The sequence below is a fragment of the Cydia splendana genome, chromosome Z (assembly GCF_910591565.1).
Source record: "Cydia splendana chromosome Z, ilCydSple1.2, whole genome shotgun sequence".
NCBI lineage: Eukaryota > Metazoa > Arthropoda > Insecta > Lepidoptera > Tortricidae > Cydia > Cydia splendana.
In genome coordinates, this window is record NC_085987.1 from 30,202,695 (window position 1) to 30,491,052 (window position 288,358).

Consider the following 288,358-nt stretch of genomic DNA (forward strand, 5'->3'; position numbering starts at 1 on the left):
CATAGAAAGTAAGTTACTTAAACGTGAGTGAATATGTCAATGTTAAAACTGGTGGTAGTGCTTCAGATTTGACTAGTAATATTGATATCTCACGTCGTGAAAATTCGTGAGCCTTTCGATCAATAAACGTCGCAGAGGGAAGTCTGCAGGTGTCCGCTCCCACGCCTTGAGCTCTGAGGGCCTACCGCGAACCACGTTCGACGTGTTGCCTCTCTGTCGCACTTGTAAATTCGTACGTAAGTGTGACAGGGAGGCAACACGTCGAATGTGGTTCGCGGTAGGGGCCCTCTGTGCTCGCACACAGCCCAACACATTATATAAGTGAACGCCGAGCTCTGCCCGTGTTCTCATTGCGGGCGAATGGAGCTCGCGACTCAATGTTGGGTGTGACAGGGAACAATAGTACATTGTGCAACATGGGGCGTAAGTTAAATATTGCAAACGAGAGTAAGTTAAATCGCGACGGCTTGCCGGAGCGATTTATAGACTCGAGTTTGCAATATTATTACGCCCCGAGTTACACACAATGTTTTTCATCACACTTGTGATACAAAAATTAAGTATAAAGACAAAAACTGTTAATTATGGCAAACTCCCTAGGGAAAACGCTTTTTCTATAACTCCCGCTAAACCTGCGTGCAATTCCACATTTACTGAGCGAGTGTGATGAAAAAGAACTAGTTGGAGGAGTGCTAAAACTGCAGTCTACACTATTAATTTATGATTATGATGATGATGTTCTGACAGAGTTCAATGATATAAAAGGAGATCGCGCGAATTGTGAATATAAGTCTGACAAAATAGAGTAGAAATGAAAAAGTAGCAATACTGTAGTGTCGTCCCGTTTTCTTAGATTGATTTGAAAGGGACGACACTTGAGTATTGCAACTTTTTTAATTTCTACTGTTTTTTGTCATAATAACTTGTTTGATTTGACCTAGACATCTTCAAAGATTCGATTAAATATTGGGTTAGCTATGTTTAAAAATCACAATTTAAACAGATATGTCTATAGGTACATATAATTCATTGATCGTACAACCAGATAATAAACAATAAAATACAAATAGTTTGAGCCATGTAACATACGACCGTACAATACTATAAAAAATACCCATCCCACCACGTAACTAGCTAGTGAAATAAAAACAATAATAATTATTAATAATGACTATTATACTATGTTGAAATAAAGTTACAGTTACCTATGGGAGTGGACTACCCAGCCAAAACTAATCGTAGTCCATTAGGCTTGTGCCTGCTCGGTCACTACAGGAGCGCTCCGCTCTCGGTCAAACGAACTAGTTCGGTCTTATAGTTCCTTTAGTTCAGTTCGGTCATGAGAGCTGGAATAAGTATGAAATATAAATCGATTTTACAGTAGTTTATTTCTCATTACATATATCTTTAGCAACTGAATTACGATTCAAGTTGTACAATACTATATGACGATTAAACATTAAAAAGCTTCACACAGTAAATAAATATATTTGATTTTCATTCATACTTTTCAGGTTTAGCACTGTCTGTCACTCTTTTATCTCGTTCGCACTCATGCCAGCGTTATTGTGAACCATTTCGTTCAGTCTATTTTCTGTTTCACTCGTGTCAAGCGCTCACCAATCCCACTGAACTAAAGGACCTATTAAAGACCGATTAAGAGCGTGCAAAAAGATTTAAGTTCCTTTCGGATTTCATTCTTAAGAGTTCTTCGTTCTTGACCGACACAAGCCTATAGTCCATTGCAAAACACAGTCTACGGGGCATGGCACCCTACGTCCGATTCGCACGTCGCTCCGAAGTTTGAGTGAGACAACCCTATGCGCGTATTATAGCGACTAGAGATGCACCGGTTATTCGGTTACTATCCGGTATCCGGCCACTATTTTAATATCCGGCCGGATACCGGACGGTGACCTATTATCCGGCCGGATACCGGATAGTAACATTGCTTGATTTCGGAGTAAACAATTTGGATTTAAGAAACAGTCACGGTCATAATCGTACTCGTTTATTATTTTTAAACAATTTAAACATTCCACTGCTTGCACACGCACTCATTTCGAACCTAGAAATGAGTCCGCGCGAACGTTAACTAGGAAACAGGTCAAACCTGCACAATGTGCACCTGAAAAACCGAAATGACGGTATAGTTCCGCCGGCCGGATACCGAATATTCTGCCGATGGTCAGGCCGAATATCCCGTAAGTATCCGGCCAAACAACTATCGGACGCAGTGTGTCAAGTCCCTACTGTGTTGTGTTGCCTTCATAATTATATTTAAAAAGTCTGGTACCGAAACGATGAAAATCCATTCGTTATCTCGGTAGAGTCGGACCAAGAAAAGTCTGCAGCGGATTTGATAGCCCACGCAGTGCAAGTGTCATTTATACGTCATAATTTCATAGAAGTTTGACGTTTAAAATAACACGCGCACTGCGTGGGCTATCAAATCCGCTGCAGACTTTTCATGGACTGACTGTATGTATACATGGTCACATATTTATTTCTCTTATTAAAGTACCACAATTGATTTTCAGAAAAGAATGCCATATTAAGTAAACGTATTTATTCGTATTTTCAAAGATACAATTCAAATAATCGTCTAATTAACTTGACAATACTATTTAACATGGTTAAAAGTCAGACCAGGCATACGGCTCGCCTTTACCTTTGACAATAAATGATTACTTACTTACTTTACATACGGACAGATGTTTTCATGGGTGGAGAATCTGCTGTAGTTGTATGTAATCCGTACCCAAGAGCCTCAGACCCACCACTATTAACGCAATATTAGCACAACTCACAAAGTACCTAAGATTGGCTCTATAATATATGTATCATTAATTGACTATTAAATAGTAACAATGAATGGGTGTATTACTTATGTGTACAATGTATTTAATTACATCTATTTAAAATAGAGTGTTATCGTTCGATGCAAAGATTGATAGACAGTATTAGGTAGTAAAAAGATCTGATATCGTAGGTAACAGGCATTAGGCAGCGCTAGCTACATTCTAGATCACTTTTCAGTATGATTGTAGAATTAAATAATTGTGTATTTATTTAAACATTGTTTTATAGATTAATTTCTCAGGCTTAAGCTTTAAGAATTTACTAGAACATACATACTTAAAGCATTAACTACTGAGTCGGCTCGTGAGAAATGTAGGTACATGATTGCAGTGATTAAATGATAAATGATTAAATAAATAGGAGTTGACTATGTCGTGGTTGAAGCTCAACTTGTATTATTATGTTCAGTAAGTTAAAATTATTAAATACCGTCGACCGCGGTGAATAGGGGTAAAAACTGGAAATGAGATTTACCTGATAATTCCTACAGTAGGTAACTGTATCATGCGTTGGAAAATAATCGATTTTGCATGCATTTATGGGGGAGTTTATAATCAATTATCAATTTAGCAGGTAAGTTTCAATCCCTGTTTTTATCCCTATTCACCCCGTTTGACCTTAAACTAGACCTAGTAACAAGTAGTTTATTATGGTATATTACCTATTGCCGCGCAACTACTTGATGAACCAGCATCGATCAGGGGCCTTACCATGATCCCTTATTGCGTTTCTGTTTAGGACCTCTGCCGTCTTGTGGGCTACATCGGAAGCATAAACGACATATTTACGCCTCGCGCCAAAAATCGGACGGCTCCTATGCTGCCCCCTATAGTTCATGCACGGGGCATATGGCAGATCAAATATGGCCTGCCATATGAAATCGATATAAGCTGTAATTATAAGTATGTTATCTATCGGCAATTTAACGGGTCTACTACAAATTACAGGACGTCAATAATCTACACCTCTACTGTTATCTGTAAGTTGGTATTAATTAATGATTGAAATATGTAGTGAAGGCGAAAGTTAATGGAAAGCCAACAAGTACATTTTTATGCCGGTTGTTGTACAGAATGTTAGAGTTTGTGACATCTCTATCGTACCAATTAGGTACCTATTATAAATATGAAACAGTGGATATTTTCAACCTTGTGCTTTATGCTTTACATCACAGCCATACATAGGTATTAAGCTAGTAGTTTAGATCATTATTTATTTTAAAATCAAAAGTATCGATTGATTTTCATTTTCATTTACAGATACTACTTTGTTTATTTATAATAACTATGAAAACCGGTTTATTCGGAAACTAAGAATGAGTTAGAGGTGATAGAAACAGGGCAGGTACGTGGTAGCCATTATAGACAGTAAAGAAAGGGAACTAGATTAAACTAAGAGTTACACTTGTATAAGTATTTAATAATAAAATTTAACTACGTATCTACCTATCTACTTCGGAAACTCGCATAAGCACAAGACCTTTTTTATCACATTTCTATAACTAGATACTAAGTTGATTGAATTAACATTGTTGAAGTAATCTTGTTTCCTATAGTTTGTTCTTTTAGGCATTTTAATGACGTAATTTGGTTGATTTATTATATTTTTTATTTATTAATCATTATGCCAATAATATATATACCATAGAATATAATATACAGGTGTGTTTTGTATATTATGATATTATTTCATTGACCGAATGACGGAACCTCGTGTTTTGTTTGTTATATTATTTTAAACACTTGATACAGACAGGTTAGAAAAGTTAGAACAGATTTGTCAACGCATCATCTACTTACAAGATTAATGTCTGAATTATACATGTTAGGAGTCTACGAAAACACTCGCTCACTATTGGATCTACTCATAGCAACCAGCATTTATAGTTGTCACTTGTAGTTTCAATCTTATTTTGAATCACTTATTAGACCTACCTACCCTTATTTCATTGAGACTTCACTTTTAACTTGAAGTGCTTGATTCCAGCAACAATGAGTGGCTTATAAACGAATGCCCACGGTATGAACAGGAAAAATCCTGAAAAATACAGACTCGAGTAGATGTTCCACCACTTGGAGAATGATTTGAGATCAAAAGGAACCAAACTCCAACCCATGAACACTATGGTGTAGAGCTTCAGCACGGCGTACAAAATGTACTGCACGATATTGTTGGACCACATGGTATGATAAAACTCGTGTTTGCTCAAAATAGATTCTAAACCTTTCTCCATGAATATAATAATGAATTCGTTGAAGAAAGTCATATAATAGCCGGACCCGGTTCCGTGCCAGAGCGCTAAGAAAAGTAATGTGAAAAATTGGCTAGCGTTTCTGTTGCCGAGAAATTTGAGCCGCTTGTAGATGTACTCGGAGGCGAAGTGGTTGGTGTTGCAGTTGAAGCTGTCGATGTAGTGCTGGAACTTGGTGGCGAACTCGAACCGCAGCAGCTTGATGTTGCTGCAGCCGTCCCAGCGCGGCGCCGGCGCGCCGCCCGGCGACGGCGCCGACCCGTTGTACGACAACCCGAACCGGATGCATGACGCTGCACAACACACATCAATTCTATTATATACTTACTTAAGGACCGGTAAAACTGTTTCAAGAGTCATGTACAGTCAGCAGCAGAAGTTGTTAAGCAGGCAAGGTGTTCAAAATTACCTTGACACGCTCTTATTCTCATGACAATAAAGTCGCGTCAAGATCATTTTGAACACCTGGCCCGCTTAGCAACTTCTGCTGCTGACTGTACCTATGAAGTGTTCCTACTAGCGGCCAAAAGATGGCGCGAGGGGCAAACGAAATTTATATATGCATGTGTTGATTTATAAGTAAAGGGAAAAACAACATAACTTTGCCGGTCGGTAGGAATCGTACCTAACAATACTCTCAGACACCAGACACATGCACAATGTGCATTGCACATTGCAACACATAAACCCTGAATTAGCATGTAGTGTTACAAATTCCAAACACCTGTCATTGTTCAAACAAGAATATAACTAACAAATCATCTATTAGGTACTACAATTAATTTGTATGCAAGAGTAGATAGGCAACCAAAGTACCTATTGTTAAGACATTAGTAATGATAATGAGTTTGATCTTGAACCTTAGGTAAGTAGGTAATTGTTATAATCGACGGAAGTACAAATACTTTAGAAACAAAGAAATATTATTATGCTAAACAAGAATATCACTATGAACATGACCTTTGACACTAACTCCTAATTTATTCATTATCAAGTAATACAAATACATGAGTACCTAGGCAAGTTATACGTATTGACACAATGAATAACATTTTTTTTGTGTTAAACATGTGTTATCCTTGTAACTTATCAATGTGGAATTATTATGTACCCATATATGTGTCCTTTTCACACACATATATGGGAGCGCTGGTGGCCTAGCGGTAAGAGCGTGCGACTTTCAATCCAGAGGTCGCGGGTTCAAACCCCGGCTCGTACCAATGAGTTTTTCGGAACTTATGTACGAAATATTATTTGATATTTGCCAGTCGCTTTTCGGTGAAGGAAAACATCGTGAGGAAACCGGACTAATCCCAATAAGGCCTAGTTTCCCCTCTGGGTTGGAAGGTCAGATGGCAGTCGATTCCGTAAAAACTAGTGCCTACGTCAAATCATGGGATTAGTTGTCAAGCGGACCCCAGGCTCTCATGAGCCGTGGCAAAATGCCGGGACACGCGAGGAAGAAGAAGGAAGATATATGTGTCGTTTTCAAACAAAAGCACTTTGTCGCTTACCATAAGGACGAAATTAGCTTGTATCTCTACGAATAACTTGTCAAAGCGTCCTTATGGCAAGCGACAAAGTGGTACCTTTTGCTTGAAAATGACACATATATTATACGAGCTGGTTAGTCCATATTAACAGTATGTATGTTACCTTCAGTGAGCAGCCAGCAGGATATGTACTTGTAGAGGGCAAAGTGCGCCCACAGCCCGCAGTACAGGTGGCGGTAGAAGATAGACCGCTCCCAAAACTCGTCCGATTGCATGTACTTCATACTAAATACACTCACTGAAATATAACAAAAAATCCATTAGGTTTTTTTTTTCATAATTGCTAATACGAACGCATCTAACATCTAAGGAGCGTATACCTATTTGAAATACCTAAAGGAAGAAACAGAAAACTCAATTTCATGGCTGAGGCATGGGGCTGAGGTATCTAATCAACGTTCAACGTCATTTTTCAACGGTTTTATTTCAACCATAGATGCACTGAAGAAAATTTCTACACTACTAATTTGGTGAACAACATTTCTGAATGTTTTGGAGGTTGGCGGTGTACCTACATAATTATTGTAGCCTACAGTGTTATTTGAGTTATTTCAGTCTACATTGCATTACCATTTAGAAAATATAATAATTGGAGGTTTATTAATTAATCTGTACTTAATAGAATTAATATGTAATTTTATTAAACCCGGTCAAATTAATATTATTAGTCATACAGGTGATTTTGTTTTGTCTGACCATAAGTACCTACTGTGAGTATGTGGGTCATACTTAACAACTTCTACTATGGGTTCATCCACAAAATCGCGAAAAAAACCCAGCTGTCTCATACATTTCAATGAATCACATTTTTTAAGGAACAGCAGATTTATTTCGCGATTTTGAGGTTGGCCCCACAGTAAAAGTTGTTCTGAATGACCTACATATCCACCCCTCAGAGAATGGTCAGACGTAATAAAATCTCTCTGTATAAATACTATAATTAATTTGGGACAAATGTTGTTGTATACCTATTTATATAATAAATGCCTAGAAAGTGCTTACCTCCTAGTTGGAATGCTACCAAGTAAAGTATGCCTTGCAGAAGTCTCTTGAGTGATTCCTTTTCATATAGGCCAGCATGCTGCTCCAATGGGAACTTATCATAAACAAAGTCAATGTAGCGTCGGAATGAAAACTGAGGGCCCACTAGGAAACAGGAGGGAAAGTACACAAATCCAAGCAGCTCTACTAATGTGGGTGGATTCTCAATTGCTGTCTTTTGATTTGTAGCAGACAGTTCCTCTCCTGCTTTCATCCTTTGATAGTCCCACATGTCAAATGACAAAGCTATAAGCTTCAGAGTTAACACACAGTGAGGCATTGTCCATGTAATGTCATAATCTTCAGATTCAGTCAAAATATATCCAGCCATAAGATAAGTTACGTTGAACACAAATGTTATAATAACATTTATCTTTCCAGGTCCAAAAATCATTGTGGTTAAATATATAACAAGCGTGGGGATAAGGTTATGGTACATTGATATCCCAAAATTGTATAGAGCTATGTCAAAGCCTGTCACAATGAAGTAGATATTCCGTAACTTTTTATGTTGTTTGATATATTGATGGTATACTGTTGCCAGAGGATAGACCATAAAGATCGATAGAAGCAATTTGAGAGCCGCTTCTGATGTTCCAATCAAGTCAGCAACAAATGGGACAGGGCTGAGCCCCACCCAGCTCAGAAGAGAGAAGAATAGGCCCCACATTGTCTGAAAAGCAAGAAATAAATAAATATATAGTAACTGTAAACCATACGCGCTTTAGAATAGAAGAAGAGACAAGAATGTGAAATTGATAATAGAAATTTATGTTACTTACTTAATTAATTCTTGAACATATGTTACATAATATTCATAACTGTTAAAAATGAAGTGATATAGGGTAGTGGCACCAAAAGATGACCAACCCTCAGATGAATTGTTGCCTTTAAAATCGAAATAATTAAATCCTGACGCACTTTACATGCTTAGTAGTAATTTTTACTAAAACTGTAACTCTTCTTCGAAGCTAACATTTCAGTTCTAAGACAATAAATCTATGTATTCTGTTGTGAGCGGTCACCGCCTACAAAATAATCGTTTGTATGGAAATCTTATTAAGATGGCCGCTTCAAAACATAAGCCTATAGATGCGTTTAAAATACATATATAGATATAATTTTTCTTCATATACATTCTAAACATTTTTTTGTACAGATTTCGTTTTTTACTATTTTCTGTCATTTATTAAAACATGAGTAATTTGCTGTTCAAGTTATGGTTCAAACATAAGTTGAGTGGCAAGTATTTTATTTCAGTATCTAGTTGTTTATGTATAATCAAGAATATAACAAAATCCATCCATAAGCTCCCAAATAAATGGTCGAGAACTAGTTTGTATATCTTTGTGTCAATTGTGAAAATTGTTGAATGTTGCACTTCAACAGAAAATACATTTTCACAAGAAAACGAAAAATCCAGGCAACACCCAAAAGAAGATTGGTCTAAATACTTTTATGATATTTATTCATTTATTATGATAGTTGGGTGGTTTTACAAATATATTTTCTACACTGCCCTTGTCTATACACAATTTTAGATATCAGAGAAATATTACCAATGTTTAGTTTAGAGATTTTAGTTATACCACTATCAGTCCCAGTTACCGGGCTGAATGAACGCGACAATGCTTCTGGCCGGGCGTCCCTGCACTACATCTACATCAGTCCCTGATTAGTAATAATAATGTACAAATGTTAGTCTACATATCAAGGTCTAACTTAAACTACAACTTAAACCTATAGACCTAACAAGTCTGTCTTTGCATAGCTTAAAACTGAATGTATGGAACCTCCACTTTGATAAAAATCCTAAACCTTATTCAACAAAAATAACCCATGTCATTATAGAACCTACCCACAAAATTTTATGAGATGCGGTTAAGAAATGCGTCTCGTAGAGGAGAAAAGCCAGCCACTAAAAGTGTTTTGCGCAAGCTGAAAGTTCACTTGACTTCACACTATCAGTCACTGAATTTAGAAAACAATTGAATAAACTTGTCACATTGGGTCCTAGGATCCTGGTTTGGATATGTCTAGATAGGTGAGGAATCAAATATTTGTTTATTTCTTTCAGAATTTTAATGTGCAGGTACAAAATAATGGTTAAAGAGGATAAAGATTATTGTGAATCTTGGTGACACAATAGGTACACTGCTAACAAAAAAAATGGATTTGACGAATATATATTAAAAATACTCAAAGATACAAAATAAATAAAATAATAATGGTGCAAATGTCATTATTAGGAAATGATTAGCAAATTCATGGCACCTAGTTATTAACAGTGACCTAATAACAGGCTGAGCAAAATAATACAGCATTTAGTTTTTTAACTTTCACTTAACACAATTTATACTTTTGTGCCTTATTTTCGACGTAGTTTTAATTTTTTTTTTTAAAAGCTTACTATATAATAAATTGAGCCGCATTTTCATTATTAACGTGCTAAAAACATACCAAAGCGCACCTCACTGAAGACTGCAGCAAACTCGAAATCGAATAATCTTTACCTACACTATTTACCTATGCCACTATCACGTCCGTACGTCCATAAATTATTCAAGAAAGTATGGCTAACTTCACAGGGATTCAAATAAAGTATCCGGGTAGAGTGAATTTAGTCACAAAGATAAAATTACACATCGTACGATTGTTATAACTCTTCGCTGATTACCTATATTTTGCCTCAGTCACATAAGTGACAGCGAGCCGAGCGCAAACAAGACGTGCATTGCAACGGAACGGAACGGCTGGCATGTAAGACCATAGACAATTTAAGTCAATCTGCCGTCTTTCAAAGCCAGAGCTTTCAGTAGACAAAAGAAACGTCATACTGCCTAGCTCAAGGCTCAAGGTCAAGCTAATGGTCTGAAATTAAGATTAATAAGCTCCTTTTTAACGGAAAACTCTAGAAACAACCAAATATTGGAGCGATAAAAGGGCTCCTAGCACAGAATAAATAATAGTACTACCGTACAGAAAGGACACTTCCTACAAAACCGAGGATTGACGAATTCGCGGCGCTATTCACGCAAGAGTGTGGAGTGGGCTTTATAGTTGCGTCCTCATTAGCACGAGCGCTTTTACAACGCGCGTTAAAAAAGCGTTTGAGTGACACAAATGGATACATGTGTATTTATTCACACGACGGCGGTGGCGCTTTTTATCAAGCGTTGTTGGATTTTCGACTTTAAGCCTTGGTCGTTAAATTGAATTTAGCGTGCGTTGACAAAGCGCTCGTGTGATAGGGCCTTTAACGGACGTGCGGCAGACCACTTTCCATACGATCGTACAGGCAAGTACAGGCATCGGATCAAGGTTGCGATCTGGTACCACCGTCTGTTACAGATTATTTTCACGAAAATATGTGACAGCCACTGTTGCGCAGCTTACTCGCTGGCAAACCCACGTTGTTAGTAGAAACAGGCGCGAAAATCATATTTTGTATAGAAGACTGACCCTTCGCCCCTACCATTTTCAAATTTACCGCCTTTTTATACTGCCGGAAATGGCTTGCCAAACTAATATAGTCTGTCAAGCCATTTCCGTCAGTGGAAAAAAGCGGCAAATGTAAAAATGTACGCGCGATTGGTAACCCTCCCATGTAAGCCCCGTGCATGAACTATAGGGGGCAGTATAGGATCCGTCAGAGTTTTGGCGCTAGGCTTAAATGTGTCGTTTATGCTTCCGAAGTAGCTTACAAGATGGCAGAACCTGCTATGCACAAGGAAACGTACCGACGAGAACGGTAGATGGTAGCACTTGCTTTGGCAATGTTCAATGTACATGTGCACATATGTTTCCGATTCAGGCCACAAGATGGCAGTCCTTCCAACGCGCACGGTCCCTATCATATCATGAATCTGATATTATATACATCGATCATTTCCCCGCAGCCCTTATGCCTGATCCAGTTATAATATAACTGGATCATGCATGAGAGGTGGGGGAAATGACCGAACGGGATAGTCTTATGTATATTTATATTTAGTATTATACTCAATAAAACATACATTTTACAAATAATTCCTTTTATTTTTATACACGGCAACTTTTACATACAAACAGGAAGTAAGAACAGTTCCTCGAATGAATATGTGGCTTCAATTATTGTATAAAATATTTATTTACATCTTAATTACAATTTCATCTTATATCTAAATTAAAAATCTAATTATGATGTATGCAAGGAAACATTGTATGTATCAAATTAAATGAACAATAAATTAATGATTGTAGAGCGTAATGTGGCACGTTGACAATAGTAGTTAGATAGAATATATTATGTTATTTACACAAGGAAAACAGTCAAAACCGACGAGGAAAATAGCGCTTGTATGCCGAAACATCTTACAGAATTAGCAAAAGACCAAGAGCTCGGAATGGCATAGGTAGTGGAATTATCAGGAAGGTAGTTGTAATTCGGTAAAGCGCATTTCTTTAAATACAGTAGAACCTCGATTATCCGAGTTATTTGGTACAGAACTTGACAGGGACTAGTTCGGATAGGTACTTAATTAAAATTTAGGAATTAAGGATTATCGAAATGCTGCATTTTGGGATGAGATCAAACAAAAACAATACCTTTTTACATAAAAACAGTAGATATAGTATAAATAAATAAAAATTGATGTACAAATTAACGTTAAAGTATAAAAAAAAGAATAAAGTTCGAATAATCGAGGTTCTACTGTATGAGCGACGAGGTTCTGATGTATGAAAACGGCTTTCCGTGGCCGCAGGTTTCAGTGGGTTACTTCCTACGTATTAATACCGTTGAGTATACTATAGCAGGAATCGCTTTAAACAAATCGCGACACATTTTTAGATGATTTAATGTACCTAAAAAAATGCGTTGGATTGGAAGTACATACCTAGGTATATATACAAATTTTCAACGTCGTAATAATTATGACTTATACATTATTGAATGGCGATGAAGAGATGAATAGATAGATGATTGAGAGAGAAGAAATTATGTACAGAAAATCAGGAAAAATAGTTTTGAGCGATGAGTTGCCTCTAGGTCCTATGCCATCGATGACAACGTAGGCACGTTTGATTAAAACCTATACATATTTATATAGGTCGGTGGGGTCCGACCGAACAAACAACGAAGAGACCGTAAATTATTATTGTTGGAAAATGTATTCTTATTTTATATCACAGACCGATACATTACTTGATCCATTGACAATGAATGATAAATTCCAAATGATTTTGATGATTGCTTTACAAAGGCGGTATTGAGTGATCGAATGCGAATTACATCTCAAAGCCCGTACAAGAGCTTAATATCTACAGCACCAACAAATTGGCAATTTTAGTATCGTTTAAATCTTAGTATTAATAGGCAACACGAACATAAGACACTCGTTTGAATTTATTCAATCGTCAACTAAATATTACGATTCAGTTTCAGTTGCCGAAACTGTTACGATGAATAAAGGTGGCGATTGAAAGGAAGTGTTAAACAAAGGGCGTGGAGTAGCTTCATGTGTTGGGCTGCAGCGGCCGCGGCTTGATCATCATGGACGCGCGCTTCAGCGTGTAGTCCCAGCCTCGCCAGCGGAACCACACGATCCCTGGAAAACGGAAGAGTATGTATTAGAAATTTAATGCCCAGGGACAGGGACGTATTGCTATATTAAGGAACGTACTTATATCAACTATGCCGCCAGCGTTCTTTGCACCTTAATTAGCACAAGGCACCGAGCTGGAGCCAGTTTTTTATTTATAATTTTAGTTGTAGTTAGTTGTAGTTTTCAATTTTAGTTTATAATTTTTGCCTGTAAGGCCTTAATTTTTTGTTTATATTACTTGTGTGAAATAAATACTCCTTGACTATAAAACATTACAAATCAAATCCAAATGAACGATATTAAACTTGATTTCTATATCTAACATTGTAATCGTGCTATGCTAAAACCCAAAATTATTACCTACAACTCATGCTGGCAGTCAAGGACAACATAAAATAATTTCAGCTTCTAAGTAGGTACTTTAGTGTTTGGTAAAAGAAATTTCTTATCAATATCATCGTTGCCACAGCTAAGTAAATGACTACGAAGTCAGCTTAGTTTAGGACCGAGTCTAATTCAATTATTTACATATTGTACATTGAAAACAGCGTTGAAGGAAAACATCGTGAGGAAACCGGACTAATCCCAATGTCTGGTTTACCCTCTGGGTTGGAAGGTCAGACGGCAGTCGCTTTCGTAAAAACTAGTGCCTATGCCGATTCTCGGGATTAGTTGCCAAGCGGACCCCAGGCTCCCATGAGCCGTGGCAAAGGCCGGGATAACGCGAGGAAGATGATGAGTTATTGAGAATAGCAGAAATAAGTCGCATATAATCAATGGCCATACCGCTAATATAATAACTTTTCAAGAACGATCTCAGTGAAGCGGTTAATAGAGTAGGTATAGGTGCATTAATCAGCGTCAAACCTTGTCGGGCGGTGAGGTCCTGCGGGTCGTGCAGGTAGAGCCCGTTGAGGCCCCGGCCGCAGGACTTCCACCACCACCCACCCTTCAGCATCGACGCGCAGTTCAACGACGACCTGTCGTTGTCTCTGTAAAACGACATTCTCATATTTAAGGCTTTGTACAATAAGCGAACCGCGACACAAATGGATAATGTGCACTACGATATTTAATATACTTATGTTAATCTGTTAGTCTATTCTTGTGTGTGATGTAACTGATGTAGGTTTTTTGTCGGCTCCATACCTATTAAGGTTTGCTCAAAAAATGTCGTTTTCCTACAACGTTGTTATAATATATCGCCAGCTAGGTGACAACCAAAACACGAGTTCAGAGCCATAATAAACCTTATAGGTATTAGTAATAAAACAAGGTTGATTTTAGTTTCATTACTTTTCTTTGCAATTAGTGAGGTTTGGTTGTCACCTGACGATCATTATAGATAGGAGGTGTATGATATCCTCTATGTTTGGGCGGTTATCCTGTTCCGCGTTTATATGTAAACTTTAGATAGGCACAAGTAGAAGAAATATGTTAGAGATGTAATGTTATGCTGATGTCGTGGCCAGATCTCAGATTTGATAATTTCATGATGTAGCAATTATTTCTATTCACGAAATGATTGGTTAGCCATAATTATCAACTCATAAAATTGAAATTTCATGAAACTATCAAAATATACTGGCCACGACACAGATACCTACCTATACTAAAAATATTTGCTTTAAGTCAAAATACTCAGTAACTATTACTCGGTGCGTTCTCACCTGTTGTATGTCGAGAAGGGACTGTTGTTGGATCCGTACCAAGGGTCGTTCAGAGAATCTCCGGCATTCCCTTCGTAACCATCGATTTCAAGTTTGTAGTACTCAGCTTCGGAATATATCTTGAAGTGCGAGTATTGAGCATATCTGCAATCATAAAAAAAACATTCATCTTGGATCATAGATTGGATCTTGGATAGGTTTTAAAATATATTTTTATAATATGTAGGCTACTAGGCTAGTTTTAAGGTATTTATATAGTTATTTATTTATTTATTCATAAAACATCCGTTTACAAAAAAACCTTAATACTAGAAACTTTGATTCCTAAATGGATAGGTATACCTAAGCTATGCATTAGGGTGATTACTTGATTAGGGTATACCTACAGCTATCAGCAATTTAGTTATTCAGGAGTTACAAACATTTTTGCGTCGTTTCAAGCGGTTTAATGTTCAATAGGGCAGCCAAACCTTTTGTTTCCATCGAAGTCCTCGAGCTCGACGCGGAGCATGTAGTCGTCGTTGTTGGTGAGCATGTAGATGTTCTCGTTGCCGAGCCAGAACTCCTTGTTCGGCTCGCCGAACCCGTTCTTGTAGTCGCTCCAGTCCCTGTTGAAGTTCTCGGCCAGTGCTCCGTAGTCGTCACGCCGATGGATAACCTATATACATAGGTAATAATTATGTAAGTAATTCTCATTCTCTCCCTTAAATTGACGCGTAACGAGCAAGGTTCAAACCTCGCTCAAGAGTGCTATATTGGTTCTGTTTCTTTAGGAACAAATGCAAAAAGATGATGCACTCAATCAATCAATCAGTACTAATCGACTAAGTACTTTTTATTGTTAAAACTAACTAAAAAGAGAATCAAAAGCAATGATATCCGCGATCCCGGGCACACGGATGATCGCTCAGTGCTCACAGCGAGCTGCGTTCGGAGAAGGACTGAACTTACGGCGCCTTAAGATTTTACCATAAAACATTGAAGTTACTGGTCACGAACTCAATTAGTTGCCAATGATACATTACTTATTGGGTATAGAAAGCGTGTTGTGATGTGAATGAATATTATAGAATCATATCAGATGCCGAAGGTTCAGACAACAGAGTTTTTGAGTAATCGTACCTACTGCTTTTTTAAATCACACTATGGTTGCCAAAACCTTAATTAGCAATCATGAGGTCTTTTTCCAGTGACTTCATTGATTCTAATCCTGATTTTTGGAATTTCTCTCGATAGAATAAAAATCACGAACATAATAGCTGATAATAGGTATAAAACGCACATTAAAAATTTGTAACAATTTATGCACAAAACTAGCTTTTAATATGAAGATTGCTTATAAAAAAATAAACTAATAATCATTAATCTCAGACCTTGGTCCATACACTTGCACTGTTAGTTTTAACCTAAATTATGTTATTATTATTCTAAAATTAAAATTATATATAAATGCGCTATTTTATTTTTGCTCCCATATGGGTACCTAACTATGCTTCAATTCTGTAAATTTCGTCAATATTTCCAAGTTACCTATTATTAGGGCGAGCGAAGCGAGCCCTATCACTATTCGACAATCTATGCATTCTTGTGGTACACTTTACGGAAATACTACTGCACTGTTAGGTTTGAGATTTAACATAGTAATTTAAATTTATGTCTAGATGTGTTATCAAACATAAAAATATCCTTTTATAAACCTAAAAAAATAAAATAAAGGAATAACACTTTGTATTACTACTAACGCCATCTGTTGGAGAAGTGATGAATTAACATTCGTGCTAATGATAATTATTTGTTTTTCTGACAGATGGCGTTGGTAGTAAAAAATAAATAAATAAATATTGAACAAATTGACTAAGCCCCACGGTAAGCTCAAGAAGGCTTGTGTTGTGGGTATTCAGACAACGATACATATGTGGTGTTTTCAATTTCAATATTGTCGATGGTGCAACATAGACATACGCTGTTTTGGACATCCGACTCGCCATGATGATCACTTGGTAGAGCAGTACCCAAGATACCTGATGCAGAGCCTTGGCAGTACCTAGTGGAACTCGGGTTTAATACAACATAGGCACACGATGTTTTGGTCATCCGACTCGTCTTGATGAGCACTTAGGAGAGTAGTAGGTACCCAAGATAGATCTGATGCTGAACCCTGGCTGTACCTAGTGGAGCTCTGGTTTGGTGCAACATAAGCACACGCTGTTTTGGTCATCCGACACGTCTTAATGAACACTTGGAAGAGCAGTACCCACGATAGAGCTGATGCTGAACACTGGCAGTACCTAGTGGAACTCAGGTTTGGTGCAACATAGACATACCCTGTTTTAGACATCCGACTCGTCATGATGATCTCTTGGTAGAGCAATACCCAAGATAGAGCTGATGCTGAACACTGGCAGTACCTAGTGGAACTCAGGTTTGGTGCAACATAGTCATACCCTGTTTTAGACATCCGACTCGTCATGATGATCTCTTGGTAGAGCAATACCCAAGATAGAGCTGATGCTGAACACTGGCAGTACCTAGTGGAACTCAGGTTTGGTGCAACATAGACATACCCTGTTTTAGACATCCGACTCGTCATGATGATCTCTTGGTAGAGCAATACCCAAGATAGAGCTGATGCTGAACACTGGCAGTACCTAGTGGAACTCAGGTTTGGTGCAACATAGACATACCCTGTTTTAGACATCCGACTCGTCATGATGATCTCTTGGTAGAGCAATACCCAAGATAGAGCTGATGCTGAACACTGGCAGTACCTAGTGGAACTCAGGTTTGGTGCAACATAGACATACCCTGTTTTAGACATCCGACTCGTCATGATGATCTCTTGGTAGAGCAATACCCAAGATAGAGCTGATGCTGAACACTGGCAGTACCTAGTGGAACTCAGGTTTGGTGCAACATAGACATACCCTGTTTTAGACATCCGACTCGTCATGATGATCTCTTGGTAGAGCAATACCCAAGATAGAGCTGATGCTGAACACTGGCAGTACCTAGTGGAACTCAGGTTTGGTGCAACATAGACATACCCTGTTTTAGACATCCGACTCGTCATGATGATCTCTTGGTAGAGCAATACCCAAGATAGAGCTGATGCTGAACACTGGCAGTACCTAGTGGAACTCAGGTTTGGTGCAACATAGACATACCCTGTTTTAGACATCCGACTCGTCATGATGATCTCTTGGTAGAGCAATACCCAAGATAGAGCTGATGCTGAACACTGGCAGTACCTAGTGGAACTCAGGTTTGGTGCAACATAGACATACCCTGTTTTAGACATCCGACTCGTCATGATGATCTCTTGGTAGAGCAATACCCAAGATAGAGCTGATGCTGAACCCTGCAGTACTTATTGGAACTCAGGTTTGGTGCAACATAGGCAAACGCTTTATTGGCCATCTCACTCGTCTTGATGAGCACTTAGGAGAGCAAATTGTATGTGTGTTTATGTGCGGAGCAGCGTGATTACCACCAGTAGGTGTCCAGACAGGATAGTTTTTCGCTCAATTGTGTGGTGTTGACGCAAAACTAAATTCAAGGACATTGGCTCGCTGACCCAACATTATGTAGGAAAGCCAATATTGGCTTCCTTACAAAAAGTACTGGGCGACCGTGTAGGATGTAATAACTTAACGTGTGGATGATATTGGCAATTTGTCGTCGTGTCAAACAGTCGTCTGGACACGTTTTAATGGACAAAGTAAAAACTGTAACAGACAGGCGTACCGGACAGCGGCCGGGGTCAGTATATTTATTTCTTGTTCTCTCTTATTGCTGCGTCCTTAACAGATTTATAACGTACCCACTCGATCGAACATGGAACAAGCCTCGGACTGGATCAAAGTCGCGGTCCAGTAGGTACGTTTAGGTAGAAAAACTCCGCGAGCCCTTACAAAGCTCTGCTTTTTGCTAGTTTATATACACAGATAAATGAAAATGAATATATTTTGAATTATTTACTACCTTGGTAATTATTTCGTACATAACGGGGTAACTTTGAGTCCCTAACTAAAAGGTGCAAAGGTACCCCCATCCCCTATTAAGTAAACTATAGTAGGAGCAAAGATACCGCAAACATAGGTATCTTATTGTGCTCCTTATTGATTGCTTCAGAAATATAATACAAAATTTCATAATGTTCACTTACTACAAAAATAAATATGTTAGATAAGATGTTCTTCTTAATGTCAGTTTAAAACTGACGGGCGTGCTGGCTGCACGCTTTATGCTATATTTCAAACCGCGCCAGTTGATTCGCTAATGCTAAGATCGATATGTTTAACTACCTTACTATATCGGCTATCAATAATCAGATATTGCGACTTGACTGGTGTTACACTTCATCTCCATAACTTTTGAGCTTCACATTTAAGAATTATATTGCGTAAACAAATACGTATTTGAAGGACATCGGTCTTGTCAATCAATAGGTTGAGCTTCATTGCGAAATAACGATGCTAATCGTACCTAGTCGTAAAATCCACAGCTCAACATTCTCTAAATTACAGACCGATTTCACCCATTGATAGTTTCTAAATAATGGGGACAGGAGCCACGTTATTCTTGATGGAAGCTTACAAGGCTAATAAAAATAAGTAGGTCCTACATAAATTTGGTTCTTTAAAGATTTTTCTCATCATTTTCCTTGATAATATTATCAAACGAAATAAAATGCTTTGGAATAAAAAGTTTAACACTTGAATGTAGACTAATACCTACCGGCGCCAAAGAAGGCCCGTTTCTTATATAAGCTTGCCTTCTTTTAATTTAAAATATCATACTTTTATAACTGTGAATGGGTCCAAATTTTGCGTCCCTCTCCGCTGGTTCCATAAACAAAACTGTAGGTTAATTTATTTTTTAATTATTTCCACACATACAAATATCATTACAGGCAGAACCCAATGCGATATTGTTGCAAAAAACACAAACATTTATAAACAGACAAACAAAAACAAGTACATACCTATATCTAACAAACCATTTTTTTACATAACATACTAATCTATTCACTATAACAAAGAGTTAATAATGCATCCTTTGTGAATTCACTCATCGTACATGAGAATAGGTCTATATATTTGCGCGGCTATGAGGTTCAGGGTTCAGGGTACGCACGGCGCGCGTCATCGGCGCCTCGCGCAGCAGATTGGTTCATGTTAAATTTAGGAACAAAAAAAAATTTAAATATCTAACTATGAACGTTACCTGGTGCAGGTACCTACCTCAATTGATCCCGTATACTGTATGACCTATTCGGAAGATACTGACTAAGTTCTAGTTGCACATAAAGGACAAAAGTTAAAATCCATACGTTAATATTGTTAGTAATGAGTGTGCCGTGTGCCTAATCGTTATTCTTAATTAATAAAGTAGTTGTGTGTGAAGGTGTACTTACAGTCCAGCCACCATCAGCGACGTTCTGTTCACAGTATACTTTGAGGAACCAGTAAGTTGTGCCCCTGATTTGTAAGTAGTAGACTCCCGACTCCCGCATACCTGCATTCAAGAGGTCCACACAAGAATAGCCCTGCAACGAATGAGAAATCGCATTATAGATCACTAATCTTATATTGATGATATCATATATAATAAATAATAATAGGTAGGTATATCATTGACGTCCAGCCGTAAAGCAGGAAGTAAGTACATTTTCATAATTCGCTTTGAGCTTCGTATATTGACATAATATTGATAGGTGAATTGTCGTGGCACAAAATTTTTTATGCCATTTTCTTTAAATTCGCAAAAGGCTTATTTACGCAATGCTTTCGCACTTGGTATGCTTTAGCACTTTTAGCACCTACGAGTGAAGTGCAACTACTGCACAATACAACACTAAAAGATGAGACAGGCAGACAGCACATCGACTGACACACGACATTAATTTAAATGTAGTGCATAAATGTTTTCCATCGTATTGTCTCGGAAACGTTCGTATTTGTCATGCTACTTCAGTCAACCTCAGTACTTTTACCGAAACTGACTGAAATAGAAACACACGTTAAAATGCGATGAAATATATTTAATTATGCACTACATTGTAACAAGTGTACCGAGCTGGGTTGCTGTTTGACTCAATAAAGTAATAAAAGGTGACATAGCTTATGCCATCGCTACTTTCGTGATGAGTATTTTAAAGTTTTGCTTGACGCTGACCATAAAACCCAAACGCATATACGAGTACCTACATAAAATTGCGTTCCGTATAATTTAGCCTAGGTTGGCCCACCGAGGTTAAGACGAAATGTCAATTTGCAAATTTGGACAGTTTCTTCTGTGATATCACAAAGTTTCAAGGGACACGACTGTCATTTTCCGAGTCGAATAGGGGCCCAGAGCGTGCGCCGACCGCGGCTTTCTTCCACGGCATGCTGGCATGACGTGCCGGACCGCCAACTTCCCCTATTATGTCTGTTCATTACACATGCGGAATCTGTCTTTATGCATGATAAAAGCTGTGTGTAAACATTTTTATCTGCTAAGAAATATTCCAGTTCTTGACATAACCAACTAGAGATATACATAGATATATTATATATATGTCGCAGTCGGATCGTATAATCCGCCGTATTACATTACGGCTAGCCGTTTTCAAAAACAGGGGCGTTTTGAAATGCGGCGGTTTAACGATTAGCCGGATTGAATGCGGCTGAATGAGAATCCGCCGGAATATATTCGGCGCCATACGTTCTTCAACACGGCTAGCCGTAATGTAATACAGCGAGTCATTAGCCGCCGCTTTGACAGTTTTTAGTTCCCATTTTTAACACTCGTGGCGCTGCCTGACAAACGCTGGGGTGTCCATCAAATCTGAAGTTCGTGGGACTGTTTCTTTACAAAAAACATTTCCTTCGCAACTTAACTAGACGGAGCCCCGCTTCGCGGGGCTCCTATTTCTGAGCGGTTTGCCCTTCGGGCATCTGAAGCTACCTAACGAACCTACCCTCAATCTTCTCACTAAATCAATAGGTAGGTACCTATTGATTTAGTGAGACGTCCGTGAAAACACTTTGGGGAAAAAAGCGTAGGTAGGTAAGTAGGTTAGGTTCGTTAGGTAGCTTCAGATGCCCGAGGGGCAAACGGCCCAGAAATAGGAGCCCCGCTTGCCCCCGAAGTTGTGGAGGAAATGTTTTGGAAAAGAAACACATGTAGTGCGGTGGGACGTGGGACAATGGTAAAAATAAATTAAATTGCAAACATTGTCAAACTCCGGTTACGTAGGCGACCGAAAGAACTGGTCACCCTACAATCTAAAAAAATAGTAGTACGATGCGGCTAAACGTAGGCCGCCTTATTGAAGAACGTATCGCAATGACAATCCGGGTAATCGTCGAACCGCCCATTTCAAAACGCCCCTGTTTTTGAAAACGGCTAGCCGTAATGTAATACGGCGGATTATACGATCTGACTACGACATATACACCATAATAATGTAAATGAGCACACTTTTATCATTCATCATGTAACACATAAAGTAAAATCCCTTTACTTCTTTTGAAAACTTGTTGAGTTGGTAAAGTAAAATCCAGTTAATGGGTTTTCCTTTCAAAGTAGGTATAAGTGCTTGTGGCAATAATAGTAATGTCTAGCGACAGCCCATTAATATCCCAATGGTAAGTTAGTAAATGGTTTATTTGATGTCCAAATGTGTCAGTGGCATCTCAGTGTTGGTCTGAGAGCAGATAATTATTCTTTTGGCTTTAGTTGCGGATTGCGCAACGCTGTTTGCACAGATCGCGAGCTTTCCACATCACACTTACATCTTCACATGCTTAAGTTCACATAGAAAGTATTTTAAGCGTGAGTGTGATATTACCATTGTTTTAACGCCTCATAAGAAAGTGACTAGAGGCTGAGATTAGAAGAGCTCAACCATACGAAAAATAGCTATAGGTACAAATACAACTATACATTAGGTATGGGGTTCATCAAAAAAGGAGTGTAAGGTCACTGTGGGCAAGTCCGTCTACAAGGCAAGTCCGTCAACACGTTATAACTTTTGAATTTGAAGGCGTATGCGACTTTGGAGTCCAGTCGATTAACCAGTTTTTCGCGCTACTTCCGTCACTGTAAAACAGATGGCGCTGTGAAAACCAACTTCAGAGCAATCCGCCTCAACAAGTAATTTCGTGTTTTGAACTCGAAGTCATAGTGCGACAGCCGTTCGAAAAAAAATTGTTAAAAATAGTTTTTGAAAAGATTGTGCATCAGAAAGTAACTACGTAGGTAGCATAAGAACCAATTGTCTTTATTCTATTTTTAAAATATCAGAAATTAGCGTAGTTTTGTAATTATACGTTCCACAATTTATCATATTAAAATTTGACTAAGTTGGAAAGTCCGTCTATTATGTTCAAGGCAAGTCCGTCATATGCCGGACTTTCGTTAAATCAGAGATTACCAACTGTTTTTGCGACTTTAATATTATAACGATTTGATAAGGTATCAAAAAACCCTGCTGACTTTGCGCATGATGTTACTTTATTAAATTTTGATCTCAGTAAATTAAAAGAAACGATTAAAATTCATTTTATAATTACTATTGATCTTTTATTTCGGAAATCAAAAAAATAAATATGTTTAATTATTTGCCAAAAAAGGTTTACCACCCCATTTTGGTAGTATATGCCGGACTTGCCTTTGTTTTAGAAAAATGGTGTTTATTTCGAATCTAAACCCTATATTAACAAGTTTAAAATACGCTTTTCATTGTCTTGATCCGTTCTTTTTAGGAATTTGACTACGAACATATACGCACCCATAGATTGGCTGATATCATAACTAGACGGACTTCCCTTAAACTGCACGGGAAGTCCGTCTACTCGCCGAATTTTAAAAAATGCCATTGTTTTTGCTTAATTTGTGCTTGAAATGATCTGTCACTAAGGCTAAACTATTAATTATTAAATTCTTCATCGTATGCGATTACAAGCAGTAACATAGGTGAATAATTAACGGAACTAGATCACTCCAAAGTCAACAAAAAAATAAAGTATGCCGGACTTCGCCACAGTGACCAGGTTTTTAAAGAGTCGGCAACGCGCATTGTAACTTTTCTGGTATTGCAGGTGCCCATAGGCTACGGTGACTGCTTATCATCAGGTGGGCCGTATGCTTGTTTGCCACCGACGTGGTACAAAAATATATTTTCTTTATTTTTTTCAGTCTTTCTTATTCGACTCGTACTACTTACCTACTCATCATTTTGAAGAATATTTACCCAATGTAAATTTGTTAACCTGATAAGTGACGACAGTAATTTAGACTAATATTCGTGTATACCTAATGGTACGGACAAATTGTTTCTACTTACTGCTTACAAGGATATCGCAACGTACTTATTACTTTACTATGCCTATTCAGAAAATTATAGTAATTAAGTACGGAGGGCTGCTTTTTGTCGTTAAATAACCGAAAGAAAAGGAAAGTCGTGGCTTATTTCCATTATTGCTTGGAGCGCAGTCGTCACGATTCGACTGTTTCCTGATTATATACATCTTTGGAATTTATAGCGAGCTGAGTTTATCCGAGAAAACACAATATTTATCTTATAAATGCGAAAAAGATAATTAGAGTTTTGTTTAACTAAGGCTGATAACTTATATGGCAAAAGCTTGCCGCCTCGCGGTTTGTCGACTACACCGGTCAATTCCGATCAGTCGTAACTCTCAAAAGCGATGTCTGAGGTCAGACTTTTTGTATTTGGATTTGGGTGTGGTTGAGCCTTTATGTTTTTCAAGAATAGCCTGATACAGTGTAGGTACCTATGGGACTTAAATATCTATTATAGCATGCATAATTGCATTAGATTACAAACCCTACGCTTTGCGTTCCAATATTTAAGATTTTTTGGCCGCAATGTGACAGTGCTTAGCTATGCACACACATACACATATTTAACCCTAATCAACACCTCTCTTATCTATTAATTGCGTCGATCGCTAATTATGCGCGTGCGAATTTAACATCTTTCATCGTAAAATACGCAAGTGGAGTTTGCGTGTCATTCATGTATTGAAATTTAATAAAAAAAAATAGATTTGCAATATAAGCGACAATTGTACGTAAGTACAACAAGTGCGAGTCGGACTCGCCCACCGAGGGTTCCGTACTTTTTAGTATTTGTTGTTATAGTGGCAACAGAAATACATTATCTGTAAAAATTTCAACTGTCTAGCTATCACGGTTCATGAGATACAGCCATTACAGACTGGTGACAGACAGACAGACAGACAGACGGGCAGACGGACAGTGGAGTCTTAGTAATAGGCTACCGTTTTTACCCTTTGGGTACGGAACTCTAAAAACGTTGCTTGATGTTTTTTTTTAACCGGACTTGCCTCGGTTATTTATAATCGGATTTTTTAAATGTAGATTGATAGTTTTTTTTAATTTATGTTACTTATATTTAAGAAATAATATACCTAATATACTTACACAACACCAAACTTACAATAAAAAGTAACCTAAAATTAAAACTACCTACAAAACTAAAACTAAACCTAAAAAAGATAACAACCTAAAAATCTATATCTAAAGAAGGCCCCTGGGGCATAGTGCCAAGGATGCTGGCAGCATTTCCTCGCTGAATCGCAACGCTTATTCGTTGAGCGAGGAAGCTGCCAGCTCTTTTGTCCCCAGATTGATAGTTTAGTATCTGTAGAACGTGATATTGGTATTATTTAAGTATAACTACTTAACAACTATTATGTGTGATGTGACTTTTCATTTTGAATTGGGTTAACAATAATTTATTAAACACACATGCGAGAACTGAATAAACCTGTATTAAATAGTTGCATCACTTGCCACATAACAGCAGTTCACGTACGCTAAGAAACAATAAACCCGCTGTAATCATTGGTAACTGTCGATTGGTGGGAACGGCCGGTTTTTACGCCGCCGCGCCGCGCCGCGCCGCGCACAAAGCCGCGGAAAGCACTGTTTAATGCGCATGAACCAGATTTACGTAATAAGCCGAGCCCGATGCAACTTTTCTCGAGCGGAACTTATGTACCACATTTAAACATACCTTTAAAGCGAAACCTATGCAAATAGGGTCTGGCAATTATCTGAAAGTTCGTTTATGTAAGACGTAACAGGACTATGTAAACTTGTACAATACTATAATTCCGAATCACGATACAGCTTTAAGTATTAGCCGAGCCATATGCGACGTTACCTAACTAATGCACTGTATTTTTACCAGTCCACTGCGATTCAAGGATTTAAAAGTTGATTGCATGTAATAATACCCACCGTTGCGTATGTACCTATATGTACAGTTCAGAACAGAATGTAGAGGTCGCAGGGCGGTTGGCTGCTATGCTTGACGCTATAAATTGTTTTAATACTTGTGACCGTATAATAATAGCAAGTATTTAGTAATGCCCTATGCCTGACTAGATAAATATGGATACACAGCTAGCAACGGAAATGGTAAACCCTACTTTTAAGTATTCATAATAATTTCGTACAAGATTTTATTTAAGTAGTTTACCTAGCCATCGGGCGAGATTTCATCAAATTTTGCAAGCTAAATGTGACCCAGTTTTTGTTTTACAATTGAGCTGAAATAACTTTCAACTCACTTAGCAGCATAGCTTCCTTGATAATACAATATTATGATATCGTCAAACGGACCTGATGATGGAAGTCGAAAGCGGTAATTGTAACAATTTGTAACTCTGTAATAAGCAAATAATCTAACCTTACTGAGTTAGGGCTCGTTAGAATATTCTTGATTTGTAGTGAGTATAATTTGCAATAAAATCCTATTTGCAAAATGAATCCAGTTCTTTAATCAGTATGTATGTTTGTAGATAACGCACTGCAGCGCCAACAGGAACTCCTTGCTAGTGCTCTTATTGCTACACCACGGGACGTAAAAGGTAAGTGCGTAGAGGCAGTAAGGCTGAATAACATTCATTTACCGCGTTGTGCCGCGAATTGAAAGGTAACGGTTGATTAACATTCCGCCGTCGCAGATAAACTAGGGTACCGTTTGCAATTTACGATAATAGTACATTACTACAGAGGCCGGGACGAAAGGGGTTGCCGGCCGAAGACATATAGACGGCCGAGCGAAGCGAGGCCGGATAGGTCTGAGCGCGGGCAACCCCATTTCCCGCCGAGGTATGTATAGTGCTTTTCTCAAACATGCAATGAAATAAATAAAATAAAAAATCCACGAAACCCAAGTTTTATTTATAGAAAAAACTAAAAGTAAACTACACCCTAAATATAACCAACACGTACCTATATCATTATCACGCGTATGTTTTACACGAGTCGTGTATTTTTACTACCCGTATGTTTTCATGTATCTTTGATTTTTTCGCCTTGTATCCGTCTGACTGTCGTTTTCGTCACATAAGTTTACATAGCCTTTCATGTTGATATCATGTTTCACATACATCGTTGCTTTATGCATGGAGTAAATAAGTATAATTTCCACAGTGTTGACGAGTTTGTAGTTACATTCATTTAAAATATGCCACAAAACTGTTTCTAATAAACTGTAAGCCATTTTTCTTAGTTTCTCAAATAATAAAATTGCCATAAGCAACCATATACATATTTCGTCTTTGACTTGGCGGCAGAGGCAGCAAGTTATTAAAATCAATTCTGCTTACGCTGCCAATTCCAACACCTACGATTACAATTAATATTAATTTCATTATTTCGTCGGAACTCATATTAAAGTCAAAAAATCAACAACGCACCATAAATCCAATAAAACAGAATGAATATTTTTCAACTTTACCTCCATAACAATTTAAAAAATATAACTACGCGTGTTTGAGTAGACCTTTTTACCGCTAACGTTTAGATGAAATATTTTAAATGTTTTTATTTGTGTAGTTAAATTTATAATTTAAAATTATAAAATTATTGAATGTATAATTTATTAAGTTCATGTTGATTTTATACAAATAAAACTGCAAATTATAGCAAACATTGTTTTTTTTTTTTTTATAGGCGTAGTGGCAGAGTGTCATTACGAACCATAAAGCAAATACTGCCTCTAGCTTTTTTTAATGGATGAATGCCACGATGCTGTGTCACAAATATCTGTGAAATGAAAATTAAAAAAGAGGACTTTGCCGGCCTAGGCCTGCAAGATGTGTATGAAATTCCATTAACGACCTTTTGTCCTAGCCGCACCTGAAACGTCATACTTCGCAGCCTATTATAAGGACCATAACATCAATATTTCATTGCATGTTTGAGAAAAATAACTTTTACAAGTAGGTACAGAACAACCTTCACATTTAATTACGATTGTCAATAAGCGGAAGATTAATTATATGTAGGTCACGTTTACCTACATTTCCAGAAACACTTTACAACAAGGCCGTAGCTAGAGTTATATTTAAGATAAGATATGGTAAAACTAATTTATTTTTTTGTCTTATGTAACTTAAGAGCCCATCAACGTGCACACTAGCGCCACTGCTAAATAATCGTGATTATCTAAATTTAACGAAAGATAGTTAAAAAAGGGGGACCGCTACGTACTGTATTTTGTATTTAAGTACCCTTTGAATACATCAAACTAGTTTTTATGTTGCTGGATTCGTCGATCAACGAACTCAAAACAAAAACGGCCGTTTTAACTTTGGACGCATAGATTGACGAATCCAGCAACATAAAAACTAGTTTGATGTATTTAAAAGGTACTTATATACAAAATTCAGTACGTAGCGGCCCCCTTTTATAAACATCTTTCGTTAAATTTAAATAATGACGATTATTTAGCAGTGGCGCTAGTGTGCACGTTGATGGGCTCTTAAGTTCACGTTACTTTGCAAATTTTTATTAGTCTATGATGTTTCGCTTCACAATCTGTTTTCTTTTACAACTCAACAGAGAGACACCTCTGACAATCACTCTTTTTCTAACGTACACCCATCTGCAAAAGTGCATACCCTCTAACCTATAGGCCTCTATCACTTAGCTGTAGGTACCTACAAAAATTTATACACAAATAGAAAATATCATATTTCATACATCACCTCACCTGACTGCTGACTGCAAAGGAAAGGTTCTTGAAAATCAAAACATTATGACCAATTAATATTCGTGGTGCGTTATGATGAAGAAGGTAAGGTATACGTTACCTAGTTATGTAATTCGCTGGCTATCACATTTTAATGGTGGCACGATTATGATCGATCCAACGATACTTGGAAATGTAAAGGCGTAAGGTAGGTATAGGTATAGGAGTATCAGGTAGGTATAATATAACCCATGAGTAGTAATTATAATAGTTTATGTAACATCGACTCACTTTCACGTCTTTATAGTTGGCGACGATCTCCGAAGCGAAGGTGTTATTGCCGATGATGGGCTTGTTCTTGACACTCGGGAAGATAATGCCACCCTTGCGGCTGGCGGGGCGCGCGCCGGCCGCCGCGCCTGCGATAGCGGCCGCGGCCACGCCCGCGCCCGCCGGCCCCGGCGCGGTGCTCGAGCTGCTTGGAGTGCTCGGGCTGCGTGCGATACAACCATTAGTCACAGTAGACGCGCGCACAGCCGACCACTAAACTCGCTAATGCGTAACAATATCTATAAGGTCAATGGTAAACAATAAGTAAACAATCGCTTGTCGCTTTGCAGATTCGCTCGCAGATACTTAAGTTTAATATTCTAAGCCGCAAGAGATAAATGTGAGGAAAAATTTCACCTGTTGACAACAGTAGAGGCGGGCATAGTGGTGGCGGCGACGGTGCTGGTGCTGGGCTCGGTGGCGGGGTCGTCGGCGCGGAACCTGTTGGGCGCGTACTCCACAAGTCGGTCGATGGTCGGGTCCAGCAGCAGTTCTGCGGGCACCGGCCTCTGAGCCAACGTTGCTACATCATCTTCTTGCTTTTTTAACCTTTTCTCAACCATGTCCAAGTTTTCTATTATAAGATTGGTTTTTACTCGTAAATCGTTGTGAATTTGACCGATAGCCCGTTCTTGCCGTTGAGTTTGTGTCAGAAGTTCATCCGACTTAGGAACCAAATCATCGACTGAGCTTTTGGTTCCAACGACTACATCCCATACTTCGTCCATTTTTTCCGATACACTCATCATGGGAATAATTTTATTAACGAGGGTATCGATTTTACTGCCTTTTAGTGCCGGAGCTGGCGTGCTGGTAGTTGTCCGGTTTTTAAACAGACTGTTAACGTTGATAGAAGCAGTTTCGGGTTCCACTATGGCGGCATGCACGTCGGCCATCATGTACAAGACCTTACCTAAATTTTCAGATACGAGGTTAATATGAAATTGTAATTTACGATCGACAGTCGACATTGATGTTCTAAGCTGGTCTACTTCTTTTGTGATTTCATTAATAACCTCGGTATTGAGTCCTTTAGCAATTTCAATAACATTGAGGCTTATGGGCTTTTTTTCACTCGCTTCTGCATTGATATCGTCCACGGGCAGGAAATTGTTATCTATCTGGTTCTTAAGGCCAACCAATTTTGAATCAATGTCAGAAACTTTTTGATCCAGTGATTCGAGTTTCCGGTCTAGCAGTTGAGCATCACTAATTCTATTGACTACCTGTCTTTTAGTGCTAGTTTCAGCGAAGCTCGTTTCGTCACCTTCAGGAACATGTCTAAACAGTTTTAGGTCGAGATTACCAAGTTTCGAAATGATAGCGTCCGTTTTATGAATGTTGTCATTTACCCTCGAATCGAGAGCTTCAACTCTTCTCATAAGATGCTCTACAGCCTTGTCTAAGTTTTCAATTCTCTGTAATTTTGTTTCCAGTGTGCTAACAATGACTTCAAATACATTGAAAATATACTGCTCCCTGAAACAAAAGAAAATGATAGCGAATAAGTTAGGTCAAAACAAAATGTTTAAGTTACAGAAAATACATTTTGGTAATCTTATGGATAGCATTTTGGAGGCAAAATGAATTTATTAATCGGTACAGTTTAATTAATGAACCATACTAAGTGTAACTCTAATTAAAAATTCTAACTGGCATTGACTATGCTAATTCTCCACCGACACTACCACGAAGAAAGTGCGAAGTCAGGTCTCTACTGGCTTCCATAAAATAGTTCCAAATTTATTAACCCATTTATTATTAGTCATACAACAAAAATCATAATAATATAAAGATAAATAATTTCGGCGTCATAAATGTCATAATTTTTAGTCACCGTGACCTAATAATTACCTAGGCATCAGAATTTTCATCGCACGGTAAGATTATAGTGAGCTGGATGGAGTCGTTATTATGATGCTTATGATTCTTATGAAACACAGCTTCATACCTACATTCAGTTATATTATATCGAACAATATAGGTACATATGTATGTATTATGTTTAACTCGGTGATTGAGTTGAAATACAGCAAGAACTATGCAATTCTAATATTGTAATAATTAGGTACATTTTATTTAAAATTTAAATATTTAATTACTTAAAAGCAAATGCTTAGGATGTATTTAAAGAAATTTAAGGGCGAATTTACTGAATGAGTGTGAGGATGAGAATGACTTTAATTTTAGTGTTATCGACTCCATAGCTCACTATAATTTTACCGTGCAATGAAAACTCATGACACTTCATAATTGCAAAAGGAATAATTATAAACACAATTATAATAACAATCAGAAGGTCCAAAAATATATTGATTTATGTAGTTTTAAAAGCCATTCGTTAGTCATTATTTTCGTTGTGTTGTCTAATTGATATTTTTAAACAATTAAGACCAGTTGACGAAGTCCCACGAACGGGGTTTCTATTTTCCGCTCTTAGGGTCAAAAGGTAGATACCAAACGAATCTATCCAGATGATCTCATAGTTTGTTTTTTAATCGCCCTCAGAGCCTCTCTTATGGAGACCTCTGTTCCCCCATTTGTCGCGCTTCGTGTAGTTAGACTTAGACTTCTAACCTAACCTCTCCGACTCGGTTAGGTATGCCCTGACAAGCTCCTGTTTCAGTTTACGAAATAAGAACCGAAATAAACTTAGGCAATGTGACAATATGAATAATAATAATATATGTAGGTAATCGTTAGATTTATTAAGAGTTATGCTCTACAATTGTTACGATTACTGGTTATGGTCATGAATAATATGGGTAAAATGGATAGATAAATGGATAAAACTGTTGACATATGATTACCTACTTACTCAGACATTTTTAAATTGTATTTATGAATTTATTAAATAATGTAAATTAAGTATATTTATTGACAATTATAATTAATATAAATTCGTGTAGATTAGTTTAGGATAATTTATATTGTAATTTTATATTGTGAGAATAAATATCTAAATATAAATATTTTTTTAATTTCATAACAATATATTTATGGGAGTCAAAGCGATCCCTGAAGGTCATTCACTCATTTATTTGAACTGTAATTAGTTATAAAATGTTTAAGATTTATTGAAGCAACTATGGTGAGGACGCAGGAGTGTCGCAATAAGTAGAGGCCTAAATGTGTTCAGTGGGTACATACTATGTCTATATGTCGTATAGGCGGGAAGCAATCATCATAGGCTAATGACAAGCATAACAGGCATGACTGACCGCTTTAACCTATAAAACTAACTGTGGGTGTAATCCTTGCTTGAATTGAATTTAATAATTTTGTCTGTATAGTCTGTCCAGACAGAAATACGTACTACCTACCTACACTAAAAGTGTAAGTTTAGTAATTTCGATTGTACTCGAGACATTTCCTAACTAATTCAGTTATTGCTAGATGGCAAGTAAAAGCGAATTAGTGAAATTGGCACCATTGTCCGGTACCTACACCATTTCTTGTCGTTTCGCAACAGTAGAATAGAAACCTCAAGTACGTTACCTACGTATGTACGTGCTTGTTTCGTTTATTACTTGTACAATATCGAAGCTGCCAGTCATAGGAGTTACGGGGCCTCTTTATGATGCTTTATTTCGGATTTAGTCGTGTAATGGTGGACTTGGAACCACTTTGTATATGTAGAATTTGTATCTTTGAGGGTCGTCCATTAATTATATCATCAATATCACACAAAATTAAGATTTTTATGTCGATCGAATCTATAAGGGTTAGTTGACAATGGAATGCTAAAAATTATCTAACTTAGTAGGTACCTACAATATCTAGTTACTCGTATTTAAAAGCATGACGCTTATATTTTATAGTAACAAGTGTAAGCAGATAAGTAGGTATATATTCATAGGTACTTACGTAGCAAATTGCTAGGTAATACTTTTTTGTTCCGTACCGTTTATTACAAAATACCATCTTAGAATACCAGCGTGTAATGCGATAATCACACATTTCTCCCTATGTACTTTAATCCGCTTTCATGTTAAAAAATTATTGACGGCGGACATATTATTGCATATAACCTGTCATTGAATTGGCCGCTAAAAATCACACAAAATCTTCCTAAATTTGGAGGAATTATAATTTAATGCCAGTCTTTAACATGCAGATTACGGCAATTATGTTGTCGAGGGAAACCATCGTTTTTTTTACATAACCGTGCTGCGCTATGGGCTTTTTCAACGAGAATGTTGTTTGTTATTTTCTAACATTAAATATAATGACCATTATACTTATTACAGTAGAGTTGCGTAGGTATATCTAACAAAAGAAATTGCATGGAAGAATCAAAGTAAACCCATATCATGTCTTACGCAAAGTATTGCCCTAAACTTATGTACTTACTTAGGTATTTTTGTAATGTGTAAAGGAATATGGTAGGGGAGGATCCCAAGAGAGGATTTTTGTAGTTACTCGAGCGTTTCAGATTAACCCTTAAATGCATGGTGTAAGATGCATCATATATAACCAAAACATCTAATTATATGCCTAATTAGATAAATTCATTCTTGTATATTATTTAAATAATAAAACTTATCCATTTTCCGATTTATCACATAAATTTACGCAGTAATTTAATTTATAAAAATTACGTTTATTTTAAGACAAAATGTCGGAAAACTTGGCCAAACTCAGAAGTTGATAATTTTTAGTACCTATGGGTATTCGTATTCCGATTGATCGGACTAGTCAATCGGACCATGCGACGTAAGGGGTGATTTTGGGCAGATTTTTCGGGGTTTGTATTTATTTTATTTTTCATAACTTTATCAGAGGTATATTACTAATAGTGTATCTTTCTGATAATAGTAAGATTTGTCCTATATCTCTTACTAATAATTATATATTTACACAAATATAATTTAGCCAATTCAACTTCATTGATTTTGCAGTGAAAATCGATGTTATATTTTTTTTTTACTATTTTTCCTAGAATCAGCAAACAATTATGTAACACATATATTAATTCCGAGCAAAAAGAAAAAATCATGCATTTAAGGGTTAAGATAAGAGTTGTTACCCGTGGAGTCTACCTTAACCACTTTTAGCCGTCTATGTTGATCCGTTGGTGGCGAAAAATAGGAAATTCGATACGAGTGGCGATAAATGAAAACACGACCGAAGGGAATGTTTTAAATCGACACGAGTTGCGAATTACCTATTCGCACATGTATCGTACAACGTTTTACAGTACATAATATGGCTCTTTAAATTTTTGACATAGTTACGTAATGTGCTAATTATCACACTATTGCGGTAAAGTAGCAGCATAATGTACTGTAAAATTATTAATTAGATTGTGGAATTGGTCATTTTGGTCTACATTAATGCTATAATTGTGCTATTACTAAATCTGACAAATATTTATAAGCATTTTCTTAATCTGACGGTTACAATATCTTTCTTTATCGGTATTTCTAATAATTAAGTTTAATTATTGCAATAAAGCACCAAAATAAAAGAAATTTCTATGAAATTATATTAATCATAGATTTTGATAATCGAGATATAACGAATATCAAATTGACAATTATGTTGCTAGGACTTGTAGCTATAGAATTATCTCGCACAAATTTTGATGGCACCAGGGAACCAATGATAAGTTATTCCGTGGCACCAACAATTTTGATCAAGTGGAGAAGGCCCGCACGCGCACGCGCACGGTCTCGTTATTGTGCAAGTGCCTCGTAAATTCACACCTGTAGGTAAACTGGCCCGGTTGGCTGATGTTTTGTAAAAACAGCTAACTTCATCTACTTTAACTACCTTCTATTTAGTTTTATCTCAGTGAATATTTCTTATTGAATGTTGAAAATCGGTACCAATTTACTAATTAAATTTACCTTCTAAAATTTTAGGAGTCAGACCGAGCTACGTTGGCAGCGATTTGAATAGCACAGACTGTTCAAATGTTATTTATACGTTATTATCATTTCATAGAAGATTGCCGTTTAAAATAACACTTTCACAGTCTGTGCTATTAAAATCACTGCCAACTTAGCATGGTCAAATTACAAATATTTTTCAAGCAGTCGTGTTACATTTACTTGTTAGAGTCGGACCAAGCTGACTCTGCTTGGCATTAGCAATGACAACGTGTGGCAATGTCAAATTGACATTCCCTCACTTTGTACTGTTCAATTCAGCGCAAAGTTAACTAATACGGACTCTACCGTTCCCAATTGCTGATCATTTATTACCAAGAAGCCGTTCCAAACCTGGATATTTTTGCTCCATTTTTTTGGTTTCCAATATGAGAAATAATTGCTGACAGTGACAAAATGAGGAGTGCATTCTATCGAGATGCAGTGCTGAGTTTTTATACTAGAAAAAGTGAGCTAATGTAATGCTTAAATTGGCAGTGTCGTACCTAAGTAAATGACTGTCGCAATAGGCCTGCATAAAATACTTCGACAATACGTTATGGTCTCATACTAGGAACTTTTGCGTTTCTATAGCCGCATATTTATGTTCAAATAAATTTGATACCTAGGTAGGTACTATTTGATCAAATACTTTTATGCTAACCAAAATGCTAACTGTTATAAAATGTTGAAATTACTTATTGAGTCATACCTATTGATTGCACGATGAGTAGGTACATACAGACGTATTATTTATTTTTTCTTAACTAGTGTTGAAGTGGTTCCCGAAGTCATCAGCATCGGTTAGGTATTCGTTGGCTAAGTATTCGAATGTGGTTCAGGGTCTCATTGTATTGTATAGCAGACTACGATTGCGAGCAATCGGCCCGCGCAATGCTTTGTTATGTATTTACTAAAGCACCAAGTATTGTTAGAGGAATATTCGCCTCGGTTAAGCTTTAATTGAACACTACTTTCAGACAATTTGCATTAAACTATTAGGTAAGATAGTTTAGATAGAGCTTCCTTAACAGTCCAATTCTAACTACCTACCACTACCATACCAGAGTAATTGGCCCAACATCCTTCGCGCGTCTACCCTATGGACCACTACCCTAATAGTCTACCCGCTGAATTACGTACAGAAACATTGACGAAACATTTGAAAGTCAACTGCTAGTCCTTTTATTGGAAAAACCACTTTATTCCGTATTTAAATGAGTTTATGACCTCGATATTCGGCACTTTATATTATACATCGTACATTGTATATTATTTATTTTAATTGACATGTTTTTCATTAATTGTACCTTGTTTTTATTTAGAACATAACGATCATTAAGATATTGAGAAGCTGGAGGATATAAAAAATTCGGGAATAACTAATTAGTATATACTCGTAATTAGTTATTCCCGAATTTTTGTTTTAACATAAATGGATGTTTACATGTGATTACTTACTCAGACATTTTTAAATTGTATTATTGAATTTATTTGATAATGTTATGTAAATTATGATATTAAATTGTATTTTTAAATTTATTAAATTAGGGTAGTGGTTCATAGGGTAGATGCGCGTAGGATGTTGGGCCGATTAAGTTGTAACTTGTAAGTTGACGATTGAAGATTGACAATCATTACCTATATAATTAATTAATAAAATCGTGTAGATTAGTTATGATAATTTATATTGTAATGATATATTACGAATTATGAGAATAAACATCTAAATCATTTACATAAGAAACTTGTAAGGATAAAATTGTGCCCGAGAATTATGTCTCAATAAAGGCAAAGTAATGTTTCATTGCAAATTACACAAAGTACTAGTGATTTATAAGGGCAAGACAGTTAGGTTGATCAACATGGAATACGCATGTTATTCTGTTAATGTTCGGTCTCTAATGGCTGGAAGTAGGGTTGCCAGATCGAAAGGCGCTATTATCGGGAAAAAAAAACAAATTTTTTCGGGATTTTGGGACTTAAGTCGGGAAAAAAAACATTCAAATTAAAGTACCTAATTGTATTAAAAACAACGATATTTTACATTATTGGCACTACGCTTGACGACAGTTCGGAACTTAAAATTATTGTTTTATAACGTGAATCTGTTTTTCGGGACAATTTTCACTTTGTCGGGAATCGGGAACACATGCTAAAAATCGGGAGAATCCCGCCAAATCCCGACCATCTGGCAACCCTAGCTGGAAGTAGTATCTTAGTCGCGGCGCGTCGTTGGGGACCGAGAGGTCTTGCGGCGCGGCTGCGTTCGGAGCTAGCCATGGACATATAATATCTAAGGACGTGCCTTACGGGCACTAAAAATGGAACTAGTTCAGCGGTGTCACTCACGAATTCGAGCCAATCGTACAGTCTAACGCAACTAGTTGCGACCAATCGCGCGCGTGCTCATCAACCAATGGCGTTGTAGCCGTGTCACACCGCTGTACTGGCCCCATTGATGGCTCATTCTTATTGCCCGTAAGGCCAGAGGGCCTACCGCGAACCACGTTCGACGTGTTGCCTCCCTGTCACACTTACGTACGAATTTACACGTGCGACAGAGAGGCAACACGTCGAACGTGGTTCGCGGTAGGCCCTCAGTCCCTAGACATATAATACATGCAGCCAGCGCAGTTCGCAGCGCAACTCCACGCCACATGTCATTACGGCGATAATGTCTCTGAATTAGTTTAATGTCCCCCTCCAACGATAATGAATTAAAATTTTGCCCACGCGGTCATTAAAGTGACGTGAAGCGCCGATTATTAATTGATTACACAATAAATTATACCTGTAGTGAGTTTTGCAAGAAAAGGCAAACTATAATCAGGTTTCTGTATCAAAATTGGCTAAATGGGTTAAGCCCGCGGCGGGATAACAGGTTAATATTCGTCTTTATACTTAAGAGTCGAGTTTTATGGCTGGTCTATTCTAAATAACTATTAATTTCACCTCGTTAGTCAGTCCATTAGGACACACCCAATGGCACACCTCTTTTTAACCCACGACGGAGAGGAGATGGGATATACGTTTAGTGAAATAGGATGATTGTGTGTTTATCTGTCAGTTTTTTAAATTAAGAGTTAAGTTCTATGTACAAATATAAGTAGACAAATCAGATTATTTAACTAGTATATAAAATGCTACAATTTCATCTTAAATTACTTAGGTACGTATCTTTTGCGCAAGAGAAATCTCGCAGTTTGGCGACTTTAAACATTATTGGGTTAATGTTCAAATTAGTGGAACCGTCCCAACCAGTTACGACACAGTAAAATGTTCAATAACTTGTAACTTGCTTACAACGTAATATTATAGAAATGGCATAGGTACTATAGGTAGGTACTACCCTTGCATAGATTAATATAAGACCATTACCATCATAGAGTTATTAAGTTATTATCAATAATAAATAGTAATAATATTTCGATGCCTACAAAGCATACAAAAGAGAGAACGACTTACCACTGTGTATTTTTTTCTGTGTGTTTAGTGTTTACCATAGGTAATATGCCAGCAAGTGACAGCACTGGCTTATATTGTAGTAAGTATTTTTCAAACTCGATAGGTAGGATGATAGGTGTCATCTCCACATGGAGATGACACCTGTCATAGATTGTACTTACCTATAATCTATAACTTATAAACGTCAAATCTCGCAAAATAGGGAATATTAGGCAAAGCTCGGCGTAGGTGGCACAACTAGCACATACAGTAAACAAACATCAATGACACATCATGTTCGATTCGAAAGTTCGGTTTCTGCCTCTCTATCACTCTTGCATATTCGAGCGATAAAGAGGCAGATAACTAAATTTCGATTTTCGCGTTTACCGGTAGGCCCTTGTTAACAAACCGCCTTGATGCATCAATGTCATATTTTATTGTCTGTGAAAACTTGTCAAGAAACAGTTTAAGGCACAGTATGAATAATAAGTTAGTCTATGAATTTACTAGAGTCGGTAGTGCTGCACTCTGGCGGCAGAACATTTCAGTAATATCCCCTATTGTATTAAAATGACACCTACACACGCCTATAATGGACGTGGCACCAATAATGAAACGTAAACCACAAATCCTGTAAAATAAGTAATGTACGAATGTTTACGTAACCCCCTTGTGAGGTAGGACGTAAAGACAAACACTATCTCAGGAGTATAGGTTTATTCTGATATATGATACTTATGCTAGGGTATATATAGGGTACATGTGAGAGAGTGTGCGTGTCATATATGGTGCACACTACACCTCCCTTCCAAAAGTAAAATAAAATATTATAAGATTACAAAATAATATTTTTTTTTATATATATCTAGTAATAATATGAAAAGAGTGAATAGTTAGAGTTACACTGTTTTACAATTTATGACAAAAAATATGCAAAAAACAAGATATAAAATCTAAGAGAAATCAATATTTATTGTAGGTAAGTACCTACCTAACCTTTTTTATTTAAATTTTTAGATTGGTTGTACAAAGAAAAAAAAATAACAAAAAAAAAAGATACCTTAGTCATAAAACAAAGCAGAATAATAACATAATTATAAAATAATTGACAAACTAATAATCAAAGTTAATAAACACAATTGTAGCACGCTTTGATGACGAAACGAAAATATAAAGTAGGTACACTACACAGTTATATGCTAGTCATAGGAAAAAAAATAAAAAAACAAAGATTTATAAAAAAAACACAAAAAAACACATTCGAACATTATTAAAATCTAAAAATATGTACAAATATAATCGAAAAGCACAAGTTATATTTCCTAACTAACAAAATGATAACTACATGATTTTTTAAAACTAATTACACAAAAAAGATAAAAAAAAAAAAAATACAATAAACACAAAAAACTACACTAGATATATTGAAATAAATTCAAAAGTTAAAAGAATAGGTATTACAACTAATTTCTAATTTCGTAGTGTATTCGTCAATACAATACGTTTCTTCGTCATTCCAAGTGTTACTTACATACATAGGTAACAATTTCGTTACTCGTCATTGGTACCTTATAATATCATTCCTTATTATTATTTTTTACATTATCAGTTCCTTGCAAGTTATTTCATTATGACGTCATTCGTTTAACTATATTTTCTTTGTTTTTAATTTTATTTATTCATTTATAGTGGCATCTTTTATGCTTCACTGAAATCAAAGATCAAGGGTACGCAACGCTTTTACATACGTGGTCGGCCGACCTTACTATATAATATATTTATTTATTAGCTCAGGATACAAGGAAATTTATTTTTAAACGCGCACACATACTATTTATTTATTCATACAGGCAGTTCTTTTAACACATCCATACACAATATCATTCCGCGTGTCCAAGGAGTCTCCACGATTGATACTCGACCGAATCATGGTCAGACGCCAAGGATTCCGTGCCTGCCTTGTATCCTGGCGTACCCTTGCTATACCGTATCGCTCAAGGCCGCCTCTCGGGCCACCGAAGATGCGATAGGCATGTTCAATTTATATTTAAGTATTTTGTTTCATATTTCCCTCTCATACACAAACATTACACATTCAAAACCAACCACATAACACAACACCTTGAAAACTTCAACATATAAGAATTTCAACAACTCTTAGTTGATCAGGCTAATCGTTCTTCGAAATACTTATACATATCAGCCTTCCCAAGCACTACTTAAAACGCGATCCAATTATGCAATTCCATCTCAACTATTATCGTTCAAAAACCAAACTACATACCTATTATTATTATTTTAACTCAAAACTATTCCATTCTTTTCTTTACATACCTATTATACTTACAATTTTTAAACATTTATAAAACACAATCCATAAAATCCAACTTTAAAGCAATTCTAAACATTCCTATGCCAACAAATAAACTTTTCATCAACGATCACGATCCTACATTTGTTTTTTAAATCTTTTTTTTTATCATGTTTTTATTCTCATTTATCAATATTGTCATCATTTAATTTCACTTTATTCTTAAATCCATCATGCCCGTATTATATGTCAACTCCGGTACAAATTAAATTACACAAAAAAAAGTCTTAAAAGTCACCATAATCCTTAATTTAAAACATCATTAATCTAGTATAATTTGATATATAGTTAAAAGAAGGTATTGCGGTATATTTTTGCATTTGTTATTGAAAAAAAAAGTTAAGTTTTATTAAGTATAATTTATAATACAATTACATTGAATTTAAGATATCTAAAACAGTGCAGAAAGACTATGAAATTTGAGATGAAATGACAGACTTCGCGTGCCATTCCATATATGGAGTACACGCGCCGCCGTCATGTGGGCTATAGGTATTCAAGAAGGATGAAGTAATCGTGTCATTCATGTACTGATAATACTTAAGCAAATGTGAAAAAAAAAATATGAATGATCACCTGAAAGCAAATTGAGGCAAGGAAAAATAATAATTCTAGGAAAAAAAAATTGCACCAAAATTAACTTAAGACTGAAAATTTATTATTATTCTCGGTATATAATGACCGCCCTTTTATCCATATTGTGTTTCGTCATCTAGCGGCATTATCATAAATGAAATGTTATCAATAGTTCATACACTTAATTAGAAAATGAATGCCTTAAAAATGTACGATTAAAACCTTTAAAAATAGAAGTCACTTCAATTATTATTGTCTGTTTTTCACTTTTTTTTACAATTTTTTTTTTTGACTACCACTGTGATCCGCTGGACCTCGTGCCTTGGTTTAGGGCACCCGTAGCTGCAGACCACGCCCCGATCCACCGACACGAACAACGTCCAGCAGCAAACATATTGTCACAAAATTTAGAAGTCCCAGTTTTTTGTTTATTTTTGTTGCGTCCATTTTTATTTATGTCACATTTACGGTCACTTATTTTATTTTTGGTAATTATTTTCTTTATTTCACTATCCGATATTCATTGGAATATTATTACGCAGTATTACACACTATGTTGTATTGATAATTGTTCTATTTACTTAGTCGAATGTGAAGTCGAACTTATCACATTATTTCTACCACTTATAGAGTTCCGCTAAATCACTAAAAGTTCACCATAACTGTTCATAGTCCGACAGGTTTAATCTTTTATTTCTCTTCTCGGCCTTCACTGGCTGGCGCGGCGCACCGCCAGTGCAGCACAAGGCCGCACTGGCAGGATCGCCATGTGAGGTAGGACGTAAAGACAAACACTATCTCAGGAGTATAGGTTTATTCTGATATATGATACTTATGCTAGGGTATATATAGGGTACATGTGAGAGAGTGTGCGTGTCATATATGGTGCACACTACACCCTTATAATATTCATAAAACTTTGCGGGCCATGTTTTATCCCTGTCTTACAAATACATAAGTCAAATGACAGAAAACTTAAAAAGAAAAAGCGCCATATTATCCATCATAGTTTTAATGTGTTAAATTGTAGAAATTTTCATTAAAAATGTTATTTATAGGTAGAGTCTCTTTGGGAAGAGAAGAGTCGTGGAATGTATTGGGTTGGGCCCCATTCATTCCACGACTCTTCTCTTTCCGAACAGACTATCACTGCAAATATCGAAAATATTCGAAATGTTAACGTTTCTTGAACGTTTCGTTCTTGAACGTTTCACGAATGGGGCCGTTCCTATAATTAGAGTTAGACCAAGAAAAGTCTGCAGCGATTTTGATAGCATGCGCAGTGCAAGTGGTATTTTAAACGTCAAACTTCTATGAAATTATGATGTATAAATTATGGAGTGTAGAAGTACACTCTACCTTCCATAGTATAAATGAAACTTACACTGCGTGTGCTATCAAAATCCTGTATACTTACTTTACTCTTTGGACGGAGATATATTATATTCTTTGATATGGAGTAACAAACATAAAAAAAATACCCCCTCCTTTTGAGATTTGGAAGTGGGTTAACCTTTTCGACGCCGTGTCAAACACAAAAGCTGTCTGTCACTCGGACGCCACGTCACCGAAGTGTCAAAACTGAAATTGAACTTTATGCATAGGTATGCACGTAGGTCTATGTTGCTCTGTGGTCGGTGACCGTTTAATCGGTCTTTGGCGTTGAACCTGCGGTGCGGATATATCGGTCATTGGCGTCCAAAAGGTTAAAAAAGTGCTATCCTTGTCAAAAATTCCAGCAATTGTTTTAGACCAGTTTTAGACATATTTCAGATAACGTCGCTTTTCTGTATGTGTCCTTGCACTATTACTATTATTTATTGTTACATAATTTTATATTCCAGTAATTAATATTTAAAATACAGTATTTTATTGTATTTATTTGAGAAGAGGCCTCCAAATAACTGTATAATGGAAACTTACTCGTATATAAAGAAACGGCGAGACTTCGGAAGACAGCCCATGTTCTGTGAACAAGGGCCAGAATTGTGCGACTCCATTCTGCCTAACCCCGTTGAACAGAAAGCTTTCATACTGCGGAACCCAGTACACCAGGCCACCCAGAACACTCCGAACTTCTCGCAACGTGAAATCAACACAAAGCGGTAGATAAACTAAGCATTCTCAGTGACAGTAGGATCCGTAGCTATTTCAAACCAGAGCGGTTTCCGCAGCAGTGAGTCTGTTACCTGGTGTGTCATTTCAGCCCCGAAGAAGAAGAAGAACACTACTTTTCATCTCAATTTAATCCCCTAAATAAGCAAAATGGGGCTGAACGTATATATATTTAGATGCCTTCAATGACTTCTACGTCAATAAAGTCAAACATTTGTGGTATCAGAAACGAATGTCCCTTTAAATGGTATTGCTTCAAAAACTTCTTATATGTGGCATTCCATCATCCAAGGGTACTTATGCACATGGAGCATAAGGACCTATAAGGCCGGAACGCCACATACATTTTAAAAATAAACGTTTTCTATTACACCCTTATAGAGGTATTTGGCAAAGTATTTCTATTCAAAATACCTGGTTGCTGGCGTGTGCCTAATATATACCTACCTATTTTGTAGAGCTAAATACAATACGACGGGAACCAACCACGCTGAAGGTGGCTGGCCCAAGGATGTCAATATACTCGACCCTGAAGCCACGCAACGTTACCGCCGCAAGATCGAAAAGGAAGATGAATATATCAGTTGCGTCAATGCTTGCTGCCCCGTAAGCTTCTTATTATATTTTCGGTGTCTGTACCTAATCAATAATTTCGATATCGAAATTGATGATACGTATCATACGTAAACTAACTAAACACATAGAGTTAGACCAAGAAAAGTCTGCAGAAATTTTGATAGCCCGCGCAGTGCAAGTGTTATTTATACGTCATAATTTCATAGAAGTTTCACGTTTAAAATAACACTTGCAATGCGTGGGCTATCAAAATCTCGGCAGACTTTTCTTGGTCTAACTCTAGATCTTATTTTTAATGCTCTTATTTATGGTTACCTAATAAATTGTACAGGGCATGGAACACTACGCACTGCAAAATAATGCAATCGATATGTACCAAATATATTACTCGGACATGGCTAGTTTACCGCCCGTAGAGAGGAACAGCATGCGCACTGTCAACGTGTACCGCGACCCTATGCGAGGCCGCCCCATCTCCTCCATCTGCTGGCAGCCTGATGGTCACCTGCGATTTGCTGTTTCTTACGTGGACATGAATTTCTACCGTAACCCACAAGGCAGCATCTTCGGATTTTTATGGGACGTGGAGACCCCCGCGGAGCCATTTATGAATTTTATGCCTCCGTCCATATTAATGGATTTACAATTTAATCCAAAAGATAGCACTATGTTGGCGGGAGGACTAGTTACCGGTCAAGTAGTAGTGTTTGACATACGGAGCGGGAGCCAAGCGGTGTCGGAGTGCCCGCCGCACGTGGCGCACCGTGACATGGTGCGTAATGTGCTCTTCATAAACAGCAAGTCGGGACTAGAATTCTTTTCGGGCGGACCCGATGGTGTGTGTAAGTGGTGGGACGCGCGAAATATGTCCGAGCCTACTGATGAAATGATTATTGATATCGCCAAATACACGTTTGATGTTCCTAGCATGGCAAATGCTTACGGCATTAGCACGATGGAGTACGAATTCACTATCCCTACGCGATTCATGGTCGGAACAGACAACGGTTTCGTCGTTAACGGTAACCGGAAAGGAAAAACTCAATTGGATAAACTCCCAATCCAGGTGAGATATACTGTCACAATTAAACGAATGCTCAGTACCTAATCATACCTAAACTGATTGTAAGGAAAGTTTTATACAGCATTTTACACTTGTTTCATTCATCTCTTCTTCTCATCTCTTCTTGTTGTATTGTTTCATTCATCTCATATTGTGCTTACAGTACCCAGCACATAGTGGCACAGTGCGGTCAGTGGAGCGCAATCCGTATTTCCTGAAGAACTTCTTGACCGTGGGAGACTGGAGGCTGCAGGTGTGGAGTGAGGATAGCCATGACTCGCCCGTGCTGTCGATGCCACCGACGCGCCACAAAATTACTTGCGCCACGTGGAGTCCCACGAGGTTCGTCTAATTATTATTATTGTATAATAAATATACTGTACAGCAGGGCTTTAAATACCGTTCAAAAATTGGTATCGTTACTACGGGGTGACAGATTTAACGTTAAGATGTAACTAACGTTAAACCAGGTACCGTTAGTTGTACTACTCTTTACCGGTAATAAAATGGTAACGTTAGCAGCTGTCAATTTGAGCTAACGTTAAGTCAAAGGTATCGATACACCATTTTTAACGTTAGTAGGTAACGTTAACAGCTGCTTATTTACCGTTTGATTAACTGATAGATGTCATCAACATCATCGTTGACAATCGAGCGAATGTTCATTCACTCTTAAGCAGAGATGGGCATTTCGTAATTGATTCCTGATTCCACGATTACTCGAAATTACTTTGTAATCTGATCACTTGAGGAATCAGGAATCATCTTTTCTAATATTACAATTACTACTAATTGGAATCAATGTCGATTCCTCACTACAGGAATGCATTAATTGATTCCTTTCAGATTACATTTCGTACTACTACTATCAAAAGTACATTTCGATTGTAGATATGTATAGATGTTGTTGATGTTGGCTTACTAGATATAAATGCACCTTATTTGAATCAGGTGTGCAGACTTCGAAAATTACCATTTTGGAATCCAAGATGGCGACAATGCAGTATGTCATAAAATTCGTCTTGGATGTCGTTTTGTAGGTGTTAGGGGGTGCAGATTTCGAAAATGATGACCATTTTGGAGTCCAAGATGCCTGCCGTGCACTTTGACATAAAAGTTATCATGGGTGTCGTTGTATAGGTTTTAGGGAGTGATACGAAGCCGGTAAGACCTTTTCACGGCTAGGCATGTATAGTGCTTTTCTCAAACATGCAATGAAATAATAATAATGTCCTTAAAATATTACTATAATAATGTCCTAATGTGATAGCTTGTGTGGTTCTGAAGAGGAACGAAAATTTTATTATTTTTGCGCAACGGTTTAGGACATACAGACCTATATTTTTTTTTGCTTTTGTTTTTTTTCCTATTTTTGTGATTTTAAAATATTACTTAGGGGGTTCCTAAAGTAGAACGAAAATTTGATTATTTTTGCGCTACGACGTACGGTTTAGGAGATACAGCATTATAAAGTTTTTTGTATTTTTTTATTATCAATTAGAGGTTTCTTACAGAGGAATGAACATTTTATTATCTTTGCGCTACGACACACGGTTTAGGATCGTTCCCCTTTAGGAAACCCCTAAGTAATATTTTAAAATCACAAAAATAGGAAAAAAAAGCAAAAAAAACCGGGCAAGTGCGAGTTGGACTTGCGCACGAAGGGTTCCGTACCATAATGCAAAAAAACGGAAAATATGCAAAAAAAACGGTCACCCATCCAAGTACTGACCACGCCCGACGTTGCTTAACTTTGGTCAAAAATCACGTTTGTTGTATGGGAGCCCCACTTAAATCTTTATTTTATAACGTTTTTAGTATTTTTTGTTATAGCGGCAACAGAAATACATCATCTGTGAAAATTTCAACTGTCTAGCTATCACGGTTCGTGAGATACAGCCTGGTGACAGACGGGCGGACGGACGGACGGACAGCGAAGTCTTAGTAATAGGGTCCCGTTTTACCCTTTGGGTACGAAACCCTAAAAAATTATGCACCGTCGTGATTTGAACCCAGAATCATTGTCACTAGCTAAAATTTATTCAAAACAGTTGTAGTGGGTGCCACAAGCACATGACAATCAACGTCTGAAAATATCTGTTGGTTCTAAGTAGGGCTCGCGGTCAGGTCCGGGTTTCGGGGTTTTGGAGGCGAAAATCGATCTAGCTAGGTGTTATCCCTAGGAAAACGCGCATTTTTGTGTTTTTATATTATAACGAACGATAACACATTAACAAAACGAAAAAAAAACAGAACGGCAACAACTAGGTATGACTAAATGAAAACAGCTGAACTAAGATTACAAACGTTAACCAACTGAGTGGCAAACTAAAATCTTAATGACTGAGTACTTGTGAGTTCAACAGCTGCCCCCTCCAAAATAACTGAAAATATCCAATTCTTGTTTGTACAACAGCACGGCTACTTCTTTTTTCAAACAAAAGGTTTGCCGGGTAAAATACCGGTGTCAAAATTGCCACGGCTATTTTATTGCATGTGCGGGCGGCCCGCAAACCATTATTATCTTAGTCTACACGTGCATTTCTATGAACTTCGTACGAAATAAAAAGTATCTAAGTAATAAGTGGGAATGTGAGAAAAAACTATAGTTGGACCAAAAAAAGTCTGCAGCGGATTTGACAGCCCACGCAGTGCAAGTGTCATTTATACGTCATAATTTCATAGTTTGACGTTTGAAATAACACTTTCACTGCGTGGGCTATCAAATCCGCTGCCGACTGTTCTTGGTCTGACTTTAGTATCTTTATTCTTTATTCAAACACTACGTATAAGTTTACAGGTCCAGCCCAGGCACTTATACTGTTAATAGGTACATATGTTGTCAGTATCAGTCAGTATCATAAAATTAGTAGGTACACTTATTGTATTACACACTTATCTTTATAATTGAACATACATATTATGTATTACTAAGTTACATAGAGATAAAAAAAAAGAATCTGATATTAAATAACATAGGTAGAGTTTAAAAAAATCCTGATACTACGTTGTAGGGACGGCCACTTGTCTGCGAATATGTCTGCGTTTTGGACTGTAGCTATGAAGTTATTTAGTAATTCTATTGCTCGGTACGTGGGTGCGTTTGAACCGTGATAGGTGCGAACATTTGGATATGCAAAAAGGTTTCTGGCTCTACGTGCGCTACGCCCTACTGCAGCTATGTAGTTGTCTGGGGTAAAAATACGCATACGCCTCAGAACGGATGGGTTGTCAATACGATTTCTTAAAAGCAGACAATAGTGTAAGGCAAGCGTTTGCTTACGCCTTAGCTCGAGAGACTCTAACCCTACCATTCCCAATACAAAGGATGACGGAAATAAGTACGGGTAGTATCCGTAATACCTTTTGTAAAGATGTCTAGCAAATTTACGTTGGACGCGCTCGACCATTATGGTATATTTTGCTTCCCGAGGGTCCCATGCAATAGAATTGTACTCAAGCTTGCTGCGAACATAGGCATTATAAGTAATTATTGCGATTTTAGGGTCACGAAATTCAGAAGTCGTTCTAATAATGAACCCTAAAATTTTGTAGGCACTTTTGCAGATATTTATAATGTGTGAGTGCATGTTTAGCTTAGTGTCGAGTGTTAACCCTAGATCCTTTATTTCTGTTACTCGGTCAAGGGGAATGTTAGTAAGAGTATATGTCTGGAGGATATAATCTGCAGACCGGCTAAAACTTATTACTTTGCACTTAGATTCATTTAGGTACAAGCGGTTTGTTTTACTCCAGCTGTCAACCATGTTGATTGTTTGTTGCAGTACCGTACAATCGGATGGATTTACGACCGGTTGAATTATTTTAAGATCATCCGCATAGAATAGTGATTCCACGCCTGATATATTACTTGGCAGATTATTGACCATGATTAAGAAAAGAGTAGGCCCCAGAGTGCTACCTTGACTAACCCCGGAACGAGTGTAATACCTTTCAGATTGGTAAGAGTTTAATTGGACATATTGTGTGCGATTCCTGAGGTAGTCAGAGAAGAAAACAAGAAGTTGAGGGGTGAAACCTAAGGCTGACAGTTTGCATAGGAGAGTATCGTTGTCAACTAAGTCGAAAGCTTTCTTGAAGTCGAAATAAACAACATCAACTTGTCGTGCAGTATCCATTTGGCGCAAAACGCTATCAAAGAAGCAAATGTGGTTGGTAGTAGTGGATCGTGAAGCGCGGAATCCATGTTGACAATCTACTAATTTACGATTTATCTGATTAAGTAAGCAGTGGTTTAGAATGGTCTCAAACACTTTTCCAAACACGGACAATACAGCAATGGGCCTGAAGTTTGTGATATCAGAGGACTTACTTATCTTAGGAATTGGGGTCACTCTTGAGACCTTCCATTGGGATGGATATACGCGCAGCTTGAGTGATAGGTTGTATATGTGAAGTAACGAGTGTTCTAACAAGCATACACAGTCCTTGACTAGAAACGGGGGTGTACCATCAGGCCCAGCTGACGACTTAAGTTTGAGTTTCCGAATAGCGGCTCTGATTTCTGAAATACTGATAGTTGGGATAGCAATCATAGATTCATTGTTGTTACCAGCCTCCAGTTCCGCTTTTGTGGGATCTAGTTGCGGAGCTTCAGGCTGGAATACGGAGCTGAAGAAGGACGCAAAAGCATCGACTGCTTCTTGATCAACGACTGTTTTACCTTTATATATGTATTCAGATATTATGTTTCTATTCTGTTGTTTACTTTTTACATATTTCCAAAATTCTTGAGGGTTTTTACTTATATTACATTCAATATCATGAAGATATTTTTTATAAGATTTGTTAATTAACTCCTTTACGAGAGACCTGTAGTATTTAAACATTTCGAGGTTAAATTGTAGGCCTAATGATTAAAATTTCTTTAAGTGATAGTATTTTAGTTCGATATATTTTTTGATTTCCGGTGTGTACCACGATGGATATGTATATACTTTAGTTTTGGGTAAACGTTTGGGCACAGTAACATTGAAAACGCCGTAGAGTTTTTTGTAAAAAACGTCTACCGCAGAATCAATGTTATTTGATTAAGAACATCAGACCAGTCAATAGACTCTAGTTCTGTATACAAGGCAGGGTAATCAGCTTTAAAAAAATCCATCCGGTCGGAGCATCACTATGTTCAACACTACGTGACGGTGAAGATAATGTGGTCCGTCTTGCCTGTCCTCTTGGCAGGGTGACAGTCACTCCTAAAGGTGGGTGATATGGATCGATTGGTATCAACGGCTTGACATCGCTACCCACGCACACGTCACTGAGACTAGTTAAAACTAAATCCAAAATGCCTCCATATTCGTTACAAATTTTGTTTAATTGCCTAAGTTTGCAAAATTCGGTGAAACAGTTAAATTGGTCAACTACAGTTTTTGTGCATGAGGAGAGGTTGAAATCGCCAATAATAATGGATTTTATGGTAGAAAATGTACAAATTGCATTCTCAATACACGTTAGTACGCGAAGATACTGATCTCTATTATAATTTGGCGGTAGGTATGCTACACATATAAGAATTTTATTATTTTTAATATGAAGTATAACAAATAATATCTCCATGTCTGGTGTCAAGCCATCAATTTGCATTACTAACTGAGGTTTGTAAATATCTTTCACTGCTAGCAGAACTCCTCCCCATCCCGCGTCGCCTGCTCTATCCTTACGGAACACGGTGTAGTCCGATGGGAAGAGCTCAGCATCTTGTATCGAGCTTGTTAGAAATGTTTCAGTGAGCGCAAATATGTCACAGGCACTTGCGAGGGCATTTCTATAAAAGAGCGAGGTTCGGCTACGTAGTCCCCTAACATTTTGGTATATTATTTGTATTCTAGTAAAGCGGTTTTTGTTATGTATTGTTTTTGTCTGCGTAATTTTGTGGAAAGGGCTGATTCCAAGGTTTGACACATACGTCTTTTGGCCAGTTATCAGGGATCATAATTCTATCTAACAGACTCGATGGCACAGTAAGCTTAAATGAAGCATATTGACCGCGGGATTTAAGACATTCAACTTTAAATGTGTCACAATCATAACCTGTAATAACTTTTAAATGATTTTTAACTACATCATCGGGGGTTCCCAACTTCACATAATATAGGTGAATTTGTCTCATCCATTCAGACGCTTGGAGTTGAGAAATGCAAGTGGTAGTACAGCCCCGTGTGATTCCCTTTAGTGACTTTCTATGGTCGTTAATTTCTGATAGGCCATTTTGGGTTGGATTTGTTTCGCGAGATGTTGATGGTGGTACCTTAAGCGGTGCGGCAGGAGTAGTAGACACATGATTGTCTTTGTTTTTGTTAGGTTTGGAATCGTTGTTTGTTCTTGCCTTGGGACTGGAGCGAATAACGGGCTGGACTGGTAGTAGGATAGGAGAAGCTGGTGCTGTGGTGGTGGTTACAGCGGCGGCGGCAGCGGCGTAGGATGGATAAGTATTGGTAGTTGCGGTGGTGGTAGCAGAAGCGGCGACGGGAGCAGCAGGGGTGGAGGTGTAGGCAGGTGCAGATGTAGCGACGGGAGCAGCAGGGGTGGAGGTGTAGGTAGGGGCAGATGTAGCGACGGGACCGGCAGTTGCAATGGGAGCATTGTGCTCACTTAGTCCTGTAACATTGTTGTGTAGTACGGCAGTAATCTTATTAATAAGTGTCGGGATTAATTCATCTGACACCCTCTTGCAAATTTAATCTATTAGACGTTCATTAAATGATTCTTCAATTTCCTGGCGTACAATAGATCGAATACTTTCAAAGTAAAGAATGTCGTCGCGGAAAGTCTCATTGCAATACTGCACACTAGTATTTAGTACATTTGGAGACCGCTCTCGCCGTGTTGTGATGTTTCGAAACATGGAGCTATCTGCTTCGTAGATAGGAACAGAAGGTGCGTTGGAAGTACTGGGATTCGGTATAGGAGTAATTGAGTTCTTGGTTTAATTAACGATATTCGTCTTTCCATAATTTTGGTTACAGTGACGGCATTTCCAGTTACTTTTATTTTCTATGGTCATAAGGGTGAAACGTTTAAAACTTACGCCCATTTCTTCTAGACAGTCTAGGCAGTACCTGGAGTGGCAGGAACAACAATCCAGAAGATTTCTGTGGGTCACCGTGCTACATTTGCTACACAGAACCATTATCGAATAGTATTTTAGCAAATTTATAAATATATATCAAAGAAAATACGTATATAATTAAGTAAAATAATGAAAATAAATTTTATTGACGTTGACGTTTATGACACGTTCTTTCTTTCTTCTTTCTTTGAATTGAATTTCTTTAATATATTCATTATAAACCTACATGCTCATTATTGAATCTGGGGGCTCGGCAGTCATTATACGTATTAAAAATTAAAGATATCTTATTGATACGGTTTAACACCCCCTGGCACTGACTAAAATAACCGACTTGGTTTAACATTAAACATTACATCTCAAAACTTTTTTGTAGTAGAATTGCATTGCGAGACTCGAATCTTTTTACAATGTTTTTGATGGGATCATTTTTACAAGCAAGCAGTAACATCAATAAATAGGTGTCTCATTTAATATAATCCGACGAAATTACATTTCTGCAACACCTCCATATTTCACAAAATAAATCAAGACATTATCCAACCTATATAATCTTGACGTATATTATATCAAAGACGCCTGTACCTAATATAAAGCGACCAAGTAACGAATTAGCTATACCATCATATTTAACAAACAAAATTATGACGTTTTGCAACTTTTTTATTTTGGCAAATATATTAAGACAGCCGGGTGGTATTCTATCTGTCCAATCTTGGTCCAATGTGTATTTGCGTCTCACATTTTGCTTAATGAGAGAGGAAGATGCAATGCATATTGGACAAAGATCTTAAAGAAGTAGAATACCACCTCTTTCATTTGATAAACATAAAGAATAATGACAAAAGACTATGAACTCTAACTACTAGAATTAAAGTTGAGTTTTACTAACGTACATAATTATCTTTAACGTATTTTGACTGATTTAAATTTGACAGAAGCCCTACCGTATTTATGGTCAATAAGGTCTACTGGCCTTAAAATTGTATATGAAATTACAAGCAAATATCAGCTTAATGAATGATAGTGTTAACGTTAGTTTGGTAACGTTAGTTTATAATGTGAATTGGGTAACGTTAAGAAGCCCTGCAATAAAAAGTAGATTTACCGGTAAAATTAACGTTAACTAGCTTAACGTTATAATAATGTTAAGTTATCAAGTATCGTTACCATTTACTACCGGTAATAAGGTATTTTTATGATTTTAACGTTAAGTAACGTTACTTTATAATGTGAATTGGTAACGTTAACAAGCCCTGCTGTACAGAAATAGTTCAAAACCTTAACCTAACTGACGTTTCTCGACTCTTATGAAATGAAAATACGTCTAGATTTATCAAGTTAAATCATAAACACATAAACGTAGTAATTTATTATAATACCTCACGGCATTTTTTTCTCAAAAGCGTCTGATTTACTGATACATAATTACTTATTTCACCGATTTATCTTTCCCGGGGATGGTTTTTATAATAGTAGTATGTTCTCTATATAATGAAATGTTCATTATCAACATGGCATCAGCAGTAGGGGCTGGCTGCCTTTAAATTAGCATCACATTAAACATTTAGTTGTATATACGTAACCGCGCGGCAGATGTTCCCTGCTTCTGAGCACGGGCGCGGACGGCGTCATCTCGGCGTGGGACTTCCTGCGCAGCCAGTGCAAACCCATCCTTACGATGTATTTGGGCGACGACCCCCTTGTAAAAGTCAGGATTCACGAACAGGTACACCTACCTACGTATTACCTGCTTGAATATATTAAAAGGGATGAAATTTGGAAGGAGCCATGAAATTAAATTATTCGAGTACAAACCCTCTACACCGTGTTTTTATTGAATTCCGTTAACTTCGGGGTATGGTTAAGTACGTTTAAGGGCCACTTGCACCATCCCACTAGCCCGTGGTTAAGCGGTTAAACCATTAACCTAGTGTCAAATTGTTCTGGTAACCATTGCAACTCCAGGTTAACCGGTTAACCCCGGGCTGACGGAATGGTGCAAGTGGGCCTAAGAGAACTAAATAGCATAGATAATTTTGGAAAAAAAAAATTTTTGCTTTTTTTTTTAATAATTAAGTTTGAAAAGTAATTAAATGTAGCATATAGCGTTGTACACGGGCATTACATTTAACTCAACCAAACAATTGAAATCTGTCATTTCGAACATCGATCGACCGAGATTGTACTTAAGTTTACTCTAATCAATATGTAAACCGGCCCTAAGGCAAGTGTACACGCTTGTAGAGGCCTTATAGGAAAAAAAAAATTGATTCTCTCCGAAATGGAGTTGATTAGAATATCGGTGTCTTTGAGAAAGTTACTTGATTTAAGCTCAGGAATGTACCCTTGAAATTAACGGAAATAAAAAAAAACAGGGTGTATTATAGACAGCGACAGTACGTACTGAGGATTTACACTAGTTTGTAAATCCTAAGCAAAACGTTGGTAAACCAATTGGTTAGGTTACCTACGAAGCTTTCCTCAATGGTCGAATTTCCGCTTTGGTTTCATTGCATCTAAATTTCATAATGCCATTGTCTAATATTTGTCCTAAATTTCAAAACAACTTATTCCCAAAATGCCAAAATGACAAATTATTTCATTCTTAAAATTGCCGAATGTTGACATTCATTATTATCATCCAAGTCTCAAAACACCCTAATTTCAACAATAACAATAGGGTAGGGTGGGTTCCTACTAGGGTAGGGGGTACGGGGTAGGGTAGTTGACTGACTAATCAAATCAGATTATTTTTTCGAACTGTCAAAATGAGTAGGTAGCCACTATGGAATCTATATGAAATACAGACCAATGACGTCACGGTTAAGTCTTTTAATTTCTTTCGTACTTAATAAATGGAAATTATGACAAAATAACTACGATCAAGGATTTTCAAATATTTTCCGGTGCTTTATTTCGTGCATGGTGTGAATTAATTTATTTTAACCCTTTACCGGGCTGTGGGATATATATATTTCAAACATATACGGCACTTCAAACATGTGTTCTATTTTCGATCAGTAAGACTGACATTCGAGTGTCATTTTTGAACTGCCAGCCTGGTAAAGGGTTATATAAATACAGGCAACGTCCCTGTTCTTAAAATGTACGTACCTAAGTAATACGTCATATGATATGATGGGACAATTTGTAAACTTTGTGTTGTGCTGGAACTAAAGACGATATTAGTATACATAATATGTTATAATAAGTAATTTGAGTTTTAGATATAACTAGTGACATCAGGACGTTACGTCAATTTGAAGTTTAGGCATATCGAGAATGTATTTTCAATGAAAATTTAATGCAAATACCGCTTTTTAGCTTAGGAGGGCAGGCACTGAAACCCAAGCGACTTTCCACCAAATATTAGTGCCAATAATAACGAAAACATTTAAGTATTCTATTTTTTACAGGGTTCGCTAGTAGCTGTTGGTACTCAAAAAGGCTCTACTTTCATGTTGGAACTATCACCATTCATGACTGCATCTGACAAAAATGACAAGAATCTCATGTTGGCGGTAAGTTACATTTACATTCAACGTGTTTCTGTTTTTTTTTTACTGAAAACAGCGATTTTGATAGCCCACGCAGTGCAAGTGTTATTTATTCGTCATAATTTCATAGACTTTTGACGTTTAAAATGACACTTGCACTGCGTGGGCTATCAAAATCGCTGCAGACTTTTCTTGGTCTAATTCTACCTCAAGGTGTCTACAGTCAGCAGTGTTGTGTTTTAAGTAAATGAAATGTTCAAGAGCTTTTACTCCTTTAACAATAAACGTAGGTATGTGTAATAGTTAGGAAGATTACACTTCACCTTCCTAGCAAAAGTACAAATATGGTAATTTGAATTTAGGTATTTGAACGCGAGACAAAGCGAGAAAAAATTCTTGAAGCCCGGCTTCGTGAAATCCGTTTGAAGCAGCGGCAAGCGGAGGAAGGCAGCCCCCGGCACAGTTTAGGCCTCGACGATTCCTCGGCTGGGGACCGCGATTTGGCCGAGGCCACTCAAGACTATTTCAATGTTGTCAAGAAGGAACTCGCTGCCATGTAGACATTGAGGCCTACGTACGAGTAGCACAACCAGATCCACTGTAGTGATTTTGATGACCCACGTGCTTGACATAACTTATAGAATTCTGAATAATTTAGATTATGTTAACAAAACATACATGTTTAGGGGGTGTCCATTAATTACTCGAGGACTTCATGGGCTTGGGGGGTAGGGTATTAAAAAATCCTCAAACACTCCTCACGTAATCAATGGACGCTCCCACATCAATTGCCACAGGTTATTATGGTTATTATTATGTATGTCTTTCCCATCACGGAACAATGGTGTTCCGGACCTTTGGGAGGCGTGCGCGGAGCCGAAGCCAACACGTAGAGGCCCTTTTGACACTTTAATGAAATGTAAGGGCTACACCGAGCGGATGCTGCCCTTACCCGTGTCATGGGACGCACGCAGAGGCAGCACCCGCCAGGGTGTAAGGGCTACTGAGAGTTGATGGAATCTAAAATGAACTAGGGTTATTGGGTGAAAGCGATGGACTAAGTACTGAGCTATGGGGTAAAAAACCGGACGCCTGCCTAATAAAACGGTATGCAATTTTATTTCCGGCAGACGGTGACTCGCCCTCACAAGATGGGCCCCCACAAAAAGCGACATCTAGGATGGCTTAAGGGCAACACCGGTGTGAGCGGCTCAGGGGTGTCGAGAGGTGTGCGCCGCTTTCTACCCAGTGGCTGTTAATAGCCACTGTGCCAACTCGCGTCTTATGCATATTTCACTTCCACCCCTGGAGCTTATAGCTCTAACGACTCCACTCTGGCCGGCCGGCTAAGGCAAGCCAGAGGCAGATAATCCTGTCCCACCCACCCTCCTTGCGGGTAACAGAACTCCCCAGGAGCACTCGGGTATATACGTGAGGCCGCTAATCCCCAACAGCTCGCCACAAGCTGCCCTGCGTTGACTGATTGCACTGGTAAAACCAGCGGGCGATGGGGTTGTCACATCCCTACGCCTTATTATTATTATTATGTTCGTCCTTTATATAATCTCGGGACCATGGGGTCCCGGACATTTGGAAGGCGTGCGTGGAGCCAAAGCCAACACGCAGAGGCCCCTTGTAAAAAGACAATTTACGCTAAAAGGTGATGTGAAACCACCCGACGATTATCCCTGTATGCACTATAGTAATGCACCCAAGGATAAGCCCCGGTTAGTGTAGGACTATTGCAATGATAAGAAACAAAAGAAACTGGGCTATTGTGTTGAGATGTTAGTGTACTGGTAACCGGGTCTATGGAAATACTATGGCACCTGCCCCAATCTATGTTTAAAAACACGAAAAAATGGGCAGGTGGTGACTGGCCAACTCACTATATGGATCCCCGAAAACGGTCGCTCGCACGGAGCGACAAGAGGACAACATTGTATGAGCGGCTCAGGGTGTGGAGAGGTGTACACCGCTTTCTACCCAGTGGCTGTAAACATCAGCCACTGTGCCAACTCGCGTCTTACGCAAATTTCACTTCCACCCTGCGAACATATAGCTCTGACACCCCACTCTGGACGGCCGGTTAAGGCAAGCCAGAGGTGAGAGTCCTGCGGCCCCTGCTCAGTGTTCACTCCAGCCGGCCATTGAAGGCAAGCCGGAGAGAGGGGCCTGACCGACTCTCAGGGGTATGGGACCCATTATTACATCCAATATTGCTGCTATATTGAGTTCAAGAACCCAATTTATTGTACGGCCGACCACTTTGAAAGTTGCTAGGTTCACAGTCAGTTTCCGTTGTAATTACATTTATTACATTGTCACTATCGTTGTTCCGACAACGTTATTTAAGTTTCAGCACTTACTCTAGAAACTGGACTTAAACAGGCGGGCAAAGTAAAAATTTAAAAGTTTAAATTTTGCCCAATTTTGCATGTATTATCTTTGACATATTAATATAATATTCTCTCATATATATATATATATATATATATATATATATATATATATATAGAGTATATTATATTAATACGATTGTCCTTTAAGTATAATATTTCACCTCCAAAATTATGTGGGCAATGTTATAAATAAAAATTGTGAATCCTTCATACAAAATCCTAAATTTGATAGGGTTGTCAATTATTGCTTTTAATCGACTACGACTAAAAGGGTGGAGTATGAGGATAATATAAACGGTGAGAGGCCGCCAATGATTTTAGCGGCAAAATTGTATAATAATCTGTCGTGTACTTACAAGGACTTGTAAGGGTGTAGTAAAATGATGACAATGAAAATGATTATTTACTTACCTAATTTTCTTCTTAATTATCAAAACTTAAGTAGATCCTCGTACTCGTAATTTCTTTACTGAATTTGTTGTCATTTAAATTTAGTTATACAGTAAAAATATTATTAAGTACTTATTAGTTTTATTAGTTACTCAGATAATTAGTTAGTAATATATTAGGTCATTACCTATGAAATTGGCGTTTTGTTCGGAGAATTTCAACGAAACACGAATTTCCATACAATTAATTTTGCGGATATTTTTTTGATGGCTAATTCAAACCAAACAAAATTTTTCCAGTAATTTTTGACACCTTTAAGGTATGTTTTCAATATCTCCATTTCTTGAAAATTGGTACCATTAGAAAAATATAAGTAATTTTAATACTCGAACCGACAGCACATGAAAAGACCTATTTTCAAGGCTTAATTCTGAACACTTAACAATAAAAAATAACAATTAATTGTATGTAAAATCGTTGTTTATTGAGTGCACTGTAGTTTTATTGTAATTGTGTATGTACTTTTGTAAAAAAAAAAAACTAGGATCAGACTTATATCTATGAACAAAAACGCCAATTTCATAGGTTAGGACTAGGGCTCGCGGTCGTGTCCGGGTTTCGTGTACACGTGTTCGGTACCCGTTTCCGAACTACACGTACACGGTTTTCTGACCCGTTCTACACGTGTAGTCGTGCACACGTGTAATTAAGATCCGTGTATCCGGGTACCCATGTACCCGTGTACACGGCGAAACGGACCTTAAATACACGCGGGCCTAACCCGTCCTTGGCGTGTAGCGGAGATTGTAGTAATGTATATATGGATGTTCAATGTGATTGATATGTGTTGTACCAATTTAATTTATTTTTCACCTCAGCAGCTCGAACAAGGATACTTTGCTAACAGTGAGCAAAATGCGATTTTGTTAAAGGAAAATATAACATATTCCGTTCGTGGTAGTTTCAGTCAGAGATGGCAAAATTCATTTGAATGACGAATTACGAATGAGAATTACCAAATCATTCGCGAATGACGAATAATTTTTTCGAATGATCATTCGTGTTCAATTCATTCGCGAATAATTTATTCGGCGAATAAAATAGCCCACGAATAAATTATTTGCGAATAATATTGTCGAATAGTTAGCTTACAAAATAACTATTTAGCTGTTTTATATCCCAATAGTAAAAAGAAAATGTTTTCTATCGGTTTATCTGGTTGGTTGATTTGAGGTGTGGAAACTGGGAATACGCCTCATGTATTGGCGGTCACGTGGGGCGAGAACAACTGGAAATACACCAATAATGGGGGTATTCCCGTTTGTCCCCTTCGGGAACATGTGGGAAAAGACAAACAATCTTTCCCATTTGTCCCCACTTCATTGAAGCAGGGACAAATAGGAACACACCATTAACGGGTGTATTCTTATTGTTCCCCGCCGGGAACAGATGGGAATAGGCGCTGCATATAAAACGTTTCCATTTGTCCCTCATGTATGGCGTAGGTCACGTGGATAGGGGACAAATGGGATTACATCAATAATGCACCCATTATAACCAATAATGGGTGTATGCCCATTTGTCCCGCGGGGAACATATAGGAAAAGAAGCCGCATATAAATATTTCCCATTTGTTCCCACCTTATTTTTGTAAGGACAAAAGGGAACACACCATTTTCGGATGTATTCCCATTTGTCCCCGCCGGGTACAGAAGTGATAGGATTTGCATATAAATATTTCCCATCTGTACCCTCCTTATTGGTGTGGGGACAAATGGGAACACACCATTTTCGGAAGAATTCCTATTTGTCCACGCCGCAAGAGACATTTGGGAAAAGACGCTGCATAGAAATCTTTTGTATCGGCACCAAATGGGAACACCAATATCGGGGACAAATGGGAACACCAAAACTCATATAAAACATTCCCATTTGTCCCCGCCTCATGTATGGCGTAGGTCACGTGAATCGGGGACAAATGGGAATACACCAATAATGCACCCATCATTACCAATAATGGGTGAATTCCCATTTGTCTCCGCGGGGAACATATGTGAAGACCCTGCATAAAAATATTTTCCATTTTTCCCCACCTTGTTGGGGTGGGGATAATTGGGAACACAATTTTCGGATGTATTCCCATTTGTCTACGTCGGGAACTGATGGAATAGGTGCTGCATATAAATCGTACCCATTTGTCTCCGCCTCGGGGACAAATGGGAACACCAATATCGGGGACAAATGGGAACACCAAAACTCATATACAACATGCCCATTTGTCCCCGCCTCATATATGATGTAGGTCACGTGAATCGGGGACAAATGGGAATACACAAATAATGCACCCATCATTACCAATAATGGTCGAATTCCCATTTGTCTCCGCGGGGAACATATGTGAAGACCCTGCTTAAAAATATTTTCCATTTTTCCCCACCTTATTGGGGTGGGGATAATTGGGAACACAATTTTCGGATGTATTCCCATTTGTCTACGTCGGGAACTGATGGAATAGGTGCTGCATATAAATCGTACCCATTTGTCTCCGCCTCACGTATGGCGGCGGTCACGTAGGGCAGGAACAAATAGGAATACACCAATAAAGAGTGTATTCCCATTTGTTCCCGCGAGAAACTTATGGGGAAAGACGCTGCATAGAAATCTTTTGAGGTGGGGACAAATGGCAACGCCAATATCGGGGACAAATGGGAACACCAAAATTTATATAAACATTCCCATTTGCCCCCGCCTCGTGCATGGCGTAGGTCACGTGAATTGGAGACAAATGGGAATACATCAATAATGCACCCATTATTGGTGTATTCCCATATTACTAATAATTACCAATAATGGGTGAATTCCCATTTATCTCCGCGGGGAACATATGGGTAGACCCTACATAATAATATTTTACACAAATATCGGATGTATTCTCACTTGTCCCGGCCGGGAACAAATGGGAATAGGCGCTGCATATAAACAATTCCCATTTGTCCCCACCATGGATGGCGACGGTCAGTTGGGGCCTTTCCCAAAATTTTCCTTGGCTCTAAAATACGCTGCAGTTGCATATCTATTCAGATTTGCCATCTGAGTGTGTATTACAAAAATCCTTCGTGTAATTTATTCGAATAATTCATTTCTTATTCGAAATTCTAAACGAATGGTTTATTCGCGAATAATTTATTCGCGAATATTAATCGCACCATAATTATTTAAATTAAAAATGATTCGAATAATGCCCAACTCTGGTTTCAGTAAGCATAACTAAATATCTACTTTTGTATTAAATAATCATTTAGGTTTATATAACACTTTAAACTCTTGCGTTTTGTACACATATTAGGTCCTTACCTATGAAATTGGCGTTTTTGTTCATAGATATAAGTCTGATCCTAGTTTTTTTTTTTTTTACAAAAGTACATACACAATTACAATAAAACTACAATATGATTTCGCCAAACTGCTTGACAGCAATTAATTGTTATTTTTTATTGTTAAGTGTTCAGAATTAAGCCTTGAAAATAGGTCTTTTCATGTGCTGTCGGTTCGAGTATTAAAATTACTTATATTTTTCTAATGGTACCAATTTTCAAGAAATGGAGATATTGAAAACATACCTTAAAGGTGTCAAAAATTACTGGAAAAATTTTGTTTGGTTTGAATTAGCCATCAAAAAAATATCCGCAAAATTAATTGTATGGAAATTCGTGTTTCGTTGAAATTCTCCGGACAAAACGCCAATTTCATAGGTAATGACCTAATATTTAATTACACAAACGGGTCTACCGCGATATAATTTCATTGTTTTTACCTTTAATTCCGACGTTTCAGCTGAGTTGCACCAGCTGTGGTCACGGAAAGACTGACGTCCCAACAAATGGTAACATGGTGGTGGTGGTATTTAGGTTTACTTTAATTATCAAAAAACTACATCAATGATGAAACTGAAATACCAACAATGAAGTCAACGGTTACTGAGATATTGTTAATTTTAATCTTATGATTATTGAAACAAATTGTACTTACCTACCTATTATTGACATTACAAATCAATCCAGTAAAACTGCAAAGTAGATAATCGAATCTTCCTAACCTTCCACATATTCAATCGTATGTCTTCATAGCACGAATCTCCGCTACACGAGAGTGAAGGGTCGAACCGGCGGGTAAATAAGATCCGTTATTTCGTGTACCCGTGTACCCGTGTACACGGGTACCCGTGTAAACGTTTCCGAATCCGGGCGGGTTCGTGTAGTTCGGGTTCTTAAGCCCGGCGGGCTTAAGAACACGGGTACCCGTGTCAGCGTGTAACACGTGTATCGGGAGCTCTAGTTAGGACCCAATAGTAATAGGGTAATTCGCCACTAACTGGCCACCTGTTAGTAACTGACCATCCTAAACTATAAATAAAATATAGCATTCACCTATAAACAGAATTCATGTAAAGGTATTACATTGTGCAATGTATTAAATAACATCTAGGAGATAGAGCGAGACTGCACCTCAGTAATTTGTTGTGACTGTAAAGGGCTAGGAAATGAACGGTGCATGTGGGTAACGCTACTGTAGGTCTGCAATTATAAAATAGTGTAGTTTTAGATTTAACGCTGTTCTCTATTAATGGATGTAGCTGCTTATTATTATTATTACAAAGACCAATAAATACTGATGTAGTACTATTAAACATGTGTTTTTTTACATTTATTGACTAACAAAGTTATTTACTTGTATACTGTCCCTTATTTATTAGTATACGGAGTAATAAGATGTAGTGTATATTAATTAAATCCTTTGCCATCACATTTTCTCGGAAAAGTTCGTCCGTTAGAAAAAAGGAAGTCCGTTAACCCCGGTACTTTTTGTACGGAGATTGGCTGAAACAGCATAACACGTTCGCGCGTTTCGTGAAAATTGGATTATGCACTACATCTTGTACCTCGGTGTCGATGAGTAGGAACAGCACTAGGCTGAAAAGTTTTCCATCGCGAACCGCAAAGTTTGTGCGTGAGCAATATTGATAGTTCCTACATTGAGCCACTTACTTTTCCAGGCCTAGTACGATTTATCGACCACATACGCGCCATATAATTTGAACCTTAGCGATCCGATTTAAACTTCAAATTAGATTTCCTGTAGCGAGTTCTGCAAGAAAAGGCAAATTTATAATCAGGTTTCTGTATCAAAATTAGCTAAAATTGGTTAAGCCCGCGGCGGGATCCCAGGTTATAATATTCGTCTTTTTACGTAAGAGTGGAGTTTTATGGCTGGCCTATTCTAAATAACTATTTATTTCACCTAGTTAGTCGGTCCATTAAGACACACCTCCTTTTAACCCACGACGGAGAGGAGATGGGATATGCGTTTAGTGAAAGAGGATGATGTGTATATCTGTCAGTTTTATAAATTAGTTAAGTACCTTCCTTGTACCTTCACATGTGTAGAAAAGTGAGAAATATATAATGTTAAAATTCAAACAGAACTGGATATGAGTAAAATAAATCTACGTACAGAATATAAGTAGAGAAATCACATTATTGAACGAGGATATAAAATGCTACAATTTCATCTTAAAGTACTTAGGTACGTATCTTTTGCGCAAGAGCCGAGATTTCAGACGAGCATTCATTTGGCAAGCGATAACAAATAAATAAATAATAAATAAATAAAATGAATAAATAAATGATTATTATAGGGACATTCTTACACAAATTGACTAAGCCCCACGGTAAGCTCAAGAAGGCTTGTGTTGTGGGTACTCAGACAACGATATATATAATATATAAATACTTAAATACATAGAAAACAACCATGACTCAGGAACAAATATCTGTATCATCATACAAATAAATGCCCTTACCAGGATTCGAACCCGGGACCATCGGCTTCATAGGCAGGGTCACTACCCACTAGGCCAGACCGGTCGTCATAATACAATAATAAATACAAATACAATAGATGTAGGAGATACATATTAGGTACCTACTATTATATGAAGATACTGAGGATACGACAAAGCTTTAACATTGAATTCCAATATAGATAAAATATAGAGGTCTACTTGACTGTACCCTCCATAAGATAAAATATTGAAACCCGCAGAGCCTAAAACATATAAAATACTATAAAAGCACAGTATATACATATACAAAACTCCTATAATTAATGAGGAGGCACACTGAAAGGTTAGGACACATGTCGCCCCAATTGCGATTTTTTTACTAATACTTGCGATTTATCAAGAAAAATGTATTCATTTATGACTGTACGGGAATGCAAACCGAGCTTCGAAGGAGAAATGCTACAGTTGGTGGAAAAAAGGCTGATAATATATTTGAGGTTATCTTGTGTATTTTACCGTTTATTCAAATTTTCGAAGGCTCACGTGCAGTTTTTCTTCTTATATTATAAGTGTTCGATCGAAAACAAAGCTTTGGTGTATACCTGGATCACCTGGATCACCTGGATGTACAAGAAGGCGTTTCATATACGCCCGCCCTACGACACGTCAAATAGGTACACAAAGTCGTGGTGCGTATGGAGTACAGCATGTGTGGCCAAGCCAATATGCCCTAAATTATGTACTACTTCATTAAAACTTAGCTTACTCTTTCCAAAATATTTGTCTTCCTTAAAATAAAAAGCCTATAAAAACGGTATTTGTCATTTGCTTTACTTTTTGATACTCAAAGCTTTTTCTCACCGATTTATGCATATCGGGTCCTTGGGAAAAAAGGGAGATCCTATATTTCCACAATTAGTCGCACAATATTGGAGTATTTTGGAGAAAAAGGAGAATGTTTACAATTTATTCGTAATAATGGCTTCTCTGCTACCAGGGCACTTTGCCAATGTCAAGTACAGTCGCCATCAGATATATCGGAGCGGATAAGGCGCTCACAAATATCTGAACACGCCTCTATTGTCAAGGCGTTAGAGTGCGTGTTCAGATATTTGTGAGCACCTCGGACGCTCCGATATATTTGATGGCGACTGTACATATATTAGAGATTATATAACAGTCGTCGATATTCAGTCATCCGTCGAGGCCTTCACGATGCACTGGAGGATAGCTGGAGCAGCAGTACAAAGCATAATGGCGGCCGAGACCACAAACCGCCGAATGATGTCCACAGAATTAGTTATTCGCATTTCCAGAAGAATTCTTCATTAACTGCACCCATTGCGCTTGCCATTCACTGCATAATACCCTATCAAAATTATACATTAAACAGCAGAATGCAAATAATAAATAAAAATGTCTGGAACACGATCCGCCATGTTCCGTGGATCATTCGAAAGTCCATGTTTACAATTTATTTGATAAAATGTAAGCGAATTGACAGTGACAGCAACTCCATTACGGAGGCGCCACCTGGCGTGATAAAATGTCAGTTTGCCTCCTCATTGTCAGGCATCAGATTAAAGGCCAAAGCACACCGGCTGCGTGTGCGTAGACTTGCACGTGCGCTAAAATGTTTGAGCGGCGCACGCACACGTCACGCAAGCGGCGTGCCGTCTCTCATAAAGATCAGTATATTACAACGTGCATGTGCACCGGGTACTTGTGCGTAGATATCTACGCACACGCACCCGGTGTCCTCAAACTCTTCGAACCATAGACATGTAGCCGAAAAGGTCAAACCGCCACAGGCTAAGCGCTAGAACGAGACCGCAATTGCGGACTTTCGTAACACATAACTGCGTCCAGATCACGTCCAGATTGGCCAACGATGGCTGAATGTACAAGCGGGGTAATAGTCTAAACGAGGCAAGTAAAAAAAGTGCTATCCTTGTCAAAAACTCCAGCAATTGTTTTAGACATATTTCAGTCGATTTCTTGTTTGTTTCCTTACACTATTTTAGCTGTTTTAATTTTATTTTATATTCCAGTAATCAATATTTTAAATATAGTATTTTATTTTATTTATTTGAGAATAGGCCTCCAAATAATTGTATAATGGAAACTTACTCGTATATAAAGAAACGGCGAGACTTCGGAAGACAGCCCATGTTCTGTGAACAAGGGCCAGAATTGTGCGACTCCATTCTGCCTAATCCCGCTGAACAGAAAGCTTTCATACTGCGGAACCCAGTACACCAGGCCACCCAGAACACTCCGAACTTCTCGCAACGTGAAATCAACACAAAGCGGTAGATAAACTAGTTAAGCCTTCTCAGTGACAGTAGGATCCGTAGATATTTCAAACTAACGGCCCATTTCTCGAACGATATTAGACTAATAGTCCACGAACTGTCAAATAATATTAGACTAATATCGTTCGGTTCGTTCGTTCGTTAATATCGGGCACGTAGTCCGGGTGGGGGAAGATCGCGCAGTCTGGAGGGCGTACTCTGGAGTACCAAGTGGCCGAAGGCCGTCTGGACGCCCTAGGTGCTGCTGGAGAGACGAAGTGCAGAAAGACCTTAGCGAACTCGGCGCCGTCGACTGGACAGAAACGGCTTTGGACAGAGTAGCATGGCGGTCTTTGGTGTCGGAGGCCAAGATCCACTTCGGGTGGTCGCGCCACAGCAGTAAGTAAGTAATTAATATCGTTCGAGAAATGGGCCCCAGAGCGGTTTCCGCGTCAGTGTGTCCGTGTGTCATTCATTTGGGCCCCGAAGAAGTAGAACACTACTTTTCAACTCAATTTCATCCCGTAAATAAGCAAAATGGGGCTGAACGTATATATATTTAGATGCCTTCAATGACTTCTACGTGAATAAAGTCTAACATTTGTGGTATCAGAAACGAATGTCCCATTAAATTGTTTTGCTTCAAAAACTTCTTATATGTGGCATTCCATCATCCAAGGATGCACATATAGCATAAGGACCTTTTAGGCATGGAACGCCACATACATTTTTAAAATAAACCATTTCTACTACACCCTTATAGAGGTATTTGGCAAAGTATTCCTATTCAAAATACCTGGTTGCTGCCGTTTGCCTAATATATACCTATTTTGTAGAGCTAAATACAATACGACGGGAACCAACCACGCCGAAGGTGGCTGGCCCAAGGATGTCAATATATTCGACCCTGAAGCCACGCAACGTTACCGCCGCAAGATCGAAAAGGAAGATGAATATATCAGTTGCGTCAATGCTTGCTGCCCCGTAAGCTTCTTATTTTATTTTAAGTGTCTGTATCTAATCAATAATTTCGATATCAAAATTGATGATACCCCTCCGGCCATTTTGGTAACCAAGTTTCGCAACCAGTTGTCAAAAAGAAGTAATCATCCTGTTACGCAACTAGTAGCCCAAAAAAAAATCCATTCCTATTTTACATCCAGTTGCCAATGAAGAATAGGTCTCAGACACTTAGAACGTAATGTGACTAGTTTGTATTTAAAAATATATATTATATTAAATATTTTAAATCAATATTTCCGAGAACACTTCCTACTTACCCAGAGTTGACGGAGCCCCGCGTAGCGGGGCTCTTATTTCTGGGCGGTTTGCCCTTCGGGCATCTGAAGCTACCTAACGAACCTAACCTACCTATTGATTTAGTTTAGTGTGACGTCCGTGAAAATAGTACACTTTGGGGGGAAAAGCCTAGGTAGGTAGGTAGGTAGGTTAGATTCGTTAGGTAGCTTCAGATGCCCGAAGGGCAAACCGGCCAATAATAGGAGCCCCGCAAAGCGGGGCTCCGTCTAGTTAAGTTGTAAAGGAAATATTTTTTGAAAAGAAAGTTTCGTACGTTAGACTCTTTAAGCTAAGGTCAGCTAAACGTAGGACAATATAAATTTCGCAATTTAACCAGTCGGTAACCAGTTGTAAACACAGACAATTATTTCCTTTTCGTCAACTGGTTGCGAAACTCCACTGTCATCTACGCTAGTTTTGGTTCAGGAATAGAATTTCTTTTTGGGCAACTAGTTGCGTAACAGGATGATTTCTTCTTTTTTAACAACTGGTTGCCAAAACGGCCGGAGGGGATGATACGTACCAACTTAACACATAGAGTTAGACCAAGAAAAGTCTGCAGAAATTTTGATAGCCCGCGCAGTGCAAGTGTTATTTATACGTCATAATTTCATAGAAGTTTCACGTTTAAAATAACGCTTGCACTGCGTGGGCTATCAAAATCTCTGCAGACTTTTCTTGGTCTAACTCTAGTTCTTATTTTTAATGCTCTTATTTTACGGTTACCTAATAAATTGTACAGGGTATGGAACACTACGCACTGCAAAATAATGCAATCGATATGTACCAAATATATTACTCGGACATGGCTAGTTTGCCGCCCGTAGATAAGAACAGCATGCGCACTGTCAACGTGTACCGCGACCCTATGCGAGGCCGCCCCATCTCCTCCATCTGCTGGCAGCCTGAAGGCCACATGCGATTTGCTGTTTCTTACGTGGACATGAATTTTTACCGTAACCCACAAGACAGCATCTTCGGATTTTTATGGGACGTGGAGACCCCCGCGGAGCCATTTATGAATTTTATGCCTCCGTCCATATTACTGGATTTACAATTTAATCCAAAAGATAGCACTATGTTGGCGGGAGGACTAGTTACCGGTCAAGTAGTGGTGTTTGACATACGGAGCGGGAGCCAAGCGGTGTCGGAGTGCCCGCCGCACGTGGCACACCGTGATATGGTGCGTAATGTGCTCTTCATAAACAGCAAGTCGGGACTAGAATTCTTTTCGGGCGGACCCGATGGTGTGTGTAAATGGTGGGACGCGCGAAATATGTCCGAGCCTACTGATGAAATGATTATTGATATCGCCAAATACACGTTTGATGTTCCTAGCATGGCAAATGCTTACGGCATTAGCACGATGGAGTACGAATTCACTATCCCTACGCGATTCATGGTCGGAACAGACAACGGTTTCGTCGTTAACGGTAACCGGAAAGGAAAAACTCAATTGGATAAACTCCCAATCCAGGTGAGATATACTGTCACAATTAAACGAATGCTCAGTACCTAATCATACCTAAACTGATTGTAAGGAAAGTTTTATACAGCATTTTACACTTGTTTCATTCATCTCTTCTTCTCATCTCTTCTTGTTGTATTGTTTCATTCATCTTATATTATGCTTACAGTACCCAGCACATAGTGGCACAGTGCGGTCAGTGGAGCGCAATCCGTATTTCCTGAAGAACTTCTTGACCGTGGGAGACTGGAGGCTGCAGGTATGGAGCGAGGATAGCCGTGACTCACCCGTGCTGTCGATGCCACCGACGCGCCACAAAATTACTTGCGCCACGTGGAGTCCCACGAGGTTCGTTTAAGAATGTTCTCTATATTATAGACTAGACAAAAAAATTCTAAATCGCTCTCCTTCTTGATGCGCTTGACTTTTTGACAACCGGGTTTTTTAACCTAATTAAACCCCGCTGAATCCGAATTTGCCGGTTGTCCGATCAAAATCTTGACCGAAAGTGAGATATTTGATATTAAAGGTCCCTTTTTTTAGGTTTTCGTAAGTAACTCTAAAACGGTGGCGCATAGCAAAAAATGTTCTATTACATAAGTAAAAGATTCAGTACAATTTTTCGCTAGGATCAATATTCAAAGAGATATTAACGCGGGAAATTGAATTATAATCACTTCTAAGGTCCCTTTTTTTAGTTTTTCGTGAATAGCTCGTAAACGTTGGCCAATATCAAAAAATGTTGTTAAACGTTAATAATCTACACAAAATTTTGTACATTAAAGATTCAGTACACTTTTCGTAGAGATCAATATATAAAAAGATAATAAAGAGGGAAAGATAATTATAATAAATTCTAAGGTTCCTTGTTTTTATTTTTTCTGTAATAATTTGAAAAGTATGACTCATAGCAAAATACATCTTATACATAAATAATAAACATAAAATTTCCTACAAGAAATATGTAGAACACATTTAAAAAGACAAAGCAGCGGGTAAGTTAATTATAATCAATTTTAAAGTCCCTTTTTAGTTTTTTGTAAATAACTCGTAAACGGTGTCCCATAGCAAAATAGGTTTTAATGAATAAATAATCTACATAAAATATTATCCAAAAACATTTTGAACCTTTTTTCTCTAGGATCAATATTTAAGGTGGTTCTCCTTGTCCGAATTTCATACATTTTTTGTATTTACAGATTTTCTCTTAATAAGTTGACTTCCCGCACTTTAAACCTTGATATTTAGTTAATATGGATCGTTTGTTTTAGCAAAATGGAAAATAATGACCAGTTATTCAATAATATTATTTAAAACATCATTTAAAAATTGAGAAAATTTTGCTTAACGCTTGTTTGTGTGAGTTACCTTTACACTATCCATGTCAAACAAGATGGCGAAGTTAAGTTTAATAGTAACAAACAAAGATGTCACTTTAACATACCTATGTTAAAGTGACATCTTTGTTTGTCACCTGACCTAACTAAGTAGTGCCTAATAAGCTCGATAGATGGTAATAATGTAAGAATATTTAATTCACAAAATAGCTCAGTGTTTAGCTTATTATAAACCATTTCAAGGAATCTTTGTTAATATGTTACCACTATAGCATTTCGCTGTGTTACCAGTTCAAAAAGTAAGGAATGGTAGTCGGTAATAATAATCGCAAAATTAAAATTAAGTATTTATAAATTATTAAAACATTTTCATTGGTTCTTGTACATTATAACATTTATACTTTAAACATTATCACTAACCCCACCAGAGTAACCTGTAAAGGGTAGGTATACTTGAGCTCTTATTATTAATTTGAAGATAATATTTGAGAAGCCGTAGCGCTTTTTTAGATCACAATACGGTGTCCAAAATTTAATTAGCAATAATTTGCCGTTCTCTAGGAACTTCAGCGCTCCTGAGTTGAGCTTATGACTGTCGCTCGATAGAAAAAATCTTGAACATAAGTCTAAAACAATTTGCTAACAAGACATACAAGAAGTCAGATACAGACGCGAGCGATATTCCATTAAAGGAAAAAATTTAAATGGTTACGCTTCCGGCAGGACTTGAACTCGCATCCTCTACAATCCGTGTGTTAAAACTTGTCAAATTATTTTATTTTATCTTTTTGGTAATTTTATTAGCCTTTTTTTTTAAGTAAGTATGTAGTATTCGGCTTTTTCATGTATTATCATTTCAATAAAATTTAGGAAACCTTTATTTTATTTCATCGATAGTTGACTTCTTATGTATTGCGCTATCCTAATTAGCCTCATGACTAGAAGAATTCGCGACTCTCTCACTCAATTGATAATAATAATGCGCGAGCACCTGAGCCTGAGACACAGAATAACTAATAGTACTACCGTACCTGAGGAAGGACCCTCGACGGGCCCGAAACCTGGCGCCAATAGCGACTAACAATACAAGTGAGTGATTGTTATATAAATATTTTATAATATAACTCACGAAAGTTTAATTTCGAAGAATAACATACGCTTAACGTGGTTCCATTTTTATTGTCTGTCACTATGATAAGCGATAAAAATGCGACCGTGCTACCGCCGCAGGTTGGCAGGTGGACTGTAGTTTGAGCATAGCTCGTTTTAGGGACGAGAAAACTGATTTCTAATAAAGGTTTACAGAAGTACACTGAAGGTAGAGTCTGGCTACTGAAATATTACACAAATGTTTGGCGGGAAATTCAAAAAATCTTGGGCTGGTCACACTTTGTGTAGTAGGAATTATAGTTTTGATACTAGAAAATATTTTTTATTTCTGTGCACATGTACGGTACCTAAGGATATAAGTTAAATATACGTTGACGTGCACTCAAAGTCAGCTCACATAATTTCTACCACTATGTAAAGTACAGTCAACGATAAACACATATGTTAACACTTTCTCACCATATACCATTGTAACAAGGCGAAAAATGAAATGTAGTGTAAATAAGATCTAGCTCGATAATACCGTAATATTAATCCATCACCAAAAAAATACATAAGTACTATGCCAAATATGCTAAAAGCTAAGTATCAAAATATTTATAGAGCAGCAACCTCCGAATTTGTTTACATTTCTTTAGGAGTTGTAAACATTGCAGTTTTTCGTTATACAACGCTACACGTCGACTTCGCACATTGTCGTAATTATTTACGAGCTTAAATAATACTTTGCGAACCTCACTCAGTATAGACATTATTAATATTATTTAAAATAAACCCCTTATAAACCGCAAACAATTTGAATGAATGACATAAATTGACAACTGACTTTTAGCTTTTTTTTTTAAATCATAGACAATTGGTGATACAACAACGAAATATCTGTCAACAATTTTTGGCTAGCCAGACTCTACACTATAATTACCTTAGAGGATATAACCAACGGAGACGCCATGTCTAAAATTTTCGGTACAAAATAGTCTGCCGTTTTTTGCGGGGGAGGGGCACATCAAATGTATAGGTACGTCATGTCAGATAAACGTCAGTCCATACATATGGTTGACATGTGGTTGACCATTGGCCGCCTATTTTCGACAGAGGGGAACGCCTGTTAATGGCGGCTCCAGAGATAATTACATACTTGGAGTGCGGTATAATCCAAGATTTTACAGGTAATTCTGACGTCAGGATGGCGGGTGGACCTTTTTCGTTAAATATCTCGTTTCTGGAAGAAGTACACTGATTTTTATTCATAGTTTACGCAAGTACACTGAAAGTACACTATAACTACATACTTGGAGTGCAGTATAATCCAAGATTTCACAGGTCCACCCGCCATCCTGACGTCAGAATGACGGGTGGACTTTTTTGGTTAAATATCTCGTTTCCGAAAGAGTTATATATGTAGAGGTATAAAGGTAGGTCCACCCGCCATCCTGACCAAGGCCTATTGACTTCCTTGAAACGATGTGACCCTTCAAAATTGTATATGTGTTGTCCGTTCCCAGACGAGATTGCGAGTAATTAACATAACAATATTTTACTACAGCAACATTGCTAGAACTGGCTTTGTCTATAGATACGATTTCTAGGAACAAATGAAATTATTTTATCAAATATATTTTGATTTGTATTTTATGAAGTAGTCATATCAAATATACGTAAATTGTTATCTATTATATTTCAGTTTGTCTTTGTCTATGTTCATAAAATCTACGAAGGGTAGACGTGCCTCTACCCTACTTAATAAAATTAAAAAATAACTTTGTCAATAGGCCTCTTTGATAGGCCTTGATTTGGGTCTGGCCGGTAAGAACATAGGTCATTACAAAAGTCGGTAATGTCAATGCTGTCAGTAAAGTAATTTAACGCAAAAATATCATATCAGTTTTCATATAAAACGATTTATTCAATTGAAATATATTTATTTAGGTTCCTATTATTTTTAAAATAAAAACTATTCATATGTACGAGCAACATATCTAAATGCGTCTTCGCACAGGCTTAGTTAAATTTAAACCGTTGTCTCTCTTCCTTCCTTGCTGTATCCGGCAATGGCGACTTTATCAACAATTCTTATCCGGATTATGAAAAGCCCTAATGTGTGTATGGAAACCGTTGTAGTAAACCAGAAACAGCGATAATTTCAAGGTTAGAAATATATTAATCTTTAAATAAAAATGAGCGTACTAATTACCAAATTCAAATATAATAATTTAATCTTACTATCCCCATAAACCCGCGGACGTTATATCGCGTCCGAAATTATAATCAAAATTCATCATAGATGTAAAACTTCACATTGTTTGAGCTTGTAAATTTAGACCCTAGGAATTAGTGGCGTTAGTAATTAGGAAGTTAGATTATATTGTTTAATTTGTGACTATTTTGTTTTAGAAATTGAATCAATCAAATTGATGGCTTGAGCGTGAGATAATAATGTAATCCTGGGCCGTCATGTGATTTCTTGGAAAAAGCTCAAAGGCCACGTATCTGCAGCATATCCAGACTAGTTTCCTGGTGATCAAGAACGCTGCGCGGAGCTGTGAAGCAGAAAATCTCCGATAACCAGATAGATGTAATAACAACTTGTAACCATTTGCCATATTAATGTATGTATTCATATGTATTACTCCTAACATATATACAGTAATGCTAATAGGAATGAAAATATTTATATCTTAATACCTACGTAACTTTTTGTTACCTTTAATATTTGACGAATTTCTAAATATAGTACCTAATCGTTATCTTTTAACGTATTTTTTTTATTTATTTGTGATATGCTAATTTAAGAGCCCAACAACGTGCACACTAGCGCCACTGCTAAATAATCGTGATTATTTAAATTTAACGACAGGTATTTAAAAAAGGGGCCGCTACGGACTGTATTGTGTATTTAAGTACCTTTTGAATACATCAAATTTAAGTTGCTGGATTCGTCGATCTATGAGCTCAAAATAAAAACGGCCGTTTTAACTTTGGACGGGTAGATTGACGAATCCAGTAACATAAAAACTAGTTTAATGTATTCAGTAGTGGCGCTAGTGTGCATGTGGATGGGCTCTTAAAAACCTGACCCCAACAAAAAAGAAAAAAATACAAAAAGAAATTCCCTCTCCGGGATTCGAACCCAGGACCATTCGCTTCCTGAACTGGATTACTGCCAATACCCGCTAGGCTAAACGAGTTGTCAATTCTAATTACAATGGTATCCTACCAGAGCGCTAGTAGTATAAACGAACTTTTGAAAGGGACATTATTTTGTATGGAGTTATCGTTCTTCTCCTAGTGAGTATTATATTCTTTGATCCTGACGCTCACGAAAAGTGTTCTACATGTTTCTTGTAGGAAATTTTAAGTTTATTATTTATGTATAAGATTTTTTTTGCTGAGTCGGTTTAAAATTATTAACGAAAAAATAAAAACAAGGGACCTTAGAATTTATTATAATTAACTTTCCCTCTTTATTATCTTTTTAAATATTGATCCCTGCGCAAAAATGTACTGAATCTTTTTTGTACAAATTTTTGTGTAGTTTATTAACGTTTAACGACATTTTTTGATACTGGCCACGAGCTTTACGAGTTATTTACGAAAAACTAAAAAAGGGATCTTAGAAGTGATTATAATTCAATTTCCCGCGTTAATATCTCTTTGAATATTGATCCTAGCGAAAAATTGTACTGAATCTTTCTTGTAGGCAATTTTATGTATAGTCCCTGGTGTTCACTTAATTATACGGCAAATGATGATGATGGAATTTCCTTTTGCAGAGTTGCTCCTTTTGACTCACAGATTGATTTAGGAAGGGGAACCAATCGAATTTTTGATGCAAAGTTTTGACTTAAGGGGGGGTGCCCCCCGATATTTGTAAAAAATAAAGTTTTGGTATGTGGTCAAGTTTGGTATCATTTTCGTGTAACTCAAGCATGCTAAATTCGTTTCTGATATATAATTTATACGGTTTCATATAAATAATTTGAAATAAATGAAAAATAAAAATTTTCTATTTAATTTTTTTCCGAATAAAAGCCTATATTTTTCTTATTTTAATATTCACACAAAAAAGGGGGGCACCCCCCCTTAAGTCAAAATATTGCATCAAAAATTCGATTGGCTCCCCTTCCTAAATCAATCTGTGAGTCAAAAGGAGCAACTCTGCAAAAGGAAATTCCATCATCATCATTTCCCGTATATCACACTTTTTTGTCGTGTACGCCACGGACCAGTAGATTACTTATGTTTAAGAACATTTGTGATGTTCCATGGGAAAAGGTACCCTATGAGGGTTTCTAGTTTCGGAGATATTAAATGTTTTGTAAAAAGGTGAAGAAATGCTCAATATTTTTTTATTGTGGGATCTGAAACCTTAATGCGTAACGTTTGTTTACCTGTTTTTATTTTTGTTATAAGTTCGTTATAAGCCTAGTAATGTCGTCTCAGAGTTTAGTAGAAAAGGTACCTTACGGAAAAAACATTGAAAATTCCCAAAAAAACTAGTCAATACGGGAAAAGAAGTTTCGTAGAGAACTGTATTAGCATTCTGAAAAACTAATTTGAAAATCCAAGTAGCCTGCTATTATACCAAAGTTACTTTCGTCAAGTCTTTCTTAACTAGAATAATCTTCATTTGGTTTGGTCGCATGCAATAAATCTGCCTTTGGTTTGCTGAAAAATGCCAATACCCGACGCATTGCCATATGAAATATCTGAGGTCATTGAACCTCAAAGCCGCTTGTCTTCAATGGCAACCAAAATATATTATTGATAAGAAATAGACGATGTATACCATCTTAACCCCAAAATATTATTAGTTTATTCTAACTGTTCCATCATCATCATGCCTCATCATGTAACTTAACCACAAGGTACCTTTTCTTCACATACAAATTATTGGTCTTTTTAAAGACTATTATGACGAAGAACTAATTAAATTTGTGGCAGTTTAATGTAAATTAATATTTTCTATTCATAAAAGATAAACTTCAATGTAATTGATGTTTTGTAGTGATGTATTATTAAATAATTTATACCCATAAGGTACGTTTTCTTAATTGTATGGAACAAATACTTTTATTTTTATGTAAGTTTAAAGTGGCATAAGAAGTTAAATATAGTATTTAGTTCGGGCTTTAGGATTTATTTCATTTGAATAGCAGAACTTCTTTTATATGTGCTCAGAAAAATTGATTGTGGGTCACATTAAAAGTAAAAATATTCAATTTTGTGATTTTACATGAAAAAGTCAGAAAATACATTTTCACCTCTAAATCGGTATTTTTTTTTGCTTAAACTATCTCTCGGCGTCGTTTCTAATAGATAAATTTAAATCTTGAGAGCTCATTGGCTCATTGGAATCAATCGTGAAAATCAAATAAAACTTTATTTTCAAGAGATTGGTTAGTATACACATAAATCAGTCGATATCCAAGGTTTCTATTTGCATTACAGAACAAGTCGCAACATTTTTTTAATCTCAGATGTATAAGGTATTATTATTTTTAGTCAACTATGTAACTTACTTCAGGAACATAGTTTTTTATGCGGCTAAACTTAAAACTTCTCTATCGTAAAGTTGCTCATTTCACAACATTATTAAAAAAAAATCATATATCTGTAACTACACAACTTAGGAGGTTGATCTTTTGTGTTATCGATAGCTTATTTATTGTAGATTACTGGGGTATGCATAACTCCATACCCGCCATAAGGTACCTTTGACCATGGGACGTCACATTTTTTGCTATGCGCCACCGTTTAAGAGTTATTTACGAAAAACTAAAAAAGGGACCTTTAATATCAACTTCACTTCCGGTCATGATTTTGATCGGACAACCGGCAAATTCGGATTCAGTGGGGTTTAATTAGGTTAAAAACCCCCGTTACCAAAAAGTAATATGATTTGCCAGTCGAAATCGATTTTATGAAAAATATGACCAGTCTAAAAGCGCTGGTGGCCTAGCGGTAAGAGCGTGAGACTTTCAATCCGGAGGACGCGGGTTCAAACCCCGGCTCGTACCAATGACTTTTTCGGAACTTATGTACGAAATATCATTTGATATTTACCAGTCGCTTTTCGGTGAAGGAAAACATCGTGAGGAAACCGGACTAATCCCAATAAGGCCTAGTTTTACCCTCTGGGTTGGAAGGTCAGATGGCAGTCGCTTTCGTAAAATCTAGTGCCTACGCCAAATCTTGGGATTAGTTGCCAAGCGGACCCCAGGCTCCCATGAGCCGTGGCAAAATGCCAGGACAACGCGAGGAAGAAGATGACCAGTCTAATACTGTATTACGCGAAGGCGTTCGATTCAATTTCCCACGCGAGTATCTGGCAAGCGCTGATGCATCAAGGCGTCCCAACCAGATATATAAATATAATCAAAGATATATACAAGAAAAGTAAAAGTAGAGTAAAGCTAGACAGGCTAGACAATAATAAAAATACGTACTTAGAGGTGTGAAGCAAGGGGACCCAATGTCACCCAAAATATTTATATCTGTACTCCAAAATACATATTATGAAGAATTTAAACTGGAACAGGAAAGGAATACAGATTGGCACGGAGTTTCTGAGCAACCTACGCTTCGCTGATGATATCGTACTATTCGCAACATCATCAAAACAACTAGAAACGATCATAGTAGAACTGAAAAAGGCTAGCCAAGCTATAGGATTACAACTGAACACTCTGAAAACAAAAGTCGCTACAAATGGCTACCAACACCCAATATCCTTAAACAAAACGTCCATAGAGTACGTAGATAACTATATTTACCTTGGCAAGCAAATATCTTTCAGCAAAACAATACACGAAGACGAAATAGACCACAGAATCAACATTACTTGGAAGAAATATTGGAGTTTCAAAGAAATATTAAAATCAAAACTTCCACTCAAGTTAAAGAAAAAAGTCATAGAATCCTGCTTGCTGCCTTGCTTATCTTATGGTGCACAAACCTGGATATTTACATATAAAATAATAATAAAAAAACAAAATACGCTCCTGCCAGCGTGCTATGGAACGGAGCATCCTAGGAATAAAACTTAGAGACAAACAAAAAAGTGAAAACATACGTATGAAAACTAAAATAATAGACGCAGTACAATACACGCAAAGGCTAAAATGGAAATGGGCAGGACATCTTGCCAGGTCCACAGATAATAAGATGACAAAACGCGTCACTAAATGGATGGGTCCAAGTGGCAAAAGGAGATCCGGAAAATCAAAAGACCGTTAGGTTAACGATATCAAAAACATAGCGGGGACAGATTTGATGGAGAAGGCAAAGTACCGGAACGATGGGAGACAGGAGGCCTATGCCCAACAAGGGGCCATGTCTTCATTAAAAGTTGTTTATGTTTTTAACTTTATTTTTTATGTAAAACTATGTAAAGTCATGGAAATTAAGGCTATATTATTATTATATTACTAGACGGGCCCGCAGCTCCGCTCGCGTAAATGAAATAAAGAGTTCGTCTTATGTTTAGTTAAATATAAATACCGACATTATTATGTATTCAACCCTGCCATGGTTTAAAACTGTGATAGGGATTTCTTATTTGTAGCCGTTATTTGGATAACTCAATTCGCAAATTTGTCAAAAAATGATGTGATTTGATAAAAGGCAAGATTGTATTTTTTTCATCTACACGTATTTATTTAAAACTTGTTTCAAGATAAAATTATTATTTGTTCTTATAAGCCTAGTTGCAAAAACGTTCATTAGATTAATTTTCGCCTTAAGACGAATATGGACGACCACCGCCCTTAAATCGCCTTTTCATACAAACATAGGTAGTCTAGTCCTCTCGGTCTTGCGATAGCTCTCGCCAGTCGCCATGGCCGAGGTTGAGCAGGTCTTGAGCAACTACGTCGTTTCAGCGGTACCTAGGACGTCCACTCGTCGTCTCCCATTTTGTTGTCCCAAGTACCTGCGCTCTCTTCACGGCACGATCCTCTCCCATTCTCTCTAAGTGTCCGAGCCACCACTGAATTTGTCGCCGCTTTTGTCTCTCAATATTTCGCCACTATATCGGACCACATCCTTATTTCTATGGCAACAAAATTATATTACGATATTTGGCTGACTGTTGACTGTACATTTGCTTATTTTTATCAGGTCGCTCAATAATATCTGAACATGCACTTTAATCTACCTACATAACTTACTATCAACTTTGTATTTTTGGCCCATCTTAGCATTCTTAGCCCGTTCCCCGGACGAATGGCAATGTTTGCCGAAGCCGTGAAAGTCAATCTGAATAATATAACTCAAAAATAAATTTAAAACAACAAAATACAAATTGATAATAATAATATAGTAATTACTTTGATTGATAAGAATGGTAAGTCATATATGACATAAATCACTCGTATGGGCTCTATAGACTAAGGTTGAGGTTGACAGCACTTTTTATTTTACTTCGTGTAAAAAAACTCAGAAATACCTGTATACCAACATGACAAACATAATTTAGTTTACTTTAACTTACGGATTATTTGGTCTAATCTGTAGCACCGCCAAACGAAAGCAACCGAGAGTTGCCGAGAAATGGTCGATGTCGTAAAATGAAGATTGTTATGAAAATTTCTTTTCCTTATTGTAAATTAAATACGCATCGGAAGCGATAGTTTTTATGCTCTAGTTCTATTCCCATATGTAGATAATTGATTTGAACAGGTTTTTCTTATCACACGTGCGTCGTATTCGAGAAACGTGTCAAAAACTTTTTAGGAAATTTGTAAGGCGCCATCTCGCTTCTTCCCTCGTTTTTTATCCCGTTCTGGTTTTTCAATTTTATATACAGGGTGGAAAGGCACGACGATCCTTTCCGGAAATGGGAGATAGTTTAGCCTAAGCTCTATATTTTCTCCATAGAAACTATGTTAATATGGGCAACCGTTTCTAAATTATGACCTTTTAAACATCCACGCAAAAAACTACTTTGTTCTAACCCTAACAGGTGACAGGGTCAATGAACTTACTTGTAAACAATCAGTATTCGACAGGAAATTATGCTAATTTGTTGCCATCTAACCATTTTTAGGTCTGCTTACAGCACGGTAAGAATCATTGCAGGATTTTCGCTTTCTTAGTGGTTCCACTTGTTCAATACTTGAATGAAATAGTTATGTTATTCCTTAATATTAATAATACTAACCACAACATTGTTTACAACGACAGTTCAAATGGTGACATTGACAACCACTCAAAAGTACGCAATCGTCTTATAAATATCTCTGGTTTCCTTGACTGATAAAAAGGTTTTAGTTTCTTAACACGTTTCACAAAATTATTTTCGAATAATTGGAAACTATTTAAAATAATAAAAAATTACATGTAGGTTGTGTTAGTTGCACCAAATGAACTTGCAAAAATGAAATACTAAGAATAAATCAAGAATAAATACTTCTTCAATACCAAACTAACAAACCTTCTTGCGTGGTAGGAAATAGACAAGACGTCTGATGTTTGAAATTAAATTTTCATTGAACTATACTTATTGAATGTCATATTCTTCAAATAAAAATGTTAGATGCTCGTGGCTATTTAAATTTGTGGGGCTGTGTAAAAGATATGGTGTACCAAACCAAACGGAATGTGAAACTGCGGACGAAATGAGACAAAGGCTAATTGGTGCTTTCTGCAGAGGATAAATGACGAAGAGCATACACTATATCGCATGTGCATCGACATACTCGGGTACGGGCTGCGGCGGCGTTGTAATACACGGAGGTACATTTGAACACCGTATGTGAAAAGAAGATAGTATTAAATATTGGAAAAAAGTAATTATCTAAGAAAGTAATAAAATTGTTTGTAATATTTTTGCATGCATTTGATTTATTTGACATTTATGCGTCATTCATACATCATTGCGATACTGTCAACGATCGGAAAAAAGTGTAAAGTCCCGAGCTTTCCCGACGGAGATCCTTAATCTAGCCGTCATGTGCACATGCTATAGGGTTATCACCACAGTTAAAAAGTAGTATTTTTGCAATTTTTATTTTTTACTCAATTAACGATTCTTACCATTACCAATAGTCTCTGTATCACTTAAACGACCTAATACTTCCGGGAAGGATCGTCGTGCCTTTCCACCCTGTATATGATGATATTATAATACTGTATTTATTCATCATCAAATGCAATCAGCAATAGGGGCTGGCTGCCTTTAAATTAACATCACATTAAACATTTAGCTCTATGTATATACGTAACCGGCAGATGTTCCCTGCTGCTGTGCACGGGCGAGGACGGTGTGATCTCGGCTTGGGACTTACTGCGCAGCCAGTGCAAACCCATCCTTACGATGTATTTAGGCGATGACCCTCTTGTCAAGGTCAGGATTCACGAACAGGTATACCTACATATTACCTGCTTGAATATATTAAAAGGGATGAAATTTGGTAGGAGTCATGAAAGTAAATTATTCGAGTACAAACCCTCTAAAGACAGCGACAGTACGTACTGAGGATTTACACTAGTTTGTAAATCCTAAGCAAAACGTTGTTTAACCAATTAATTAGGTTACCTACGAACCTTTCCTAAATGGTAGAATTTCCGCTTTGGTTTCATTGCATCTAAATTTCATAATGCCATTGTCTAATATTTGTCCTAAATTTCAAAACAACTTAAGGTAAAGGGCTCCTGTTTCGGCAAGTTAAGGCTCTTGAGAGTTTGTATATATATTTTTTTTAATTACTAAGCATTTTAATACCTTGAAAGCTTTTGAGTGAGTTATATTAGTTCGTTTTTAATAATTTAATGTATAAACTATAGGGTTTTAGTTGAAACTTTTTGTTATATGATTTTTTTCGTGAACCTCTTATTTGGCTCCCATTTCGTGATACAAATTTAGCTCAGCTTCTAAGTTCGTAAATTCGTGTCCCCTGTTTCGGAATAAAGTTTCCTTAGAGTAATTGGTCAAATTAAAAATAATATTAAAAAAATAATGTTAAATTGAGAGCTAACTTAAAGTAGTACTCGTCGACTTTAATGATTGAATTAAGACTTCGTAAACCATATGGGTACTTTAATACTTGATTAAAAGCCAAAACTATATAAAAAAAAACAAATGTATTTACAAAAAAAAGATTTAACAATCTTATGCGTTAAATATAAACATACTTACACAAAAATAATTCAAATAAATTGCATTATAAATAAAATTGTGCTAGTAGTTAATATGAGAATATACGTGAATATACATTAAAAATGTAAACTCGGGTCACATTCAAACTCGTTTTATGAGAATTCTAGTGAAAAAAACATATACCGAATATCGCTCATACGAAACTTCATGAAATACATTATATTTTTTTCTAATTTATTTTTTTAATTATCTTCCTTGTTATATTTAAAAACAAGCACTCAAAATGTTTCTAGATTATCCTTGATTCGTTAGTGGCACGAAATAGGAGACACACGAAAAATATAATGACCGCTATTTCGTGAGTCGATTTATTGCAATTTTAAGGTATTTCTATGCATATATTCAATATTTTTTCTTATCAAATCAATTATTAAGGAACCCACAGAAACACTCCCAAAAACTTTTATTCGAATGGGTTTAGCTTTTCCTTCTTATAAGCTTAACAAGTGAGAGCGCGCACCTTACGCCTAAAAAAAGTGCACGCATACAACACAGCTGTCCTCGGCCGTCTGACAGTTTCGACCGTCGTATTATTCTCAGTTTAATCACTAAAATATTGGTTATCATTTTATTGAAGAGATTGAATAATACAGATTTTATTCATATGTATAATTTGAATAAAAAACATTTGAATACCTTATTATTTGCGCCAGAAACAAAACTAACGAAATAACGTACTAGGGTAAGACCTCCAGTGAATGAACACTTAAGCAAATATCCAAGTTTGAAAAATCATTTCTCAGCATTCATTAATAATTGGAATAATTAAGTGCAATTTTATCAATCCTCATTTAATAAACAAGAAAGTAATTTCTGCAATTTTTTATTATTTTCATAGTTTTTGAGTTATAGCAGAATTTATCAAAAAGTACCCAAAAACCTAATGAATGAACATAAAAACTAGTGAATGAACACCGCAAAACCCAGTGAATGAACATTATTTACATCTTTTTAATCTGAATTAAAAAACATTTTTAACATAAAAACCGTTTGTAGCTCTATTTTAGTAGGTATAGCTAAAGCGTTCATATCTTTTTATCCCTTCATATTGATTTAAATTCAATAAAATGATGGTTATTCACCAATAACACAGCAACCTGTTACATATTAATAAGAAAAAGAGAATCAATTTTTAAAACAAGAAATAACGTGCATATTTTGATGAAAATAGGTCAGGCTCAGCAAGTAATGCTTAAAATAATAAACTTGTCATTGCATTATTCGTGGTTATATTGTTCATACATAGAATTAGTAGAAATCTAGTAAATGAACAAGCCAAATTTTGTATTGTTCATACATAGGCATGAAAAATCTAGTAAATGGACTATAGAAATTTGGTTTGTTCCAATACTGGCTGAATGAATCAGAATCGTTTTCTATGCAGAATCACAAAAAACAAGCTTAATACCATTTCGTTTACATATAAATTTTGAAAAAAATGTAAATCTAGACTACACCAGTAAATGAACACACCGTTCATTTACTGGTTTCAGAACATTTGATAAGCCAGTAATGGAACTATAAAAAATAAAGACTTAATAGCATAATACGCCGACAAAGTGTACATTTATAGAAGGTTTAATTCTTAATCAAACCAAATAACTCAACTTTGTACAGGTAAACATTAAATAAGCACTTCATATGTTGCTCCAAACGTACACTGTACTTACCTGGGATCTAATTTTTCCTTACAAAACTTCAAAACCAGAAACCTGTAAACTTCAAATGCCAGTCACATTCAAACTGGTCGAAAATAAATTTATCACGGGTTGCCATTGCATAGAAAATAGAGTTGTTAATAAGAAAAAAAATACGAAAAGTGGTGGAAGTTGCTGTATTTCTTATTTTAGACAAAAAACGTGATTTTGTTCATTCACTGGGGGGTGTTCATTCACTGGAGGGTTTACCCTAACACGAACTTGGGGCCCTTTACCTTATTCCCAAAATGACAAATTGTTTCATTCTTAAAATTGCCTACTGTTGCCTAATGACATTCATTCTTATCGTCCAAGTCCCAAAACACCCCAATTTCAAAAGTAACACTCACTGACTTGACTGACTAGTCAAATCAGATTCTTTTTTCGAACTGTCAAAATGCTTAGCCACTATGGAATCTATATGAAATACTTACAGAACAATGACGTCACGGTCAAGTTACCTGCTCTTTTAATTTCTTTCGTAAGTACCTATTTATTAAATGGAAATTATAACTGAAAATAACTATTATACGGTCAAGGATTTTCAAATATTTTCCGGTGCTTTATTTCGTGCATCACACCATGCATTAATTTATTTTAACCCTTTACCGGGCTAAGGGACATATATTTCTCACATACGGGACTTCAAACTGTGTCCTTTTTTCGATCAGTAAGACTGACATTCGATTGTCATTTTTGAAACTGTCAGCCTGGTAAAGGGTTAAATACAGGCAACATCCCAGTTCTTCAAATGCCGTACGTTATATGATGGGACAATTTTTAAACTATGTCATATAAACCATTCTATTTTAACGGTCTGCTGGCAGGATCTAAAGACGATATTAGTAGAATTATATTATAAATAATATATAAAAATTCTATAAATAATATATAAGGTGCTACTTTATTAGTTGCAGTTATTTTAACAGATTATACTTTCAAACAATTAATTTTAAATAGAAATTAAAAACAATACTTATTAATTTTTTTTGGTTTAATTTACCGAACAAAAAATGGTATCGGTATCTGCTTTCGTCACTCATTCTACATTCGTCACAATCGTCGGTGGCTTTCAATGTAGAATGAGTGACGAAAGCAGAATAGGACTAATTTAAGAACTTGACGAAAAACGAATGGGACTACCCAAGACGATACCCAAAAAATTAAATTTCATTATGGTTCGGCGGGAAAACTGGAAAAGGTTATTAGGATGAAGTGGCCAGACAGTCAGGTGTTAGGTAAAAGAGGTACTAGAATCGGTACAATGAGTTCACATTTAATAATCACATTATTAACAGGGTGTTTTTATGTAAATTTGTTTTTCAGTTTTCTCCAAAAAACATCGTATAATAAGCTATAACGTTTCATACTTAAATATACTCCAGGAACCGAGTACTATCAGCTGTGTAAATATCTGTAACTAATAAAGTATGACAATTGACAATATAGCAGACGTAATGTAAGTATTGTAGGTACATTGAGTTTTAGACATCAGGACATCACGTCAATTTGATGTTTAGGCATTTCGAGAACTTAGTATTTTGAGAAAACAATTAGGCATTCTGGTAGTCAGACATTTTGACACTGTTCCGTTTTGAGATTCAGTAATTTCGGTAAACGGGCAAAAATAAATTAAGGTACAATGAAACCCAAGTGACGTTCCACCAAATTAGTTTAACGGGTGCCAATAATAACGAAAACATTAGTATTCTATTTTTTACAGGGTTCGCTAGCAGCTGTTGGTACTCAAAAAGGCTCTATTTTTATGTTGGAACTATCACCATCCATGACTGCATCTGACAAAAATGACAAGAATCTCACGATGGCGGTAAGTTACATTTACATTCAACGTGTTTCTGTTTATTTTTTACTTAAAATTCAATATTTCGGGATCTACTACCTCAAGGTGTCTAGAGTCCTCAGTGTTGTGTTTTAAGTAAGTAAATGAAATGCTCAAGAGGCCCATATAACCATTCCAGTCGCAGAATCACAAAGTGGTAACTAAATGTCAGATGTGTCGTAACAGAGTCCACACAATGTGTCTAGAATTGTTTCGAAACAAAGTGTCGTCGCCGTGTCTACACTTTTCCGTAACAAGGTGTCGACACATTTGTGTGCACTTTGCGTGCGGTTTGCGACTAAATCTGACAGCAAATTTGTGACAGCAAATGTCAATATAAAATACCTCTTGAAAACCAAGGTTTGTCAAACTACTATTAGTGTCTCGTGTGCTCGTAATTCTAGTAAGTCATCATGGGCAATGCAAATGATAATAATCGACCGAAACCATATAAACACCCAACACCCGTCAACCTTTTACAGAAAAGTTTTTAAAGAAATTCAATAAGCTACTTAGGTCAGGCAACGAATGCTCCAAAAGTTGTAGAGGGAAATGCTCGGAACACAATTTTTGACTCCGTAACTTGGTTTGACAAGTTAGGAGGTGAACATATCAAAAGTCCCCGGCCCTTGAGCGGGGGGGAGAGAGGGGGCTTTGAAGGTCCCATTTTCCCGTTTTTCGATTATATCTCGGAAACTATGCATCTCAGCGACATGGCCACTTATACAAAATGAAAGGTAATTTAATTTGTTACAAGTTTATTCCGTCAATTTTTTCGATATGTTGAATAGTTTTTGAGATATCCGCTCTTGAAAGTTTATTTAGGGCTCTCAATTTTATCTTGATATATCTATATCAGTGAAGGTGCTAGGCCGTGTTTGGTATCGTTTTCGTATAAATCTGGGGTGCTGAATCCATTTAAGATATCACATTGACACCATTCAACAAAATAAAAATAAATCTTTTTAGGGTTCCGTACCTCAAAAGGAAAAAACGGAACCCTTATAGGATCACTCGTGCGTCTGTATGTATGTCCGTCTGAATACACAAAATAGTTCTTTACCTATAGATGACAGGAAAACCTATTAGAAATGTGCAGTCAAGCGCGAGTCGGACTTAATGTACGGAACCCTTAATACGCGAGTCCGACTCGCACTTGGCCGGTTTTTTTGAAACTCTTCTTGACGCTTAACCGCTGAACCGATTTCGTTGAAATTTGGTATAGAAATAGTTTGCGTCCCGGAACAGGACATAGGATAGATCTTATAACCAAAATCATCTTTTGAAGGTGTGAAAAGTGGCGTGGAAATTTGTACGGGAAATCAATAACCGCTGAACCGATTTATATGAAATTTGGGATGGTCTACATCTTTGATTTAGTTAAAAATGATGAAAAAACATGACTTCAAACCTAAACTTAAACAGTATTAACTTCAAGAAGTCAATTCTGAATTCCCCCCTACACCTCATTTCACACCTTTAAAGGGTGATTTTTGAGATAACTTATTATATCCTGTCTCGGGACTCAAAATATATGTGTACCAAATTTAAATTAAAACTGTTCAGCAGTTTAAGCGTGAAGAGGAGTTTAAAAGAAAGTATTTTAATAAGTTTATATGTTTTTACTTCGGAATGGTGTCAATGTGATACCTTAACTAAATTTGGTACTGCGAATTTATACGAAAACGATACCAAAACATGGCCTCGTAGCTTTACTGTTGTAGAAGTGAAAATAAAATTGAGTGCCCTAAATTCTTATTACTTGGCCAAACTTGTGTAGAAGGAAAAGGTAAAATAAAAGTCTTCGGCAGGAATATAAGACACAAATATATTTTTTTTTTGCGTTACTATTTCATTCATCAAATATAAACATACCTTGATTATACTATTCTAGTGAGATCCTCATAGATAAACAAAAACATTTACTTAAAAAATTACAAGGTCGAAATGTCACGGAACTTTTTTTTTTCCTTTGTTAAGGGGCTTTTTCGATTGAACGAATATGTCACCCCATAAAAAACAGACTTAATTAACAAAGTTAAAAGAAAGTAAATAGCTACATCTAGTTTAATTACATCACACATTTCTGTCCCTCAGACCGCACTTAACAATATTTAGTACCTTTTCAACAACCTCAGACATGGGGTTCGAAAGGTAGGTATTACATAACCCAATGGAACTGTCATTGTCATGAAATATCTGTCTTCTAAGTCGCTCATTTCGGACACACTCCATTAAAATATGATACACATCCTCGACGCGATTACATAAGGTGCATAATTCCGAATTCACTTTACGCATGAGGTAGGCGAACTTATTCAATGGAATGTGTCCAGAGCGCAATCTCAATAATAAAACTAGATCCTGCCTACACAACACACTATTATCAATCCAAGGAGAATTAAAGGGTTGTGGCTGTATTGTCTTATACCAAATACCTTTGTCCCTAGATCTCTCGTCGAAATATTCCTTCCACAATTCGCGACACTTTAATTTGACTAAATGTAAACAGTCATTATTGCCCCCATATAATGTTTCAAGTGAAATTCAATGCCATCGCTGCATGCCTGTTTTGCTAATGCATCAGCTGTCTCATTGCCACCTATACCTACATGCGATGGAATCCATTGCAATATTATAACTTTTGCCATAGATTTAGTAATATGTGAAAAATATAAACTTTTATGACAAAAAAAATCTGGACACAATTTAAGAATCACCCAATTGCGTCGAGGAATCATCTGTATTTTTGCATGTTTCATTACCTCCTCGCTTCTTTTTTGTCCTTTGTATTCTGTAGCAATTTGTTAGATCTGAAAATAAAGATAACTTGCGTCGTCACGGATGTCGATTTATAGGTTTTAGGGAGTGCAGAATTCGAAAACGATGATCATTTTATAATCCAAGATGGCGGCTACGTATTTTGTCATAAAAGTGGAATCCAAAATAGTCATCATTTTCTAAATCTGCGCCCCCCAAAACCTATAAAACGACACCCATGACGACTTTTATGACAGTGCATGGCCGCCATTTTGGATTCCAAAATGGTCATCATTTTCGAAAGCGGGGCCCCCTAAAACCTATAAAACGACATACATGACGACTTTTATGACATAGTGCATGGCCGCCATCTTGGAATCCAAAATGGTCATCATTTTCGAAATCTGCGCCCCCTAAAACCTATAAAACGACACCCATGACGACTTTTATGACATAGTGCATGGCCGCCATTTTGGAATACAAAATGGTTATCATTTTCTAAATCTGCGCCCCCCAAAACCTATAAAACGACACCCATGACGACTTTTATGACATAGTGCATGGCCGCCATTTTGGATTTCAAAATGGTCATCATTTTCTAAATCGGGGCCCCCTAAAACCTATAAAACGACATCCATGACGACTTTTATGACATAGTGCATGGCCGCCATCTTGGAATCCAAAATGGTTATCATTTTCGAAATCTGCGCCCCCTAAAACCTATAAAACGACACCCATGACGACTTTTATGGCATAGTGCATGGCCGCCATTTTGGATTCCAAAATGGTCATCATTTTCAAAATTGAGGCCCCCTAAAACGTATAAAACGACATCCATGACGACTTTAATGACACAGTGCATGGCCGCCATTTCGGATTCCAAAATGGTCATTATTTTCGAAATCGGCACTCCCTAAAACCTATATATCGACACCCATCTCGACTTTTATGACAAAGTGTTTTGCTACCATCTGCATGCAAGACATTTCTATTATTTTTACGTACAAAAATGGCCCCCTGTCAACTTTCAATCGAGATTTAATCGATAATTTATTCGATTAATATTCAGATTAATTCAATTTCAATCTATGTTAGGTCGACTAAACTAATCGCGATTAAAATTTGAGAATTAACTTTTTTTATTCCATTAATTAGTCGAATAAACAGTTAATCGATTAATGCCCATCTCTGACCACGGCATTTTTACACTTTGAGAATATCTGAAAACAAATCAACACAAGGAGCCATTTTGCAAATCCAGTAACATACCAGTAACTTTGTTATTACTTTTGACAGCGCGTGTCATGTGTCAACACAGAGTCGACACAAAGTCGAAACATTTGTGACTGCAATATTTCTCAGCCTTGAACCATATTTATACATCATAATTAACAAGTTTCGTAGTATGTAAAGCGTTATTTCTGTTATTTAAGTATAGTATACGCATCGAAGTACTAAAAATGCTTCAAATAATATAGTTATGAACACAGGCACTGAGAAGTAAACAATTTCATTTCCGGCTAAACTAAAACAATGTGGTGGCGCGTTGATTATATTACACTTAGTTTATCAAATCACTCGAGCAGTTTAATTCCCCATAATAATTTAAGTCATATTGTAATATAAATGCAAACAATATATAATTACGTCTTGTAATCCGTTTAAGAGATGGCGTATTAATGTCACTTATTTTTATTTAAGTATTTTTCCATCTGACAGTTTCCATTTGACAGGAACAAAATGAACGAATGAACGAATGATTTTGGCATAAAGTAGTCGCAAACCCGAAACAATGTGTGCACACGGCGACCACACTTTATGTCACTTTGTGTCATGTGTCGACCCTTCCCCATTTCTGGTAACTGTGTCGACACGGCGACGACTCTGCGACTGGAATTGTGACCGAAACAGATGGTGTCGACACAAGATGTGTCAACACCGCGTCGTAACGGCGACTGGAAATGGTTGTATGGGGGGTTTACTCCTTTAACAATAAGCGTAGGTATGTGTAATAGTAGGGAAGGTTACACTTCACCTTCCTAGCAAAAGTACAAATGTTGTCATTTGAATGTAGGTTTTTGATCGCGAGACAAAGCGAGAGAAAATTCTTGAAGCCCGGCTTCGTGAAATCCGTTTGAAGCAGCGGCAAGCGGAGGAAGGCAGCCCCCGGCACAGTTTAGGCCTCGACGATCCCTCGGTCGGGGACCGCGATTTGGCCGAGGCCACTCAAGACTATTTAAATGTTTTAAAGAAGGAACTCGCTGCCATGTAGACATTGAGGCCTACGTACGAGTAGCACGTGATTGACGTAACTTATAGAATTCTGAATAATTTAGACTATGTTAACAAAACATACATATTTAGGGGTGTCCATTAATTACTCAAGAACTTCAGGGTGGGGGAGGGGGGGGGGGGGGGGTATGGGTATTAAAAATCCTCAAAAACTTTTCACGTAATCAATGGACGCTCCCTAATCAATTGCCACAGCGTATTATCCAATATGGCTGCTATTGCTAGGTTCACAGTCAGTTTCCGTGGTTATTACATTTATAACATTGTCACTATCATTGTTTCGACAACGTTATTAAGACATTCAAATCATCATCAAGTGCGTGTAATGTAAGCATATATGATATAACATGATGTTTGACAACACCAGCTAGCCCACTAGTCTATGAAGTGTATTTCAACTACCGTAAAACACTAAAACATTGCCCGTTTAATTGATCTTTTCTTTATTTTCGAGTTTACCGTTCTATATTGTATTACTTATCTGTGCCACTCACACATTAACATACTTTTCTTTGTGTGAGTAAGCAAACTAAAGTAAATTTAAGTTTCAGTACTCTAGAAACTGTACTTAAACAGGCGGGCAAAGCCAAAATTAAAAAGCTTAAACTTTGCCCCCTTTTGCATTTAATTTCTTAACTTTTGGATTGTCAAATTTTATGGTTACGAATCTTACAGACTATAATCTACACCGTGTTTTTTTTGTTTTCCGTTAATTTCTAGGGTACATTCCTGAGCTTAAATCAAGTAACTTTCTCAAAGACACCGGTATTCTAATTAACTCCATTTCGGAGACAATCAATAATTTATTTTTTTCCTATAAGGCCTCTACAAGCGTGTACACTTGCCTTAGGGCCGGTTTACATATTGATTAGTGTTTAGAATGAGTTCATACATTTGCTATTAAACTTAAATACAATCTCGGTCGATCGATGTTCGAAATGATATTGATATGTCACAGATTTCAATTGTTTGGTTGAGTTAAATGTAATGCCCGTGTTACAACAACGCTATATGCTACATTTAATTACTTTTTAAACTATTTTTTTTTTTATTACAAAAAAGCAAAAAAAAAAATTTTTTTTTTTAAATTAACTATGCCATTTACTTCTCTTAAACGTACTTAACCATACCCCGAAGTTAACGGAATTCAATAAAAACACGGTGTAGAATAGTTATGGCATACTTAGTCGTATAGTCCTTTAGGTATAATATTTCACCTCCAAAGTTAAATTAAATTCCTGCCATCACATTATCAGAAGTAAAAATTTTAACATTGAAAAATTAAATAAAAATTATTTTTACTTAGGTACCTACATAAAATACCAAATAAGATTGGAATGAATTGAAAATCACACGACAAATTTTATACACATACATACCTATAGTCCAAATTTGCGAAAAAAAGGTGTAAAAGTACTGAGGGCCGATTTTTGAATTTCGAACGTTAGATTTCGTTACTCGAAAATCGGTGGAAAACTGCGAAATGCTAATTTTTGAAATACGAGCGATAGAAATTGGGAATCGAGTGGTATTGACCACTCGTTTTCAATTCTATTAATGCCGGGTACTGGAGATATTATTGAACGAAATACACGAAATCGAGCGGTCGAAATTCAAAAATCGGCCCCCTGTATTCATAGAGCCTTGTATGTTGTCCAGGTGATTGAACACCTCATTAACGTAAAACGGCCTTATTTGCATATACTTAATATGTTATGTTTTGTTAGGTAAAACTCATTATGATGTTTAGTTACTTATTATACATAGTTACTTATATGGTAATCCGTCGTGTACTTTCAAAGACTTGTAGGGGTGTAGTCAGTGTTGGCAGAACGTTAATTGCAATTAACCATTAACCATTATAAATTGAACCGTAAACCGAACGGACGGTTACAGTTTACGGTTCAATTTATAATGGTTAGTGGCCAAAAATGGTTAATTGCATTAACGTTTCGGCCAACACTGGGTGTAGTAAAATGATGACAATGAAAATGATTATTTACTTACCTAATTTTGTTCTTAACTATCAAAACTTAAGTAGATCCTCGTACTCGATATTTCTTTACTGAATTTGGTGTCATTAGTTATACAGTTAAAACATTATTAAGTAGGTACTTATTAGTTTTATTAGTTACGGATATGATTAGTTAGTAATATAGTAATATAATATATGATGTTGTTATAATCAGTACGCATTGAAAACTCGGAGTAATTAATAATGGAGCCGCCATTAACAGGTGTTCCCCTCTGTCGAAAATAGGCGGCCAATGGTCAACCACATGTCAACCATATGTATGGACTGACGTTTATCTGACATGACGTACCTATACATTTGATGTGCCCCTCCCCCGCAAAAAACGGCAGACTGTTTTGTACCGAAAATTTTAGACATGGCGTCTCCGTTGGTTATATCCTCTAAGATTGAAAACGGCATTCGTAATATAAAAATCTGTTACTGACTTAATATTGATATTGTACAATTAATCTCTCAGAGGATCTTCAATCACTTGTAATTAATATTAAAAGTAGTACATTATGTTCAAAGAACTTAAGTACATCGCAGAGTATGACTAAACATCCTGTATTTGTACGATTTGTACCAACTGTCCATGTCAATTTAAGGCAAGCGCTATGTTATTCGAGAAAGACGGAAGACATATACGAAAGCTCGCTGTCGTTGTGTGTTTAGCTTTATACGATAACCAATCCGGATTACGCCAACCGATCCAGAGAGCCTACTGCGAATCCCATTCGACGTGTTGCCTCGCTGTCACACTTACGTTCGAATTTACAAGTGCGACAGAGAGGCAACACGTCCAACGTGGTTCGCCGTAGGCCCTCAGATTAGGTAAGAGTACTCAGCATCAACATTGGCAGATGAAACAACGCGCCTAAAGTATCTGCCACCCTGTCATCCTTTTCAAGGTGGCAGATATTCAAGGGATATAATTATTAGGGCGAGCGAAGCGAGCCCTATCACTATTCGACAATCTATGCATTCTTGTGGTACACTTTACGGAAAAATTACTGCACTGTTAGGTTTGAGATTTAACATAGTATGTAATTCAAATTCATGTCTAGATGTCTTATCAAACATAAAAATATCATTTTATAAACCTAAAAAAATAAAATAAAGGAATAACACTATGTATTACTACTAACGCCATCTGTTGGAGAAGTGATGAAATTAACATTCGTGCTAATGTTAAGTAGTGAATAGAATCAGGCGTTACTTTGCGGAAATCCATATTAATTAAAACGAAAATATTACTTTGCTAATCCGCGAAAAGATAACGTGCTAGTCAATCAGTGTTAACCCGTTATACTTACTTGCGTATTTTTACATGCAATTAATATTCCCACCCTCCCACCGCAAAAATAAATACGCAAATAAATATAACAAACCACCACCAAAAGAATAATCCTCGACACGTGTTCCGCCTCTCTACGAGGCATCCTCAGGAGTTGTTGACGGTCTGACGCCCGGCAACGGGCCGTCCGTGCCCGGGTCCGGGTTTCCGTTGCCGGGCGTCAGACCGTCAACAACTCCTGAGGATGCCTCGTAGAGAGGCGGAACACGTGTCGAGGATTATTCTTTTGGTGGTGGTTTGTTATATTTATTTGCGTATTTATTTTTGCGGTGGGAGGGTGGGAATATTAATTGCATGTAAAAATACGCAAGTAAGTATAACGGGTTAGCACTGATTGACTAGCACGTTATCTTTTCGCGGATTAGCAAAGTAATATTTTTTTTATTTATTTTTATTTATTTAAAACTTTATTGCACATAAAATTATAAGTACAAATGGCGGACTTAATGCCATAAGGCATTCTCTACCAGTCAACCACGGGGCCAAAAAGAGACGGTTGTTAGGTGCAGGTTTTATAATAGAAAAATTAAAACGATAATCACAAAACTACTACTACTATTTACAAAATAAACACTTATTAACATTACGATGAAATAATAAACTTACACATATACTTTATATGATACACTTACATAAATATCTACATATATACATACATTATAAATAATATTTTCGTTTTAATTAATGTTAAGTAATTATTTGTTTTTCTGACAGATGGCGTTAGTAGTAAAAAAAAATTGACATTCTTACACAAATTGTAAAGCCCCACAGTAAGCTCAAGAAGGCTTGTGTTGTGGGTACTCAATCAAACAACGATACCTAATGTGGTGTTTTCAATTTCAATATTGTCGATGGTGCTTACGCCATTAACAACGATGAATACAAAAGTGGGTTAAAATTTTGGATTCTGACCCACCGCGCTTCGCTCGGATTCATTCCCAATTTAGCAATTAAACGTTTCTGTGAATACTGGAACGGAACATTCAATCTTGCTGTATATTCACTGATGAGCATTTAGGAGAGTACGAGTGTGGTTTGAGAAGTAGGTTGGTTCGGTAGAATCTGGTTTTAGCTGGCAGAAGAATAAAATAATGAGAATTAGATGAAGCCATAAGCATCTCAACTGAGTGAGTTATTCACATTTTTCATAAGGCTTGGTTTCATAAAAAGTACACAACATTCCTCAACTCATTTGTTTTCAGGTCGAACCAAGTTACTTATCAAACCGCCCTAGTAGCACCCAAGATAGAGCTGATGCTGAAACCTGGCAGTACCTAGTGGAGCTCGGATTTAGTGGAACATAGACATACGCTGTTTTGGACATCCGAATCGTAATGATGATCACTTGGTAGAGCAGTACCCAAGATACCTGATGCTGAATCCTGGGAGTACCTTGTGGAGCTCAGGTTTTATACAACATAGGCATACGCTGTTTTGGTCATCCTACTCGTCTTGATGAGTACTTAGGAGAGTAGTATCTAAGATAGAGCTGATGCTGAACCCTGGCAGTACCTAGAGCTTTGTAAGGGCTCGCGTAGTTTTTCTACCTAAACGTACCGGACCGCGACTTTGATCCAGTCCGACGCTTGTTCCCTGTTCGATCGAGTGGGTACGTAATGCTATAAATGAGAACAAGAAAGAGATATACTAATCGGACCCCGGTCGCTGTCCGGTACGCCTGTCTGTTACAGCTTTTACTTTGTCCATTAAAAACGTGTCCAGACGACAAAATCAAATTGCCAATATCATCCACACGTAATATACAATTTCATAAGCGCTTATTACATCCTACACGGTCGCCCAGTACTTTTTGTAAGGAAGCCAACTGGCTTTCCTACATAATTTGGGTCAGAGGGCCAATGTCCTTGAATTTATTTTTGCGTCCACACCACACAATTGAGCGAAAAACTATCCCGTCTCCTACACCGGACACCTACTGGCGGTAATCAGGCTGCTCCGCATATAAACACACACATAATTTGCTCTCCTAAGTGCTCATTAAGACGAGTGAAATGACCAAAACAGCGTGTGCCTATGTTGCACCAAACCTGAGTTCCAAGAGATACTGCCAGGGTTCAGCAACAGCTCTATCTTGGATACTACTCTTCTAAGTGCTCTTCAAGACGAGTTGGATGACCAGAACAGCGTGTGCCTATATTGCGCCAAACCTGAGTTCCACTAGGTACTGCCAGGGTTCAGCATCAGCTCTATCTTGGATACTACTCTCCTAAGTGCTCATCAAGACGAGTTGGATGACAAGAACAGCGTGTGCCTATATTGCGACAAACCTGAGTTCCACTAGGTACTGCCAGGGTTCAGCATCAGCTCTATCTTAGGTACTACTCTTCTAAGTGCTTATCAAGACGAGTCGGATGACCAAAACAGCGTGTGCCTATGTTGCACCAAACCTGAGTTCCACTAGGTACAGCCAGGGTTCAGCATCAGCTCTATCTTGGGTACTACTTTCCTAAGTACTCATCAAGACGAGTCGGATGACCAAAACAGCGTGTGCCTATGTTGTATAAAACCTGAGCTCCACAAGGTACTCCCAGGATTCAGCATCAGGTATCTTGGGTACTGCTCTACCAAGTGATCATCATTACGAGTCGGTTGTCCAAAACAGCGTATGTCTATGTTGCACTAAATCCGAGCTCCACTAGGTACTGCCAGGGTTCAGCATCAGCTCTATCTTGGGTGCTACTAGGGCGGTTTGATAAGTAACTTGGTTCGACCTGAAAACAAATGAGTTGAGGAATGTTGTGTACTTTTTATGAAACCAAGCCTTATGAAAAATGTGAAGAACTCACTCAGTTGAGATGCTTATGGCTTCATCTAATTCTCATTATTTTATTCTTCTGCCAGCTAAAACCAGATTCTATCGAACTAAGCTACTTCTCAAACCACACTCGTACTCTCCTAAATGCTCATCAGTGAATAAACAGCAAGATTGAATGTTCCGTTCCAGTATTCACAGAAACGTTTAATTGCTAAATTGGGAATCAATCCGAGCGAAGCGCGGTGGGTCAGAATCCAAAATTTAACCCACTTTTGTATTCATCGTTGTTAATGGCGTAAGCACCATCGACAATATTGAAATTGAAAACTCCACATTAGGTATCGTTGTTTGAGTGAGTATAATACCCACAACACAAGCCTTCTTGAGCTTACTGTGGGGCTTTACAATTTGTGTAAGAATGTCAATTTTTTTTACTACTAACGCCATCTGTCAGAAAAACAAATAATTACTTAACATTAGCACGAATGTTAATTTCATCACTTCTCCAACAGATGGCGTTAGTAGTAATACAAAGTGTTATTCCTTTATTTTATTTTTTTAGGTTTATAAAATGATATTTTTATGTTTGATAACACATCTAGACAAACTTGAATTACTTACTATGTTAAATCTCAAACCTAACAGTGCAGTAGTTTTTCCGTAAAGTGTACCACAAGAATGCATAGATTGTCGAATAGTGATAGGGCTCGCTTCGCTCGCCCTAATTATAAGATTACATTGATTAGAAATATAAGATTCCACTTGAGCCAATTTAACGGCTATTGTGCAATTTGTGAAATAATGAAGGAGTAGAGCGAGACTGCACCTCAGTAATTTGTTGTGACTGTAAAGGGCTAGGAAATGAACGGTGCATGTGGGTAACGCTACTGTAGGTCTGCAATTATAAAATTGTGTAGTTTTAGATTTAGAACGTTAAATAAAAACAAAACTATTAATGGATGTAGCAGCTTATTATTACAAAGACCAATAAATACTGATTTAGTACTATTTATTATACATGTGTTTTTTTATTGACTAACAATAGTAGATTGTACAACAAGGGCATAAAGTGACCCATGTTTACCCGAGGCAATTTTTTTGTCTGAGCGAAGCGAAGACCAAAATAGTAGACGAGGGTAAAAATGGACATTTATGCCCTTGTTGTACACTCTGCTTTTCACTTCGATTGCGAGGAAAATATACAAAAAATCAAATATTTTAGGTTATTTTAACGTATTTATTCAAGACTAAAGAAAATTGTTCTTGGGCCGGTCGGAGGCGCGGGGCACGCCGATCGGGAGAGCGCCGGTCGGGGGCGTCGGCAGGGCTGGCAGTTTGTATGGCAGAATTTGGACTTTATTGCTAAGTCAATAAGGGTCGTAATAGATGATTTTACTTTATGCTCTAGAGCATAAAATGCGATTTTATGTCGTCTACGCACGACATAAAGTTGCACTTTTTGAGCATGAGAAGTGAAAAGTTATTTACTTGTATACTGCCCCTTATTTATTCGTATACGGAGCAATACGGAGTTACAAGACGTAGTGCATATTAATCCTTTGCCATCATATTTTCTCGGAAAAGTTCGTATGTGTCATGCTACTATTTCCGTTAACCTCAGTACTTTTTGTACGGAGATTGGCTGAAATAGCTTAACACGTTCGTGCGTTTCGTGAAAATTGGATTATGCACTACATCTTGTACCTCGGTGTCGATGTGCAGGAACAGCAATAGGTAGAAAAGTTTACCATCGCGAACCGCAAAGTTGTACGTGAGCAATACTGATAGTTCCTACATTGAGCCACTTAAAGACGAAGCAGTGAAGAGATTTAATGTTTGAAAATCTACTTTTTAACTATTTTTTGAGGAACTAAATATTTACGTGTGATATGTATCTAATTTTAGGATTGCTGGCAGTTAGAAAATTGTGGGTCAATTTTTTATAACTTTTTATAACTGAGATTTTTTTCGTACTAGAATTTTATACGATTTTCAATGTGCCTTCAGTCGTCAACAAGTTTATACCAGACTTCAAATATTATCTTAAATTGAAGCCCGGGTCTCGTCCGACTGTTTGTGGTAGGTTTTATACATACATTTAGTTGCTTTAATATTAATGTTAGGTACGGTTGATAATCGAGGATGTTTTAAAATAATTCTCAAATGTGATCTTCCCTACGTGTATCGAAGCATCGTTATGCGTAAGAGTTTTTGTACGTTCAATCGCGAGTAATTATTGCGATATGCAAACGATAATCCGGCGCTCGAGAATTCAGTGTAAGTAATAGTTGAGCAACGATCCACGAGACAGATCGTACGCGGCGATCGATAAGGAGCTGGTAATAAATGCGCAGTCCGGCCGCCGTGTCTCGTGTTCATGTTTTGGATCATGTTTTGTTGCGAGACACAAAAGAAACATTACGACAGTTCATTAGGGTACCCAGGCATCGACTTAAATGTTTCAATTATGACTCCGTCGACTAAACTACAGTTATTGCAGCTTGAAGCTCCCGACTCAACTAATATCACACACGAAACGCTCTAATGAATTTGATTTAGACAAAATCAAATCATAGAACAATAGGCATCAACGAACGACCAACCGTTACCCGTGAACTTCGTTTGGAGGGAACGTATGTACGTCATAATATATACATTCACTCTAGTCAAAAGGAATAATCCTCGGTATTCACTCATGCAGATTCTGTAGATACGGCTATGATCTCTATTGCAAACATGTCTGACACTCGCATTTCTGTATAGTTAAATAAGTACCTACCCAATTACTAGTAGTTTATACCTATATGGCTTGTATCACATTATGTTAAATTCGTGCTAACTCTGCGAGTAGCCATTAGCTACTTTAGGTGTCTAAAGCGACCTCAATACGCTGTTTAGATTTAACAACAACGAGCAACTAGGCTGTAGTGATATCCAGCTATTGATATAGATTTGCTTCAAAGATACTATGATAGATTTTAAATATTCGACACTTTATTAAAAATATAAGATATTTAACACCAAATAGAAAACGATAATTAATATCATACCATCGTACATCATATATCATTACACATCGGTAACTCGTGGCATTTAGGTAGCACTTAAAAGATTAGTTTTGTTAATTTCCTTGTTTTAGTGGTTTCTTTTTCTCGACTCGTATAGGAAGAACATTGTCACATCACTAGTCTGTGCCTGCTACCTAAATGCCACGAGTTACCGATGTGTGCTCATCACTAATCTTTTAAGTGCTACCTAAATGCCACGAGTTACCGATGTGTATATATCATAATTAATATGATATACGTGGTATATCATATCACGTACCTAATCAATAGCCTTAAAAAACTTTTTTGAAGTGCAACACTATACTTACCACTATTTTAAAAATAGTTCAGTATTGCCCGAAGAAAATCTAAAAGTCAGGTAAAAAAAAAACAGATTTCCATTTATTAACTGGCACCGTGTCAAGATAGATCTAACTTTAAGTTTACTTTGCCATAAGCTGGACTTTATGTTTGTAACATTCATTCTGTTCTTTAATGTATTCTTGGTACCCCACGATACAGGCGAAGCCTAGTGCCCCTGCCACACTCTGTAATTTGTATTTTTGGAAATAAAGATTTATTATTATAAAAAAAACTCAATAGCCCTGCAATGGGTCATGATAGTTCTGCGTGACGGTAGTTGTCGTCTGCATTCATTATAGTATCCGCAGTTCTTTCGTAAGATAAAGCACGTCCTGCTGTTACGGTCACTACGTGGTTGACGGTCCTGTCTATTATTTTTCCATTTTGTGGCGTTAGCGATTATGTAATAACACGCGACCTTGGCGGAGTACTCTTTGAAATCTGACTACTATCCGGTGAGTGGGTCCGGAGGCTGCGACAACTACAATAGCCTCTGGGCCTCTGTTATTTCAAACGCGTGCCAGCGGCATGCGAGTAAACGTCTACAACAGACCATTTGTAATTTCTAATAACGCTTAGTTCCAGGCCAGACTTATGGGCCGTGTTGCAATTGCTCGGCTGCAGTCGGTACGCGATAGGTATAGGCGCCTGTGCGCAAACTAAAAATAAATAATTATAATTCTGCAAAGAATTTCAGAGATGGAAGGGGATCCCTCAAATCCTTTGCAGAATTATTTAATTCACCATTTCTGGGCTAATCCCTATCACTGACACGAAACAAAACGATTATTTAAAAAAGTTTCTCTTCCACCTTGTCACTTAGTTAAGTGTTGCGACAGCAATAAATAGGTACCTAATACTATAGGTAATTTTTCAAGTTAATATGCTGTTATTAGTTGAGTGACAACTCTAGTGTTAGACAAAGAGAAGTTTGCAACGAATTTGATAGCACACGCAGTGCAAGTGTCATTTATAACAGGCCTATTCGGATTTCGAGATAATCACAAGATCTTGAGACGATTTAGAGATCAACTAGATCTACATTAGATATGGACTAGATGTGAATTGGATATCTAAGTCATAACTTGTCGAAATCGTTCAAGAGGACCTCCAGAATCGCGGAAACGTCAAATTTGATATATCTATCTTACAAATATCTTTAAATTATCCGTATCGCAACTTGTTGAAGTCTAGTAGAAATCTAATTCATTTTCCGAATCGAGAGTCATAATTTCATAGAAGTTTGACGTTTAAAATAACATTTGCACTGCGTGTGCTATCAAAATCGTTGCAGACTTCTCTTGGTTCAACTCTACCTTAGTTCGTTTGGCTAAAGTTGGTACTGTTGTCAGCAATACCGAAAAAATACATATGTATTGTCAAGAGATGTAGAGACAACCTTGAAAGCAACATTTAGTATCAATAATCCAGTTGCAATTTGCTTTAACAAAATGTCAAGTCTATCGTTATTTTTTGTGTAGGTATGTCGTACGTATTTTAGTACCTATTTAATATCCTGTCAATAGACATGTTCTATATGTTAAGTTGTTAAGTTTGTTCCTGTGAGAATGCGCTATACATAGAACGTAAGTATTAGGTATTTAGAGAATTAAAGGAGCGCGACGCACTGATAAGGAAATGAAATTCATATTACACGTGTCTATTTAACTATTTAGGTACCCATCCGCTATAGATCTAAGTAATATTTATGTATCGCTTAAAATGATTAAACTAACATTTGTGGGCGTTGGTTTATTGACCAAAATGCTGTATAAACTCAAAAAATTCCAAGTCTACTCTTTGAACCGCGAGTATACCTAGCGAGCTTTCCGAGCTTTCAATATTACCACAACTTTGCCTCTTTGCAAAACCCTAAATAACTATTTTCAAACTTCTATCACTTTCGTCCTATTTTTATATAACAGTGTAAAACACCAAGTACACAGGGTCTTGCTTGTTAAGGTCCTTTAAAACTAGAAGGCAAGTGTTTGCTCTGCTAGAGTGGGAAAGTAATATACAGCTAGGTATTTACTAACTAATTTTAGCACTGTAACTTGTTCATACAGGGGGCCGATTTTTGAATTTCGTGCATTCGATTTCGTCACTCGAAACTCGGTGGAAAACAGCGAAATGCTAATTTTTGAAATACGAGCGATAGAAAATGAAAATGAAAATGAAAAATTTATTGATAACAATTGTTACATGTCATTTTTTACCATATAAGTGCTAGTATTTGTTTTGAAATTGTTAGTGAAATTGGGAATCGAGTGGTATTGACCACTCGTTTTCAATTCTATTAGTAGAATTTAAATGCCGGGTACTGGAGATATTATTGAACGACATACACGAAATCGAGCGGTCGAAATTCAAAAATCGGCCCCCAGGACTGCAAACAAGACCATGGGGGCGATTTTTGAATTTCGATCGCTCGATTTAGTCACTCGAAAATCGGTGGAAATTGGCGAAATGCTAATTTGTGAAATACGAGCCATAAAAATTTGGAATCGAGTGGTATTGACCACTCGTTTTCAATTCTTTAAGTAGAATTTAAATGCCTAGTAGTGGAGATATTATTGAACGAAATACACGAAATCGAGCGGTCGAAGTTCAAAAATCGGTCCCCATAAGTACATATCGTCGTTTGTGTCACAATCTGTATATATAATATGTATCATTCAAGAGTTTCTAGACATTAAGAAATCCATGCCCATTATCACAAGTTTACCTCCACAGTATCCAATGAAGTCGTAAACAGTCGTAGCGAAGTATTTTATTAATGCTAGTTAGATTAAATTCAGGTTGATTATCTCATCTGCACTGATAATAGTCCAGAAAAACAAGAACAAACAAATGGATCGTTCAGCAGCGTGAGACAGCGGGATTACGAGGCGAGTCCGAGTCCGAGACCGGCGCGGCGGCCGCGGCCTGGGACGTAACGTGTTATCTAACATGTCGCGCAATGCATTGTGCGTCATGTCCCTCATGCCACTAATCTAATAAAGTAATTTTTAACTACGTGTGAGAATTCAGAACATTGCAATTTTATATAAAGGTTCAATTTTGCGCCATTGGACTGGAAACATTTCAGTAAGTACCTACCTAGTACCTACAGTTAGTTGCATAACTGAGTCAATATCAGTACCTCAGTAAAATGTAAATAATTTGATGACAAACAAATTTGCCTGAAAAAGCAATACGCAGAATATCTACTTCTTAAGTGCCGCTACAAAACTTTATTACAAATGATATTCTTCCGTCTTATACATTTTTCTTAATTTCATACTGAAAACTGTAAAATTTGACCTAACTTATTTTTCGCATTACTTAATTTTTTCTTAGGCATTCCCAATTCGGTATCTCATTTAAAGTAAGGAATTCTATGCCCACTTCAATAAGTTATTAATCATTTCAGCCCGGTGTATATATAGTCCGGTGCAAAACTGAGTCAAGGCAAATAGCCTAACAAATTTGCTGTTAGTTACATTTTGGAGTGAACTTAATTCTGGGATAGCTATAAAAATATGTTAGATATAATATTAATTATATACCACATTATAAATTGCATATAATGTACTATTTTAACTAATTACCGTACATGGACGTGTCAAAGAAAAATATAAATTTTAGGCTGATTTAAAAAAAGGAAGTTTAACAGTTTTTTCTTCAAAATATAGGATGAACGAAAAAATCAAGATTGTGAATGCAAATAATAGGAATCAGTTTCACATGTGGATAGATTGCTGACACCAAGACAAACACATATCACCTAAAAGTTTTATATTTTTCTGTTGATTTATCAGACTGATCTTCATTTAACGACATCGGTGCAAAACTGATTCAGTACTAAATAGTATCTAATGGATAAAATTATTATTTTTATCTGCAATAACATAATGGTTCAGTCAGTTTATCAGTGTTGTAACCCATTAATAATAAAATAGTAACTGAATAACAGGCCTTTTGTGAAATAATGAAAGAAGCATGTCAAAGTGATGCACATTGACTCAGTTACGCTAATAACTGTATGTAGGTGATAACGCTGACTTTTATATGAGTTTAAAATTAAAAGGGTAATGAAGATCGATTTACCTATCTCTAATTATCAAGGCTCATGTAAGTCAATAATTAATAATAAGGAACGGACAATTTGACTGATAATTTGTTGTTGTTGTTGTTGTTGTTGTTGACATGACGGGTAAGTATCTCAATACAGATAAATCAAGGCATCAATGTACAATTATTGATGAAATAGTTATGTAGTATTTTGGTCTAATTTATCCATTGTGAAGTTTTGAGGTTAGATGAAAATATCCGTTATATATGTCGACACCAAACGTCAAATCAAACATCAACCGCTTCGAGCAACACCGGCTTCCGACACATCGGAAGGGAGGGGCCCAAGCGATATCTCACCGTACAAATCTTTCTGCCATTTTTCGCGGGGGGAAAGGTGCACACAGTCGCACTTCTCACACACTTACATACAAAATCCAATCTGTAATGACGACACAAATACATAGAAAATGACACACGTCAAAGACAAATCTTGCAAACCTCGATCTCTTTTTGTGTACGGACGAGTGACAAGTGTCACAACACGCACACTAACACATTTTCGTTGAAGTATGTTATTGTATTCTGAGCTTAGAGAATATAACCAACGGAGACGCCATGTCTAAAATTTTCAGTACAAAATAGTCTGCCGTTTTTTGCGGGGGAGGGGCACATCAAATGTATAGGTACGTCATGTCAGATAAACGTCAGTCCATACATATGGTTGACAAGTTGTTGACCATTGGCCGCCTATTTTCGACAGAGGGGAACGCCTGTTAATGGCGGCTCCATTGTTAATTACTCCGAGATTCTGAGAGATGAGAAGTCGGATTTGTCGCTCGACCGATCCGCAATTTGTACTGAGCGAGCAAAATCGATAAATCCAACAATTACATGAGACTAAAATATAATAATTGTTTTTGAATGTAATTAAACGTATGATATGTAAAAAAAAAATATTACAAGTGAAATGTAACACTTTCTTTTTGTAAATTTGATGTCCCCGACCTCTTTTTATAACAAAAAACCGAGCAAACAGGCATTTTTGTGCAGCAGTGTTCACGCGCGCGTCTGGACTCGGTCTAGTGAAAAATCCAAGTGCAACTAGTTTTATTACCCGCGCTAGATTAGATTGACGCGCTAATCTTGTACCTCGGCAGAGGGGATATAGTGCGAATGCCGCCTCCCTTCCGTGTTGCTCGAAGATCAACCGTAAACACTTGTGCGACAGAATGAGATCGGCAGAGGCGTATTTTAATATTTGGCGCCCGGAGCCAGTGGACCTGGGCCGCCCCATTAAGTACTTGAGGAATTGGCAGAGTATCCAAATATGAAAGCAAGAGGCGGTCTGCGCCACCCTCCGCAGTCTGCCGCCCCGGGCCAAGGTCCCCTTGGCCCTAGGTTAAATCATGGTATAATAATATACTCCGCCTGGTACTCCATTCCCGTATTTTCTAGGTCACCTAACTGACACGGGCCTACGTCATTATGCGACAGCGCTATATGATAATATGCGATAGCGCTATATATAGCGGCCATGTTGTTGTGACGTAGGCCCGTGTCACTCTGGGAATGGAAGACCATGTTTTATTAGACTATGGGTTAAATGAAGATACTCAATACTCAGTGGCGCCCTCAATAAATTTCTGCAATATGTACCTCAAAATAGGACAGACGTATTAGTTAATTGAGTGAAGCGTTTTATAAACTCAATCATCTAACTATTATTTCTTATTCAATAAGCCCAAAATACAAAACAGACATAGCCCAGTACGACTAAATAAGGTAGGTATAGAATAGAATATGGTTCAAATAAATTAACATATTACCCTCCTTTGCGATGTTGGATAAAATAATAACGCCTTCGTAATCTTTAAATGATACCTTTGTTATCAAACAAAAAATAAATTGTAGTTATGTATGAATGTTTGTGCCTCAAATTATCATATAATATTTAGCGTATGAGTGTGAATTGGCTATTTCAACTTAGGCACAGATGGCAAGGCGAAGTCTTCTAAGGAAGGACAAACGACATAATTAATACTTAGTTACTTACATGGCAACTCATTTAAAAGCAGCATTTGATTATACTAAAGAACAAATGATTATGGCTTAAGTAGCAGTTGTGTCCGAACCCCATTGAAAATACTAAAACAATAATTGAAATCTTACTAAGCAGTGGGGTACCACCAGGAGATTCTCTAGAATGGTAATTTTAGAGAACCTCCTCCTCGTACAGTCCGGCTATTAGATTATCATCTTGACATTATATTTTATAGATATTTAAAATATGTACCTAGGTCACATAACTTCTATCATAGTTGAAATAACAATATTGGGAAAAATAGAGAGTTGGATGACTTGAATGATGAATGAAGATTTATAGTAGGTATAGATTTACTATTTACTGTTGTCAAATCTAATTAACCATTTGAACTGGAAAACCGTTTTAAGAACCACTGCGCTTTAAAAAAACTACCACATGTACCTGAAACTAAGTACGATGTCTATAAAACGATTATTATCAAATGAGAAAACATGACACACTATTGTCAACTCAGTAAGTATTAAATTGGAAGTAGGTACGGAAACAGATACATAGCTACAGCGCGATTCGGGAAATGAATTAAGAGATTCACAAGATATGAAATAGTAAAGATATCTTTACTGTTTACTACTATACTTCATTTATTTACTTTATTTCCCGAATCGCGCCGATAGCTTATTTTGGAAAGCGTGGATAGGTAGCAGGCATTGATATTTTCATAAATCGCAGTGGCATAAAAGAACTTCAGAATAGCAATATAAAGTATTTTTTACATAAAAGGAATAATTATCTTATATTGAAAAAAGTTGAATGCAAAGTATAGTTAGTTGTAGTTGTGTATCGGTGTCCGCGGCGCTGGGAGCTGGGCGGGGCGGAGCGGAGGCTGGCCGCGGTCGCTCGCGCCGAGCGGAACTCGCCGCGGAGGTCACAGCGAGCGGTGTTTATGGCCCGTTTATCAAATGCGTCCGCGCAAGGTCTCCGGCTCTTAAAACTCGGCTTGTTACACCGCGCCACCAAATACACTTATGCGTCTACAAACACCCTATGACTAACGCCTTAAGACTAGTTTAGCCTGTTCTATACGTACACGATTACAGCAGTTTCGACTGCATATTACGAAGTAATAGTACACACAAATGTTCTTACTACATAGGTACCTATATATATGTAATCGAACGATACGAGATCGAAAGCCGTTTTCGGTGAGTATTGTTTCGTTTGGATTATTGTCCCCGCTTGCATCGCGGTAGACCGTGAACAATTTTCTTTCATACTTTGCTTCCGCTAATTCCGGACCTTGATAAGTCTTAATTATCATTAATCAATGTACATAAATAGGTTTATAGCTGGCTAGATATGATGGCATATATTTGGCTTTCTGTATGAAGGTAATCGTAAAGTGCGTCCACTATAGGTGAAGCTAAGTGCTACGTGAAGTATGGCGCTATCTTAAGACAGTTAAGACGAAAGTGGAGGACCCGCGCGAAATATTTTTTTCATACAAACGTACCGTAAAAGTATAAAACATTGCCCTTTAACATAACTTTGCCCACCGCGTCACAGTTCAGTAAAAGCGAAATAACTTAAAAGTAGTTACATACATATACACTTTCTTCACTTCCCTCAAAAAAATCGTATGGTTGTTTTAGCTCGCAATACGGTTGCCAAAAATGTCATTAGCAATCTTAACGATATCCTCTAATGACTTCATGGATTCGAATCCAGTCAATAGACTTTCGTTCGATAGAAAAAAATCACGAACATAGGTCTATTTAAAACGCACGTTAAAAATTTGTAACAATTTATCACAAACGCTAAAAATATAAAAAACAGTACGCAAAAAACGGCAAAAAATCACGTTTGTTGATTGTATGGGAACCCCACTTAAATATTTATTTTATTTTGTTTTTAGTATTTAGTGTTATAGCGGCAACAGAAATACATCAACTGTGAAAATTTCAACTGTCTAGCTATCACGGTTCATGAGTTACAGCCTGGTGACAGACAGACGGACGGATAGACAGATGGACAGCCGAGTCTTAGTAATAGGGTCCCGTTTTTACCGTTTGCGTACGGAACCCTAAAAATTACTTATAAAAATGCACAAGTTTATGTTTGAGGGGGAACACATCGATTCCTTTTTTTGTTCACACTTACAAGCTAAGAATCGTTTATTTAATTTTTATTTAGGTACTTATTGAATTCACATTTTAATATAAGTTCACACTTACAATACATTACAATTCAAAAACACGATTAGTGACAGTGAGAGAAGAACAGAAACCTACGGGCCCTTAAGGAGGTATTGGAGAAAAAAAAAATGGTTAAAGCAGCGCTTTGCATCTGTCAGGTCGAGTGCCGCCGCGCCGCTGCCGGCGCAGGTTGATACGCAACACTTCAACGTTGCGCAATCACCGCAGTGGCAGTTGCACCCAGATGGATAAATCGATCACTATCTAATTGCCGCTCGTGCCAACCTATTCGCTACATATGTTATATTAGTCACTAGCGATCCACCCCGGTTTCGCGCGGGTGACACCTTAACAAATTATATACCTAAACCTTCCACAATAATCACTCTATCGATACGTGAAAACCGCATGAAAATCCGTTCAGTACTTTTAGAGTTTATCGCGAACATACATACGCAGAAACAGACAGACGCGGCGGAGGATTCCGAACTAGACGGATTATTCCCACTAGTTACCACCAAGTTGTTACCAGTGGTAACTACTGAGAATTTTTTTCCCACCTTTTACCACTGGTAACTACTGGGAATAAAAATTCCCAGTAGTTACCACCAACTCGGTTTAGTGGTAACTACTGGGAATTTTTATTCCCAGTAGTTACCACCAAAATTTTGTTAGAGTTAAATACTAATAAAAACACTATAAATAGTGTAGTATAAATATATAGAGTAATTTAATAAATAATTATAAGTCGATTAGTGTTTTAGTAAACTCCCTTAAAAGTGACCAAAAATATTGAAACAGTTTAACCGGTACTAGTACAAAAACTATGATATATGTACTTAAGGATAAATTTAATAATCCATTTAGATGATTTTTCAAGTGATTTTATTAGGTAATTCAATATTTAACACTAACAAAGTTTTGGTGGTAACTACTGGGAATTTTTATTCCCAGTAGTTACCAGTGGTAAAAGGTGGGAAAAAAATTCCCAGTAGTTACCACTGGTAAAAACTTGGTGGTAACTAGTGGGAATAACCCAACTAGACGCGGCGTAAGATTCCGAACTAGACACGGTGGTGTCTCGATTTACAATAATGCATAGGTACCTACATGCATGGGAAATAGCAGCAGAATGTGGAGGGAAAGTAATATTGCGACTAAAATACTATGTTGACTGTACCCTGTGTCCTGACGGCCGCTATCTTATTCGTATAGGTATAGTAAGCCTAACCCAAGTAAGGGCCTAACCCAAATTAAGTTTTGGCTCTCGGGCCAATTCGAGTTTTAATTGTGCGATCAGATTCCGATACGATCTGTAGATCTAGTCTTATGTCAGGCGGCGGTTGATAATTTAATAAAGAAGTTGCGCCATGATTTTCTAGAAGACGGTACCTAAGTATTTACTTACCTACTTAACATAATACATATCAACCAGTCCGTAGCTGACCATAGTAAAAAATATTTTGCAAAATGCAACCCCTAAGGTAGTTAAAAAAGGGTAGAAAGCTGTTATATTCAAGTATAGTACATTACTACATTAGTTATATTGTCCAGGCAAGTAATGTGCCAACGGCTAAATTAAGTAAAAACCGGCAGTCAAATATGTTGTAGAAAGAAATATTACATCGTACTGTGTAACAGTGTAGGTGTACACGCATTTAGTGATATAGGAAGGGGATTACTACGACGAGAGTCTATTGCAATTTATAATTTTAAGGAGAGGTTGTAATTTCGTGTGTAGGTTGTAAATAAAACAAAAAGTAATTGCAGATATTAAAAATTACAACCGGATCCTTTTGTGGGGATAATGTGTAGCAAAGATGTATTTTAACATTTTTAACGTACCTATTGGCAGTTGCTGGCATAATATTATTAATAATACATATCAGCTCCATGCAGCCAAGTCTTCAACCAGTCTGTAGCTGACCAAGTGTACCCCTTACATTTCATTAAAGTGTCAAAAGGGCCTCTACGTGTTGGCTTCGGCTCCGCGCACGCCTTCCAAAGGTCCGGAACACCAAATATTTCAAGATGGGAAAGACATATTAATAATACAAATTTATTAATATCGCACTATTAGTTCATTTAAGACAGTTTGCAATTCACTGATTAATGAGTTTCTTTCTTCTACCCTGATAATTGAAGTCCTCACTATTACGAGTTACAAAACAAAAGCGGTTAATAGGTTGACTCACATGCTTAGAGCATTTAATAACTGGAGTCGCCTTTAAGAGCTTACCCCTCTGCCGAAAAACTTGCAAACTTTTGTATGGACTGACATGGCTATTTGTACGTTACGTACAAATCATGTAGAAATAGCAATACATTTGACGTCCCATCCCCCGCAAAAATCGGCAGACTGTTTCGTACAGAAAATGACAGCCATGACGTCTCCAGTCTCACATGTGACTTAACTTAAACTTTTATAAATCTACCCAAATACAAAACACATGTTGTGTAAGTCAAGGAATTCATGTTTCATAAATTTAATGTATATTTTAATAAAATAGTCGCCACTTAGTGATTTAATGTTAAGCAATTACTGTTTGATAAAAAAAAATCCAATTAATATGATCGTAATTTCTACGCAATGTTTAAACGCTTTTTAGATAGAGCACAAGTTTATTCGAAGTATGATAGATATGTACCGTAATATTAAGGCATTACGGTCGACATCTATCCATTCACTTTTGAACGGCACTGTACATAGGTACACGACGAAGTCGCCAAAATAAGTTTTATTCATGATAGCCTGATACGGTTTTAAGTAGGACACCTGATGCAGTAAACGGTACAGCTATACCTAAGCAATAAAATCATACATACCAGACTTGTATGAAATGACAAGAAATGGTTACAGCTTCCTAAAATGTGCATGGTATGAAATACACGGATTTAGATGAGACTAATCGGTATTAAGTGTTTAATCTAAAATTATGATACTTTAACTATATTTAAAAGGCAATTTAAAAGCTATTAATATTTAAACCTATCCAAACTGTAGGTATATTTCGCCTGGCAGCCTTGATGAAACGGTTGGTAGGCGAAATGTTTTATAATAAATACCATGCAGTTATTTAAGGTACTTAACACATATAATTAGTTTATTTTGATGTATATTTGTATCGCTTTTTAAAATTAACACGTATTTACCCATGAACACAATTACTAGCGGGCTGGTTATTGCGTAATTATGCGTATACGTTGGACCAAAAGTTCAATGTCCTTTTAAATAAGAAAACCACTTTTTAAACCAGTTTTTTTCGACTTATTCTTTTGACAACGAGAAAGCACTTATTTACTTTATGTGACCAATTAGTACATCCATTATATACTTCAAAATATAATTAGGTAACACAGACCATTTTGCAATTTTTAACACTTAATAACTGTTTACACCATACAACTATACAACTCTCATAACATGAAGTATGAAGTCGACAAGCTTCGCAAAAACGAAACAACCTTGAACCTCTTATTATATTAAGATTTAGTAAAAGTAAAATGTAACGTTATCGTACGAGTCTTTATTTAAACGTTAAAGATTGGTTGGATGCAGATAATATATTACACCCGATCAGTCTAATCTAAACTCTGGGAACGGAAACTCGCTCCTGGATTCAGGCAGCATGAACCTGGATTTGTCATGCATGCAATTGAAACATTTCAATACTTTGTTAATTTATAGGTACATTCATTGTCAGCTTTAATGTGATTTGAGACATCGTATTCATTATAATATAAAAAAATATGTTAAAATTTTACGTTTTTAAACTAAAATATCTTTACAATACTGTAACAAAAATATGCGTAGGTATATCACATTATTGATTAATTTCGTGTTGTTGAATGTGTATTGAACAAACACTATAAAATATTTACATTCATGTAGCCCATTAGATGGAAATTTTAGCTTGCGTTCGAATTACTCGTATTTGTTTGGTGAGCACTCCCCAGCAGAAATAATATGCCAATTCAAAAAAGTTACAAACGTAGGTACTTAAAAACCAACTGTAATTTGCAGACGGATTTTTGATCTGCATTGGTTGTCGTTCAACGCAGACGATTCGTTAGTTTTGAAACTGATCTTGAAAGTAGGTAATAGGTAAGGCGTAAGTAAGTGCTAGAGAACCATTACTCTCATTATCGTAACCGTAAATTTTGTCTTAAAAATAAATTCGTGTGTCATGTTTGTCTTAAAAATTAACCCCTCTCTTAACCCCTTAACTTAGTATTTGTCTGCCCTTAAATATTGGTTGATAAAATTGGTTTAATACATTTTTTATTATTGGTTTTTACTTCAAATAAATTTAAGTACATGGAACACAGTGTACCTTTTGATTGTACTACTGCACTTGAACTAAGTTCGCACTAAGGAGTTGTCTTGACCATGATTACCAGAAGATCATTAATGTGATCACTGATCAGAAACAGTAATTATAATATTCAGCCTTTACACGTCCCATTTAGTGCACATTTGGGCTATATAATAGTCCCCACTAGTCCAATGCGGATTGGCCGCTTCACATAGACCTTTGAATTTCTTCGTAGATGTATGCAGGCTTCCTCACGATCCTTTAGATACATCAGAAACATTAATTAATGAAAATATATACTTATATCGCCAATAATTAAAGCGCCCAAATGACATGTGTATATTGTACATTACCTAATGATTAATAAGCCAAAAGTGGTAAGATAAAGGATGATTATGATGAAAGAGAATATTGACAGACGCCTGAAGGCGACGCGCGCCCGTTCACCGCCTTCGGATATACGTCATGCGCATGCGAACGAACTGTATCGAAGAAAGAGTTCCCGTACCTAGTGAAAGTTCCAAGTGGACATTTAGCGAAACACCGGGGTTTCACAATGTGCTCTCCAAGTGTGTCGTAATAAAATACCTGGGGAGGCATTTTATCAAGTGCACCTCCAAAGGCACAATTTCAGTAATTTTCTTTGATACGAATTCCTTAAACAATCTCAGTTATAAGTAGGTACTGCGTGTTTTAGCAATGGCGTTGGGTGTTAAACGTCTGCCTTGACCGAGTATCGCACCGCGACCCTGCAACGGTCTTGCGAAGATATAACAATAAAGATTTGCTCTATTGTCCCGAATTTTTTCTCATAAATTCATAATAACAAGATTACCAAGGCAAAAAGAGTTCGATCGTGTTTAGGAAACACCATAATCGGAATCATTTATTCGTTCTCTCACATACTCGATTATCTCACGCTGTAAATGAGAGCTACATTCGTGTTTTTACTCATTGTTACAGTAAGTACGTACATCTACAACATTTATATTGTGAGACATATATGTTTAAGACGATTATTGCAGTGGTGGAGTGTAAGAAATATTTACATATATCTACAAGTGTGTGTTTTTATTTGTGCCTAGAAAGACAAATTAGGTATCAACTTTAGAACGGCATATTAGGTATAAGCAAATCACTACTAGTATTGTTAGAATTTTTAAGGTATTAGAATTTTATTTTACTTAAGAGGTTAAAGTTTCATCATTTAGTACACATTCCGCTAGCGTAGAACCTTTTAATTAATTGCGTCCTTATGCTGCGCACAAGCACATGCGGTGGTCGATGTACTCAATAGTTGCTTTGGACTTTACTCGAATTTGTCACGATCTTTGTGCAAATCGTGTAATTTGGCCTTGCGGAGGCATTTAGGTAACTACGATGTTCAATACAGCCATTAAGGTAATTAAGGATAGGAATATAAGCAATGCTAAAACTAGAACGAAATACTTTATATTAAACTGCTTATTTGGATGAACGGTTTTTATAAATACAGGTAATTAAAATGAGTAAAAGGGATATGTAGGTATATAATTCAGTGAACGCGCGTCGATGCCTGCAGTAGGGTGATTGCGCAACGCGGCAGGCGGCGCGGCGCGGGCGCTGCGCATTGGCAAACAAACACCGTCGTCGGGTCTGTCCTGCCATAGGAATACTGGCCGGCAAAGAGATATATTAACATATGCCGGTGCAAAAAAAATTACCGTCGGTTCGCCTACTGACGATGTACCTAATATTATTACTAAGTATGATAATGTTAGCTACCTAATTGGTATAAGTAAACTAAAGCTATTTACCTAAGTAAAAATATAATAAATCAATGTGTATTCTGATTAAAGTATTACATAAGTACCTTCTAAACGTATGATCCCGTATTGATGAGATGAAGAGTTTTCCAGGTCTGTACCTGGAGAACTAATCATGTGATTGTTTAGTATCTTTTCAGATATCGCGTGGCCGGTTGATACCCTAATTAACATTGCACTGTCACCAAGTTACATGTGTAGGTATGTAACTAATTTATGCCAAAATTTTAGTCATTCGGGCAACGACTAGTAAAATATATTTAATCTGTAAAATGTAATGATTTTTTATAATTGGCCCAGGGACTGTGAAGTGTCTCCGTATCAAATTAGGCAAAAAAGCGGTTCGATATTTCTATTGATTTTTTTAATGTCAATTCTAGGTGATTTACGAGGCGGACTGGACAGTTACAGCTCACAGAGACACTGGTTGCTCAAATATGCAACTGATAACTACTTGGGTATTAAACTGTATCAAAATTATTTATAATTAAACTAACACTATCTTGATAACTGACTTACTCGTAGCTAACCGAATACTACTGGGATCTAACGCAACATAAACCAAAATAATTATCATACTGAATTTGACAAATCAATAGTGGGTTGCGCTATTAAATAATGTACCTTAAGATTACAATGTATTTACTAATTTAACATCCGAACTTTGAACGCTGGTCATTGAGTCACAGATTTTGTCACAAGTCGAGGCACTGTTACACTTACCACTTATTGCTAAATAGTAAGTTTATATAAACAATCCAGTTTCAAGACCTGCATAACCGCTTGGTGGTTGGTGGCATGTCGAATCATAACTATTATTATTCGGATCTCCATACGCAAGTGACGTGGTACTAACCTAATGGAATCTAGAAGTTGTTTTTTTTTGCAGAATTCTCGTACAGCTATTTTTTTAATTGATAAATGTCATGTTTTACAAAAGGGTATAATAGATTGAAATCAATGATAGGTACCTACCTATCATGCCTTACCTTTAAGGCAGGACTAAAATACTCCGAAATTCTAAGTCTAAATATTTGGCTTCCCTTCAAGTCACGAGTGAGGCTTCTAATTTTGGAGTAAGAATGGACGTTTTTTACCTTTGGAAGTTATAGCTCCGCCCTACCCTAGTTCAGGTTTGTAGTTTGAGACGAGTATATAAAAAATATCACAGCTTTTCTAATCCCGCCACTAATGATGTGAATACCATACTCGAGACTATACTTACTCTAGATTTCCTAATTTAGAGTTGATTTATACAATATGTATTAGCACTGCGGGCTTATAGGTTGAGACCCTGTTACGGAGGTATATCTCGTGACAATGACCACGAGCGAAAGTTCATTTTCATCTAACAATAGGCTGAGAATTCATTGCCACCACATGTACACAAGGAGAAATCTTTCCTACCTGCTGCGCACAAACATTCTTGTTTCTGAATGAATGATGTAACTTAATTCAAGTATACGTACATACCTAGCCTAGTTACCTCCCAGCATCTATAAAGAGCTTTCTTAAAATTATTTTTATATTTAATTTACTTTTTTCTAACGATGAAACGAGCTAATGTTATAACTATTAAATATTTAACATTTAACTTGTTTCATACTATAGTATGTATATGTTGCAGTCATGTATGTCAAAAGTGTGAACTGGTCAAAAGAACTTTTAACCGACAAAAACAGGCAAAACTGCTTTTGACTGAGCACGTTGGTCAAAAGTAGTTTTACCTGAAAATCATACATATTTCTGGCAGCATTTTCGTTTTTAGGGCGTAGCAAAAAAAAATAACCCTAACCTACCTATCTCTGGGAACAGTTTCGTTTTTAGGGCGTAGCAAAAAAAAATAACCCTAACCTACCTATTTCTGCGAGTACTTTTGACTGATAGTAACAGTCATAATTACTATTAACCAATGATTTTCAGGTAACACTACTTTTGACCAACATGCTCAGTCAAAAGCAGTTTTGCCTGTTTTTATCGGTTAAAAGTTCTTTTGACCAGTTCACACTTTTGACTGCGACATATATAATAACACTATGTTATCATTTAATGAGGAAATGAACACTAGCACTTACAGAACCAAAAAACATTCTGAATTATTCGAACTTGCTGTGTCAACCTCACTACCCAAGTAGCCATTGATCCTTGATCGACGATCATCATGGAAGTGTGATTTTGGCGACTTTTACCAAGTAAGTACCTACAGCATTTGCATAGTAAGTGCAATAAATTGGAAACCAAAGAGCGATAGGAGAGCATTTGATTTAGTGGGAGAAAATAGATAATGATATAATATTTTAGTAATCCAACGAATCAGCCGTTCCGCACCCCGTTCGGGAGAATTAATATACTTATGAGATTTATTATTAGCCGAAAAGATTGAATCTTTTATGCGGTACTTTAAAAGAAACATCATTGTGATTGATTTAACAAGCATTTATACATTGTCATTAGTCATTACATAGAAAAACCTTGTTAGGGCTCAATACTCGAATGCATTAAGTAACAAGTGGAACAAGTAATAACCAATAGGTATTTACATAAATATAAAAACGACTGTCGATTTATACTTACAGACCCTACAGTTAGCAAACTTAGCATTCTCAGTTCCCTCTAATTTGTGTGCCTGGTGGAGACAGGTTTATTTTCCATTTTCACGTTATTGATGGGATACGAGTATAAGCATTTCATGTCAATATAACTTCTTTAGTGATAATATTATGTAAATAAATACAACTGTTTAATTGAATTAACGACCTTAGGCCCACTTGCACCATCCCGGGGTTAACCGGTTAAACCTGGAGTTACTATGGTTACTAGTACAATTTGACACTGGGTTAACGGTTTAACCACTTATCCCCGGATTAGTGGTATGGTACAAGTGGCGCTTAGGCATGCTGATGACACTGTACTATTAATTATTGTCTTCTGTCTGACGACAAACTTTGTATAGGTAACTTATACTCAACCGAAGTAAAACTAAGCGAAGTCGAATAATCATAGAGCGCGCCCGCATACTGTCATATACATTCAAATTATTTAGGGCATAGACACACGAGACGAATTTAGATATGGACGGAAACGGTGCTTCGGAGATCAGATATCATTGAAATGGGTAAGGTTCCATGATATAACCACGACTGAGAAGAAGTTAAACACTTACCATTTTTTATGAAAACTTGTTACCGTATTGAATTAAAGAATTCAATCCAACTAGGGTAGGTAAGCTAAAATTAGCGAACTATTTTTTCCAACCTTGTCAACAAAATTGCTTATAAAATCTGTGTTATTACCATTCATTGAATAAATTACAATTACCGGCTATAGCGTAAAGCACGAATCAATACTCATGGTAGACCTGCAATAAAAACAATTATAAATAAATCTAATTATTGATTCTAGGTCCCTAGAAAATTCTTTAAGTATATAGTTTCTTAGTTATTTCTGCACATTACAGAGCAAAAAAGGCAATAGCTACTCAAAAGGCGCGCGCATGGCACAATTATTAATTGTAACGATTACTGCTTCCGCGAGTTGATTGAGTTACTAGGTATGTAGACAGGTACTTCAACTCGCCGCTGCCGTGGTGGCCGCTCGTTAAACGCCTTCGTACCTTAACTAATTTGTTTCTAATAGCATGTAATATCGGAAAGGAAGAAATAGCACAACACGACATCGAGTTTCTGACTAGGTAAGTAGTAATTAAAATCCGCATAAGCAATATAAGTATATTTCTATATTCAAATAATTCCTGTGTTATTAAAATGTAGTCAATGTCCTTGGAAATTAGTAGCATATTATTTAACTACATAAGTATTTAGTATTCACCAAGGATGTGACAGTAATTCAGATCGAAATGTAAATGTCTCAGTTTGGTCTCTAAGTTTTTCATAACCAGGGCGATGTATTCTGGCATGTTTCCATGAACACTAGAGATCTCGTAATAAAGTAGAATAATAATGTAAAATATTTATTAAATACATATTATATAGGTTACTTGCCACGAATATTCGGCATCTTTTATATTACAACATTCGGGATTGGCCCGAATACTTATGCGTACTGATAAGGGTATTGTATAGGTGTACATGCTTAAAAAGAAAATGTATAGACCATTATACCCACTTCAAATGTTTTATTAGGAAGTAGTTGATAAAAGTAGAAGATTCATAATAAATAACAAACTTTATTTTTATCATAGGCTAGATTTTCTTGACTCTATATCTTTATACTCTATACACTGCTACTGAGCGATAAAGTTACTAAGCTAAGTTTGAAGGCGAGCAGTTTTTTTCAGTGAGTTATAATATTCGGTATTCAGCCAAAACCACTAAGGTGTTTTTTGGGTTACATGGCTTTTAATGAGATGAGCACCGTAAAACATAATACAAAGGTTTGTATTGAAAAATTGTCATTGCAGGTACAAGTACATTAGGGTATGAAAGCAAATAAATAATAAGTACACTTCAGTAGCTCGAACACATCGGTATTACGACAACATGAGTTATTTACTCACATTTACTAATAGGTAAGTGATGAAGAAGGATTACATGTTTCAGGTTGTATTTTTCCCTGTGGTTGAATATATATTCTCACTGCTGAGGTGAAAAGTTAATTAAATACCACGACATCAAAGTTATTTACATCTCGTGCTTTTGATTCCCTTGCTACGCTCAAGATTCTAAATTAGAGATCATTTATGCAATATTTCGCTTACACGGAACCCAAAATAAGCACTCGGAAGAAATATCGAACTTAGCTCTCTTGTTGTACAAATAACTATTCCTAATAATTCATCGATAACGCTCCGGTAATTAGTCGAATCAAATTAGTTTTTTCGAATAATAAATTCCCAGCGAGCTGGAAATCATTGTAATAGGTATACCTGCATTTAGTCCTAAATGCGTGGACTTAATCCGAGTTTGCGCAATCCCAGGATTTCCAGCTTGCTTTTTGGATCTAATTTAATTGGCTTAAATACGATACCAATGAGTAATTTTTTTTTTCTATATCTAAAAATATTTTTAGAAGGTCAATACTTCCTAAAACATTTATACTTACAAAAAAAAAACAGGGGGAAGTTGGAATAGTGTCGACGACGGGATAGTAAGATATAGGTTAAAAACTGTGTATATACTTACCTACCTATGTATTAATTCTGTACGTTGGTGATGATCGGCAATGATAGGTTTTCGAACGTTAAAACTGAACATTGATTCTCGACATTCTCGTGTGAAGTTCGTAAAATCCGGTTATAACATATATGTACCTTTTTTCTGATAGATGTTGGGATAAAATTAAAAGTTAGTGATGGTAATTGAGCTAATATATCCTCTTAAAAGTAACTATTATAGTATAGAGCATAGGCTATCTATTTCGATCTGAATTTCAGAAGTACCTACTATTTATAGTGTTTATAAGTAGAAATACCTATGTAAAGTAGATACTTTGTTGAGTTTTCATAATTATTTACCTAAGCTTCTTTTAAAAGGACTTGAAAAAAAAGGAAATATCGTTTTTTATGGGCGGGAATTTCTTGTTTATAGGTATGTAAATTGATAATTGCGATTTTGTTTTATTTAAATGTTATGTATGAGGACGATTATTGCGTGCCACATACTACTCCCACACGTTGGCACGTGCGTATGCTCACAGTCAGCTACATCACTATAAAATAATAAAAGTTGCGACTTTTATCACGCTTGCGATTGGCCCCAACATTATAATGGCATAAAGTTGGACGGTTTAGAACCGGACGTGCGATACAAGTTAGGGCCACAGTAATTGATTGGTTTACCTCGACTCGGTCACCGACATCACTCAACGCGTGATAAGACTACATTATCAGATGTGATACTTTTTTGCATGCCAGCTTAGTTAGCTAGTGACTTCGAAAATAGTAAAACATGGCCGCCATTTAAGTACTCTATTTATACTTATTATGTTTACTTCCACGTTCAGTTTTTTCTTACAGTTGCCTCCAGAATCTCGTGAACTAAATTGACAGGTCAATGTGCACAAATGATACCACAGTTTGGCCAGTGATGTTCATATCGATATTTTCAAAAAAGTTTGAATTAGAGAATCTCGCGAGAATTCACCGCTAGGGGGGCTACTGTCGCGCGGTCAGTTAAAATGTATCTTCAAATAATTTAAGTTTATTTTACAAATGGTACTTGGTATTTCGAAAATTGTGCAATTTTATAGTAATAGAGACAAGGATATTGGAAATACATATTGTAATTAAATAAGCAAGCAGATCTTGTCACTCTTGTCAGTAGAAAAAGGCGTCAAATTTGAGAAATGTAGCCGCGAAAGGATATCGTCTCATAGAAAATTTGAATTTCGCGCCTTTTTCTCCGGACAAAATTTGCTTGACCATCTATATTTTATTATATTTATTTTGTTTTATTTGTTAGGAAAGCTTACATTTAGAGTAACAAATTGTAGGTGATACTGATAATATAGAAACAGTAATTTTGACTCAAAATACAAAAAAAAGGCCGGCCCAGATGGGGAAATATTTTGTACAATGTGATTAATTTCTCATTTAATTTGTGTGGTGTGGACGCAAAAATAAAATTGTCTCGGTATCCCTATTGCTTCGATTGTAAAGACCAGTCCCTAAACTGGACATTCAAGTTGACAATTAGGTCAGAATTTAAATATTTATGGATCAATCTCATCTACCGGCGACATGTATAAAATTAAATCACCAATTTTAGATTTATGGCAACAACAGAGCTCTTGAAATGAACAATATGCCCCCAAACCTGCATACTAACATTGAAATTTGTCAGTTTCGCATCTGCACCTTCTGTGGCCTATTTTATAAAGCTACAAGTTACAATTTACAAGCGGAAGTCTCTTTCTAACCCTATGTGTTAGAACGAGACTTCCGCTTGTAAATTGTAACTCAGTAAATTGTAACAAATCAGTGCCCTATTTTATAAAGCTACAAGTTACAATTTACAAGCGGAAGTCTCTTTCTAACCCTATGTGTTAGAACGAGACTTCCGCTTGTAAATAGTAATACTCATAATAAAAAAAAATCGATCCAACAATCTTCCAAAATCACCTTTGTATGAAAACCCAACTCACCCCAAATACGAGAGACTACGGGGTGAGGTGGGTTTTCCTGTTTATCGTCAAAGTTATGAAATGGAACTACCCAAAATAAAATAAAAACTAAAATACAAACGTCCGGAACACTTATTATATACACCATTTATTTTTCATATGTAAAAATAATATGTTATCGAGGTTTGAATGTAAGTTTTGCGCCTACTCACCCCATTTTACGGTAATAAATAAGTACCTACTACCTATCTACTTGTTTAAATTTACCTAAATCTCAAATATCAACAAGACTAAATATTTTTTTGCCTTTTTTGAGAATCAAACTAAATGCTAGCTGCTAATCATGTAAATCAATATTAATGTCACTGTTTTGTATTATGCAACAATGGACTTTTTAATGTTACTGTCTTATTTTGTTTGCAACCCACACCAAACAGCCAGTCACATATACCTACTTAGTTGTACCTAATACATATTAAGGTGCAGTTGGCTCAGAAAACAGTTTTTAGACGCTTTTTTAGACCACAATACTGTTGCCAAAAATTGAATTAGAAATCTTGAGGCCTATGTCTAGGGACTTCAGCGATTCGAATCCCGAGTTTTCGACTTTCTAAAATGCAGTTTGGAATTAAATTTGCACAAAAAAGAATAATATGAAAGTTATTTCTAAAAATTAGCAATATTATGCTTAAGGGAACTATGCGATTACTTTTTTTTATTATTAAAACACATAAAAATATAAAATTTAAAAACATGATATCCGCGGTCCCGAGCCGGTCCATGATGTCTAATTCCCCGAATGTCTAGTCGAGTTACGTCAATTCCCCGAATGTCTAGTCGTCATACGTCAATTACTTTTTAGTCGTTCGCTATTAGTTTACATCGCAAACGGGCTAGAACGCAAAATGAGCACATTATTTTTTCCGTTTTATCTTAACTTTATAGCGATGTCGACGGAGCCCCGCTTTGGTGATATAAAAAGAGGTCATTTGGCATTGGAACTAGACATTCGGGGAAATAGACACTCGTGAAACTAGACGATCAGGAAAATAGACATACGTGGAAATAGACAATCAGGGAAATAGACATTCGTGGAAACAGACATTTAGGGAACTAGACATCATGGACCGAACCGGTCCCGAGCACGCACATGCATCTCGCTCACGCTTACGCTCTGAACCTAAGTACTGAGCCTATAGTTCGTTTTTTTTAGCATTAGAAAGAAGGTAAGCGATCTTGACAGGTCTTTTAATTGAAAAACGCTTTTTAAAAATCAGTAACTATTACTTATGACAGCAGAAGAATATAAATGATCGTATTAGATATAATTGCCGTGACTTCTTTTTATTTAAAAACGTGTTTTTCAATTAAAAGACACATCAAGATTGTTTACCTTTTTTCTAATGCTAAAAAAAATCGAACTATAAATAGGGCCTTGAAATGTTCAGTTGTCTCTAATTTCCTCGTCGCTTATTTAAAAGTTCTACGGTCCATAATTATTATCAGCGTTTTATTGTCATACCTGTACCTACCTATTAGGTACAGTGCGCTCCAAAATTGCATGGACACCTCATGAAATGAATAATGAATAAATATGAATTCAGTTATTAAGTGACTATGCAATTTCGATATTGACACTTGTAAATACTTTCAATAAATACGTTTTTGTTACCAGTAATAAAAATTGCTGCTGGGTTTACAGTGCGACATAAAATAGTAGAAAATAAATGAGGACGCCATTTCCTACGTAACTGTCACATTTTTGACGTAAAATGCTTAAATATGACAACAATTGGCCGTTAACTTCGAGCAACACCTGCTTCCGACACGTCGGAAGGCCGTTAAGATAAAAAAAAATGTATTTCAAATACATTATTATGTACCCAGTATTTCAAATACCTGTTAACTAAGTGGTTTGTATTTTGTATTTCAAATCAGCATGGGCATTACAATGTACATATTTTGAAATTTTTGTGATTGAAATACGATGAAGCCTGTCTTTGGCGAACCCTGGACACTAGACATTCCAATCCGGGAGAGAAACTAGGTCATTTTGGGATAATTCAATTTTTCCCACAATGTTTTCCTTAACTGAAACCGCGACTATTATTAAGCGGCGTAAGTACCTACCTTAGTTAGGAGGCTGTACAAAACATGCTAACTGATGGCTCACCGTGAGGCGCAGACTGTGCCTAGTTTGAACGTGCCCATTAGCTTGCTTTGAAGTGGCATAAGTAATCGTAACCGTTAAAAGCGGCGGAGATGCGCGCGATTGCGATCGTGGCACGCCGAGCGTGCGCGTGCGGGCGGGGCGCCAGAGCGATACAAATTTGCTAACTACTAAATTAATACATTCTGAATCACGAAAACCCCAAAGTTCAAGGTCAAAGGTTAGTTATAACTTTTAATGATATTATTACCTTAATACATATGTATTTGAATACTGTTTATTGCAGAATGCAGAGGTCATTCATAAAGTTATAATTTATGTGTTATTTTCAAGTGACAACTCTATCCACCAGAATTAAAGCTTAGGTATCTAGTTTCCAGTACTTCTCTAGGATTAGATCGGCTACTCACTGATAATTTACGTGTTTGTACTCAACTTACTTATGTGCCTTTTGCCTACAGCTGAAATTGAATCACTTTCTTACATTACTATGTCTGCACCTACCCGACTGCACAATGGTTGGATTATTTTCAATATTGTACATCGGATAAATATATTATTAAAATATTCAAGAATTCGCAACATTGTATATCAAATAATGACATAAACGCGCCAAATTTTTGTAGAAATATTCGTTTTGTAACAAACATAATATGTAGTCGAGTGCGCAATAGGCCAAATTAATATTTTATTGCCCAGCGGACGAGAAAATAACGAAGGTTAGGGTGTTATCATTTGTTAACATACAAATATTTTAAATGCCAATATACTCATGGCTTTTGAATATCTTTTCCATAAGTCGTCACCATTTATACATACTTAACCGACTTCAAAAAAAAAGGAGGTTCTCAGTTTGACCCGTATGTATGTAGGTATGTATATTTGTTCGCGATTATCTCGCGTTTGGCTGAACCGATTTTTTTACATAATTAGTCAAGCTAAGCGTTATACAGATCAGTGTCAGGTCTTATTTAGTTATGGATTTCTTTTAAGCTCTACAAACTTACTCAGGCAGAACTGTTCCACTGGCTAAACCACATTTTTATAAAATAAAAACTAAACAATTAAGTATTATTAGTAGGTAGTAGGTCTGTTTTTCCGGATTGTCCTGTGTCAGTGCTAGATCATCCGTGTGTAGTATGTAGGTACATAGTAAACTAGCTTAGCGCAGTTACCTTCTTACCTCAAATCTAGTTTTGTGACGGTTTCTCCTATGTAGTTTACTATTTTGTTTTGATAATAATTACTTACTCTCTTAGTTTTTTTTTTACTAACCAATATCTGGGACCACCGAGCTTTGCTCGCAAAACATATAAAAACTCAAAAATGCGCGTTTCCCCAGCGATAAGACCCAGCTAGGTCGATTTCGCCCCCGAAAATCCCCCATATTATAACAAATTTCATCGAAATCATTAGAGCCGTTTCTGAGATCGTATACGAGAATTGCTCGTTTAAAGCTATAAGAATATGACTTATGAGCCTCTGTCGTCTCTTAAATAAATGAATTCAATTAAATTAATTTATCATACTTAGGTAAGTATATACATTATGTTTCTGAGTGCCTACGTTCTTATTCACGCATGCCTACGAGTAAAATGATTTCTCAATGTCGGGATCATGCTTAAAAGAACAATAACAAAACTCGAAACCTGTCAGAATCAACCTTATTTTCCGTGATAAAGCTCCTCACAAATGGGATGAGCTGTTAAATGTACATAGATAAATCACGTTAGATATAGAAACATCAATTGACAGTTAAACGGGTTGTAAAGTTAATTAAATCAAAAGGATTTAGTTTATAAAAATGTTTATGAGAATCGTAAACGTCGTGTCGGATCGCTTCATCTAAGCCCTAGTGACGGCAGAATATACGAGACAATAAATATCGTACTTAAATAATGTAGATTTATGCAGCCGAAGTGTGTCAGCCAACTAAGACTTCTTAATAGCGAGCTTTCATGCTTATAGACAATATACAGAATAAACATTACTTAACATATTATATTTGACGTCCACTGTGTTATTGGTACATAAATTATATAAAGTTTTATGTATGTAAGTATCGCTACCACTTGTTCTTAAAGTAGGACGAAAAATGAAGTCAGTTAAAAAACTTAAAACAGATGTTTTAATATCTACGAATATATTAAATAAATAGGTAGCATGAATGTTGTGATAAATTCACCAGGCTACGTCGACAAACAACCTCTTGTGTCAATGACTGAGAAATCAGTGTTTTCATAATTCATAATGCACATATTGCATCAAGCCGCTCGCGATGTTAATGCTTTACGAACGCTATAGTTCTTCAATTTCAGTTTCAAAATTTCTTAGGTTGACAAAGTAGTATTAGCAACATTACTCGTTGTTGTTTTTTAGTGTTCCGTACAAAACTTTGTTCACGGAACACTTATGGGATCACTTCGGTCTTGAAAATCAGTTAAATGCGTTTTTCTCAGAGACCGTTTGACGTAGATACCTAAAATTTGGAACAGTTATAGCAATTACCACCACTCATATTGTAAATAAGTCAAAACTGCTTATTTCTTATTTAAGCGGGAAATTTAGGGGGTTGAGAGGGGTAGGCTGAATTTTTGATTTGTAAGTATCGTGTGGGGTACCTACCATTAGAAAGCTTGCAAAAAATTGAGTCGATGGACTGATTTTGACTTCATTTTAGAGTGCAATAGTTTCGATAAAAAATGCATTTAAAGTTGCAAGTTTTCATACAAAAAATTTCACCATTGTCCTCGCGAATTTCGCGAAAACTATAGCTAACAGGCAGCTGACCAGTCTATACCCAACTTAAAGAAGCATGGAGACGGCGGGAAAATTATCAGCTTAATTTTATCTTTATTAGTTTTTCAACTGCAGCCTGATCTTTGGTTGCTTAGGGCTAGCTAACTGATGCTTACACTGGTCATTTCATATTAGGAAGTAGTTTTAGCGAGAAAGATCCTTAGTAAAAACTTTGGCATTGAAATTTATGACTTATGTCTTTGACACAACGTTTAATTCTGCTTGCTTATTTTTGTGGGATATTTAATTTTATCTGAATAGCCTACTATAAGTATGAGAGAGATCTACAAAATACAACCTTATTATATTGCAAATAAGTTTAAATTTCGAACGGGCTTTCCAACCAATGGACAGCTCAATGTGCTCAGTAAGAATCATATTTATTATTGCAGTTTATCAGAAAAATTCAAATTAAGAATTCTGTTCTTCACTGTCGTTGTGTTTTTTTTTTCACAATAGGACACAGAGTTAGTAAGGCGTATAGAGATAATAATAGTTATTTGTTTTACAAGGGGGCAAAGTTGTTGTTTAACCGCTCGTGCTAATATTGATACCCGAGCAAGCGAAAGATTCCAAAATTGAACCCGTGGTTCGAAAAATGGAATCTTGAGCGTCGCGAGGGTTTCAAAGCACGAGGGTTAAACAAAATTTGCCCCCGAGTGAAACACAAAATTTTTCACCGCACCAACCCGAAGCAAATATTAATTATAGAATATCAAACAAAATCAAACCAAATCAAATTCAAATGAATGTTATTAAATATTTATCATCCAAAATCATCCTAAAAGTCAATTCTACCAGCAAACATAAGAAAACAACTCAAAATTTGCATTTGATTACTTTACCTCACATGTGAATTACTGATAGCAAAGTGCAACTTTGCTATCCGTTTTTGAAGTCCAAAGTAAGCCTTTCCGAGCTGGTGTGGTGAAAAGTCATTTAATATTTATTAACAGCTATGGCCTCATCTATAGATTTTATTGAGAGTATCTGATTCGTCGAAACAATATACACAATATTCCTTTTCATTAAGTACCATTACATTTATGTATTAGTTGTATATAATTAATATGTATTAATTGTATTCAGTACCTACTTATGTATATTTTTGAACGGATCGGTGAGCAACCAGATCCCGTCCAGTTACGAGAAAATAATTTTGGAAGACGTTTATAGTATATGACAGTTAGAATTCACAGTTTTTGGAAACAAAGGTAAAGTTGACGAAATATAAAGTAAGCCGATCTTGTACAAACTTGTTTGAGAGATCGGCTAACTTTATATTTCGTCAACCTTACAGCCAGCGCAGATACAAAATGTCAGTTAAGATTTGGTACTCATGAATCCCAGTTCTACTAAAATATTGTTTCTTTTAAATATAGTAATCGAAAAGATACTTTTTGAAATTGTTTAAAAAACACGTTTCTTCGGCCAAAATTCAAGACGTGTAGAAAATATTAATAACTACTCATAACTTATATTTTTTTGTCAGCTTAAGTCGAGTAATAACACTAATAACCTATTAATGCGGTTTATATTGCATTAGAAGTACTTACATTATAAAAACTTAGAGTTAGACCAAGAAAAGTCTGCAGAGATTCGATTTTGATAGCCCACGCAGTGCAAGTGTTATTTATACGTCATAATTTCATAAAAGTCTGATGTTTAAAATAACGCTTGTTCTGCGAGTGCTATCAAAATCGCTGCAGAGTTTTCTTGGTCTAACTCTAATTATATAAACTCGGACTGAGTTTAGTATCAATTGAACGTAGTTTAGCGAAAAGGATTCATCCATAAACTATGTCATTTAAATTAATGGCTTTTGTTTTTGAATTTTATTTAACAGATTATCGTGGATTAAGTATATCCTTTTCCCTAAACTATGTCCAATTATTGATAGAATCGGACCAAGCTAACTCTGTATGGAATCTCCAATGACAAAGTGTGACTGTGTCATCATTAATGTCAATTTTCTATGAAAATATGACGTTTACACTCTCTCACTTTGTTAGCTTAGACGGAGTCTACATTTTTAGCAGTTCTAAATAATATTAAAGTCTATATATATATATATGGCATGGAATAGCTCGCAGGCCGTTGGCATTAAAATACGCTCTTATGTTAGCGCCTGCGGCGCCATTTACACTAACAGGTCGGGTGAAGTCCGATATTCAGCGCGCTCCGCGCGCTGTTACTTACAGGGCGCCTGCGGCGCCCTTCACAGGAACAGATCGGGCGAAGTCCGACATTCAGCGCGCTCCGCGCGCTGTTACTTACACGGCGCCTGCGGCGCCCTTCACACTAATAAGAGTAATAAGTCGGGCGAAGCCCGACATTCAGCGCGCTCCGCGCGCTGTTACTTGAACTCTGTGCAATCGGTACCCACCAAGTAGGGCTTATAAGGATGAGACTTTTCAGCCTTGCCATATGTGACATAAAAAACTTATTCCCATTTTACTTTTACTGATCATTTATTTTGTCTCTCAGTATTATTAAATTTGCATGTCGACCGTAAAATTCGGAAAGGTCAAAGTTGATCATTGCCTTCACGGACCGGCGGTTCGTCAAAACAAATGGCAGTTATCTAACATTATGTACAATCTGACGTGGCGGCGCACGTGCTTCTAAGCTTAGCCGTGGTTGTTGGTTACCGTGTCCATCGCCGTATTTGGATAAAAGTAAGTAGTAAATACCTACAATTCATTTCAGATAAGCTCACCCACATACCTACACTTAGGTATATTAGGGCTGTTTACACATGCGTCTTCGCGCATCACACCGCTTTTAAACTCTTTAATAAGCTAATTACTTATAATCCAGTGAAATTGTAGAATTTTGTAACGTGGCTCTTCTGCGTCAAATCCGGTAGTTCTGATTTTTTGCAGACTTATTTATGATGTTGGCCCAATGGGGTTGGCCGGTGGAAGTTTTTAGCAGATGGCGCCATCATAGCTTGCCCTGTCAATCCCTATAATTGTGTCAAATTTTTGTTTTTTTAATACACTGGATGCCAGCCTTTTAAGCCAAATCTCATAGAAAAAGGGGCAAGCTATGATGGCGCCATCTATGCAAACCTTTGACAGTTGCCAACCCCATTAATAATCCAAGCTTGTGATCTTGAGCGCCGAACGCAACTTTGTCAAAAATCGAAAAACCTGCGAAAATTTCGGTTTTTATTTAGTTTTGGGCGATTCTAACCCTAAAGGACTAGTTTTTGATAGTACCTTCCTTAGACGTTTTTAAAGAAGACTAAATTTGCTACAATACCAGATTAGAACTATCTCTGTAGATTCAATAGTTTCCGAGATAAACGCTTTCAAAATTTAGATTTTTTTGTAATTGAGCTCGTAAGCTAAGTGAGTGCAGTGAGTATGCACTTTTGACTCAGGCGATGCCGCTTGGCACGATTGTTCCTAACTCCTTTTACCTTTCACGTACTTATGTGTGTGGTGGTCGAAAATAGCTAAGGACTCCTTTTACCTTTCATGTACTTATGTGTGTGGTGGTCGAAAATTGCTAAGGACTCCTTTTACCTTTCATGTACTTATGTGTGTGGTGGTCGAAAATCGTGGGTTTAAAAACCTCGGTTGTGCTGTATACAGTTAAAAAAATCGTTGTGGAAAAAAATGCAAAAAGATGACTAATAATAAAAATTCGGTCAGGATCATTATCATACACAAACAAGAGGTTCAGGAGGATAATTTGATGCATTTCATAATGTGTTGTATGTTGTATATTTGAAACTTCACTGGTTTTTAGGGTTCCGTACCCAAAGCGTAAAGACGGGGGTCCCGTTATATTACTAAGACTCCGCTGTCCATCTGTCTATCTGCCGTGTTTTGCGTAATGGTATCCGTACTTCGCGCACGAAGGGTTCCAACCCTTCGTGCGCGAGTCTGACTCGCGCTTGGCCGGTTTTTGTATACTGAGCAATTCTCAAAAAGTTTGTACATTTCGATCACAAATTAGATTTCTATAAAAATTGGTATGTTGGTAAAGTACATGAAGCTTAACAACTTCCACCACATTTCCCAAAATGTCCCAGAAAGTTACTAAGAAACATTCCTTTTTTGTTAACAGTTTCCTTACACATTTGGTACACATTTTTTAGGGTTCCGTACCCAAAGGGTAAAACGGGACCCTATTACTAAGACTCCGCTGTCCGTCCGTCCGTCCGTCCGTCTGTCACCAGGCTGTATCTCACGAACCGTGATAGCTAGACAGTTGAAATTTTCACAGATGATGTATTTTTGTTGCCGCTATAACAACAAATACTAAAAACAGAATAAAATAAAGATTTAAGTGGGGCTCCCATACAACAAACGTGATTTTTGACCGAAGTTAAGCAACGTCGGGCGGGATCAGTACTTGGATGGGTGACCGTTTTTTTTGCAGTTTATTGCATTATGGTACGAAACCCTTCGTGCGCCAGTCCGACTCGCACTTGCCCGGTTTTTTTAATATAAATCTAAGATGTGATCGAAATGTACAAACTTTTTGAGAATTGCTCTACTACTCTAGATTTTAGAAAAAGTCTCTTGGACTACACTGTAGGAATACCGGAACTGGAGTATACTTGAAGGTACAAGTAAGGTAAACGTACTAGTGCTCGACATGCTAATGCCCAATAGATGACACCTTGCTGTCACCTATATTGCCAATAATTTAAGTTTCAAGATGACATGTACTGGGACCGCGTCGAGCACCAGTTTACCTTACTTACTGAAGTTAATATTCCATTTTACAAGAAATATGTAAACAGGTATAGGTAAATATGTAGGTAAGTTCTAACGATCTATTCGAATTATTAGATTAACAGTTTCTTACATCTACATACTTTTATAAGAATATCTCTTAGTAAGTACAACAAATACTTTTTCCTATATTATTTCGAGTAATTTCGACATTTCTAATTTAAAATACATACTTACATACAAAAAATAATCAAGGAAAATAAGAAATTGGGTCAGTGGGCTAGGTGGCCTAGTTGAACAAAGATTTAAAGCAAAAAACCCACAACATAAAGATTAAATCTGTCTACAATATTGCATAAAATTAAGACTCGTCGGCTAACCTTGATAGTCATTAAATATACCATAAATAATCTTAATAGTCGTTAAATTAGTTATATCGATTACTTTCCGTAAAATACAGGTTCCAGTGTGAGTGCGCAGTGTGGCCTTTACCTATATTACTAGTTAGTGATGCGCAGTATGTGGCTAGAGTTAGACGAAGCTAAGATGTCAGCGACTTTGATAGCCCAGACTCTGCAAGTGTTATTTAAACGTCATAATTTCATAGAAGTTTAAAATAACACTAACATAGTCTGGGCTATCAAAATCGCTGCCAACTTAGCTTGGTCTTACTCTACGCATTAAATCCCTAACTATTAGGTACTATAGGTACATAATTACGCTGTAGCACCCGAACTGCCTGCGCTGAGCCGTCGGGAGCACCACACGGCAGCTCGTTACCATGACTCTTCAAGCGTTTCTTCCTGGTTTAAAAGCACTGATTACATACGCGCGTATATATATAAATAAACCTAATGTTACGACACCTTAACTGTGGAGCGATTGTATCATAAAATCCATATCGGTTTGGAGGGTATACGTGGCACAAACCGGTATCCTTCGAGTTAAACCATCTTGGTAACACTGTCATAATTAGCTAATAGCACAGTTGCACAATTAGATATCTAGTCTCACTTGCTTGTTTTTGATCCAACTAATAGTTATTACTCGTACAACGGGAATGAAATAAAAACATCATAAAAGTTTATTACGCGCGGTTGTTTTTGAAATGAGCCATAGCTAAAATGTTATCCAGCTCGTGAAAAATGGTTTTGTAAATAGGTATTTTAGTGCGCAGTCGTGAGAGAGTAACGTGTGGAATTTAATCGAAGTATGGTATAGCAATGCCTCAACGCGAGCCACCAGCGTTCGATAATTGTAATAGGTAGGTATCGGAACTGTAAAATAGTTGACATTGCGCCGGCGGCCCGCAGCGCGGCGCAGATTGCGTGGCTCGGACGCACAAAAAGTCTTGGCTCATAACGAGGCACGTTCGCCGCGCTGTGGCATCAGCACAGCACCTAGCTCTAATGATTGTCGGAATTATCGGTAATGCTGCTGCGATTATCTATATTTTAAGCGCGAGGTTGTTTTATGCGATAAACGCAGCGTTAAACTAAAGGAAACAAGGAAATCGTTAAGAGACGTTAATCGTGTGTAAATTGTTGAATACAATCTATTTATTTTTTAATGCGGTGTGACAATGTACAAGATCGATCGAATTAATATTAATATAATTGTTGCAGCTATTCATGCAGCTCCATCATTCACGAAACAGTATTCACTAATCGCACTTTCAATTCATTTTAAATACTTACCCCCTTATTCATAAACGTTTACTAAAGTTGACAAATCGATAATAATCGTTTGTCCCTTTTTTTTAACGATGTGGCGCGCGTACAGCTCTTGTGAGCAAGGACCCCGCTAAGGATACGGGCGAGCCTTGCACATATGCATATCTGTCGCCAGTTTTCCCTTAGTCGCCTTATACGACACCCACGGGACGAGATGGGGTTGTGCTAATCGTTTGTCCCTTTCCAACGTATTGGTATGATGTAAAGGGACAAACGATTATTATCGGCTTGTCAACTTTAGTAAACGTTAATGAATAAGGGGGTTACTCATTTTTATTATGGTTATTGTGTTACGTTAATTTTGTGAAGAACAACACGTATTACAAGTTTTCTTTTCAATTTACATATGATGATGTGTGCTTAGATCACAGTAACGATAATTCGTGAATGTGATCCTAAAGACTAAATTGGTATTTACTGGCCTTATACATAACTTACAAGCAGACAACCGTTTATGAATTTTATGATCCTCCACATTAGAATACCACACTACCGCAGGTCTTCCGCGCAACGATTACTTTAGGCATAATACCTTTAGTGTCATAATATTATGAAGAAACTAGCTACGCTCGTTACTTCGTCCGTGTAAAAGTCGTTAACATTTCACAACCCCAAGTTCTAATTCCTAAAAACTTCTAATTCAAAAAATAAAATTAAATTAATTAAAGTTCTAATTAAAAAAAATGTTAGTAAAGCTCTACAATATTTAAAGAATGATGAATTTCAAGGTCTTATCATCAACGTTTTAGGCTGAGCATTGTTTATATAAAAGGAAATATATACATTAAACAAATAGGTTCAATACAATCGAAAATAAATCAGGTACGGTTTATAAAACCAATTCTCTCATTGTAATTTATTTCATTAATCTTATTGTAATTTAATTTTAAGTTGTAATTGATTTTTGTTATGAAATTTAATTTTTAATTTAGTTTATTTTATTTTGACAAAATAAATTCTGTATTTACGTTGTGTTTGTTCTTTTAATTTGCGTGCATGACTTTTAATTTATTTAGAGATATGTGCCTATTTTAGATAAGTTTCAAATGTTTACTTATTTTGATGAATAAATTCTTTTCTATTCTCTCATTTTTTTATTATTACCTTTTGGCATCACTCGCTACATCATGCTACTTATAAAAATACTTACAAGGGATAAGTAGGTACTGTGAGTTCAATATGTTCGAATAGGGCAGTGTTTTTCAAACCGTGGGTCGCCTCTGTCAGCCTTAAAACAATGCATAAGCGAAACATTTTGTTCGTACTAAGGGGGTCGCGTCATGAAAAAGTTTGAAAATCACTGGAATAGGACATAATAGGCCTGCTGGCTGGACAGCTGCAAGTGCCATGATCGCGGGAAAGTACATAACGCGCGTATCTGTGTAATATGAATTGTTCGCTAATAGGTACATTAGACGATTACGTCGAGACATGTTGAACCGTTTAAGTAGATACCTTATTCTTAAGCATAATCGACAACCAAGGCGAAAGTTCACTGATATAAATAGTTAGCACTTATTTAGGACTTTTCTAAAGGGAATTAAACCTTTAGAAAAGTCCTAGTAACAATGACACTAGTTGGTATGAAATTACGTTTTGATATTAAATAAGTTTTCGGCAAAAATTTCATTTTTGGTACAAGCTTTTATCGCCGACTGTACTTTTTTTCCACAAGCAACTAATACTCATCGAGACCATTCTAAAAACCCCAAACACAATTAGGTTTCGTTGTTTTATCACAGAGTTCCTATGGCCACCTCCGGTCTCCATCATCAGATCAGCTCGATGACACCATAATATTGAATTGTCACCCGACTTACCTATGTATGCAAAATTTCAGATCAATCGGAAACCGGGAAGTGGATCAAATTTAACTTGCAAGATTTGATTACACACACACAGACAGACAGACAACGGTCAGGTGAAACTAAATAAAAGCTTGTAAAAGTATTATGTCACGACCAACGTAGTAGTCGATACAAATAATAATATACAAAAAAATACGTACCTAACATTAAAATACATAGGAATTACAAATGTAGGTATGGACGTATGTTGTATTATTGTTATTATAGATATAGACCCTAGTATAGTCAAAAGCAGATTTAGACTGTAACTTGTCGAATATATACATTGTGTAACAAAATTTATTCATTACTAGCGACAGTAGCGACCCGCCCCGGCTTCGCACTGGTTAGCAAATTGTACACCTAAACCGTCCTCAAGAATCACTCTATTAATAGGTGAAAACCGCATGAAAATCCGTTCAGTAGTTTTTGAGTTTACGCCAAGCTAAAATAAATAAATAAAAAAAGCCTTTTAATTCTCGCAGGTACTTAATTAACAAACATAGTTAGCGAAAATAACAAAATAATCTCGAACATACAAACACACAAACAGACAGACGCGGCGGGGGAGGTGTAGTGATTATTATTACTCTCAGATATTACAACACGTGAAACGCAGGCGTAATAACTCAAGAATAAAAAGACAGACATAAGAGTGCAGAAACACTGGTTAATTTAACAATAAAGTATTGCCGAGCAACGGCAGTGAACGGCGAGACAGTGATTTACTCAATCGTCGATTGTAACGTAAACGTGATAACCGGGACTAGGCTGTAATCAGCGATTAGATCATACTTCTCCGACTCGCCAAATTTATAATTCAAAGGAAAATCTATGGTTTTCCTTTGAATGATTGAATGATCATTCAATACGAGTTCAATGCATAAGGTTTATTTCTTTACTAGTTAGTATTCTAGTACTTAAGTAGGTACTAGGTAGGTAAACTAGGTAGTTTATTATGTCAACAATAACGCGCCTACACTATCTAGGTGTTCTAGGTACTTAAATGAATGGTTACTTCAACAAAGGTTAAACAAATACAAACAGTATATAACGCTTGATAACTATAACAAAGCTACTGTGTTATTATACCTACCCAATCTTCTTCTTCAATTTAAGAGGTATCCTCTTGTCGGTGGAGTATTTTCCATTTCTCCCTCTCATAAGCCATAGCCTTGACCAGTGCCTTGACCTCTTGATACGACACGACACCAGCTTTACCTACCCAATACATTTTTATAAACATATTGATTTTTTCCTTTTTATTGTGGGAGGTACCTCATTATGTCATTACAATTTATAAATTGTATATACTTAGTGTCATCATTGAAGAATTAGGCACAATTCATTGGATATACATCTGTACCCAATTTATATAATAAAGTTACAAACTATTGGAATTAATGTAACTAATTACCTAAACTATATTTCCTTGGCGTTACGGTACTGTATAATTTTACCTGTCAGGATAGGTTAGAAAAATAACCTTCTTTCAATGGGTAGGCGTTAGCGCTAACGCGAATTCAACAATCCTCGTTATCGAATCTATCTTGCGCGCCCGAGGCCGCGCGCCGGTTGTAATATCTGAACCGATCAACGAAAAACAATGGAACTATAGTAATAACAGAATTATCTGTAATAAACAATTACTGCCTACACGAACCGGTCATTGGTAGGTCTTAGAAAATGACCATTGAAGGTCGATGTGTGATTTTGATTTGGTAATAATATCACCAGAATGCAATAAATAAATTCTTCATGAACCTACCTTTCTGGAAGATATTGTATTTCAATAGAAGGTTGCTTATTTATGTAATAACAATAGCAAATGGTTTAGCTCTTTTCTTACACTACGAATAAACTATTTGTAAATACCTGTGGGCAGCTTTGCTAAAAACTTTGCGTAGACCTAATAAAGAACTTAAATGGTTTAGTGTCATACGCATGCTCATACACTGTGTACTGTACACAACTACCATCTTACTAGTTTACATACGAGAAATAAAGCTAGCGTGAGCAGAACAGGGTACTAATGAAACTTACTAGCAATACTAGCCTAAAATATAAACAATAGGAACGAGAGACCGTAGGTAAGGTACTACGCTCCAATACATATATATACACAACCGAAAAGACCAACATCTGAGAGAAACTCGTGTTGGAATTTCTTACCTTCTTTCTCTTCTTCTTCTTTTTAGCCCTTTTCAATCTTTGAGATGTAGGCCTCCTTCAATTTTTGCCATTCTGATCTATTTTGTGCCCTTTGTACCCATTTTGATCCAACTGTTCTTTTGATGTCGTCATACCAACGCATCTTTGGTTTTCCTACTGGGCGTGACTCTCCCCAAGGTCTCCACTCTACCAGCCTCTTACACCACGAGCCGTCTTTCCGGGCGACATGTCCAGCCCACTCCCACTTCAGTTTCGCCATTCGTCTGGTTACATCGGTGACTTTGCTATGTTCCCGAAGCCACTTGTTTGTTTTCCTGTCCCTAAGTGAAATTCCTACCATTCTTCTTTCCATCGCTCTTTGGGTTACTTGTAATCTGTGCAAGATTTCTTTTGTAAAGACCCAAGTTTCCGCTCCGTACGTAAGAACTGGTAGGACACACTGGTCAAATATGCGAGCCTTTTGTAGTGCTGTGAGGTTCATTTCAAAGGCGAATTTTAAGTTGGAGTACGCTGTACCATTCTTACCTTCAAAATAGCTAATATAATGATCATGAGCATTGGCTCATGTCCATCGGGACATACATAGCAACCGATATAAATACAGCCCGCGGATTTCGGGGCCGAAAGTATCAGCACATCGTCAGATGCTCAAAAATTTCAAAAGAGCTAAGTCGCTATACTTTTTTATCAGTCACATGCACTCGCACGTCAAACTTTCGTCGTATCTAGGCACCAACAGGCGTTTTGTCGCCTAGTATCTTAGAGGACATAACCAAACGGAGACGCCTTGTCTGTAATTTTCGGTACAAAACAGTCTGCCGATTTTTACGGGGGAGGGGCACGTCAAATGTATGCGTTACTTAAAATAGCCATGTCAGATAAACGTCAGTCCATACAATTTGTATGACCATTGGCCGCCTATTTTAGACAGAGGGTAACGCCTGTTAATGGCTACTCCGTTTGGTTATATCCTCTAAGCCTAGTATCGTTTAGTTTTATTCTATAAATTTCATATTTAGTCTAAGGTATTTGCAATATGGGTCTTATTGCACGAATTCAAATTGAATAAATAAATAAATCACACTGATGTGGTTTCCGGTCGCAGCGCCAGTTAAGTGCGATAACCGCCTAATTGCGTCAACCAATTTTACGTTAATTGTTTACGAGTGAACGTATTTTATATCTTCAAATAGAGTTAAAATTGCGACTAAAAAGTAATTTGAAAGGTTTTATTGTGGAATTTAAGTTATGGACTTACATATTATGCTACAGGCATACATGCAATTAGTTCTTAGGAAAAATGGGTGTTAATGGTGTTGTTGAAAATTAAGGTACATTTGTGGCAACTGCGAAAGCGGGGTTATTTCCCAAATCGCTAACATCAGTAACATCCACTAAACCTAAAGTAAGTACTTCATACTTCAACAAAACTTACGCTACTGCAACGCTTACCCAGGCATCTTGCAAACCTACTATTGCTGCAATATTTAGAAAGTGTTTTTATTTAGTAAATTTATATTATCAATTTTCCAATTATCCCGCATTCGAAGTTACCCTATTTCTTAGTTCCACAGGGCTCAAGCCACCTCAAAGCACTCGTCGCTTTATCACAAATACCTTTTACCAATATAGGTATTAAAATGGATACAATAAATTCTGATATACGTTGAAACTAAGAAATAACTAAATAGGAAATAGTAGTGACTGTTGCACCTAATGCACTTCATCAAAGTTGCAAACATATGGCCAGAGAGGTCATTGTCAAAGGCTCTATTAGGAAAATTATACGCTGCCGCAAGACAACAAGTAGACTTTACAATATATGAATAATCCACCTGACGCAGCCCTTCATCGGAAAATCATAATGATGAGCACAAAATATTAGTTCTGGTTCTTTACACTTAAATTAAATATTAGTTAATAGGTAATCAATCAGGCCATATTTATTTATGTTCTGTATCTGGTAATAACTACCTATTTATACATTATTCTCTGTATCGATAGTAAAAGTTTAGATACTAAAATGTGATGTTTGAAGGTCGGGAGTTTTGAAATGGAATCTCCTTGAGATTTATCACGCCTGTCTGTCATCGTGTAAGTTGAAGTGCTCTCTCTGGGACCTAATTATACTTGTCAGAGTACCTACCTATCTGTTCACCAAATTGCTCATTGTTATTACACATTTAATAGGTATGTATAATTCACACAACGAATATTTTTCAAGCAATATATGTATAGTATTTTTGTTATTTTATTTATACGACACTTACTTGAACTTTTAGAGAATATTCCTCATGAGAGATGTGAAAAGCCTTGTAATTCGTGGTTGCAATAGTAGTTTGTTAACCAAGGGTAGAAAGTGAACTATATCACCCGAGATATTTTGGGTAAGTAACCATCTCACATTCTACTTTTTATTTCGTCTATGAGGTAAGGCCAACACAAGAAAATATTTTGACGGTTAACATAATTAGGGACTGGAATTGGCGCCATTTACATTCTGATCGAAAAAAAAACTAAAACCGTCTTAGACAATCCGATTGGGATGTATCTGATACGGCCTTAATGTATATATACGCGCCTTAAAAAAAGTGAAACTGAATGAATGAATGTACGAGTAATGTACTCGTAATGATAATATTTTAAAAATTCATCGTCATTTATATTGTTTATTAACAAATATTTGTGTGTTATTTCATAAATTGAAATAAAATACCTACAATTAGTATATTTTTTTAAGTAATGCAATGCAATTGATATTTAATTTCGATCATACGTACTTGGTCTGAAAATGCGTAAGCTAATATGAGAACATTAAACTTAATAATATGGCATAGATGGATGTTAGCCGTTGCTCAAAGTACAAATAAAAAAAAATCTTTCCACCATAGATAGGGCGGGAAATGCGATTTTCCACCCGGCTATCAGCCTATGAAAGGTAAACCGTGTGTCCGAATAAGTAGGAGAGATGAAAAATTATTTGCAAGTATTTCGGAAAAACACATGATTCCTTCGAACAATTATATGTCTTGAATACAATGTTCAATCCGGAAATATTGTTATTCCTTGACTTTGACTTATTAAACCCGGGCTCCGATAATTTAGTGTGATTTAATAGCGCCTAACTTGCGTATTTATTTGTGAGAAAACAACACATCACCAGGCATGATGGTTTTGCCAGGATTTTCTGAGCCTATTAGTTATGTTAATTCATATACAGAAACAATTTTCGTTCAGAGCATGTGTGAGCACTTATGTGCTCTATCTCTATCTAATATCTACATATAAATAAGAACAAAATCGATTATTAAAATATAATATTTGAAATAGATTAATGTCCTATTATTGTAACTGACAGGTTCGCTAGATTAATGTCAATAATTGCAACGTTAAGTTATCTTATAGTTAATGAATTAATGAATGGTCTTGTACGAGTATTTTAGCTACCTCATCTTGACTAACATGTTGGCCGGCATAAGAAAACACAACACACTTTCATAACCTAGGCCCTTGGCCTTATTCCACATCGTTAATTAGTATACGCATACTAGAAATCACATTCAGAATTAGACGTGTGTTGTGTGCTCTGCGACGTAGAGTAATTTTTAAATCGAGTTTTGGCATAAGATAAAATTTATTGGAACGGATGTTGATATTTAGTAGGGTAGACTGGGGACAATTGAAACAAGTTTGGTATGCGCCTATATTTCTAAACCATATTTATTCAGTTCTTAAATATAGTTTGCTTCAAAGCCCTTCCGCCCATGGTTATGTAAAGATAGGGAATCAAAGAGAATATTCAATTGAACACACCTATGTGAGTTAATTGAAACAATATGTGAGGACGTTCGAAACACCATAATATTATCGTAAAATGAATGATTATTTATCATTTCTAATCTATTTTTAATAACTCTCACGGTAATACATAACAATGGTAATACATAAAAAAAACTGTGAGACTTCTAAACTTCTTTGTTGCTACTACCTTACACAATGCTTAATCAAACGAGTTTTGATGCAACGATATGATATTACGATAAAGAATTTTAAGAGAAATGCATACTTGTGTTTCATACTAAAGCTTGTTTCAATTGTAATAATGTTTCAAACATAACCATAACAAATACTATACAAACACTACCATACTTTTAGCCGGTTATATGCGGGGACGATTGAAACGTTCCCCATGTTTCACGGTCCATCGCTGTTTAATAGCAGATAAATATCCATGATTCCCATCGAAAACCCCAAATTAATTCAAGTAAGTACACACGTAAACAAAATAAACGGAAAAGTATGCAAGAACAGGTACTTTTCTTTATACTGCAATTATTATGAACGGTTTCTCAACACTGCCGCTTCGCTTGCGCGCTTGAGCATTATTGGCACAGGATTCAAAAATGGCTGACCGCGTGGCCTGAGTATTGCGTCATATGCGTAGTTATTGTAGTTTTCGAGAAATTTGACTTGTTTCAATTGTCCCCAGTCTACCCTACCTATAACTGTGGTACACTTGCCCTGCCATGGTGACTACTTATAATAACTAGTCTGATTGAGAAACTACGAGATTAGTACGTTTGTTCGAAAGCAACGTCAACGTTGTTAACGTCTATAAAATAAATAAGTATGTAGGTACCTATATTAAATATTATATGAGCGGCCGATAGGTACATCATGACATAATATGTGATCTTGCTAAATGTAATCTTTTGTGTAAAGAACTAAATCGTAAAAGCATTGTTTAAGGCTTAATTTATCTAAAACTACACCACGCTTTTTAATAACCAATATAATAATTAACAATTATGTAGGTATGTATGTGCTAGTAAGTAGTTGGTAGATGTTAATGCTATTGTTAAAGTGTGAACGTTTGAATGCAGTGAGAGTACTGAGTGGGAAAGAATTCGCTGCGAAAGTCAAGAGATGCACGGGATGCACGCAACTCAATTCATACGAGACCAAACATATGTCTTCTGTTATAATATTTAACAAAAAGAACCGACTTCACCAAACCAATAAAACTATAATATTATGATTTTCGTCGATTACTTCCCCAAAATTCCATAAGAAAAGTTCTCTCGATTTCATTAACATCCTAACATCACATCCTATGAGTTTCAAACAAAATAATAATATGTATATGTATGTCACCGTAAAATTGTAAACACTCGTCAGTTTTAATATCGCTAGTTAAATTATAAACTGACGGTAGGGAGATTACAATCTAACCTAACCTAACCTACGTTACATTATAAACTAACGGGTTCACAATCTTACGGTGTCATATATAAGGTATATCTATGTATCTAATACCTTTAAACGAGCAATTCTTGTTTATTTATATATTTGGGGGATCTAAGAAACGGTTCTAACAAATTCGATGAAATTTGCTATAAGGGAGCTTTTGGGGGCAAAAAATCGATCTAGCTAGGTCTTATCTCTGGGAAAACGCGCATTTTTGATATTTTATGTTTTCCGAGCAAAGCTCGGTCTCCCAGATAATAATATTAAATTGGAACATCCGCTTTCAAGAAATCAGGTAACAAACATATAGGTAGGTACATGAACTAATGATCCTTAGACCCTAGTTACGTATTGAAAACCTCTTTTTTCGAAATTTATATATAATTAATAAATAGCAAGAAATGAATGCTACTTTTTTTGGACCTGACTTGGGCTCTATAACTCTATGGGCAGTAGAGAGGGCCGTGTGGAGAGATGGGGAAAATCCACGACCCTTCGCATCCTACAGAGTTTGCGTTCCAGCGAGATAGTTGAGCAGTCTCAACCTGATCTGGGTGCGTTGAGGGAATCGAACTAGTGGGAGTTTTGACGCTGGTTCGCTACACCTAGCCGAGCCGAGAAGACTCCAGCAAGAAACTCAGATAGGCCCGACAGGCGACGACTGTCGGAGTGACTCCATCCGGTACTCTAGGTATCTAGTCGATGTCAAAGATAATATATTATGTTTACACTTTGCTATTTGATAGGTTAGTAGGCATTGAGGTGTGATGAGACTGATAATCTTGGAACTAGTTGGTGAACCAAAAACACTACAAGTCATAAATAAGCTCGCAATTTAACAATCATCAAAGTTATATTATTAAATAGAGTAGGTACTAGGTCCATACTTAAGTAAGTAGGTATACTTTCATGAAATTTATAATAACATGACTTTCACCCGAAGTTTGTCGTAGTAGCTTAATAGTGGATTTAAACAATGGTCTTTCACATCACAAACACATCCAATTCAATTCTCCGGGCAAGTGCCCACTGGTCTATTCTGTACAATCGCAAACTGGGAGAAATACCTACCTACCATGTACTTAAAGCAAAAGCTTTCGTATGTCTGGAAGTTTTCCTCTACAGGTCGCAATTCTGTAACGATATTCGTGAAATTTTGTGAGCAGGTTCAGAAGGAGCAGGTTGTTAGATAGATTATTCTGGCGTTTAGTTTAGCGAAAAAGGTTAAAATGGCGGAATTGGCATAAAGGGCTTAGGCCCCAGCAGAGTCTATGGCACTTAAGACCATTGTAAGTTCGCTTCCATTATGACTCAACGAAGTACTTTCAAATTTTTTATGCTTATCGCGAGGTCTAGGTACTTACAGCTCTCAGAGCCACTAGTTTTATAGACTAAATTTAGGTAATCTTTTGAATTTTGTTTGGTGAGAGCCTATTATTTTGTAAACTAACACAATTTATTGATGATTGATATTATTTGTCTATATAGGATGTATGATAGATCTATTGATTTAGTGACCAATCCTATTAATTAGTTAATAGTAAGTACATTTGTTTGGCGATCGATTATACCCTATTGCAAATCAGGTCGTATGGAATCTTTCACTGTTGTTTGTGAATATGACATTCTACGGCTCATATTGGGCCTATGCAGATGGGCAACGATGCAGATGGCCGAAGAGCGATGGTACTCCCTTATGCTTGTAATGTACATGATACTTACTAATACATAGCCCTCGTTTAGCCCCTATTCAAAATGGTAACTACGGAACCCTACACTGAGTATGGCCCGACATGCTCTTGGCCGAAGTTATTTAATAAATATTTGCGTGAATGACGTGGATGTTTATCAGTAGGTATTTCGTAATGAATGAAACACTGTCCTGGCTGTTTTGGGCTTATTGCAGGGGTTTGGGAGGCACTGTGGCAGAGGTAAGGTTGACTTACATGCCATTTAAAATTGTTTTGTAGCCTACATTTTTTGTTGAAGATCAACATTTGCATTTGAAATGAATTCATATTTATTACTACTATTTTGCCTTTAGGCTTTAAGTCTGCCATGTGTACCTACTTAATTTTAATGCCCGATAAAGTTTAAATAAATAAATGAATAAATACCTAATCATTTTGATTATAAAATAGGGAGTTAATTTTTGAAATTTTAAATATTGTACTGATTGTGTAACGGTACCTATTAAAATGGGCTATCCCCCAAAAACAGTACCTAATTTAGTTCGCGATCTTATTTCAGAAAGTATTATTCGTAAGGCACTTTGCTACTAGCAGTCCACGTCCAAAATGTCGTTAATGTCATTATTAACAACATTTCACCATAATATTAAAATTCTCCCAATGGTCCCAATTAAAATGTTGAACTACCACCTTTAAATAAGGGTTATCAACCCCTGACCGAATGAAGTTTAATTTTACTAGATAGCAATCAAGCTACGCAAAACGGATATTAATTAGGTATCGCTTCTGCAACTTCCCTCTTAGATAAGAAAATCATTTGAATAAATAAATACAAACGTATGCCACATGCTACTCCAGATTGGGTTTGCAATCCGGATCCAAGTTTTTTGAAATTATATTATGTCCGACGGACCTTTCGCTCATTACAATTTAGATTTCAAACCTCTTTACTCTCTAGATTCGCTCTGCAATTTGCCAGCGTGACATACAGCACCGCCCAGAAATTTCTTCTTGTACTAACATAAGTTGACATTGACATTTAGAGATAAAACTGCGCGAGTTGAAACAGCACGCACAGGTCCGCCAACGTGTGCATGACTGAGATGCAACTACTTGCTTATTCGATACGAAAAGGCCGCCTGCACTGAAATCAGTCTTTTTAATCCAACTTCAAAGTTCACGCGTGTGCTATAGGTCCGTTCGCTTAGCGTCCTTGGTCGGCCGACTATCCCTTCCAAAGTGTTGGACGTCGCTTACTGAGTTAGTTTTCAAGCATGAGGTGTCGTTCCTATCGTTCGATTCTCTTCAGTTTTGGGAGACAGAATAGTCTCAATAAGTAGCAAGTTATGTAATATCGCCTTAGGTTATCATGTACTATTTCGGTCTCCAGTCTGCAATATTCCCGTGTGTAAAGAGAGAATAAGTAGGTATACAGCGCATTTCATGACCTGCTGCGGCTGCGGTAACCAATGATATTAGCAATCATAATTATTAGCACTAAGAGCAGTAACAATACCGGTGTGTAACCTTGATCTCATTTCTAGTTTCTGTCGTCCACCTGTCGGTAGCCGTTTAGACCAAGATTATTCAGAAACCGTAAGTCCAGTCGAGTGCATATATATGTATACATTTCTTCACCTTAACCCATTGCAATAAGGTGAAAAAATGTATAAACATTTATGCACTCGACTGTACCTACTCCCAATGCATTCGGTCAAGGAACGAAATTATTCGCCTTGTTTTTACTTTTAAGCTCAAGCAAACTATAATTATCTATAGGTAATTATATCTTACTATATCTACAGGATAGTCAACACTTAATTCCAAATGTGTTCGAAGCAATGAATGTCATTACTTACATTAGCTACTCAACGCGTGTGTCGAGCTAAACTATGTCATAAGACCTTGTCTGCATATCGCTGTCAATATGCAGATGATGAAATTTAACATTGTCTATCTGGCTTAATCAACGAATTCTGCGTCTTGTTACTCACTAATGAATTCTATTTAAAAATAGATCTGTACGATTGAGCAATTCAAACTAAATAAAATATGTGTCTACTAATCGCGGTAACCAAAGATAATAAATATTATTACCTTGTTATCTGATAAAAAGTACAAAGCTACACTATTTTATTTACACTTTATTGTACTTATAGCCTGTCCGGTTTTCTAAGATTAAGTTCGCCATATCTTACTATGGCGCCCTTGATCTTAGAAAAGCGGACAGGCTCATGGACCTAGAATACTGCGGACGTAGTTTTGCTAAGACAAAAACTGTGATTCCATCATCCACCAATTTCCTAGTATTTACGCGTGACACACACACATTGACAGTTATCTCAATGCCCTCATCCACCAATTTGCCGTCAGACGGATCGAAACGTCAGTGAAGTAAATTTGTCAAAGAAAAATGTAAAATATCGCGGCATGCGTAGTTAAATCCTGCAAGAAGTGTACCGATCGAAAGAAAAAAAGTGACGGAATAACTTTTCATAGCTAATTTTATCAATTATCACGGTATAGTACATCAAATCTCCATATTTCATTGTTTATAAATGCGAAACAGGAGTGTGACCAGTAAGTTGAATAGGGTAATTTCCCGAAAGTAGGGTAATTGATGCCCTTCTTATTAAATCATTGTGTATATAAGAGATCATTTAAGATATTTAGGTAAATAGCTAAATTATTGATTTTGCATATCAAAGTAGGTCGGTATGGTAATTTCCCGATAATAAGGAGATTAAAGACGTTTGCATGAATAATGTTTAATAGTTAACGTTTATTTGTTATGTAAGGTAAACATACACATGGTGCTCGACGCGGTCACAGTCCAGTACATGTCATCTTGAAACTTAAGTCATTGTCAATAGAGGTGACAGCAAGGTGTCATCTATTGGGCATTAACATGTCGAGTACTAGTACATTAACCTTATATTTATTTTTTGTTTAAAACCAGATATGTTACAAGTTAAATATCATTAGGTATTGAAAATAATATTTGCACAAAGTAATTGTGCAACAATGCGCATTTTCAAGACCTATAAAGATAAAGATAAAAAATAGTTTATTCAAGTAGGCATATCACAAAAAAAATAAAAATAATCAGTAAAATCAGTTAGATACACACTTTTTTTATTTTTAACGTAAATCTGTCCTATTTTAATATTTGAAAACAAGGATGATATTGAAAATAATTGTTTCACCATCAGGGGAGAATTTGTGTTACATGGTATCACTCGTCTACACGCACACTTTCAAACCGTCCGCCATTGCAGTGTCACAGTTTGTCTTAAGTGACATTCCCTCTGTCAAATATATAACTCTATGGACAGGCTTATATTTTAGAAGTAATTTAAGAAACGATGCGCGTTCCGACTGCGAACAACTATGCAAAGTATTATAAATTCATAAATATTATTAATTAATGAAATTATGTTTACAAAACAATGTATCTGATCTCGAACGAAGACGATTATGATTGCGAATATAAATAAATCATTAAATATTATAGGACATTATTAGGTAAGTACACAAATTGATTAAGTCCCACATTGGGATGCGTTGTTGGTACTTTGACAACGATATAATATAATATAATTAATATACATATAATAAATACACAGAAAACAATCTTGACTCAGGAACAAATATCAGTGCTCATCACACAAATCTAATCGAATGTTTTTTTGCCCTTAGCAATATTTGGACCCGGGATCATCGACTTCATAGGTCACTACCCATTAGGCCAGACAGGTCGTCAAATAAGGCTCCGGAAACAAAAACACATTTTACAAATATTGCACATGTCGGCGGTCGATCGTTAAATCTGCCAGATTATGATATTACTAGGCATATCATGAAACGTCGCCATTTCACGATCTGACTAATGACTACCAGCCAAATCGTTCAATCTTCTACGTTTGACGATTTGCCTAGCGACGTTTAGGCATATCGAATAAGTAGGACGTCTAAAGCTTCAGCAAATAAAAAAAATATGCATTAGGTAGAAATATTTAATTGATCTAGAGTCTGTTCGAAAAGAGAAGAGTCGTGGAATGTATGGGGCCCAATGCATTTCACGACTCTTCTCTTTCCCAACAGACTCTAATTAAATAATAGTAGAGTTTGTCACAAGGGAGCAAAATGACATATTTACGGCGAGGGCGTATTTTGAATCCTGAACGAAGAGAAAGATTATATAATTGATTCTAAAATAGAATCCTGAGTGTAGTGAGGGATTCAAGTATTAACGCCCAATCGAACTGATCTGATGATGGAAACAGGAGGTGGCCATACGAACTCTGTGATGAAACAACGCAATCTTATGTTTGGGGTTTTTAGAATGGTCTCTTGGTTTCGATAAATATTAGTAGTAGAGAACAGTCCGCGATAAAAGCTTGTACCAAAAATGATTTTTTTGCTAAAAGCTTATTTGTTTTTACAAAACAATTTTCCGACGTCTATGATGCTCCAACATTTGACAATAGTGGTGATTTATGACATAGTTAAGTACACTGGCGTTCAAAAGTGCATGGAGATGTTTCAACCGTAATATTAAGGCATTACGGTCGACATCTATCCATGCACTTTTGAACGCCACTGTACTTCCATCTAGAGTTGTAGACAGACAAGCGAACGCCTTTTCACACTCATGCCAGGTTTTTATCTTAGCTGGACCTCAAAAGATGCAGCACTGCCCCGACTCCCTGCGCGCATGTGCTGGTTGTTATTGATGTCGATATGTACACTCACCACACGGGATTGTATTGCCATTTAGGGTTCTTGCTAAATTGGAAATTCTATAGCGTAAGTATTGAACAAGCAATTTAGCTAGGACCCTAAATGGAGTAAATGGCTCAACAATCGCGGAGCGTGATGGTACCTACATACATATTACCTGCATGTTTCGTTACAGACAATATAGCAAAAATTTATAAACCTAGAATATCATTTAGGTTTAGCATTGGTATATAATAACATTACTAACATATTGGGTACGAAGGCTCCCTGTTTCGAAAAGTGGTCAATGTAATATTTTAAATTTACTTGAGACATTTTCATACGCTTAAATGGTGGTCAAGTTTAACCTGCAGAATTTGACTTCAGACAAACAAGCAGACACGGTGACGGTTAAATAAAAACTTGTAAAAGAGGCAATGTTACCTACTTGTAGGCAGCGCGTTTGGCGCTGTGGGCACGTAAACTGGCGACACAATAACCTCTCGTTGCAGGAAACCATTGATATATTATAGTAACTTTTTGCCTAATTTCAGTTTGCCTAATCTTTGGGCAATTCCCTGAAAGTCATACATTCTGTCCGAAGATGAATCTATGTATTAAAAGAATGAACTTAAATCTTTGCACGGATCTATTCCAATAAGTGTCGGTAAAGGCTCGAGTCTTTGGTGTTTAGTATACCTACTATTGAGTATTGATTAGTCATTAAGACGGTAACCGCCGTTGCAGAAGCAACGGCAGAAGCCTGCCCCCGATTTTCATGATTAAAACTATCACCTTCCCTGGGATTCTAACTACATATTACTATACGTAAATTTCGTCTAAATCAGTTTAGCGGTTTAAGCGTGAAGCTGAAGAGGTAACAGGCATACTGAGTTACTTTCTCAATTTGAAATATACGAGTATGCATGTACCTATTAGTCTAGGAGTAATTAATTAACAATGGAGCCGCCATTAACAGGCGTTCCCCTCTGTCGAAAATTGGTTATATCCTCTAAGCCAGCGGTCGGCAACCTTTTTTTGCGTAGTTTTAGTAGCGTAGTTAACGATGAGTAAGTTGACGCGGCCCGCACTTTGTTAATATTTATGACTTTATCAGACATTGTCGTTTCTCAATATTCCATAGCCAGAGAGGCTGGCAGGCCGCAAGTGACAGTTTCACGAGCCGCATGCGGCCCGCGGGCCGCAGGTTGCCGACCGCCGCTCTAAGCTATTAGTAGAGATAGTAGGGAAATTATACTATACGTAAAAAGGTTTACGCTTATAAAAATAGAACAAAGGTTCTTATGGTTAGGTTAAATATATGTAAAGACAATATTTTTATGATATTCATGAGTTATTTCGAGTTATTTCAAGAAGAGTCCAACTTGACTCACGACTTGACTTTAAAGTCTTAGCTGCAGTTCTTACCAACTCATATAATGGAACACATGGGAATTGATTGTGTGAAAGTAGGAATATCCGTTACTCGATTTGTCTAAGGTCTTATTATTACCAACTTAGATAGGTAATAATATTTTTTAAATTAATATTAACATTTAATTTTGAACGCGAAGAATTAGAGTGCAACTAGGTACCTACATATAAGGATCTGATATTTTAGGATATTTAGGTACAGAGATAACAAGAAGATATATTTAACATTCAACTCAATATTAGATCTAGAGAACTGACGTACCTTATTACCACATCAGATGAATAGATTCTATTTTATTTAAACATTGGAGATTGTTAGAAGTACCCATATATATACGCAAGATAATGATTTCTCAATTTATGTATTCAAGCGAATTAAACAGTTAAAACATATGTAGTCTGGTTCATATTCACCTCTTGCAATCATTTGAATTAGGTTTGTAGGTACTATACGGTGTAGGTACTTACATAAACATAAATGACAGTAACATACATAATATTTCCGAATCCGAAAGTGAAATATTATAATTCCACTTTGTCACGTAGTTTTTGTTCCCAGATATCGCTGAAATAGTAAATAAAGTAGCATGGACTCACCTATTTCGGACAGAATTCCGGGAAGAGAGTGTAATGTTTCTGGAGGGCAACTTCGGCGCGGCTGAGGTGCCGGGCGCGGCAGTCGACGCGGGCAGCGAGGTGCGCGGCAGCCGCCCGCCGGCCGCCGCCGCCCCCGCCGCCAGGAGCACCACCATCCACCACCTGGACATCACGAGAACACGATTCACGGCACGAGACGCGCAACACACGCTCGACCTACTGTCACGATAGCGACTGACAGACTCGTTGCGTCTACACCCGCGACGACGTTCACTTTTGTTGTGGCACTGGTGACGGCTGACGACCCCCACTCTCAATGAAAGTGGGGGCTTTCACTAGCACTCGGCATACGCGGGCCACCCACCGGACTGGTCGAGCGCATTTTCAGTCAGAAATCATTATTGATTATGACGGCAGTTATTGATCAGTGTAATCTTTATACGGATCTACACCTGCTACTTTTTACAATAGCTACCTATCATAATGATCTCTCCTGCTATTCTAGATGACTATCTTGAAATTTTGACGCGAAAGTATTCAAGTATTCGCTTACAATAATTACGTAAGAAGTAATTTGGCATGCTAGTAGGTATATTACATATTATTTGCATCACACTTGCTTAGTAAGCGAGCTATTTCACGCATTTAGGTACAGTGGGAGGTAAATTCCGTTTTACTCCCACGGGAGTTATAGCTTTTTTTAAATTATGTCACTAAATCATACGAAACAATTACCTACATAGGATCTAAGTAAAATACTTGTTAAAAGTCAAGGTATAAAATGAGTTTTACTTTCATAATGCTAACGTTTATAATATAATTTAATTGTTTTGTTTATGTATAAAAATATTTAATTTGATTAATTTAATAGCCTAGTCAATTAATGATGACATGGCTGACGAATGTCTAAAATGTCACTTAACCTTTTCCACGCCAATGACGTATACACGGTGTAACATGAGGAAACCGAATAATTTTAACCACGCATTTCTGAGGTCAAAAGAAAGAAAAAATGTAATATGAGTTTAGGTCAATTTCGCCAAAAAAAAATTTTTTGTTTGTTTTGTTTTTTTCAATTTTTTGAATGTATTTGTACATAAAAAATAAATGTTATTGGTGAACTGGTTACTTAAAATTGATTTTTACATTTTTTTTTCGCAATACCTTCTTTTTGCAAACTGGTACTTGTCACTTTTTGACATCTATCAATAAGGATATTTAGACTACGTCCCATAGCAGCAACATTACCATCAAAAATGCCTTTTACATTATGTAACAACAAAAACTTGTTTATTTTTAAATTAATATTATCTCTGAAACTAGGCGTTTTTAAAAAAAAGTTTATAGGACTATTTTGTCTCTAAATATGATCAGGAATACGCTGTTAAAATTATTCGGTTTACTCATGTTACACCGTGTATATGAGTCGTAAGAAAAATAGCGTTTAAAAAGGTCCAGATAATATAAAAAAGAATCTTCTTTTGGGTATAACATATTTATTTAAATATTCTTCCTATTCCCAAGTAAAATTAACAATTCAGTTGTGTATTTAAATAGAAATTCGTGGTTTTCTCAGACCTTTGATGTTAGTCTAATTATGGCACATTTCGTACGCCATTGACCGATTAATCCGTCTTTAATGATGTGGCAATACATTCAAATCTAATATTGTATTTATGTTTCGCAAAATTCGTTACAATATTTTTCACTTTAAATTGTACTTAATAATTTAAATTTTCGATAGTTATAATGTTCCTTATTACAGTAACCTTTGTGCTAACATCCTGTAAAAAAAAATATATGTATTGAAAATGGAACTACCGATATATAATTCTCGCTTGTTAATTAAATGTGTCGCATCCCTTCTCTTGTCAATAAATAATATATGGAAAATTCTATATTGCTACATTTCCTACGCCATTGACCGATAAATGAGTCCGCATGAGACGTTTCAATTATTGGTAGTGCTGGCGTTATCTTATTCATCTTATTACATATCGGTTTACTAAGACATGGATACTGAAGAGTTATCGCGAATTTTAGAAAGTCCTGTACCTGATGAATATGTTTTCGAAGAAAGATCGGACTTAAACTTAGAAAACGTCTGATTTCGTTCTGTTTTTAAAAACATTTCATGAGTAATAGTTATATCCTCTGCTACTTACCTCATATAATGTGAAAAATAATCATAATTATTTATGAGTGAAAGGCAAAGCACAATTCGGAATTCGTTTTTCAGACTTCGGATTGCACTTCACCGTTCTGATGTGTCAAACTTATTTATACCTATAGAAAATGTATTCCTCTTTACGTTAATGCCATAAAGACTTTGCCATGTAAAAACATTTTGCACTTTATCATTATTTAAAAAAAAGCATGTGTCCCTTTTGTACAAACTCAATTTTGTTTTGGCGTCGAAAAGGTTAAGCTAGTTTTTTCTTTGCAAGTGTGATGAAACACTGTGTGTATCTCCGGGGGTAGGTAAGAATATTGTTACTAGAGTTTTTAATTCACTCCAGCCTGCAGCTGTCGTCTCGTACAATAGTTCACTTACCCCCATTATCCCCCTCGTTGCACAATATACTAATATATTATGACTATTAATTATGAAGCAGGAAAGTAGTTAATAACAGAAAAAAACGTTTTATGAGGCAAAAAGAAAAACATTACATCAAAAAAATTTACAGTGGTCCGCAAGCTAGGCAGAGCCTGTATGGCCTGGGGCCCGTTTGTCAAAAGCTTGTAACTTGCAATACAAGTGGAAGTCCCTTACTAACAAAAGCTGTCAAAAAGTGACATCCGTTTGTATTACAAGTTACAAGCTTTTGAGAAACGGGCCCCTAGAACCATACGCGAGTATGCAAGAAATACAAGTACAGTCAGCATCAAATATATAGTGACAGCCAAAGTGGCTAAATATATCGTATTAAGTATCGTAACACAACGTCGTTACCATATAAGTAATAAGTATATGTATGTTCCGCTATATTTGGCCACTGGCCGTCACTATATATTTGATGCTGACTGTACAATCAGTCAAAGTAGTGCAGTTTGTGGTGAACTGTTGGGGAGTAGTGAATCCACGTACCTGAGCGCACCTGGGGGATTTCTGTCACCCGAAAGATGGGTGAGGTGGGTGCTACCAAGTCCTGTCTCTGGCTTGCCTTAGCCGGCCGTCCATAATCGAGTTGCTAACGCTGCGTTCTCGAGGGTAGAAGTGCAATAAGTTGCATGTCAGCGACATGTCGAACACCGCTCTACCGACAGCCCTCTACATTGATAATGCCCTTGAGCCTATTATATAAGTCGCTTTTTATGAGGATCCACAGAGTGTATATCATAGTTTCGGACACGTACTCTCGGAGTATCCTGCTGTCGAATGTTCGTTGATTCGAATGTTGCTGGATCGAATGTTCGCTGGGTCGAAACACTTGTGGCCGAATTATGCATAATCGAAAAATCGTAATCTAGAATTGTATGGGTTCGATTTGTTGTGTATCGAATGTTCGTTGATTCGAATGTTGCTGGATCGAATGTTCGCTGGGTCGAAATAAAAAACAAAGCTATATTTATACTAATATTAAAGAGAAAACATTTGTATTTTAGGATTTTTCTTTTTGTAACGAATGAACTCCAAAATGGACTGGACCGATTTAAAAAAAAGATTTTTTTTACCTTAGGGTTTAACCGAAAAAAAATTACCCCCTCTTCACAAGTTCGGGAGGTACCCTGAAAAAATTTTTTGTCTACGCTTTTCGACCCAGCGAACATTCGATCCAGCGACAGTCGAATCAACGAACATTCGTACCCGAGATCTTCTACGGGATGACAATCGAAACCTCAGATTCGATTCTACAATTTATTATTTCTACGCTTTTCGACTCAGCGAACATTCGATCCAGCGACAGTCGAATCAACGAACATTAGACAGCAGGATACTCCGAGAGTACGTGTCCGAAACTATGATATACACTCGGATCCACATGGGGTCCTCCTTTGAAGGCTATAGTTGTCATCTGCCGGAAATAAAATTTGATAGGTACCTATTTACCTACCTTTTTAACACGGGCGTCCGGTTTTTTACAAATAGTCCAGTAGGTATTTAAATAGTAACTAAAATTGATAGAACTGATGGACTAAATATTAGTCCATAATTTTCATCCATTAGTCTAGTACTTTTTAGATTCCATCACGAGGCAAGACCAGTTGTTATTTCTCCATGCAAACGAACCAACTCGACTGTTTCCTCCGTGATTTTTGACCCTAGATCATTCATTTTTAACGCAGATTAATATTATCAATATCTGTCCGACTGTTTTGCTCTCTTTATATTTTCGTTTTTTTTAAGCGCTAGAGCACTTCAAAACACTGCAAAAAACGGCCTAATTAGACTAGGCCGCAAAAAGCATGGTATTCTAAAACGGATACCAACTAGACGAAAGACGACCGGTCTGGCCTAGTGGGTAGTGACCCTGCCTATGAAGCCGATTGTCCCGGGTTCGAATCCTGGTAAGGGCATTTATTTGTTTGATGATACAGATATTTGTTCCTGAGTCATGGTTGTTTTCTATATATTTAAGTATTTATATATTATATATATCGTTGTCTGAGTACCCACAACACAAGCCTTCTTGAGCTTACCGTGGGGCTTAGTCAATTTGTGTAAGAAATGTCCAATGACATTTATTTTATTTTTTAACTAGCCTAAAAAGCAATATAGCCCGACACAGATAATTACCATTTAGATTTTAAAATTTCGTGACGATTGGCTAAGTTTTGGAGGAGGTAACAGTAGAGTACGAAACTACGATTTTTGAAATTTTTACGCAGGTTTTTCGCTTAAGCTGGAGTTGTCCTTATCGCACTAATTTTAGGAACCGCCCCCGTCAGCGCGACGGTCGGACGGACGGAGATATTCGCCTAAAATTCTCAAATCTGAGGAGGGGCTCAAGTGGCGTCTCCTCTTAACTCTTATCTAAGTCCAGCCAAGTTCAAGGACAAAGGAACTGGCGACGCAGCAACCATGTGTGGCAGCCAGCATACCATGTGTGGTATTCTAATATCACACGAACCATTTAGAGCTACTTTTGACCCCTTCGCAACTTGAAACCTATTTAACCTACACATGAAAATTGGCACATTTATACAAGCTCCTTAGCTTGTCTAGAAAACAAAATTTAATAAACGTAGCTCAAACAGTTATTGATAAATCTGTGACTGACTTATAGATCAAAAAACTTAACCCACTTCCAGCCCTAGTAGCATTTTCGTTGGGGCCCACGGTGCCAACGGTAGGGAAAACGTTGGGATGAGGTTCGTTCCGTAGCCAACATTAATTTTGTATTGGCCCACCATCGGATTTACCAACATTCGCTGTGGCACAGATGCCCAACAATGGGCCTTTGTGTATTTTGGTACCGTTGGCTAAACAACGATAATATTCGTTGGCCCAATAATGACATATATCGCATTTACCAACATTGGCAGTGGCAGTGATGCCCAACAATGGGCCTTTGTGTATTTTGCTACCGTTCGCTAAACAACGATAACATTCGTTGGCCCAATGGTGACGAATACCGCATTTACCAACATTGGCTGTGGCACGGATGCCCAACAATGGGCCTTTGTGTATTTTGGTAACGTTGGCTAGTCAAGGATATCATCCGATGGCCCAATGATGACAAATATCGCATTTACCAACATTGGCTGTGGCACTGATACCCAACAATGGGCCTTTGTTTATTTTGGTAACGTTGGCTAATCGACGATATCATCCGATGGCCCAATGATGACAAATAACGCATTTACCAACATTGGCTGTGGCACTGATACCCAACAATGGGCCTTTGTTTATTTTGGTACCGTTGGCTAAACAACGATAATATTCGTTGGCCCAATGATGACATATATCGCATTTACCAACATTGGCAGTGGCAGTGATGCCCAACAATGGGCCTTTGTGTATTTTGCTACCGTTCGCTAAACAACGATAACATTCGTTGGCCCAATGGTGACGAATACCGCATTTACCAACATTGGCTGTGGCACGGATGCCCAACAATGGGCATTTGTGTATTTTGGTAACGTTGGCTAGTCAATGATATCATCCGATGTCCCAATGACGACAAATATCACATTTACCAACATTGGCTGTAGCATTGATGCCCAACAACGGGCCTTTGTTTATTTTGGTAACGTTGGCTAATCAACGATATCATCCGATGGCCCAATGACGACAAATATCGCATTTACCAACATTGACTGTAGCATTGATGCCCAACAATGGGCCTTTGTGTATTTTGGTAACGTTGGCTAATCAACGATATCATCCAATGGCCCAATGATGACAAATATCGCATTTACCAACATTGACTGTGGCACTGATGCCCAACAATGGGCCTTTGTTTATTTTGGTAACGTTGGCTAATCAACGATATCATACGATGGCCCAATGACGACAAATATCGCATTTACCAACATTGGCTGTAGCATTGAGGCCCAACAATGGGCCTTTGTATATTTTGCTACCGTTCGCTAAACAACGATAACATTCGTTGGCCCAATGGTGACGAATACCGCATTTACCAACATTGGCTGTGGCACGGATGCCCAACAATGGGCCTTTATGTATTTTGGTAACGTTGGCTAGTCAAAGATATCATCCGATGGCCCAATGATGACAAATATCGTATTTACCAACATTGGCTGTGGCACTGACGCCTAACAATGGGCCTTTGTGTATTTTGGTACCGGTGGCTAAACAACGATAACATTCGTTGGCCCAGTGAGCACAAATATCGCATTTACCAACATTGGCTGTGGTACTGATGCCCAACAATACCAGTTGAGTTTGCTTGTGGCGTCACTAGATGGCGTTACTGTCTCCAAACATCGAAGTTATAGTTATTTTCTCGATTATTCCGGATATAATCATAATATTTTTTAAAAGTAACTTATAAATCTAATAGCTATAACTATAAAATTTATACATAAATTTAAAAAATTGTATTTTACCAACATTTTCTCAATTTAAATCTCAAAAAACATAAATCTCGCTTACGAAGTTTCGAAGTGCGGTTAGTATATATACAAATTAGAGTGTATAGTAAGTGTACTTGCTTCGGCAGTACATATACTAAAATTGGAACGATACAGAGAAGATTAACAACAACTGCTGCCTAGCCTAGGGCCTTCATGTGGATACAACCAATGCCTACCGTAGTGTAATTGTAATATTTATCAGCAAAGGCCCAACGTCGTATTACACAACCACTTACTTAACGTAGGGTAACTGTAGGACTCGTAAACAAAAGCCCATTACATAATTAGACTGTAGGCACACTATAAATTACACAACTATTTACCTACGGTAGTATTGTAAGAATCCTACACAAGGCCCAACGTTAAAGTTACAATGTTGGCCCTTTGTGGGACAAGCTGTGTTGGGCCTTCAACCTGGTGCACGACTACCTACCGACCTACCTGACTTGCCGTTGGGTAATTGTTGAATTTGCAAACAGAAGCACAACGAAAAAATTGCCCTTTTTTATTTTTTTGCAGTTGGCCCTACAGCAAGCCATACGGCCAAATCTAACAATTAACCAACCATCAAACAAATGTGTATAGGCCCAACCACGGCCCAACCAAAACCACCACCGTTGAATAATTGTATGATTTATTTAAATAGGCCCAACGAAAAAATTACTCTAATGGCCCTCTGTTGGGAATCTTCGGGAGGGCCTTTGTCGAGGGCCCTCCAGCAAATCGTACGGCCAAATGTAACAATTAACCAACCATCAAACAAATGTGTATAGGCCCAACCACGGCCCAACCAAAACCACCACCGTTGAATAATTGTATGATTTATTTAAATAGGCCCAACGAAAAAATTACTCTAATGGCCCTCTGTTGGGAATCTTCGGGAGGGCCTTTGTCGAGGGCCCTCCAGCAAATCGTACGGCCAAATGTAACAATTAACCAACCATCAAACAAATGTGTATAGGCCCAACCACGGCCCAACCAAAACCACCACCGTTGAATAATTGTATGATTTATTTAAATAGGCCCAACGAAAAAATTACTCTTATGGCCCTCTGTTGGGAATCTTCGGGAGGGCCTTTGTCGAGGGCCCTCCAGCAAATCGTACGGCCAAATATAACGGTTGCCCAACTAATACGTAAACAAAGGCCCAACAAAATCCCTACAAGAAAATGCTATTAGGGAGATGACCTAGAAACTTGAAATTTGGCATCAAGGTAGACTATTAGGTGTATATAGAGGGAAAAAATCTGAAAATTGAAAAAATATTTATAATTCAATGGAAAAAATTATATAAGTATGTACTAACAAATTATGTTTCTTATTCTAACCATGGACAGTATGGCGTCTTTTGTTTTAAAACAGACCGAAATTAATGAAACGGATTCAGGCACCAACTCGACACACCAAAATTGTGAGAGTCAGGATGGCGGGTGTACCCAAATAAAAATAAACAAAAAGCATACCATATTTTAGTACCTAATTTGTACTATTTGGTACCTCCTTTAAAAAAATTAGTACCTCACGGTATTTAAAGTTATTACCAAAAAACATTACACCCGCCATTCTGACAGTCAGAATGGCGGGTGTATTTTATTACGCAATGATCCCGCGATTATTGATAAATTCTATAAAAGCCAAATTTTAGTACCTTTTTAGTACTTTCATATTCAATTATAAATTGAGCCATTTTATTTGTGGTTTCCGAGTTTTACTCATTTTACACTTTACATTGCTATTACAATTTTGCAGGCGCTTTAATTTTTTACCGTATCGATTTAGTTTTTAAGAAAAAACGCTACGCTACAACTATTGTTATTACGTTAGGATTTAGTACTTTTACGTTTAATTTGTTACCTTTTCACGATTAATCTGTTCAGTTCAATTAACTATGAAAATTAAGTCTTACAAATGGTCAGGCGCCATGTCAAAGAATTCTTCCTATGAAAAAATTCCGCGTACCGTGTACCTATACCTACTCTTAAGTATATGGTGAATTGGTGATTAATCAAATAAAACCCGCAAATTATGTCTGTTTGTCGGTATATTAGTGTGATGAATATACTTCTTTGTAGGATCCCGTTGATTTTGCTAAGAATACATACGATTGAAATACATACCTTTTACAAGCAATATAATTTCATTTAACTATTACATGATGTTTTTCTATCGACTTGGTACAGTTTTTCTTCTGAAAGGGTCGCTGTGTCTGAGTATGAATATGGCACGGAAAGCGACCCCACAGGGAATATTACGCAAAACTCTGCGTAGGGTGCGTCACTAGCACCATCACAGGGCCTACCGCGAAACACGAACATCAAAAGTTCGGTTTCTGCTTCTCTATCACTCTTGCATATTCGATCGATAGAGAGGCAGATAACGAAGTTTCGATTTTCGCGTTTCGCGGTTAAGCCACTTGTACACAAACTGCCTTGATGTATCAATGTCTAGCCTAGTTCGGACTACATTAGTCGAGTGGCGAGTGGTGAGTATTACGTGTCTGAACACCAACAATTTAGTCGAGTAGATTAGTCAGTAAATTAATCGAGTGGATCCATTTTGTTCTATTTTTTCTGCCGAGTGAGCCTCCCCGTGGCCTCACCCCACCACTCTTACTAGGCATTTCCGTCATAGTTTTTAGGGTTCCGTAAAACGGGACCCTATTACTAAGACTCCGCTGTCCGGCCGTCCGTCCGTCCGTCCGTCTGTCACCAGGCTGTATCTCATGAACCGTGATAGCTAGGCAGTTGAAATTTTCACAGATGATGTATTTCTGTTGCCGCTATAGCAACAAATACTAAAAAGTACGGAACCCTCGGTGGGCGAGTCCGACTCGCACTTGTCCGGTTTTTTTATAAGTTCACTTTGGCCGGTCATAACTATGATGATATTTACTTTTTAATAAACCTTATCACTGTATTAGATTAAGCATTTATTTAACTATATACAGGTACGTCAGGTACTCATATTAAACTCCTAGTACTGCTGGTTATTTAAATATGATTTTTTAGGGTTCCGTACCCAAAGGGTAAAACGGGACCCTATTACTAAGACTCCGCTGTCCGCCCGTCCGTCTGTCACCAGGCTGTATCTCACGAACCGTGATAGCTAGATAGTTGAAATTTTCACAGATGATGTATTTCTGTTGCCGCTATAACAACAAATACTAAAAACAGAATAAAATAAAGATTTAAATGGGGCTCCCATATATACAACAAACGTGATTTTTGTCCAAAGTTAAGTAACGTCGGGAGTGGTCAGTACTTGGATGGGTGACCGTTTTTTTTTCGTTTTTTTTTGCATTATGGTACGGAACTCTTCGTGCGCGAGTCCGACTCGCACTTGCCCGGTTTTTTTTCTTGTATAGCGACGTATTACAAACATGTAGGTACGTCAAGTGAACATAAATACCACTATACCCTTAATCGAAACTAAACCTTAGTGAACTCAATTTAAGGTTAAATTTAGATTTTATTCTCAAATATATTTTTGGGGCAAATCCGTCCTATTTTTAAATTGAACATTTAAAAAAAGTTTAAAAATAATATCTATTTTATAATTTTAAATAATACAGCACAGGTTGGTCTACGAAATCTACCACGAATTTATATGAGAAATTTGACAATTCAGTAAAAATCTCGCATCACCGCAATCAAATAAAAAAAGTTTGGCAATATATGAAATAGGGAAATTCCGGTACATGACGATTTTTCTCGTTTCTTAATTGACGGATTTGTCCACTCGATAATTTTGTAAACACAAATTTTAACCATCCATAGTTTCCCATGCACCAAGAGATTATCATGTAAAATGGATAAAAAGACCGATAAACATGCATATCGAACAATAATAAACATACTAAGGGCTGATTTAGACTGCGCGCGAACTCGCATGCGATTTTAGTTACATTGCGGACTGTTGGTTACGTCCAATACAACCGACCGATCAAAAACCGCAGTGTAATGAAACTCGCATGCGAGTTCTCGCATCGTCTAAATAAGCCATTATTAAGGCCTAACTTACATCGTCTCATCCCAGTTTCACATAACCGAGCAGCACACTTAGCTCGATATCAAGTACGGAGCGCACCTGAACTTTAATAGCGTTTTTTTTTCATTTACTGGCGACTGAGCGCTGTTTCTGACTACTGTTGTGATCTGTTTTTGACTACTGTTATTAAATATGCTCTCTGCTTTATCGATCAAGTCAGCAAGTGCATACTGTTGTTAGAATAGCCGCAAATGTTGTTGGACGAATTTACTCCTCTGACGGATTTGGCCACACTGACCTTAATAGTTTTTGTTTTACACATTTTTCCTTCAAAAGTATTTTTTTTTTCACTGTGAAAAAGAAATGTTTTGTAATGTTCAATTCGAGCGCTTTCAAATGATATCCCACTCGACCTAGTAACTAGACTTGTAATTTTTGCCCCCTCTTTATATTGGGCGTTTTCCATAATTATTAAAAATTCATAAATAAATAATCATTGCAAATTTCAAATCGATAGCTTCAGTAGTTCTCGAGATAGCGATATTTAGCGATGTGACTGACGGACGGACAGACGGACAGAGTCGCACCATGAGGGTTCCTTTTGTACCTTTTTGGTACGGAACCCTAAAAAGGACATCAACGGGATCCCACAAAGAAGTCATATACCGACAAACAGACATAATTTGCGGGTTTTATTTCATTAATCACCATAATATACTTAAGAGTAGGTATTAGGTACAGTCGCCATCAAACATATCGGAGCAGCCAAGGCGCTCACAAATATCTAAACACGCCTCTATTGTCAAGGCGTTAGAGTGCGTGTTCAGATATTGTGAACACGTCGGCCGCTCCGATATATCTGATGGCGACTGTACACAATTACAAGCACAATGAAGAGCAGAATTTTTTCATAGGAAGAATTCTTTGACATGGCGCCTGGCCATTTGTAAGACTTAATTTTCATAGTTAATTGAACTGAACAGATTAATCGTGAAAAGGTAACAAATTAAACGTAAAAGTACTAAATCCTAACGTAATAACAATAGTTGTAGCGTAGCGTTTTTTCTTAAAAACTAAATCGATACGGTGAAAAATTAAAGCGCCTGCAAAATCGTAACAGCAATGTAAAGTGTAAAATGAGTAAAACTCGGAAACCACAAATAAAATGGCTCAATTTATAATTGAATATGAAAGTACTAAAAAGGTACTAAAATTTGTCTTTTATAGAATTTATCAATAATCGCGGGATCATTGCGTAATAAAATACACCCGCCATTCTGACTGTCAGAATGGCGGGTGTAATGTTTTTTGGTAATAATTTTAAATACCGTGAGGTACTAATTTTTTTAAAGGAGGTACCAAATAGTACAAATTAGGTACTAAAATATGGTATGCTTTTTCTTTATTTTTATTTGGGTACACCCGCCATCCTGACTCTCACCCAAAATTTTGTTCTAACCGGTCACACCGCAAAAACCAAATTATTTGTTTCAATTCGTCACAAGTAAATTTAGTTACAATATTTGGGAGACCGAGCTTTGCTCGGAAAACGTACAGAAACTCAAAAATGCGCGTTTTCCCAAAGATCAGACCTAGCTAGATAGATTTTTCGCCCCCGAAAACCCCCATATAGCAAATTTCATCGAAATCGTTAGAGCCGTTTCCGAGTTCCCCGAAATATATACAGGTGATCAATCCAAATGGGTCAGCATGGAGTAGACATGTGCGCCGCGCCGCCGCGCCGCCGCCGCCGACGATTTTTCCACGCCGCCGCCGCCGATAAATTTGACCGGCGTATAATCGGCGTGGGAAATTTTGATACCTAACATATCTTATTGCCTTTTGCGTAGTGAGTAGATAGTATCAGACATATAATTTGAAGATCCTTATGCTTTTTCGCTTATTATTTGCCAGTGAACCAAATTAGCATCATTTTTGTCGTTGCGGTGTTAGCTGTGATAACGATTTAGCGTTAATTTAAACAAGTTCTAGTTTCTGGATCACAGGTTATTATTTGATATTTTATCGCACAGCTTTTTTTGTAGAACGCATTTTATTTTAGTCTCTTGATTGTCAATTTAATCAGTGAACAGTGAATATCCTAGGACATAAAAATGCTATTTTCTTCTTAGAATCTCCAGCCAGCATTCACTACGATTATAATTGCGTATTTTATGATAACTCGTGTGATGCTGGTGACACGCATAAGGGTCATCATATGATAAATATGGTTTGATTTATTTATTATATAATATACAATTTCATTTAATTTTAAAACAATCAACACGCAATCAATTCTTAGTCATTTTATCGTGATTATCGGCTTCTTTACTTAACAATATATATTTCAATCAAAATTATAAAAGTCAGGTTAAGCAATTTCACTTATAGGAAGTTAAATTACCAAGGGTCATCACTAAGCTACCAGTAAAGAAAACAAAGTAGACCTTAATATTCCATAAAACTCTTTTATGAAATACAATGTATTATCTCATAAAAAGTTTTTCAAGCGATTTTACGTTAGATGGCTCGTCTATCAAATCTTTGGGTAGTCGCTCGCAGTATGTAGGTCTGAAGACACGCGGGTTTTCACCTGCAAGTGCCATGCGACACGGGACACTTCAAAGACATTCTGTTGAGCGAATCAACCTGGCGTTTACTTTCGAAAATGATGACATCTTTATTCTAAGGTTAGTAAGAAATGGTTGCGAAATGCCAAGTGACGTGATGGGATATAATTTTCGACAATAATTTAGAAAACACTCATATTATGTTTTGGATAGCCTAGTAAATACTCAGAAAGCTTTAATGTAGAGTTTCTACAGCCACATTCTCATGCAATATCAAATATTATGCCACGCCGATTTCACGCCGATCACGCCGCCGCCGCCGATCAAAAAATCATCGGACGCCGCCGCCGATGATTTTGCCATCGGCGCACATCTCTAGCATGGAGTAGTCAGAAACTATGAGAGATAGCGAAATTTGGTCTTAGGAACCATGGCGTCGATTTTAGATTTAATAATAATAGCATTCAATTTTTTTTAATCTCTCATACATAACCGGGAATCGAACCAGGGGGGCGATTTTTGAGTTTCGACCGCTCGATTTTGTGCATTTCGTTCAATAATATCTCCACTAGGTACTAGGCATTTAAATTCTACTAATAGAATTGAAAACGAGTGGTCAATACCACTCGATTCCAAATTTCTATCGCTCGTATTGCAAAAATTAGCATTTCGCCGTTTTCCACCGATTTTCGAGTGACAAAATCGAGTTATCGAATTTCAAAAATCGCCCCCCTGGTCGAAGTATCTGTAAATACCTAACATGGTATAAATTCTGCAAGTTTTTTCGTTGTTATATAGTTGAAAGTTATTAAGTGTTCCATTTTCAAATTTATAATTGGCACGCCCGCTAAACGAATGCGTTCTAAGTTTAAATAAACGCAATTTGTAATGCAATATCGATGCATAAGATATGCATAAGTGCTCTATCCAGATAAATGATTCATAATGATGACCGATTCATATTAATGACATTTTGCAAATTATTTAAATTGTAGGCATTTCAGCGGGTTATTCCCACTAGTTACCACCAAGTTCTTACCAGTAAAAGGTGGGAAAAAAATTCCCACTAGTTACCACCAACTCGGCTTGGTGGTCGGCGGGGTGCTTGGATTTTTTATTCCCAGTAGTTACCACTGGTAAAAGGTGGGTTTTTTTTTCCCAGTAGTTACCACCAAAATATTGTTAGAACTCAATACTAATAAAAACAGTATAAATAATATAGTATAAATGTAGCGTGCTGTAATAAATAATTATGTGTCAGTTAGTGATTCAGTAAACTGCTTTAAAAGTGATAAAAAATATTAAAACAGTTTTACCGACATAAGTGTAAAAACTAAAAACTCATTCTAGTTAAGTAGAAAATAGAAATTAACTTTTTTTCGAATTATATTTATCTTATTAACTGTAAATTGAATTACATATTTACAAACGAACAAACAAATTAGTCAAAAACAGACAGAACTGATTTCGTATTATTATTTACAGCTACTTCATTTCGTTCTATTATAACAAGACGCAGAGCTGGAATATGTACCTACCTAGGTATTCATAATTTGTATCCCACGTTTTACCAGTGGTAACTACTGGGAATAAAAATGGCAAGTAATGTAGAAAACTTATAAAAAAGATCTAATATAATATAATTGATCTAAAGTTAAACTAGAGTTTTCACCTAATTTTCATTTTCTTATAGACTGCTAATACACGGTGGCCAAAAAATAACTGCATTCCCGTTGCCAGGGAGGTTTTGGGATTATCCTGAGCAACTTTTACTATAGGACCAACCCCGAAATCGAGAAAAAAAATATTTTCTCTCCCATAGATAATGGACCAGCCAAAATGTATGAAACACCCAATTTTTTTTCGCGATTTCATTTCGGGGTTGGTCCGTGTTCCGTCCGTCCGTGGAATTCAGTTATTTTAAAAGTCAACCTGTATATTGCACACAACCGTCATATTCTGGAATGGGAATGTTATTACCCGCACTGTATAATAAATAATAAAAAAGTCAATATATTCCGTTTTATTATAAAAATTCATTTAAAATTTAACAGTAGTTTTAAACAATTTATGTCCACAAAGTACAACATACGAAAAAATAGTCAGCCATAAGGCGAGGTGCACTAGCAAAGGGCTACATCTTCGGGCAGGGCGTCTTGCGTATATAGTTCTTGCCGGAAGGCATGTCAACCACGGTTACTCCGTTAGGAAACACCTCACTCACCTTCTCCTCTGGAACAGTTGGAAGCACCATGCAGTCATCACCCATCTGAAGAAAGTCATTCATTTTAGTTGAATTTTTATGTATTCCTGGGTTCATAAGTCCAGGCAAAATGACACAAAATATAATTATGGATTCATAACCATACATAACATTCTCGTTGACATCATAATGACACATCATGCGTCACTAGGTCAATCACATGGCCTACTTTATGGTTCGGTTTCTGCCTCTCTATCACTCTTGCTTATTCGATCGATAGAGAGGCAGATAAAGAAATTTCGATTTTCGCATTTTGCGGTAGGCCACCTGTAAACAAACCGCCTTGGTGCATCAATGTCATAGTGAAAACTTGTCAAGAAGCTGTTTAAGGCCTAGTATGTATAAGTTACTCTATGGCTTACTAAACAAATTAGTGCTGCACTATTGGTAAATTATTTCGATTACTACTAGAGAAGGTACTACAGATTTCATAGGTCCACCCGCCAACCTGACGTTAGCGGGCGCAGCGTGGTTCTTTATCGTCTGTCACTATGATAAGCGATAAAAATGAGACCGTGCTACCACCGCAGGTTGGCAGGTGGACTTTAGTTTGAGCATAGCTCGTTTAGGGACGAGACATCTGATTTCTATTAAAGGTTTATAGAAGTACACTGAAGGTACACTATAACTACATACTTGGAGTGCGGTATAATCCAAGATTTAACAGGTCCACCCGCCATCCTGGCGTCAGAATGGCGGGTGGACCTTTTTCGTTAAATATCTCGTTTCCAGAAGAAGTACACTGATTTCTATTCATAGTTTACGCAAGTACACTGAAAGTACACTATAACTACATACTTGGAGTGCGGTATAATCCAAGATTTAACAGGTCCACGCGCCATCCTGGCGTCAGAATGGCGGGTGGACCTTTTTCGTTAAATATCTCGTTTCCAGAAGAAGTACACTGATTTCTATTCATAGTTTACGCAAGTACACTGAAAGTACACTATAACTACATACTTGGAGTGCGGTATAATCCAAGATTTAACAGGTCCACCCGCCATCCTGGCGTCAGAATGGCGGTTGGACCTTTTTCGTTAAATATCTCGTTTCCAGAAGAAGTACACTGATTTCTATTCATAGTTTACGCAAGTACACTGAAAGTACACTATAACTACATACTTGGAGTGCGGTATAATCCAAGATTTAACAGGTCCACCCGCCATCCTGACGTCAGAATGGCGGGTGGACCTTTTTCGTTAAATATCTCGTTTCCGGAAGAAGTACACTGATTTCTATTCATAGTTTACGCAAGTACACTGAAAGTACACTATAACTACATACTTGGAGTGCGGTATAATCCAAGATTTAACAGGTCACCCGCCATCCTGACGTCAGAATGGCGGGTGGAGCTTTTTCGTTAAATATCTCGTTTCCGGAAGAAGTACACTGATTTCTATTCATAGTTTACGCAAGTACACTGAAAGTACACTATAACTACATACTTGGAGTGCGGTATAATCCAAGATTTAACAGGTCCACCCGCCATCCTGACGTCAGAATGGCGGGTGGACCTTTTTCGTTAAATATCTCGTTTCCGGGAGAAGTACACTGAATTCTATTAAAAGTACACTAAAGTACACCGATGGTACAATATGTTTATAAGTATTTCGTTCAAATTCGCTGAGGTCCACCCGCCATCCTGACGCTCACCATCATTGGCAGACTAAGTACTCACCTTCCAATCCACAGGAGTAGCTACTTTGGCATTGTCAGTCAATTGTAAGGAGTCCAGGACACGCAGAATCTCACTGCAATAAATAAAACCTCACTTAATAACCCTTTTTATTATTATTACAATGCTTTAGACTCAGAGGAACAATGAATCACATTCGTTATACAAATTGAACAATTGCTTCGTCTATGGACATATAAAACAAGACTGACAGTGTCTATAATAATATGAAATCGCGCTCCTATAATATTAAATTCAGCGCCATATATTGACAGGAAGCTGAATTATTTTAACTAAGTGTTAAACAAATGGGTGTAAAAACCATCTACAAAATACTTCTGTTGAATAGAAGGTACTGTGGAACCCGAACCTGATAGCAGAGCCCTAACAAGATCAGTAGGGTTAGTGACATCATCAGGCAATAAGCTCAATATTGGAGGACCATGATGTTTTCTTTTTTGTATAATTTGTGTGAGTCAATTGGTCTTCGCTCGCCGGAGAGCACAGCTTCTTTTATACCATTTTTTTGTGAACCAATTTATTAATTTTGATATAAATGAGTTTAGTAGTTTGTATGTACTCATTTATTTGAAATATTATTAAGTAAACACTTACTCAAAGTTCCTGCCTGTGGTAGCAGGATACAGGATAGAGAGCCGGAACTTCTTGTTAGGGTCCACAATGAAGACAGCACGTGCAGTCAAGGGTATGCCTGCTGCATCCAGCTCATCCTTATCTACCATACCTAACTGCATAGCTATCTTTCGGTCTAGGTCCTCAATTATAGGATAAGGGAACTTCTCATCCTCACTGCAACCTGAAATATTCATTTCCCATATTATTGGCAAATAATTTCATGAAGGACGGGCGAATACTTAATCCCACCTTAAAATATTTTGAAATATTGATCCTAGCAAAAAAGAGTACTGAATCTATTTTGTAGAATATTTTATGTAGATTACATAATGTAATAGAACATTTTTGCTACGGGCCACCATTTAAGAGTTATTTACGAAAAACTATAATAAGAAACCTTAAAACCCCCCGAGGTAGATAACGTAATTTCGATTTTTCGTGTTGCAGTAGGCCTCTGTAAACCATTGCATTTATGCTTCTGCATTGATGCATAAATGTCAATAATGTAATAACAATATTCTACATGTACCTGCATAGAATTTAATATCCTTGCACCATTCATAGTGTGATGCAATGGAGTCGCAAGACAATCCAATAACTTTGACATTCCGACGCGTGAACTCAGGATATAATTTAATTACTCGAGCAAGTTCAGTAGTACACACTGGTGTGAAATCAGATGGATGTGAGAACAATATCCCCCATCTGTAAACAAATTAACAGTCACTAAAGTTACCTAAAATCCAGAGGTACAAGCTGTTCCCCCGGGATGTCCCTCCATTCCCTCCGTCCCCCGAGGGGGGCACTCCGGCGTCAAACCGAGGAGATGATAGAGGATTTTCTCTAAACAAATTGACAGTCACTAAAATTACCTAAAATCCAGAGGTACAAGCTGTTCCCCCGGGATGTCCCTCCATTCCCTGTCCCCCGGGGGGGGGCATCCCGGCGTCAAACCGAGGAGATGATAGAGGATTTTCTCTAAACTCCTAAATTATAATAAAAAAAGTACAAGCTGTCAAGCAGGCAAGGTGCCCAAAATAACCTGAGCACTATTCTAAAACTAAGGTATAAGAGTCTACTTAGCTACCTGCTGATGGCTGTAAATACTATGTTTAAATAAAATACTTACGAATCTCCTAGCCAACCGTGAAAACTAATTTCTCCTTCTGTAGTTTTGGCTGTAAAATTAGGAAAAATATCCCCTAAAAACATTTTGATGAACCGGCTTAGGCTTTAACACGAAAAGAGTTGGTATGGCTATAATGTTTTCGTTTATATCTTCACGAGCACCTATTATTTATTTAAGGGACAAACAAAAAAAGTGTGACATGTAAGACCTTGAAGTGTATTTAACAATGCCGTTCACATGCACGTTATTCATTTGTTTAAATTGAATGGAATGCAGAGCATATTCAAAGTTATTATTCTTCTGTAGTTTCCTTCAATGTCATGTCAGTATGACGCAGGCCAACTTATTGCCAGCATTTTTATCTTCAATGAAAGCACTAACAGACGGGCGTACAGGATCGCGACTTTAGTCCGGTCCAAAAGCCCCCTCCAGACTATGCGCGTGAATCGCGGGCGAAGCCGCGAACGCAAGTGTTTAGTCGATTTTCGCAGACAGCGAAATCGACTCCACACTCGCGTTCGCGGCTTCGCCCGCGATTCACGCGCATAGTCAGTAGGGCTACCGCCAATACCGAAAATCGTCAATTGCGGGCATTTTTCTCTGTCACTCTGATTACGCCTTCATTGGAGTAAAAGAGTAAGATCCCCGCAATTTGCGAATTTCGGTTTTCGCGGTAGCCCCTCTGGAGCTGGAGGGGGCTATAGAGTTACAATAATATAGAGATGAAATGGGGGAGTGGCCAAATGACTGAACGATATGCACTTTCAGTAGTAGCAGAGAAAGCGGTATTATTGCTTGTCCTTGTCACAGTCTCACTTTTTGTTTGTTCCCCACCATAAATTTAGTATGGTTTATGGTGGGCAACAAATAACCCGACCGAATTATGTAGATTGTTTTTGGTATATTGTCAAGAATGTTAAAACGTGTTTTTAATATTGTCGCATTGCGTATGTTTTGTCCCTCACGGAGGCACGCGTATACCACTTCTATAGGATGCTACATTCTATGGTCCGGTCACAATCAAGTCCCCAACGTTGTCTGTTCACTTTGACGGCGCAGCAACTAGTATCACTTCTCTCTCCTCGCTCTTTTAAAAATGCCATTTGTCAAAAAAGGACAACCATACTGTTGACAAGATCAACTTCAAATCAAAGTGTTGCCTTTTTTGGTGCATCCAGGCTGTGTATGTTGCGTAAAAACGTGTATATGTGCTCTTTTAGGGATGTGAAAAGACGATTTTAATCATGTTATATATCGATAAACGCTACACAGCGGAACGAAATAGCTATTAATTGAAGCTTCAATATATTCGTTAACCATAAACATAATTGAAATGCTAATGGATAATGAATATATTAGAATATAATAAAACAATTCAATTATTGCGGAACACATATTTTAGTAGGTATTTATAGATAGTCAAGCAGATCTTGTCAGTAGAAAAAGGCGCGAAATTTAAATTTTCTATGAGTCGACATCCCTTCGCGCCTACATTTTTCAAATTTTCCGCCTTTTTCTACTGACAAGATCTGCTTGACCAACTATATGTATTTTAATTAAACGGCGTGACGATAAATTTTGATCTAAAGCCCCCTCCAGACTATCCGCGTGAATCGCGGGCGAAGCCACGAACGCGAGTGTGGAGTCGATTTCGCTGTCTGCGAAAATCGACTCCACACTCACGTTCGCGGCTTCGCCTGCGATTCACGCGCATAGTCTGGTGGGGGCTTGATAACCACAATAAAGAATAAAAGCGTTTTTGTTCATTTTAGATATCGTTAAACCTTTGAAGTAAAATTAAAATTGCAAGAAATGTCGATAGTTTATCGATATGACTTTATCGACATGGCTACAGCAAGGTGGAGTGACATTGTTAATCGTACACTAAACAAAAGTGGTTACAGTGACAGCTCGCGTAGACGTAATCTTTAAGTATATTATATCTGTGGTCACAATATATCTTTCTCGCTCTCACTCATAGTTGCGTCCTCTACTCTTTGTTACACACGATCAGTAAGAGCGAGAAAGCGATATCTCTTTCTCGCTCTTACTTATCGGTGCGTCGCACAATGACATTGGTGCGGTGCGATAGTGTGTTACCACTTTTACACCCTCGCGGGCACACGAACGTCTTCAGCAGCGGAGTTGAAACAGTCGCCGTGGTCGAAAAATCGGCCGGGAGAGGAGAGTATATACACCCAGAGGAGCTACCGCGAACACCGAAATTCGCAAATTGCGGGGATCTTTCTCTTTTACTCCAATGTGGCGTAATAAGACTGACAGAGAAAAATGCCCGCAATTTGCGAACTTCGATTTTCGCGGTTATAGCCCTGTAGGGCTACCGCCAATACCGAAAATCGTCAATTGCGGGCATTTTTCTCTGTCACTCTAATTACGCCTTCATTGGAGTAAAAGAGTAAGATCCCCGCAATTTGCGAATTTCGGTTTTCGCGGTAGCCCCTCTGGCCGCAGACCAACCGCAGACGATCGGAATTTTCATTTTGTACGGTGGGGACGGGACGTCGCTCTACAAACGCATATAGCTGTCTCGCTTGCATCTATCATTCCGTAAAATTTTACAACGCGCCTTTTATAAAGCGTAGTTGGATTTTCGACTTTAAGCGTTGGTCGTTAAATCTAATTTAGCGTGCGGACGGATTCAAGCGCTTTTTTACGCGCGTTGAAAAAGCGCTCGTTAGTGGCAGATATAGTCTGTCAAGCCATTTCCGTCAGTATAAAAAGCGGCAAATTTAATAAACGTAGGCGCGAAGGGTTATCATTCATGCCTTTTTCTACTGACGAAGTTGTTTGACAGACTATATTAATGTCTTTTACCGACCACAGACACGATAATAGACATAGCATAAAGTGTACATACGGTACAGGGTACAGCACTATTTCCGATTGATTAAATTAAATCAATGGCGTCACCGTGAACGTTATAACCCATAACGCGCTTTTTTGCAGTTAACTTCTATATTTACTGCGATTTAAAGTTAATATTTGGTGTATATATTGTTTCTACACTGCAAGGTAAGTGAATATATCTTCTATTTCAACAGCTTATCAACTGCTGCAACTGATGCTTGATGTTCGCTCTGACTCGACTTCTCATTTCACACAAAATGGACGTCAAATAGCATTTTATCGTGATTATGTAAAAATGATCCTTAAGCTACGTTATTTACAATTTACTTGCGATATATTTGACTGTATTACTAGATATGTAAGAGGTTTCTTATTCATATAATGTTTTCCATCACCAAAAATACCAACGACAGTAGGAAATGTGATGAGACATGACACGGTTGAATATATTAATTATTTCAGCTTTTAGGCTTGGTTTTAAATGTTTATATTTTGCTATTATTTAGGATGAACTTTATTATTTTTCTTCTGGAACAAGCTAACCTGGCACTAGCTGTTTATTTTCATGCATGACATAAATAGGTGTCATTGTCCTCTTTCACCCTGCCAGAGAAATGTTTTCTATACGTAGTTAGTTGTATGAGTAACATTAAAAAAATATTCTCCTTAAACCTATTCTGAAGACATATTATGCAGCTTTGCTTGAACAAAGTGATTGAAACAAATGTGTATTGTGCACCAAGTGAATGGGTCATTGTTATCAGTGGGGTGTTATTAATGGTAGGGTAGGCTGTTTACATATCATTAATTTCTGTACTATTTATCTCCACTATTGGCTCAAGCGAATGTGTTGCTTTGCTTTGTAAATAAAAATAACCCTCTCCTAAAACTCCCTGTTATAAGTTAAAAATTTAATTTATTTTACTATTTGCTCTAAAACTCCCTGTTATAAGTTAAAAATTTAATTTATTTTACTATTTGCTCTATGCTAGTTGTAATGTAAAGGTACATAGGTACTTGTTTTCATCTGTATGTTTGTATTTACATTGTGTTTGAAGTACAAGAAGAAAAGTTGGTAATTTAATAGACCAATAGTTGAGAATGGATCCTTTTCACTAAACTTCACTGAAGTATGTTCAATTATCAGCAAGTATGTACAAAACTAATCTCTGAAATGTTTCAATTCCAGATAATATTGCTGCCGAGGTTGATATGATCAAGAAATTATTGTATAGACTAATACATTAGCGAGTGTTTCACCAAGATGCAGACTATCAAGTGTGTGGTTGTAGGAGATGGTGCTGTGGGCAAGACATGCCTACTCATCAGCTACACTACCAACAAGTTTCCCTCGGAGTATGTGCCCACTGTTTTTGATAACTATGCCGTAACTGTCATGATTGGTGGGGAGCCTTACACTCTAGGGCTCTTTGATACTGCAGGTTAGTATATTGTAGGCATACATTAATAACAGTACTTACAGTATATCAAGTGTATGTATGTAGACCAAGTCACTAAAGTTGACTTAAATTAACCTTTCATAGGCTAATTTAAATACACTTACTTGGTATTGATATGGTACAAGGCTTATGAAAAGCTAAACTGAATAGATATGGTATCTTTAATATGTTAACGCTTATTAACACCATGTAGCATATGCACTTTAATAGTCCTTGTTATACCAGCTTTGGTAAATCAGTGACTCAGTTTTTGAACGGTTTTTATCTTTGTAGTGAAGCTGACAGTAGACAGATTTGTTTGGATACTGTATAATTTTCTGTTCTGTGTAGTGAAACTAGCTTCCCTACTTTTCTTACAATAGAATCTTATTATTGGCATGTAAATGTAAAAATACATTTATTGCAAATATGTGTTGTTTAGGCTTATCATTATCAATCATAGATAGGAAAAACTACTTAGTTGTTGGACAGCCATTTTGCAATTTCCCGTTTTATACCAACACAATAAATATCAAAACAGGCATATAGTTATACTATTAACAGCAAAAGAAATATTTACATCATACTAAGAGAAAATTAAACACTGCTAATTACGGCCCTGTCTGACTATCATTTCTGATGCCAAAAAAAACTGTTGGCTCTAAACAAATTTGTTAGACATCAATAGATCAATATATGTTAAATTACAGGACAGGAAGATTATGACAGGCTACGACCACTGAGTTATCCTCAGACAGATGTTTTCCTGGTATGCTTCAGTGTGGTGAGCCCGAGTTCATTTGAAAATGTTAAGGAAAAGGTTTGTGTCTATTTTATATACCGTCGGGTGACAAGTAAAAGTCACTAACTAACACCATTGAAATTATTGGACAATAAACCGTGTTACAAGTGTAATAAAGTGCATTGTTACTTTAATTTTTTGATAGTACTTAGTGACTTTTGCTTGTCACCCGACGATACTATAGTTTTATAGTCCTATATCTACATATATTAATAACGGCTTCTATCTAATTTCAGTGGGTACCAGAAATAACACACCATCAGCAAAAAACACCTTTCCTATTGGTGGGGACACAGATTGATCTTAGGGATGACCCTGTTACTATGGAAAAACTTGCTAAGATAAAACAAAAGCCAGTCTCATTAGAACAAGGAGAAAAATTGGCCAAGGAACTGAAAGCTGTTAAATATGTAGAATGCTCTGCACTTACACAGGTTAGCAACTAGCCATTATTGATTATTTATGATTTTCCTTTAACATATTTTAGTAGAAAATAGTTAATACATAATTTTTAATTAGGTACCAATTTTATAGGATTTAGCTAAAACATATTAATGATGTTACAGAAAGGGCTGAAGAATGTGTTTGATGAGGCTATACTGGCAGCACTGGAGCCTCCAGAACCAGTGAAGAGAAAGAAGTGTGTGCTACTGTAATAAGCGGCGACTGCGGGGCTGCGGTGCTGCGGCGCCGCGGCGCGACCGGCGCCGTCGCCACCTCATGCACGTATAAAACTAACACTGTAATATTCAACTTATTTTTATAAACTTATAATTATTGAATATATGCCATAAACTAAAAATAATGAATATTACAATACAACTTGGGTTTTATGCTAAGACGTATGTTATTCAGGCCTTTACAGTTTTCCATTTATTATTATTTTTTATTTTTAACATTTGTAAAGACTTTGTACCCAGTATGTCTTGTATACAAATTAAAATTATTTATAAATATTACAAAGTCTGAAATAGGTATTACTTGTTACTAATGCTAATTAATATTTGGAAGAAAGGGACTTTGTAATGAAATATCATAATATAAAATGTAATTGCCTTTGCAGTGTTTGCTAAAATTAAAAGCAATTTCATGCACAATTTGCTATGCACAGTATAATACTATGCATTTCTTATGTTTTAATAATGACTTTACTAAAAGTAAACTAATAAGTTATAAAAAATAATCATTTACGCCTGTCTTTTGTGACAGCCGTCTATATTTGTGTGTTATTTATCTTATTAAAATGTGTTCTTAGTTTGTCTTTTAAAATAAAGCTTTCTTTCCATTATTAATAAAGCTATTCCAGTCAAATGTATTATGTGCCAGACTAAATAACTAATCCTGTTATAAACTCCTGGAGATTACTTATACCCTAATGGTATTTATCCTGAACTACAAACAATAAAATATGCTTTATAAAATAATAGTTTATATTATCATAATAGGTCATGTAATGTTTTCACTGAAGCTTGGGCCCGTATAACTTGAATAAGTGTAAAAACGCATTCTCTTTGGTTGTTTGTTCCAATGGACAATGAAAATGATTACATACCATAAATTCCTGTGGATTATATATAAATAATAATACCAGAATGGTATGGTATAAAATGTATCGATTATAAATTTAGTAGTATTGGTTATTAATAACAATGCAATGCGAATTTGACTGAATTAAATGTATTCATTCCAAGTATTTTTTTTACATATAAAAATCATTTTCTGTCTAAATATAATGGGGAAGAACTGGACGTAGACACGGTAATATTCAGTACGAGGTATTCAGTTTATGTTAAATTACCAGTTTATTTCTAAGTATGTTTTTATATTATAACAATTCAAGTGTACGGACTGGATAGAGATAGAAAGCCGTAATAGGTTTGAGCTGTGACTACACAAACAGTAAGAACTAAAGTAAGGCAATATAAAAATGGCCTCATAACTATCACATGGATCCTCATGGAATGGAGTTCATAAAAGTTTCAATTCCATTCCATGCAACTTCTGGGGGGTATCCTTCTTTAGCGTTGATTTTAGCGTTACATTGTTACTTTAACCAGATAAAATTACCTACGTCGTCTATTTATATTTTATTACTAATCTATAAATTAGACTCGAAGTATCGTTCGATCGATGAAGTTAGTTTAATCGTTTTCATTCGATTGAGCTAATTTTTCTACACACATTGCATTTTACATGAAAGTGTTGAGCAGGCCTGGTAATGATGCATTAATGCGCCTGCAGGAAGTACTCACAATTGCTTTACGCATAGATTGTGAGTCAAGTGCAATTTGCTCGTGATCTTCCTGCAGGCGCACAAGTTATTGTGTATTTTCATCGCCTGGCACTACTTTTCCCCCAAATAAAACGCCTGGCATAGTTATATTTGAATTAAATACATAATTAGCTATTATGTCACACCAAACACAGAGCTCTATAAATTGCACACCTTTAATTGATTTTACAACCACTTTGTGGCCCATCCACTCCCACACCCACCGCTAGACAGGTGCCAGGCGCCCGGATTAATTAATAATGATAGTATGGTATACTAACTAGAGGGATTTCGTTACTCTATAAATTGCATACCTATTTCCGTGGCTAGCTCTCCCTCTATAAGGTCTTTGGAAGTCTGCCTAAAACAAGCAATCTAGTTGAGGCGCGATATGCCTATATTCCCTTTATGAACCTAAAAAATTGCACTTGTCAAAATAATGGAATCATTGTTAGAAACTTATTTATACTCCAATCTTAGTGCCTGTTGGAAATCAGCGATGATGACTGACTCTGTCGAAAATAAACATCAATCATTGAAAATAACTTCAAATTAAAGTAGTAAAGCAATAATAACATGAAGATTTTACACCGTTCCAAACAGTAGCTTTGCTAGCATCGCGATAGTACGTAAGTGATCGAATGTTTTGTACCTAATCTCGTCTGTAGATAGACGGCGATGACCGAAGCCATGTTAACCTAAGCCTAAGTCTGGTTGTGAGGTGGCTGGCGACGGTTGCGCAATCGACGTCCTGATACCCAGGGCTCTCGTTCGCTCCAACTGCACTTAGGTGCCCACGTCAAACTGCATGCGTCTTCACCAACAATTAGCTATCAAACTGTTTTGTAAGTTATGTTAAGTGTCTTCATCAACAATTAGCAATCAAACTATTGTAGTTATATCAAGTATGTATAAGATTGCTCAAACTCTGCTAACTCTGCACCGACTTTGAAGTGAGGAAGTGCTACTAAAAATGCTATACATTCTAACAATTCGATGTGTATGGTGGTACTTCCACACTCTGTCACTTGCCAAGGCGGTGCAAAGTTAGATTAGACTGACACTAGACAACTTTGACAATAAGTTTGATGTAGTGTGTACACAGTGGAAAGTTGTTTGTTTTAGTCATCGAGCCTATAATTAACATTGCCTACTTGGCAAACCTATTTTACAACAAACAGCTGTCTAATATTTATTTTCAATCCTGATAATGGTGGCAATTATTACAAATAAGATAAAAGAGAATCACTGTTTTGTATTGTAAGTTAGGAAAAATGGCGCTTGGTAGGCAATGTTGAACAATTATACAATACTGCGCGGCAATATACAAACAATATACGATTTGATGTGTCAGTCTTGGGATACGATTACATTCGGAAGTAGTTATTTTATGAACAAGACAATAATTACTATCTGTTAATCCCCAGTTGAAAGTATAGGGGTCATTCTTTGATTTGGTGTAAATCGGCGGGTCCACGGTAAAAAAATAAAAAATCCATATTTTGGGTATTTGTTTGACCATAATCAAGTTTAGGATGCAAGGAAGTCGAAAAACGTTTTGGTCCCTTTCTGTGAAACTTATCTGCGAAGATATGGACCTCGCAATTTTAAAGTGTCATGGTGATGACTTTGTATGGCGATAATACATGGTAATGACAAATTATCATTTTCACCATATAAATAATTATCTATTTTTCTCACTTTAAGTGAAATATTATAGTATATGAATAAAATACAACAAAGAAAAAATAACTCTCCTTCGGCAAATTTTGTTAAAAGAGACCATAAACAATAAAAAAAGCGTTTCTTGTTCTTACCGTGGAAGAATAGTCATTACCGTGGTCGAAAAATACCGTGGTTCCGTGGTAAAGACTACCATGGTAATGATAAAAACTATCATTTTGTCTCATAACCCTAAACATAGTTAATGTTCCAGAACATTCTTCAAATTACATCATAACTATTCCAATAAGTTATCATATCAAATAGGATTCGTATTAAAATGATTTCCACTTACCAAGAAATAAGACACATTTTTTGGACGAAACCACGGTAATCGAGTTATTATTTAAAAATAAAATATATACGGGCACAAATGTTGAAGTTTGTTCCCACTGTCGATTAATAGGCGACGAAAGGCGCGCGGTGGCAGTGGCAGGATCTCAGCACAGCCTGCTATTAAACAGCTATATGATGTGCAAGTAGCATCCACGGAAATGACGGTACCGCGAGGCCGGAAAAGGTCGATGCTGCCATGTAGTTCTGTACGACACAATTTAATTTGTGCAATCAATAATTAATGTACTAACTAATATAGTTGGTAGTGACATTTTGACCCTTTGGAGCCTTAAGTAACATAGATCTTCTTAAGATATCGTGAAATGGAAAACGGCCTGAACTACTATTTTTTTATTTACTACTTATAAGTATAAGACACGGTAAAGATCCAACTTCGTTTAGTACCGAAAAACGCGGGCGATAAAATGCATTTACACCAAATCAAAGAATGACCCATAGCTCTTTATGATTTCCATATTTGTATTGGATTCGTACAACAGACAACAGTTAGCGTATTCAATTGTGTATACTTGTTAATAACAAGTACCAATCTTGTGCAGTAAGGGATGACTAAAGTTGTTAATAAGAGTCAATATAAGCGTTTTAATTTAATGACTCGAGTTCACAATTTCAATACCGCTCGTGACACACAATGTTTTGCATCACACTTGTGAAGAAAAAAACAAAATTAAGTGTTACGGTAAAACTCGCTTATTTTAAATAAATATTTGACCTTCTTGGTTCGTAAGACATAATATATACTTATTACAGTTATCAAATGTAAAAGAGGATAACAATAATAAAAAAATCCTAGGGTAAATGGCCTATAAGTAATGGTCTAAACCTGCGTGTTATACCGATATACCCACCACGCTGTATAAGCAAGTGTGATTAAAATACGTTACCTATCTGTAACACAATGCCTAGTTTAAATTAAACTAGTGAATAGTGGCGAATCGGTGTATTATGGCGTCGACTGTGCATTAGCAATAAATCGCGTTTTTATAACTTTTGTATAACTTAAGTTTAGATCTAAACGCAAACCGTTAAACACATGACTGAGATGGTGCAATATAAAAGTAGTTTTTGTAATAATTTCCGACCAACGGGGCTGTAATCTTACAGGGTAGATCTAGATACCCTAGGCATCAAAACATCGTACTACTCGCCGAGGTCTCGTGTCGAGTTCGGTATTGGATTGGTTCTGTATCATTTCCTTGATTATCATTATTACATACAATACCAAGACAGGTTTACTGAAGTATTATTTTTGCATTCATCTTACGTGGGTTTTTTGACATATATCACTTTATTATATTGGATATATTATATTTTCTTGTGTCCGCAAGGTAGTGTTAGGTGTATATTGAATTAAATATATAAGTTAAAAACATCACGTGTTTTATTTTGCTTTGCATTACCTAATCCCCAAGCAGAGATGGGCATTTCGTAATTGATTCCTGATTCCACGATTACTCGAAATTACTTTGTAATCTGATTACCGATTCCCTGATTACTTTGTAATCTACAATACCGAATTACTAAGTACAATTCCATTTGAGGAATCAGGAATCAGTTTTTCTAATATTACAATTACTAGTAATTGGAATCAATTTCGATTCCTCCATACAGGAATGCATTACTTGATTCCTTTCAGATTACATTTCGTACTTCTACTATCAAAAGTACATTTCGATAGTAGATATGTATAGATGTTGTTGATGTTGGCTTACTAGATATAGATGCACCTTATTTGAATCAGGTGAGCAGATTTCGAAAATGATGACAGTTTTGGAATCCAACATGTCTGCCGTGCACTTTGACATAAAAGTCGTCATGGGTGTCGTTTTATAGGTTTTAGGGAGTGCAGAATTCGAAAATGATGACCATTTTGGAATCCAAAATGTCTGCCGTGCACTTTGACATAAAAGTCGTCATGGGTGTCGTTTTATAGGTTTCAGGGAGTGCAGAATTCGAAAATGATGACAGTTTTGGAATCCAAAATGTCTGCCGTGCACTTTGACATAAAAGTCGTCATGGGTGTCGTTTTATAGGTTTCAGGGAGTGCAGAATTCGAAAATGATGACAGTTTTGGAATCCAACATGTCTGCCGTGCACTTTGACTTAAAAGTCGTCATGGGTGTCGTTTTATAGGTTTCAGGGAGTGCAGGATTCGAAAATGATGACAGTTTTCAAATCCAACATGTCTGCCGTGCACTTTGACATAAAAGTGATCATGGGTGTCGTTTTATAGGTTTCAGGGAGCGCCGGTTTCGAAAATGATGACAGTTTTGGAATCCAACATGTCTGCCGTGCACTTTGACATAAAATTCGTCATGGGTATCGTTTTATAGGTTTCAGGGAGCGCAGAATTCGAAAATGATGACAGTTTTGGCATCCAACATGTCTGCCGTGCAATTTGACTTAAAAGTCGTCATGGGTGTCGTTTTATAGGTTTCAGGGAGTGCAGAATTCGAAAATGATGACAGTTTTGGAATCCAACATGTCTGCCGTGCACTTTGACATAAAAGTCGTCATGGGTGTCGTTTTATAGGTTTCAGGGAGTGCAGAATTCGAAAATGATGACAGTTTTGGAATCCAACATGTCTGTCGTGCACTTTGACATAAAAGTCGTCATGGGTGTCGTTTTATAGGTTTCAGGGAGTGCAGAATTCGAAACTGATGACCATTTTGGAATCCAAAATGTCTGCCGTGCACTTTGACATAAAAGTCGTCATGGGTGTCGTTTTATAGGTTTCAGGGAGTGCAGAATTCGAAAATGATGACATTTTTGGAATCCAAAATGTCTGCCGTGCACTTTGACATAAAAGTCGTCATGGGTGTCGTTTTATAGGTTTCAGGGAGTGCAGAATTCGAAAATGATGACAGTTTTGGAATCCAACATGTATGCCGTGCACTTTGACTTAAAAGTCGTCATGGGTGTCGTTTTATAGGTTTCAGGGAGTGCAGAATTCGAAAATGATGACAGTTTTCAAATCCAACATGTCTGCCGTGCACTTTGACATAAAAGTCATCATGGGTGTCGTTTTATAGGTTTCAGGGAGCGCCGGTTTCGAAAATGATGACAGTTTTGGAATCCAACATGTCTGCCGTGCACTTTGACATAAAAGTCGTCATGGGTATCGTTTTATAGGTTTCAGGGAGCGCAGAATTCGAAAATGATGACAGTTTTGGAATCCAACATGTCTGCCGTGCAATTTAACTTAAAAGTCGTCATGGGTGTCGTTTTATAGGTTTCAGGGAGTGCAGAATTAAAAAATGATGACAGTTTTGGAATCCAACATATCTGCCGTGCACTTTGACATAAAAGTCGTCATGGGTGTCGTTTTATAGGTTTTCGGGAGCGCAGAATTCGAAAATGATGACAGTTTTGGAATCCGACATGTCTGCCGTGCAATTTGACTTAAAAGTCGTCATGGGTGTCGTTTTATAGGTTTCAGGGAGTGCAGAATTCGAAAATGATGACAGTTTTCGAATCCAACATGTCTGCCGTGCACTTTGACATAAAAGTCATCATGGGTGTCGTTTTATAGGTTTCAGGGAGCGCAGAACACCCATGACGACTTTTATGTCAAAGTGCACGGCAGACATGTTGGATTCCAAAACTGTCATCATTTCCGAAATCTGCGCCCCCGTAAACTTAAATTATACAATTTAACACAAAAAGTGTATTGGCTGGGATAAGAATGATCAAAAGTATTTTGACATCGAGTAATGTAATTTAGTCTGAAAAATATTACGTAATCAGATTACTGTAGTAATTGATAACGAAGGAATCACGATTACACTTGTACTTAGATATATTCAATTCCAAAGAAATCAATTACCTGCGCAAGTAATCAGCGGGATTGATTCCAGTAATTTCGATTACCAAAGGAATCGATTACTAAGGAATCATGATTACTCTAATGTAATGTGTAATTCAATTCCAAAAGGAATTGATTACGCCCAACTCTGTTCCCAAGGACAGCTTGAAAATAGCTGCATATGGTAAAAAACCGTCGCGGAAAATGTGGATACTATAAATAGACAAAGATTAAAGATTTGAGTACATTTTACTTAGGGTTTGAACGTGCCTATGTACAAGCAAGAAAATAAGCCTAAGTCCGGCTCACTTTTCCATCAGGAAGAAAGCATGAAACTGGAAGCTTAGGTAACATCACGCTCCGCGATTGTTGCGCCATTTAGTTGTCCTAGTTATAGACCGGGAGATAGTGACACATTTTACTGGGTCATTTGTACCAGTATGGCGGTTCGTCAGGGGTCTAAGCATGTAATGAAGGAAAGAAAATGCTATGACCATAGCGCTGGTACCGGCGGCCCAATCGCGTGGGCGTTAGTCGAACGTGTCGGATAAAATACGAGTGTCGAACGATTTGTACCACAAAAATCCTCGTATTATTCGATAGTCCATAAAAAAGAAGTAGGCGGTAGCGTAATGCCATACTTCTCCGGTGTGACTTACAGCCCGCCATACTGAGGCGAACACGTTAATTAAAAAAAAAAACAATTCAACCATTTGTACCAAGCTAATTTTTGCACAGGTGATCATCGTCGAGCAGCCATTCATGGACATCACCATGCCATACTTTTCGGATGGTTCCAAATGCCCGCCATACCGCCGCAAGGGAGTTAATTTTTTTTTATTGCTAAACGATTTGTACCATCTTGAATTTTTTTTTCAACACTTTCTGTGTGATCATAAATGGAAATCTCATAATGCCATACCTGTAGGAGGTGGCAAATGTGTACAATATTTTTTTTTTATTTCAAGTATGGTGCCCCTTTTTCCCCCTATTAGAAGTATGGCAAATATAATAATGGTCACATTGCATCATATAATTTCCCAAAATCCAAATGCCATACTGGTACAAATCGTCAAAAAATTGTTTTTTGTTTTAAGTCTTGGCTTAAGTCTCACAGTCGTCCGCCCCGTAGTTATAATCTGAAATATATTTTTTTAGGTACAATTGTATCCAAACAAACAGAATATGATGATGCCATGCTGTAAAAAATTATTTTACGTATACATAGTCGTATTTTTGAAACGTGTCGATTAAATAAGTTTTTCAAGTATGGCAGCACTTTATCCCCCTACTATAAGTATGGCAATTATAATAACGGTCACATTTTATCAAATACTCTCCAAAAATTTAAATGCAATACTGGTACAAATCGTTTAGCAAAAAAAAAAATTAACTTCCTTGCGGCGGTATGGCGGACATTTGGAACCATCCGAAAAGTATGGTATGGTGATGTCCATGAATGGCTGCTCGACGATGATCACCTGTGCAAAAATTAGCTTGGTACAAATGGTTGAATTGTTTTTTTTTAATAACGTGTTCGCCTCAGTATGGCGGGCTGTAAGTCACACCGGAGAAGTATGGCATTACGCTACCGCCTACTTCTTTTTTATGGACTATCGAATAATACGAGGATTTTTGTGGTACAAATCGTTCGACACTCGTATTTTATCCGACACGTTCGACTAACGCCCACGCGATTGGGCCGCCGGTACCAGCGCTATGGTCATAGCATTTTCTTTCCTTCATTACATGCTTAGACCCCTGACGAACCGCCATACTGGTACAAATGACCCAGTAAAATGTGTCACTATCTCCCGGTCTATTATGTGAGTTGTCCAATTAGGATTGTTCATTTTTTTTTAAATGTTCTATTTCGAAAACCATTTCGAGATATGAGGTTTTCAAACAGTTTCCGACATTTGCTGCGATATAATAATTGAGGATTGAAGATATTTCAACAAATATCCTTATGACCTTAGTTTGACCTTTCTCGTTGGCTGAATGTAAAGTCATCGCATAATAAAAGTTATCGGGCCATAGTAAATCAATCCGTCACTCACGTAATTGTCAAAGTTATCATTGTCATAATGAAATTTTTCAGTTAAACCGCTGCGCTGGTTTGTTATGATTTGATTTATAGTTGATACATAAACAGTAGTTTTCGTTGCTTAATATATCAAAGACCTTGTTCCTACGTGTGGGAATGATTCACAAAAATGATTGTTCGAATCCGCGAAGACCTACGACGTGAAACATGGTGCCGTGAATTGAACTTGGAATACCTACCTACTTACACACAGTATTGCTGTGAGGATCACGTCGATGTAAGTATAAAATTAATATTATTTTACTATAATTATTTAAAAGCTCACTTTGTAGGTAGGGTCGCGGGGACCTATGTGTTTTCTGTGGTAATGTAGCCAGAGTATATAAAGGCAAACCGTTAAACAGAGATGGTGCCTACTAGAAAGAAACACTATACAAGAATACATAGTCATACTCAAAATTCAGCCTAAAACTGCTTTAAAAAGATATAATTTCTAATTTCCAGGTACATGTTGCAGTTCAAGCTGCTGATATCATGGTGGACAAGACTTAAGTTAATAGTTGTGAATAATAAAACATGTTTTTGTTTACCTACTTTTTTATTAATTTAGGAAATATATGTATATATGTTTCCCAAAAAAAAGTAACTATACATATATGTATGTTCATCATGTTCTGCACGAGCAGCTGACAATGATGGCTTCTTGTTGAGGAACCAGAAGAGAAGTGTATGGTTTGTTATGTAAAAATCTATTTTAGGTATACCAAAAATTAAATCATTTTGGAAAACAGCTGATACTCTTCAAACTGCTGGATTTCTATCAAACATGTCTGTGCGGAAAGAGAAGAGTCGTGGCAGAAACGGGAACTAACATTTTAAATTTTATATGGCAATCAAACCTTTGACACCTGTCTTGTAAAAAGTAAACAAACTTCTGTCATTGTATATTTTTAATAACAAAAACCGCAAGTCTTACGTATAAAATAACACGAAAACACGATAAAACCACAAGGAAAATTATATTTAATATTGTTCGGTTTTGTCAGCGGGAAGAAAACGGCTAAAACCCGACTATCGACTTACAAAAAGTCGCGGAACGTGTTTCCGCTATTCACGGGTATTGATGTTGTATTTAATATTAAATAATTACCTATTTAATAAGCCCCCTTAGTAACTTGTCTCCAGTACATAATCGGTAAGTATTATTCATTCAAAATATATTAATTTTCATAAATATGCAGGTCATTCATGATTTTTAAAATAACTGACAAATAGTCTTGATACTTGCCATTTTATGTATATTTATATGTAATTTTTTTTCAGGATTGTGTAATCCTACCTACCTACGTATATACCTACCTACGATAAAAGACCGCTAAGTAGGTGATATGCAAGAATTCGTAATCTACGTGCCGGATTCAAGCACATCCAGTTCAGATAAAGATAGTTCTATGATTGTCCCTGGTTGTTCTGAAGCTAGCTCAAACATAAGTGACATTGAATATTTTAATTCAGACTTCGATTACAAAGAATAAAACTTTTTCTTATAAAATATTTCTTTATTTGTAAGTTCGTTTACTAGGTTCTGTTAGTTACGAAATTATATTTCATATTTAGCAGTGACTTTTCGGCGAAGTAAAATATCGTGAGATAAGAGAACCGGACATATCCCAATAAGGCCTACCTACTTATGTACTATTTTTATTCATATTCATATTTATTATTAATAATATACACATACATTACAAGTCAAGTTTACAATGGGTGAAATATATCCTAGATAGTAAAATTACAGTTCTATTGCCCAATTTCTACCCGATCTACCCGGTTTTGTATTTAAATAACTATTGGACTGCACAGATTAGGCACATAAATGAGACTCTATCTTGTTTGGTACTAAAATTACAGTTGTATTGGGCAGATTCTTAACTAGTTTTAGCAGTTTTGTCAATCGCACTGTCACTTTTTAGTATCTGAGACATAAAAACAAGAGTGCGTTTTAAAAAGAAAACTAGTGCCTGCGCTAAATCAGAGGATTGAGTTGACGAGCCGAACAAAACCGGAACAAAAGGGATTCAAGTATCATGACCTGTAGTGTCGTACTATAATCACGTGACCAGTGTTGTCAGCATAGCAAAAACCATAAAATAGCACTGGCGCGCCCTCAAATCCCACGACTCTTCTCTTTCCGCACAGACTCATCTACATCTACATCTAGCCATCTAGCTAGGAAACTCGCTTTCACGTAAAATCGGTTTGAGAGCTATGATGCCATAGCCAATGTGTGTCTACATGTGCACTGGCACAGACACACATTGGTGACTCACATACACACAGGTAGAAATACCAACATATAACACATAACACCCCTCTTTTTGCATCGGGTATGGAAACGGGGGTTAATAACCACTCACTTGCTTTTGGTAACTGTAGCTACCAGCTGTCACCCTTATTTTATTATAATAATAGAGGTCACTGAAAAATATCAAGCAAGTGAGTGGCTATAGTAGAAGGCGAAGCAAGTTGTCAAGTGGATGCCATGCCGTAAGTCACCTGCAATAATTTACTCTTCGTAAGCCGCAAAAATATGCGACACGCTCTTATGGCTCTACAAATAAGCTCGTGTCAGATATTTTTGCGGCCTTTTTTGTGTAACATAATTATTATTGCCGGTGACTGTACCGTTTTCCAGTTTTTCATTCAATGTTATTTGAGGCATAGATTTTGCGTTATTAGTCTGAGATTAGAGGACTAATAAAATAATTAGACTTATTAGTTAAGTAAGTAGGTATTTTATTAGTCAAAGGTTGAATTTACAACAAAACTTTTTTATGTTAGATACTCACCTTTTTCAGGAATAAATATACTGGCAGTAATAATTGATTATTTATTATATCTGTGCCCTTCTACTGGAGGTTCGTTAACATCACCGTAGTGCACATAGATTTCTTATAATAATGATTTTGATTTATCATTTGTTTTTTGACAGATGTGATTTGACAAAGACGTAATGATTTTATAATACACATACTGTTGTATCTCCCCTTTTATATTTATTAGATACTATTTATTGTTTACATCATTATATTTGAAAGTTATACGACTTCCGCTGTCGTCTGATATGTAAATTTCAAGTTTATAATGGGCGACGGTTTAAAGCTGTCCAAAGGTTGGTATTGTGCTAATATATACCTACTTTATTTAAATAAGTATTTTTCCGAGGTAAAATAGTACATAATTATTGGTAGGTATTATGTGCCTGTATTAGGGGTTATGACTTCTGCCTTTTCGCCAGAGACTTTCTGCTGAGAGGGATAGTGAAAGGTTGGTATTTCCCTGTCCCTCTAGCAGCAAGATAGCTAAAAATGACAGCCTATAAGATATTTAGATGTTATAACACTTTAAAATACATGTGAAATTGTACAGAAACATGATACGTATTGATAACTTGTCTGTTGCAGACGTTGCAGAAATAGAAACATTTTACCCAGTTTTAGGTTAGGTTTTAGGTGTATTCAGGTAATTCGAAAAAAAAAACTAAAATAGTGGCGGATTATTCTGAAAGGCAACTCTTATCAAAACGGAATATGATAATGAGCGATTATAATCGCTCATTATCATATTCCGTTAATTGGGTAATCCCGAAAATCATTTAATATATTAAATGATTTTCGGGATTACCCAATTTCCGAAATTACCCGAATACATCTTGTCTTAACTTAACTCTACTACCTAATGACTCATCAGAAATATAGGTAGCAATGGCGCAGTTATTGCCAAAGGACATTGTCTATAATGTCTAGAATGTCCTTTTTCGTTAAGCTAGCTAGGTAAAAATAAAATGTGTACTTAATGTAATGTAACATTTTAGATAAGCGCCATAGGAGCTCGAGTAGCATCGGTGGGAACGCCGTAGAAGGAACACGCTCAGAGCGGAAGCTGGATTTAGCAGGTGAATTTTAATTAGGACCAGAAATGTGTGGTCTGTTTAACTAATTCGACGGTTTCGGAGTCGAGCTTGTGCGGCGCAACAGTGTACAGTCAGCTGCAGAGAAAAGGTACCCCCCCCCCTGCATGCAAAGGTGCTAAGCCAATAGTACTATTGTTGCTTTACACGGTATGCGGGCTTTGCTCAGATTACTCAGTAGGTACCTACTCAGAACTTGCGCGCGACGCGTGGAAACGTGGTGAAAATTGTTTATTTATTTATTAAGCTTTCTTAATACTAGCGGGCTCAGCACGGTTCCATTTTTATCGACTATCACTATGCGCGTCCCTTTCGCACTTACATACTTGTTAGAACGTGACAGGCATGGTGACAAGGGATAAAAACGCGACCGTGCTAAGCCGCCTGGTCTGTCTAATCTAACTAATGTCTTATACCAGGCGTGGCTCACTCCGCGATTTCGTTGCTTTGCTACAGGTAGATAAAAGCCCTCCGGCCGTTTTGGTAACCAAGTTTCGCAACCAGTTGTTAAAAAATAAGGAATCACCCTGTTACGCAACTAGTTGCCCAAAAAGAAATTCTATTCCTGAACCAAAACTAGCGTAGATGACAGTGGAGTTTCGCAACCAGTTGACGAAAAAGAAATAATTGTCTTTGTTTACAACTGGTTACCGACTGGTTAAATTGCGAAATTTATATTGTCCTACGTTTAGCTGACCTTAGCTTAAAGAGTCTAACGTACGAAACTTTCTTTTAAAAAAATATTTCCTTTACAACTTATCTAGACGGAGCCCCGCTTCGCGGGGCTCCCATTTCTAGCCGGTTTGCCCTTCGGGCATCTGAAGCTACCTAACGAACCTAACCTAGGCTAGGGTTTCTGCTCGAGAATTCTCGAGGCGAGAAATCTCGAGAAATTTGTCCTAAGTCGAGACGGGAAAAAAAACTCAGTGCCTCGAGAACTCAAGAAATAAATCTCTTGTGATAAGTAAAAAGAAAACACGCACTTAACACGTGATGTGTCTATACTGTCTATAGTAGGTAGGGTCAGTTGTCTACATTGAAACAATCGGACACAGTGTAACTTTGCGATATCTCGGAAACTAGGTGTTACCAGCTAGTGCCGTCTGTCAAGCAAGGGCAGGTCAGGGACCCCCAGCACCTCACCAATACGCGAGCACGCCTTGGAGAAGGAGCACGTTGCTACGAGCGTTATTGTGAATTCGTGCAGCAAAAGTTAATTTTTTTATTTGTTTCGCAATTTTTTACCACGTTATAGAATTGAGTTTGGCGTTATTTAATTTTTTGTTGTGTTCTATATGTGTATTAAAGTTTATTTGGAACCTAATATTTTTAAATATCGTTTACTCTTTGGTGCAGTTTTTAATAAATTGTTTTAAAAAACACCCCCTTGTCTCACAATGAAACATTTGTATGTAGTATACAATGAAATAGGTCTCATGTTTAATGAAACATGATGTTAACTGAACACCATTTACCAGTACACAATGAAACAAACTCATTATTTTTTTAAATAATTAAAGAATATGTGCGAAATTTGTGAAAGTAAAACACCATGAAAATTTATATTAAATTGTCTATCATATGTCAAAATATAAGATACTTAACTTTAGAAACGGCTGAGATAGGATGGTTTATATGTTGAATGTTTCATTGATGGCAAGTTTAGAGGTCACTTGTCTAACATTGAAACAGTCGTTTATAAAATACTATGTTGCCAGAAAGTGTATGATTCAAGCATGGAGATGCTGAAAACCCTCCCGCGTCCACCTAGTTGGCAATCATGCTCCGTGGACATAAAAGGAGTGCCTTTCTCGCAGCATGCCGTACGTGCCGACCAGATTCTCGATTCACAATGAAACTCAATTTGTGGACAATGAAACAATTCTTTCGCTATTATATATTTCAGCAATCTTATAATAATTTAATACGTCGGAAACCTTTTAAATAACCAATTTCAGCCTACCACTATATTCTACTTTCCTTTCTCATTAATTGATTGAAAGCATATATGTATTAATGTCACTTATTTATATATATATATATATATATATATATATATGTAGGGTAACTTGTTGATCAATGAAACACTAAAAGTTCAAGCCTTTCTATCTCTGGTGTTTTTAAAGTTATGAGTGTGACATTTCGTATGAAGATAAACAATTTCGTTGGCTATCATATGGCATTCTTGGTTTCTACTTATCTGTAACAGTTCCTGTGTTATAAGCCTTTTTTTGAAAAATGAGTTTTGTTTCATTGTGTACTTGTGCATGTTTTCAATGAAACACTCTGATTTTTACAGTGAAACAAATGTAATAATTATAGTCTACCATGAAACATCGTTAATAAACATTGAAACGGTGTAATAAATAAGTGACATTAATACATATATGCTTTCACTCAATTAATGAGAAAGGAAAGGAGAAAATAGTGGTAGGCTGAAATTAGTTATTTAAAAGGTTTCCGACATATGGAATCATTATAAGATTGCTGAAATATCTAAAAGCGAAAGACTTGTTTCATTGTACACACACCTGAGTTTCATTGTGAATCGAAAATCTGGTCGGCAGGTACGGCATGCTGCGAAAAAGGCGCCTTTTATGTCCACAGAGCATGATTGCCAACTAGGTAGACACGGGAGGGTTTTGAGCATCTCCATGCTTGATTTCATACACTTTCTTGCAACATAGTGTTTATACACGACTGTTTCAATGTAAGACATGTGTCCTTAACCTTGCCATCAATGAAACATTCAACATATAAGCCATCCTATCTCAGCCATTCCTAAAGTTAAGTATCTTATATTTTGTCATATGATAGACAAATTATTACCAATTTTCATGGTATTTTAGTTTCACAAATTTAGCACTCAGGTTTTAATTATTTAAAAAAATAATGAGTTTGTTTCATTGTGAGCAGTGAACATCATGTTTCATTGTATACTACATAAAAATGTTTCATTGTGAGACTAGGGGGTGTTTTTTTAATCAATTAATAAAAACTGCACCAAAGAGTGAAAGAAATTTAAAAATATTTAGCTCCAAATAAACTTTAATACACATAGAACATAACAAAAACTTAAAAAACGCCAAACTCGAGTCTATATCTTGGTAAAAAATTGCGAAACTTAAATGAAAAAATTTACTTTTGTTGCACGAATTCACAATAATGCTCGTAGCAGCGTGCTCCTTCTCCGAGGCGCGCTCGTGTTTTGGAGAGGTGCTGGGGGTCCCTGAGCCTGCCCTTGCTTGACAGACGGCACTAGCTGGTAACACCTAGTTTCCGAGATATCGCAAAGTTACACTGTGTCCGATTGTTTCAATGTAGAACAACTGACCCTATATATATATATATATATATTAACGATGTTTCATGGTAGACTAAAATTATTACATCTGTTTCACTGTAAAAATTAGAGTGTTTCATTGAAAACATGCACAAGTACACAAAGAAACAAAACTCATTTTTTTTAAAAGGTTCATAATACAAAAACTATTAAAGATAAGTAGAAACCACGAATGCCATACGATAGCCAACTAAATTGTTTATCTTCATGCGAAATATCACACTCATAACTTTAAAAACACCAGATATAGGAAGGTTTGAACTTTTGGTGTTTCATTGATCAACAACTTACCCTATATTACTTTAGGTAGTTAAATAAATGTAAACAATGTTTTTTTACATTTTCAGGTACTTAAAACATTAGGTAGTTAATAGGGCTTCCAAATACCGGACTTCTTTCAATACCGGTATTAATACCGAAACTGACTTCATCAATACCGGGATCCCGGTATTGACTATGCAACGCTTAAAATCTTTGAGTTTTATTAAAAAAAGGCTCACTGTAACACCAGATATGTATGTCTTTAGCTTAGGATATTAAACAATAATCGCCGTCTGCAATAATAGGGAATATTACGCAAAACTCTGCATAGAGGGCGTCACTAACTCAATCAAATGGCCTACCGTGAAACACTACAATCGAAAGTTCCGTTTCTACCTCTCTATCACTCTTGCTTATTCGATCGATAGAGAAACGAAATTACGATTTTCGCGTATTGCGGTAAGCCACCTGTAAACAAACCGCCTTGATGCATGAATGTCATAGTAAAACTTGTCAAAAGGAAGGCGTAGTATGTATAAGTTACTCTATGGTTTACTAAACAAATTAGTGCTGCACTCTGGTAGAACATTGCAGTAATACTAGGGAGTATTACTGCAATGTATTATCATTTCACCCTCCAGGTTGGCAATCATTTTATTCGCCTTGTTAACTTCACCACTGTTACCAGTCACATTTTTAGTTCAACCTTATTAGGTTGGCTGGTTTATTAGCCAGCCAACTATATTCAAATTTGCCACTAAAATTCGTTTGCCATACTACAATTCCTTGCTCATTAGTTTCCAATCTTAGATATAATTTTAAGAACTAACTATATTAATATTATATCCTGAACATCAGAATTCATTACCAAATATTTATCTATGCATATGCACCGACCTTGATCCAATTGAATGATCTTGTTTTCATTAAATGGGCAAGTAATATTCTTGATACAGCCGAAGTTACTCATTTTGATGGATTTTAAACGGTATAATCGGCATATTTTCCTTGTTTTTGAAAATACCGGGATCCCGGTATTGCTTTAAAAAATACCGGTATTGAAAAATGCGTTTTCACAGACGGGATCCCGGGATCCCGGTATTGGAAGCCCTAGTAGTTAACCAACCAAATAAAAAACTGCCTTGATCCGTCCCTTATCGTTCTGGCTTCAACCGATTTTCACGTGTCTTTTATTGAAAAACGCTTTAAAAAAATTAGTAACTAGAGTTAGACCAAGAAAAGTCTGCAACTATTTTGATAGCATACGCAGTACATGCGTTTATTTATACGTCATAAGTGATAATTTCATAGAAGTTTACGTTTAAAATAACACTTGCAATCAATCAGCTATACGCTCTACTTATGAAAGCAAAATAATGTAAATGATCGTAAATGATTTGTACTTAATTGTTACATATTGGCCGTTATTTATTTTTCAAATAAAAAAACACGTCAAAATCGCTTACCTCATTCTAATGCTAAAAAAAACTAATTATAGTGCCATGTAATAACAAGTATTACAAAACTAAATTACTATTGATAAATCAAATCATCCCGATATATTCCCACTAGCAAATTACATATTACAATTTTAGCAGCTTCATTGTTACGTTGAGTAAGTATTAATGTTACCGTAGTAAAACTTCTGTAAGTTTGTCACATTGAGTTAAATGTATTAACTTGAATATTCTTGACTAATAAAATACCATATTGTGGTTTGTGTACATTTTGTTAAATACCTAAAGAAATACACCATAGCATATCACATCGCCGGTGCCCACGCCTGCACCTATAGGTAATTTTTTGTATCTTTTTGATTTTTTGCTTATCAAGTGCCTTTTATGGTAAAAAAAAATACCCTATGTTTGATTATTGAACTCATCTACAATTCCTATGAGTCTGATTTGTAATAACGCAAAAAATGAAAATAACATGCCGTTTTTTTAAACTTTCAAAATTTCTCGAGATACTCGAGAAATCCTGGTCGAGAATTCCCGTGCCTCGAGAAATTAAAAAGGTCGAGAAACCAGAAACCCTATGCGGGGCTCCGTCAACTCTGGGCACAGACCAACCCCTATAGACCGAGCTTATAGGACGACTCGCAGTCACCGCCCGTATGGTGTATAGGTCAAATATAAGATTGTTCGCGCGCCGCTCCGATCAGTTGCGCCCAAGGTTACGACCTGTTAGCAGTGTGCACGAGTCTAAGAAAATAAATCGTAAACTATTGAATTCATTGGGAAATCCTGGGATATTGCAGCGTAAAATGGTGTGGAAAGTCATCTAAGACATCTACTTACGAAACAGATGGAATAACATCCCACAGGAAAGTCAAATTCATTATTTCATTGAATAATGTTTCTTGTCCGCGGGGTTCATTTTATACTGGTCAGTAAGCAGAGGCGAAGTATGTCCGTCCCTTTTCGTCAACTTGAAAATGCAATGCGCTATCCCTTTCCCTTTCGACTAGTGATGTGACGATGATGGTTTTTCAGTTGCGGAAACTTCGTGCTTCGTCATACCGTATTGTATCATTTTAGACATAAAATATAGGTAATATACTATATGTTGTGTATTTTTTTTAGAATCCTCTAGGCCAGCGGGGCAGTTAGGCCGCATGTCACGAGATGGACCTGATAATGAACTTCAAAGAAGTGCGAGGGAACTCGGTGTTGGTTTGTGATAGACATATGTTGTATGGGTTTTTTAGAATCCTCTAGGTGAGCAGTTAGGTCTCATGTCACGAGATGGACCTGATGATGAACTCCAAAGAAGTGCGAGGGAACTCGGTGTTGGTTTGTGATAGACATATGTTGTATGGGTTTTTTAGAATCCTCTAGGTGAGCAGTTAGGCCGCATGTCACGAGATGGACCTGATGATGAACTTCAAAGAAGTGCGAGGGAACTCGGTGTTGGTTTGTGATAGACATTGTTGTATGGGTTTTTTAGAATCCTCTAGGTGAGCAGTTAGGTCTCATGTCACGAGATGGACCTGATGATGAACTTCAAAGAAGTGCGAGAGAACTCGGAGTTGATTTGTAATAGGCATAGGCTGTGAGCACCCCTCCCGCACCTCACAGTTTGGTGATTTGCGTCGGGAACAAAATGGCCAATATTAGGTTTCTAGAGGCGGTGTTCTGTGACTCTGGGTAAGTAGGAAATGTTCTCGGAAATATTGATTTAAAATATTTAATATATATTTCTAAATACAAACTAGTCACATTACGTTCTAAGTGTCTGAGACCTATTCTTCATTGGCAACTGGATGTAAAACAGGAATATAATTTCTTTTTGGGCAACTAGATGCGCAACAGGATGATTTCTTCTTTTTTAACAACTGGTTGCGAAACTTGGTTGCCAAAACGGCCGGAGGGGCTAAAAGTACATTCGTTCCACACCAATTTTGGTGGCTAGCCATAAGCCGCGCGTGGCGCTGTCGCCACCTAGCGGCCATATCTGTCCTGATCGTAACAGACGCCTTTTGTTAGAGAGTGAGTCTTCTGTACCTAGTACTATTATTTATTCTGTGCTTATATACGTATAAGTTAGAGAGAATTTCGTGTTGTTTATGACATGGCAAACTAATCGACCTATATAGGTAGGTACCTACTAGAACAACAATCATGCAAGCAACGGTGCCTTATTATTAAGAACCATTTATTATTTTTCTAGAATCCATTGCTGAAGTAGACGATCAGTTTGCTTTAGCAGAAGCACGATGCGAAAATTTACAAGAAAAAATCGAACTAGTAAAAGTGATCAAAAGGAAGAAAAAACTTAAAAAGCTAAGGTACGTAAGCATGGCGGCAGAATTTAAATATTTAGGTAGCAGGTAATATACGATTTCAGAAATAATTATTTTGTAGTATGTTAGTAGGGGTAAAGGGTATTCCATCTGTCCAATATGTTGGTCCAATGTGTATTTGCATCTCACATCTTCTATTTAAATAAAAGTAAACAAACAATTTGTACATGTTCGGGTAGTTAAGTATAACATTTATTTGTTAACCAACCATATACAAAACCGCCAGGATCAGTCACTGAACGACCTGATTTTAACCTACATTATTTGATCATGTAATGTTTTCATCTACCGTCAGCTGGCTTAAGGAGCCATTTCAGGGTAGATTTTGTTTACTTTTATTTAAATACCTAAATATACAGACTATAGTAGTCAAATACCCTATACAATACTCTTTAAGTGGTTTAGTATGTGTAGTGTACCTTTACTACTATAACCTTGAAGAGTATAAATTTTTACCTAGAAGTGCATAAAATGTTTTGTTTCTAGTATGACCCGCGTAAATGAAGTGCCTGCGCCAACCGAAAATATGTCCTTCATTACTGTAAAAACGCAACCAAAAAAGAGTAAGTCATTTTCGTATAATATACTACACAATACCATTATGATACCATACCATATATATACATATACTACACAATTCAAAGGTACCATCGAAGAATATAATATATGCAGAATTATCTATTATGATTGTAAACAAAGTTCCTGTTGGGGCCTAGGCTCCTTTCTAGGTAGTGCAGGGATGCCTAAGAGGATCTTCAATGAAGACTTGTTATTTTAACTAGTTTACAAAGTTTTATTTCCAAGATTAAATTAATACAATACAAGTAAGAGTTTGTCGTTCAACGTATTTTGGAAGATCGCCGTTGGTTGCTGTCGGCGGACGTTATATACGAATCCGATCGTTGCCGATCTTCGAATTTCGGACGCAATCGGCCGTCCATGACGTCACACAAGATGCGTTCTGAACAGTTCCTATATACTTAGAAAGTAATAAATAGTAATAAGATAACGTTAAGCAAAAGTCTTATTGTCTGCACTAAATAAATTCTTACCATATATTTTAGTTAAGTAATGTAGTTTTAAGGATAATTTTCATACCCTATCAGGCATTGTCAGAACCAATCAGAACCCTATAATCACTTTTTGATATGTGTCATTCTACCCTTCCCGTTTGAAAAACACCATAGGTAAGACCACATAAGCGTTTTCACATTGTCCGATCCGATATCGGATGTCAGATGGAAGTAAAATGTAAGACATGTAGGTATATTGTCTTCTGTATTCATTTAATAAATCGATCTGGGAGATCGAGCTTTGCTCGGAAAACATATAATAACTCAAAAATGCGCGTTTTCCCAAAGATAAGACCTAGCTAGATCGATTTTTTACCCCCGAATACCTATAGCACTTTTCATCGAAATCGTTAGAGCCGTTTTCTGAGATCCCCGAAATATATAAATACATACACTTACAAGTATTGCTCGTTTAATGGTATAAGATTATTACTAAAAAACGATAGATAACGCAAAAAAGCGGACTTGATGCTATACGCCGCTCTCCTGCAGCTGTTTTTCTCATAGGCGTCTTCCGACATCGGAAAGGCGCTTCCGATAATTTCAGTTATGTCGTAGCCCCCAGTCGGCTCTTTTACCGATAATAATACATTTGTTTGTGTCCGTATGTGTTGGCATAATGTTTTCACCACACCAGCTCGGAAAGGCTTACTTTGTACCTGTATGAAAATTGTATATTGAGATAAATAAACTTAACTAAACTAAACTAAACTTTGCACTTCTTGTTTGCACTCTGCAATGTTTAGTTAAGTTTATATACAGGGTGGAAAGGCACGACGATCCTTTCCGGAAATGGGAGATAGTTTAGCCTAAGCTCTATATTTTCTCCATAGAAACTATGATAATATGGGCAACCGTTTCTAAATTATGACCTTTTAAACATCCACGCAAAAAACTACTTTGTTCTAACCCTAACAGGTGACAGGGTCAATGAACTTACTTGTAAACAATCAGTATTCGACAGGAAATTATGCTAATTTGTTGCCATCTAACCATTTTTAGGTCTGCTTACAGCACGGTAAGAATCATTGCAGGATTTTCGCTTTCTTAGTGGTTCCACTTGTTCAATACTTGAATGAAATAGTTATGTTATTCCTTAATATTAATAATACTAACCACAACATTGTTTACAACGACAGTTCAAATGGTGACATTGACAACCACTCAAAAGTACGCAATCGTCTTATAAATATCTCTGGTTTCCTTGACTGATAAAAAGGTTTTAGTTTCTTAACACGTTTCACAAAATTATTTTCGAATAATTGGAAACTATCTAAAATAATTAAAAATAACAAGTAGGTTGTGTTAGTTGCACCAAATGAACTTGCAAAAATGAAATACTAAGAATAAATCAAGAATAAATACTTCTTCAATACCTAACTAACAAACCTTCTTGCGTGGTAGGAAATAGACAAGACGTCTGATGTTTGAAATTAAATTTTCATTGAACTATACTTATTGAATGTCATATTCTTCAAATAAAAATGTTAGATGCTCGTGGCTATTTAAATTTGTGGGGCTGTGTAAAAGATATGGTGTACCAAACCAAACGGAATGTGAAACTGCGGACGAAATGAGACAAAGGCTAATTGGTGCTTTCTGCGGAGGATAAATGACGAAGAGCATACACTATATCGCATGTGCATCGACATACTCGGGTACGGGCTGCGGCGGCGTTGTAATACACGGAGGTACATTTGAACACCGTATGTGAAAAGAAGATAGTATTAAATATTGGAAAAAAGTAATTATCTAAGAAAGTAATAAAATTGTTTGTAATATTTTTGCATGCATTTGATTTATTTGACATTTATGCGTCATTCATACATCATTGCGATACTGTCAACGATCGGAAAAAAGTGTAAAGTCCCGAGCTTTCCCGACGGAGATCCTTAATCTAGCCGTCATGTGCACATGCTATAGGGTTATCACCACAGTTAAAAAGTAGTATTTTTGCAATTTTTATTTTTTACTCAATTAACGATTCTTACCATTACCAATAGTCTCTGTATCACTTAAACGACCTAATACTTCCGGGAAGGATCGTCGTGCCTTTCCACCCTGTATATATATACAGTAAAACAATTGATTTTTGCAGATCACGTATAATTTTACACACTTTTATCAAAAAAAATTACACACTGTTACTTTCACTGTTACTGTTGATTTTCACAAATTCCACTAAAAAAAACTAATTTATCGTATTAAACTAATTTGTCTGCGTTCCGCATAGTTGGTAAACATGAAAGGTAAAAAAAAAGAATACGGTTGAGAATTTAGCTGGAAAGGAAAAAGATGTGAGGCGAATATAATGGACGATGATGGTTGACAATTTGGCGAATGATACCTAAATTTTGAACCGCTTGTTTATACCGCCCGTCAAGCGAGGCTTTTTGAATTTTGAGGAGTTGTAGGAAGAAAAAAGAAAAAAGAAGAGGTATGCGGATCACAGATATTAACAAATGGCGAAACAAAAATATGGCACAAAAACACAAAAGCACAATAATTAGGTGGTTATAAAAAAAATTGGGATTGGAAAAACTATCGCTAAAATTAAGATATTGCAGTCTTGAATTTTAGTTAGGAAAGGGGACAAAAGGTAAAGGGGACAAACGTGGAAGCACACGCAGCAGCAAGCAGCTGGATCCAAATCCAGTTGCATATAGCATGGATGTCGCACAAGTTGGTGTCCTCAAACAGGCCTGGCCTGGCAAACCTCACTCGCCTCCTGGAGAGCGCTGATGGCAGGCAGTAGACGGGACGGTAACGATGGGGCCACCTCACTTCATCAGTGCCCGGCGCCGATACACGCACGGTCTTGGGTGGCCAACTGTTTACGAGGAGCCTCTCCTCCCTGACGCCGATTCACGTACGGCTTGGGTGGCCAACTGTTTACGAGGAGCCTTTCCGCCCGTGGATTTACGCGCACTTTAAAAACTTCGGGTTATATATCAAACTGGTTATATATCAAATCTGGTTAAAAACAACCCGGGAGCACAAACCACTTTTTCACACAAAATTCACAAGCCATCTGCCAAAAAACAAATTCAATTTTTTCTTTCTCGAACATTCCATCAAAATTTAAATTCAAAATAATCGCAAATATGCATTTTATTTTTTTACAAACGGCCAGTAGCGTTTCGCTACAGCATCTCCCTACCAAACAAACAAACAAACAAACAAACAACAAAACAAGAAGACTAACCCAAAAAACAAAAAAAAAACTTAATGCTAAGCCCAAAAATATAACAAGAGGACCCTAAACGAATTCCAATAAAACCAACCCCAACCAAATATTAACATTACCCCAAAAGACTAACCTAAAAGAATAACAAGATGACACGAGGCCAACCGACGCGTCACGCGGTCCAAGACGTGACGGCCGGGACAGGATAGGAACTGCACCTGGCTACAGACCTTGATCCCTCACACTACACCGAATCATCAAATTACACAACCAGGCTGACATAAGCCGGGAAAGATAACCGGGGCCTAAGCACCAACGGTAGTACAAGTCAAATCCGGAAAAAGGAGCAAGGAAACGCTCAAACGAAAACAAAAAAGAATCGATAAAAAACGAACCAAGTAAGGATCACCATTAGGGGAAGGCCGGACTAAAGCGCATTTTAGAATTTTTGGGAATATTTGGGTGAACGGGCCAAAAGAAGAAACTATTTCAAAATATCTTTAATATGATAGGTACCGATGTGCTCGGAATCGGTATCAGCCAAAACGTATACCTGCGGGGACACTCTTCTAACCACTCGGCACCGAACGAAACGTGGAGCGAATTTACCGCCCCGAACAGGGTCAGCGGAACCACGCTGGAAATTCCTGCGCCAAACGATTTGATCAACAACGATTCTGGGCGAAGAGCGATTCGTGTTGAACTTGGCGGCGTTACGATGAAAGGCCAAAGCCATCGAATCAGAAACTTTATCGTATACCTCACGAAGCGTCTGAAGATTCGAAGCGCGTTCCATCCGGCTGAGTCCCACATCTTGGTCCACAACCTGATTCTCAACACGCTCACGAATCATTGACAACTCGCGGCCGTACATCAAAAAAATTCGGTGTGTAAGCAGTAGCCAAATTTATACAAGAATTCAAATAAAGAGCGACCCGATGTAAATGAGATGACCAACTGCGTTGGTCATTTTCAACTAAAATGCTCAAAGTAGTAATCACGACCTGGTTATATCTCTCCACAACATTCGCTTGTGGCGAATAATATGGGGTATACGGACCCGGAATATTATAGCTCGTCAGGAAATCTAGAAATTGACGACTATGAAAAACTGTAGCGTTGTCACAGAGAATGTTAGTAGGAACACCGTACCGCAAAATAACCTCCGATTCTAACGCCATCGATATTGATCTCGCATTCACCAACTTTAACGGAGCTAACCAAACAAATTTTGTAAACACGTCAACCATCGTCAAAATATAACGAAAACCACTACGGCTGACAGGTAATGGACCAATTAAGTCAATGGAAAGAAGATCCATTGGAGCAGCGACAGGGCGAGGGAACAAACGGAGGCCACGAGGTTGTGAATTTGCAATTTTAAAAGATTTGCAAACCTGACATTCGGTAAGAAACCTGGTAATATCACGGTACATATTTGGCCAATAATATACATCACGGGCTTTTAAATACGTCTTCGTAACACCAGGATGAACATTGGGAAACCCATTATGAATTTCAGCAACCGCCTCTCTAGTCTTGGAAGCAGGAAGAACTATACGCCAAGGATTGGGTGCTAAAGGGTTTTCAATAGATACCCTGCGCATTAAGACACCATCCCGAAGAGCAAACGCAGTAAACATCTGAGGACTGCCCAAAACCCCCTGGTAAATACGTTCGTACCAAGGATCACCAGAAGGATCCACACCACGCGCGAAAGAGATAAGCCCAACTTGAGCGCGGGACAAGGCGTCAGGAACAACATTAAGAACACCCTTCTTATGCTCAATTTCAAAATTATATTGGGAAATCAAAGTCGCCCAACGAGCCAAACGTCCAGTAGGGTTATCAAGAGTGATCAGCCATTTAAGAGCAATGTGATCAGTAACGATCTTAAACTTCATCCCATCGAGATACCCACGAAAATGCTTGATGGAATCGATCACAGCGAGAAGCTCTTGCTCGGTTGTCCCATATCCGCGTTCAGCCTTAGTAAATAAACGGGAATAATAAGCAATTGGATGTTCAACGCCATCAATCTCCTGAGCCAAGACCGACCCTAAGCCAACCTGGCTAGCGTCACGTTGGAGGATAAAGGATTTCGTAAAATCTGGACAGGACATCAACGGAGAGTTAATCAAGGCATCCTTCAATTTAGAAAAAGCTTCATCAGCACTATCGTTCCAATCGATGGGATCACGTCCCTTCCTCTTTCCGATAAGTGCCGTGAGAGGAGCAATAATCGAAGAAAAACCATCAACGAAACGGCGATAATACGAACACATACCAATGAAAGCACGCAGAGACTTGGCGGAAGAAGGGGTAGGGTAATCCCTTATAGCATCTAACTTCTTCGGATCAGTTTGAAGACCACGCTCGTTGACAATGTAGCCGAGATACTTCAATTCAGATTTGCAAAACTCGCACTTTTTTAAATTAGCCTCCTTCAACCTATCACGAACCTTACGAATAAGCCGCATATGACTATCAAAATCACGGGACACCAAAATCAAATCATCTACATAACCAAAGATAAAATCGTCAGACTCAGGGGTATACTCGAAATTGACAATCATGTCAGTGAGCCTCTGCATCTCGGATGCAGCATTGGTTAAACCGAACGGAAGGCGAACGAACTCAAAAAGACCCCTTTGCGGTAAGATAAAGGCAGTTTTCTCACAACTGGCCTTATCAGCTAAAGGGATCTGCCAAAAGGCACTCCTAAGATCAAGCGAAGTTAGATATTTGGCACCTCGTAGGTTGTCAAGGATGTCCTGAACGCGCGGGAGAGGATATGAATCCCTGATGGTAACGCTGTTCAACTTCCTACTGTCCACGCAAAACCTGACACTACCATCCTTCTTGGTAACCATCACCACTGGGGAAGCCCAAGGTGATCGCGATGGACGAATAACCCCTAACTCTAACATGCTATCAATCTCTTCGTTGAGAACCTTAAGCTTGACTGGCGACAGGGGATAGTAACGTTGGCGAATAGGTGGCACGACAGTCTCAATCTTATGCGAAAGCCACGACGTACAACCTAAACCAGTTTTATCAGAAGAAATCCCACAATAACAGATTGAAGCGTTGATTCCTGATCGGGTGTAAGCACCATACGTGAGTGGACATAGCGAACCTCACCTACGACTTGTGGGACTGCAGCAGGAAGATGCTGCGAATGGACATAAAGCTTACCAGGCAAACCCTCACGAAATGCTTTCTTTAAAATGTCAATAAGACCAAAAGAATTCCAAAACTCAATTCCTAAAATAAATGCAGTAGGAAGATTACTGCTCACTAGACAGGGGTGCAGAACGCGAATGCCACTGAAGAATATAGGGATGTCCAAACCGCCTAAGATTTCAATAGGTGAATTGTCGGCGGAGACAACATAAGGCCGAATATCCTCGCGAAAAGCTATACCGAGCTATACCAGAATCCAAAAGAGCATTTACCGGAAAGCCAGCGATTATAACATCAATAAAAAGTCTATTATCCGGGGAATCATTAATACAAACGGGCGACACAGATGGACCTCTCAGTGCGCCACGAATTAGTTTTTTGACGGACTGGGATTACAACTAGGACAATCACGGGTAATTGCTCCAACCCGCTTACACTTGAAGCACACTGCCCCTGAAACATAAGGACAATTACGGTAGTTGTGACCGGTTGCATCACACTTCATACACACTATAGAACTGGGTTGCTCTACAACTTGAGCACTAATCGGTGCAATAGCTAAACGTGCTGGACGTGGACCTTGGAAGGCTTCAAAATTTTTCGCGACTTCTAACAAACCATCGATATCTCTAACCACGTTAGTTGCAAGACAAGGATGATACCTAGGATTCATTCCGTATTTAATGATGTTAAATAAGTTGTCCTCGGAAACCGGTGTGCGAAGTTTTGCGTTCAGGTCGCGTGCCTGTATAACAAAATCAACCACCGACTGGTTGGCCTTTTGTGACAAAGCGCGAAGTTGGCTCTCGACCTTGAAATCAAAATCGGCTACGTCGAATGTTTTGATGAATGCAGACTTCAATTCCACATAAGTAAGGCCCGGATATCTGACTGCCCTAAAATATTTAAAAAGCGGTACCTGACAACAACTCGTGAAAACGTCTGACAACGTATGACGGATTGACGTTACGCGCCGTACCTTCTTCCTCAATTCGACAGAAAAATTCACGAACACAGGTGTCTCCGGAAAAAATCAAGTTCCATTTCGTAAGTGAATAATCTTTAAAGGGAAAAGGCAGAGCGTGTTCGGACGTATGCTTTGCCTGGCATCGGGGTTCGGAATCAAAAAACTGTTCCTCACCACTGGCCATTGGATCTAAGATCCTGGGAGGGTGCGCGTTTAAGGAAGAGTGTGCACGAGGCGTCTCACCAATCGACCCCTCATTACTTAGATGTGACATAGTGGAAAGTCAAATGTTGTTTTGGGTTCTAGACCAACGGACAAAGTTCAAACAAAAATTACAATAAGTCGACCTTAAAACTATAATTCAAACCACAGGTTTCAACTACGTTAAGAGTCAAAGCCAAAGTCCAAGGTCGAAGAAGGAAAATAAAAGTCGTAGTCTAAATCCTAAATTCGAATTCAGATTCGAGAACGAATTCAGTTTCGAAATGAAACTCAAAACTCAAACAAATAATAAATACTACGTCTGACTTACCTGTGAGTTCCCTAACGTTTACGGGTTCTAACTACAGGATCCTAACTATGAAATAAAGTAATCGGGATATGTTATTGGAAAGTGAGTAAAAGGCACAAGGTCAGAAGAAAAATTGCTTTTTTTTTTAAAGAAAATAAATATCGCAGAACAATTAAATTTTTAATAACGTAAATGAATATAGCAATGAGAGTCGTATTTACGAAGACGTACTGTTGGGTTAAATGTCACTATGCAGCGTGGGGAGACAGCGGGCTAAAACAAAAAAACAGAACTATGAACCGCGACCGGACTACGGTCACCGTCCCACAAATATCACAAAAAAAAATTATTTTTTTCTTTCTCGAACATTTCATCAAAATTTAAATTCAAAATAATCGCAAATATGCATTTTATTTTTTTACAAACGGCCAGTAGCGTTTCGCTACAATATATATATATATATATAGCATAGATAGCAAAGTTGCATTTTATTCACATGTGAGGCAAAGTAATCAAATGCAAATTTTGATTTGATTTCTTATGTTTACTGGTAGAATTGACTTTTAAATGATGATTTTTGGATGATAATTGATAAATATTTAATAAAAACCATTTGGATTTGATTTCACGAACACAGGTGTCTCCGGAAAAAATCAAGTTCCATTTCGTAAGTGAATAATCTTTAAAGGGAAAAGGCAGAGCGTGTTCGGACGTATGCTTTGCCTGGCATCGGGGTTCGGAATCAAAAAACTGTTCCTCACCACTGGCCATTGGATCTAAGATCCTGGGAGGGTGCGCGTTTAAGGAAGAGTGTGCACGAGGCGTCTCACCAATCGACCCCTCATTACTTAGATGTGACATAGTGGAAAGTCAAATGTTGTTTTGGGTTCTAGACCAACGGACAAAGTTCAAACAAAAATTACAATAAGTCGACCTTAAAACTATAATTCAAACCACAGGTTTCAACTACGTTAAGAGTCAAAGCCAAAGTCCAAGGTCGAAGAAGGAAAATAAAAGTCGTAGTCTAAATCCTAAATTCGAATTCAGATTCGAGAACGAATTCAGTTTCGAAATGAAACTCAAAACTCAAACAAATAATAAATACTACGTCTGACTTACCTGTGAGTTCCCTAACGTTTACGGGTTCTAACTACAGGATCCTAACTATGAAATAAAGTAATCGGGATATGTTATTGGAAAGTGAGTAAAAGGCACAAGGTCAGAAGAAAAATTGCTTTTTTTTTTAAAGAAAATAAATATCGCAGAACAATTAAATTTTTAATAACGTAAATGAATATAGCAATGAGAGTCGTATTTACGAAGACGTACTGTTGGGTTAAATGTCACTATGCAGCGTGGGGAGACAGCGGGCTAAAACAAAAAAACAGAACTATGAACCGCGACCGGACTACGGTCACCGTCCCACAAATATCACAAAAAAAAATTATTTTTTTCTTTCTCGAACATTTCATCAAAATTTAAATTCAAAATAATCGCAAATATGCATTTTATTTTTTTACAAACGGCCAGTAGCGTTTCGCTACAATATATATATATATATATAGCATAGATAGCAAAGTTGCATTTTATTCACATGTGAGGCAAAGTAATCAAATGCAAATTTTGATTTGATTTCTTATGTTTACTGGTAGAATTGACTTTTAAATGATGATTTTTGGATGATAATTGATAAATATTTAATAAAAACCATTTGGATTTGATTTGGTTTGATTTTGTTTGATATTTTACATTTATTGCTTCGGCATATTTGCTTCGGGTTGGTGTGGTGAAAAATTTTGTGTTTCGCTCGGGGGCTCGTGCTTGCAACGCTCAAGATTACATTTTTAGAACCACTCGCTACGCTCGTGGTTCAATTTTGGAATCTTTCGCCTGCTCGGGTATCAATATTAGCACGAGCGGTTAAACAACAACTTTGCCCCCTTGTAAAACAAATAACTATTGTAGTAGTGTGCGTGACAGCTCAAGACGGCGCCCCCGCGGCCTAGGTACGCGGATATAGGATACCTATATCGGATCGAAGTTCGAACAATGTGAAAACGCTCTAACTGTTCGTAGATCTTATGCTATAAGGTTTACGAACTGTCAGATAACTGCATGGACGATAGTAGACGTGCGCGCTGTCGCCATAAGGAGTCGGCGCGCCGCCGCCGCCGCCGCCGGTAGTTTAAAATTCGCGCCGAATATTTTTTTATAAGACAGTATTATGCAGCGTTAAAATATGTAATAGGTTATAGTCCGATAAGAAATAGTGGAAAATTATTGCGAGCGCCACTTCCTACGTAACTCACACATTTTTAACGTAAAATACTTACTTAAACATGGCAATAATTTAGTACGGAAATTTTTTGGTTATATAATTAAATTTCTACTATTTTATGGTGCACCAACACCATACTAACTATTTCTTATGTGGCAGTATGATTTACATAAAAATGTGTTGTATGTATGGGTAAAACACATTTACAAAGTATAATGTCCAGTGTTTTATCCGTTGTCGATTACACGGCACTTTTGCTAAGTCCAGTATGTTGGACATTGCCAAGTATGCGAAGAGTAAAATTATCAAATATTCTGGTAATTTTTATGGTAAATAAATTAAACAGATGGATGTTAGGTGTTACAAAACGTTTTAAAAAGTCATTACTTGTCGTATTACAACGTAATGAACTAAATAAATAAAAAATATTTTTACGGATTTTTTTTCCTGTGCGTTCATCAAGACATCAAGAGACAGACCCGATATCATTTGAGAATTTTCTTACGAATATATTTATAAAATTGCATGCATTATTGTAAAAACCATTGCTAAGATGTTGCTGCAACCTACGATACCCCGCTAATATTAATAAATGACGTCAATGACTGGTAAAATTTCACCACCTACGAGCTATATAGTTTATGAAATAAAAAATGGGTTTTACTTCAAATCATATTAACATAAGTTGACTTGACATTATCAGTAAGTGTATTTGTAATTAAAAAATGCAATTACTCTATATTTATTTAAAAAAAACATGAATTTGACAAATAAAAACCTTATGCACATAAATTACCTACGGTATGTATACTCGGCAACGTCCAAAATACTGGACTTTTCATTATGCGGCGTATTTACACCGAACCTGGCAACATCCAACATATTTGACAGGTTTTTTTTTCGAAACTGTTACAAATAGATTTTTTTCATGATTTTTCTACAATAAACAACCACATAATAAAATAATAACACCAAAAAATTATACTAACACAGTTTTTTGAGTTTATTCCCTTGGTGATTTAAGGGTTAAGCGTGGCTTTTCATTATATACGTTTTAATATTGAAAAGCTGAAGATTTTCGTGGCGCGCCGCCGCCCGATTTTTTTCGACCGGCGCGCACGTCTTCACGATAGTAAATAAAATTTGCTTCACCGATCCGAGTCCAGCTTTTAAATAAGTACTGCCAACTTCTCAAGGAATTTCATTTAGGTACAATTTCGAACATTGTCACTGTGATAATATGAGATCTCTAGCGGCTTTCATTCTGACGGTCACTATGAAAAACTAATAAATTGGCCTGATGACAAATTTTGAAATCCCTTTTAATATTATCGGTACACTTGTATTGGTTCCGAAAAACACAATATTTCAGCTATACTCATAAGATTTAACATAAATAATTGCATTTTATTATAGCCAGTTTAAACCTCGCGCGAAAACGCCTCACACGCCATTTGTGACGTCTTAAATTATGGCGGTAGACATTGTTTACATACTTACAGTTACGAATTTCCCTTGAATCCGAATGATATTGTTAATTCAGCACCATATATTACGATTAGGGGTGATAAATACATTACAAAAATTGTTCACAATAAGTCATTTTATACAAAGACTCTCACACGGTTGCAATTTAAGATGAATTATTTAGATACATTACATTTTGAGCGAAAATCACCGAGCGCCGGGTTTACTTTTTAATTTTTAATTTTTTCTAGTTCCGACAGCCAACATGGCAATGATAGTTCCATTCAGCCAAAAAATTAAAAAAGATTTTTTGTGAAATATCGTATTATTTAGCGTTTTATTTATATAATAACAAATAAATATTTACTTTATATCGTGTAATAATATTTTTTGGACGTAATAAATGTTTAGTGGCGAAATAATTTTTTTTTTTGAACTTCCAAACTCTTTGGTGAGGACGTAATGGATTACAGTCATAGAGGTTGTCTATGTTGCTCTAAGAAATATGTCATACATTGATGACGTCAATTCTTAGCACGCTTCTGATTCGCGTTTCAGTCAAAATGGCCGATTAGAGAATTTTGCAGTTTTATTTTATTGAATATATTAATAATCCTAATGTTTATACTGAGATTGGGCCATTTTTTAGAATCGTATTTACGTATATGTTTCTTTGAAACCATTATTTCCATGATTCTTTGTTACTGTCATCAGGCCAATTGAAATTCCTTGACTAGCTATCTAGTGTATCCCTCAAAAAATCCGTAATTCCTTGAATCCGAATGATATTGTTAATTCAGCACCATATATTACGATTAGGGGTGATAAATACATTACAAAAATTGTTCACAATAAGTCATTTTATACAAAGACTCTCACACGGTTGCAATTTAAGATGAATTATTTAGATACATTACATTTTGAGCGAAAATCACCGAGCGCCGGGTTTACTTTTTAATTTTTAATTTTTTCTAGTTCCGACAGCCAACATGGCAATGATAGTTCCATTCAGCCAAAAAATTAAAAAAGATTTTTTGTGAAATATCGTATTATTTAGCGTTTTATTTATATAATAACAAATAAATATTTACTTTATATCGTGTAATAATATTTTTTGGACGTAATAAATGTTTAGTGGCGAAATAATATTTTTTTTTGAACTTCCAAACTCTTTGGTGAGGACGTAATGGATTACAGTCAATGAGGTTGTCTATGTTGCTCTAAGAAATATGTCATACATTGATGACGTCAATTCTTAGCACGCTTCTGATTCGCGTTTCAGTCAAAATGGCCGATTAGAGAATTTTGCAGTTTTATTTTATTGAATATATTAATAATCCTAATGTTTATACTGAGATTGGGCCATTTTTTAGAATCGTATTTACGTATATGTTTCTTTGAAACCATTATTTCCATGATTCTTTGTTACTGTCATCAGGCCAATTGAAATTCCTTGACTAGCTATCTAGTGTATCCCTCAAAAAATCCGTAATTCCTTGAAAATTTCTAGATCTAGACCAATTATGCCATAGTTTAAAAATGTAGGGTTATTGTTGCTTAGCGGCACAATAAGGCCTATATAGGCTATATAGTTAGTAACCTCCCTACTGACCTTTAAAAAAATCCGAATAAGCAAATTGATATGAAAATTGAATTTGATGTCGATATGGAATCATGTAGAGGCAGTCCAATCGCGGCAGCGTCGGCTAGAGGCGCCCAGCCTCGACTCTGCGGCAGAGGAGCAGCGCCGCATGCTCGGCCAGGTGCGCGGCTACACCGAGGCCTACTACGAACCGCAGCATTCTTACAAGGTTAATTTAATACCCTGACTGTACCTACCTGGGTAGCTTAGGTACATAGAAATTATAGTATGTAGTTATACTTACTTACATATATGTACTTACATTATGTTGGTAAACTAATAGCGTTATTTTGATCCAGCAATCGCAAAATATGGAACCGAATCTTCGGCGGATGCGCGATCATAGGGCGCGTGCTGATGGAGACAGTGAGTACTTACCTATCAAAATTATAATGATGTATTTGAGTGATTACTAAATTATTTTGTACACAACAAATTCTATAGAAACACTCAGCTTATTTTGGAAATTTTCTAATAAGAATCGTTATCTATCACTATCCATCTAGCTAAGCAATAAATAGTAAGTAGTTTATGTGACTGCTACATAATAAAAGGCATTAAAATACGAGTGTGGGTTAATGAAACGAATGAAATGACTTTCATAAAAGGATCACACGAGTATTTTAATGCCTAATTATATACAGTTACATACACTGCTTATCTACATCAATATCATAACTATCATAAGATTCAGCAAAACAAAGTAATTTATACTTACAAAATATTTTAAAGTACCCACATGTTAATAAAGTTTACAATTTGTCACACGGATTTATAAGTAGAAAAAAGAACACATTTTATTTTGTGTGGATCAAAAGTGCTAATAACGATTCGACTCGCTTGCTAGATTCTTATTTTTAGTTAAGTCTATTAGTTAGTTAGTCTAAGCTAGGCAAAAAGGGTGACAGCTGGTAACCAGATCTACCACAAGCGAGTGAAAAAACCATAATTCTAAATTTAAGGCGCTACGCGCCGTTTTTGGCCGTACACTCTTACTTTCTAGAGTATATATCTTCTTAACAGTTCAACAAAAAATTATGAAAATTTTATGTACAACATTTGTAACGTTTGACTTTTTTCCTGTGACTTATAATTTTTCGACAAAAGGAACATTACGAGAGGCCGTTTTGCGACTATCTTTGCCTATTTCTACTAAACGGTTTATTCGCTTAAAGTTATTTTTAAACTAAAATAAATGTTTTAACCGACACTACAAATGCAACGTAGAATAATGTTAATTAATCAATTTTTTTTAAGAAATCGAATATTTTTCAACATTTCGTGCGTATGTAGTTCGAAAAAGGCGTGGCCGGCAGTCGTGTGCTAGCTTTGAGTCGAGGAGGCTGTGTCGCTCGTCCCTCCGTGCCTTCCTTGTATTCTGCATGCTTGTGCTGAGCCCAAGTGCAATAAAATTGGAGTTATTGTGGCCAAAGATTAAATAACTGCAGAAAGTTGATTAGGTTGTGACGCGCTTTAGCGCGCGCAACACGGTATTTCGCAGCCTATTATTACAAACCTAATGACAATATTTCCACTTATGTTTGAGAAAGCTTCATTTGAAATTTATAAAAAATGTTTTCGAACATGCGCCGACATATTGGCATTAAAATGTAACGTTTTTAATAAAGTTCGATTCCTAAAAAATAATAATTATGTAATTGATCAACATTGGCAACTTATGTTGTAGGTATGTACTATATAGTTTGATTCAGAAACCATTACATTTTTAGGATTGTTACCTATTAAAATGATGTTAGTTTATTAAGTAAATTAAATTTTCTCAAACATGCGTGGAAATATTGTCATTACGTCCCGTCCTTATTTGAACTTTTATAAGTATTTCCACGCATTTTTTTAGAAAAGTAAGTATACATACACATTATTTCAATCGCGATAACATTTACCGGCCTTACGTTCATAAAATATAATTACTTTGTTGTGTGTTTAATATCATACTCGGCAGGCATATAATAGGGATATCCCGGCCATGTGTAAATATTATAAATATTAAATATCTTCATTCGAGAAATGTTTTTAGGGTTCCGTAGCCTAATGGCAAAAAAACGGAACCCTTATGGATTCGTCATGTCTGTCTGTCTGTCTGTCCGTCCGTATGTCACAGACACTTTTTTCCGAAACTATAAGAACTATACTGTTGAAACTTGGTAAGTACATAGATGTATTCTGTGAACCGCATTAAGATTTTCACACAAAAATAGAAAAAAAAAACAATAAATTTTGGGGGTTCCCCATACTTAAAACTGAAACACAAAATTTTTGTGTTCATCAAACCCATACGTGTGAGGTATCTATGGATAGGTCTTCAAAAATGATATTGAGGTTTCTAATATCATGTTTTTCTAAACTGAATAGTTTGCGCGAGAGACACTTCCAAAGTGGTAAAATGTATCCCCCCCCCCCCCCGCCCCTCTGTAACTTCTAAAATAAGGGAATGATAAAACTAAAAAAAATATATGATGTACATTACCATGCTAACTTCCACCGAAAATTGGTTTGAACGAGATCTAGTAAGTAGTTTTTTTTTTCAATACGTCATCGTAAACCGCAATTTTATTATGTTACTTGCTGCTACGGAACCCTTCATTGGCTAGTCCGACTCGCACTTGGCCGCTTTTTTTTATCTGATAGTCAGCAAATGAGCCGCCTGATGGGACGCGGTCATCTGATACTACTTTAATACTGATAATACTTTAAACACTAAAACGTCCATGCGTTATTGATTTAGTGTAATTACGCCACAACAAATTAGCCTTTTGGCAGTAGCAGTAGGTACTAGGTACAAAGAAATCACGGAGCGACATAACCTCCTCGTTCAAAGCTACCACGATAGGCTCAGCTAGAAAGTCGTGGAGTAACTGACCGCAAATAAATATGGGAGCGATAGCTTGCACTCCTTGGTCCATATCGGTCAAACAGATGGCGCTGGCGTCGCATTCTTACGCCGATAAGGATCCGATAAAAGATAATTTTAGATATTAGACAAAACAAAAACCTAAGGTAGGTAATAAACACATTAAAAAATGTTGGCTAACGGCGTATTGCATAGATTATAATTCTATGGAACTTGCTAACTATGTAAACAAAAGTTACTAGTAAATTCATTCATTCATCAAGTTTGATTACATATGTAGTTAGCAAGTTTCATAGAATGACACTCTACCAATACGACGGTTATGTCAATTAGTTACAAAAACGTGCACGGTGCGTAACGGGATGAGTAAGTAATATAAAATAATAATACATATAATTTTATTTGGCGTATTAAGCGGGACGCGAGTCGTATTAACCGTGAAATGTAATTTACGACCTCCACTAAATGCATAATCTACTCATACTCAAACAACAAAATATCTGCAAACAAAAGATTATACGAGTAAGTATAGCGCCAACTGCGCGCCTCTGGGCTGTATCTTATTCTTTGAACCTCGTGGCGGTGCAGCGATACAAAATTCACGAACGATCGCAGTGAGCGGGGTAAGCGGGTGGTGCGGGTACAGAGCGCTTAGCTCCGCCCAGACGCTCAAGGGCATTGGGCCCACCTATCGTCTTAAATAGGAAATCACTGAAGTAGGGTAATTCGCCAGTAACTGGCCACCTGTTAGTAACTGGTAGTACCCTAAACTAAAAATGAATTATATTCACCTATAAACAGAATTCATTTTAGTATAAGGTGGCTAGCTATTGAAGGCTGGCCAGTTATTGAAACCTTATACTAAAATGAATTCTGTTTATAGGTGAGTAGAATTCATTTTTAGTTTAGGGTGGCCAGTTATTGGCCGGTGGCCAGTTACTGGCGAATTACCCTACATTTACCTACCCGTTGTCTATTATTTTAGGGGTGACGTGCGGAAGGAGCCTTCAGATCGATAGTCCAGGCCTGACGCAGCCTAGGCCGACCGACCAGGATGATGCTCCGGAAAACGTAGAATTTCGCCAACGCGACTTGTATGTTGTATTTTTTCTATATTTTACAACTGTTTGTTACTTTATCCTATAACTTCCACCCAGGTATTTCAAATATGGCTTCCTTAACAACCGAGATGCCGAAATTAAATGCCGGCTGATTAGTATTAAAACAATACCGGTAGGTAAATAAAATAAAAGCAATACCTAATTTACCTACATATGAAAAAAAAACAATAGTTTTTTAGGGGCGCCAGCCTGTGAATACATTTCCTATGTATCAAATCATACTTCCTTGTAGCTCGAGATCGGTCAAAAAGACATCGCCTGAAGTAAGGCCCCCATCCCCGAAGCAGGTCGGACGTCGAAAGCAAGTTCCGAGGGACGTTCCAGCCAAAACAGGTACATTTCCAATAATATATTTATTACGGGGCCCACTGATTATCAGAAGCAAAATTTGACAGCTCCGAACAACTGACAGGCTGATATCGTCCGGCGAACTGGTAATCTGTGGGCCCCTTTAGCAATTCAAAGTAGTAAGTTTTTGTGGTGATTGTGATTGGTTTTCAAAAAGTCTTTAATAGTTATTTAGGATACAAGTGCAAAAAGAAGGAAATTTACAACGAGTGACGAATTTTAAAACAGAGAGTGTTTTAACGATGTAAAACGTACTGTCGTGTCGATACACGAGTTGCGTCGTATCATACAACGTTTTACAGTATATACATATGGCCATTTAAATTTTCGACTTAGTTACGTAATGTGCTTATTATAGCACAGGGTGTCGTAATGGAGTACCAGATACTGTAATAGTATGTTACGATGCCAGTGCGAAAAGTAGGAAATTCGCAGCGAGTGGCGATAAATTGAAACGCGACCAAAGGGCGTCGTCATGTCGCTAAGACGCAAAGTTTCCAATATATAAGTGAAAAACCGAAAAATGGGACCTTATCCCCTCCTTATCCCTTTGATATGTTCCTGTGGGACTTTTGATATGTTCACCTCCTAGTTACTCCAAAGAAAGTTACGGGATCAAAAATTGTGTTCCTAGCATTTCCCTCTATACCTTCTTATTGCTTGGCCTATAAAATAAAATAAAATATAAAGGATATAAAAAATGTCAGCAAATAAATATAAAGATAAAGGTGGTAGTAGAGGACCCTTGCCGTGGAGAGAAACAAGCCCCTTCTCATGATTCATTCAGAGAAGATTAAATGTAGACTAGTAAACTTTCACTAGTCTTTACATTTAATCTTCTTTAGTGAACTTTCACTATACATTTAATCTTCTTACTTTTATGAGTATAAAATTAAATTGTAGGTTTTTTTTTCAGTAAGGGAAAAGTGGAAGGAACGAACACGAGAGCAAGCATGGCACACGTCTCCAGACCAGCGTGGCGTGCCTGCATATAATAATTGCACGTGTTCAATAAGTATTGTTGTTTAATAGTACAGGGGCCGATTTTTGAAATTCGACCGCTCGATTTCGTGCATTTCGTTCAATAATATCTCCACTACTAGGCATTAAAATTCTACTAATAGAATTGAAAACGAGTGGTCAATACTACTCGATTCCAAATTTCTATCGCTCGTATTTCAAAAATTAGTATTTCACCGTTTTCCACCGATTTTCGAGTGACGAAATCGAGCGAGCGAATTTCAAAAATCGCCCCCCAGTAAAACAAAACAGCAAAAGTTGCTAAGCGGGCCAGGTGTTCAAAATGATCTTGACGCGACTTTTTTTTAAAGAGAATAAGAGCGTGTCAAGGTAATTTTGAACACCTCGCCCGCTTAGCAACTTCGGCTGCTGACTGTACAGCTGGATTTTTCAAAGCAAGTTCGGCTTTGCAAGCTATATCAGAGCTCACGCTCGTAATTAGCAAGCCCCGTTGAAGATAACGGCATGGATCGTGCATATTGTGTATGTTAACCTTTTTCAGAGCTGATAGTAAAAATGATGAGTCTTACTCGATGCATATAGAACACAGTCATAATCATACTTGAAGTGATGGCTAATGTAATAGCCTCTGGCTTGAGTTGTGGTTTAGTGTTTATAATTGTACATTTGTTGGCGACAGTTGCGTCGCAGCTAGCCGGGGACGAGCCCGGCGAGAGGCCGGTGGTAGAGCTCTTCAACAACAATATGAAAAATGGGGTGTCCACGTGGCAGTCCGCCGGCTTGGAGCGGAAGCTTAAAAAGGGTACCTCCCTCATCTACAGTCTTAACACGTTTAGTACCTACAACTCACACTGCAATTGTTTATTTTACCCCTGGCTTACAAAATAGCCAATAAAAGTGATACCTCCCGTATCTACATCTAACTCCTGTAGCGCATTTAAACGATGTAGGTATGCTGATTATTCACAAAATGCAGGGGAATACCTACCTTTGATAGGGTTAGTCAATGTCAAGGGAAATTTTTTGCCATTTGTCAATGCGATTGTCAATTTGCGATTTGCTTTTTTTTACAATATAACATTTTCCTAAAAACGCCATTTGCATTAAGCATTTAGTTTTGCATTATTGTTTCATGGTTATCTGCATGTAGACGTACGAGACCCGACGCGACGCGGGATGCGCACCGTTCGAGAGAAATTTAGCGACCAAAGGACAGGCCCTTTGGGCGACGTGTCAACACAACCGGTAAAGGAAAAGGTTACTTTAACGATTTTTTTTAGAACTAGGCAATTTTATTTTCATTGTGTAACAGTGGATTTGCGACGGCCGATCGTTAGATCAGCTAGATCGCGAAATTTCTAGGCATATCGTGAAACGTTAAAATCTTTGTCTCGTTTCTTGAGTCGACGAGTCAAGGAGTCCCGGCAACCTATTGGTTTAATGTGACTACCGTTAAAATTAATTACCAAGAAAATTACGATCTGCCTGATCTTAGGATCGGCCGCCGACAGATACAAATACACGTTGTTTTAAATAGTAATAGTAAACTAGTTCATTTGAAGTAGCTTTAACATTCATGTATCAAAGCTGATTTGGTGATTAAGTATTGCCATTTAAATTAGTAAAAATATTTATCTGCACAAACGACGTTAGGAGGCGCGGCACCCGCACAAGCTGAAATATCGTTGTCGTCGCTACGAGCTGCCGACCATGGCCTCTCAGATGAAGCAGGCGGGCGCGCGCTACTACCAAGGCACCGGCGCCTACCCCAACATACCTTTTGTGGTCAGCAAGAGCACCGCCCCCTCGCACAACATCGGCGTCAACATACAGCAGGTAACAACAACTAATTGGCCTGATGACAAATTTTGAAATCCCTTTTAATATTGTCGGTACACTTGTATTGGTTCCGAAAAACACAATATTTCAGCTATACTCATAAGATTTAACATAAATAATTGCATTTTATTATAGCCAGTTTAAACCTCGCGCGAAAACGCCTCGCACGCCATTTGTGACGTCTTAAATTATGGTGGTAGACATTGCTTACATACTTACAGTTACGAATTTCCCTTGAATCCGAATGATATTGTTAATTCAGCACCATATATAACGATTAGGGATGATAAATACATTACAAAAATTGTTCACAATAAGTCATTTTATACAAAGACTCTCACACGGTTGCAATTTAAGATGAATTATTTAGATACATGTAAATTTTGAGTGAAAATCACCGAGCGCCGGATTTACTTTTTAATTTTTAATTTTTTCTAGTTACGACAACCAACATGGCAATGATAGTTCCGTTCAGCCAAATAATTAAAAAAGTTTTTTGAGGAAATATCGTATTATTTAGCATTTTATTTATATAATATCAAATAAATATTTACTTTATATTGTGTAATAATATTTTATGGACGTAATAAATGTTTAGTGGCGAAACAATATTTTTTTTGAATTTTACAGGTGCTAAACGGCCTCAAAGTGCAGCAACCGTTAACTGGTATTCCACCTACAATAGCACATCACATGGGTAATAATGGAATCTTTGCTAATTAAATACTTTATCTATGTATAATAGTGTAGGTAGACTGGCGACTAATTTAACGTTACTTATTGCAGGCTTAGGACATATTTCTACGTTTATGGCTAATAACAATATAGCGGTAAGCATCTGACGAATTTTAATAAGATTATAGGTATTTTATGCAGCCTCTGAGGCTACAAAGTTTTTATGTATATAATGTCTTTAAATGTTGGCTGCTATTTAACTGATCACCAGATTTAGTAAAATTTTATACCAAAAAAATCTACTTTACGACCCTAAAATAATAAATGATCACCTAAATTATAACACCATTTTAATGTGAAATGATTACCAATTATATTACATTTTACTATCCTATTAAAGGAAATGACACCAAACTAATCATTATTAACCCAAAAATTGTAAATTATTACCAAATTTCAAACCCCATTTTAATGTGAAGTGATAACCAAATTTTTACATCTTGCTATCCTATTAAATAAAACGACACCAAAATAATCATTGTAAACGACCACCAAAATTAGAACTCCATTTTAATGTAAAATTATAACCAAATTTTTAAATCTTGCTATCCTATTAAAGCAAATGACTCCAAAATAATCATTGTAAACCCAAAAATAGTAAATTACCTCCAAAATTGTAACCACATTTTAATTAAAAATGTGCAAATATTTAATATATCGATATCCTATTAAATTAATTAATCCACTTCGTCACCTTTTTCTAACCTAACCTAACCCACTTTTCTAGTAGAATTTCGTTTCTGTAAGGGTCGCAGTTCAGACCTAACCTAACCCACTTTTCTAGTAGCATTTCTTTTCTGTAAGGGTCGCAGTTCAGACCTAACCTAACCCACTTTTCTAGTAGCATTTCTTTTCTGTAAGGGTCGCAGTTCAAACTTAACCTAACCCACTTTTCTAGTTGCATTTCTTTTCTGTAAGAGTCGCAGTTCAAACCTAACCTAACCCACTTTTCTAGTAGCATTTCTTTTCTGTAAGGGTCGCAGTTCAAACCTAACCTAACCCACCTTTCTAGTAGCATTTCGTTTCTGTAAGGGTCGCAGTGCTAACCTAGCCCACTTAACTGATAGCAGTTCAAACCTAACCTAACCTAGGTACTAGGTTAGGTAGGTTAGGTTAGGTAGGTTGCGGTGCGGGGTACGGGGGGTTGAGAGGGAGGGTCTAGTAATTTTGGCATCATTTTACTTTATTTGGTGATATGTATAAATTTTTTGGTAATCATATTGGTTTATTTAGGTGAAAATATCGCATTAATTTGGTCTTCAAGATTTGGTGATCATTAATGATTTTTGGTGATCATTCAATATATTTGGTATTCGAATACAATTTGAAGTGCAATCGTAATTAAAACGGTGGTACTTTTGTAATTATAGGCCTTTTTTTTTGGTGTTCAGTCTTTTTTTTTGGTAAGCATGATTTTTTTTATTTAGGGTACCAAAGTATTTTTCGGTGGTCATTATATTTGTAGCCTTAAATGTTTCACACTCTTTTTACTATACGCAGCCGGCCTTGTCAGAGCATCGCGAGATCAACACCATCAGGCTAGGACGGCGGCTGGTGCGGCTCCCGTCGCACAAGTACATGTCGTACAACCGCGCGCTTAACCTGTATCGCGAGGGCGACGGCATGGTGCCGCGCTTCCTGCGCGCCATCAGTCGCCCGCACTACTTCTACACCTCCATGTACAAGTGAGTTCGCTGGGCAGTACCGCCGCACAGAGCGCGGTTGTCGCTCAACCTGTACCGCGAGGGCGACGGCATGGTGCCGCGCTTCCTGCGCGCCATCAGTCGCCCGGACTACTTCTACACCTCCATGTACAAGTGAGTTCGCTGCGCAGTACCATCGCACAGAGCGCGGTTGTCGCTCAACCTGTACCGCGAGGGCGACGGCATGGTGCCGCGCTTCCTGCGCGCCATCAGTCGCCCGCACTACTTCTACACCTCCATGTACAAGTGAGTTCGCTGGCCAGTACCGTCGCACAGAGCGCGGTTGTCGCTCAACCTAAACTGTAATAGTAGGTACTTACCCAGGTAGCAAACTTTCGTCGTAACGACGTCCATTCACGGTCATTTCAGACGTAAATGACGTCGCTACTTTCGTCGTACAGACGTACTAAATGACGAACATATGTCATAGCCTCACGACGTCCCTAACGACGTCTTATAGGACGTATAATAGTAACGTAATATGGACGTCTTCCAATGTCGTTGGTAGGACGTCCAATAGTAACGTAATATGGATGTCTTCCAACGTCGTTGGTAGGACGTCCAATAGTAACGTAATATGGACGTGTTCTAACGTCGTTAGTAGGACGTGTTTTAGTAACGTAATATGGACGTCTTCCAACGTCGTTGGTAGAACGTCTAACAGTAACGTTATATGAACGTCTTCCAACGTCGTTGGTAGGACGTCTAATAGTAACGTTATATGGACGTCTTCCAACGTCGTTGGTAGGACGTCTTTTAGTAACGTAATATGGACGTCTTCCAACGTCGTTGGAAGAATGTTTTTTAGTAACGTAATATGGACCCGATGTCGTCAGGCCGTGGTTGACGTCGGCACTGCACTCGGCAGCACCCGCACTGTGCCGGACGGCGCCCTCTGCCGTCGGATCCTAGAACCGAATAGCCAACTATCCGGTTCGAAGGACCATGTACGAGGTCCAAAAATAACACTCTGTATAATACCACCACTTTATTACACTACTGTACACTGTCTACAACATTCACAACATTCACTATTGCTTAGGAATTGACGACCTATTGTTCCTCGAACCTTATATAGAAACCCGAAAATATCTTAGCACTGCGTTGTAGAACAGACGCGTTGGGAACAAAGTGCCATCTCTTGACTTATTTGGTAATTAATAATGATTGTGACCAAAAAGGTACGTCCTGATAGTGACCCCAAATAGACGTTAGTGAAACGTCATGTTTGTAACCAAAAAGGTATGTCCTGATAATGACCCCACATAGACGTCAGTAAAACGTCGTATTTGTGACCAAAAAGGCACGTCCTGATAGTGACCTAAAATAGATGTTAGTGAAACGTCAACTTTGTGACTAAAATGGTACGTCCTGATAGTGACCCCAAATAGACGTTAGTGATACGTCGTATTTGTGACCAAAAAGGTACGTCCTGAAGGTGACCCCAAATAGACGTCAGTGAAACATCGTATTTGTGACCAAAAAGGTACGTCCTGATAGAGACCCCAAATACACGTCAGTGAAACGTCAACTTTGTGACTAAAATGGTACGTCCTGATAGTGACCACAAATAGACGTCAGTAAAACGTCGTAATCTTGACCAAAAAGGCAGGTCCTGATAGTGACCCAAAATTGACGTTAATGAGACGTCATGTTTGTAACCAAAAAGGTACGTCCTGATAGTGACCCCAAATAGACGTCAGTAAAATGTCGTATTCGTGACCAAAAAGGCACGTCCTGATATAGACCCAAAATTGACGTTAGTGAAACGTCATGTTTGTAACCAAAAAGGTACGTCCTGATAGTGACCCCAAATAGACGTCAGTGGAACGTCATGTTTGTGACCAAAAAGGTACGTCCTGATAGTGACCCCAAATAGACGTCAGTGAAACGTCACCTTTGTGACTAAAATAGTACGTCCTGATAGTGACCCTAAATAGACGTCAGTAAAACGTCCACTCTCGGCGAATAAATGACCGACCTTATTATGACCTATAAATGACGTCGCCTGTGCGTCGCTGAGGTACGTCCTGATAGTGACCCCAAATAGACGTTAGTGAAACGTCATGTTTGTGACCTAAAAGGTACGTCCTGATAGTGACCCCAAATAGACGTCAGTGAAACGTCAACTTTGTGACTTAAATAGTACGTCCTGATGGTGACTCTAAATATACGTCATTAAAACGTCATTTTTGTGACTAAAAGGTACGTCCTGATAGTGACCCAAAATAGACGTCAGTGAAACGTCAACTTTGTGACTAAAATAGTACGTCCTGATAGTGACCCTAAATATACGTCATTAAAACGTCAAATTTGTAACTAAAAGGTACGTCCTGATAGTGACCCCAAATAGACGTCAGTGAAACGTCAACTTTGTGACTAAAAAGTACGTCCTGATCGTGACCCTAAATAGACGTCATTAAAACGTCAATTTTGTGACTAAAAGGTACGTCCTGATAGTGACCCCAAATAGACGTCAGTGAAACGTCAACTGTGTGACTAAAATAGTACGTCCTGGGGCCTATTTCTCGTACGTTACAAGTCTTGTAATACAAGTGTGTATCTATGGTAACGCTTGTATTTCAATATTTTTTACAAGTTTCCGTTTCACGTAAATGTATAATTGTTACAAGAGCGGGGATAAAAGAGTTTTCACAAGTGTTGTTGTTTCACAAGTTGACTAACACTAGTAGATATTATATACTAAAATAGTAATTACGTTTCTCAAAAGCTGTACTTTATACTTGTAGCTTGTGACTTATCACGAAATAATGAGGAGTCTCTATAAACTGCTAATATGCGTTTTTGGTAAAAATCGATTAATAAATAAATGAAGATACTGCATTTTTAAGATCTCAAACGTGTAAGTTTTGAATGCACTTCGTTAAATTCAGTAATATTATTTAAATTTAGCTTTTATTCTCCAAAAAAAAAACAGTAAACTCATTCCTATGAAATTATTATAATTGGGAAAGAACCAGTAAATGACCAATAACATAATAATTTTGTAACGAATTCACCCGTATTATAAAAAAAAACTGACCTACCCTGAAGCTTGTAAACATTCATAGAGTGACTGACGAAACTGAGTTTGATTTTACACTTGTAATTGATAATTTTGAGAAACGCTTTTCATTACTACTTGTATTTATTATACGCTTGTATATTCCGAAAACACAAGTCAGCCATTTTATTTTCCTCTTATTAAGATTATGATACATAACAGTGACATTGACATTAAGATAACATTTATAATGGCCATTGCATTTCCTTTTTGCATAGTAAACAAACCTATTTTCTAACTTTAGACAGCCGCCTTGTAGCACTTGTAGTAATCATTCCTACGAGAAACAAAATTAAAACACACTTGTACAATGAAATTTTAAATGTAAGCTTGTAGACTTGTGAACTTGTAACGTACGAGAAATAGGCCCCTGGTAGTGACCCTAAACAGACGTCATTAAAACGTCAATTTTGTGACTAAAAGGTACGTCCTGATATTGACCCCAAATAGACGTCAGTAAAACGTCTACTCTGGACGAATAAATGACCGACCTTATTATGACCTATAAATGACGTCGCCTGTGCGTCGCTGACGTCAGTTTGCTACCTGGGTAGTGCCACGTTTCCTTCATCCTGCACAAGCTTGGTATTACAGTCGCCATCACCCCATCAAATATATCGGGGCGGCCGAGGTGAGGTACAAGGCGTCATCAGATATTTATGTGGCGTGGCGTGTTGATACTGACTGTACAAGCTGCAAGTGTTTTGAGCGCATGATAGGAATCCCATCAAAAACATAAATATGAAATGAGAGCCAAGTTTAAGAATATGCGTCGTTGTTGACTTCGCCGGCAAAAGAATTGATATCTACAGGGTGTAATCGTTAAGTGTAGCCAAGCGATAATTCTGTAAATATAACTGATATCAGAAAACTTCAAATTGATATCGAAAGTGCGTTACCCAATGAGTGAAATTACATTACTAACTTTTTTTAAATAAAAGCAGAAATATCCCAAACATTAACTTGAAACCCTCCCATATGGTAGAAGAGCGGGCCGCAATATTTCGTACCGACATGACATCACGATGAAATGCACAATGGTTTCCCATAAAAGTGATGCTAAGTCCGAATTCGATAGTCTGCCACGGCGGAACTGGCCGAAAGTACGGAAAAGAAGGCCACTTCCGGTGCGAAAAAAGGGGCCTGATTTAACCCATCTGACACCGTAATAATAATTATGGCAGCAGTTAGAAATTTACATGTAGACACAGAAAAGCGAAGTCTGTCAGTATTTTTTCGGCCGGAACTGCTTGGCAGACGCTCTCAAAGGTGACCATCGGGACCCCTAAATATACCCATCTGACACCTGGGGGCCGATTTTTGAATTTCGAGCGTTCGATTTCGTCACTCGAAAATCGGTGGAAAACAGCAAAATGCTAATTTTTGAAATACGAGCGATAGAAATTGGGAATCGAGTGGTATTGACCACTCGTTTTCAATTCTATTAGTAGAATTTAAATGCCGGGTACTGGAGATATTATTGAACGAAATACACGAAATCGAGCGGTCGAAATTCAAAAATCGGCCCCCAGCATGAAACCAATTCCAGTCGGTAGGTATGAACCTTCCTTTCAGGAATATATAAGTCTGTCACGGCTTTTTCGGCCGAAACACCTTGACAGACGAGATTATGTAAGCAACATCCGTGGTAGCCTCATTATGGAATTGTCCAGATTAGCTAAAGAATTAGCTACCGAGATTTTTACAGCTGATAGTACTCGGCTCCTGGAGTATATTTAAGTATGAAACATTATAGGTTTTATGATGTACTTATTTTAGAGAAAATTCTAAAATAAATTTGCTACGTAAAATAACTCTGTTAATGAGATAATTAAATGAGACCTCATTTAACACATTCTAAAACTCTTTTACCTAACAATATACTGGCCACTTCACGTTGATAAATCAAATGACACGTTGACAATGACATTTAAGGGGCCGGTATATGACGTTTTCGATTTAGACCTCACTTTGTAACCATAATTTGTTCAATAAATGTTTAATAATTGCATTAAATTACACGTATTTTTTTTCATGAAGAAACCGTGTACCGACTCTTCATGCCATTATATTTTTAATTTGCTGTTATTCTCTACAAATCGACACTAAAAGTATCAAAAAATCAAAATATGGAGTTCCGTTTGAGACAGAAGCAAAACAATTTTGTCTTTGACAGTAATTGAATTATTGTATGATTTTGAAAGCTAGATAATTCAGCTACCAATTTATTATCGATTTATATTTTTACTCACAAAGACAACAGAGAAATTCAATCTCCAATGTAAACTTTCGAACAATTTCTATACATTGACGACATCACTCAAAATTCTTCTTCAAGTCAGATGCCCGTTGTGGCTACACCGGAGCACACGTGTACTTCTTCAAATGAAAATGACAGCTTGATTTTCTTGCTTTTGACAATTATATTGACATTAAATCATATACGCACACGAGAAAGCATACCAGTAGATAAATTGTATTTCAAAAAATAGGGTACATAAATATCAGCTCGCGTCTCATTTAAATTTGATTTGCTCTTATTTACGGGTCATAATAGTTGAAAACCGCAGTAAACTATCTTAAAACAATACGATTACAGTCGAATTTAAGTATTATGTTCCTTCAAAACTCGCTTAAAATGAAAAAAGTTTAAAGACTCATCTTTACTGATTGGGATCAATTTTTATTATGCTGGTATCATTTTGCGTCATTTTAAAAACGCATTTGACTTCTGTACGTCAATGAATTTTGATGACAATTGTAATCTTGTATTATATTATAGAATTTTTATCTTAAAATATTGCCTATTAACAGGAAGAGTTATGTAATTCGTATAAGTAATACCTGAAAGTCTTGTACCTAGATCTGTAATACCATGGATTACGACGAATAAATTATTATGATTATGACGTTCGTTCCGTCTATATGTATAATGCGTGTACGTGCTGTTCTCTGAAAATCTTCAAGAAAAAATAACGGCTAGACCAGCACTAAGTACTAGCGAGTTTTTGCGGCTTTGGAGACCGAGATGAAGCTCACAGGCCAATTAGCGCTGTGGACTGGTTATTGTTATGTATACCTATGTATCGAATGTTTTATAAATTTACTATAAGAAGCAATGTTTTATTTCGATTAGGTCTACATTTTATGCATATTGCATATTTGAAGTATTTTCGTACTAAACTTGAAACTTTCGTTGAAACTAAATAAAATAATTATTCCAAATGTACAGTCACCTGCAATTTATGTTAAACAACGAAGGCCGCAAAAATATCTGACACGATCTTATTTGTAGAACCATAAGAGCATGTCACATATTTTTGCGGCCTTCGAAGAGTAGGTACCGTCATTATCACCAACTTTGCCCGCTTTTTTTTTTTAAAACGCGAATTTCTCAAAAAATATCACATATGACTTTTTTTTGCTCAGCACGTCCATTGTGATCAAACGCATCATGTTTGAAGAAAAAAATGTTTTATCGTGTTTTTACCCATTTTTTGCGTCTTAGAGGGCGGGCAAAGATATCCGGGGTTTTCGCCAAAATTGCCCACGTCAATTTGGTATTCAAGTACAGCTCGTATGATGATGATGTCTAAGGATCACTTAAAGGTTTTGGGAAATCCTACCATTCCCTGTTAATAACTTAGCGATAAGACTGGCGATAAGTGTAAAACTTTTAAATAAATTTGCTGGGCAATGTTGCCTACCCGTTTTTGCCAATTTCCAAATAAGGCTCGCCTAAGCATTTTACAAAGGCTAGGGTTGTCACTTTTGAGAAAATCTGTTACAATAGTCTAATGGCCATAAATATGATTTTTGTTGTGTTTTACATTCGTTAACGGGATAAAACATCTAAATAAAGGATAATAAGACAAATTAAATACAGTATATATTTATAAATTTATTTTAGTGTACAAACATAACCTTCTTTTACTTGCGAAGTTGGGTAAATTAGATGAAAGTGACAACCCTAATCCGTTTTTGGTGGTGGGCAATGTTGGTATGGATGCCAAATTACCGGATTACTTTGCCCACCGCTAAAACTTTTGTGTATTTAGGCCTTTTTAGTTTAAATCTGAATAGACATAATCTATGCTTCATGTGTTATAAACTCAAACCCGGAAATATTTGTCAAAGGGTTCTCAATTTTTTCTACTTGCATTCATTATTTATCGATTTTTTGCCCGCCGAAATATACCCTATATTAAACAACTCGCTCAAAATTCCCAAGTCAAGTTATGCACAAGTTTGGTATATCAGTTATGCACAAGTTTGGTCAGAAATATAACCTATTTTCTACTAAAAACAGCAGGGTGGCCATAACTATTATCAATTTTTCTACATTAACGAATTTGTTTAAAATTGTCGTTTTGGCCAAAGTTTCCCTGGAGGCAAAGTTGGCGCTAATGACGTAACATATTATTGCAGGTGACTGTACATAAATTTTTCGGTGATTATGAGATTATTTTCCAGGTTAGTTTACTAACAATCAAGTTATGCAGATACCGATTTCGTAAACGTATAAGTAGTAAGGTACCGCTATTGTTTAGCGATACCGATTATTTTTGAAGGTAAAACTATACCGGTTGAAATATAAAGATATTAAAATTACAGCAGGGACAACCATTTTTTATAGGTGTACCTAAACCATCATTGGCCGAGCGTTAGCAAAGGTCTCGGTTTCAGCTTGGGCAAAAACGCTTTTGTATGTTCTCCTTTGCAGATCACATTTCTCAACTGATTCTCGTGAAAATGTGTAAGCAGGTTCGATAGAACTACTCTGTTTCGCTTTATCCGCCAAAATGGAATTGCCACCCTGCCTAAAATTTATTCATTTAAATTCCCATTGAATGGATATTGCACCTTATGAAAAACCGTATAGAGTAGTAAATAACATTTTACATCTGACTTAATGACATCTTGTTTTATTCGCTTTAATTGTACAAAACGCGTATCTCGACAAAGCAATATTAGGTAGTAAAACAGTCAACAATCAAAATGAATTATAGGTACGTCACGTGTGACATGAACAGACAAGGAAAGCAAGATTAAATGCATTGTTTCTCTTTCATCTTTAAATGGAACGCTTTTACCCTCAAAGGAGGCTAGTGGTCAATACTAAACTAAAAGTCCAATCTTAAAAAAACATGATGTGTCACTGACCTGTCCCAGTAAAGTGAGGTAGTGTGCGTGAAGTGCGCTTGTGTGTGAAATGGGGTAAGTTGACAGAATCTGAAATTTTACCCACCGCTACCGTCGCCTTAAGACAAACAAACCGTTTCCTACACATGATGATTATTTTTTAGGTAGAATTATAATTTATTTATTTTGTACGGTAAATGAAAACAAAAAAAAAGATATCAGAAGTTTTCTTAATTTATATTTAAAGTTAATTGTTTTAGTGTAAAGTACCATCTCGTAAAATATCGGTAGCTAATTTGTTATCAGTTATCACCTTATCCATACTTATAATATTATAAACGCGAAAGTGTGTCTGTCTGTCTGTCTGTCTGTCTGTTACCTCTTCACGCTTAAACCGCTGAACAGATTTAGTTTAAATTTGGGATAGAGATATTTGGTATTCATTCATTTATTTTATTCCTAGCTTATTTCTTGTATTAAGTAAGTCCTATGTTAACTTATATTTACAAAAAGGGTTAATAATATTGTTAAGAATTAATAATTATTAGTAGTAGGGGAGAGTGGGTAACAGTGGATACACTTTTGTTTGAAGCCCAATATTTCTGAAGCTAAGTACATTTAGCCCTAGCATTTCAATCCATTGTTTTGTAACACTATAAGTACGGCTACCACCAGTTTTGACATTGACATAACGCTCACGTTTAAGTAACTTACTTTCTATGCATCTCGCTCGTACTCGCATATGCGAGCAATAGTGGAAGCGAGATGTACAGAAAGTAAATTACGTAGACGTGAGCGTTATGTCAATGTTAAAACTGATGGTAGAGGCTCAGGGTACACAAAAAACACACGATAGACATTCTAACAGCCATAGATTTTCGTCAAAAGTATTTTTTTTTATAAATGGGAAATTATCCACTGTAACCCATGAATGGGTTACTTTGGATAAGCCCTTGGGGTACAGTGAACTTCATGGGTCACAGTGATTTATTGCAGGATTTATTAAAAAAAAATCAATTAACAAATATTATTTATTAATCATTTGTATTCATAAGATCACTATTAATAATTTACACTAGAACACAGTGTCTTAAACTACATTTAATGAACAATAATTATATTAATATTATAATTAAATTTGTATCAAAACAATGCTTCAATTTTAATTAGCATGAATGATGAAGCTAAACATTGTGAACAAATGGTTGAGTCAACGAATATCTATTCCAGAAAACCTAAATCTAAAGTATAACACCCCTGCTGCCTTTTTGTTTGTCCCGAATAGGACGGATTAGGCATAAACATTTTTATGTCGACATTTGGGAGGCGATATTTCCCATTTGTAGAATCTCTCCTTAAAAAACTTATCTCGGTTTCCCCATTTGCTGCATCTTTTAACGCCTTTCCAGCGTTGAAAACCTTTTTATTATTTGTTTTAAACTCTACTAGGACAAAATTGCCTTCTTTTGGTAAAGTCGGCAACTGTCCGAAACATTCTGGATCAACGATACCAAAATCAGTTTCTGTTTCTGCAAACGATCCTTCTTCCTCGGAGTGAACATTATATTAATGTATCGTTTTAAATGTATTATATTAATGAATCACTTTGCAACACTCCTTTTGACGGTCGTCCTTTTCTTTACTGCTTGCTTTTTTTTCTTGGAATGTTTAGCAATTTCTCGTTCTTCAATCTCATTCTTATTAGGTGTGTCTGTAGCTATCATCGATTTACCTTTCCTCCTTGGCTTTCTATTATTTTTTCTTGGGCCTGCTTTAGGTAATCCTCTAATATCTAAAGGGCTCTTAAAAGCTTTTGAAGGCCCTGCCACAGGAGTTAAAACTTCACCAGGAGTTGCGGTTAACGGAACTAGAGCAGTCGACGATATTACAGAATTAGAATGGTTGTGATCCATAACAGCTTCTTAGTCCGATCTTAGTCTTCCTTGTCCTATTTCGACGCATTTTGTAACCTAAAAGACGAGAAAATATAAAGTAATTAGCGAAGTGTAAAGAACAAATATACGTGGGTTACAGTGGATACTTATCCACTGCAACCCAAGTTGAAATTATCCATTGTGACCCAACCACCGTTACCGAAATCAAAGATTCGGAATAAATTATAGACTCTTGTTAAGGGCAAAATAATAGCATTTTAGGCTAACCGAAACACTACACAACACTAAATAATCCACAAACACACAAAACCCTTAAAGAATTTGACACAACACACTTTTAAAAACACGTAAAAATTTAATTTGCTACTTACTATGGCGGTACGTTGCCGGAGCGTGACCTCCCGGCGTGTGAGCGTGGCGACGACTGGCGCGGTGCGGGGGGAACGCTCGAAGCGAACGTTTGACAAGAGTACAAGTGTTTGTGTGCGTAAATACACGGACAGCGGCATTTTATTCGATGTTACCCGTTAGTCACTGTTACCCACTCTCCTTATACTTATGAAAATGTATCCTCCATAAACTCTTGGACCGAATAGTATGCCTTCGATATTAAAAGTAGTTTTAGTTTTGACACGAATGGGTTAAGGTTTTTTATATTTCTTATATCGTTTGACACCTTATTATAAATCTGGATTGCTCTGAAATAACGGCCTTTTTTGTAATTATCCAAAATTGGTTCCGGGGGGATGAGGTTATTGTTACGACGTGCACTTTTACAAAACTCAAATAACTGTGTGTTCTTCATGACAAAAGTAGAAATTTCTAAGATGTAGAGAGAGGGGAGAGTTAAAATTTGGAGATTAGTGAAATGTTCCTTACAACTGTCTGTTTGTCGTATATTGGTTAGTATGCGGACACATTTTTTTTGGGCTATAAGGAGATCGTGGGCGTCACTGCTATGGCCCCATAGAATAATACCATACCGTAACCAGGCTTGGGCGTAAGAGTGGTAAGCGGACAAAGCGCACTCTGTATGTGTGTTTGACTTCAGAATGCCCAGAGCAAAAATAAAACTTGATAGTTTAGATTGAACTTTAGCAATGTGTTTAAAATCCAGTTGATATGATTGTCTATAGTTATTCCTAATAAATTGCATTCAGTATCTTCATTTATATTTAAATCCTGCAACAGCGGTGTTAGATCGGTAGGTTTTTTTCTGATAGGGCCTAAATTGCATAAGTTTTGTTTTGGTTGTATTTACTACTAGGTTGTGATCCTGTAGTGTTTCTTTTATATGAGAGTAATCGTCAGAGTTGTTGTCATGTTTTAAACAGGAGAGTGATGTCGTCGGCAAATATGATACATTTATGGTTGGTTATTTTAGGAAGATCGTTTATATATATTAGGAACAGCAGACATCCTAATACGCTGCCTTGGGGGATAGAGCTGTTGATGGTGTGCCATTTAGATTGTAGTTTCATTAATTGGTTGGAGTCTTTATGGTAATGATCTATTTGTACGTACTGTTGTCTATTGTTGAGGTATGATTTTAGCCAGTTATAAGCATTGCCACGGATCCCGATTTCATACAGTTTGTTGAGCAGTATTGGGTGTGAAACCCTGTCGTAGGTACCACGAATGTTGCTTACATAATCTCGTCTGTCAAGGTGTTTCGGCCGAAAAAGCCTTGGCAGACTTATATATTTCTGAAAGGAAGGTTCATACCTACCGACTGGAATTGGTTTCATGCTGGTGTCACATGGGTATATTTAGGGGTCCCGATGGTCACCTTTGAGAGCGTCTGCCAAGCAGTTCCGGCCAAAAAAATACTGACAGACTTCGCTTTTCTGTGTCTACATGTAAATTTCTAACTGCTGCCATAACTATTATTACGGTATCAGATGGGCTAAATCAGGCCCCCTTTTTCGCACCGGAAGTGGCCTTCTTTCCCGTACTTTCGGCCAGTTCCGCCGTGGCAGACTATCGAATTCGGACTTAGCATCACTTTTATGGGAAACCATTGTTCATTTCATCGTGATGTCATGTCGGTACGAAATATTGCGGTCCGCTCTCCAACCAATACATTTAGTACGACGACTCACCCCTCAAAGAACTTCGGTTTCGTAAGAGATAAAACTGCTTGAGATTAATTATTTGCGATAATAAACTATAATAAAACTACCGTTTATGAAATAATAAATCTAAGATTTATTTTTTAACTACAACGCAAATTTTAAGAAAAGTTCATTTAGAAACATTTAAGAGGGCCCGTCAATGTATCGCACAAGACGTCGGACGGCGTCACATCGAGCAACTAATACTGTAAATAAAAATTTACTTCCTTAAAAAATAAATGTTAGATTTATTATTTCATAAACGGTAGTTTTATTATTTTATTACAGTTTATTATCTCAAATAATGAATCTCAAGCAGTTTTATCTCTTAAGACACCGACGTTCTTTGAGGGGTGAGTCGTCGTACTGAATGTATGGGAGGGTTTGAAGTTAATGTTTGGAATATTTATACTCTTATTTAAAAAAAGTTAATAATGTAATTTTACTCATTGGATAACGCACTTTCGATATCAATTTGAAGTTTTCTGATATCTGTTATATTTACGGAATTATCGCCTGGCTACACTTAACGATTACACCCTGTATAGGTATGAATGCCAAGTTTTAGTTCACTTGGGCTGTTATTAAAGTTTAGGAATTGATTTATCTATACTGAAAAAAATTATCCAGTCTGTTAAGGGTGCAGCGTAAAAAATATCTTTTAATTCAAGAGAATTCAAGAAAGCGTCGAAAATTAAGAAACTTTGTGACGTCTCCGAGGAAAGACGTGAACGAGTTAACCATACTATAAAATGTTTATGACCCTATTTTCAAATATCAGAACACTGAGACACATTAAATGCAGTCAGTTTGTAATATTGGATGTATACTCGGCTTCTTAAGCAGCTTGGCTACGACTCGAGAGGACTTGGACGCCGCGACATCGAAGGGCAACAACATCGCCGCGCAGGAGGCCAAGCAGAGTCTGGCCGAGTACGCCAGCTTGTACCGCGAGTACGAGCAGCTGGACAAGGTGAGCCTTTAACACCTACCGCGAAGCACTTCGTTCATTCGTCTATCTATACGCCTGTCTATCGCTAGAATAAACAAGACTGATATTGGGAGGTAGAAGGCCCTCATAACTCCGCTTCATATTCTAGTTACCTAAATGATTTGCATAGGAACTGCATGCCGACTGCACGACAATTGCAACGTCGGCGTGCAGTTCCCATACAGTTGCAGTCGGGTTGCAGTCCGTCGATCTATACCGGCCCTTAAGCCTTTACCAGGCAAAGGGTGATATGCCACCCACATAGTAAATCGTTTACACAGAATCGTTAGGTTTTAGCTCCAAATTTCCTACAAAACAGTATATCGATCCCTGAAAATATTGTGATCTTCATTCACAACTCGCTTTTAAATCTAATAATTATTTATTATTATTTATTGATCCAATAAGTAACACAGCATTACAGTATAAAACCAAGGCACTGTGAAACTATTTGTTTATTTTTTTTATTTAAATAAATTTTCTTTGGCACTCGTTTGAATTCACTTGCCTAGTAATTTCGGTGGTCTTTATGACAAAACCGAACACTTAAATAAAAGTATACAGGTCGGAAAAAAATGATATTTTGTGGATTATGAGTGTTGTAAGGTTTTCTAATCTTATACTTTGCTAAACATTTATGCATTTTTGTGATATGACCAAAATTAGGATGTGGGATGACACTATTCCATTGCCTTGTTAGAGTTAGACTATGTGGGAACTATTCTGTCCATTGTTATTGTTATTATTGTCTTGTCGTATCATGTAATAAAATTGTTGTTAATTTTGAAACAATGTCAAGTAATGCAGATGAATCATAAAAAAAGATCCAATATAATTGATCTAAAGTTATAGTTTTCCCCTAATTTTCATTTTCTTATTGACTGCTATTATATTGTACCTACACAATTTGTATCTATGCAATTCTGCAGCTCGCTGTATATTACATAAGGTATTCTACTGACGAAGTATGATCATTCACGATGAGTGAATAGAAAAGTAGATTTGTGGTGTTATATGTAGGTATACCTAATTTTGAATTTTTTTAAGACGCTCCGCGAAGGCAACTATGATCCAGAGTGGGAACGTCGGCGAGACGAAATTTGGAAGGAACTAGCTTTGCGAGAGGAGCGTGTCCGCAAGGTAAGATATTTGGCTCATTATTAATATTCTCTTTATTTATTTTTCGTCTTAAGTTAGGTTTGTTATAATATGAATATAAAAGTAAAATATAAAAACACTTACAAAACAATAAAAAATACATATAAACACATTATAAAAAACCTAACCTAGGGTGCCGCCGGCAGCGGGGCTTGGCCCAAGCTGCCGGTGGTCAGGGCCGCAGAGTGAGGAACCGACGTACTATACGCGCCGTGTCCAATATTACCGCCTTCTGCATCTGACCCTTGATCCAACCACCCAGCGAGAGTCTCTCTAGGTGATGGTCGAGACTCTTCGCTATGAGACCGTTCGCTGACACAACTATCGGAACAATGATCGTCGAGTCAACATCCCACATGGCGGTAATCTCGTGAGCTAAGTCTAGGTACTTGCTGGACTTGTCCTTCTCGGCCTTCACGAGATTCTCATCATGGGGGATGGTGACGTCGGCGAGCACGGCCCGGCGCTGCGATCGGTCTATCAGCACGATGTCAGGCTTATTGGCGACAATAGTCCTGTCGGTGATGATAGATCGATCCCAATAGAGCGTGGCACGACCATTCTCGAGAACAGGCGCAGGTAAGTACTTGTAGTACGGTACTTCGCGGTCCACAAGGCCGTATAGAAGAGCAAGTTGCTGGTGAATAATCCTGGCTACGAGATTATGTCTGTGCAAGTACTCACCGTTAGCAAGATGAGAACAACCGGAAATGATATGCCTGAGTGACTCTCCGGGACGGCGGCATGCCCGACAAATGTCGACCGTACCGTCCTTCAGGATATATTTCCGATAGTTGTTCGTCATCATCACTTCGTCCGCAATTGCACAGGCAAAACCCTCGGTTTCTCCGAAGAGGTCCCCGAATCGTAACCAGTTCACCGACGCGAGCAGGTCCACATCAGGTCCCGTGAGGGCCTTGTAGAACCGCCCGTGTAGCGCCTTACTCTCCCATGCCGCCTTGCGATCCGCAGTACTTAGTACCACAGGTTTGCGCCAGTTCTCATTTGCCAAGGAGAGCGGCGTGAGGTTCCTGTCTACTGCCACCACATCACGATGCATCCCACACTCGTTGTTAAGGAAATAATTCCTGAGATTGTACACCTCGCGGTTATGGAGATCCTTGGCGTTTAGGAAGCCTCGGCCTCCACACTTCCGTGGGATGTACAATCTCATAACTGACGAGCGTGGGTGTAGCATGCGATGTGTGGTGAGCAGTGACCGGACCCAGTGACCCATCCATTATTAATATTATTATTAGTATTCTAACTAATTTATACTTGCCACTGCTGTGTGTACAACTTGCTCACAGTAGTTTTAAAACGTTAAAATATTTTTTTAGTACTGTTAGGCCCACTTGCACCATCCCACTATACCGGGGTTAAGCGGTTAAACCGTTTACCTAGTGTCAAATTGTATGGGTAACCATGGTAACTACAGGTGTAACCGGTTAACCCCGGGCTAGTGGAATGGCGCAAGTGGCGCTTAGTATGAGCAAAAAACTATTACACTTTGATTTTATTGTACGGTCGCCATCAGATGTATCGGAGCGGACAAGTTAAAGTTGCCATCTCGCTGGCCCAATATTACAGAGTTCTAGGGTACTTTACAAAGTATGCCTTATGCTGAGCGCGAGCACATTACAAATTTCCTCTATATAAATACTAGAGTAACATGCTACACCCGCACACTACGGGCCGCGGCCGTAAGCCATATGGCCGTGCCCTACGAAGTAGCAATCCGTAGCGTTGCTGGTTTGTAGCGAAAATAATTCGTAGAGGCGTAACGACAGTGTGTCCAGCCGGCCTAGCCAAGGTGACAATCGCTATCGCTACGACAACGAAATGCTTTGTGCCTCTCTATCAATGTTCCATGTCGTGGAATGTATTGGGTTCACTACGTTCCACGACTCTTCTCTTTTCGCACAGACTCTAGCATGTTGACCACGCGGCCTGATTAGTGGTAAATGTAAATAAAGTTAAAAGGCAAATCGTCCGGCAGATGGTACAAGATTACAGAGGATCAGACGCGGAGCTAGCGCCCCTGCGCGCGTCCGCGTCCACCACCGAGGACGGCTGCCGCCGCCGTTCCTGCTACAAATTAGGAGACCTGCAACAATGATGCCCACAACATAAAAATGAACATATGCCAAATTTACTCCCACCCATAAGTAGAATTTTTAAGGTGAATGGTCTTTTTTATTATTAGGCAAGTTTTTTTTTAGTTAAAATGCATCCGCATAATCTCATTTAGTGCGAATTATAACAATGATATTTGTCGAGGAATTTCAGTTTTAATTTAAATTATTTACTGGCCATATTTAAAAGTATACACTACTTACCTCAAAAATTTTTGGTTAATAATGAAAATTCATTGTTTTAAGGAGTAACCGGCATAAAACCTAACTACGAACAGCATTGATCTTGTAGCACATTCTGATGTAGCGTTCCTAGCTAAATATTACAACAGACTTAAGTGAAAGATAAAAATATGATACAATTTAATTCCTTCAATGCGTCTTCTTATTATGTTCCCAAGATATTAAATAGGTACCTAATTTATCATTACTATTTGTCGAATATTTGCTAGAGCTTAATTTAAGATATATTTTATCCAGAAAGTACGAGATCACCTTTGAACCGATGTGACATTACTCGCTACTCAAGTATTGGATTGGGACGAATAATATTTTTATGAATCATTCTATATAATTTATTATATGTCTGAATATAAGTAATTTATGGAACATAATAGGAAATTTAAAGTACTTACGCTGACGGAGTATGTGCCTACATAACTACCCGTACTTACTTAGAATGTTTTAAGCATTATTGTAATTAATTCACATAATTAATTGTTGTTTTTGTAGCCACATTAAAAATTATTAGTAACTATTTAAAATAAAATAAGATAAAATATGCAAAGTATGCCAAGATATTTAGTCATTGAAATAGTAATAAATAAATTGGTATCGATCTTCCTATTTTATTCATACCAGTAATTTAATACTTTAAAGCCAAATTACTAACTGGATTGGTTTTTACTGAATAAGCATAAGTTGACACTGTCGAATACGTTTGAAAATATGTTAATCAAATAATCAAGGAAGCCCAAAAGTATACATTTTGTGGAATGGGTAGATTGATCAGCGCCTCGAAGTACAGTGAGTGTCAGGATGGCGGGTGGCCCTTAGAGAATTTCAAAGAAATATTTATAAGCATATTGTACCTCCAGTGTACCCCAGTGTACCTTTAATTTAATAGAAACCAGTGAATCTCTCCCTTAAACGAGCTATTTGAAAAACAAGGTCCTCCTGCCATTGTGACGTGAGAATAGCGTGTGGACTTATTAAATCTTGCATTATACCGCACTAAAAGTGTGTACCTAGTTATATTGTACCTTCAGTGTACCTCTGTAAATCTTTAGTTAAAATCTGTGTAAGGCCCACTTGCACCATCCCACTAACCCGGGGTTAAGCGGTTAAACCGTTAACCCAGTGTCAAATTGTACGGGTAACCATTAGTAACTCCAGGTTTAACCGGTTAACCTCGGGTTAGTGGAATGGTGCAAGTGGGCCTAAAAGTAGATTATCCCTAGAATAAGCTACGTTCAAAATAAGGTCAACAAATAATTAATTCTAAAAACGCGGATTTTTTTTTCATTTAAATATCAGCTAACTTAAATAGCACATAGATGTGACTTACTACCTACGTATTTGATAGGAATATGTAGTTAGTTTTCGAAAAGCTAATAGGACTTGTACAGACGACTCTAAAAGTAATACTCACATGGTTTAACAGTAGTATTCACATTTACTAAATCAAGTAAGTATAATGTATTTAATTAGTGGAGTAAACGAAGCAAGATGTTGTATGGAGACCCATGCATTAATTCCTCAGTCGATGAAATTTTGCTTGGTTATTGTATAGTATGAACCGAAACTAACATATGAAATATCCAAAAAAAAAAACACTCCTAAGTTAGGTTTTTATACGTAAAAATACAAATCTGTTTATATATTGAACCGAGTAATTCCTCCGTCCAAAATTATTTTACCAAATAAGTTATTTGTATCAGCATGTGATACTAGAAAAAAATCAAAAACTTTTGTCAAACATGAGAATATTTTTTTATGATAATTCCTTTTTTTGGTGCTCATTTTCATCGGAAAATTGCTCTGTCAATTTTTTCTTCTTATATGATCTTAGAATATAATTTAGCGTAGAGGGTAAGAAAATCCAAAAAAAATGCATACCCAAATTTATGTATTTTAGAACTATTAAAAACTGAGAGTGGAAAATTTCTCAGCCTGATTTCTTTTTAAATATATACTGAGTAGTCACGTATACACTTAAGTCCAAAATATCCAAAAGAAATATCATCCAGGACACCGAAATTTTGGAAGCGAAGATAAATCCATCCCGCGGTTACGCAATAATGTACCGTCTTCCTTTAGCAGTTTAGTGCAGATTAGCGTCCTTGTGCTTCTAGTACGACCCGACCGCGTGACCCGCAGCCTGCACTTAATGGCTCCTCTACACGATGGGCCAGCGCCGGCCACTCCAAGGGACGCAGCCATGCGGTAGAATGAGATAGCAATATCACTTGCTCCCTCTAACGCTTAAATGCGTCCCTTGGAGTGGCCGGCGCTGGCCCATCGTGTAGAGCTGTAGAGGAGCCATAAGAAGGGAGTTGTCGTTGTCACTAGTGTGTGATTCTTTACACTACATTTGCTTGACCAAGTATATTTTACAAAAAAAATATTGCAGCAGTGGCAACATTGTAGTAAGTTTTTTGGTCTTGAATTACGTTTTTTAGTATAGAAAAGCAGCAAGCCGCCACCGCCGGGTAGTATAGGGCGAGGCGCGGCGCGCGCGCGGGCGGCGGCCGGTACCGCTCACGCACCCCGCTTGTACTCCGCTCCCTACACACTGTTCCCGTTATGTTTCGTTTTTAATGCGCTCGTTATTTTTTTGGATGTTTTTATAGATGAATGGAAAGAAAACTGTGAACTTAATTCAATAAATAAAATGGATAGAGAAATTTTCCACAGCGAGTAAAAAGGCAATTTCTGAAAATAGTATAGTTACATGGTAATTTTTTTGGATTTTCATTTTGTAGGTATAAAACGGCAATAAGCTGGCATTCCAGTGAAAAAATTAGACTGAGCAATTTTCCGGTCCAAGACACACCAAAAAATTATATTTTATTAATATTGGTATTTCTGCTGGGATATTTTTTTGGATATTTCATATATTGTTGCAATACGTTACATGAATATGTCCGGTGAAGAAAGTTTGAACGGAGCATTTTTCTGTAAAAAGATATTAACGATTTGAGACTTTAGGTATTTACTTTAATTCTATTATTATTATTCTTTGGATATTTATACAATACTTATTATTTATTGATACTTTATCATACTGTAAAATTTTTTCTGGCTGAGGAATTACTGCGGGGTCCACTACCTTTATTTACTACATTAAATGGACATTTCTATTTAAAGTTGTACCAAACATTTTTGTGTTGGAATTGGGAATTTTTATATTATTACTACTCAAACTCACGAGCCTTTTCCATTTTTACTGAGAATAAAAAGTGTCCCCAAAATGTTTGGTCCGTTTGGTTTTCAATACAACTTTCTATGACCGTAACAAAACGGCCAAAAATAGAATTGTATGAAATTTTGAGGACACTTTTTTTCTCGTATTAGGATCTTAAAAGCTCGTGATTCTAAGTAAAATAATATAAAAAATCCAAAATCTTAAATGCAAGTTACAATTTTAAATACAAATATCCTAATAATCAATTTTAAATCCCATCAACTCTCAATAGTCCTTACACCCTGGCGGGTGCTGCCTCTGCGTGCGTCCCATGACACGGGCAAGGGCAGCATTCGCTCGGTGTACCCCTTACATTTCATTGAAGTGTCAAAAGGGCCTCTACGTGTTGACTTCGGCTCCGCGCACGCCTCCCAAAGGTCCGGAAGACCATTATTCCATGATGGGAAAGAAATTCATTATATTTAGTTAAAATTCCTTAGATCTGATTTTTCTTTTTTCCAGAAAAAAGGGTGCAGAGAGTTACAATTAATCAGGGCTATATCAGACGAGAGAAAATTAAACCCTAACTCACATTCCATAAATTAGTTAAATACTATGTATATGTTAAGTTATATTATTTATATTACTAGTTATTTACATTCGAAACATTAACAATAATTACTAATAATTAGAACATCTTCAAGAGTCTTATCTTAATTTAATTACTCTAGTTACATATTCTTATTTATCAAACAAGGTTAATTATTAACAATACAAAGTGCAAATAATAACGGTAACTATTAATTTATCGCTTAATTAAGTAACAAGTCAAGTTATGTGTAGGTCAAATATACAACTTTATGGCTTACTCTCAAGTTTTGGTATACCTACAACCACATTTCTAAAATACGAACATGGATAAAATAGATTATGGGAATAAACTTAACAGGTAAAAGATTTTATTTCCGTTCTCTGGTAATAAGTTAAAAGTAAACTTGGTAGGTACTCAGGCGGAAGACTCGTGTGGCATCTATAACCGAATTAACGACGAACTAAGTAGGTATTTAAGGCTAAGATGCGATTGCTTCAGTTTTTTAAGGTGGGACACCTTAAAAAACTTCAGAGTTTGAAGAGTGTGCTATGAAATCAGAAATTAAGATTATTGTTATAGTTGCAATCGCAATCAAAAGAGATTAGGAGTATTTGTATAAAGGTCATCTTACTTACCTAGCAGGATTTATCGTGAATTAATATAATTATATGAGTATTTGCTGAATTGTTGTATCAGTATGTACTCTTTAGGTACTTACTGTTAGGTATGACATACCACTACCACACTCATACACCGCTTACCCATTCCTTAGCACCTCGAACATTTTTCATTTATATGGTAGACCAATGGGTAGACCCAAACCATCGAGTGTTGCCTATTTATATTGCCTTTGATATAGCTGGGGTTTTGTAACATTCCGTTAGATCTGAGTAGCTCAGTACTTCATGTTTAAAATACAAAATACTACACAGTAATATACACATTGTAACGGATCTTTAGAAAACCGAACTCAATTGGCTATTCACCCCACCTCGCTCTCCATGACCTAACACAATAAATAAGTATCATAAGATTTACAGACTCAAAAATTATTGTTTTAACCAAGGTGGGTTACTTTCCACAATATTGGTAAAGTTAGGCTATGTTGAACCCTTCCGACGTGTCGGCAGCCAGTGTTGCTCGAAGGTTGAACCAGAACGACATTGTTAAAAGAAGTCTTAGTATCTAGCTACCTATAGATATCTTGAAACACTCACTGGTTTATATGAACCTACTCGTACACATACCTACCTATGATGAAGTGGTGCACAATCTTAGATGTGTAGGTACCTATATAATTTTGGTTATGTTGGCCACACGCATTATATAGTCTACTGGTAAGTACACTTATGGCCAATATAACACATGAACTTTTATTTAGTAAGATCTGATAAATGGCGATATGGGAGTGGGCGAGGGGTTTAGTTGCGCGAGTCGGTAGAGGAGGGTAAGTTTTCTCCGTCGAGCTTGTGGCGCGCGGCGTGCGCGTAGGCCTCGGCGGCGATGGCCGGCCAGGAGTCGCGCGCGGCGGGGGCCCCGGCGGCCCACTCTGAAGTGGACACCTCCGCCGGCCTCTCCGCGCTTTCCGTCTTCGGCGCGCACTCAAGTGATAGCGGCTTTGGAGTTTCAATCCTATACAACATATACAACTCAAATTTAGGATTATTAGTGTTTTAGACAAACCCAAGGCATTTAGATCCGACTGTCAAGGTGGTATGGAGCGGAGGTAAGAGGAACACCGGGACGGGACAAACACTTGTAAGGAACAGTTCATACTACATCCTTTCTTTTCTAGTCCTTCTTCCTCTTACACTTATCCGAATGAATTGATTAGGTAAATGACTCTATGAGAAATATATTTACTTATATTCAGTCATGCACTCTTAGATAAAAAAATACCTCACGCGTTCTGGTGACTGCATGGCATCGTTCGTGCTTGATATTTCAAGGTCCTCGGCGTAATTCAGGTGCAACTTTTCACCATCGTTTCGTGTTTCTTTTTCTGAAAATGCAATCCAGTCTATCAATTGATATTCCAAGATGGTTGTTCTCGTCCTAGTCAGATAAATTCAAATATATTTGATTTTAAATCTTAAAATATAATTCTGTTGATATAGTTGCGTTTACAACTTTATGCAAGCTGACAAACATTTAAGTACGTTATGTTTAGCGAATTAGTGGCAACAAATATTATGATTGTGTCTAAGTATCAACGCACTGGTGCATAAAGATCGATCATGAGAGAGATCAGAGATCCATGTTGGCGAGTGTTAGGTACCGTCGAGGTTGATGGGCTGGTCAGGCCAGCCGAGCGAGTCGCCCTCGACGTCGACGGGCTCGTCCTCGGCGTCGTAGCGGGGCTCGCGCGGCCGCTCCTCGCGCCGCTCCTCCTCCAAGTCGTACCCGAGCATGCTCTCCACGGTGTGATGCCGCTTGCGAGTGCGCAACTTCAGTCGCCGCTGCCGGTTGGCGCGGATACGCTGGTACGTCTGTTCATTGAAATTTATGTTGACACTGTTTTTACAAGCTTTTACTTGCACTATTTGTATGTAGGGAGGTTCCCTACCTATTATTCGATTGAAGTAAAACTTCACATACAAGATGGCAGAACCTCCAACGCGCACTATCCCTATTCCGCGTCCCTACTTATTTAAAAAAACCGGTCAAGTGCGAGTTCGTTTATATTGCGACATAAAATATTAGAAATAGGGAATATTACGCAAAACTCTGCGTAGGGGGCGCCACTACCACTATCCATCACAATCTGGGGGTCTACCGCGAAACAAGAAAATCGAAATTTCGTTATCTAACCTCTCTTTACTCTTGCATATTCGAGCGATAAAGAGGCAGATTTTTTTCACTGTGAAAAAAAAAAAAAAACTTTTTTTGAAATGTACAATTTGAGCTCCTACAAACGATATCCCACTTGACCTAGTAACAAGACTTTGAAATTTTGCCCCCTCTTCATATGGGGAATTTTTCATATCTAATTAAAAAACAACACTTTCATTGTGTCTGGGTTAGCGTTGTTCATGACTTTACCCAATTTCAAATCGATAGCTTAATTAGTTTGTCGAGATAATTACCGACGTGACAGACAGACGGACGGACATAGTCGAATCTTTTGTACCTTTTAGGTACGGAATCCTAAAAAGGTGTACAAAAAAGTGTCCCGTACTTCCCAGCGCGCGTCCTCATCCTGGTGATGCAGCGAGTGCGCGGGCGGCGCGGCGTCGCGGGGCAGCGCGCTCAGGCTGTAGAGGTGTTGCAGCTCCTGTAGGAAGTGCGCTTGCGCCACGCCCGGGCCGAGCCGCGCGCCGCATACACCACATGCTGACTTGCGCTCGCCATCAGCTGCAAATATTTCTCTAAATAAATAAATCTAAATCTTACGACATTAAATTATAGCTCTTAAAACTTTTTGAGACAACTAACGACCCGCCCCTGCTTCGCACGGGTTACACAAAACCTTAACAAATTATATACCTAAACCTTCCTCAAAATAACTCTATTGATAGGAGAAAACAGCATGAAAATCCGTTTAGTAGTTTTTGAGTTTATCGCGAACAGACAGACGCGGCGGGGACTTTGTTTTATAAGGAATAGTGATGTAAGTTTACGATAATTAATCGTTTAGATAATCAAGAGCTGGTATGCGGTGAGGCTGAGACGAATCGATGTCACCGCTCAAGTAGCCACTCGACTTGCAGGTCCGAGGCGGCAGAGTCCAGTGAACTGGTGTCGTCGCGCGAGTTCTAGTATTGCAGCAGCATGCAACTTCAAGTACTGTTTAGACTCACGGGAGAAGAAATCATGTGAGTCAGTGCAGGGCGCGGTGGCGGGCGGCTCATCGTCCTTGCAGGGCCGCGGCGACGCCGAGGCGGCGGAGCCCGGGGAGCTGGTGTCGTCGCGCGGGTAGTGCCGGTACAGTGGCGGCGTGCTACTGTCGTCCCGGACGCTCTGCGCAACACCACATAATATGTACTTACTAATTATTTCTGGTATACACACAGCTTTAAAAAAATAGGCTTAAGTATCTGTAAGTTTTGATTCAACTCTCAGTACAATTTGTACCTATAGGTATGTAGATTAAGAATTTGGTATGACGGAACTGGGTCCTGAAGGTCTAAGATGGTCGGCTCTTTATCATTTGTCACCATGCCTATCACGTTCTAACAAATATGTAAGTGCGAAAGTGACGCACGGCATGACAATTGATAAAAATGCGACCATGATACCGCTTCTGGGCTAAATTTATACAATAAACTTTTATCATTTTTTTCATTTGTATTCGTGTGTTTATTGCATATCTTACAGTTGCATTTCTTTTTAGGAATCAGGCGGTAATAAGATACATTGTTTTGAAATGAACCTTTTAAGTAAAAATCCTGACCGTAACAATCTGACTCTGATTTTCGTTTCTAGCGTGCAATTTTGAGACTATTTTTAGGTTTCACATAATATATGAGTTTCACATAGGCAAGCCTACACTAAATATTTTTGAAGTGAAAACTTCTTTAGCGGCGCTGGGCACTTTTTGAGGTGGGGAAAAAATGATAAACTCGAGACAGCGTAAGGCGATCACGTGACCGTAAGGTTTAGATGGCCACTCATTTAGATGACATTTAAATCAACAAAGAAAAACTCAATGACATTACATGAAAAAGGTTCTAATCTTGTACGGGATGAAATACGAGGATCTCACAGTTACATTCTAACTTTATATCACTCAAATATAATTCAATAAAGCTACATATTGATGAAATCGCTAATAAAAGTGAACTCTAGTACTGGTGAATAAAACTCAAAATATCATGACCAAATACAAATATATTTAGATGCGAGGTCTGCAAGGTAACTTTACAATTTCTATTCGAATTTTAAACAATCAACGCTACAAATTTGAATTTCGAATTTTAAACAAGCTCACTGACCAGCAATTTCGGAACTAAAGTTTTTCAATAGAAAGGAGGATGGGTCAATTATACATATAGTGTAGTAAATGAAGCAAGTTGTTGTATGGAGACCCATGCATTAATTTCTCAGTCGATGAAATTTAGCTTGGTTATTGTATAGTATGAGCCGATACTAACATTATAAATATCCAAAAAAAAACACTCCTAAGTTAGGTAAAAACACAAATCTGATTATATATTGAACCGAGTAATTCCTCAGTCCAAAATTATTTTACAAAATAAGTTATTTGTATCAGTATGTGATACTAGAAAAAAATCTAAAAGTTTTGTCAAACATGAGAATATTTTTTTATGATACTTAATTTTTTTGACGCTCATTTTCATCGGAAAATTGCTCTGTCATTTTTTTCTTCTTATACGATCTTAGAATATAATTTGGCGCAGTGGGTAAAAAAATCCAAAAAAAATGCGTATCGAAATGTATGCATTATAGAACTATTAAAAACTGAGAGTGGAAAATTTTTAGATTTTCATTTTGTAGGTATAAAACGGCAATAAAATGGCATTCCAGTGAAAAAATTAGACTGAGCAATTTTCCGGTCCAAGACGTCAAAAATTTTTATTTTATTAATAGGTACTGGTATTTCTGCTGGGATATTTTTTTGATATTTCATATATTGTTGCAATACGTTACATGAATATGTCTGGTGAAGAAAGTTTGAACGGAGCATTTTTCCGTAAAAAGATATTAACGATTTAAGGCTTTAGGTATTTACTTTAATTCTATTATTATTATTCTTTGGAAATTTATACAATACTTTTTATTTATTGAAACTTTATCATACTGTAAAGTTTTTTCTGGCTGAGGAATTAATGCGGGGTCCACTACCTTTATTTACTACACTAATAGTGCTGCAGACATTTTGGACTAGTCATTGAGTTTTCACTTCTGTTGGCACTCCCGGAGTGCAACCCGTTGTTTTTTTTATCTCCAGAACCTTTTTATGAGTTATTCCATAAAACTCTGGTAGGACATACCCTGAGAGCTTGCCCGACGGATTGTCCTAGAGCGTACTGCTCCCCCAGGTGCCTTGCGAAGGCCTTCCCCGGGTACAGGGGGTGGAAGGCGCCTCCGATAGGTCGGAAGGCGCCGCAGCCGAAGCTCTGCAGCGCGGGGTGCAGGAACTGCGGCGCCATGTGGTGCAGGAACCCTTCCATTGTTCGCAGGTACTCTAAATGCAAAGAAATATTACAACAAATAAACTTCTACCTCTAGATCGTTTATTCTCGCAAGCGTGGAATGGTGGAATTATGTTAGTAGGTACCGAGATAATTATTTAACTCTGGATGTTAATATTGCAAATCTGTTTAAAGAGATTGTAAAAGTTAATTTAGTATGTACCTAGATGACAGTACAGTGTACAATTTGTTGGTTTATGGCGTTTTTGATATGCATTTTTATTGGAATTTGAAAAACTTTATTACTTAGAGCATTTTTGAATGAATATTTAGTTGGCAGTGCAAACATAATGTAGGTTACCTATACTTTATAACATATTTTTAAGTAGTTCGTTATGAGTAAAATGATTACACATAAAAAACTACTTAATATAGGTACTTAAGTACTTACATATTATACATATACCTAGTTTGCTATCAAGTCAGCATATGTATAGGTAAGGTCAGGTGGGGAAAGAGGAACTATGGGAGAAGGTGGGCACTTGTAGGAAAAATAAACAGCGATACTTAAAAATGTTAAAAACTTAACTAATTAAATTATCGCGTTTGTCCCGTACAAACGCGAATTTTCTGTAGATTTGCAGGTATAAGAGTTTTCTTTTCTATGATTATATAATACTAATATACTATACTAATTACTAATAATCGCCTGCTTTAAATGCCGAATGAAAAGTCGCAACACAAGAAATAAAATGCGTTTGTACGGGACAGCCCGTAGAATGCTCCAGTAGAGCTGAAATTTTGCATAAATAGGTATGTAAATTGGATGACAATGCAATATTACAATGACATGGAGCTGATCTGATGATGAAGACAGGAGACTGTGATAAAATAACGCAAACTAATTATGTTTGGGGTTGTTAGAATTATCTCGACGAGTATTAGTTGCCTGTTGAAAGAAAAGTACAGTCAGCGATAAAAGCTTGTACCAATAATGGTTTTTTTTCAATAACTTATTCTTGTTTCTGACGCTTCTATTCCCAAACGGCTGCTATTTAACTGATCACCAGATTTAGTAAAATGTAATACCAAAAAAATCTATTTTACCACCCTAAAATAATAAATGATCACCAAAATTATAACATCATTTTAATGTGAAATGATTACCAATTTTATTACATTTTACCATCCTATTAAAGGAAATGACACCAAACTAATCATTATTAACCCAAAAATAGTAAATGATTACCAAATTTCAAACCCCATTTTAATGTGAAATGATAACCAAATTTTTACATCTTGCTAACTTATTAAAGAAAATGACACCAAAATAATCATTGTAAACCCAAAAATAGTAAATGACCAGCAAAATTAGAACTCCATTTTAATGTAAAATTATAACCAAATTTTTGAATTTTGCTATCCTATTAAAGCAAATGACTCCAAAATAATAATTGTAAACCCAAAAATAGTAAATGACCACCAAAATTGAACCACATTTTAATAAAAAATGTGCTAATATTTAATATATCTATCGTTATCCTATTAAATTAATTAATCCACTTCGTCACCTTTTTCTAGTAGCATTTAATTTCTGCAACAGTTGCAGTTCTAACCTAACCTAACCCACTTTTCTAGTAGTTAGCATTTCGTTTCTGTAAGGGTCGCAGTTCAAACCTAACCTAATCCACTTTTCTAGTAGCATTTCTTTTCTGCAAGGGTCGCAATTCAAACCTAACCCAACCCACTTTTCTAGTAGCATTTCGTTTCTGTATGGGTCGCAGTTCAAACCTAACCTAACCCACTTTTCTAGTAGCATTTCTTTTCTGTAAGGGTCGCTGTTCAAACCTAAACTAACCCACTTTTCTAGTAGCATTTCTTTTCTGTAAGGGTCGCAGTTCAAACCTAACCTAACCCACTTTTCTAGAAGCATTTCTTTTCTGTAAGGGTCGCAGTTCAAACCTAACCTAACCCACTTTTCTAGTAGCATTTCTTTTCTGTATGGGTCGCAGTTCAAACCTAACCTAACCCACTTTTCTAGTAGCATTTCTTTTCTGTAAGGGTCGCAGTTCAAACCTAACCTAACCCACTTTTCTAGTAGCATTTCTTTTCTGTAAGGATCGCAGTTCAAACCTAACCTAACCCACTTTTCTAGTAGTACTTCGTTTCTGTAAGGGTCGCAGTTCAAACCTAACCTAACCCACTTTTCTAGTAGCATTTCTTTTCTGTAAGGGTCGCAGTTCAAACCTAACCTAACCCACTTTTCTAGTAGTACTTCGTTTCTGTAAGGGTCGCAGTTCCAACATAACCTAACCCACTTTTCTTGCATTTCGTTTCTGTAAGGGTCGCAGTTCAAACCTAACCTACTTTTCTAGTAGAATTTCGGTTCTGTATGGGTCGCAGTTCAAACCTAACCTAACCCACTTTTCTAGTAGCATTTCGTTTCTGTATGGGTCGCAGTTCTAACCTAACCTAACCCAATTTTATAGTAGCATTTCGTTTCTGTAAAGGTTGCAGTTCAAACCTAACGTAACCTACTTTTCTAGTAATGTAAGAGTCGCAGTGCTAACCTAACCTAACCCACTTAACTGATAGCAGCTCAAACTGATAGCAGTTTAACCTACTTTTCTAGTAGCATAACGAAATGCTACTAGAAAAGTAGGTTAGGTTAGGTAGGTATGCGGTGCGGGGTACGAGGGTTTGAGCGAGAGGGGCTAGTAATTTTGGCATAAGTTTACTTTATTTGGTAATTGGTAAATACATTTTTTGGCTATCATAGTGGTTTATTTAGGTGAAAATATCGCATTAATTGGTCTTCAAGATTTGGTGATCATTAATGATTTTTGGTGATCATTCAATATATTTGGTATTTGAATACAATTTGAAGTGCAGTCGCAATTAAAACGGTGGTACTTTTGTATTTTTAGGCCTTATTTTTTTGGTGTTCAGTAATTTTTTTTGGTAAGCATGAATTTTTAATTTAGGGTACCAAAGTATTTTTTGGTGGTCATTATATTTGTAGCCTTCCCAAACTCAAGGATGAATTCGATTGTACACAGTATATATAAGTATGTTTACAAATCTGTACAATAACTACATGATGAAAATATCTGTGAACCGAAACATAGGTACTTCTTATTTTTTTAATATTAGGTACCTACGCATTTTTATTTTCTTCACAGATTTTAGTCAGCATTTCAGTCAGCATAATATTATTATAAAACGTTGGCCGACGCGTGGGACTCTCCGTGGCCACAGTATAATAAAGAGTACTAACGTACAGTATGGACACTCCCTGCCTCCCGTTGAAAGTACCGCCCACCCCCTCTCGGTTACCTCACAGTTACCGGCTGGCAAGGACGCGACGACGACGCGGTGCGCAGAGCGGAGGCCACGTAAAATATTCAAATATTAAACAAATGTGACGTCCCACGGTCAAAGGTACCTTATGGCGGGTATGGAGTTATGCATACCCCAGTAATCTACAATAAATAAGCTATCGATAACACAAAAGATCAACCTTCTAGGTTGCGTAGTTACAGAGATATGATTTTTTGAAAATAATGTTGTGAAATGAGCAACTTTACGATAGAGAAGTTTTAAGTTTAGCCGCCTAAAAAACTATGTTCCTGAAGTAAGTTACATAGTTGACTACAAATAATAATGCCTTATATATCTGAGATTAAAAAAATATTGCGACTTGTTCTGTAATGCAAATAGAAACTTTTGATATCGACTGATTTATGTGTATACTAACCAATCTCTTGAAAATAAAGTTTTATTTCATTTTCACGATTGATTGCAATGAGCTCTCAAGATTTAAATTTTATCTATTAGAAAACGACACTGACAGACAATTTAAGCAAAAAACAATACCGATTTAGAGGTGAAAATGTATTTTCTGACTTTTTCATATAAAATCACAAAATTGAATATTTTTACTTTTAATGTGACACACAATAAATTTTTCTGAGCACATATGAAAGAAATTCTGTCATTCAAATGAAATAAATCCTAAAACCCCAACTAAATACTATATTTAACCCCTTATGCCACTTTAAACTTACATAACAATAACAGTATTTGCTCCATACATTTACGAAAAGGTACCTTATGGAAATAAATCTAATAGTACATCACTACAAAATATCAATCATATTATAGTTTATCTTTTATGAATAGAAAATATTAATTTACATTAAACTGCCCCCAATTTAATTAGTTCTTCGTCATAATAATCTTAAAAAAGACCAATAATTTGTATGTAATGAAAAGGTACCTTGTGGTCAAGTTACATGATGAGGCATGATGATGATGGAACAGTTAGGATAAACTAATAATATTTTGGGGTTAAGATGGTATAAATCGTCTATTTCTTATCAATAATATATTTCGGTTGCTATTGAAGATAAGCGGCATTGAGGTTCAATGACCTCAGATATTCCATAAGGTAATGCGTCGGGTATTGGCATTTTTCAGCAAACCAATGGCTGATTTACTGCATGCGACCAAACCAAATGAAGATTATTCTAGTTAAGAAAGACTTGACGAGAATAACTTTGGTATAATAGCAGTCTACTTGGATTTGTGATGTCGGTCTATGTACGGTTATAATATTTGCGAGGCGCCCCAACCAGAACTGAAATTATCAAATTAGTTTTGCAGAATGCTAATACAGTTCTCTACCAAACTTCTTTTCCCGTATTGACTAGTTTTTTTGGGAATTTTCAATCTTTTTTCCATAAGGTACCTTTTCTACTAAACTCTGAGACGACATTACTAGGCTTATAACTAACTTATAACAAAAATAAAAACAGGTAAACAAACGTTACGCATTAAGGTTTCAGATCACACAATAAAAAAAAATTGAGCATTTTTTCACCTCTTTACAAAACATTTAATATCTCCGAAACTAGAAACCCTCATAAGGTACCTTTTCCCGTGGAACGTCACAAATATTTACAAAACCTATCAGATCACACTAACAAAAAATCATGTTTTCAACTTCCGTAATATTTTGGTGGCCTGAATTTCCTTACAAAAATTTTGTTACTTCGTTTATACTGATTCAAAATAGGAAACCATTGTATAAATCGAGCTTAGATACCCACCTTAGAGCTAATACGATTCTTATTTCTTCCTAATTCGCGCAATGAGTTTTGAGTCATTGAGGTCATCGAACTTGACAACAAAATGGCGGGAACCCTAGCACGTCTTATCTCACTCACAAAAGCATGGTACGCGTTCACCTACACGAGCTTAGACTGTGTGCGTAGGAACGCGTTTGTTTCATACAATACATTTGATCGCCAGTGTCCGAGGTGTGCCGTGGCTGAAGCACTGGGTCGTGCAGCTATATACATGCCCCATTATGTAAAACATTGTTTTAATGTTATGTTTTTACTAACCCTAGATTTAAGTATTAGTATGTTACTAACACATTAAGGACTTATGTTTGAAATAAATGGTTTTTGACATGTTTTGATTGATAAAACGCACTTTCACTGGGAATAATAAAAAATGGTATAAAATAGGTATACTTAGCCGAGTAACGGCCGCTCAACGAAACAGTAATAATTGTTTGTTTTAAGAGCGGTAAGTATTACGTCCTCAATGCGGTTAATAGCACAACACTCGGGCCCAGTAGCTGATTGTTCGTTTAGAGTTGAAACAATAAACGCCTGCCGTTTTTGTGACTGACAATGTTGGTGGTCGATATCACAAACAACTGAACTAATAGACATGCAAAGGAAAGTAGAGTTAGACCAAGAAAAGTCTGCCGCGATTTTGATAGCCCACGCAGTGCAAGTGTTATTTTAAATGTCAAACTTCTATGAAATTGTGACGTATAAATAACACTTGCACTGCGTGGGCTGTCAAAATCGCTGCAGAATTTTCTTGGTCTAATTCTAAAATCCTATTACAGTTTTAATTTTTATTTCAGAAGACTTTTTATTTTAAAACTGCTTAATCAATGTAACTTACAATCTACTAAGTAATGTTAGAAGGTCGAGGCTCTCAGCTCTCAGCATGAAAGTTATCGGGTCTGCACAATACCACCCGCTCACTAGTCACTAAATATTTTCAAACATCTACTAAGTAAGTTTAGACTTGAACGGTCTATCACTCGCTCTAACTATAACAATTTCAATTAGGTAATAGCTTGGAGTACCTCGCCTTGGGCTTATCCTTTGTTTGTTAACAATTATTGTCCACAGCTATACACTATACAGTTCTGTTCTATCGTGAACCCCCTAATTAGTCTTGACGTCCGGGCCTATTAGTTGATTTGACAAATTAGCATTCATGCTCTAGGTCTAGGTAATCAGGCTATTGGCAAATATTGGGGCATCTTGAGCCTTTGACGTGCGTTTTGTCGCGCAGAAAGCAACCGCATTGTTGGCCTGTTATCAGATCCCTACATATACTGACTCGAGCTTTCAGATGCGCTCAGCTTCAAACGTACCTATATCTAGTCTAAATGCTTGTGAAGGAGTAGCCCTTGACAACAGTAGATTTGTCACATCTAACAATCTAGTTTACACTCATTTTATATTAGACGTTAGCTTCCTTTCAACAATAGTTTAAACTCTCAACTTTGATCTAAAATCACTAAATGTGACGTTCTCAAACAAACGCATGCAAACGACAATGTGGTACCTATGTAGGTACATTGTCGTTTGCATGCGTTTGCCATATTTAAGGACGCTCTGATAAATCTGTCAGATAATCTTTTGTATAAAGATACAAGCAAATTTCGTATTTATGGTAAGCGACAAAGTGGTACCTTTTGATTGAGAACGTCACAAATTAGCTTTGATATATTTTTTAACATTCTCTCTCTCTTACTACTTACCTACTTTACATTTAAATACCTACAATTGTATTGTTTTACAATGGGGGAAACCCCTCGTGGTAGGTATTATTGATACTCGAGAATGTGAAAGATTTCTAAGTTGAACTACTTACGTGCGTAGGGAATAACGGGGTTCGAAAACTGGAATCTAGAGCGCTGCGTTAGTTTTAAGGCACGAGGATTAAAGCGGTTATTTGATTCACACGGTCCAATGAACTACCAAAATATTGTTATGTCAAAATCATTACTCAAATACTTAGGTTTTTATTTAACGCATACTTAATAATAATAATATTCAGTTATGAGATTGTACATCCCACGGAAGTGTGGAGGCCGAGGCTTCCTAAACGCCAAGGATCTCCACAACCGCGAGGTGTACAATCTCAGGAATTATTTCCTTAACAACGAGTGTGGGATGCATCGTGATGTGGTGGCAGTAGACAGGAACCTCACGCCGCTCTCCTTGGCAAACGAGAACTGGCGCAAACCTGTGGTACTAAGTACTGCGGATCGCAAGGCGGCATGGGAGAGTAAGGCGCTACACGGGCGGTTCTACAAGGCCCTCACGGGACCCGATGTGGACCTGCTCGCGTCGGTGAACTGGTTACGATTCGGGGACCTCTTCGGAGAAACCGAGGGTTTTGCCTGTGCAATTGCGGACGAAGTGATGATGACGAACAACTATCGGAAATATATCCTGAAGGACGGTACGGTCGACATTTGTCGGGCATGCCGCCGTCCCGGAGAGTCACTCAGGCATATCATTTCCGGTTGTTCTCATCTTGCTAACGGTGAGTACTTGCACAGACATAATCTCGTAGCCAGGATTATTCACCAGCAACTTGCTCTTCTATACGGCCTTGTGGACCGCGAAGTACCGTACTACAAGTACTTACCTGCGCCTGTTCTCGAGAATGGTCGTGCCACGCTCTATTGGGATCGATCTATCATCACTGACAGGACTATTGTCGCCAATAAGCCTGACATCGTGCTGATAGACCGATCGCAGCGCCGGGTCGTGCTCGCCGACGTCACCATCCCCCATGATGAGAATCTCGTGAAGGCCGAGAAGGACAAGTCCAGCAAGTACCTAGACTTAGCTCATGAGATTACCGCCATGTGGGATGTTGACTCGACGATCATTGTTCCGATAGTCGTGTCAGCGAACGGTCTCATAGCGAAGAGTCTCGACCAACACCTAGAGAGACTCTCGCTGGGTGGTTGGATCAAGGGTCAGATGCAGAAGGCGGTAATTTTGGACACGGCGCGTATAGTACGTCGGTTCCTCACTCTGCGGCCCTGACCACCGGCAGCTTGGGCCCTGCCCCGCTGCCGGCGGCACCCTAGGTTAGGTTTTTTTATAATGTGTTTATATGTATTTTTTATTGTTTTGTAAGTGTTTTTATATTTTACTTTTATATTCATATTATAAAAATACCTAACTTAAGACGAAAAATAAATAAAGAGAATAATAATATTTCATATTTGCAAAAAGTAGTAATAATTATTTTAGATTATATAAAATACATATTTTTGTACCCAATAACTTGGTACCTACTCGTATTAGTTACCAGGCAATGTAGGAGTTTGCATAGATTTTATTACAAGTAATTTCAATAAATTGCTTTGGCTACTAACTGAAATTCTGATGTGTTCGCAACTTTACCTAGCTGAAGACCAGTTGGCGCTCGTTACTTGCAGCTACCATTCTATTGTGGGTACACGTAAACACTCGAGAAAAGAATAGTATGGCCGGAACCCGCGTTAATACTACTAACGTAAACGTTATGAAATGATACACATGGTGCATTAGGTGGAACGCCTGTTCCAAACGTAATCCTGCTTATGAATTAGATGTAAACTTGTTTTGTATATCTAATTATACTATATTTTCATACTAAAATAGTAAAATAATAATCCAGGTAAATTTATACCATTCAGCGCCATTTGTACCATCCGACTAACCCGGGATTAATCGCGGTTAACCCAGTGTCAAATTGTACTGGTAACCATGGTAACTCCAGGTTTAAGCGGTTAACCCTGGGTTAGTGGGATGATGCAAGTGGCGCTTAGTGAGTTGCATCCAGATTGCAATTCGGCATAACTTGACAAAGTTATAATTAGATTTGTACCTACGTAAGGAAGTGATATTCTACTGAAATTCTTATTTAACTTAGAAATACTTAAGTATTTTTATTCTTTTACTACCACATTGATAATAATGATAATTCTAGTTCTTAACTTTTAAACGCTTTCTTTTTTTTTTCATTACTAATACTTTTAATTATTATTAATTTAAGATAAGTAGGTACCTACTTTAAGTTTTCAATGCAGGTTTATCCATACTGTATTGACAACCAAATTAGCTTGAACCTTAAATGGATCAACAATTAAAGTCTGTGAACGTACTAACAAAGTCTTTGGTACCTAAGTAGACAGGTACTAGGAAGTTTTATATTAAAATAACAAATAACGCTACAAACTGAATTTACTTGAAAATATATAGTTACTTACACGCGTAAAAATATCAAGCGCTAGTGAGAACATTGTTTGTTAACGTAAAATTCAATTTATATGGATTTTATTCAATCTATCAAACAAATTGTACATTTAAGTATATGTAATTTCAATGTATTGGTGTATTTTGTACTTTTTCTTCGTTGTCTATTCTAACACGTAAACGCAAACAGCAAATCATCCATCCGGCTGTTTCCGTTTGAACGGACATCAATATATCAGATTGTAATAGGCCAATAAGCGGGCAATAAAAAGGAGCTAGCCGCCGTTGAAAGAAATACGGTCCTGATTTATGCCCGATAGGAATGCGCACCGCCCCTTTTTCAATAAGTCGCGATAAGAATCATTGCTACTTCCACCACTGGGGTATGCAATTAAATAACCAGCTAATCCGAAGAACACAAACGCGCTTATCGCTTATCAGGTAAGTAAATTAAGTTTTCCGACGGAATCTTGCAAGAAACTAAAACAAGTTAAGTTTTAAGTTACATGTTGGTATGGTACTTACTTGTATTTTTTTAAATAAAGTTGAATTTCGTTACGACTACGACCTTCATTTTCCCGTACCATGGCATGATTTCAATGGTCCTTACAGACCTGGAATATAATCTATTTGGAATAATAGTATTACTATTGCAGAGGCCGGGAAAATTCTTGGATGAGTATCGATTGGCGTTGTAAGAGTAATAAAATGAAGGGTTCTTTCATTCAAGAAGAGCATTTGAGCATTTTCAGTTTTTGTGGAAGACTTTCGCTCATATGCATTAAATATCCACGAAAATTAAAAAGCTGGTTTCTTTAAAAAAAGATTTGTTAGTTAAGAGTGTCACTGGTAGTAATTTTTCGTTGCATATTTTAATGTATTTACTGACAGTACCTACCTAATAGTTACATATTTAAAGTTACATATTCACTAAATTAGCAAAATAATGTTTTATCTTTTCTGAACAAATCCCCAAGTTTATAAATACGTAATTTAATAAAGTTTATAAAAAAGTAGAGGACTCTCGCGAAATCGCCTTTTCATACAAACATAGTCAGTTTCATTTTCCTCTCTTAATATTAAAATTATTGAAAATATTTTGACACAATTTGTTATATATCAAGTTGATATATAACAACTTGTGGTTGATATTATCAACCACAGCGATGACATAGGGGACGTTTTATTTTATTAGATTTTTTAATTTTTATAAGAGTTAGGAGCATTTAAAAATTTGTATGAAATCTGTTTTTCGCTCCTAATTTTTACCATAATCATTAAATCGAAAAAAGTCAAACCTAGGGGCATGGTTAATATACATCAAATTATGTAAAAATATTTTCCATAATGTCAATATCCAGACAAATTGCGGACTACGTTTGTATGGAGAAAGGGCCGTCCCCTTTCTTCTTAATGAATACGCATTGGTTTTTGGATATCATTTACGATTTAACTGATTTAGGTAATTTCCTGATTGATCGGTTTGGGGTATCGTAGTATTAGGTCGCTTCGTAATGTAGGTACGGTGCACCCCTTGCGGATAAAACAACTTGTTTACCGATATTATTATGATTTCTGAATTCCGTTGCAATTAAACAAATTAAACTTGAACGGAAGATATAGATCTAGTAAAAGTGTACGAAGCTGCCCCGTATATGGATTACATTTGAACAGTTCCAATTTTTTAGGACCTATGTAAAACACTGACAACACACAAGTAAGTATACTTTCGCTTTGCAGTAGGTAATTATATGATAAATATGGTATTACCATCAAGCTTCAACAAAATGATGCCGTAATCCCATTATCAAACGAACTATACTTTTTCTTGAGAGCCACTGTAGTTTATCCTGAAAATTAGAAATTGTTTAACATAATAATTATGTTAACAACAATATGTTAGTAACAATATTATTGTTTACTCTTTTAACCAATAGATGGTTGGTTGGTTGGATGGTGGTGGTATTATCAGGACAGTTAAATTTTATACAATAAAATAGTAAAATCAACATAAGTACATTTTAAAATTTAAAGAAATACAGGATGTAAAGATCGCTACCAAGCTATTGTTGCTTGATCACTATTACAGTATCTGTATAGTTTAAGTTATTTTTGTTTTGATTTTCCTTGTGATAAAGATAACTATTCGGTGAGAGGCGCATAATCTCAATCAATGTAATAAGACTAAGACTAAAAATTCCCGTTTAGACGGTTCAAGAACTTGCATGAGATTTTCGTTACATTTCGTTACATTGCGGTATTTGGTCGATCGACTGAATCATTGTACTTTGTAGTGAGCAATGTATCGAACATTGCATGGTAGTTCTTGAACCGTTTGCTTTTCCTATCGGCAATGTTTTTAATCTGATTATTGTATTATAATTTTACGTCCATTTTCAGAAACCCAATTAATTAAGAATATTAACATACATTAAGAGGGAAGTAAAGCACGTGATCGTCCATACAAAAAGAAAAAACGTTTTTCGCGGCACCTATTCGAATAAGGGCTTTTTCTTCCCCGCTAGGAGGGATAAAAGTGAAACTTTTCTTCCCTGCTAGGAGGGATCAAAGTTGTACTTTTCTGTTCTAGGACACGATTTTTTCTTTCTTGCATACTATTTTTTTTTTGTCAAATAATACATATTTTGGAACATAACAATTTCCTCATAGTTGATGTGAAAATCAGTATGTGTCACACGGTATCAAAATTATTTCGTCTTGGGCGTTAAGACTTGAATCCCTCATTACGCTCAGGATTCAATGTAGGTACGCCCTTGACGGAAATATATCATTTTGATCCCTTGTAACACAAACTACTATGTCCACTTTTAAATATTTTCCATTCTCCATGATTTTTAGTACCTATTATCAATATCATTATGAAAAACTAGGTTTATAGGTTTCGCTTTTTTTTAAATTTGCAATAGATACAAAAAAAAATTAAAAAAAGCGAAACCTATAAACCTAGAATATATTATGCTTTAGCGATCGACATCAAAATCAAATTGATATGTTAAGATTTAGTTAGTGGAAAACGTTTTCTGACGAAATGGAAATTGTATGAAAAAAGTATGTATTTAACTTTTGTCAGTAGCTATACTTCCCTCTTAAATGAATTATTTCCACTCGGATGTAAGAAAAAAATCCAATACAAAAATAGAGAATCAGAATTCAACCTAAACCTATACTTTAATAATAAATTGCTTTTTTAATTGTTTTTTAAGCTCATGCTTATAAATTAGTTTCAATTATCCTTGATTTACAGCATAATCTGGCAAGTTACCTGACTATGGCTATGACAATAAAGTCATTTAATAATAAAAGTCGTAAACGTAACCACCGTAAAAATTATATTTATTTATTTATACAACGTGTCCCAAAATTCAACGATAAGCTGGTACCAGAAAATGGACCTGCTCATGACTACTCCAGGAAAAATAATAAAAAAAATTGAACAAAATATAATTGAAAAATTGTAGACATGGTCGTTAAAAATACCGCTAGGGGTGTCGACTTTAATTTTCTTGGAATTCCATAATAAATTGAGATATTTTTTTTTCTTTTTTTCCTCGAGTAGTCATGAGCGAGCAGGTCCATCTTCTGGTGCCAGCTTATCGTTGAATTTTGGGACACGTGGTATATATGTACATATATATATTTCGGGGATCTCGGAAACGACTCTAACGATTTCGATGAAATTTGCTATATGGGGGTTTTATCTCTGGGGAAACGCGCATTTTTGAGTTTTTATATGTTTTCCGAACAAAGCTCGGTCTCCCAGATATTATTTTAATAAGTAAGTTAGTAATTATACCTAGTAAGAAATAAAAAAATTAATCAAAATAAAAAATATGTTTTAGTTTTTATGTGTTAAAGTTTTATGAGTTAAAGTTGTCAACTGTATTCAACTACTTAATGTGCTTAATATACGTAATCCTTGTTTTTTAAACAGGTATATATTAATTAAAATAAAACTAAAAATCATACTTATGGCATGTAGTTTTCTGAATTACATTGAACAAAAATTTTATTAAGTACCTAGTTATTATAGTAATCGAGATTCGAAGTCCAATATATCTTCCACTGTGTGATACCTGCTCGAATATAAACTTTTCCGCTCTAGTTTAAGCGTAAAACATCTCGAGCGGTTTAAATTGGCATAGCAAACGTAAAATTACAAATACTTACCTACCTTATTACCTAATTATTTATTTGCCAAGTATGTTGCACAACCAAGAAATTCTTAAATAAATTGCAAAACTTTTTTTCTAGAACAGTCATTTACCAATGTACCAAACCTTAAGTACCAAATCTAACATTCCGTACGATCGATACAATCCACAAAATAAACCACCACGTTGTTATAAATTAAACTTACCTTAGTAGCGCCGGCTGTAGTATAGCGAAACCAAGAAAACTGCGGGAGCCCGGGAAAGCTTCGCGAAAACGCGCGCTCGACGTGGCGGAGCAGCGGCGACTGCCGCGGGGCTGCGCTGGCTGGGCGGGCGGCCCGAGGACACGCCCCGCTACTGCCACCGACAAAATAACACTTACAAATTTATATCTGAAAAAATCTTCAATGGGCACCTTTTTCATCTAAGTAGATAACCATCTACAAAACTTTACAATAATATGTGCTTATTATTAATGAATTATCGAGTTTGCAATTAAATAGCAACTAATCATATAGACTTTAGTAATCTTATATTCACTAGTATATACAACACCATAAACGAACCTATAAAAAGGGTAAGTATCTAAATAAAAACGAAAACTGTTAGGTATTTAATTTATGTGAAGATAGCACTCAGGTAGTTACAGAATATTCTCCACATCGTCGCATTGAGAAAATCATAAAAACAAGTTGAAGTACAACTAGGGCGGAGCATTTCGATGCCGACCACTCCCAGCCCCAGCTGTGTTACGCCGTAAACAAATCGATCCATTGGGGATTTGCATTACTTTTAATCCAGCTTACTCGTAGCTTGATAGCGTAATAACCGTAACATAAGCACCATATATGCCCCGCACATATTCGTCATACCTAGTTAACAACTTTCGGACCAGCCCTCGTATTTCAGTAGGCTAGTTTTTAGAAGGTTACAGACAGGCAGAGTTACTTTCGCATTACTAGCTCTACCTGAGAATCCGCTCGCATAGAACTAGCAAAAAGCAGAGCTTTGTAAGGGGTCGCGGAGTTTTTCTACCTAAACGTACCGGACCGCGACTTTGATCCCGTCCGAGGCTTGTTCCATGTTCGGTCGAGTGGGTACGTAATAAGTCCGTTAAGGACGCAGCTATAAGTGAGAGCAAGAAATAAATATACTAACCGGACCCCGGTCGCTATCCGGTACGCCTGTCTGTTACAGCTTTTACTTTGTCCATCAAAAACGTGTCCAGACGACAAAATCAAATTGTCAATTGTCATTCACACGTAATATACAATTTCATAAGCGCTTATTAGGGCGAGCGAAGCGAGCCCTATCACTAATCGACGAACTATGCATTCTTGTGGTACACTTTACGGAAAAACTACTGCACTGTTAGGTTTGAAATTTAACATAGTAATTTAAATTCATGTCTAGATGTGTTATCAAACATAAGAATATCATTTTATAAACCTAAAAAAATAAAATAAAGTAATAACACTTTGTATTACTACTAGCGCCATCTGTTGGCAAAATGATAAATTAACATTCGTGCTAATCTTAATTATTTCTTTCTCTAACAGATGGCGTTAGTAATAAATAAATAAATAAATATTGGACATTCTTATACAAATTGACTAAGTAAGAAGGCTTGTGTTGTGGGTATTCAGACAATACGATACCTATGTGGTGTTTTCAAGTTCAATAATGTCGATGGCGCTTACGCCATTAACAACGATGAATACCAAAGTGAGTGCAGAGTTAGCTTAAACGAGCTCAAGTACCTTTGTACAGGTACAAATAAACATTCATAAAAATATATTTTTGAAAATAAATTATATTGGTGGGAGGGGGACGGGGTCAGCCTATTCTTATTATTTCTTACATAGGGGAGGGAGGGGGTCAAAAGCTGGCAAAAATGGTCTTACGTAATTAATGAATGGCGCCTTTAGTGTTACTATTGCTTGGAACTGCTAAAATTATAAATAAAGATAAGCATAATTAATACAAACTTCAGTGACTTAGGGCCGATACAGACGGACTACAACCCGACTGCAACTTGTATGGGAACTGCACGCCAATCGAAACGTCGGCGTCGTCGTGCAGTTCAGCAAATATCCGACTCGTCATGATAATCACTGGGTAGATCAGTACTTTCAGTACCCAAGATAGCTGATGCTGAACCCTGACAGTGCCTAATGGAGCTCGGGTTTTATACAACATAGGCACACGCTGTTTTGGTCATGCAACTCGTCTTGATGAGAACTTAGGAAAGTAGTACCCAAGATAGAGCTGATGCTGAACCCTGGCTGTACCTAGTGGAACTCGATCAGGTTTGATGCAACATAGACACACGCTATTTTGGACATCCGACTCGTCATGATGAGCACTTGGGAGAACAGTACCCAAGATAGAACTCATGCTGAACCCTGGCAGTACCTAGTGGAACTCAGGTTTGTTGCAACATAGGCACACGCTGTTTTGGCCATCCGACTCGTCTTGATGAGCACTTAGGAGATTAGTACCCAAGATAGAGCTTATGCTAAACCCTGGCTGTACCTAGTGGAACTCAGGTTTGGTGCAACATAGGCACACGCTGTTTTGGTCATCTGACACGTCTTAATGAGAACTTGGAAGAGCAGTACCCAAGATAGAGCTGATGCTGGACCCTGGCTGTACCTAGTGGAACTGTGTGTGTTAGTTTATGTGCGGAGCAGCGTGATTACCGCCAGTAGGTGTCCAGACGGGATAGTTTTTCGATCAATTGTGTGGAGTGGACGCTAAAATAAATTCAAGAACATTGACTCGCTGACCCAACATTATGTAGGAAAGCCAGTTGGGTTCCTTACAAAAAGTACTGGGCGGCCGTGTAGGATGTAATAAGCACTTATGAAATTGTATATTACGTGTGGATGATATTGGCAATTTGATTTTGTCGTCTGGACACGTTTTTAAAGGACAAAGTAAAAGCTGTAACAGACAGGCGTACCGGACAGCAACCGGTTCGGTACGTTAAGGTAGAAAACCTCCGCGAGCCCTTACAAAGCGCTGCTTTTTGCTAGTTACATCCTATACGGTCGCCCAGTAGCCAGTACTTTTTGTAAGGAAGCCAACTGGCCTTCCTACATAATGTTGGGTCACCGAGCCAATGTCCTTGAATTTATTTTTGCGTCCACACCACACAATTGAGCTTAAAACTATCCCGTCTGTACGCCTACTGGCGGTAATCATGCTGCTCCGCACATAAAATTACGTATGATTTGCTCTCTTAAGTGCTCATCAAGACGAGTGAGATGACCAAAACAGCGTGTGCTTATGTTGCAATAAACGTGAGTTCCACTATATACTGCCAGGGTTCAGCTACAGCTCTATCTTGAGTATCTCCCAAGTGCTCAAAAAGACGAGTCGGATGACCAAAACAGCGTGTGCCTATGTTCTATAAAACTCGAGCTCCACTAGTTACTGCCAGAGTTCAGCATCAACTCTATCTTGGGTACTACTCTCCTAAGTGCTCATCAAGACGAGTGAGATGACCAAAACAGCGTTTGCCTATGTTGCACCAAACCTGAGTTCCAATAAGTACTGCCAGGGTTCAGCATCAGCTCTATCTTGGGTACTGCTCTCCCAAGTGCTGATTCTGACGAGTCGGATGTCCAAAACAACGTGTATCCATGTTGTGATGTTGCACCAAACCTGAGTTCTACTAGGTACAGCCAGGGTTTAGCATCAGCTCTATGTTGGGTACTGCTCTCCCAAATGCCCATCAAGACGTGTCGAATGACTAAAACAGCGTGTGCCTATGTTGCACCAAACCTGAGTTCCACTAGGTACGGCCAGGGTTCAGAATCAGCTCTATCTTGGGTACTGCTCTCCCAAGTGCTCATCAAGACGTGTCAAATGACTAAAACAGCGTGTGCCTATGTTCCACCAAACTTGAGTTCCACTAGGTACAGCCATGGTTCAGCATCAGCTCTATCTTGGGTACTACTCTCCTAAGTGCTCATCAAGACGAGTCGGATGACCAAAACAGCGGCGTGTGCCTATGTTGTATTAAACCCGAGCTCCACTAGGTACTGCCAGGGTTCAGCATCAGCTATCTTGCTCTACCAAGTGATCATCATGATGAGTCGGATGTCCAACCCAGCGTGTGTCTATGTTGCACCAAACCTGAGCTCCGCTAGGTCTGTACCTCAGGCCAGGGTTAAGCATCAGTTCTATCTTGGGTACTGCTGTCCTAAGTGCTCATCAAGACGTGTCGAACTACTAAAACAGCGTGTGCCTATGTTGCACCAAACCTGAGTTCCACTAGGGTTCTGGGTCATTTTGTTGAACTGCACGCCGACGTTGCAATTGGCGTGCAGTCGGCGTGCACTTTCCATACAAGTTGCAGTCGGGTTGTAGTCCGTCTGTATCGGCCCTAAGTCACTGAAGTTTGTATTACCTAATATTTGCTAATATAGACGATGCGAGAACTCGCATGCGAATTTCATTACATTGCGGTTTTTGAGCGGTCGGTTGAATTGGACGTAACCAACAGTCCGCAATGTAACTAAAATCGCATGAGAGTTCGCGCACCGTGTAAATCAGCCTTAAACTGTTTCTCGAACTGAAAATACCCGATTTAAGTTTGCTAACACAACATGACTGATCAGTTCATCGGCGTCACAGAACAAAACATACGAGTAAATTGATCTCTGCAGTGATTATACAGCAAGATTGAATGTTCCAGTATTCATAGAAACTTAATTGCTAAATTGGGAATCAAACCGAGATCCAAAATTTTAACCCACTTTTATTCCGATGAATTCCGATGAACAACGATTTGTTAGCACATAGTAGGTACATTAGCACGAATTTTAATTCATATTTTTTCTAACAGATGGCGCTAGTAATAATAAGTGGGTTTACCTTTATTTTGCCATCAATTTTTCTGCAGATTTTCGTTTCACAGAAAATTTGACAAGTAATTTCAAATCGCAAAATAATCTTTACATAGAATATTTACTTCAAATAATTTTAGTTCGAATTAGTTATGTTTCACCAAAAATTTAAAACATTAGTTTTGTTTCAAGAACAATTTGTTCATGTAATTTCATTTCACAGAATCATCGATCTGTAGAAAAGTCACTTCTTATAAATACGGTTCACCAAACTTTAATATACAGGATAGTCATTTAGTCGAATTTTATTTATTTAGTCGTTAATTTAACGCAATCTGCTTCTCTGGAAGGAATTCGTTTTTAGGGGTTGCGTTCTAACCTAACCAACTTTTCTGGCAACAGTTCGTTTTCTTGGGGGTCGCAGTTCTAACCTAACCTAACCCACTTTTCTGGCAACATTTCTTTTTCTTAGGGGTCGCAGTTCTAACTTAACCTAACCCACTTTTATGGATAAAGTTCGTTTTTATGGGGATCGCAGTTCTGACCTAACCTAACCCACTTTTCTGGAACCATTCGTTTTCTTGGGGGTCGCAGTTCTAACCTAACCTAACCCACTTTTCTGGCAACCGTTCGTTTTCTTGGGGGTCGCAGTCCTAACCTAACCCAACCCACTTTTCCAGCAAGGGTTCGTTTTCTTAAAAGTTGCAGCTCTAAAGTAACCTAAACTCTTTTTTTAGCAATTATAATTAATACTACGAGTATGTGAAAGGTAATTTTGTAAAATAATAATAGTTGAAATTAATATTCTGTGAACTGTAGTGTCGCACAAATAATATTCAATTAATAATAATTCAGTCTTTTATTTTATTTAAAAATCTTTGAATAAATATTCTGAATTTTACTCAAGTTACAAAATATGTTTCTTTGAAATGAATAATCGAAGAAACAGAATTAATTGTAACAAAAATGAGCGATTCGATTATTCTATGAATAACTTTCTGTATAACAAAATTCTGCAAAAAATTTGGCGATAAAATAAGGGTACACCTACAAAGTGTTATTCCATTATTATTTTTTTTTAGGTTTATAAAATGATATTTTTATGTTTGATAACACATCCAGACATGCATTTAAATTACTATGTTAAATTTCAAACCTAACAGTGCGATAGTTTTTCCGTAAAGTGTACCACAAGAATGCATAGTTTGTCGAATAGTGTGATAGGGCTCGCTTCGCTCGCCCTAATAAAATTTACTGTGTATTTTGTGAAAACACGTTTCCTTAGTTTAAACTAATTTTAATGTCCAGTCAGGGAAAACGCGTTTTCGCTATTTTTTTTAATACCACGACAGTGGCAACAAGCATACGGGCCTCCTGATAGTAAGCAGTCACCGTAGCCTATGGACGCCTGCAACTAAAGGGGTGTTATATGCGCGTTGCCGATCCTTTAAAAACATGTACACTCCTTTTTTGAAGAACCTCATACTGTAGTGTAGCCCCTCAGTGAAACCTCGGCAGGGAACCCATTCCACAGCCGGAGCGTAAGCGGGAGGAAATTGCTCTCGGTAAAACTCAGAATGTCCCTTAATAGTGAAGACTTACTTGTTATTCAAAATTAATTTTAGTTAAGAAATTCTAGTTTATACAGGTTAACAATGACCAAAAATCGCCAGAACCAACTTTAATTATTTTATAATGTGAACCTAGAAAAATAGTTTTTTTATGTTACATGCAACGGCTAGTCCAAATCTGAAAAATCCCAGTTAAAACTAGTTTTCACCGAGGTCATACGGAAAACTAGTGAAAACGTATTGTCACTGAGGCGATACGGGAATAGTAGATTGTTAACCAAGGGATGAAGGGACTCATTTTTGCCGAGGTAGTTTGGCGCTAGAACGCAGTGAGAGCGCCAATAGTCCGAGGCTGAAACGATGCCTTTCACCCGAGTTAAACACTCTACTTTTCATTTCGAATACGAGGAAAGTAAAATTCATGTGTTTTTTTTAAAACATGACAGTATAAATTTTTATAGGTGGTATTTTTTTAGGGTACTGTCAATTAACAATTTAGGCAAAAGTATCGTTATTTATGGAATGGGGAGTCAAATATCAGAATGGAAATTCAAATCCATTAATACCCAAATTTCAATTACTTATCGTAAGAAAATTATAAAATCGTACTTGGAACCTAAAATGCTCTAGTGCAGAAACGTATCATTTTCTGCACACCTTTTAGAACAACAATGACCCTCTTTCAGAGCATGAGAAATGAAAATAGTTATCTATTTTCATTTCTCATGCTCTGAAATGCTTTGCTTTGCTTTCTCATGCTTTCAGAGCATGAGAAATGAAAATAGATAACTATTTTCATTTCTCATGCTCTGAAAGAGCGTCATTGTTGTTCTAAAAGGTGTGCAGAAAACTAGGTAAAACGTGTTTTCACAAAAAACAAAGGTAAGTTATTCTAACCACATTTAACTATAGCCATATGTTGGCTCTGAACAATAAATAAACATAAACATTCTTTATTACAACAGGTAAGCTTATAAGGCTTATTTTAAGAGTAAGCCATGTCCAAGCTAATCGGAAAATGCGTTTGTCATGTTAGCAAAGTAAAATATCAATTACTGCAATCGTGACTGTAGCACACCGTCTCATAATAATAGCAAAGTCATTTATTACCCCGCTTACTACAACTAAGAGAGGGCAATAAAAATGAGAAATTATTTTTAATAATATTGTAAGAACAGGGGCACGCACGGTGACACCACACAATATTTTGGTGGCTGTAATACCCACCCTTATTATTATAACCGGGCATTCTTCCGGAGACTAGTGGGTAATAACCCCGCCACTCACTTTACGACCTCAAAGCAATTTTATGTGAGAATAAACTATGATAAACGTCTATTGGTTTAATGTGATGAGCGCAGATATCGATGTGCATACGAGTAGGTACTATAGCGAAAACGAATTCCACTTTAGTAGGGTACCCAATCGTTTTTTCTTGGATTAGGTGTATTAATTACGATATCTATAAATATTATGTTGTGATTAGAAGAGCACTGCATAGTGCATAGGAATAACAGCTTCGGAATTTTCTAGACATACCTACCTAATTATTACTTAACTAGTTTAACTTGCTCGACTCTGTACTTCATTTACGTTTATTAATCCAATCAATGACATAAGTACGAGGATACTATGTGTAGTATACCTGTGTATAGTATACCTACATTCCTATAGTCGTATCATCGAGAGCGTGGAATTGCATATGTAGTAGTATTGTTTGTTTACAGGCATTCTATATTTGAATTTTCTATTTTCTTGTACTATCAGCATACAACCACTACAAATGCAATTCCATCTTCTCGATAATTCAACTATACATGATACAAGCAGGGTAACACTACCTACATACACCTCGTATGTTATATGTAGAATTACATCTACATAGGCTGAAGCATTATCCTCCGACCGAGGGAAAACGAAGCATATCCTGGTGACGAGGCTTGGAATGCAACGCGATTATGAAACGCCATTTGTCAAGTTTTTATTGGGTAGATACCCCAAAGCATCATCCATTGTTGTCCCCCTCGCCCCGCGGCGTACCTCGCTGGACCCTCGTCTGCCTGACGTTCATTCATAATTTTTATAACTTGTTAACATTTTGCGGTGTGTTTGCGGCGACATGACGGCATCGCTTACAAATGGCGTTTAATTAAATTTTATCCTTCTCTTTACTTTTAATGGGCTCTCCCTGTACTCTTCGCTCCGGATCTGCTGCTGAGAAGTGTACAGATATTTAAGATGGCTTTGCATAACTATTTGACAGTAACAGATTAAAGATTAATAACATAATAACTTGACTAAGATTGAGATGAATAATCAGTAATTTAATGTTTTTGTGATATCGTTTAAAGATAAATAGTTAAATAGGAAGTTGATTAAGTAGATGCATTATTAGCATAATTATGAAGTCTTTAAGTCTAAATCTAAAGACCTCGTTTCCAATATTTCACTTACATAGTATACAGTAGTACATTGTGCAACGAGGGGGTCGTTGCACAATGTACTATGTGGTACTATATCATGTGCTTCGAAATTGAAAGCTGATGTAGATGGCGCTGTTCGGCTCTGTACATTATGCGGTACATACTTTGATTGTCAAAAGTTGGTGTTTGACAATATTTTGGCCACAAAATAAATGGCGTAGTAGGTACAGTGCCATTGATTTCAGCTGTAAAACATTTTCTTCTTTGACGTTACAACTTTCCTACATTAAACGACTCTCTGGCAGTAAGCATACCCATATCACAATATTTTGATATGAAACAGTATAGGCATCGGCAACCAAGAGCCATATTAAACGCATCGTCGTGGTAGCGGGCGAGTTCCGGCGAGGCATCCATATTTCGCGCTTCGCCAGTCAAAGCGGGTGGCGCCGGGAACAGCATTTTAATATCAGCCACCCCAAGCGTTGCGAACACTGATCTAGTCTAGTTGGAGGCGGCTGCTCCTCTTCCTGCATTATTGACATAAATTATAATGTTCCGTCATAATTGTTTGTTGATTGTTAGTAGGACAAAACAGAATAAAAACTAGATCATGCATGTTATTAATTTAATATATTTCGACTAATATCTCTAGTAATATTGTAAGTACATGACACACGGCGCGATTGGAGAAATGAATTAGAGATTCACTAGATATGAAATAGTAAAGATATGTGACGTTCCACGGCAAAAGGGACCATTGCCCAGGCTGAGTATTGGAGTGGCGTTAATAATAGCGTAAGCGCCAGCCGCCGTAAGGTACCTTTTGCCGTGGAACGTCACATATCTTTACTATTTCATATCTAGCGAATCTCTAATGCATCTCCCGAATCGCGCCGACAATGTGATAAGTTGAGCAGGTACCAACTTAGGGCATCCGCTAGCTGGCGCGGTTGCACGGAGCGGGTGAGCGATGTGGTGCAACGCTAACTGGCGCAGGCTCGGACGCGGGCGACTGATTTTACTTACTTACCTACAATGGCACCCGCGCGTGCGTGCGCCAGCTCCGTGCACCTGCGCCAGCTAGCGGACGCTCATATGGGCGTGTAGTAAAAAATTATCTTTACCTTAAACAATTAAATTAATCTACCATTAATGATAAAGTGAAAATAATGGATTTGACAAGTAGAAGCAGTTATAACCGACAGTAATTTAAATAACTAAGAACCGACAAAGTTACGAAAGTACACTAAATTAACAAATAACTTACAAATTATTCGTATCTACATGACATTTTTCAATATCTAAAGATTCTAAAGGACGAAACACATTTTCCAAAATGGCGGCGGTTCCTTGAGATCATCAAACCTGAGATGATCTGGACATAAAAACAGGTCCTCATACATATGTATAAACAGGGCCTCAGGTTCGAATATGTTACATGCGTTTAATGGTCGGTACAGACGGACTACAACCCGACTGCAGTTGGTGTGCAGTCGGCGTGCAGTTCCCATACAAATTTCAGTCGGGTTGCAGTCCGTCTGTATCGGCCCTAAGGGTCAATAGGTCAATACACAGAAATATTAAATTTTCTATCCGCCAAAGGCAATCCCAATGTTTTTATTTTTCGGGAGCATAACAATCAAATTTATGAAATTTCATCAAAAATCTGTGTTGCTTCTCATACCTATATTGATTTAACCTTGGCGAGACTATTAATCAACTAAGATTACAGACATCTTAGTGCAGTCAAAACTTTCTGCTGGAACAACTATTCATACCTTCTCCGCTTGCAACCATCAAAGGAGTCGTCCATAATGGCGTCAGCTAAAATAGAGTCCCTCAAGGACCTTCTTCGTTTGCAAACATCATGTCTATCTTCAATGATAGCCTCAGTTAATATAGAATCTCTCAAGCATTCGACGTAAGAGAGCGGTACATTGATGTAGGAAGCGAGGTGGAGCTCCAGCGTGGGGCGGGAGCGGCCGAAGTAGCGCGCGCAGGCGGCCACGGCGCCCGCGGCGAGGTGCGCTGTCCGCACGGTCAGCGGCTGCGCGCTCGGCTCTTCGCAACTCGACGAGTTCGAACCTCCGGACAAACAACGCGGTAAACACCGACCCGCTATACGATGGCATTGAAGATGGCGTGAAAAAGCAATTGGTCTGTATTTTAGAGATCATAAAAACAGTGTTACTTTAAATATTCAGCCGGGTAACGAGCCCGATGAAATCTTTGAGAAACAAGAAGTTATTTTACTGTGATAACCTGATAACTGATAGTCTTGACTATAACTTAAAAGGACGCCACACACCTATCGGGACGTTATCAAATTATATGACTGCGGTCAGCCTCAACTCCGTCAAACTTTTCATTCATTTCTGGTATGATTTGACGGAGTTTAAACTCAGGCACAAATCCAGATCACTACCAACCATCCAACCATCCATCCAACCATCCAAACATATACTACTCTTGAAACTGTATTTTTTTGTAATATTGTTTGCCAATGCAGTGCCACAGAGCAGCATCAGCAGGCGCAATATTATCTCAGACAAGATAAATCTTTTTTCTAAAAATAAAAATAATGAAAATGAAAATCTAAAATATATATTTTATTGGAAAGTTTGAAATGTTTGCTAAGAACTAACTAAGTTAGTTTTTCTGACTCTAACTCTCGGTCCTCTGATTAAATAACCTGTATATTTATACTAACATAAAATATGGTTAACATATAAGCACTGACTGTGAGGTGAAACGTTGGCGACCCAACGCACGCGCCGGTCGAGCAGGTCGCGCTTGTACTCGGCCAGATTGACGACGATGCCCAGCGGCTCCAGCAGCGTCGGCGGCAGCCGCGCCTGCACCGCCAGCATCTCGGCCACCTCCACGCTCGTCCACAGCGGCACGCGGTAACCTGCAAGGTGCAACTGTTATCCGAGAGCCACGGAACGCTCTACGCGGACGCCGACCGGCATACATTTGTTTTAGTTTGCGTCAGCGTCGGGCGTGCACTCTCGCAGCCTGCGTTTCGTGGCCGAGGCGTAACCCAAGTAACACAAAAGTAGCTGAATATTGTTTGAATAATAGAGCATTCCGTACTGTATGCTGAATAAGGTAGCTGTATAACGTCAGTATAAGCGCTTATACAGACGTTATACAGAAGGTTTGGGCGCAAAGGGGGCTAGCCCACGCCGCTTATTACTGAATAACAGTAATATAATAGCTGTATAAGTGTGTGCCCACACATTGAATCGCTGAATAACACTTGTATAGAGGCTGTCAAAAGCTTCTATACCGCTTTTAAACCAAAGTTATCCAGCTTTGTATAGAATGACTCAGTTAGTCACACGTTATGCAGCTTTTGGTTCAAAAGTGCATTGTGACAGAAAATATATTCAGCTATTTGTGTATGATTTGTTTTCCATTTTAATTTGTGAACTCGTGTCAAAGTGTAGTGTCTGAAGTGAATATAAAATAAGGAGGACATTACCCATATATTGATTTGATGTTTACATAACATCAATTTCATTGCGCATGCGACTTTACTGTTAATATATATATATACATTTTATTTAAAATTTTAAAGCGCCGCGTAAATAATGCACTGTTTAGAAAGTAAATATAGAAAATGTAATACTCCACTTTTAAATTTGTAATTTTTTTCCGGTGTTTAGATGTTTTAGTGATAGAAAATGTACTTTAACAAGTTATACTACGATAAAACTAGTTTTATAAATGAATATAAATGGGTTTTTCAGTTCATTTTAAAATCCTATTTAATTTTAGAGGTTAGAATATGAGCAACCGTAATGGCGTCCGACTGTGCTGAATATAAGCTGCTGCCACAGCTATTATGTGCTAAATTTCTGAATAGGCATTCACATTATTCGCGTTACTAAGCTACATGTTAGATAATAATGGTTTTAGAACAACAAGTTTTGAATAACATCAGTATAATAGTAATTGTTTTCGCAATCTTAAAGCATATTAAGGTTCTATACACAAATGGTAAAAACCACATAGATCCTCACTAGTTTGATGAGAAACATTATAGGTATGTAACACGGGCAATATTCAATCCTACTTCCTACTAATATTATAAACGCGATATAATATTTAAGTTATATGATAAATCTGGGGGCACGGCAGACTACACAGTTATTTTTTCCGTTATCAGTTCCGACAAATATGTAGTAGGTAAAGGTATACGCAAAGATGTACGAAGTGAGTACGAAGATGTGTATAGTATGAGTATGGTGTGGTTACGAGTATGGTATGAATATGAATATGGTATAGGTGCGAAGGTGCGGGTATATTAGTAGCGGGTATCACGGGTATGAGTACAAGTATAGTTTGGTATGGGCAGTATTGTTTAGGTATGAGTACGAGTATAGTGTGGGATGGGTATGAGTAGACCCACTTGAAACCTAAAAACAGTCCGTTCAAAATCGACAGGAGAACCGATTTCGCTATATTTTAATGGGGGTGATTATTTTATTTTTCACATACCCAGTCCAGTCTACAAGTTTTGAATGCAACAATATCAATAACTAGCATTTACCACCTTGTTTGCAAAATAGCAACAACCTTAAATGGCCATTGGTAAACTTTATCTCGTTGCACTAAGGTATGCAGTTAACAGTGTTTACGATGGTAGCTAGCAATTGTTTTACGTCATTAAAACGACAATGCATCTTGTGTAAAATAACCAATCGAAGAGAATTGTTAAGAAAACTAAACCTCGATTTTTTAAATAATGGTTGGATTAAAGAATAAATACGCAAGATGCGTTCAAAATAAAATAAAAACACGCTCAAGCTCAAAGCAAACAGGCTCAAGTAGCACTGTTGACCGTGTATAAACTTATAAAGCTACGGAACCCTCTCCATCGCGCATTTGTTGATACTAAGCAGTAGTTTGAATAGCGCTGCTCATTGCGTTCATTTTGCAGCTTTTAGCAAGAAAAGATAGTATATGTGTACTAAAATCGCTATAACTTAAGTATAACTGTTGTTTTAGTATTTATTATTCAGACGTTATGTCTATAAAAGCCATAACTAACCCATATATGCAGCTACTGAATAACAAATAATATGTGGATTTCATTACAGCTTCCAGTAATAGCGTCCACCTTTATATTAAAACTAGCATTAAAACAGAAACTGCAACCGCTTTTATACAGTTGAATGTCTTCACCGACGCTTCTTTTCAGCATTTAGTAGCCACTATCACATTTTTCTTAATATTGTCTGCTTAATATCCACGACACAAAATATATACAGCTAATTGCTGCTAATGCTGCTATTATGCAGCTTTTAGTAACCACAAATGCTTTAAGCTGAATAATGTCTGACTAACTGTGTAAGAAATAAGTATTATTCAGCTTTAATATGCAAAACCGATACTATGCAAAATTTATTCAGCATTTAGGCCCCACTAGGCCCACATATTTTCTTATTCCGAATTTAGTAATTTCCACCGCTTATACACAAAATTTATGCAATCTTAATTTGAATAAGATGATAATTTTACTCTATTATCCTGCTTGTGTGTTACTTGGGAAGGCATTGGTCTTCAGTTGGTGCCATTCTGTGTGTGAGACGTCAAGTTACATGTCAAGTTACAGCTTATAAAACGTTTACGCAACACGTGTCCAAGGCCTTATCAAACGCAAAGATTGAATATAATAACGAGGATTTAGCATAGGTAATATACTATGTCAATTTCTTTCAAGTACCTAAGTATAGTATAGTTTTTATATTGAATAAATTCCCTTTGGATACGGAACCCTAAAAATAATGAGATGATTTTTTCATGTTCTCAAACATATTATAATTAAAATAGTAATTAAGTAGCAATTTGCTTGAACAAAACTTTGTACAGAAATTAGAGGGTTTAGTCACTTTTCAGTAGGTACTTTGGAAGACAATTTCTCCAATAGGTTGAGATTGCGAAGCTAAAATAATGCTAGTCTGTTATTTTAGGCTACTTTCTACCATAGATCAAATAAATCAAATCGGAGCTGGACACTTTCCTTGACCTTTCCTTGTTAGTAGGTACTTACTTAGGTCATACTGAAAGTTTCTATAATAACAAAAACTGTTAGTGTCTGAAGTAAATTATGCAACATTTTGTTTGAAATCGATTTTCGTAATTCTTTGACAAAGCGTACAAATTTTCTTTTCACACCACCTCTTCGAAAAAGGGCTTTTTCTTCCCTGCTAGGAGGGATGAAAGTGGCACTTTTCTTCCCTGCTAGGAGGGATCAAAGTTGTACTTTTCTGTTTACACATTAATTTTTGATTTTTACATACAATTTTTTTAGCTTAAATAGTGTTTTGATACATGATAATTTCCTCATTTATTTATTTTTTTATTTTCCTCATAGTTGATGTGAAAAGCAGTATGTGTCACACAGTATCAACATTATTCCGTCTTGGGCGTTAACACTTGAATCCCTCATTACATTACATTACATTATCAGGATTAAATGTACGCCCTTGACGGAAATATCATTTTGATCCCTTGTATAGTTCGTTTTTTTTTAGCATTAGAAAGAACTCCACAGAAGCAAGCGTGCAGATTTTATCAGGCTCTTTAATTGTTAATAATTATTGAATTATCTAATGAAGCATGGTCAATACATATAATTTAATTCAAATTATTACCGCTAAAAGTGCCGGATTTGGAACTACAAGCTTACTTCTGCGAAGTTCTTTCTAATGCTAAAAAAACGATCTATAACACAAACTACTATTACGATGGCATCAACCTGAAAAGTACACGGCCCATTTGTTCTCAGCCACTTATGATTTTAGTATAGAGCGTTGCTGGTGAAAGAACGTCCTTCTCGATTATTCTCCGTAAGACTAATACGAAAGCGTCTAAAATTATAAAACCTACTAGGTACAAACAGTAGTCGCTCGAGAAGTGGGCTACATTATAAGATAATACTCGAAGCCTTATAGGATGTTGTTGATAATAATTAAAATTAATATATGCATTTGTGTATCAAAGCTATAGAATAATATCTTAAAGATAATACGTTTCGTTTTAGTTAACTGTAAGTACCTATATTATATAGTCTCAAAACTCAAAGTCGCTCAACGAGCTATGGAGAGAGCTATGCTCGGAGTTTCTCTACGTGATCGAATCAGAAATGAGGAGATCCGTAGACGAACTAAAGTCACCGACATAGCCCACCGGATTAGCAAGCTGAAGTGGCAATGGGCAGGCCACATTGCACGCAGAGAAGATGGCCGATGGGGTCGAAAAGTGCTCGAGTGGAGACCACGGACTAGCAAGCGCAGCGTAGGACGTCCACCCACAAGATTGACAGACGACCTTGTTAAGGTCGCCGGAAGACGCTGGATGCGGGTCGCTTCCAACCGGCACGTATTGAGGTCCAAGGGGGAGGCCTATGTTCAGCAGTGGACGTCTTATGGCTGAGATGATGATGATGACCTATATAGATTTAATTTTTAATGACATATTGTAAATGTCGTGTAGGTAAGAATAATTTACCTAAAAATTCTTTGTCAACGTTTTTTTGGACCATCCTGTACAATTTACAAGCTTTCCTAAAATATACATCACATCCAAATAAATTGTACCTGAAAAATAGACTACGTAGTTATATTTTCAAACAATAAACGTTTTCTTTCATAAGCTTGATCTCTAAGTGGGTCATTGTAGAAACTTTAAGTACCACGTATAACATGGACAGACATACCCTATGTTGTGAGGAGTACTCACTAACTTGAAATTATATTAGTCCAATAATATTACTGTTAAAGCTCACTAATCTATCAAGCACAACGCTGCATTACATCAAACGCCAGTCTCTAATTGACAGTTACCGGTACAACCCTAAATACAGTTATTAATGGAATTAGCATGATTGGGCTAACTGACCGATAGTTTCAAACACGTGATATTCCCACGTGACGACATCTTTGACGGAGTGATGGACTCCTTGCCGGAATAGGTAGCTGCACACGTGAGAGGCGGACAGGGAGATGGCAGCCGAGTTACTCTTAGCGGCTATTTGCACGCATGATGCTATTAACGCGGGTATCCTTAGGCGCAATCCCTGCTGAAATCGCGGGATCTGGTGGCTTTCTGCAAGTGTAATAAATATGTACAAATTAGTGTGTACAAATACATATGTACAAAATTTTGGTAATAAAGATGCAGACTCACCAAAGTGCCGCATCTGGCTGTTCAGGTAGCGCTCCATGAGGCGACAGGCCAACGCGGCCACACCGGGAGCTCGCACGCCCAGCTCCGAGCTCACCGCCCACACGGCAGCACGACCCTGCTTCTCTAGAAGGTGCAGTCCCCATTCGCGAATTCCGCATGCTTCTAATACATGGGTAGTCAAACAATACAGTAGGTACTTACATACAGTGTAATAAAAGCAAAAGAAAACGACCTCTCTTTGCCGTTAAGAGCCCATCAACGTGCACACTAGCGCCACTGCTAAATAATCGTGATTATTTAAATTTAACGACAGGTATTTAAAAAGGGGGCCGCTACGTACTGTATTGTGTATTTTGAATACATCTAACTAGTTTTTATGCTGCTGGATTCGTCGATCTAGGAACTCAAAACAAAAACGGCCGTTTTAACTTTGGACGCATAGATTGACGAATCCAGCAACATAAAAACTAGTTTGATGTATTGAAAAGGTACTAAATACACAATACAGTACGTAGCGGCCCCCTTTTTTAAATACCTGTCATTAAATTTAAATAATCACGATTATTTAGCAGTGGCGCTAGTGTGCACGTTAATGGGCTCTTAAGAAGTGCTGGGGTTTTCATCATCAGCTCAGTAGTACGAGATTATAATTAGATTTGGGCTTTATATGAGCGCTTCGTAGGTAAAATCGTTGGGGCATTACATACATATTTGTAAGCAGATCTTCATTCTTCAACAGTTTTGATCAGATATCCAAAATTTACATAAATTATGATGGGAAGTCAAACAATAGGTACAACCATAGAGAAAAAATTGGCCCAGAGCATGTCGGACCATGCTCAGTGTAGGGTTCCGTAGTTACCATTCAGTCAGAATAGGCTAGACGGGGGCTATTATAGTTGGTCAAACCAATTTGTCAGTCAGTAACAACCAGGAAAACTATACTCATCCTTTTCTTTTGGGTGCTAGTACTAGTGTAAGACAAAGATAGTATGATTCTCTCTGTCTATGACTGAAATGAGACAGTCCTTTAACAAACTATAGTAAGTATCATGTACATTACAAGCAAAAGGTAGTACTTTCACAGCGCTTTGTACGTATTTTTACTAAGAAGAGAAGACTTTTGTTTTTTGTTATCTCAAAACCGGTTGGACCGATTTTGTTCGCTATAGTATTCTTTGAAAGTATTTATTAAGTTTGTTTTACGATGTTTTTCATATTTTTTGGACCCATGGTTTAAAAGATAGAGGGGGGGGGCACAATTTTTTTTTCTTTCAGAGCGATAATTTCCGAAATTATTCACTTTATCAAAAAATGTTTGTTGAAAACCCTATTCGTTTTAAAGGCGATACCCCACACTGTAGGGTTGAAGCAAAAAAAATATCACCCCCACTTTACGTGTAGGGGAGGTGAGATACCCTAAAAAAATGTTTTCCTAGATTTTATTGTACGACTTTGTCGGACTTATTGATTTATATATAGGTATATCCATGCCAAAATGCACGTTCCTAGCACTATATAACTTTCACGGAGCAAAGCCTCGGACAGACAGACAGACGGACATAGCGAACTATAATTGTTCCTAGTTGACTACGGAACCCTAAAAGCTATATTTCTCTGTGGTACAACCTATGAAATGAAATGTAAAACTGTACATACAAGATGTTCGGTACTGAGTTCTGAACCTTTAACCTTTTCGACGCCGTGTCAAACACAAAAGCTGTCACTCGGACGCCACGTCACCCAAGTGTCAAAACTGAAATTGAACTTTATGCATATGCATGTAGGTCTATGTTGTTCTGGGGTCTGTGACCGATTAATCGGTCTTTGGCGTTGAACCTGCGGTACGGATATATCGGTCATTGGCGTCCAAAAGGTTAATTTAAAAGATTAAGTACATTGAACTGATGATGATGATGAAAACTTCTTAACTAAGTACCGGCTCACAAACTATGTACACGTATATTAAAAATGTTTACTTAATTAAAATACATACACCTACTTAGCTTACAGTTTTAGACTAATATGACTGTTACATACGGACACACGGACGGACGGACAGAAGAACATGACGAAACTATAAGTGTTCCGGTGGCCATCACGGAACCCTAAAAATAGCGTGTCTATTTTCCTACCTTCCTCCTTATAATCATCTGTTATTCTTCGCATCCAATCCGGCATAAGATGTAAACACGCATATAGAGATGATTTAAATCCGGATCCCATTTTCACTAGATTTGCCACTTTTCACTTAGAACAAAGTAGGTAAGTTTACTTATATTAACTGCTCTGTTAATTATAAAATCATATTTACTACTAACTATAAGTATTTGAATATGTAAGTAGACTATGAGCTATTGAAATATACGTAAATATTTGTATATTTTCGTGTCAAAAGGAAAATTTGACAATTTATTTTTCTTAAAACCATAAACTAAAAAGTTTTTAAAAATTCCCTCCCACATTTTTTTAAAAACAATTATGGCCTGGATGCGTCCCACAAAACCACAAGCCGTTTCTTCATAAGGTTTTCCGTTACAACAAAACATGTGCCATGGATAATATTTGTATTTATTCCGCAACCATAGAGATTCCAGAGTTAAGTCTGGCTAGCAACTGGTTAGCCAAATGCCTATTGTTGTCACTGTCAGATATTTCCTTGTTGTATCACCAATTGTCTATGATTTAAAAAGCTAAAAGTCTGTTGTCAATTTATGTCATTCATTCAAATTGTTCGCAGTTCAATAAGGGTTTATTTTAAATAATATCAATAATGACTATACCCAGTGATGTCCGTAAACTATTATAATTACTTCTTAAATACCTAATTACTTACGACAGTGTGCGAAGTCAACGTGAAGCGTTATATTACGAAAAACTGCAATGTTTACAAGTCGTAAACAATTTAGTAGGTTGGTGCTCTATTAATATTTTGATACTTTAAGTACTAGTACAGTCAGCAGCAGAAGTTGCTTAGCGGGCCAGGTGTTCAAAATGATCTTGACGCGACTTTATTGTTAAGAGAATAAGAGCGTGTCAAGGTAATTTTGAACACCTCGTCCGCTTAGCAACTTCTGCTACTGACTGTACATACATATTGGGCTAGGTCACCCATGTTGTTTTTTTTAGGTATTAGTTGTAGTTTTGTAGGTGGTTCTAAATAAAATAAAATAAAATGTTTTATAGTACTAGTTCTAATATTTGCCTATAGCTTTGATTAAGTACGTGAATTTATTAATACCTGAATCTCATAAACAGGACAAGTGTGTAAAGAAACGGATAAACTAGAAGTTCGAAAATATTGTCTAGTATCAAAACTATAATTCCTACTACGCAAAGTGTGACCAGCCCAAGATTTTTGAAGTGAAAACTTCTTTAGCGGCGCTGTGCACTTTTTGAGGTGGGGAAAAAATGTTAAACTCGAGACAGCGTAAGACGTAAGGCGTAACCCACTCTTTCTACCGCGCGGCTAATATGTATGCCTGAGCCTGCTGTTTCGTTTAGGCGGCGCTTGCGTGACGTCACGTGTGACGGACAATGTCATTGTGTTTTTCTTTTTTGATTTAAATGCCATCTAGTGAGTTTCCCTCAAACTGGTATTAATATAACCAAATATAACTGTAGTACTCACAGTGATATGCTTAGGGGTTTCAAGTAATGCGACGAAATAACGTAGATGGCGTTAACCTCAATTATACATAGTGCTGCATAGGGGTGAGTCGTCGTACTAAATGTATGGGTTTGAAGTTAATGTTTGGAATATTTCTACGTTAATTTAAAAAAAAGGTATTAATGTAATTTTACTCATTGGGTAACGCACTTTCGATATCAATTTGAAGTTTTCTGATATCTGTTATATTTACGGAATTATCGCCTGGCTACACTTAACGATTACAGCCTGTATAGAATAAAAATAAAAACTTTCGATGTGTTTAGGTTAGCATTGTTCATGACTACTCCAAATTTCAAATCGATAGCTTAAGTAGTTCTCGAAATATTTAGCGATATGACAGACGGACGGACAGACGGACAGAGTCGCACCATTTGTACCTTTTTGGTACGGAACCCTAAAAAATACGTTTGTGATGAAGTCATGTTTTGTTAATGTTACTTAAGTAATTCCAAGAAGAGAAGATTCATATGGAAACAACATCTAGTAGTAGGCTAGCAGGTAGATACACCTCTAAGGGCAACGCAATATGCGACGGCAAATAGACGTGTGTAAATGTAGGTATATAGCTAAAGTGCGCATAGCTTTATATGGGCGCCAGACTTTCACACAAGCAAAACGAGTAAAATAAGTAATACGGTTCCAGGGAAAAGCGAGACAACGTGGGCGTGGCACCAGCAAGGCGGAACATTTTTCTCACTGACTCCGCCCAGTGAAAACTTCCCGCCCCACGCGCCATCGCGACTGTTTGTAACGGAATCCCGCAGAGCAGAACGGCTAATGAAAAAAAAAACGTAAGAATATTATAAATCGTATCATGCTACAAATCTGTGGCCCTAGTGAAAAAGGGTACAAGTCTTCCGCGGCTTAGGTGTAAAAGGGCATAAGTGTTACGTGGGACTTAACCTTTTACACCTGCGCTGCCCAAGACTTGTATACCCTTTTTCACTAGAGCCACAGAAATATACCTAATCTTTGTGAGTTACATCCTTCCTCTATTAGTAGGTACATACTTAGGTGTTCAATTAGACAATTAGCCAATGGTAGCACAAACGTATTAGTGTTCTGAGCCTCTACCATCAGTTTTAACATTGACATAACGCTCACGTCTACGTATGTTCCTGAACATAAATAAATAGGGTCATAGTAGATTGTTAACCAAGGGTTGAAAGGCACCCATTTCTGTCGAGGTAGTTTGGCGCTCGAACGCAGTGAGAGCGCCAATAGTCCGAGACAGAAACGGTGCCTTTCACCCGAGTTAAACACTCTACTTTTCATATCGAATGCGAGGAAACCAAACAAGACAAGGCAATTTCGCAAAATCAGTAATTGAAGTACATAACAAACCTACGGCCATGATTTTTTCCTTAGGACTTACTTGCAATCGGAGACTTTACATGCGTGAAGATTAATCACCCCTAACGAAAATCATTTAGATTGCAATATTTACGAAAACACACATTTTTTTACAAACTACAACAATTTTAAAATAATTTGTTCATTATAGTATGAAAATCAGCGGGATTGCCTCGTACTTTTTTAATTTTATACTTTTTCGTTCTAAAAGCCGCAACAGACTACCGGACCGCACCGCGACCATGGTGCGCCGCACCACGTGATAATATTATAGAAGTATTTTTAATATTAAATAACAATTTAATTAATAATATAAGAAACTTTTATCTTGTATTTTATTTTATTTTAATGAATATAGTTGTAATAACTTTAAAAACCAATTTAATATCGTACAAACGTTTAACTGTGGCTGTATAAGATTCTGCCTTTGCTCATTTACGCAAGCGTAAGGTTTAAAAAAATATTTTTGGTGTATTCCTTTTGGTTCCCGCTTTATGAAATCGAGTAAATAGAATTCAACGAAAGAAATCAAGAATAATTTGTTTTTAACAAATTACTTACATCATTTTTTATAAAAAAAGGATCAACGTGGGATTTGTAAAATTAAAGAATTACCAATTGTTCCAGACGAGGAAATAAAGACACTATTTTTCCATTTTGTTTCCACCCAGTTGTTCATGGGACGGGGACGCAGAGGAGTACACCACTTTTCTGCGCTAGAGCATAAACGTATCACTTTCTGCGCACCTTTTAGAACAACAACGACCCACTTTCAGAGCATGAGATATGAAAAAGCTATTTTTGAATAATAATTGCAATTTGCAGTGCCCTTACAGGGTTCATAGGCTTTGTCCAATATCCAAATGTAACGCCTAATGTACTTATTACCTATGAGAGCAATAAATTAATGATTACTGTGTACTGATTAATACATTTTTGAAAAAAAAATGTCCAAATTTCACCGACTTGCCTACCGAGCGAACTAAGTTCCAATGGAATATATGTGTATACATGTACAACATGAATCAATTAGGTTGCCCATCTTTTTCTGACCCATTAAATCTAGAATTATTTCACAAAAAATGTATGTGGATATATTCTACCTTTAGTGTACCTCAGTATACCCATAATAAAAAGTTTTTACCAAAAATTTCATTTTTGGTACAAGCTTTTATCGCTGACTATACTTTTCTTACGACAGACAACTAATACACATCGAGACAATTCTAAAAACCCCTAACACAATTAGGTTGCGTTGTTTCATCACAGAGTTCCTATGGCCACCTCCTGTCTCCATCATCAGATCAGCTCGATGGTACCATAATATTGCATTGTCATCCGATTTATACATGCATGCAAAATTTCAGCTCAATCGGAAAGCGGGAAGTGGATCAAATTTAACTTGCAAGATTTGATTACAGACAGACAGACAGACGACGGTCAGGTGAAACTAAATAAAAGCTTGTAAAAATAGCTGTGCATCTCCCAAAAATAAATTACGTCCAATAATAATCCACCCGCCATTTTATAGCAATCTACTGAATCTAGGTTCTATTCGATCTTTTCTGTTCCTGAATATGACGGCCCTGGATACAATTTCGGGGGTATGAGGAAACCGGTAGCAAGCGGTAGGTGAGAGTGAGGGGAGATAAGGTGGGTAAAAAGATATCCTCAAAAAGTCTTAAACTTTCATATGTTATATCCCACATCCTAAAACTATAGGTATCCCTATTAATACTCATACGCATATTTTTATTACCATACTCATAATATACACATTAATTATCATTAAATATACCTACACATCTTCATTCTCACAATCACATTGTATGTACAATGTACATCGTAGTGTACTTTAATTTACTGCATTACATAAATAACTTTGTATCCGCATACATTTATATAAAATTTGTATAGGGTGACAAAGTTAATTTTGCATGCGAGAGAGTGCCATACGTAACATTCTAGATCGTTTGGCAGGTGTTTTTGAGGATATCTTTTTTAATAGTTGCCTCAAACATTTTTTTTTCTTCTGACAAGATTAAAGACTCGACCAAATAATCTGGCATGTTCTTTATTTTTACTCTTTAGATATTCTTTTTTAACTTCGAATAAATTACAGATTGCCCCAATTTTTTTTCACCACGCTGGTAAAGGCTCTCTTGATCGCTCAAAAACTGATAAGAAATTTTCATTTTATCCACATGTAGGGCAAAGCAATCAGATGCAAATTTTGAGTTGTTTCCTTTAATAAGCTGGTAGAAGTGACATTTAAATGATGATCTTGAAATAAGTATAAATATTGAATGTAGTTCATTTGGATTTGATTTGGCTTGTTTTTTTTTTGATATCTTACAGTTAATATTTTTTCGGGTTGGTATGGTGAAAAATTTTGATTCACTCGGGGGCAAATTTTGCTTATCCCTCGTGCTTTGAAACCCTCGCAACGCTCAAGATTCCATTATTCGAACTACTCGCTACGCTCGCGGTTCAATTTTAGATTCTTCGCCTACTCGGGTATCAATTAGCACGAACGATTAAACAACAACTTTGCCCCCTTGTAAAACAAATAACAATTTTTTGCGCAAAAGTTGATTAGGCCCGTTACCCTGCAGCCAGACCTGCAGTTTTGAGTCAAGGTATGATAGGAGAAGTATGGGACTCTAAAATGTATTTACAGTCATGAATGTGATACAGATAGCAGACGTTGAACTGTTTCCATTAAAATTTTAAGATCTCGGGAGATATTTATATTGTGTGAAAAGAGTGTACTTAGGTACTTGATTTTTGTTGCCTAGTTCTTGCGCGTTAGTGCGCTATTGATGGCGCACCTACAAGTGGGTATACCTATTCTTACCCAATAAATATCAATCCAATCATCAATATAGGTACTTTTAAGAAAATAAATACGAACTTACTCGTAGATGAACTACCTATTGAATAGGTATTACGCCTATTTTTTCTATTTTTAAACAAACCCCGAAGAAACTCGGTGTCTAGGTAGAAGAAACCGCACCTTAGGCGATAAGACTAACGAGTAAATTATTCTTGTTTAATATGCTTCCTACCTATAGGTACTTGTACTTGTAAATTAGTATGTATTAAAAAGTTATAGAGTTAGACGTCTACAACGATTTAGATAGCACACACAGTGAAAGTGTCAAACTTCTATGAAATTATGACGTATGAATAACACTTGCACTGCGTATGCTATCAAAATCGTTGCAGATTTATCTTGGTATAACTCTAACAATTTGTATTTAATCCCACAATAGGCTAGAGTCTGTGCGGAAAGAGATGAGTCGTGAAATGTATGGGGTCCGATACATTCTACGACTCTTCTCTTTCCGCACAGACATTATTATACTGTCATTTAAAATAAATTATTTTATACCATGCATGAAATAAAGATAATTATTAGAAAAAAACAGATAGGAGTTATTTTTAAACAGAAGTTCTATTTAATAAATCGGATAGAAATATAAAAAGTAGGTGAGTTGACCGTGACGCCACGATGTAATGTTTCATATAAATTACATATTAGCAAATCGTTTTGACAGTTCTAAAAAAGTAACTGATGTGACTAGAAGGAAAATACCCTATTATATTTATTCCAAACTTAAAAACTACATCTAAATTGCTAGTCAGTGAGATTTCGTACAGCATGCGTATTTGACCGCTACTGGCTGCAAATTGGCAAATTGTTGAGATTGATATCGCCGGGTCCCGGCGCCTGCCATTACTCACTATCACCAGCACCATTATTCAGAACGCTGACTCGCCATTTTATCATGTGCCGACCAGTACAAGTCTGACATCTGCTTATGCACGCTTGTTACGGACTTTGGGGTAAGGTTATAGCAGAATAGCTCACAGTCAAGGCACAATAGTTTGCGTCGGATAGGCTGCACACCGCACCGCTAGCCCGCCAACTCGCCGATACGTGGGGTCGATTCACATTTGAGTTCTGATACGGCTGTTGTATTCCGTTACTTTCTTTCCAATATTAAAAAAATGCTGCCTACTGATAAGCGAGGACTCATGTCTCCTTTGAGACTGTTAGAGAGATATGATGCGATGTGTCTGTGTTAGTGTTTAGTCTTATGTATAGTCGCCATCTGATATATCGGAGCGGCCGAGGGGCTCAAAAATATCTGAACACGCACTCTAACGTCTTGACAATAGAGGCGTGTTCAGATATTTGTGAGCGCCTTGGCCGCTCCGATATATCTGATGGCGACTGTACTGCACCTATTTAATGTAGAGGATAAAATATGTAT

At 37.1% G+C, this 288,358-nt stretch overlaps 8 protein-coding genes and 1 long non-coding RNA gene across 15 annotated transcripts; 5 read left to right on the forward strand and 4 right to left on the reverse strand.

The window, feature by feature from the left end:
- Positions 1 to 1,008: 1,008 nt before the first annotated feature.
- On the reverse strand, positions 1,009 to 10,403 carry LOC134804807 (lysophospholipid acyltransferase 5). 2 transcript variants are annotated; one of them, XM_063778059.1, is made up of 5 exons: positions 10,385 to 10,403; positions 7,669 to 8,380; positions 6,770 to 6,904; positions 2,705 to 5,406; positions 1,009 to 2,671 (listed from the first exon to the last, which is right to left on the reverse strand). In XM_063778059.1, exons 2-4 carry the CDS (start codon positions 8,375 to 8,377, stop codon positions 4,808 to 4,810), a joined length of 1,443 nt encoding a protein of 480 aa, XP_063634129.1. In that variant the 5' UTR covers positions 8,378 to 8,380; positions 10,385 to 10,403; the 3' UTR covers positions 1,009 to 2,671; positions 2,705 to 4,807. The 2 variants fall into 2 exon arrangements, with proteins under 2 accessions (XP_063634129.1, XP_063634128.1); XM_063778058.1 differs by lacking the exon at positions 10,385 to 10,403 and adding an exon at positions 10,168 to 10,377.
- A 2,208-nt stretch (positions 10,404 to 12,611) lies between these two features.
- On the reverse strand, positions 12,612 to 152,252 carry LOC134804764 (angiopoietin-related protein 2). Its single transcript, XM_063777982.1, has 8 exons — positions 151,981 to 152,252; positions 29,673 to 30,794; positions 29,277 to 29,478; positions 20,379 to 20,510; positions 15,433 to 15,620; positions 14,963 to 15,106; positions 14,160 to 14,284; positions 12,612 to 13,295 (listed from the first exon to the last, which is right to left on the reverse strand). The coding sequence occupies exons 1-8, from the start codon at positions 152,148 to 152,150 to the stop codon at positions 13,204 to 13,206; spliced, it is 2,175 nt and encodes a 724-aa protein (XP_063634052.1). The 5' UTR covers positions 152,151 to 152,252; the 3' UTR covers positions 12,612 to 13,203.
- LOC134804915 (dynein axonemal intermediate chain 2-like) lies at positions 43,497 to 56,517 on the forward strand. The gene is made up of 7 exons (XM_063778236.1): positions 43,497 to 43,690; positions 44,159 to 44,306; positions 44,608 to 45,342; positions 45,503 to 45,681; positions 54,029 to 54,161; positions 55,852 to 55,956; positions 56,295 to 56,517. Exons 1-7 carry the CDS (start codon positions 43,497 to 43,499, stop codon positions 56,490 to 56,492), a joined length of 1,692 nt encoding a protein of 563 aa, XP_063634306.1. The 3' UTR covers positions 56,493 to 56,517.
- On the forward strand, positions 66,649 to 91,815 carry LOC134804916 (dynein axonemal intermediate chain 2-like). Its single transcript, XM_063778237.1, has 7 exons — positions 66,649 to 66,878; positions 67,697 to 67,844; positions 68,902 to 69,636; positions 69,797 to 69,975; positions 82,308 to 82,440; positions 86,656 to 86,760; positions 91,607 to 91,815. The coding sequence occupies exons 1-7, from the start codon at positions 66,685 to 66,687 to the stop codon at positions 91,802 to 91,804; spliced, it is 1,692 nt and encodes a 563-aa protein (XP_063634307.1). The 5' UTR covers positions 66,649 to 66,684; the 3' UTR covers positions 91,805 to 91,815.
- LOC134804604 (uncharacterized) lies at positions 128,266 to 128,866 on the forward strand. Its single transcript, XR_010146154.1, has 2 exons — positions 128,266 to 128,338; positions 128,779 to 128,866. It is a non-coding gene; the product is annotated as an uncharacterized LOC134804604 (long non-coding RNA).
- A 15,339-nt stretch (positions 152,253 to 167,591) lies between the features above and the next one.
- On the reverse strand, positions 167,592 to 171,575 carry LOC134804885 (peroxiredoxin-6). The gene is made up of 5 exons (XM_063778193.1): positions 171,282 to 171,575; positions 170,682 to 170,857; positions 170,132 to 170,333; positions 169,520 to 169,592; positions 167,592 to 167,847 (listed from the first exon to the last, which is right to left on the reverse strand). The coding sequence occupies exons 1-5, from the start codon at positions 171,362 to 171,364 to the stop codon at positions 167,713 to 167,715; spliced, it is 669 nt and encodes a 222-aa protein (XP_063634263.1). The 5' UTR covers positions 171,365 to 171,575; the 3' UTR covers positions 167,592 to 167,712.
- Positions 171,576 to 174,168: 2,593 nt separating this feature from the next.
- On the forward strand, positions 174,169 to 182,113 carry LOC134804892 (cdc42 homolog). Its single transcript, XM_063778205.1, has 6 exons — positions 174,169 to 174,314; positions 175,339 to 175,591; positions 176,299 to 176,408; positions 176,627 to 176,824; positions 176,957 to 180,103; positions 181,180 to 182,113. The coding sequence occupies exons 2-5, from the start codon at positions 175,414 to 175,416 to the stop codon at positions 177,044 to 177,046; spliced, it is 576 nt and encodes a 191-aa protein (XP_063634275.1). The 5' UTR covers positions 174,169 to 174,314; positions 175,339 to 175,413; the 3' UTR covers positions 177,047 to 180,103; positions 181,180 to 182,113.
- Positions 182,114 to 189,557: 7,444 nt separating this feature from the next.
- On the forward strand, positions 189,558 to 242,488 carry LOC134804778 (uncharacterized). 6 transcript variants are annotated; one of them, XR_010146181.1, is made up of 19 exons: positions 189,558 to 189,763; positions 190,466 to 190,546; positions 197,838 to 197,955; positions 198,457 to 198,533; positions 212,320 to 212,450; positions 212,581 to 212,647; positions 216,139 to 216,247; positions 216,507 to 216,607; positions 217,539 to 217,622; positions 218,283 to 218,405; positions 218,754 to 218,860; positions 219,257 to 219,439; positions 220,073 to 220,139; positions 220,229 to 220,272; positions 221,678 to 221,862; positions 234,939 to 235,068; positions 236,134 to 236,226; positions 238,244 to 238,426; positions 242,308 to 242,488. XR_010146181.1 is itself a non-coding variant. In XM_063778007.1 (18 exons), the coding sequence occupies exons 1-18, from the start codon at positions 189,736 to 189,738 to the stop codon at positions 238,361 to 238,363; spliced, it is 1,848 nt and encodes a 615-aa protein (XP_063634077.1). In that variant the 5' UTR covers positions 189,558 to 189,735; the 3' UTR covers positions 238,364 to 239,217. The 6 variants fall into 6 exon arrangements, 4 of the variants coding, with proteins under 4 accessions (XP_063634077.1, XP_063634078.1, XP_063634079.1 ...); XR_010146180.1 differs by lacking the exon at positions 242,308 to 242,488 and adding an exon at positions 238,860 to 239,217; XM_063778007.1 differs by lacking the exon at positions 242,308 to 242,488 and having other exon boundaries at positions 238,244 to 239,217.
- A 1,291-nt stretch (positions 242,489 to 243,779) lies between these two features.
- Positions 243,780 to 281,310, reverse strand: LOC134804793 (uncharacterized). The gene is made up of 10 exons (XM_063778034.1): positions 281,188 to 281,310; positions 279,053 to 279,211; positions 278,765 to 278,971; positions 273,594 to 273,764; positions 248,332 to 248,525; positions 246,178 to 246,337; positions 245,556 to 245,731; positions 244,656 to 244,866; positions 244,277 to 244,379; positions 243,780 to 244,009 (listed from the first exon to the last, which is right to left on the reverse strand). The coding sequence occupies exons 1-10, from the start codon at positions 281,276 to 281,278 to the stop codon at positions 243,799 to 243,801; spliced, it is 1,683 nt and encodes a 560-aa protein (XP_063634104.1). The 5' UTR covers positions 281,279 to 281,310; the 3' UTR covers positions 243,780 to 243,798.
- Between the last annotated feature and the right edge of the window lie 7,048 nt (positions 281,311 to 288,358).

Bases quoted from the DNA above. Each gene is read 5' to 3' on its own strand.
- LOC134804807 (XM_063778059.1), bottom strand. From the start codon at position 8,377: ATGTGGGGCCTATTCTTCTCTCTTCTGAGCTGGGTGGGGCTCAGCCCT. The intron at 6,905-7,668 runs GTAAGCACTTTC...GTTATATTTCAG, and splicing joins GGTAGCATTCCAACTAGGAG to TGAGTGTATTTAGTATGAAG. The intron at 5,407-6,769 runs GTAACATACATA...TGTGTTGTGCAG, and splicing joins CTGCTGGCTGCTCACTGAAG to CGTCATGCATCCGGTTCGGG.
- LOC134804915 (XM_063778236.1), top strand. From the start codon at position 43,497: ATGGAAACTTACTCGTATATAAAGAAACGGCGAGACTTCGGAAGACAG. The intron at 43,691-44,158 runs GTAGATAAACTA...CCTATTTTGTAG, and splicing joins CGTGAAATCAACACAAAGCG to AGCTAAATACAATACGACGG. The intron at 55,957-56,294 runs GTAAGTTACATT...ATTTGAATTTAG, and splicing joins ACAAGAATCTCATGTTGGCG to GTATTTGAACGCGAGACAAA.
- LOC134804916 (XM_063778237.1), top strand. From the start codon at position 66,685: ATGGAAACTTACTCGTATATAAAGAAACGGCGAGACTTCGGAAGACAG. The intron at 69,637-69,796 runs GTGAGATATACT...TTATGCTTACAG, and splicing joins TGGATAAACTCCCAATCCAG to TACCCAGCACATAGTGGCAC. The intron at 86,761-91,606 runs GTAAGTTACATT...ATTTGAATGTAG, and splicing joins ACAAGAATCTCACGATGGCG to GTTTTTGATCGCGAGACAAA.
- LOC134804764 (XM_063777982.1), bottom strand. From the start codon at position 152,150: ATGTCCAGGTGGTGGATGGTGGTGCTCCTGGCGGCGGGGGCGGCGGCG. The intron at 20,511-29,276 runs GTGAGTCGATGT...CATTCGTTGCAG, and splicing joins CCAACTATAAAGACGTGAAA to GGCTATTCTTGTGTGGACCT. The intron at 14,285-14,962 runs GTGAGAACGCAC...GTCGTTTTACAG, and splicing joins CCCTTCTCGACATACAACAG to AGACAACGACAGGTCGTCGT.
- LOC134804885 (XM_063778193.1), bottom strand. From the start codon at position 171,364: ATGTTTTTAGGGGATATTTTTCCTAATTTTACAGCCAAAACTACAGAA. The intron at 170,334-170,681 runs GTACATGTAGAA...TGAATATTTCAG, and splicing joins GGATATTAAATTCTATGCAG to GTTGCAGTGAGGATGAGAAG. The intron at 167,848-169,519 runs GTGAGTACTTAG...GACTTTCTTCAG, and splicing joins CTACTCCTGTGGATTGGAAG to ATGGGTGATGACTGCATGGT.
- LOC134804892 (XM_063778205.1), top strand. From the start codon at position 175,414: ATGCAGACTATCAAGTGTGTGGTTGTAGGAGATGGTGCTGTGGGCAAG. The intron at 176,409-176,626 runs GTTTGTGTCTAT...ATCTAATTTCAG, and splicing joins TTGAAAATGTTAAGGAAAAG to TGGGTACCAGAAATAACACA. The intron at 176,825-176,956 runs GTTAGCAACTAG...ATGATGTTACAG, and splicing joins AATGCTCTGCACTTACACAG to AAAGGGCTGAAGAATGTGTT.
- LOC134804778 (XM_063778007.1), top strand. From the start codon at position 189,736: ATGGGCGACGGTTTAAAGCTGTCCAAAG. The intron at 219,440-220,072 runs GTAACAACAACT...TGAATTTTACAG, and splicing joins TCGGCGTCAACATACAGCAG to GTGCTAAACGGCCTCAAAGT. The intron at 220,273-221,677 runs GTAAGCATCTGA...TACTATACGCAG, and splicing joins TGGCTAATAACAATATAGCG to CCGGCCTTGTCAGAGCATCG.
- LOC134804793 (XM_063778034.1), bottom strand. From the start codon at position 281,278: ATGGGATCCGGATTTAAATCATCTCTATATGCGTGTTTACATCTTATG. The intron at 279,212-281,187 runs GTAGGAAAATAG...ATGTATTAGAAG, and splicing joins AGATGATTATAAGGAGGAAG to CATGCGGAATTCGCGAATGG. The intron at 245,732-246,177 runs GTGAGTCTAAAC...AAATATTTGCAG, and splicing joins CTCACATGATTTCTTCTCCC to CTGATGGCGAGCGCAAGTCA.